Source organism: Muntiacus reevesi, chromosome 2, assembly GCF_963930625.1.
Source record: "Muntiacus reevesi chromosome 2, mMunRee1.1, whole genome shotgun sequence".
Lineage (NCBI taxonomy): Eukaryota > Metazoa > Chordata > Mammalia > Artiodactyla > Cervidae > Muntiacus > Muntiacus reevesi.
This window is the reverse complement of record NC_089250.1, coordinates 30,996,719-31,285,076: the sequence shown is the minus strand read 5'-3', so window position 1 is coordinate 31,285,076 and position 288,358 is coordinate 30,996,719. Positions and strand designations below refer to the sequence as shown.

General features: G+C 39.5%; 1 protein-coding gene, 1 non-coding gene and 1 pseudogene across 2 annotated transcripts; 2 read left to right on the top strand and 1 right to left on the bottom strand.

Moving 5' to 3' along the window:
• The first annotated feature begins 130,311 nt into the window (after nucleotides 1-130,311).
• On the top strand, nucleotides 130,312-273,317 carry ST8SIA6 (ST8 alpha-N-acetyl-neuraminide alpha-2,8-sialyltransferase 6). Its single transcript, XM_065919578.1, has 8 exons — nucleotides 130,312-130,412; nucleotides 130,864-130,962; nucleotides 211,781-211,870; nucleotides 231,313-231,399; nucleotides 259,587-259,731; nucleotides 264,879-264,991; nucleotides 269,195-269,287; nucleotides 270,903-273,317. Exons 1-8 carry the CDS (start codon nucleotides 130,312-130,314, stop codon nucleotides 271,366-271,368), a joined length of 1,194 nt encoding a protein of 397 aa, XP_065775650.1. The 3' UTR covers nucleotides 271,369-273,317.
• On the top strand, nucleotides 204,344-204,415 carry TRNAC-ACA (transfer RNA cysteine (anticodon ACA)). Its single transcript has one exon. It is a non-coding gene; the product is annotated as a tRNA-Cys (tRNA).
• LOC136157812 (craniofacial development protein 2-like) lies at nucleotides 253,020-253,943 on the bottom strand (annotated as a pseudogene).
• Nucleotides 273,318-288,358: the final 15,041 nt, after the last annotated feature.

Sequence of the window (288,358 nt, the reverse complement as noted above, 5' to 3'; positions counted from 1 at the left end):
TTTTCTGGCAGTACTGCAGTCTCGATATGGGGAAATAGTCTTACCACATATTGTGAATCAGAAAAGAGGTTAAACTCAAGATCTGCAAACATTGCAAAGGCAGCAATAACAGCCCTTAACTCTGCCTTTTGAGCAGAAGTTTCTCCTGTTAATATAACCTTATTAATATTTTTAGTAAGAATAGCTGCTTTTCCATTAGATAACCCATCTGTAAATATATTACAAGTTGTTTGCAAAGGTTTATTTTTACAAGGCACAGGAAAGATAACTGGTGCTTGGACATGAATTGTAATATGGGACTGGAAGGCATCTGATGCAATACCTGACCTGAATAGCTGCCTAAAGCTATCTGCCAATCTGTATCGAAGCCTATCAAAGAATCCAATTGCTCTTTTGAATATGGTACAATAATCTCTTGCAGCTCCTCACCAAATAGTTTCTATGCTTCGTTTGCGTCCCTTGACAATCAAACTAGCCACAAGCCCAGGATATGGGGCCACGACCTTTTTAGCAGTTGCAGGCAAATGAATCCACTCTAGGGGTCTGTTTTGCCAAAACACTCCTGTGGGAGCCACCACTGTGGGAAGCAGTATCAACTGCCAACTTTTTGCATAATCTAATCTGAGAAACTGAGACTGTCGCAAAGACTGTTCAACCCGGGCCAAGGCCCCTTTTGCCTCAGGAGTTAGAGCTCTAGGTGAAGAACGATCAGCATCTCCTTGCAATATATTAAACAGAGGCTTTAGTTCTGCAGTAGTTAATCCTAAAAAGGGCCTGATCCAATTAATATCTCCCAATAATTTTTGGAAATCATTTAAAGTATTCAAATGGTCAGTCCTCAGCTGTAAAGGCTGATGAGTGACTGTTTCTGAATTTGAGAGTCTGCCTAAATAGGTTATTGGAAGATTAACTTGAATCTTTTCTGGAGCAATTTTAAGTCCCTCACTCTGTAAGGCTTCCTCTAATTTTTGCAGAGCTTCTTGCAAAATAACTCTATCTGCATATGTCAAAAGTATATCATCCATATAATGTATCAAATAAACTTCAGGATATTGGCTTCTAACAGTTTGAATTGCTTTATCCACAAACTTTTGACAAAGTGTAGGACTATTTTTCGTTTCCTGAGGAAGTACTTTCCATTGATATCTCTGATAGGGCTGTTTAAAATTCGTTGAAGGTAGGCTAAATGCAAACCTCTTCCTGTGCTATATAGTCAGAGGGATGGTGAAGAAACAATCCTGCAAATCTATAACTATCACATTGTACCCTTTTGGGACAGCAACTGGGGAAGGCAGTCCCGGTTGCAGAGCCCCCATATCTTCCATAGTAGCGTTTATTGCTCTAAGGTCCTGCAGCAATCTCCATTTCCCAGATTTTTTTTTTTATAGCAAATATACGGGTATTCCAAGGGCTATTAGAGGGTCCTATATGCCCTGCCTCAAGTTGTTCTTGTATTAAGGCTGTGGCTGCTGACAGTTTTTCTGATGTTAACGGCCATTGTTCAACCCATACTGGGGTTTCTGATTTCCAGGTAATGGGGTCAGTAGTACAAACAATGGCCTCCATTATAAATTTGGATATCCTAGCCCAATTGTTGATTATTAACTTGTAGTTCTACAGGATATAACCTGCCCTGCTAGTTTTTTCCTAACCCTTTCTGAGGATCATATTTTATTTGCAGCATTTGAGCTGATATGTTTTCATCTGGGCTATACAACAAAATTCCCATTTGGGCTAAAATATCTCGTCCCCATAATGTGAGGGGGAGAGAAGATATTACATAAGGCTGGAAGGTGCCCTGCTGACCTTCTTCTTCTTGCCAAGATAATATTTGTGAGCTTTTCACCACCGAGGGTGCTTTCCCTAGACCCACAAGTTCATTAGCCGTGGTTTGTGTGGGCCAAGAATTAGGCCAGTCTTTGCCAGCTATGCAGGAAACGTCTGCTCCAGTGCCCAGCAATCCTACCATGTTTTTACCATTAACCTTTAATGTTTTCATAGGTCTTTTCTGGGTAATTTCTTGTACCCAGATACAAGGTCACTAGAGCCAAATCCTTTGTTTCCCCTATCTGCCTGTGTGGCTGTGGATCCCATAGAACAATAAGGCAAAAGTAATAATTGGGCAATTCTTTGATCTTTATGAATTTGTTGCGTTTTAGTGGGGGGTAAAATCATTACCTGTATTTCTCCAGTATAATCTGAATCTATGACCCCGGGAATAACAGTAAGACCTTGAAGAGAAAGCGAACTCTGTCCCAAAACAATTCCCATGACTCCTTTTGGAAGGGGTCCCTTAACCCCCGTTGGTATTCTAACCACGGGTGAATCAGGAGTTAATATTGTTGCGGTGGTGGAACGGAGGTCCAATCCTGCGCTCCCTGGGGTTGCTCGGCAGAGCTCTGAGATGGAACAAAGGGGATGAAGGGATTGAGAGAAGTTGCCCCTATCATTGTCGGGGCCTGGGGCTGGCCCCGCAAGACGTTTTCCTGGTTCTGAACGGGATTTCCTCGTGAGGGTGCCAAACGGGTTCCATCCTTGTGGAACTTTGATTTACAATCTTTTGCCCAGTGAAATCCCTTTTGACAGCGAGGACAAAGAACCTTTGGGAGAACAGTTTCAGAAGCAGCACCATTGGGTGGTGTCATACCTTCTCCCGCAGATTTTTGAGGACAGTTTCTGCTGAAAGGCCCACTTTTTCCACAGGAAAAGCATACCCCTCCTGTGGGCCTTGTGCCTCCGTTATGAGGTCTCACCATGTTCTGAACAACCTGAGGGAATGCTTGTCCCTTCAAGGCTGCTGCAATAGCTCTCCCCCTGCATCATAGCAGGGCTAACAAGCCCTAATGTAATCAGTGAGAGTTCCAGACTTTCTTATTGGTCTCAATATTGCCTGACATGTAGAATTTGCATTCTCAAAAGCCAGCTGACGAATAAGTATGTCTGCAGCTTTTTGATTAGTAATAACACGCCTGACTGAAAGCAAAAGTCTAGAGACAAAATCTTCATAAGGCTCTTCTGACCTTTGCTTAATGCCTGCCAAGAGAGAGGTGTGATCGGAGCCCTGCGACAGGCCTTTCCAGGCATTAAGAGCGCATCCTGTTGTTTGTTCCAAGGCTAGTTTGTCTAATCTCATTTGATTCTGGGCACTATCATATTCTCCACTGCCAGTTAGCATGTCATGTGTTACTGTTTTAATGCCATGACGTTTGTTAGCTGCGCTTTGTTTTTTTGCCAAGTCTTCATACTCTGTTCTCCAAAGTAAGTATTGACCTCCTGTAAGACAAGCTTTAGCAACCGCAGCCCAGTCATAAGGTGTCATCCATCTGGCAGCAAGAGCATCTAACAGAGTTTGTGTATATGGAGCCTGGGGCCCATACATAGAGCAAGCCTGTTTCAATTCCTTTAGTAACTTCATAGGTAAGGGCTCCCAGACTGGTTCATCATCCTCAAACTCACCAAACACCATTGGAAAGCATGCTGAAATAGTAGGAACCTCATCGGCATCCTTCAACCTCCTGTGAGGGTAAGGTGCTCCATTACCAGCATATGGGGGAGGAGGAGGAGCTGAAGGAGGTCTAGGTGGTCTAGGAGGTCTTGGACCAGATTTAGGAACCTCTAGCTTTAAAGGATTTTTAAGAGTGCGTGGCTTAGGTTGAGGCTTTGCCACAGAAAAAGTACAGTCTCTCTCCTTCTCATAATACCTAGCTGAAGCTTCTTCCAAATCTTCCTCATCTTGAGGGCTCAATTGATCATCATTATCATTCAAGCATGCTGCAGCCACTATCTCCCTAAGTTCTTTGTAACCTTCTTGTTTGGGATCCAAATTCTCTTTTTTAGATGGAACTCTTTCAACCTCTGGGGTAGGGTCAAGTGCATCCCTAACTAAATTCCAGAGAGAAAAAGTCTCAGCTGGAACACCCTCAGGGCCATGATATGAATAATACTGTTTAAGTATTTTTCCCACCTTATGCCAGATGTCCATACTTACGGTGCCCTCTTCAGGAAACCAAGGGCATTGCTCTTGTACAAAAGAAAAGAACGATGATAAAGTAGACTTTGAAACCTTAATTCCTCTCTTTATTAATTAATGCTTAATTATATCAGTAAATAACTGTCTTTCCTTAGATTCTCTGTTACCCATGTTCTGAAATCTCTAATAAAGGTCTCTAATAAATATCTCACTGTTCACCTGTCTCACCCTACCTATCTTATGCAGGGGGGTCTGCAGCACCCTAGGTGAAGTCCTAGCCAAACCGAAAATGCAATATTAAGAGGTTTACCCTTGGGTCCCTGTTCAGGCGCCACCTACCGAGGTCCAGCCCCGACAGGACCAGGAATACCCAAGGGATGAGTGGCATTGGCGAGGAAGCAGACAGACACACACACACACACACACGCAGACGGTTGTGTAGAAGAGGTAGCTTTTTTTTAATTTTTAGGATAGCTCAGTTTTTATAGAATGAATGTTACCTCCCCCTTAAGTCAACACATATTACATCAGATATTGGTTTGTGCTTCCATCAATATTTATTTCCCCATGTTTTTCCCCTAAGCATTCATCTAGAACGTTTCCAATTACAGGGTTTATACTTAAATGTCCCGTACATAGGCTTCTTGCCTCAATGGCCTAACATTCTAACAAAAATAATGTTCCACAAATATTAGGTATAATGTAAACTCTTTGGACAATAAAACAATACATGGGAAGGGTCACAGTAACATGTTTGATATTTCTGAAAATAGTACCATGAGAAAAACCTGATATTTTTCTTTACCTGAAACCACAAAATCTCAATTTACAACGATTAACTATTAAACAGCAAAAACACCTCTAAAGCAGCAAAACACCTCTATTAATAGTAAGATAATGGCAGAAAGCTGGTTAATATAAATCTTCTATTAAAATCCTATATACCCCATTTTCTAATTTTACAAAAATACCCATAATATCCCATGTTGTTTAAAGAAAGGGAAACAATGAACAAATAGCAAGGAAATAGCAATAGTGAAAACCCTTTCAACCAAGGAGCAAGTAAACTAAAGCAGTGTATCTACTTCTAAATATAAATACCTCTACTCTTTTCTATTCTAGAACATTATTATCTTTTAAGCAAGCAGCCAAACTATACCTGTGGCCTTTTCTTTTATGACTCGATGTTTATGGTCGTGTCCTGAGCCAAAGCAATCTTGAGCATTTCCAAAAAGGCTTGGACTTTTCCAGCGAGGCCTTATTACTATATATTATCATTTCAAAAAATTAATAGAAAGCCCAACAACAGTAAGATAGAAGGAAGAAAGGGACATATCGGGCCCCTGGGACAACCTCGAGGGGAAGAGCTGCCTTACACGTTCCTCTCTCGTCCCATGACCTTGTCACGGACTGGGTGCATCCCGGCGGCTCCCAACAGTAATTAAAAAAAAAAAAAAAAAAAGGCCTAGTCTTAAACAATCTAAAATCTACAAGCTCTTAGTAATCATGCTGCTTCACTGAGTTTTGCAAACTAAAAATTTCTGAGGTGTGTGGTTAGGTTAACAAGTGATTTGGGCATCATTCTTCAAAACAGCTCTGATCTGCAGAAGTCACCCAACCAATCATATAACAAATTCATTAAACAACTATATGTTAACACTGTGCTCTGGACATGGAAAGATGGGAGGTTTAACCTACCCTCAAGGGTGTCACAGTCTGTTAAAAAAAAAAAGTCAGCTTGCAACTAAAACTGTGTGTGCTGAGTGCTTTGTGAGGAAGCTATGGCGGAGTGGAGGCAGGCACAGAAGAGAGGCAGCTAACCCAGTTGAGTCTGCAGAGGCAGCCAGGCAGAGGCTGAGTCTTGGAAGCTTATGTAGGTCCCATGGAAGTGGAAGAGATGGGATGGGTCGTGTTGGGTCAAGGCTATTGTAGCCGTGGGTGTACCGTTTTGGAGGAGTTTGGGAAACTCCAAGTAGTTCTTTGTGGCTGGTACACAGGTACCTTTCAAGAAGTGATGAACATGAAGATGAAGGTGTAGGAAGAGCCTAGATTATGAAATAGAAGGAGATATAAAACTAATGTATGATGGTCATTCTGAACAGGGCACATTGTGATAGAAAGGGGACCTGTAGTGACAAGGGGGTGAAGCAATCCATACATGTCATATTATAGTTGATATTTAATTCGGGTGTTGTTTAATAGCACTTTTTCTAGAAAAACTGTCAAGTATTTTATGGTAAGTATAAAAATAACTAATACTGAACCTGAAGATTCTCATACTGAGTGAAGTAAGTCAGACAGAGAAAGACAAATCTTATTTGTGGAATCTAGTAAAAGGCTACAAATGAACTTATCTACAAAACTGAAATAGAGTTACAGATGTAGAAAATAGGCTATGGTTACCAGGGGGTAAAGAGGGGGAGGGATAAATTGGGAGATTGGAATTAACATATACACATTACTATATATATATATATATATATATATATATATATATGTATATAATAGATATATATATATATCTATTCAAGGCCTGGGTCAGGAAGACTCTCTGGAGAAGGGAATGGCAACCCACTCCAATATTCTTGCCTGGAGAATCCCATGAACAGAGAAGCCTGGCGGGCTACAGTCTGTGGGGTCAGCAAAGAGTCAGACATGACTGAGCGACTAACACACACATATGTATATATATTTGTATAACTAATGCACTTTGTTGTATACCTGAAACCAACACAACACTGTAAATCAATTATATCTCAATAAAAATTTTAAAAAGGAATAAATAATACTTTGATCACACATCAGTTTTGATTAAATTAATTGAATTGATAAGTTAAACATAGATGGAAAGTTACACACTTCTGTTTTGTTTGTATCAGGTAAAGATAATGGTGCAATCTGTGATTTTTAAGATTTTGAAAGTATTTTCCTTTTCGCTTTGAAAGTTCCTATTTCTGATTCTGTGCTCCCGTTTCAAGGCACTTAAATAATTTTGTCAGCTCGGTAAGGTCCTACCCACTGTCCTAGGGCAAATAGCCTTGAACTAAAATTGCAGGATTTTTAGAGAAAATTCCTAGGCTTTGGAGTAGTGGAGGCAATCTCTCATGTTTGACTCACTGATTGATAGTTAGTGGCTGCTGGGGTGTTGTGCCAAGGACTCAGAATCATGCCAAGATCAAGAGTGACATCTGCATGGGAGGATATCGCCAGTGCTGGCCTGTGTAAGTGTTATCATCCCTGCTGAGGACAGTACACTCTGTCAACTCAACCTGGTGGCGCCAAGATTGGACCACTCTTTTTAGTCTTCTCTTTCAAAGTCTTTGAACTTTTGAAAGTTTCCAAACCATGCTGACTTTTAAACTCTTTGAATCATAAGAGACCCAGGGATTGAATTTCAACACATGAATGTGTTTCCTGGCCATAAACTTTCAGACATCTTTTTCCTTGCTCTTGACCTTCCTTTGGCTGCTAGACAGATTACCTATGTCTGCCAAACACCCACCTGGTTTAACTGGTTGTGGAGCAGTCAACCAGTGATGCTCCTGCTTCCATACATATCGGGTAGGGCATTTTCAAACACTTATCAATATGATAATTAGACACCAAAAGTATGAGTTTTTGCTTAGGTGAAAACAAAACATCTAAATAAGAAGAAGGGGCATGGCAGAGAAGAAATTGGAAGTTTTCTTTTTTATGGAAATATAACTGACCTATAACATTATATTGGTTTCAGGTGTACAACAATAATCCAACCTAAGTATGTACTGCAAAATGATTGCCATGCTAAGTCGAATTAACATCCTTAGGGAAAGGATTATCCTTATAGAATCAGGGTTATGTGCATCGGAACTACAGAGTTCTGAGTGGAATTTTTGCAGGACAAAGGTCCAGCTTATTTCTTACTAACTACTTGCTAAAGTTAATTAGAAACCTCAAACTAAAAGTCAAGCGGTAGTAGAGGAAAACTAGCTCTTCTAACTAGTATATACAAATGTCTTAGCAACTTACTAGAAAGTCAACAATGGATTGTGAGCAGCTCGCTCCAAACAGTGACTGGGGACCCAGCCTCTTTCTCTCCCATGGCTGTGTCATATTTCACATACGGCGACGGAGAACAGTGAGCCTGTCTCTATCCAGGTAGCCCAGCAGAAAAGACGTACAGAGTCACATGTAGGAAGTTTTATGGGCCAGATGTGGCCGTGGCATTCACAGATGTTCCACTGGCAAAGACTTTTTCATAAAGCCAAAGCAAATACTGATGGATGCTGGTGCCCAGGAGCTAAAGCAAACAGGCTGGTGAAGAACTTCCTTATTTTTCAAAGGAAATAGATATATCACAGATTTGCTTTTTCTATAAGGTGCCCATGGGCTGGTGCCTATTGACAAAAGGGCCTCCGGTTTTATTTTTTAAAAATATTTTTGACGGCACCGCTCGCGCGCAATGGAGCCCAGGACGCCGCGGAGCCCCAACCCCAGGCTGCGTATCTCTTCACTCTGCTGCAGCTGAGCTGCCCCGGAGCCCAGGGGGGTGGGCGGAGCGATCCCGCCCCAGCTCCGCCCCCACCCCACCCACGGCAGCCCCGCCCCTCTCATAACAGCCCCGCCCTCAACGGACGGACCCAGGAGGCCAACCCACCTGTGAAACCAGGTTGGTTCTCTGGCTACGCACCATGTCGGCCTCAGCACCCACAGCCTCTTTTCACGGAATCTCATAGTAACTTGTGGCCTCCTGCAAGGCCACTTATCGTCACAACTTTGGTTGACCTGGATCTGAGAGTCTCCACGGCTTTGGGTTCTGGACGACGCCTGGCTGAGGGGACACAGACAGGAGGTCGTTGTCCTCAGAATACACCGAGGCTTCAGCTTCTGGAAAATTCTGGGTCCCGTCCACGCAGACAAGAACCCAGTTTCTTCAGGACCTGCTGGGGGCGTGACTGCTGGAGTAAATACAGGTGAAGAAAAAGTGGGGAGCAGCTTCCTGTATGTGACTGTCTGCTGGGGAGGGAGGGGTTCATTTTCATGGGAGCCTCCAGAGGAAGGGCTTGGTGTGGAAAAGGGTGGGTTTCAGGTGGTTTTTTGGCTGTGGTGTAGACAGTTCCCAGTGTGTCTCTGTGGTGTTATGATGGGGTCTCTAACCTTGGGGCCACAGATGGGTACTCCTTGTCAGATCGGAGACGGCAATAGCTTAGAAATTAAGGGCCCAATAAAAAAAAATATTAAGGGCACAATAAATATAATGTGCTTGAATCATCCTGAAACTATCCCCACCCTTCCCTGGTCTATGGAAAAATTGTCTTCCTCCAAACCCGTCCCTGGTGTCAAACAGGTTGTGGTCTGCTGGTGTGTGGTATCTAGTTTCCTTGGCATCATTCTTTGGTTGTTTTTTTCAGAACGCAAAACATGTTTTCTGTTTTATTTCAACCTTTCAAATTTCATGCTAATTTCTATCATAGCTGACCATGTTTTGAACCTAAAGAGAAATTTTTCAAAATATCATTCCAACTTTGGTAGGTTGATAGCATATAAAGCCACCACGGTCTCTAATGTTTAAAAAATGTATTGGGTCTTTCATGATAAGGTAAAATAACATTGGATTCTAAATTGATGTTGGAGGTGTTATCCTTTTGAATGCTTCTTAATTTTAAAGACTTTGAATCTGTACCTGATTTTACAGACACTTTCTAAATAATGACTAATTATCTCTTCCTTCCTTGTGCTAAAATGCTTATTTTTGTTTTGCTTTCTTTGCATTAGCTGGGACCTTGAAGTATTACAGTATTACCTTGCCATCATTTTTGAGAAATTTTCTGCAGTATATGACCTTAGCAACTTTGTTATAAATTAACGGACCACATTGTTGTTGTTTTCATTGCTAAATTGTGACCCTGTGGACAGTAGCCCACCAGGCGCCTCGGTCCATGGGATTTTCCAGGCGTGAATAGTGGAGTGATTGCCATTTCCTTCTCCAGGGTATCTTCCTGATTCAGGGATCGAACCTGTGTCTCCTACCTTGGCAGGTGGATTCTTTATCATGGAGCCATCAGGAAAGCCCAACAGACATAGACATGTGGATTTATTTCTGGGCTCTCTGCTCTGTTCCTCTGGTGCCTGTTTTTATGCCAGTTCCACCCTGTTTTGCCTCCGTAGCTTCACAGTGTAGTTTGAAGTCAGGGAGCAAAGTTGGCTCCAGCTGTGTTCTTTCTTAGAATGGCTTTGACTATTTGGGGTCCATTTTGGCAACTGAGAGGACTGTGTGTTCTGTTTTTGTGAAAAATGCCATTTTCATTTTGTTCGAGATTGAATGTATCTAATGCTTTGGCTGGGTGACTTAAGATTTTTATTTTTTTTAATGTGGACCATTTTTAAAGTCGTCTTTGAATTTTTTACAAATTGTTTCTGTTTTTGTTTTTTGACCCTGAGGTACGTGGGATCTTAGCTCCCTGACCAGGGGTTGAATCTGCACCGTCTGCATTGGAATGCGAGTCTTACCCACTGGACCGCCAGGGAAAACCCTAGATGTATTTTTTAACAATATTCTTCCAATTCCTGACCAAAGAATATTTTTTTAGTTCTTTGTTTCTTCTTCAGTTTCTTTAGAAGTGTCTTACAGTTTTCATTGTGCAGGTCTTTCACATCACTGTTTGGACGTATACCTGGGTATTTTGTTCTTTTTGATGCAGTTGTGAGTGGGATTGTTTTCTTAATTTTTCCGATACTTTTGCTTCTTTATTAGTGTTTAAAAAAACTCAGCTGATTTTTGTGTAGTACTTTTATATCATGCAGCTTTACTCAGTTCATGTATTACTTCTTCTACCTTTTGGTGATTCAATGTGAAAAATGTAATTAAAAAATACAGTTGTTTCTGCTGTATTCCAACTCATTCACAACACCCAAGACATCGTGACTACTAATATTAAAAGATGCTGTGGGAACATTATATGTGGATTCCTACAAGAGTCATTACTTTAACCCTTTAGGGTTAACTGAATCTGAATATGGCTTGTCCCCTATCATGAAGTTTGATGTCTTATCTACTTTTCTAGCATGGTATTGACATGTTTGTTTTGAAAAGTTATTTGCTTTCTAGTAACTTCAAACCTACAGACAACTTGTAATAGAAGTACAATGTACTCTTCATCTGTAGGTTCAGATGTCCAGTCATCATTAATTTACCACCTATGCCGGTTTACATGACAACTTCCATTATGCTTTACCCCAAAAAGGACATTCTCCCAGGGAACACCCACATAACCCTCAAATGAGAAATCATTATGGTTCTCACTTTCTAATTTAAAACTCAGGCCCACTTCCATTTTCACCACCTGCTGCAAAGCATGAAAGTGTCTTGCCATTATGATCCAGTTTTCTTTTTCTGAAAATGTTCTTGAGACTTTCCCTCATTTTCACAACCCTGATGGATTTAAAGCACACAGCTGAATATGACCTGGGTGACCTTTTCTGTATAGCTTCTTTCCCTTAGGATCTATCTTGTCCATGTTCATGCATGTTGTAATATGTACCAGTACTTCATTCATGTTTTCTATGGTGATTAAAGCTATCAAATATAACATTTACCATTTAAAGCATCTAAAGTATGTATTTCTATGATAAGAACTGCATTTACATTGTTGCACAAATATCCTCACCATCCATTTCTCATACTTTTTCTTTTTTTCCAAATGAAACTGCATCCATTAAGCACTAAATTTCTTCAACCCTTGTCAACCCCGTTCTGCCTTCTAACTCTGAATTTCACTTCTCTGGATACCTCATAGAAGTGGAATCATAATATTCATCCTTTTGTGACCGGGTTATTTCACTTAGCATAAGAACTCTAAAGTTTATACATGTTGCAGCATGTGTATGATTTTTCCTTAGTTTTTAAGGCAAAATGTGTATATATCACATTTTGTTTATTGTTTCATCTGTCCATGGACACTTTCATGGGTTGCTTCTACCTTTTGGCCAATGTGAATAATGCTGCTCTGAATACAGATGTACAAATATCTGTTTCACTTTCTGCTTTCAAACCTTTTGAAAGTACATGCCCTGAAGTAGAATTGATGGATAATATGTTAATTTATTTTTAAGTTTTTGATGAACCACCATACAGTTTTTCACAGCCACTGTGCTATGTTACTCTATTTCTGTATATGGCAGAATAATAATGGAAGTTTATAGATCTACCCTCTTTTGCTATTCATTCATCTACTGATGGACATTTGAATTGTTTCTACTATTGGGCAAGTGTCAACTAGGCTGCTATGAATATTCATGTACAAGTTTTTGTCTAAGCACTTGTGTAGCAATTATAATGATTTAAAATGAGTATGTCATATTTCATGGAACCAACACTATTTACATAATTTCTCTTTTTTTGGATATTAATTTGATTTGATTCTAAGCTGTTCTCCTCCATGTTCATATATGACTGCAGTGAGTAAATTCTAACAGATAATATTTTCATCTTAAAAATTTTTTTTTTATAATTATGCAGTTGCAGTATTGTATAAATAATTCTGAAGTGAACACATTTCAGTAGAGTTTTTTTCTTCTACTATATTATTTTCTTGGAATAAATATAAATCAGTTACTTTACTGGTTCAATAGTATGAATGCTTTAATAACTCTGGATGCATTTTTTTGGTTGTGTTGCTTTTCAGACATTTATACTAATTTTCTAATATATATTAGTATATATTAATATATATTATATTATATATACTAGCATATTAGTATATATTATTAGATATAATAATTATATATTATATTACAATACATATATACTAGTATATATATCAGAAAATTAGTATATATATAAATGTTATTTATTTATTTTTGGCTGTGCTGGGTCTTTGCTGCTGCACGGGTTCTTCTCTAGTTGCAGTGAGTAGAGGTATACTCTCTAGTTGTGATGTAGGAGCTTCTCACTGTGGTGGCTTCTTAAATTGCAGAGCATGGGCTCTAGGGCACATGTACTTCAGTAGTTGTGGCATGTGGGCTCAGTAGTTGCAGCTCCCAGGCTCTAGAACACAGGCTTAACAGCTGTGGCAAATGAACTTAGTTGCTCCATGGCATGTGGGACCTTCCTGGAAAAGGGATCAAACCAGTGTCTCCTCCATCGGCAGGTGGATTCTTTACCACTGAGCCACCAGGGAAGCCCCTATATTAATTTTCACTGCTATTATCTTTACCTTTGTTTTCCAGCCTCACCAGCATTTGTAAAACATTTTCTGAAACTCATTTAATATGTAGATGTAAATGGTAATTTTAGAGTTGTCTTCTTAATGATTACTGAGCTGAACATATTTTCATTGTTTGCATGTATAGAATGCCTGACGTTTTCTTTACAAATTTGAAAGAGCTGTTGATCTGGTAGAGATATTTGTCTATTGGTTTTGCTGCAATTTCTTTTCCTCTCTCCTGTTTCTTGTGATTGTAGGTTTTCCATACTCCCCTCCACATGGACACAAGTGCTTCTGTGTACACAGGCTGTTTATGCTTCCCATTGAGATGTTTCACTTTAAAATTTGGAACCATAGAAATTCATATATAGTGGAATCTCTTTGAGACTTTGTGTGTGTGTGTGTGTGTGTGTGTGTGTGTGTATTTGGTTTAGTTGCAGCATGCGGGATCTTCATTGTGGTGCCAGCTTCTCTAGCTGTGGTGTGTGAGCTTAGCTGTCCCACAACATGTGGGATCGTAGTTCCCAAATCAGGGATTGAACCCACGTCCCCTGGATTGCAAGGTGGATTCTTAACCACTGGACCACCAGGGAAGTCCTGAGCCTTTGTGTTTTATTCTGTTGATCTGTTTACTTATCTCTGTGTCGATTCTGTACAGTGGGTAGTTGTAAGGGTACAATGTGTGGTGAAAGGAGAAATCAACCACTTAATTTTCTGCATCTAATTTTATTAGGTTGACTTAAGTCTCTCAAATAATGGATGAGTATGTGTTCGTGTCTGTGTGTTGTTATGTCTGTGTCAGAAAGAGGGGGAAGTGAGGAAGGACACAGGAGGTGGTGATAAATTGTTAGATTGGGATAAAACTAGTGAGCTGGTAAATTGTTTGGCATTCATGTAATAATTAGCCTACATTTCTCTATGGACGTCATGGATTCCAAACAGCTTCTGAATTGTCAAACTTGATAGAGCATTAACTTCGTATTTGATTATTAATATCTGATTTAAACAAGACTTCAAAATGAGTCATTCATGACAGTGAACTAAATTCAGGTTCTCATATTTTTCCCTAAAACAAATCAGGCAAACAACCTTAAAAGGTATTAAAATTAAGGACTTGAAAAAATGCTATCAGGAAGGTAGCAGAGTGATGTTTAATAAATTAATTTTGTTTTTCAGAAAGACATGGGATAAATGACTTTTTGAATAAACACTGCAGTAACTGCATGCAGAATTCATATTTTCTTAGGTTGAAAGACAAAAAAAGGATTACTTCAAGTGCAAAGAAATTTATAGTGCAGTTATGAGAATGCATTGAAAAGTAGAATTATAGCAGCCTGGGGCTTATTTAAATTTATAATGAAGGCCGTTCAGAAGGAAAGTACTGAAGACTTAATCTACCCAATGTTGTGATCATTCTTAAGACTTTCCAAATTTCTTGATAATATGAAACTAATTGTAGCAGAATTAGTGAAAGTATATGGAATCTGCACAGAATCCAAAATCTAGGGCAGTCCAAGGGAAAAGTTCTTTTGCATGGTGAATATACAAAGGCATGATATGCACTAACCTTCACCTATTTATTCTAGTCCATGGTCTGGTCATGTCCCTTGCCAAAGCTTTTCTGGGAAGCTGTAAGGAGAAAATGATTTGTTGGCCTAGCTTCTAACTTGACTTCATTTCTCTCTGTGGGGGGATCACTTTACATTTCCTTAATTGCAAGGACAGCTTGTATGGCTGGCAGTTGTTTGAATTGAGAAATGGATTTTAATGAACTATAGTTTCTTTTGCTCAGCTGGAATTGTAGTAGTCATTGACTAAATTAATAGTCATGGTCAAAGCTAAGATGACAGCTGTGTCACAGAAAAGGAAAGGTAAGGGCTTATTTTGAGCTACTATATTAGCATCATGCTCTTAAAATAATGGTTTTTGCAACTTCACACTTTTGAGTTACTTTGTTATTCTTTTCAAAGTACCAAAAGGCTCCTCCAAAGCACTTTGGAAACCTCAGATGTCAGGATAGGGATAGAAACCTGGCTAAAAGTCATTCATTGTTAATCAGATAGTAATTTATATTCATCTTGTGATTTAAAGTACATAATCTTAGATTTTTCTTCATTACAACCAAGCACAATAGATCATTAACGTTATCCGTCTTGAACATCTAAAGGTACAAAGGCAGGTGAATGTTAAGACATATGGACCAAACAGAATAAAAATTGAATTATATTCCCTCACTTTTAATTTGGGCTTCCCAGGTGGCGCTAGTGGTAAAGAGCCTGCCTGACAATGCAGGAGACTTTAGAGATGCAGAGTCAATCCCTGGGTGGGGAAGATCCTCTGGAGGAGGGCACAGCAACTCACTCCAGTATTCTTGCCAGGAGAATCCCCGTGGACAGAGGAGCCTGGTGAATTACAGTCCATGTGCTGTGTTTAGTGTCTCAGTCGTGTCCCACTCTTTGCAACCTCATGGACCCCATGAACTGTAGCCCACCAGGCTCCTCTGTCCATGGGGATTCTCCAGGCAAGAATACTGGAGTGGGTTGCCATGCCCTCTGCCAGGGGATCTTCCCAACCCAGGGATCAAGCCCAGGTCTCTTGCATTGGAGGTGGATTCTTTACGGTCTGAGCCACCAGGGAAGTCCAACAATACTGGAGTGGGTAGCCTATCCCTTATCCAGAGGATTTTCCCCACCCAGGAATTGAACTGGGGTCTCCTGCATTGCAGGCCAATTCTTTACCAGTTGAGCTACAGTTCATAGGGTCACAGAGTCGGACACGACTGAAGCGACTTAGCACAGCTTTTAATTTAACAAGTAGTATAGTTTTACTATTTCTGTGTGCTTCACAAACCCTCCTTCAGGTAATTTGAAAGCACTTTTTATTAGACATTACGCAAATTAAAATTGTTAGTGTTAAGTTTGTTTGTGTTCATTTTTAGTTCATTACTTCCTAGGGAAAGGAACTTGCCCAGTACTTTTCCAGGAAACTGTTAACAATATGTTTTAAATGCATTCCTAATCATTTATCATTTTGATAAATAGCCTTAGATTTAATGTATTATATGATTTAGTCTCTTTAAAAGCCATGTAGTAATTTTGCAGCAGAAAGTGGAAATGTTGTGGCTTAAGTTTAAAAGATACCATCTTTCCAAAACCTTGGATGAAACAAAATGAAAGAAAAATCTAGTGAGAAAAATATTTATGGTGTTCCCTAAGTTCCTTAAGCTACCATCACTTCTTTTCGTTCTCTTTTCTTTTTGTTCCTCTGACTGGATAATTTCCACCAACATACCTTCAAAGTATGGTAACCCTTTCTTCCACTTGATTGAGTCTGCTATTGAACCTCTCTGTTGAATTTTTCAGTTCAATTATTGTGTTCTTCAATGCTGTGGTTTCTGATTGGTACTTTTAAAGTATTTTCGATTTCTTTGTTAAGCTTCTCACTTTGTTCAGGCACTGCTATCCTGACTTCAGTAGTATCTTTATGACTGTTAATATGAATGCTCTGTCAGATAGATCAGTTTCCAGACATTTATTCTTTTGTTTGGAACATATTCTCCTGTTTCTTTATTTTCCTTTTCTCTCTGTGTTGGTTTCTTCACATTAAATAAAACAGTCACCTCTCCAAGTCTTCATAGTCTGGCCTCATGTAGGTGGTGAACTTCTCCAATCAGCCCAGCCTAACCTTCTGATTACATTTCATGCCTTTGTATTTGTCCCAGCTGTTGTTTTTATTTTTAATGACTCCCAGAAGACTAAGGTGTGCCAAGACTCGTCAGTGTCCCAAAGGTGTGAGAGATGCACACATGCCCATTCAGGTTCTTGGAGGACTTTTTTGCTGTTGAAGTTGATTTACAATGTTGTATTAATTTCTACTGTACAGCAAAATGATTCTGTTATATATGTCACATATATATTATTCCTTTAATATATTCTTTTCCATTTTAGTTTATGATAAGATGTTGAATATAGTTCCTTATGATATAGAATAGGACCTTGTTATTTATCCATTTTATATATAAAAGCTTACATCTGCTAACCCCAACCTCCCACTCCATTCCTCACCCTATCCCCTTCCCCTTGGCAACCACAAATTTGTTCTCTATGTCTGTGAGTCTTTTTCCATTTCATACATAAGTTCATTTGTGTCATATTTTAGATTCTACAGATATGTAATATTATATGGTATTTTCTTTCTCTTTCTGACTTCACTCTCTGACTTTCACTATCATACTTCACCTGGTATGATAATCTCTAGTTGCATCCATGTTGCTGCAAATGGCAATATTTCACTCTTTTTATGGCTGAGTAATATTCCACACTATACACGTGTCACATCTTCTTTATCCGTTCATCTATTTATGAACTTTTAGGTTGTTTCCATATCTTGGTTATTATGAATAGTACTGCTTCAACATGCAGGTAACATATTATCTTTTTGAATTATAGTTTTGTCTGGGTGTATGCTCAGGAGTGGGAATGCTGTATCATATGGTAGCTCTACTTTTTAGTTTTTAAAAGAATCTCCATACTGTTCTCCATAGTGGCTATACCAATTTACATTCCCATTAACAGTAGGAGGGTTCCTTTTTCTCCACACCCTCTCCAGCATTTGTTATTTGTAAACATTTTGATGATGGCCATTCTAGCCAGTTTGAAGTGATATCTCATTGTAGCTTTGATTTGCATTTTTCTAGTAATTAGCAATGTTGAGCATCTTTTCATGTGCCTTTTAGTCATCTGTGTCTTTGGAGAGATGTCTATTTAGATCCTCTGTCCATTTTTTGAGGGTTCTTTATTTTTTTGATATTGAACTGTATGAGCTGTTAGTATATTTTGAAGAGTAATCCTTTGTTGGTCACTCATTTACAAATATTTTCTCCCATTCTGTAGGTTATCTTTTTGCTTTATTTATGGTTTTCTTTGCTGTGCAAAAGCTTTCAAGTTTAATTAAGGTCTGTTTGTTTATTTTGGCTTTTATTTCCATCAATGTAGGAGATGGATCAAAAAAAAATTGCTGAGCTTTATGTCAAAGAGTATTCTGCCTATATTTTCCTCTAAGAGTTTTATAGAATATGGTCTTACATTTAGGTCTTTGATCTATTTTGACTTTACTTTTGTTTGTGGTATTAAAGAATGTTCTAACTTCATACTTTCACGTGTAGCTGTCCAGTTTTCCTAGCACCACTTGTTGAAGAGACTGTCTCTTCTTCATTGTAGATTCTCGCCTTCCTTGTAGATTCTTTACCACTGAGCCATCAGGAAAGCCTTATATGCAGAGTACATCCTGCAAAATGCCAGGCTGGATGAATCATAAGCTGGGATCAAGATTACTGGGAGAAATACCAACAGCCTCAGATATGCAGATGATACCACACTAATGGCAGAAAGTGAAGAGGAACTGAAGAACCTTTTGATGAGAGTGAAAGAGGAGAGTGAAAAAGCTGACTTAAAACTCAACATTCAAAAAAAAACTAAGATCATGGCATCCAGTCCCATCACTTCATGGCAAATAGAAGGGGAAAAAGTGTAAGCAACACATTTTATCTTCTTGAGCTCCAAAATCACTGCAGACAGTGACCATAGCCATGAGATTGAAAGACACTTACTCCTTGGAAGGAAAGCCAAGACAAACCTAGCTATGACAAACCTAGTATTAAAAAGCAGAGACATCATTTTGCCAACAGAAGTCTGTCTAGTCAAAGCTATGGTTTTTCCAGTAGTCAGGTAATGAGTTTAGAAGTGTTCTCTCCCCTGAAATTTTTAAAAATAGTTTCAGAAGGATAGGCATTAACTCTTCTCTAAATGATTGGTAGAATTCACCTGTAAAGCCGTCTGGTCCTGGACTTTTGTTAGTTGGGAGTTTTTAAGTGACAGACTCAGTTTCAGTACTTGTAATTGGTCTGTTCATATTTTCTGTTTCCTCCTGGTTCAGTCTTGGGAGATTGTACCTTTCTAAGAATTTCTCATTTCTTCTAGGATGTCCATTTTATTGGCATATATTTGCTTGTAGTAGTCTCTTAGGTAATGTTTCATTATGTGGATGTCCAGTAATCCTCTTAGTTACCTCACTGAAAATTTCACTAACCAATTTCATAAGCCAAAATGAAACTTTCTGATAATTTTATAGGAGTGAGAGTCAAATATACAGAAATGATAATGGAATCAACTATACAGGCTTTGAGGGTAAAAATATGTCCTTAAAATCTCTAGTAACAATTGGGGAATTTAACAAGTCATGCACAATAATTTTACAACAGAGAAGACTCTTGCTTTGCCTTATTAAATATTAGAACCTCAAACTGCATGACTTGCCTGGAGAATCCCATGGACAGAGGAGCCTGGTGAGCTATATAGTTCATAGCTTGCAAAGAGTCTGACACAACTGAAGCAACTTAGCATTGCACGTATGCTGCATGATCACCAGGAGATGCAAATAACTCCCTTTTCAGAGTGAGGATATATTTTGCTATGGAAACCATTTTATCAAAATGCCTCCTAAGAGTATTGAGAAAATACCTTAAATGCCAACAGATTAGGTTTTAAGAAAGGTCCAAAGAGTGAAAAAGTATTAAAAGCAGAATGAAGATCGATTATAGTTATCTTGTCATAGTGAAAGTTACTGAAAGAAATAAGATACTGATTTGATAGTATGTCAATAGCTTTCTGAGGGGTTTCCCTGATGGCTCAGTGGTAAAGAATCCACCTGCAATGCAGGAGGTGCAAGAGACATAGGTTTGATCCCTGGGTTGGGAAGATCCCCTGGCAGAGGAAATGTCAGTCCACTCCAGTATTATTGCCTAGAAAATCCCATGGACAGAGGAGCCTGGTGGGCTACAGTTCATAGGGCTGCAAAGAATTAGACACAACTGAGCATGCATGCAAACAATATTTTTCTGAAAACAGAGTGAAGAATAATGGGCAGATCTAAAAAAGAAAGAGTACAGGTAATCATTTTATTCTTGAGCACTTATTTTTGTGATCCTTTAAATAAAAATTAAAAATTTGAGACAGCATATTCAGAGATGATCACCTGCACAATTAGGGATTATGGCTCCTAGAAAGATTTTCATGTTTAAAAAAGCACAGTAGCAACTACTGACCGCAGGAAAGAAAAAAGTAGCCTTTAGCAGATAGAGCAAGAAGTTCATTCTCAGTTGTTCTGAATTTTGAGAGCAACGACCCATGGGGACTACTTAGAGCTACAAGATGGGGTATTATCTTCAATTTTATGAATAAGAAACACAAAATGAGAACGTTTATTAGAAAAGTCTTTTTTGGGGGGGTTTGTTATAGAAGCAAAGAAAGAAAAACTGCAGTGCAGGATAAAAAGAGCCAAATGTTTTATAGAGAGGAGTTCCACTATGTATTCAGTGTCAAGATTTGTCTTTGACAGTCACATATTAAATAATTTTAGAATGGTAATATTGAACTTCAAAAAGAAAAAAATAAATGGAAAGAAAAATACAAATATGAAAGAAATAATATCCACAGTTAATTTTCCTGGCATTGTTATAATCTTGAATAAGCATGTATACAGTGTATTTGGTTTAGAAAAATTAATAACATACCCACAGTATGGGAAAAGTATTGCAAATCACATATTATAAGGGACTTGTGTTCAGGATATACAAAGAATTCTTAAGACTCAACAATAAAAAGATAAATAACTCAATTAACAAATAAGCAGAAGATTGGAATAGATATTTCCATAAAGAGGATATGCAAATGACTAATGATCACATGAAGAGATATTTCAACATTATGATTGGGGAAATGAAGACCAAAACCACAATGTGATACCAGTTCAAGCCCAGCAGAATCATTATAATTTTAATAACATACAATAAGTGTTAATAAAAACTATCTAGAAATTCAACTCCTAGTATATTGCCAGTGGGGGCATAAAATAGTGCAGCCACTTTGGAAAACAACTTGACAGTTCCTATAAAATGTTAAATATAAAATTGCCATATGACTCAGAAAAACCACTCCTAGGTATATACCCAAAATAAATGAAAACTGTTTCTATGCAAATGTTCATAGCAGTGTTATGCCTAAATAGCAAAGAGTAGAATATCCAAATGTCTGTCAATTGATGAATGGATACATACAATGAGGTGTATCCATACAATGGAGTATTCATGGAACCTAAAAAGAAATGAAATGCTGGTGAATGTTGTAATGTGGTTGAACCTTGAAAGCATTATGCTAAGTAATAGAAACCAGTCACAAAAGACCATATGTTGTATGACTTCATTTAAGTGAAATAGCCAGAGTAGGTAAATTCATGGAGACAGAAGGTAGATTAGTGGTTGCTAGAAGCTGGAGGATTGGGGAATGGGGAGATTGCTGATGGGTATGGAGTTTCTTTTGGGTCTGATGAAAATTTTCTAAAATTAGATAATGTTGATGCTTGCACAACTTTGTGAATATACTAAAAACCATGCATTATCTACTTGAAATGTGAATTTTATGGTACATAAAATATATGTGAAGAAAGCTGTTGTAAAAATTGATAGCAATTAAATTTAGATTATAAACATAGAATTTCTAAAGATATGGTATCGTTAGATTTCTAGATTCATATATCACCTTTACTTTTTCTTTTAATATTATGAATAACTATACTGCCTTTGTCTACTTGACTGTATCATGAGAGTGAATTGAAGTGGTAACTACTCTTCTCTCTGACCAAACTAACCTTGGTTTTGCTTTCATTCATTTATTTAAGTCTCATTTTAGGAAGGAAGGAGTGCTCGCTTTGGCAGCACATATACTAAAATAGGAAGGAAGGAAAGGGAAGGAAAGAGGAAGGAAAATGGGACTTCTGCTTTACTTGTTGAGATAAAAGAAACATATTTCCTGTTTTTCAGTTTTAATTACTATCTTTCTTTGTGTGTTTCAATAAATTGAAAATCTCCACCCCCCCTAGAATGCACCATTAAAGAAAATAATTGGCCATACTAAGTGAATTAAGTGAGAAAGAGAAAGACAAATATCATATGATATCACTTATATGTGAAATCTAAAATTTGACACAAATGAACTTATCTAGGAAACAGAAGCAAGCTCACAGACTGGTGGTTGTCAGTGGGGAGGGCAAGTTGGGGGAAGGATGGATTGGGAGCTTGAGATTCGAAGATGCAAGCTATTATATATAGGATGGATAAACAACAAGGTCCTACTTTATAACATAGGGAACTATATTCAGTATCCTGTGATAAACCATAATGGGAAAGAATTTTTTAAAAAGAATGTGTCAGTATGTATAACTGAGTCACTTTGCTGTACACCAGAAATTAACACAATATTGTAAATCAACTCTACTCCAGTAAAAAAGAATGATAGACTAGTGTTGGAATGGTAGGGGAAGAAAAGCACTTATTATCCTACTATTTTTATGAAACTTTTTCCACAATTGGAAACCCTGATTGTCTACGCCATGTGTACATTTTTAGATGACATATAATTTCAACTGTGCTTCAATTAGCATTATATTAAAAATACTTTTCCTTGTTTTGGCATAAATTTCCTCATCATTGCAATAGACAGAATAATCATCCTCTTTTCTGCTAAGATGTTCACATCCTAGTCCTAGGTCCTGTGAATGTATTGCCTTATGTCAAAAGGGATTTTGCAAATGTGGTTAGGTTAGGTTTCTTGAGATGGGGAAATTTTCTTGGAATATCCTGGATTATCCTGATGAGTCTGATATAATTATGTTAGTCCTTTAAGGGAAACAAGGAGGTAGAAGAATCTGAGATGTGACCGTGGAAGCAGAGGTCAGAGTGAGACAGGGAGCCAAGGACCAAGGAATGTGAGCTGCCTCAAAAGCGCAGAAAAGGCAAGCAAACAGATTCTCTTCTAAAGCCTTCTACCAATCCATTTTGGTATGATCTTCATCACTGAAGTAAATATAACTTGTTTTGAAGCCATTCAGTTTGTGGTAATTTGTCACAGTTGCAATCAAGATCTAACACGATTATCATTTAAAATTGTTGCCTGTTGTTGTCACAGTGGGTCATAGTTTTCCAAATCATTTCCTTGTTTTGAGATAGCAAACATTCTGAAATAGCAGTGGAGTCAATGTAGCCAGATCTGCATGAGGAGGTTTGGTCAGTGATTGCAGCGTGTGACCAACTTCCATGATGTCAGACATTTGATTTGGGTGACCTGATGGTGTTCTCCTCTAGAGGGGCAATAAACATTGAACAGGACTCTAGAGCACTTGGTCTCACGGCCACACGAAAACCCTTCATTCAGTCTCAGGTATCAGTCCTTTATTTTCTTGGACTCCAGAATCACTGTGGATGGTGACTGCAGCCATGAAATTAAAAGATGCTTGCTCCTTGGAAGAAAAGGATGACAAACCAAGAGAGCATATTAAAAAGCAGAGACATTACTTTACAACAAAGATCCTCTAGTCAAAGCTATGGTTTTTCTAGTAGTCATGTGTGGATGTGAGAGTTGGACCATAAAGAAGGCTGAGCACTGAAGAATTGATGCTTTTGAACTGTGGTGTTGGAGAAGTCTTTTGAGAGTCCCTTGGTCTGCAAGGAGATCAAACCAGTCAATCCTAAAGGAAATCAATCCTGAATATTCATTGGAAGAACTGATGCTGAAGTTGGAGCTCCAATACTTTGACCACCTGATGCAAAGAGCCAACTCATTGGAAAAGACCCTGATGCTGGGAAAGATTGAAGGCAGGAGGAGAAGGGGATGACAGAGAATGAAATGGTTGGATGGCATCACTGACTTGGTGGACATGAGTTTGAGCAAACTCCGGAAGAACAGGGAAGCCTGGGGTGCTGCAGTCCATGGAGTCACAAAGAGTCAGACACGGCTGAGTGACTAAGCAATAACAATCAGGGGTCAGGTAATGTGCAGCTGGACAGTTGTAGGCCTTGAGTACAGAACCTATATTTTCTGAACCAAGAGCTGAAGGACAGAGTATTGAAAGCTGGACTTTTAGGAAACTTGGAACCCTTGACTGTTGACCATATGGCTCAGTGAGTGATGGTTTATGGTCCCTTTAGTTGGTGGATAATAGTATAAGCATTGCAGAGGACAGAGCTCTTTCTTTGGTACCTTCTTGACCAATTACCATGAGATAACATCAAACAATTTCTTGCTGAAACAGTGGAGTTGCCATTTTGTCTTTTGAAGTTAGTCTGAATTCCAAAAGATGGAAAGACCACAGTTACAATGGGTGACCATGGAGAGAGACCGAAACAGAAGCAGAAGATGGTGATTCCCAACCTTGGAAAGCATAAAACTTCCCAGAATCCAGCATTTATGGGGAAAAAATTCATGAGGCAAATGTTCCATTAAGTTTCTTAAACCTATAGGCAGATAGGGTAGGTTAGGCTACATGAGCTATAAACTGTGGTGATGGTATACCCTGTCCAATTAAACTGAGTCCATCTGACATATTTGGTGGTCTAGATTATTGGTAATAGGCTGCATGGTGATTAGGGAAAATGACAGTTCGTTCACAAGAATGACTGTAATTAGTATTATTTGCACAAAGAGCCATTTTCAAACACTTGTTTTCTTTTCGTTTTTTGAGTCCTCTGGTATTAGGAATCAGAATCACTATTTTCTCTCTATTCAAGATCCATTTTCCATCCAGGTCATCATATATATTATTCTGCAGGGTAGAATCCAGAGTTCCCTCAACATTTTGCTCTCCATTGTCACTCAAGGTCTGAGATTCCTGACACTTTATTTTTGTGATCCTGTGTTCTGTCCAACACTTCTTCCATCCCCTGCACAGGGAAACTTTATGCTAAGAGGCTTTGATGTGCTTTCTACATGCCCGGGGAAGGAGAGATGTCAAGGGACATCAAGACTAATGGACAAGAGAGGGTCCAGTAAAAATGTTATCTGAAGTTCATGAGCGTGCCAATGGCATGGCAGGGAGAGCAGCCAGCCTCAGAATAGGCAGTAGGAGGATGTGCTGTTTGCAGAGAAGTGGAAAACAAAACTGGCTAAAAGTGGTTTGGCTTTTTATTATCACCATGGAAGAACAATTCTAAACAATGTCATTGGTAAAATATTCCTCTCTCCTAAAGTCTTTTATTGGTCTAAGTTCTAAACAATGGCTGTGGTTTAGTATTGAGTCTTCATGCTATACGTATGCTTTAAATCAGAAAATATTAACTTCTTTCTTTTTAATCTGTATTGGATTCTATATAGAAGTTAATTTGGATAACTCAGTTTTGTAATCACCCCAGGCATACATGGACTCAGCTACACATGTTTGTTTTGGGAGTATGTTTTTCATTCTTCAGAAATTTTGGAGCTCATTTGAGGCACAGTTTGTGTGTCAAAACCTTGTGATATCATATATACTTGTGTTAAAAAAACGGATTAAAATAAAAGATGATAGTAGACTGATTATAAAGACAAAGACAAATTGAATGTTTCACTCTATCATTCTGTGTGGCCGCTTGGGAATTTAATTTTGTTTACGGTTTCTTGACAGTGGACACATTAGAAAGTCGCTAGACTCTATCCCACAGAAACAAATACTTGGATGTATTGCAATATCTGGAACTTATTGTGAAAAACATTTTAATTTCATTTTTATTATTTTAATTTTTCTGACTTTATTGATGTGTAGTTTATGTATATCATTGTATGAATTTAAGGTGTACAATGTGTTGATTTGGTACCCTTACATATGCAAAATGATTGCCACCATAGGGTTAGCTAACATGTCCATCACATCACATAGCTACCATTTATTTTTTGTGGTTGGAAACGTTTAAGATCTACTCTCCTAGCAAGTTTCAAGTATACAGTATTGTATTTTGATTATAATCACCATACTGTACATTAGATCCTCTGAATTTATTATAACTGGAAATTTGTACCCTTTGACTAATATCTCTCTGTAAAAAGTATTTTTAAAGTCTCTGCCAAATTTATCATTGTCTTGATGATTTTCTCTATTTATGTGTCTGTTGCTTTATGTGAAATAAAATTTTTGAAGTTAAAATTAATAAAATGTGCTTTGATCACCTATAAGCATTGATAGGTTGATAAATCTAGCTGTACTATCTACTGCATGAATATGCAAAAGGATTAGTTTTTAAACTGAAGTATAGTTGACATATATAATATTATACAAATTGTGCGTGCTGCATGCTAAGTCGCTTCAGTTGTGTCTGACTCTTTGTGACCGTATGGACAGTAGCCTGCCAGACTCCTCTGTCCATGGGATTCTCCAGGCTAGAATACTGGAGTGGGTTGCCGTGCCCTCTTCCATGGGATCTTCCTGACACCGGGATTGAATCAACATCTCTTATGTCACCTGCATTGGCAGGTGGGTTCTTTACCACTAGCGCCACCTGTGAAGCTTATTATACAAGTTACAAGTGTACAATATAGTGATTCACAATTTTTAAAATTTATACTCCATTTATAGTTATTATTATTAGTTATATTCTCTGTACTGTGCACTATATCCTTATAGCTTTTTTATACATAATCATTCTTACTTCTTAATCCCCTACCCCTATAATGTCCCTCCTCACTTCTCTGTCCTCACTGGTAACCACTAATTTGTCCTCTGTACATGGGAATCTGATTCTTGTTATAGTCACTAGTTTGTTGTGCTTTTTAGATTCCACCTATAAGTCATATCATACAGTATTTGTCTTTCTCTGTCTGACTTAATTAACTTAGCGTAATACCCTCCAATGCCATCCAGTTGCTGCAGTTGGCAACATTTCATTCTTTTGTGACTGAGTAGTATACCATGATATGCATGCACCACTTTTTCTTTATCCATTCTCTTGATGAACGCTTATGTTGCTTCCATATCTTGGCATTTGCAAATAATGCTCCTATAAATATTGTACATGTATCTTTCTGAATTAGTGTTTTTGTTCTTTTGGATATATATCTAAGAGAGAACTTGCTGGGTCATATTGTAGTTCTGGGGCTTCTTCAGTGGCTCAGCAGTAAAGAATTCACCTGCAATGCAGGAGACGAGGGTTCAAGCCCTGGGTTGAGAAGATCCCCTGGAGGAAGGCATGACAACTCACTCCAGTATTCCTGCCTAGAGTATCCCATGGACTGAGGATCCTGGCAGGCTATGATCCACAGGGTCACAAAGAGTAGGACATGACATGTGACTGAGTATGCATGCATGGTAGTTCTGTTTTTAATTTTTTGAGAAACTTCCATATTGTTTTTCATAACTTCTGCACCAATTTACATTCCTACCAACACTGTACATGGGTTACCTTTTGTCCACATCCATGCCAGCATCTGTTATTAGTGTTCTTTTTGATGATAATAATTCTAACAAGTATGAGATGATATCATACAAGTATGATTTGAACTTCCCTAATGATTAGTGATGTTGAGAATCCTTTCATGTGCCTTTTGTACATCTGTATTTCCTCTTTGGGAAAATGTCTATTCAGTTCTTCTGCCTATTTTAAAATTGGGTTTGTTTTTCTGATGTTGAGTTGTAAGAACTGTTTATATATGTTGGATATTAACCGCTTATCAGTCATTGTTCAGTCACTTAGTTGTGTCTGACTCTTTGTGACTCCACGGACTGCTGGACCCCAGGCTTCCCTGTCCTTCACTGTCTCCTGAAATTTGCTCAAACTCTTGTGCATTGAGTCAGTGATGCCATCCAACCATCTCATCCTCTGTCACCCTCTTCTCTTCTCCTTCTGCCCTTAATCTTTCCCAGCATCAGGATCTTTTCCAATGAGTCAGCTCTTTGCATCAGGTGGCCAAGTTATTGGAACTTCAGCTTCAGCATCAGTCTTTCCAATGAATATTCAGTGTTGATTTCCTTTAGGATTGACTGGTTTGATTTCCTTGCAGACCAAGGGACTCTCTAGAGTCTTCTCCAGCACCACAGTTCGAAAACATAAATTCTTTAGTGCTCAGCTTTCTTTATGGTCCAGCTCTCACATTCGTACATGACTACTGGGAAAACCATAGTTTTGACTAGAGGATCTTTGTTGGCAAAGTGGTCTCTGCTTTTTAATACTCTATCTAGGTTTGTCATCCTTTTCTTCCAAGGAGCAAGCGTCTTTTAATTTCATGGCTGCAGTCACCATCCACAGTGATTTTGGAGCCCCCCAAAATAAAGTCTGTCACTGTTTCCATTGTTTCCGCATCTATTTGCTGTGAAGTGGGATGGGACCTGATGCCATGATTTTCGTTTTTAGAATGTGAGTTTTAAACCAGTTTTTTCACTTTCCTCTTTCACCTTCATCAAGTGGCTGTTTAGCTCCTCTTTGCTTTCTGCCATACGAGTGGTGTCATCTGCATATCTGAGGTATATTATTTGTACATATTTTATTCCATTCAGTAGGTTGGCTTTATGTTTTGTCCATAGTTTTCTTTGCTGTGCAAAATCTTTTAAGTTTAATTAGGTCATATTTGTTTTATTTCTGCTTTTATTTCCTTTGCTTTAGGGGACAGATCCAAAAATATTGCTATGATTTATGTTATGAGTTTTATGGTTTCCAGTCTTATATTTAGTTCTTTAATCCATTTTGAGTTTACTTTTGTATATGGTGTTAGAAAACATTCTAAATTCATTCTTTAACATGTCGTGGTCCAGTTTTCCCAGCATTACTTATCGAAGAGGCTATCTTTTTTTCCATTATATATTCTTGCCTACTTTGTCATAGATTAATTGACCATAGGTGCATGGGTTTATTTCTGGGATTTCTATCCTGCTCCATTGATCGATATTTCTGTTTTTGTGTGAGTATTATACTATTTTTATGACTAGCTTTGTAGTATAGTCCAAAGTCAGGGAGCCTGATTCTTCCAGTTGTGTTCTTCTTTCTCAAAATTGTTTTGATCATTTGGGGTATTTTGTGTTTCCATGCAAATTTAAAATTATTTTTTCTAATCCTGTGAAAAATGCCATTGGTATTTTGATAAGGATTGTATTGAATTTTGGAAAGTATGGATACTTTAACAAACTTAATTCTTTTAATCCAAGAGTATGGTATATCTTTCCATTTATTTGTGTTTTCAGTTTCTTTCATCAGTGTCCTATAGTTTTCAGAGTATAGGTCTTTTTCCTCCTTAGGTAAGTTTATTTCCAGTACTTTATTCTTTTTGATGTGATGGTAACTGAGATTCTTTCCTTAATTTATCTTTCATTTTAAGGTATAGAAATGCAACAAATTTTTGTGTATTAATTTTGTATCCTGCAACTTTATAGAATTCATTGATGCACTCTAGTAGTTTTCTGGTGTTGTTTTTAGGATTTTCTATGTCATCTACTAACAGTGACAGCTTTGCTTCTTTTCCCACTTGGATTTCTTTTACTTCTCTGTTTGATGTTGCTAGGACTTTCAATACTATGTTGAATAAGAGTGATGAGAGTAGAGAGTCTTGTCTTGTTCCTGATCTTAGAGGGAAAGCTTTCAGCTTTTCACTGTTGAGTATAATGTTAGCTGTAGGCTTGTCATATATGACCCTTATTTTGTTGAGATGGTTTCTCTCTAGACCCACTTTCTGGAGGGTTTTTATCATAAATGGATATTGAAGTTTGTCAGAAGTTTTTCTGAATCTATTGAGATGATCATATGGTTTTTATTCTTCAGTTTGTTAACATGGTATACCATGCTGGCTAATTTGTGGGTATTGTAAAATCCTTGCATCCCTGGGACAAATCCAGCTTGATCTTGACCATGGTGTATGAGCTTTTTAATGTATTGCTGGATTCAGTTTGCTAAAATTTTGTTGAGGATTTTTGCATCTTATTCATCAGTGATATTGGCCTGTAATTTTCTTTTTTTTAATGGTATCTTATGTCTGGTTTTGGGATCAAAGTGATGCTGGCCTCATAGAGTGAGTTTAGAAGTATTCCTTCCTCTGCAGTTTTTTGGAATAGTTTCAGAAGGATAGGTATTAACTCTTCTCTAAATGTTTGGTAGAAATCATCTGTGAAGTTATGTGGTCCTGGTCTTTTGTTTATTGTGAGTTTTTAAGTCACAGATTCAATTTCAGTACTTGTAATTGGTCTGTTCGTATTTTCTATTTCTTTCTGGTTCAGTCTTGGGAGATTGAACCTTTCTAAGAATTTGTACATTTTTCTATAGATTGTCCATTGTATTGGCATATAGGTGTTCACAGTAGTCTCTTAAAGCCTTTGTATTTCTGTGGTGTCAGTTGTAACTCCATTTTAATTTCTGATTTTATTGATTTGAGGCACTCCCTTTTTTCTCATGCACCAGCAAAGTGATGCTTAAAATTCTAAGCTAGACTTCAACAGTACGTGAATTGTTGAACACAACAGGTGTTCAAACTGGATTTAGAAAAGGCAGAGGAATCAGAGATCAAATTGCCAACATCCGTTGGATCATAGGAAAAGCAAGAGAATGCCAGAAAAATATCTACTTCTGCTTTACTGATTTTGCCAAAGCCTTTGACTGTGTGGATCCCAAAAAACTGTGGAACATTCTGAAAGAGATGGGAATACCAGACCGCCTTATCTGCCTCCTGAGAAACCTGTATGCAGGTCAAGAAGCAGCAGTTAGAACCAGACATAGAACAACAGACTGATTCCAAATGGGAAAAGGAGTACATCAAGGTGTATATTGTCACCCTGCTTGTTTAACTTCTATGCAGAGTACATCATGTGAAATGACAGGCTGGATGAAGCACAAGCTAGAATCAAGATTGCCATGAGAAATACCAATAACCTCAGATATGCAGATGACACCACCCTTATGGCAGAAAGCAAAGAGGAACTAAAGAGCCTCTTGATGAAGGTGAAAGAGGAGAGGAAAAAAGCTGGCTTAATACTCAACATTAAAAAAATGAAGAGCATGGCATCCAAGCCCATCACTTTCTGGCAAACAGATGGGGAAACAATGGAAACAGTGACAGACTTTATTTTGGGGGGCTCCAGAATCACTGTAGGTGGTGACTACAGCCATGAAATTAAAAGATGCTTGCTCCTTGGAAGAAAAGCTGTGATAAACCTAGACAGCATATTAAAAAGCAGAAACATTATTTTGCCGACAAAGGTCCATCTAGTCAAGCTATGATTTTTCCAGTAGTCATGTATGGATGTGAGAGTTGGACCACAAAGAAGGCTGAGTGCAGAAAAATTGATGCTTTTGAACTGTGGTGTTGGAGAAGACTCTTGAGAGTCCCTTGGTCTACAAAGAGATCAAACCAGTAAATCTTAAAGGAAATCAGTCCTGAATATTCATTGGAAAAATTGATGCTGTAGTTGAAGCTCTAATACTTTGGCCACCTGATGCAAAGAACTGACTCATTGGGAAAGACCCTGATGCTGACAAGGATTGAGGGCAGGAGGAGAAGGAGATGACAGAGGATGAAATAGTTGGATGGCATCACCAACTTGATGGACATGAGTTTGAACAAGCTCCAAGAGTTGGTGATCGACAGAGAAGCCTGGCATGCTGCAGTCTATGGGGTCACCAAGAGCTGGACACAACTGAGCTCCTGAACTGATTGTACTATCTCCATTTAAACTGAATCTTCGGTAATAAGCAATGACTGGACTTTGTTATTTATCTAGTTTATTTCTTACTGTAATTAAAGCATTTAGTCCATTTACATTTAACTTCTGATGTAGTTATGTCATCTTCTTACTTGTTTTCTCTTTGTCCCACTTGCTATTTGTTTTTTTCATCTGACTTCTTTTAGATTAGTCAAGTAATTTCTAGCTTTACATTTTAGCTCTTTTATTAGCTTTTGGCTATATTTCTTTGAGTTATTTTAGGAGTTACACAGAGGTTCTAAAATGAAAACTTTGCAATCTACATCCATCTGAAACACCACTTAGTAGACAAGTAAGAAACCTTTGCAAACTGCAATTTATCTTACTCCCCTTCTGACTTTTATGGAATTATTGTCACATACTTGATTTTTGCACATGTTAAAAATTCTATAGTACCTTATAGTTATGACTGCTATAAGGATTTTAAAGAAGAAGTTTTGAAGCATTAAAAATTTTGCATCTCTACTTGCATATTTAGCTTTTCTGACAGTCTTCATTCCTTCTAGGCTTTTATTCAGGATCATTTCACTTCAACCCGAAAGACTTCCATTTGTCTTTATTACAGTGTAGGTAATGAATTCTCTCAGATTTTGCTTGCTTAAAAATTTGCTTATCTTGCCTACAATCTTACAGGACATTTTCACCAAGTATAGCAATCTAAGTTGACAATTTTTTTTTCCCTTTGGCATGTTAAAATGTCATTCCTTTGTCTTCTAGTTTTTATTGTTTTTGAATAGAAGTTTTCTGAAATATAGAGTATTCTTTTTGTCTGGATGTTATTAAGTTTTTCTCTCTAAGTGTAGTTTTCTATTATGATTTTTATCAGTTTGACTATTATATGTGTAGGTGTAATGTTCTTTCTTTTCCCAACAAATTTTGTTTGTGAATTTTCAAGATTCTTGACAATATAGACTGATATCTTCCTTCACTTTTAAAAAACTTTCTGCTATTATCTCTTCACATGTAGTTCTGCCCTATAATTTTCTCTGTTCTCTTTCTGGGACTCAAATTACATATTGTTCCATAATTCTCTGATGATCTGTTCTGTTTTCACTTTTTGTCTCCATTGTGCTTGAGACTGGATAATTTCCATTGACCTATTCAAGAACATTTTTTCTTTCTTTTGCTGTGTCAAGTTTGTTATTAAATCTTTCCAGTGAATTTTTCACTTTACATATTATATTTTTTGGTTATAAAATTTCTATCTGATTCTTTTAAATCTTTTCACCTTATAATGAAAATTTTCCTAAATTCTCAGTCTTTCCCCACCTAGTGTGTACCACTGCTTTAAAGTTCTTTAATATATTTGTAATAGTTCTCTTAAAATCCTTGTCTCTAGTTCTAACATCTGGGTCATCTGGGAGTCTGCTTCTAATGATCATTTTTTTCTGTTGATTTAAAGTCACATTTTCAAGCTTCCCTTTATATGTATAACTTTCAATTGTATATCATTATGTGACAAAAGAGCATTAGAGATTGAAGTATATAATTTTTTTTTTCCAGAAAAGCCTTATCTTTTAGAGCTAGAGGTTGATCTCTTTACTCAACAGTAAATGAACAGGGTCAGACTTGCTTTGTTGCTTGACTTACTTTCAGTTTACTTTTGGTGCCAGTCGTCTTGAGAATGAGATCAAGACTTTAGAATCTAACTTTTAACAGACTGCTCTCTGCCTTCCAGCCCTATTTTCTTTTCCATTTAAAAAAAATTTACTTACTTATTTGATTGTGCTGGGTCTTAGTTATGGCATGTGGAATCTTTAGTTGCAGCATGTGGGATCTAGTTCCCTGACCAGGGATCAAACCTGGGCCCTTTGACATTGGCAGCATGGAGTCTTAGCCACTGAACCACCAGGGAAGTCCCCAGCCCCTTTCATCTTCCCCAAGGTACTGTTTGCTCAGCATTATTGTTGAGGCAAGCAGGGACAGCTAGCTCCATGTCTGGAGATCCTCTAAATTCTGCTCCACCAGACCAGCTGATGTGTGTAATCTTGGTATCACTCACCTTTTGGCTACCCCTGTGTCTCCACCACAAGTCTGATGATAAGTGTTTCTTCTGTTTTTTTTTTTTTTTTTCTTTTTTCATACTATAGTGTTTGCAAGTTTATAAAGTCTGATGTTTGCATTTCATGTTTTGTTCCGATTGAGAACCAGCTTATGTAAGAATACTTGCCTAATGAGGATATTTAGAAAATGCTCACACCACCAAATGTGTTATTGAATGTGTAATTATTTTAACACAGAAACTTACCTGGCTACTTTCTCAATCATAATATATTTAAGTGAAATTAAAGTGATGTCTAAACATTATTTGGGGGGGTGTGTTTATGAGGGTGTTTCTGTATGAGGTTAACTTTTGAGTCATTTGACGCAGTGAAGCATATTGCCTTTACCAATGCAAGTGACCAGTACAAGGGAGCATCAGCCAATCCACTGAGGACTGAACAGAGCACGGGACAGAAGAAGACTGGCATCACCATTCCTCTGCCTGCCTGCTTAAGCTGAGATGTGGATCTTCTTCCCCCTTTGTCTGGGAATTGCATCTTTATTCTTCTGGTTCTCAGGTCTTTGGACTTGGACTGACCTATAGCATCAACTTTCCTATCTCTGTCTTGTAGACAGTTGATTGTGGGACTTGTCAGATTCCATAATTACATGAACAATTGCCTCATTAGCAAATCTATATATGTACTTATCTCTATATCTATCTATCTGTATGTCTGTCACTTATTGAATCTGTTTCTCTGAATAACCCTGGCTAATATTAATACATGGGGTATTCAATTACTGGTAGTGAGAAGTCTTTAGAGTTACTATAGTGGAAATGACAGAGTAAGATGCTTAAAAAGATCAACAGAGAAGCAGTGTTCAATTCAAATGAGAAAGAATAGTCTGGATGTAGCAGCAAGGAGGAAAGAGGACCCTTAGCCCATCTGTACATCTAGTGGATCAGAGCTAGAGGTTGAGTCACAATGGCCACCACTTGAAAAGAGCTGGAAAAGATACAGCATCCTCAGGGAAAGGCAGGTTTGGGCTTCTGAGCAAACGTGGACTGCAGTCAGTTCTTCTGTAACACTTGTTCTGAAATTGAAATTTATTTTAACACAACTGACCTATTAGGGAACAATTTGAGCATAAGGTGAATTTTGCTTGTGCTTAGATGCACTTTCATCTGTGAGCAGCACTAAGTGAGATGCAGAGGAGCTTGTCAGGCTGATTGGAGTGCCTTAGGCAGACATGAAATGCAAATGCACACTCTCCAGCCTCCATCAGTGTCCTCAGTTTCCTGCAAGTGTTAGGAGCCCACATCAGGTGTTACAGAGTCCCTTGGATTTCAGCTGGCTTTTCTCTTGATGCTTTGTGACCACCCACAAGGGGTAAGCCCTCTGACATCCACTTCCATAGTCACCTAGAGGTCTTGCTTGAGATAAAATGCCACATTCATTGTCGCATTTATGTCTTTTTTCACCATTTCACAGGTGTCAAGTTGTGCCACTGCTTTTGATTCTTATGTTTTTCTGATATGTCACTGACAAAGTTCTTAATTGTTCTGCCCCCATACTGTTTTTTTTCCCATAAGCTCTGTGGTTTTTATAAGGTGGTTTTAAATAGCATCGTGATTTTTGTTGCCTTAATGCAGACCTGACTGTGTTTAGAGATAGGCTGTATTGCATGGATTTTGCTGATGAATGGGCCATACACTCCAGAGAGCATCGTGGAAGGGGTTTTAGGAGATAAGAAGGCACAGGAGGAAAGGACAGAGAAGGGATTATGAGAATGCAGGGTATACAGTGTGACCTGGGAACCTGGAGCTGCTTGGGGATTAGACAAGAGACAAAGGGTAAAGTTTGATTAATGAGATCTTGAGGCCAACAGTGACACTAGGCTGGGAGCGTGGAAGCGGGGAATGGAGGAGGGGTCACGGGAGGGGGGCAGGGGTGACGTTCTGGATACCTTGTTCTTTTGCCAAAGGAAGCAAAGAAGTGAGGAGGTGAGGGGATCAGGGCAGGTGGAGTTTCTCTGGACAAAAGGGACTTCCTAAGATAATCAGTATGTGAGTGTGAACAAGTTCAAGATGAAAAAGAGGTGATACTCTTTATTACATCTGTTTGGATAGGAGGAGGAGATTTAAAAGTAGGAAAAGACAAGACCAGGAAAATCAGAGTGAAGTGGAGGAGCTTATTGCCATGCAAGAGGGAGAATGTAAAAAAAGAAGAGGTTGGAGACACACAGAAAGAAAAATGGTTTCACAGCTTTCCCAGTTTTGCCTCAGTTTATTTTCAGTGTTTGAGCAGGAATTGTGATGAGGCCTTGGTATCATTTCTGTTGAAACTGTCAGATACTTTATGAAATGGTTTGAGAAGGGAGGATAACTTTTTGAATAGAAAATATTCTCATTTTATTAAAAAAAATTATATTTATTTTTTCTAAAAATATATATATATATTATATAAAATTACAATTTTATATAATATATATATTTATATTTTTAACTTGCTGAGCCACTTAAGGGATCTCAGTTTCCCAGCCAGGGATTGAACCCGTGTGGCCTTCAGCAGAAACATGGAGCCTTAATCACTGAATAACCAGGGAATTCCCATAAAAAATGAAGATTTTAAATGAAAAGCTCCCTTCCACAAGAAAAGAGAGTGAGGTCCTGAAAGTAAAAGAAGAAGAAGAAGAAAAAAATCTCATTCTCCAGCAAGGAGAGGAACCACCTCTAATATTTTAGCATGTTTTCATTTGAATATTTTCAGTGTTTCATCTGAAACACTGTAATGTGAGTGGACCCCAAACTAAAAGCATATACAATATGCTTTTAGAGCATATTCTGTTGTTGTTTAGTCGTTGAGTTGTTTCCAACTCTTTGGGACCCCACGAACTGTAACCCATCGGGCTCCTCTGTCCATGGTATTTCCCATGCAAGAATACTGAAGTGGGTTGCCATTTCTTTCTCTAGAGGCTCTTCTTGACCCAGGGATTGAACCCAGCCAGGTCTCCTACCTTGGCAGGCTGATTCTTTACCACTGGGAAGCTGGAGTATATTCTAATTATTTTTAAAACCTTGTTTTCTGATTTTAAAAATCTACATCTTAACATGGAAGTTTTGAAGCTAGAGAAGTATGAAAATTGAGTGCTAAGAACTCCATCACTTAGAGTTTAATGTATTATATTTTCTGGAGGGTCATTTTATTTACAGTTTAATTTCACAATGTCATGTGTGTGACATAGTTCTCTTGGGTCAATTTATAGATTCTGCATCCTTATTTTTCAAACTGTGGTCAGGGGGCCACCTGCTTCCAGAGCTCCTGTGAGCTTGTTGAAATGCTGAATCTTGGGCCCTGATTCAGGACCAGTAAGCTGGGATCTCCAGGGAATGGGCTGAGGAGTTGGCATTTTGCAACTTCTTCAGCTGTTTCTTACAGTAAAGTGTGGAAATATGATTTAGGTGGGGGACAACACAAAGGGACACGTAGGTATAAGTATCTAGTTATTAGCCTTTTCTTGTTAAAATTGAACCACTGGAGTTTACTAAGATATGAGGTGCCAAGTATTTGACATATGAAAACTTTATTTCCCCAGGACTCTGAGTACAAATTAAGTCATGTTAAAGATCTTATCTTATGAATTGATGCCCTTACCCCTCTCCAGCGTTTCCAGTCACTTCTGGAAACCTGTGTTGTGTGTCTTCTGTGTCCTGGGCACACTCTGTCAAGGTTGATGCTTTAAGGTACTTCCCTGGTGGTCCAGTGGCTAGGACTCCATGCTCCCAATGCAGGGGGCCTGGGCTCAATCCCTGGGCAGGGAACTAGACCTGCATGCCACAACATTGACTTGGAACAACCTGATAAATAAATTAATTTAAAAATGTTAAAAAGAAAATGTGATGCTTTAGTAGTTCCACTGATATTTCTCTTACTATTTCTCTTTCTTGGCTAGTTTCACTGGTACCTGCATGTTTTGGGATTCTGCAGAGAAACAGAGCAGATAGGATGTGTACACATGTTTATAAAAAGAAATTTGTCATAAGGACTTGCTCACATGATAGGGAAGCTGTCAAGTCTAAAGAACTATACGGTCAGTCAGCAACCTGGATGCCTAAAGAACTGATGGTATGTTTCTAGTCTCAAAACTAGAAACCCAGGAAGTGCTAATGTTCAGTTTGATCCAAAGGCTGAAAAAACCTGATGTCTTTGTTTTAGTAAGGAAGAATTCTCAATCTACCTGCCAACGCAGAAGATGCAAGAGATGTGGTTTTGATCCTCGGGTTGGGACGATCCTCTGGAATAGGAAATGGCACCTGACTCCAGTGTTCTTGCCTGAAAAACTCCATAGCCAGAGGAGCCTGGGAGACTGCAATCCACGGGCCACAAAGAGGTGGACACTACTGAGCGACTGGACACTACTCTCTTCCTTGGGAGAGGGTCATCCTTTTTGTTTTATTCAGACCTTCAGCTGATTGGAGGAGACCCAGCACCCTAAGGAGAACAGTTTGCTTTACTCAGTCCATCAATTTATATGTTCATCTATCAAAAACATCCTCACAGAGATATCCAGAGTGATACTTGACCCAGTATCTGGGTACCATGTGGCCCAGTCAAGATGACACATAATTAACCATCACACTGTACCTTACTTAGTCCGTCCAGATGGTGCATGTGGTAATATATGAATAAATTAAATAATTTTTATATTACTACTTAATTATTAGAGATCACATATTATTATGTGTTTAAATGTGAATTCAAGTATTTTTTTAACCATGCCATGATTCCAAGCAGGGATCAAACTTGAGCTCCCAGCTTTGAAATCATGCAGTCTTAACTACTGAACCATCAGAGAAGTCCTTAAAATGCTTAATCAGGTTTTAAAAAATAAAACACTACATTCTCACAAACTAAGTTTAAGTATAATAATTAAGTCTAATATAAAAGGAGAGGTATTGCAGTTGGGATTATATTCTGGTCCTTAAATGATTTTGCTTTTTTTTTTTTTCCTGACTTTCTAAAATACTTAAAAAAAAGTATTTTTAAAACATAATTTATTTTTATTTTTTAAAAATTAAAAAAATTTTAATACTTTATTTTTTAAAAAATACTTTAAAAGAGTATTTTAAAATTCTTTGCCTATTTTTTATTATTTGTTTGTGTTATTTTATTTATATGAGTTTCTTGAAAATATCATATACATTAATTTTTATTAACAAGTATTTACTGAGATCTTTCCTATGTGTAGGCACTATATGTATTGTAGCTACTCCTGTGAACAGACTTGGAATTGCAGACCACTTGTGAGCTGCATATTAAACAAATCATGACATAAGTAACTTCTAGTAACGCTGTGGTCTGAAAGAAAATTGCAGCATGTGACATATTACCAGGGCCTCTGTTCTGGAATTGACAGTTTTTGAAGTTGTGGAAATTTCCTCAAGCTGAGGCCATAAAAGATGATTTAGAGTTAGTTTCGTGTTGGGTATAAATAAAACTATTTCAGCAGAAGAAACAGAACATGCAAAGCTTCTGAGGGATGAAAGAGCTCAGAGCATCTGGGCTAAAGGAAGTATAAAGAAGCCAAGTACAGGGGTCCATGCAGACTATTCAGGCTTTGTTGAGAGTTTGAGATATTTTCTCTTTCTCTTTTTTAAATTAATTTTTATTAGAGTATAGTTGCTTTACAATATTGTGTTAGTTTCTACTGTACTTCAAAGTGAATCAGTTATATGTATACATATATCCCCTCTGTTTCAGATTTCCTTCCCATTTAGGTCACCACTTAATTATTGAGTAGGGTTCCCCATGCTAAAGAGTAGGTTCTCATTAGTTATCTCTTTTATACATAGGGTATATATGTTAATTCCAATCTCCCACTTCTTCTCACCCTCCCCTTCTGCACTTGGTAACCATAACTTTGGTCTCAGACCTGTGACTTTATTTCTGCTTTGCCAATAAATTCATCTGTACCATTTTCTAGATTCCAAATGTAAGCAAAATTGTATGAGATCTGTTTTTCTTTCTGACTTACTCTACTGTATTACAATCTGTACATTCATCTATGTCTCTGCAATGGCATTATTTCCTTCCTTTTTATGACTGAGTAGTATTCCACTGTATATACGTACCACATCTTTTTTTAATCTGTTCCTCAGTAGATGTACATTCAGGTTGTTTCCATGTTCTGGTTGTTGTAAATGGTGCTGCTTGGGATGTTTTCTTAAAACACATGGGAAACTCTAAAGGGTTTTGGGCAGAGGCCGTGGTTGGATGTGAGTTGAGAGGATCACTCTGGATGTTCCCTGGAGGTTGGAATAGGGAGGGGGGTAGTGGCAATGAGGAGGTGCTTTGGAGGCCATGGAAGAAGGGAAGGGAAGAGAATGGCTGACTCAGGGTTTTGGTGGTGATGGGCAGCAGTAGATACTTTTAAGACATTTTGAAGACACAGAATTGACAGACTTGGATTTGGGTGAGGAAGAGGGAAGAATAAAAAATTATTGCCAATTTTCTAGGATCACTATCAGAGTGGATGGTTTTACCTCTTATTGGGGGAAGGCACCCTAGAGGAATAACCACCTTGAGGGGGAAGATCTTTGAGCTCACTCTGCATTTAGAATGTCAGCAGAATTGCCAAGTATAGTAACATCAAATGGACAGTGGAGTGAGGGGTGCTGTGCTGTTTAGTCACTCAATCGTGTCTAACTCTTTGCAACCCCATGGACTGTAGCCTGCCAGGCTCCTCTGTCCATGGGGATTCTCCAGGCAAGAATACTGGAGTGAGTTGCCATGCCCTCCCTGAGGGAATCTTCCCAACCCAGGGATTGAACCCAGGTCTCCTGTATTGCAGGTGGGATTCTTTAATGGGAGTGAGGGATGAAGTGTGGGCTATTGGTGTATAAATGCTTTGGTTTTGACCTGATCTGGGCAGACAAATTTTCTAGAATGAAAAATACTGCTTGCAGACCTCCACCTACTGCCAGGGTCCAGCTTCGGCAGGATCCAGGGGTACCCTCAGGATGAACGGCGTCAGCGAGAGAAAGAGACAGAGAGAGAGAGAGAGAGAGACCAGATTGGGGGTGTGCAGCAGAGTCTGGCAAATCTTTATTTTTTTACAGTAGCTTTTATATTTTAAGTTAGTACATTTTTTAAGGGGAAGATAGTTTAATATTACATCAGTTTATCCTTCATGAAACCAGGGTGTTTTCCGCATACTTCTTTGTGAGAGTATACATACATTATCTTCTGGCCTTGGGGCCTGTTGACATTTTATGACCTAGGTGAATGCAAAACTGTTTTCTGTAATCTATTCTTTAATGAACTCAAAGGTCAGTCCTTTTGCAGAAGTTATCAGTTAAATTTATCTAAAAGGTTTACAACACAGTGACTCTGCAGCTCCGGTGAGGCAGCCCCTGTTTAGCATTCCTGGTTAAAATTAACAATTCTAAACTCTTATTTTTCTAAATCTTTAACTATAACCACTTTTAGAATAATATTTTTATGTTCTCTAATAGGGCTTCCTCACCTCTTGAAGGGCTCTGTGCCTATTAGGGCCTTTTGTGTGATCAGGTTCTTTATGCTGTTTATGATTAAGATGTTGTGAGCAGTCATGTGCATTAGTACACATTTGCCAAGCAGGCTAGAATGCCAGCAAAGGGGTCTAAATTGAAACACTCCTTTCATCCTGGCTAATCTTATAGGATACCACCGTCTGGGGGGCATATTGATTAAAGTTCTAAGTTGATTCTGTTTGGAGAGAGATCGGGGAAGGCCTTCTACCTGTGTCACAGAAATTAGGGAGTAGTCTAGACAGAGATCATCTTTAAGGTGAGCGCCGGGGCAGCTTTTTGGAATCCCTAAAGTCCTGATCTGCCTTGCTTGTCAGGTCTTCTCCTCATGACCTTGTCATGGGTGGGATCTCGTGTGCTGGCTCCCGGCAACCTACTTTTCTGTGCAATTGAGACTATGATGATTCCAGTCTATGGTCTCCAAATAGATTTTAGAAGAGAGGAACCTATGACACTGGTGCCAAGGGTGCAATAATGGTGAAGAACGACTGAGAGGATTCTGAATTTTCCAGAAGGACACTCAGGCAGAAGGGTAGCAGCTGCTCAGTCTTCTCCATGGAGCAGATCTTCCATTATTGAACCTGAGAAATTAGCCTAAGGCTGAAATAAGAGTCTTTCCTTATTCCATTCAGTAGATCAGGCTCCTTTTGTTTGCAGTTTCATTGGACTTAAGTTGAAATTATCTCCAGTACTAGATTTTTCTGGTGGTATTGGTCTTTATTTTCTTCTGTTGTAGTATGGCATATTTTAAGGGGAGTTTGGAAAGCTAGGTCTGAGATTGCCAGACAGACATAATTTTTAACCAGTAGTCAATTTTCTTATTTTCTTTTTAAAATTTTGATTAAAAATTTTTTTATTAAAGTGTAATTGATTTACAATGTTGTGTTAATTTCTGCTATACAACAAAGTGACTCAGCTATATATATGTATATTCACATACATACACACATATATATACATTTCTTTTTTCATATTTTTTTCCATTATAGTTTATCATAGGGTATTGAATATAGTTCCCTGTGCTATATAGTAAGACCTTGTTGTTTAACTATGCTATTTTCTGATTAAATAAAATAATTTTGTATTTAGTTGATCTGTATAAACATATCACTGCTATCTTGTTTAGGACATATTCTTTTTTTTAATTAAATGAAGGATTCTTTAAATTCTGTAGTGCTCTACAGTTTTCATAAGTTTCACACACACAATTTCATGTAATACCATAATAACTGTTTTCTCCCCCACCCCCATGTTGCCCTTCTCCCACCCCTACTGGTAATCACTAGTTTGTTCTCTAAATCTGTGTCTGCTTCTTTCTTGTTTTATTCACTAGCTGGTTGTACTTTTTTAGATTCCACATATAAGTGAGATCATACAGTATTTATTTTTATCTGATTTATTTTATTTAGCATAATGCCCACCAAGTCCATCCATGTTGGTGCAAATGGCAACATTTTGTTCTTTTTTATGGCCAAGTAGTAGTCATGTGTGTGTGTGTGTTTGTATTGCACATCTTCTTTATCCATTCATTGGTTGATGGACAGTTAGGTTTCTTTTGCACATTGGCAACTGTAAATAATGCCAGTAGAAATACTGGGGTGCATATAATTTTTTCAAATCAGAGCTTATTTTTTTAAATCTAATAAAAAGACATATGAAAATAATAATATATTTTTAAATAATTTCTGCAAAGTTTTAAAGACAGAAAATGAAAGTTAGAGTTAGAACTCAACAACCTCTTTAGTTTTTATTTATTTATTTAATCTTTATTTATTTATTTATGTGGCTGCACTGATCTTAGTTGCAGCATGCAGGATCTAGTTCCTGATCAGGGATGGATCCTAGGCCCGCCTGCACTGGTAGTGCCAGTTGGGGTCTTAATTGCCAGGAAAGTCCTGACTTTGTAGTTTTTAAAGTTTCTGTTTATAATGGATCAATGTTTAGCATGAATGAGATGTTCTGTTTTATCCCATTGAATATTTTAGGATCCAGAATAAAAATAACAGTAATATAATGTACTATTATGTTTTCTTCAAATCAGAGAATTTGGTATTATATTTTAAAAACAGAGGTCTTGGTATTTAGGACAGAGGAGCCTGGCAGGCTATGGTTCATAAGGTCATAAAGAGCTGGACACAACTGAATTGAAGTGACTTAGCACTCAGGCAGCCAGTTAAGACATAAGAACCATTCAAGGAAGATTTTGACGATCAGTCACTGTGCTTTGGGACTTCCTGGTGGCTCACATGGTGAGGAATCTGCCTGCAATATAGGAGCCTCGAGTTTGGTCCCTGGGTCAGGAAGATTGCCTGGAGAAGGGAATGGTTACCCACTCCAATATTCTTGCCTGGAGAATTCCATGGGCTATACAGTCCATGGAGTCACAAAAAGTTGGACACGATTGAGTGACTAACACTTGCAAAATAATTCTGTCCTTACCTAAGGATTTATTATTATTGCTATTATTACTTGGGCTCTTTTTCTTTCCTTCATATCAAGAGTACTGAGTATAGCTTTCAACATAATTTGTAATTAGTGTCTAATTCAGTTGTTTGGGAGATAGCACAGATTCTAGGCACATGGGCTTAGTAGTTGTGGAGCTTGGGCTTAGTTCCCTCCGGGCATGTAGAATCTTCCAGACCAGGGGTCAAAACCATGTCCCCTGCATTGGCAGATTCTTACCACTGGACCACCAAGGAAGTCCTTAAAGAACTTCTGGTCCTAATGGACAGATATGCATGCTTTAACAGAACAGGGTGAACCAACTGATGGAGTGAGCCGGATGTGCGCTAAATGGGGAAGCAGCCAAGTCCTGCATCCTACATGGAAGAGCTGGATTTATCATTTTGGCAGGGCTGGAAGCAGGAAAAGTGGCCAGATGGAAAGGGCTCTTTAAAATCACCTTAGTGACTGGATCAAGTGATTTGCTAACAAAATTCCCAATTTGGTACTAAAAATGAGAATTTTTATGATTGAAAAATTTTATGAGCAAAATTAGAAGCCATTAAAAGCAACATTTAGATCCAAATGACTTCACTTAACGAAGGGCCAGAATGTCTTTGTGGATCACAGTTGCTAATGTGAATTGTACCCAGAGATGAATCTGGAGCCAGAACAGTTGTTGCCTGCATCAAGACAGTACCTCTAAGTGAACCAGCTGCTGTGCTCCAAACCTCCTAGCATTTTCAGCTGTTTTCAAGGGTAGCTGCGAGGAGGGAGAATTCAATCCTGGCAGTGATTCTTTCAGTGGTATTATGGATTCAAGGTAAAAGTGTATGGACAAATAAGCTTGGGAAACATTGAGTAAAACAAAGTTAAGCAAGGTTTTCTACTGCAGAACCTCTCTAAATCTTTTTTATTGAGTTATAATTTACATACCATACAATTTACTTGCTTTACTTATTCAATTCAGTGATATTTGGTGTATTTACAGAGTTGTTTTTAACTGTGTGGCATATAGGATCTTAGTTCCCCAACCAGGGACTGAACCTGCCTCACCTTCAATGGAAGCACAGAGTCTTAACCACTGGACTGCCAGGAAGTCCCTTTCTCTAAGATTTTAATACACTTACATGGATTGTAAACTTTAAGAATATTTCCCAAGTTTATTTGTACACTAAACTCTTTTTCCTAGAGCATCTTCTAAGAGTTGTATTCCATATAAAATGCTTTGGGAAATGTTTTGTTGGACAAATCTTTAACTGGGCTTCCCTGATGGCTCAGATGGTAAAGAAGCCACCTGTAATGTGAGAGACGTGGGTTTGATCCCTGGGTCGGGAAGGTCCCCTGGAGGAGGGCGTGGCAACCCACTCCAGTATTCCTGACTGGAGAATCCCATGGACAGAGAGCCTGGTGGGCTACAGTCCATGGGGTCGCAAAGAGTCAGACACAACTCAGCACCTATAGGCTTTAACTGGGGTGCGTGCACCTCAGTCACTCAATCATATCCTATTTTTTGTGACCCCATGGACTTGGATGTGTCAGAGATTTATTGGGTGTCCCTCCAGGAAAGAATAAAGGGGAAGGGAGGAGAGAAGAGCTTCAGACTGTGATGTGGATCTGATCCCTGGGAAAGGAGAGAAGGAGGGAAGCGAAGGTGGGAGGGAGGAGGATTATGTAGGAAGAGCCTCAGGTTGTAGCACAGTCCTGAGAAAGACTTGACCAGACTAATGAGTCCCATAGCAAAAGCTTCACATTGGAAGAATTCCATCTCAAATGGGTGCCCTCACTATGGGAACCATAAAGGGGGAAGCTTGGACTTGACATAGGTACCATGCCAGGTCCCAAGTGTGGTGGCTAGATGTTCCTCTCACTAGGTTCTCTTGAAGAGGATCTGAGAGGCTCATCTCTGTGGCCACCAGCTAGGTTAACTTCCCCAAAATTAAATATTGGATTACCATTATAATTATCTCAGCCCTAGCACTTATACCTTGACGTTGGACCTTGACCCAGGTCCCCACAGCCCTGTAGAAGAGGCTGACATTTCTTCATAATTGGGAAATCCTTTTGCTATTGAAAGACTCTTATCCCAAATGGTCATTGAGTGGAGGAGCTTTTAGATGATCCCAGAAGATGCAATTCTTTATGAATAGGTTGAGGGAATTCTATCATGGGCTTACATGCAAGTTTGCTTACAATGAAATAACAGTACAATAGATGTGTGGTGTTGCAGGGATAGTAGCACTGTCATAACTCCAGGGTTTATGATTATACACATGATTCCTGTTCTTGGTAAATTCCAGCAGAGAGAGGAGAAAGCAGAATTTCAGTGAGTTTGAATTCAGGCTTATTCCTTTCCTGGCCTTGGACTTGGCTGTTGAAACACGACTGTTGGAAAGTTCAGTGCACTTTCTGAAGCATCATGAATGTATTATCAGAAGTGATGACCTGCACAATAGATATCTCTGTTCTCCTCTGTGGTTGCTTCCAGGAAGAGATGGATTTTGATTCAGCAAAGCAAAATGGAGCATTTGCCTATGACTGTATTCCCAAACCCCCAAAATCGGTTGTGATTATGCCACTGTGATGGTTAATTCTATGTATCAACTTAGATGGGCCATACTACCTAGATATTTGGTCAAACTCCAGTCAGTTTGTTGCTATGAAGGTATTTTTAGCTGTGAGTAATATTTAAATCCATAGACTTCAAGTAAAGTAGAGTGCTCCCCATAATATGGGGGAAAGTGAAAGTTGCTCAGTCATGTCCAACTCTTTGTGACCCCATGGACTATACAGTCCATGGAATTCTCCAGGCCAGACTACTGGAGTGGGTAGCCTTTTCCTTCTCCAGGGTATCTTCCCAACCCAGGGATCAAACCCAGGTCTGTCACATTGCAGGTGGATTCTTTACCAGCTGAACCACAAGGAAAGCCCAAGGATACTGGAGTGGGTGGCCTATCCCTTCTCTAGCAGATTGTCCTGACCCAGGAATCAAACTGGGGTCTCCTGCATTGCAGGTGGATTCTTTACCAACTGAGCTATCAGGGAAGCCCTATAGTAGATGGGTCTCATCTAATCAGTTGAAGGTCTCAAGAGGAAAAGACTAAGATTTCCTGGGAAGGAGGGAATTCCACCTCCAGACTGCCTTTGGACTACAGCTAAAGCATTAGCTTATCCCTGAGTTTTCAGCCTGCAGGTCTACCTATTCTATAGGATTTGAACTGACCAGTACCTACAGTCATGTGAACCAGTCCCTTAAAATAAATCTCTGTCTCCATGTCTCTCTCAAGCCTTCCCCCTCTACACACACACACACACACACACACACACACACACACACACAGTATATTGGTTCTGTTTCTCTGGAGAACCCTGCTCATTACAGCCTCTTAACAGAGAAGAACCATGATACATGGCATCCTAAATGGTGATATATTCAAGTAGTTGGTATTTTACTTTGAAAAGCACTATCTGCCCCTCCCACCCTGGTGTCATTTCTAACAATGAAAAAACCTAAATAATAATAGTAGGAGTGGGAGCAATTGCAGTCAGAGTACCCTCGTGGGGTCCTTACTGGGTGCCTGGCATTGTTCCTGGCACTTCCCATGTATTAACGCTTTGAGTTCACACTTAGCCACCCTGAGAAATGAGCATGGCTCTTCACATTTTACACATGAGAAAACTGAGACACAGAGAGGTTATGCAGCTTGTTCAAGGGCCACAGCTAGGAAGTAGCAGAGCCAGAGTGTCCCCAGGACTCAAGAACCTGTGCTGTTACCCGCTGCAGACTGTTGCCTTTCAGGAGCTGCTGCACATGACATGGATTCCACTACTTTTCAGTGATACCTGTTGGGCAACTGCCAGTCTCCTCCACTCAGTTTGGTCTCTTGGTCCACATCCATCAAGGCCAGGGAGCCCCATACCTACTGGCTTCTCCCCACTTCTCCAGGGGCCCAGGATGAAAGCAGCACCATGTACCTGTCCTATTCAGCTCCTCCTCTACTTGGCCTTCATGGAAAGCTGTGCTTTTGTCATGATGTGATGAAACTGCACTTTTGTCCAAACCCATAGAATGGAAAACACCAACAGTGAAGCCTAATATAAACTATAAACCTTAGGTGATGGTGGTGTGTCAGTGTAGGTCCATTGACTGTAACAAACCTACCACTCTGGTTAGGGTGTTGATGATGCAGAGGGTATTTGATGGGAGGGACAGGGAGTATATAGGAGATCTCTGTGCCTTTTTCTCAATTTTGCTGTGAACCTAAAATTACTCTATAACATCAAGTCTTTAAAAAAAGAAAACGACATATTGAAGTCCTAACCTCAGAATGTGACCTTATTTAGAAATAGACTTATTGCAAATCAGTCAAATTAAGATAAGTTAGGGTAGAATGGGCCCCTAATGCAATAAGACTGGTATCCTTGTAAGAGAGGAGAACACCTGTAAACAGACACATACCCAGAGGGAGGATGGCATGAAGACACACAGAAGTTGGTCATGTGACTGGGAAGGATACACCTACCAGTCAAGTAACACAAGGGACTGCCAGCAAACCCCCGAAGCTGGGAGAGGAAAGGAAAGAGTGTTTCCTACCTAGAGCACTCAGAGAGCACGGCCCTGCCCAGGCCTTGACTTCAGACCTCTAGCCTCCAAACTATGAGATTATAAACTTTTTTTTAAGCCAAGAGAAAAGAAAAGAGAGGGAGAGAGAGAGAGAAAGGACTGCTATCCTTTGATTTCTAAACATTAGGTTCTGAAACTTTCTGGGAGGGCCTCCAAATTTGTTCAGCTTTTCCTGGACCCTCTGAGTGGACCTTAAAGATGGACAATAGGAATTACTTCTTTACGGAATGAATGAGGCCATCTCCCAAGGGATGAGACGCTCAGAGATTGCTTGGATGGGATCCAGGCTCTGAAACGTGAAACAGAAATGTATTTTATTTTGTTTTTTGGTTTGTTCATAAGTACTTTATTTTTTGTCTTTATTTTATATTGAAGTGTTTGGTGTTGTTTAATCACTAAGTTGTGTCTAATTCTTTTGCTACCCCATGGACTGTAGCTCGCCAGACTCCTCTGTCCATGGAATTTCCCAGGCAAGAATACTGTAGTGGGTTGCTGTTTCCTTCTCTAGGGGATCTTCCAGACCCAGGGACTGAGGTTGTGTCTCCTGCATTGGAAGGCAGATTCTTTACTACCGAGCTGCCAGGGAAGCCATATATTGGAGTATAGTTGATTAATAATGTGTTAGTTTCAGGTATACATTGCAGTGACTATTATACTAAGTGAAGTAAGTCATTCAGAGAAAGACAAGTATCATATGATATTGCTCATATGAGGAATCAAAATGTTATGATACAAGTGAATTTATTTACAAACAGAAATAGACTCACAGACTTAGAGAACGAACTTTTGGTTAGCAGGGGAGAAGATAGGGGAAGGGATACAATGAGATCTGGGAATTGACATATACACACTGCTGTTGCTGCTAAGTCGCTTCAGTCATGTCCGGCTCTGTGCAACCCCATAGATGGCAGCCCACCAGGCTCCCCTGTCCCTGGGATTCTCCAGGCAAGAACACTGGAGTGGGTTGCCATTTCCTTCTCCAATGTGTGAAAGTGAAAAGTGAAAGTGAAGTCACTCAGTCATGTCTGATTCTTAGCAACCCCATGGACTGCAGCCTACCAGTCTCCTCCGTCCATGGGATTTTCCAGGAAAGAGTACTGGAGTGGGGTGCCGTTGCCTTCTCACACACTACTATATGTAAACAGATAACCAGCAAGGACCTGTTGTATAGCACAGGGAACTCTGCTCAATATTCTGTAATAACCTAAATGGGAAAAGAACTTGAAAAGGGATACATGAAAAATGCATTTTAATTAGGGATCTGAATCTTCTTAATGCCTATGAACATCTCAGAATGTTTTAAAATGAATTAAATAAAATACATAGGTACAAAAGACACCAATAATATTGTTACCAAACTATTAAACATGGTTGCAAAACTGTTAAAAATAAATTACAATGTAGTAATATAGGTGCTTTGTTATTAACAACATACTGAAATGGGGCAGGACTATGATCCTTGCCCCCCATCATGTCTTCTGCCTGCCTTTTGCCTGTGTAAAACTTTGGTCAAAGAATAAGTTTAATCGGAGATGTGAGAAATGCTGAAATAAAGGGAAACAGTCAAAGGAGACAAAACAATGATGATACTATAATTAAGCACAGTCAAGGACCTTTAGTTCTTTCTCAAGGGCTATAGATAATATTCTAAGCCATATCCTGCGAGCTGTCTTACAGATACTAAAACCCCAGGTGGAAACTTAACTACATGACGACCAGACTGTACCCAGGACTTGAGCTGCCACAGTTCCCAGAATTGACCACAAAGAAATGGGAAGAAGTGCACCCCAGAACTGAAGATTAACTGTGCCCAAAACATTCAAGATGATGCTAGTCAGACCACTGATGACCAACTTGAAGATGACTATTAGAAATGACTATACTGTTTCTGCATGTCAGCTCCCCCCACCCCAACTCTGTCTATAAATACTCTCACCTCTGTTTGTCAGGGGCAGGGAGTCAGCCTTTGGACAGAGGTATACCACCCACCCCCGATCTGAAATAAAGCAAACTTTCCTTTCCACCAACCTGGCCTGTTTACTGGCTTTTGAGTGGTGTTCAGCTGGAACCCCCACAGATACCTTCCAGTAACAATACCTCATGATTTAGCAGTGAGTCTCATAACAAAATTTCAAAGCAGTAACTAGGAATCTTTTGAACTCTCAGATAACTATTGTGATGTGAAAATAGATGATATTGCAACTGATCACAGAGCCCTCAGTATTGCTGAATAGTACTGTTGATTGTTGCCAACATTTATACTTGATGAACATCTTCAATTTCAGTTAGAAGACAGTGAAAATAAAGATGCAGTGTTTTTCCATGCAAGTTTCATGAATGCCATGTTAAGAACCATTGTTTTTTAAAAGTTTCCATATAATTCTAGGTAGAGACCAAAAATTCACTTTTGCCAGTGACTTTATTCTTAGAAGGGCTGATTAGGTCGGCTCTGTCTACTTAGATGGATAGGGACCTGATTGCTGTGCAGAAAGGATCATCCAGTATGTTTTATTGCTTGTCAAAGCCGCTGCTCTAGAATTGGTTATGTACTGGGAAGCAGTGAAGTGGAGAGAGAGGGTAAATCTTACACAGGACTCAGAAAACTTCCTGGAAGCGAGGAGACTTCAGTCTCTTTTGTTCTGATATTTTTTAGATGAATTTTATTGGAGTATAATTGCTTTACAATGTTGTGTTAGTTTCTAAGGTACAGCAAAATGATCAGCCATAGGTATAAATATCAGTTCAGTTCAGTTCAATCACTTCAGTGTCTGACTCTTTGTGACCCCATGAACTGCAGCACACCAGGCCTCCCTGTCCATCACCAACTCCCAGAGTCCACCCAAACCCATGTCTATTGAGTCAGTGATGCCATCCAACCATCTCATCCTCTGTTATCCCCTTCTCCTCCTGCCCTCAATCTTTCCCAGCATCAGGGTCTTTTTATTTAATTTTTTATTAAAAAATTTTTTTTCATTTGTTTTTATTAGTTGGAGGCTAATTACTTTACAATATTGTAGTGGTTTTTGCCATACATTGACATGAGTCAGCCATGGATTTACCTGTGTTCCCCATCCTGATCCCCCCTCCCACCTCCCTCTCCATCCCATCCCTCTGGGTCTTCCCAGTGCATCAAGCCTGAGCACTTGTCTCATGCATCCAACCTGGGCTGGTGATCTGTTTCACCCTTGATAATATACTTGTTTCAATGCTATTCTCTCAGAACATCCCACCCTCGCCTTCTCCCACAGAGTCTAAAGTCTGTTCTGTACATCTGTGTCTCTTTTTCTGTTTTGCATATAGGGTTATCGTTACCATCTTTTTAAATTCCATATATATGCGTTAGTACACTGTATTGGTCTTTATCTTTCTGACTTACTTCACTCTATAATGGGCTCCTGTTTCATCCATCTCATTAGAACTGATTCAAATGAATTCTTTTTAATGGCTGAGTAAAATTCCATGGTGTATATGTACCACAGCTTCCTTATCCATTCGTCTGCTGATGGGCATCTAGGCCGCTTCCATGTCCTGGCTATTATAAACAGTGCTGTGATGAACATTGGGGTGCACGTGTCTCTTTCAGATCTGGTTTCCTCAGTGTGTATGCCCGGAAGTGATATTGCTGGGTCATATGGCAGTTCTATTTCCAGTTTTTTAAGGAATCTCCACACTGTTCTCCATAGTGGCTGTACTAGTTTGCATTCCCACCAACAGTGTAAGAGGGTCCCCTTTTCTCCACACCCTCTCCAGCATTTATTGCTTGTAGACTTTTGGATAGTAGCCATCCTGACTGGCGTGTAATGGTACCTCACTGGTTTTGATTTGCATTTCTCTGATAATGAGTGATGTTGAGCATCTTTTCATGTGTTTGTTAGCCATCTGTATGTCTTCTTTGGAGAAATGTCTGTTTAGTTCTTTGGCCCATTTTTTGATTGGATCATTTATTTTTCTGGAATTGAGCTGCAGAGGAGTTGCTTGTATATTTTTGAGATTAATCCTTTGTCTGTTGCTTCATTCGCTATTATTTTGTCCCATTCTGAAGGCTGTCTTTTCACCTTGCTTATTGACAAACCATTAGCTAGACTCATCAAGAAACAAAGGCAGAAGAATCATCAGGGTCTTTTTAAATGAGTCAACTCTTCTCATCAGGTGGCCAAAGTATTGGAGTTTCAGCTTCAACATCAGTCCTTCCAATGAACACCCAGGACAGATCTCCTTTAGGATGGACTGATTGGATCTTCTTGCTGTCCAAGGGACTCTCAAGAGTCTTCTCCAACACCACAGTCCAAAAGCATCAATTCTTTGGCCCTCAGCTTTCTTTATAGTCCAACTCTCACATCCATACATGACCACTGGAAAAACCATAGCCTTGACTAGACGGACCTTTGTTGACAAAGTAATGTCTCTGCTTTTTAATGTGCTGTCTAGGTTGGTCATAACTTTCCTTCCAAGGAGTAAGCATATTTTAATTTCATGCCTGCAGTCACCATCTGCAGTGATTTTGGAGGCCAGAAAAATAAAGCCTGACACTGTTTCCACTCTTTCCCCGTCTATCTGGTATACATGTATCCCCTCCCTTTTGGACTTCCTTCCCATTCAGTCACCACAGAGGATTAAGTAGAGTTCTCTGTGCCATACAGTAGATTCTCATTAGTTATCTATTTTATCTATAGTCTCAATAGTGTATATGTGTCAGTTCCAATCTCCCAATTCCTCCTGCCCGCATTCTATTCTGATTTTAAGGATGATGTGGTTAAGAGCACAGAATTTGAGCCAGGCTTTTCCTAGTTACTAGTTATGTTACCTTACTTTACTCTGTCTCCATTCTTTGATCAGAAAAATGGGGCAAAAATTAATATTTACTCCATAGCATCTCTGTGAGGATTAAATGAACAAAGTGCTGAGAACAGACCCTAAGTATTATTATTATTGCTTCAGTTATTAAAGGTCAGTATATCATACCCTCTGTGAGATCTGAGGGGGTGCTGACCGATGTCTCCTTTGCTTGCAAGAATACTGAAGATTTACATGATGGAGCTCACAGCAGGGAAAAAGTGCCTGGGCTCGTGGCATAGATTTCCAGTGGTCTCCCTGGGTGGGGTGGGCTGGTTCCAGGGCAACTTTGGGATGAGGCCAGAAATCTCTCTTGTCTCTGCTAGCCTGGTTGGGCATGGGACACAAGACCAAACCCATGAATGCAAACAAAATAACTATGTTTATAAGAACCTCATGGTGAAGTGAGGAAAGGGATCTGTCTTATTTTAAGAAAACTTGTGGATATGGATCACCTATGAAATCATTTAGACAATGACCATGGTATGACCTTCAGAAAACTCTGTCTGCAACAAAAGCAATGATGATGAAACAGGGACGGATCAGATGCATAATTCTCTATCTACCTGTTATTTGAAAGCCAGACTGGCTGTTCTAGAATAGAGAAACTTCCAGAGTTCTTCCACAGTTCCTGGCAAGTGGATATTTGGGCGGTTAATTTGAAAATTACAGAGATATAACCTTATTTTGCCACCTTAAGCTGGCAAGGTAGTCATACTACTAAAAATATTTTTTGATGGATATTATAATTAATTCACATTCTATCTTGGAAGTGGTACGCAAACTGGGAAATAAAGGAGGACTCCAATCTAAGATTTAAAATATAATTAACATTTGTTTTACAAATAATTTTGTATTTGTCATTGCTTTGAAATACTGCAAACCATTTTCTAGTCCTTTGCAGCAGTACCAATAATCCAAAATTAATTCCAGTTCTCCCCTTCAACTTCCAGAAACAGATGCAGAAATTCAAACTATAATAGATGCTTTCCAAAGTGTCAGTGAGTCATATCAGAAGGGCAACAATCAGGAGAGGTAGGCTGAAAAAAATGTGCAGTCACTCATCTGATGGACTGTGGGTCTGATTACATTGAAACTTGTCCTCTAAAGGGCATTCTTGTTTTCAGATTTATTTTAAAGCATATGGGAAAAAACTGTCTTCTTTTGACTAGTCTGTAAATTGCCAGCCTCCTTTATGGAGCTTGTATGACTAAGCTGGTTAGCTGGTGACCAATGACTTCACCTCTGCATTTCGCCCAGCAGGCTGTGTCCTCTTGTTACACCAACACTAAGAGGATGGCAGGGACTTCCCTGTGGTCTGGTGGTTAAGACTTCTTCGCCTTTCAATGTAGGGAGTGCTGGTTCGATCCCTGATTGGGGAGCTAAGATCCCACATGCCTTGATACCAAAAAACCAAAACATAAAGCACGGGCAATGTTGTAAAAAATTCAACAAAGACTTTAAAAAATGGTCCACACATTAAAAAAAAGTTTTATAAAAAAAGGATGGCATCATGTTGTAGGGCACTTCCCAGGTGGCACTATTGGTAAAGAACCCACCTGCCAGTGCAGAAGATGTGAGAGACATGGGTTCGATGCCTGGATCGGGAAGATCCCCTGAAGGAGGGTGGTGGCAAACCATTCCACTATTCCTGCCTGGAAAATCCCATGAATAGAAGAGCTTGGTGGGTTGCAAAGGGGTCCATGGGGTCACAAAGATATGGGATGTGTAGAAGGAAGATACAGGTCTTGTTTACTTTCCACCACTTTGTGGCTATGTGATCTGAGAAAGTTACTTACCCTTACTGGGGAAAAATTGCTTTAGGTACTCAAAGTAGAACTGGATCAGATAATCTTAAGTTTCTTCCAAAAAGGATATTTCTGCACAGCTGTTAAATTTCTGTACCATGTTTCTGGGTATGATTATTGTCTTTTAATTTTTTTTCTGATTTTTCAGTATTATGCAATGAGGGCTAATTAAAACCATTTAAAAAATTTGCACTATGATTATTTTCATTTTCCCAGTTCATGCATTGTCAAAATGTTATCATTAAACATTTAAGAAATTTTGCTGACAGAATTCTCGTCTCTGTTATTTTTAAATTGTAATGGAAGCATGATCTTCATCTTAAATCTTTAGTGGCACTGTCAACCTGGTACTCCTGGATAGAAAAGAAGAAATTGTCTCTAGTGTTGCAGAAAGCCATCAAAATTCTCGTTGGGGTTTACACTGTGAGGATTAACTGTGGGATCCCTCATTCCTTGTTGGTTGTGAGAACATGAGCTGATGTCTTTCTCTTTATTGCCATCTGTGAAATAGAAGTTGCTGTACAGATTAAATAGTGACCACAATACATTGTAGAGAGCATCACTCTGTGAAGAGTAGATGTTTATTAGCATTTTGCAAGTTAACTGTGCTAACAGAAGAAAATTTTGCTCTTCAGTATTTTTTGTTTAAAAGTATTTTTGTCATTTTCCAATTACAGTGTCTGACATTGAATTACCAAGCATAAGCTATTATTTAATATGTAAAAATTTTGAGTTGTCTTAAACTCATATCTCAATATCATGTTTTTGTTTTGTTTTTATATAAATATAAATAATTTTTATTTATCTTTTAAGAGTAGGGCATAAACATTTTCTAAGATCATAGAAAACACTCAATGCACATATCATTCACTGTCATATTCCTTTGGATAGATAGGCCATAATTTAATCACCTCCATTGTTTATTATTCTGTTTCCAAATTGTTACTACTATAAATATTACTTTGATGAATTTTTTTTATTGAGTTATAGTTGACATATAACATTGTATTAATTTCAGGTGTACAATATAATAATTCAAATATTTGTATATACTGTGAGATGATCATCACAGTAGGTCTAGTTAACATCTATCACTGTACATAGTTACAAGATTTTATTTTCTTGTGATAAGAACTTATTATTTTTAGTCAATGTATATTTGTTTTTGGCTGCCCCAGGTCTTCGTTTCTGTGCATGGGCTTTCTCTAGTTGTCTCAAATGGGGGCTACTCTCTATTTGCGTTGCTTGGGCTTCTTATTGAGGTAGCTTCTCTTGTTGTGGAACATGGGCTCAAGGGCGCAGGGGCTTGCAGCTCAAGGGTTCAATAGTTGCAGCTTGCAGACTCTAGGGTGCGGGCTCTCTTGTTGCGGCACACAGGCTTACTTGCTTTGCAGCACATGAAATCTTCCTGGACCAGGGATTGAACCTGTGTTCCCTGCATTGGCTGGTGGATTCCTAACCACTGGACAAGCAGGCAAGTCCATAATGAGAACTTTTAATATCCTCTCTTAGAACATCTCCTGGTAGCTAACACAGTAAAGAGTCTGCCTGTAATGTGTTAGACCTGGGTTCGATCCCTGGGTGGGAAGATCGCTGGAGGAGGAAATGGCAACCTACTCCAGTATTCTTGCCTGGAGAATCCCACAGACAGAGGAGCCTGGCGGGCTACAGTCCATGGGGTCACAAAGAGTTGGACATACCTGAGCGACTTTCACTTTCACTTATCAACATTAAAATATGCAAGACAGCGTTATTAACTATATTCACCATGCTGTACATTACATCCCATGACTTATTTTACAGATGGAGGTTTATTCCTTTTAACTATGAGCTCAGTTTTTTTTGTTGTTGATTTTTTAGACTCTACATATAAGTAGGATTATATGGTATTTGTCTTTTTCTGTCTGAATTATTTCACTTAGCATAATGCCCTCAAGATCCATTCATGCAGTCTACCACATTTTCTTCATCTATTGTTGGACAGCAACCTATAAAATTAGGTTGCTTCCATGTCTTGGCTATTGTAAGTAATACTGCAATAAACATGGGGGCACATATGTCTTTTTGAATTAGTGCTTTCTGTTTTCTTTGGATAAATACCCAGAAGTGGAATTGATGGACCATATAGTAGTTATCTTTTTAATTTTTTGAGGAACCTCCATATTGTTTTCCATAGAGACTGCCCCCAATTTATATTCCCGCTAAGAGTACACAAAATTTTCCTTTTCTTTGCATCATGTCCAACACTTGTTACTTCTTATCTTTTTTTAGAAGTAATAACCATTATAATAGGTGTGAGGTAGTATCTCATTGTGATTTTGATTTATATTTCCCTGGTGATTAGTGATTTGAACATCTTTTCATGTACCTGTTGATCATTTGTATGTCTTCTTTGGGAAAATGTCTGTTCAGATCCTCTCAGTTCACTTCAGTTCAGTCACTCAGTCGTGTCTGACTCTTTGTGACCCCATGAACTGCAGCACGCCAGGCCTCCCTGTCCATCACCAACTCCCAGAGTTTACCCAAATTCATGTCCATTGAATCAGTGATGTCTTCAAACCATCTCATCCTCTGTCGTCCCCTTCTCCTCCTGCCCCCAATCCCTCCTAGCATCAGGGTCTTTTCCAATGAGTCAACTCTTCTCATGAGGTGGCCAAAGTATTGGAGCTTCAGCTTCAACATCAGTCCTTCCAGTGAACACCCAGGACTGATTTCCTTTAGGATGGACTGGTTGGATCTCCTTGCAGTCCAATGGACTTTTAAGAGTCTTCTCCAACACCACAGTTCAAAAGCATCAATTCTTCTGCACTCAGCTTTCTTTATTTTTTTTCCATTTATTTTTATTAGTTGGAGGCTAATTACTTTACAATATTGTAGTTTTTTTTGCCATACATTGACATGAATCAGCCATGGATTTACCTGTGTTCCCCATCCTGATCCCCCCTCCCGCCTCCCTCCCCACCCCATCCCTCTGGGTCTTCCCAGTGCACCAGCCCTGAGCACTTGTCTCATGCATCCAACCTGGGCTGGTGATCTGTTTCACCCTTGATAGTATACTTGTTTCAATGCTGTTCTCTCAGAACATCCCACCCTCGCCTTCTCCCACAGAGTCTAAAGTCTGTTCTGTACATCTGTGTCTCTTTTTCTGTTTTGCATATAGGGTTATCGTTACCATCTTTTTAAATTCCATATATATGCGTTAGTACACTGTATTGGTCTTTATCTTTTTGGCTTACTTCACTGTGTATAATGGGCTCCAGTTTCACCCATCTCATTAGAACTGATTCAAATGAATTCTTTTTAACAGCTGAGTAATATTCCATAGTGTATATGTACCACAGTTTCCTTATCCATTCATCTGCTGGTGGGCATCTAGGCCGCTTCCATGTCCTGGCTATTATAAACAGCTCCACCCGGCTTTCTTTATAGTCCAACTCTCACATCCATACATGACCACTGGAAAAACCGTAGCCTTGACTAGACGGACCTTTGTTGACAAAGTAATGTCTCTGCTTTTTAATATGCTGTCTAGGTTGATCATAACTTTCCTTCCATGAAGTAAACATCTTTTAATTTCATGGCTGCAGTCACCATCTGCAGTGATTTGCTTTTTTGCTGTTAAGTTGTATGAGTTCCTGTATATTGTGAATATTGCCCCTTTATCAGGTATGTGCTTTACAGATATCTTCTCCCATTCAGTAGGTTGCCTTTTCATTTTGTTGATGGTTTCCTTTGCTGTGCACAAGCTGCTTCTTTTGATGTAGTCCCAATTGTTTACTTTTGCCTTGGGTATAAGATTCAAAAAAAGTCATTGCCAAGGTCAATGTCAAGGAGTTTACTATCTATGTTTTTCTCCTAGGAGTTTTATGCTTTCAGGTCTTATGTTCAAATATTTAATTCATTTTGAGTTGATTTCTGTGTATGGTTTAAGATACACATTCGTTCTTTTCATGTGGCTGTCCAGTTTTCCCAACACTGTTTATTGAAGAGACTGTCCTTTCTCCATTTTTATGTTCTTGGCTCTCTTAGAATAAGTTAATTGACTGTATAGGTGTGGCTTTATTTCTTGGCTCTCTATTCTGTACTATTTATCTTTGTGTATTTTTATGCCAATATCATACTATTTTGATTACTATACATTTTGTAATATACTTTGAAATTAGAGAAGGTGATGACTCCAGCTTTGTTCTTTTTTCTCAAGATTGCTTTGGCTATTCAGGGTCTTTTGTGGTTTCACAGAAATTTTAGGATTATTTATTTCTGCAAAAAATGAAATAGGAATTTTGATATGTGTTTATATTTTGATTTCTTAGACTAGGATATTTTTATGAGAACAGCCATACTGTAGAAACAGTAAGAATGAAAAATTAAAGATTAAGAACAAAGTAGTCATTACTGTTTATCTTATTCAATTATAATGCATACTTTAATCACTCCTCTAAAGGGGCATTTCTACCTGATGAATTCACATAGCAGTACACAAAAATAGAAAGAAGACTAAAATTATGAAAACCTTTAAATAAACACTAACCGTATGCTTTTGATAGTTTAGCAGTGGGAATAACTAAAATTAATGAGCAATTTAATAGGCTAATATTTAAGTGTCTATATTTTAATAAATACCAGGTACATAAACAGTTAAATTGATTTATGAAGAAGCTGATCAAGATACAAAAATTAGAAAGCAGAAATGCCAATCTGATTTCTTCCTTCATTTTATTCAATTGCTTAATATTTTACTATAGTTGCTTAATATGCAGTTTTTCTCTTATCACTTTGAAGGTTTCTGCCATGAAAATAATTCATTTGTTTGACATTTTGAAATAGCAGACTTCTCAGTTATTATATTTTATCTCATTACTGAATAAAGTCTATGTCCTTGTGAGATACAATTTTTATTAGTGGTGTCTAGCTGATCACTTGGCTGCCTATAGAAAGTTGTGACATGAAGGAGTCGTGACTTTCTGACTGCCAAGCCTCTGGTATATTTCATTTGTGGAGGAATTCCATTCGATTCTGAGATGAGGTTGCTGCTTGTCTAGCTCCTAACGTGGCAAAGATCACAGGCAGTGAGTTCTTTTTCACAAGGATTGCCTGTGGATTCCACTGTTAACATCAATCAATGTATCTGTTACTTTGCATTTCTCCAGGAAATTAATTTCCTGGAATACATTAGGAAGCATTTTCCACTCCTTTTACCAGCAATCTTGGAAACCTATCTATATATCTATCATCTGTGTATCAACTTGCTTTCTTCCTCCTTTCTTCCTCCCTCCAAGTCTCCCTCCCTTCCTCTCTGCCTCTCTTTCTCTCTTCCTTCCTTTCTTTCATCTGTTTCTCCCATCTATCTATCAATGTGTCTATCATCTATTTATCAACTATCTATCTGTCTATCTGCCTACCTACCTGTCATCTGTCTGTCTATTATCAATAGACGAACATATTCATTCAGCTCTCTCACTGCTGGGCATGCACCTGAGGTGTTTATTCTGCATCACTTCCCAGAGATTCCCAGTCTCCAGCTCCCATAACTAACTTACTAACTTTGGTTGCCTTCATTCTTTATATCAATTTTCTCCCTCACCTGTCTTCATTCTTTATGCCTCCTGACAAACTGCTTTCACTCAAATCCTTGGCTCAGGGTCTTCTGTGGAAATCTAAAGTAAGAGATCCTATAACTGCTTCCTCTTCTTCTTTTTTTTTTTTTTTCAGGTTGGCCTGGGAAACCTTGGAAAGGACTCTTTCTGTTTTGTATCACTTAGACTTCTGGGACTCCACCACGTGGTCCAAGTTTAAAAGTGTCCAGGAAAATCTTTCTGCTTAATCCCAGTTTATCTGCCCTTTGTTCATCCTGTCTGAGCTGGTGTCAGCCTTGTTATTGCTTAGATTGTTACTTTTTATTTTTCTTTCTCCAGAAACCCACTTGCTTACCCAAAAGTTGTTTACCTAGGTAGTTTACTCATCAGTCAAGGCATGTATCTCTTCATTGTCACTGGGGACAGACTCTGTCTTGGTTATCTACTTATTACTCAAAGCTATCTTCAGACAACAACCACTTATAATTTCTCAATGCTGTGGGTGCTCTGAGCTTCATTGGGGTGCTCTTTTGCTCCACTTGGTCTTGGCTGTATTCAACTGGGAGTTCTGCTGGATTTTTTTAATATTCAAGATGGCTTCGTTCATGTCTGTTTCCTCAGCTGAACTGGAAAGCCTGGGCTGACTGGCCTCTCTTTCCCCTTCTGGTGCCCTCATCATGTGATAGTCTACCGCAAGCTTCTTTATATAGTAGCTGGCTTCTAAGAAGGTGAAAGTAGAAGCTACAAGATCTCTTAAAGTCTTGACTCAGAAATCCCAGTGAATATATGTGGATTCTAGAAAAGTGGCATAGGTGGTCTTATTTGCAAAGCAGAAGTAGAGACACAGACATAGAAAACAAATGTATAGATACCAGGAAGAACTGGGAGATTGGGATTAACATATATACACTATTGATACTATGTATAAAATAGATAACTAATGAGAACCTACCATATAGCACAGGGAACTCTACTCAGTGCTCTGTGGTGACCTAAATGGTAAGGGGGTCCAAAAGAGAGGGGATATACGTGTACATATGGCTGATTCACTCTTCTGTACAGTAGAGATTAACATAGCATTGTAAACTATACTCCAGTAAAAGTTAATTTTAAAGAGGAAGTCCCAGTGAAGTCCCATCACTTCCTTTGTTTTCTTCTGGTCAAAGCAAGCCATTAGGCCAGCCCAGATTCAAGGGGGAGGGAAATACAGTCCACCTCTTGATGGAAGAAATGGCATGTACATGCACTGCTGCTGCTGCTAAGTCACATCAGCTGTGTCTGACTCTGTGCGACCCCATAGATGGCAGCCCACCAGGCTCGCCCGTCCCTGGGATTCTCCAGGCAAGAACACTGGAGTGGGTTGCCATTTCCTTCTCCAGTGCATGAAAGTGAAAAGTGAAAGTGAAGCCACTCAGTCGTGTCAGACTCTTAGCAACCCCATGGACTGCAGCCTACCAGGCTCCTCCGTCCATGGGATTTTCCAGGCAAGAGTACTGGAGTGGGTCGCCAGTGCCTTCTCTAATGTACATGCACAGATGGGAGGATTTGTCGGCTGTCATCATAGGAAATGATGTATATGGCACTTCATCACTTTCATGGCAATGCCTTGAAACTGTAGTCAACACTATGTTTCTCTTTTTCTACCAATGGTTCAGCCTTACTTGCCCAGAGATGTTCTCATTTTCATTGGTTCTTCAATCTGCCAGTGTCAATCCTTTCTAAATAATGTGCCTCCCTACACATACTCCACAAGGCACAGTAGAACCACCAGGTACAACCGTGGAGCTCTCTCTCATGAAACACCTTGGTAACATTTGCAGTAGTACCTTCTGTCCTTAACAGTCAAATTAATTATTTGAAAACAAAACCTTGCAAGCATCTCAAGATTACCTTTATCTTCCAAATCTTTCTGAGTACCTGGAAAAACTGGCATGGCTGTTCAAGTCTTCTTCTTGTTATTTTATAGGAGGCACATGTAACAGGAAGTTTGAATTGGCTACTTGAAAATTTAGTCTCCTTTTATTGGAATTTTAATGGATGAGAAATCTAAGAAACTTACAGTTGTGCTTTTCGAACTGCCACTCGAAGCTTGTTGGCCTTGTCCTTGGGGAGCCCTGTCAAGCAATTCTGTCTCATTATCTTCCAAACTTTCTTCCCATGGAAAAGGACCACAGATCGTAACATTTTACACTTCTTCCCCACCTGCACTCCTGAGAGAGTACTTCTTGAATCAAAAACAAGTGTGAGACCAGTCTTTGGGTGAAAGGCATTTCTTTCTCATTTATTATCCTCCTTCTTTTTGTTATTAAAAAATTTTTTTTTGTTCTATTAAAAGATTGCCTTAGAGCCAAGAGAATTTGTGGACAGTGTTTTAGAGATTAATTAAAAAGCCATAGTTTCTATATCTTTAGTATTCAGTGAAATGAAAGTATTTACTGTTTGCCCTTTTCTTAGCAGGGAAATCATTGCTCAGATGACTGAAACCTCTGTCCTTTCACCTCATTTTACAGATATTTTGAAGTGCTCTTTTTGCTCCTCTAAGAAACAGTTCAAGGAGCCAAGGAATTTGCATATTTAATTTGTCATGTTATAACTGTAAAATAGAACTGTCTACAAGACTGAGAAGATATTCACCCTCACATTACTATTTTTTTTTTCTCACATTACTATTAATGCTGGGGCAGATGCTGGGGAAACTCCATATAGGGCAGAATACAGTATTCAGAGGGGATATCAACCAAGTGGCAGGCAAGCTGTTAGTTGGGGGGTGGGGGTTTCTGACAAAAGTGTGTTACAGTGCTCCACAGGCTAGCTAGTTCGGTGAGGAAGAACACTGACACTAGTAATGTTGGAACCCTAGTTGTGAACTCTTAGACTTAGGGAAGTCTGTTAGAGTTTGTAAGACCTCCAGCTACTTCTCAGGGATTTAAGGGGGAGATTGGAATTTCCCAAACAGCTGATTAGCAACAGCAAGGCAGGTTTCTTGTTTTGTCACTAAGTCGTGTCTCTTTTGTGATCCCATGGGCTGTAGCCTGCCAGACTCCTCTGTCCATGGGATTTCCCAGGGAAGAATACTGGAGTGAGATGACATTCCCTTCTCCAGGGCATCTTCCCAATCCAGGGAGCGAACCAGATCCTGTATTGCAGTTGGATTCTTTACTGCGGAGCCACCAGGGAAGCCTAACAAGGCGGGACCTTAGTCCAAAAGCACCTAAGATTATAGGTAAGTTTTCTAACTGAAAAAGAAGGTGAAGACCATTGATCAGACACAGAACATAGACATTAGAATGTTGTCATTGACTGGACTAGCACTCTTCAGATTCCTTCTAAGTAAGATGTCTGCATTGGTCACTTTGCTTCATCCATGGGAAGATAAGACTTCATGGGTTAAAGTTAGGCAAGCCACACCCAGTCATTTTGTACCATCTCTTGCACCAGTTGTGACAAGGTAGATGAGAAATGAGGGTTTGTTTTATTCCAAAGAGATTTTGTGAAGCAAAGAAGCCTTTCTTACTTGTGATCCATATATCCTAGGTGGGGATCTGTCTCCAGAAAAAAAAATTTTTTTCTTAAAATGATTTAGATAAAAAAATTCTTTGGAACATCTTTGACACTATACAATGAGATGTAGTAAATGACAGTAATGGGGAGAGGATGACAGTGTCACAGCTGGATTGTGGAGAAGGATTGAGGGTATAAAAGAAGAAATGAAAAAGGAAAAAAAAAACCCTTACTTCAGAGCTGCCGTGAAGGTTGGGACAGATGTGGACCACTGCCTTATTCATAGCCCATATTTGCTAGCTAGTGTCTGTTGTTTCCCAAATTAACTAATTTTTTTAAAGTTTATTTATTGGTTCATTTATTTATTTAATTGAAGCATAGTTTATATAATTGAAGTATAGTTGATGGCAAACCACTTCAATATTCTTGCCTTGAACATGAACAGTATTAAAAGGCAAAAAGATATCACACCAGAAGATGAGCCCCACAGGTCAGTAGGTGTCCAATATGCTACTTGGAAGAGAGAAGAAATAGCTCCAAAAAGAATGAAGAGGCTGAGCCAAAGCGGAAATGATGCCCAGTTGTGGATGTGTCTGGTGATGAAAATAAAGTCTGATGCTATAAAGAACAGTACTGCATAGGAACCTGGAATGTTAGGTCCATGAATCAAGGTAAATTGGACATGGTCAAACAGGAGATGGCAAGAGTGAACATCGACGTTTCAGGAACCAGTGAACTAAAATGGACCGGAGTGGGCAAATTTAATTCAGGTGACCATTATATCTACTACTGTGGGCAAGAATCCCCTAGAAGAATTGGAGTAGCCATCATAGTCAACAAAAGAGTCTGAAATGCAGTACTTGGGTGCAATCTCAAAAACGACAGAGTGATATTGGTTCCTTTCCAAGGCAAACCATTCAACATCACAGTAATCCAAGTATGCCCCAACCACTAATCCTGATTAAGCTGAAGTTGAACAGTTCTATGAAGGCCTACAATACCTTCTAGAACTAACATCAAAAAAATATGTTCTTTTCATCATAAGGGATTGTAATTTGAAAGTAGGAAGTCAAGAGATACCTGGAGTAACAGGCAAGTTTGGCCTTGGAGTACAAAATGAAGCAGGGCAAAGGCTAACAGAACATGCAGACCAAGAGAACACACAGGTTGTAGCAGACACCCTCTTCCAACAACTGAAGAGATGACTCTATACATGGACATCACCAGATGGTCAATACAGAAATCAGATTGATTAAATTCTTTGCAGCCAAAGATGGAGAAGCTCTATACAGTCAGCAAAAACAAGACTGGGAGCTGACTGTAGCTCAGATCATGAGCCCCTTATTGTAAAATTCATACTAAGTTGAAGAAAGTAAGGAAAACCACTAGGCCATTCAGGTATGACCTAAATCAAATCCCTATGATTATAAAGTGGAAGTGACAAGTAGATTCAAGGGATTAGATCTGATAGAATGCCTGAAGAACTATGGATGGAGGTTCATAATATTGTACAAGAGGTGGTGACCAAAGCCATCCCCATGAAAAAGAAACACAAAATGATAAAATGTTTCTCTGAGGAGGCCTTGCAAATAGCTGAGAGAAGAAGAGAAGTGAAAGGCAAAGGAGAAAGGGAAAGATATATCTAACTGAATGTAGAGTTCCAAAGAATAGCAAGGAGAGATATGAAAGCTTTCCTCAGTGATCAATGCAAAGAAATAGAAGCAGTAGAATGGGAAAGACTAGAGATCGCTTCAAGAAAATTAGAGATACCAGGGGAACATTTCATCCAAAGATGGGCACAATAAAGGACAGAAACAGCAAGGATTTAACAGAAGCAGAAGATATTAAGAAGAGGTGGCAAGAATACACAGAAAAACTGTACAAAAACAAGTCTTAATGACCTAGATAACCACAAGGGTGTGTTCACTCACCTTGAGGCACACATCCTGGAGTATGAAGTCAAGTGGGCCTTAGAATCATTACTATGAACAAAGCTAGTGGAGGTGGTGTAATTCCAGCTGAGCTATTTCAAATTCTCAAAGATGATGCTGTGAATGTGCTGCACTCAATATGCTAGCAAATTTGGGAAACTCATCTATGGCCACAGGGCTGGAAAAGATCAGTTTTCATTCCAATCCATAAGAAGGGCAGAGCCAAAGAATGTTCAACTACTGTACAATTGCACTTATTTCACATGCTAGCAAGGTAATGCTCAAAATCCTTCAAGCTATGCTTCAGCAATATGTGAACCAAGAACTTCCAGATATACAAGCTGGATTTAGAAAAGGCAGAGGGACCAGAGATCAAATTGCCAGCATCTACTGGATCATGGAAAAAGGAAAGGAATTTTGAAAAATATCTACTTCTATTTCATTGACTATGCTAAAGCCTTTGACTGTGTGGATCACAACAAACTGTGGAAAATTCTTAAGGAATGGGACTACCAGACCACCTTACCTGCCTCCTGAGAAACCTGTATGCAGGTCAAGAAGCAACAGTTAGAACCAGACATGAAACAATGGCTGCTGCTGCTACTAAGTTGCTTCAGTCGTGTCCGACTCTGTGCGACCCCATAGCTGGCAGCCCACCAGGCTACCCCGTCTCTGTGGTTCTCCAGGCGAGAATACTGGAGTGGGTTGCCATTTCCTTCTCCAGTGCATGAAAGTGAAAAGTGAAAGTGAAGTTGCTCAGTCGTGTCCGACTTTTCGTGACCCCATGGACTGCAGCCTACCAGGCTCCTCTGTCCACGGGATTTTCCCGGCAAGAGTACTGGAGTGGGGTGCCATTGCCTTCTCCCTGGAACAATGGACTGGTTCCAAATTGAGAAAAAAGTTAAGTCAAAGCTGTATATTGTCACCCTACTTATGTAACTTCTATGCAGAGTGCATAATGCAAAATGCCAGACTGGATGAAGCTCAAGCTGGAATCAAGATCGCCAGGAGAAATATCAATAACCTCAGATATGCAGATGACACCACCATTATGGCAGAAAACTAAGAGAGCCTTTTGATGAAGGTAAAAGAGGAGAGTGAAAAAGCTGGCTTAAAACTCAACATTCTGGCATCTGGTCTTATCATGTTATGGCAAATAGACGGCGAAAAACGGAAACAGTGAGAGACTTTATTTTTGGGGGCTCCCAAATCACTCCAGATGATGACTGCCGTCACGAAATTAAAAGATGCTTGCTCCCTGGAAGAAAAGCTATGACAAAGCTAGACAACATACAAAGATCTGCATAGTTAGAGCTATGATTTTTCCAATAGTCATGTAACAGATGTGAGAGTTGGACTATCAAAAAGGCTGAGTGCCAAAGACCTGATGCTTTTGAACTGTTGTACTGGAGAAGACTCTTGAGGAGTCCCTTGGACAGCAAGGAGATCAAACCAGCCAATCCTAAAGGAAATCAACCCTGAATATTCATTGGAAGGACTGTTGCTGAAGCTGAAGCTCTGATACTTTGGCCACCTGATGCAAAGAGCCAATTCATTGGAAAAGACCCTGATGCTGGGAATGATGGAGGGCAGAGGAGAAGAGGGTGGCATAGCATCTGATGGTTGGATGGCATCATCGACTCAATTGACATGAGTTTGAGCAAGTTCCGGGATGCTGAAGGACAGGGAAGCCTGGCGTGCTACAGTCCATGGGGTCGCAAAGAATCGGAGACAACTTAGTGACTGAACAGCAACAGCAATAATTGATTTTCTATGTTGTGTTAGTTACTATTGTACAGCAAAATGACTCAGTTATACACATATATATATCCTTTTTAAAAATATTCTTTTCCATTATGGTTCATTATAAGATACTGGATATAGTTCTCTATGCTCTTCAGTAGACCTTGTTATCCATTCTGTGTGTAACAGCTTACATCTGGTAACGCCAACCTCTCATTCCACTCCTCCCTCTTCGCCCTCCCCCTTGGAAATCACCTGTCTGTTCTTTATGTCTGTGAGCCTGTTTTTGTTTCATAGATAGGTTCACTTGTGTCATATTTTAGATTCTATATGTAAGTGATAATCATATGATACCAAATCAACTATTATTCACCGAATGCAAGTACTTAATAGTTCTGTTTACCTTAGACTTAGAGGAGAAGACAAGAATTAAATGAATTGTACAATCTGGCTGTTGTTGTTGTTTTTTTTTTTTTTGCCAAGATAAATTTTAGAATTTGATGGATTGCTAAGGGAAGAATTGTTTCGTTTAATAGCATTTAAAAAACTCCTCTCAGGTCAGGAAAATGAGATTGTGATTTCTCTGCAACTTCATCTTTTCTGTCCACAAGTCTGTAATCACTTCAAGTCAATGAGTGTATATTGGGCATCTCTCATATCCTGAATATTTTGAGCAAAGCCAAATGCATTAAAGAGTTAGCCCTTGTTAAGTCCCATCCACTGAGGGTTTATTTTGCTAAACACCAAGCTCATCGCTTTATATACAAGTCTCATTTAATCCTCATAATAATCCTTTGAGGTATTGCTGTGCAACAAATAATCCCCAAACTTGGCAGCTTGAGACGACAATTTTATTGTGCTGACAGATTCTGGGTCAACAATTTAGACAGAGCACAGAGGAGATGGCTAAGATTTATGAAGTCTTAGCAGTGAGAGCATGAAATCTAGGACTGGAATCATCTAGAAATGTCCTTACTCACATATCTGGAAGCTGATGCTAGCTGTCAGCTGGGGCTGTTGACTGGGACACCTACACTTGGCTTTGGCATGAATAGCCTCCAATGGCATTCATCATTATTTGAAATGCATTCTATTGATTACCATTGAATTTCAGGTCTCTGTATTCACAGGGAGGGTATATAGACTGTGCTTCTGAACTGGAGGGTTGTCAAAGAATTTTTGGACATTTTTAATAACTTTAATGAGTATTATCATCTTATTTTACAAATGAAATTAAGTCGCTGGACCCAAATTCAGTTGACTCCAAAGGCAAACCTTTTGATTATTAAGGTAGATTGCTTCTGTGTATTCTACAATGTAAACATTAATCACAGAAGGGAGATAATTTGGGGCTAAAAGATACAGTTCTGGAGCCGAACTTGAGAAGGAGTGATGAAACAAGAATTTTCTATGTTAATAAAAGATAAGAAAATCAAGGATTTTTGTTGTTATAAAAATAAAACACTCATAATATTAATCACTAACAATTTGACTTTTTCCATATTAATCTAGGCTGGGAACCATGTTAGAAAAAAAGGGCAACAAGAATTATTTTTTGTGTGGTTTGGAATGAGGGGAGGAGGAAAGGCTTGAAGGTGGGGAGGGAAGGGAAGGGCTTGTCCAGAAATGCATTGTACAGATTCACATGGGTGCAGGGTACTTTGGAGACAGGCTGGGAGATAAGCCTGGACAGATAAGATAGTGGTATGTTGTGAAGGACTTTGAAAGCCATGCTTAGGAATTTGAGCTTTAATCAGTGAGTAGTACTTCTAAGGTATTGGAACAGGAAAGTAGTATGATGTGATCTGTGTTTTGGAGAGATAATTTCAAAAATATTTTAGATGGGGACTTCCCTGGTGGTAGTGGTTAAGAATCTGCCTTGCAATGCAGGGGACCGGGATTTGACTCCTGATTGGAGAACTGAGATCCCACATGCCTTAAGGCAACTAAACACTGCAACGAAAGACTCCACCTGCCACAATGAAGACCCACTACAGCCAAATAAATAACTATTTAAAAAAGGTAGCTGGATTATATTGTGGTGAGATTGGAGGCAAATAGCTGGAGAATAATTATTAGGCATGATGCTATTGTATTTAGATATATTTTTCTGAAGAAACATTATTCTTTTGTCCTAATTATCCCCTCCTTAAAAAAAAAGACTAACACTCTAAACTGCATTCAATAACTGAATTTATTTATAAGCTTATATCCTTATTTATTCTATGAAAATTATGGTATGGTTTACAGGCAATATAGAATGTGAGAGTAATTTTTAAAAAAGATCAAAGTCAGAGAAAATACAGGTACCTTAGTCAGATAAGAGACTGGAGAATGTTTTGGAGCAATGTAAGACATCCGACCTGTGACTTCCCTGGAGGTCCAGTGATTAAGGCTCCATGCTTAAAAATATATATATTAAAACAAAACAAAACAAAAATCTTCTACATTAGGGATTAGCAAGCTTTTTATGTAAGAGGCCAGATGGTAAATATTTTACAAGTTGTGGACCATATGATTTCTGCCATAACTAGTCAACCCTGTAATTATAACACAAAAACAACTATAAATAATATGTAAACAAATTGACTATGCCAAAGCCTTTGACTATGTGGATCACAACAAACTGTGGAAAATTCTTAAAGAGATGGGAATACCAGACTACCTTACCTGCCTCCTGAGAAATCTGTATGCAAGTCAAGAAGCAACTGTTAGAACTAGACATGGAACAACAGACTGGTTCCAAATTGGGAAAGGAGTATGTCAAGGCTGTATATTGTCACCCTGATTATTTAAATTATATGCAGAGTATATCATGCGAAATGCCAGGCTGGATGAAGCACAAGATGGAGTCAAGATTGCCAGGAGAAATATCAATAGCTTCAGATACACAGATGGACACCACCCTTATGGCAGAAAGTGAAGGAGAACTAAAAGGCCTATTGATGAAAGTGAAAGAGGAGAATGAAAAAGTTGACTTAAAACTCACCATTCAGAAAACTAAGATCATGGCTTCTGAGCCCATCACTTCCTGGCAAATAGATGGAGAAATAGTGGAAACAGTGAGAGACTTTATTTTTGGGGACTCCAAGATCACTGCAGATGGTGACTGCAACCTTGAAATTAAAAGACACTTGCTCCTTGAAAGAAAAGCTATGACCAACCTAGACAGCATGTTAAAAAGCAGAGACATTACTATGCCAACAAAGGTCCATCTAGTCAAAGCTATGGTTTTTCCAGTAGTCATGTATGGATGTGAGAGTTGGACTACAAAGAAGCTGAGCGCCGAAGAATTGATGCTTTGGGACTGTGGTGTTGGAGAAGACTCCTGAGAGTCCCTTGGACTGCAGGGAGAACCAACCAGTCAATCCTAAAGGAAATCAGTCCTGAATATTCATTAGAAGGACTGATGCTGAAGCTGAAACTCCAATACTTTGGCCACCAGATGAGAAGAAATGACTCATTGGAAAAGACCCTGATGCTGGGAAAGACTGAAGGCAGGAGGAGAAGGGGACAACAGAGGATGACATGGTTGAATGGCATCACCAACTTGATGGATGTGAGTTTGAGCCAGCTCTGGGGGTTGGTAATGGACAGGGAAGCCTGGCGTGCTGCAGTCCATGGGGTCACAAAGAGTCAGACTGAGTCATGACTGAGCGACTGAACTGAACTGAAACAAATGTTCCAATAGAATCTTGTTTTTAAAGTGGCTAGGTGCTTCCACTGCAGGCAGTGCAGTTTTAAAAAAAAGACATTAAACTCTGAGTTGGCTACATTTAACTACCAAGTGGGTTCTGAGCATCCACAAAGCCAGGACAAAAAGGAAAACACAAAGTACTACAAAACATATCAGCCATGAGATATGATCCAGGTCACCCATGTCAATTCCTAGGGAGAAACAGAGCAACTGGTAGTGATGTGACTTTGAAAGCAGTTATCACATAGAAGTTGAAGGAAATTCATCACTTGATTCTCATTTTAGTAACAGAAGGAAGACAATTGTGTAGATTTCAATGAGAAACTCTCCACTGAAGATAGCAGAAACAGCACCATAATTGAAGCAGCATAAGGACAATGCAGCAAATGAAGTCCAAAGTCAAGGATTGGACAAAGAATGAACTGTCAGTCCTGGCTGGTCCTTCTCAGAGTCCAGTGAAAGGTTGGGAGAGACAGGAGAGTCTCATTGTCATTCCGCACAGAAAGCCCTTCTACAAACTGGTGAACCATCTGTTTTAAAACATTTTAGTAGGTATTTCATGTGAGTTTGTCACTCTTTAGTTCTGCAGCATATTTAATTTGTAATGTAAGAAATTAGAGGACGTTGATCTATTAATTGACTTGTAGCATTGAATCCTATTAATGATGGCATCCTAGCTGCAGATTTGACTTTATAGTAGAAATCATTTCAAGGTCCATGAAAAGAGGCAGCGTTTTTGTTTTTTTTTTTACAAAATCAAGTGTGTTTCTATGCCTGTTCTGTGAGTCTTTGCCAGTGGGATGGCTTTCATTAGCATTCATGCCTTCTTGCTTTTGTCTTTACTTTTTTCAAAAAAATCTTATTTTTGAAATATAGTTTTTTAAGGCAAATGACCAGGGCTAATTTTCAGGGAAACATGCTTAAAGCAAGACCTTTGACGGCCCTGAACTGAGTGGTAATGATTATGCAGCAGGCAGAACTTTGAGTCTCTTGATAGACAGATTTCTTTCATCAAAAAAACAGCCAATATCATCAGTATCCAACCCAAACTTCATCCATTTTTTCCATTTGTAGCAAGAACAATTTGATGCCTAAATTTCTGGCTTGTATTAAAAGCTTATTAATCTGAGATCCATAAACTGAAGACTACTCAGTTCAGTTCAGCCGCTCAGTCGTGTCCTACTCTTTCTGACCCATGAATCACAGCACCCCAGACCTCCCTGTCCATCACCAACTCCCGGAGTCTACTCAAACTCATGTCCATCGAGTCGGTGATGCCATCCAGCCATCTCATCCTCTGTTGTCCCCTTCTGCTCCGGTCCCCAATCTCTCTCAGCATCAGGGTCTTTTCTAATGAGTCAACTCTTCACATGAGGTGGAGTTTCAACTTTAGCATCAGTCCTTCCAATGAACACCCAAGACTGATCTCCTTTAGGATGGACTGGTTGGATCTCCTTGCAGCCCAAGGGACTCTCAAGAGTCTTCTCCAACACCACAGTTCATAAGCATCAGTTTTTTGGTGCTCAGCTTTCTTCACAGTCCAACTCTCACATCCATACATGACCACTGGAAAAACCGTAGCCTTGACTAGACGGACCTTTGTTGGCAAAGTAATGTCTCTGCTTTTTAATATGTTATCTAGGTTGGTCATAACTTTCCTTCCAAGGAGTAAGAGTCTTTTGATTTCATGACTGCAATCACCATCTGGAGTGATTTTGGAGCCCCCCCAAAATAAAGTCAGCCACTGTTTCCACTGTTTTCCCATCTATTTGCCATGAAGTGATGGGACCAGATGCTATGATCTTAGTTTTCTGAATGTTGAGCTTTAAGCCAACTTTTTTACTCTCCTCTTTCACTTTCATCAAGAGGTTTTTAGTTCCTCTTCACTTTCTACCATAAGGGTGGTGTCATCTGCTTATCTGAGATTATTGATATTTCTCCCAGCAGTCTTGATTCCAGCTTGTGCTTCCTCCAGCCCAGTGTTTCTCATGATATACTCTGCATGTAAGTTAAATAAACAGGGTGACAACACCTGAGTTACTCCTTTTCCTATTTGGAATCAGTCTGTTGTTTCATGTCCAGTTCTAACTGTTGCTTCCTGACCTGCATACAGGTTTCTCAAGAGGCAGGTCAGGTGGTCTGGTATTTCCATCTCTTTCAGAATTTTCCACAGTTTATTGTGATCCACACAGTCAAAGGCTTTGGCATAGTCAATAAAGCAGAAATAGATGTTTTTCTGGAACTCTCTTGCTTTTTCTATGATCCAGCAGATGTTGGCAATTTGATCTCTGGTTCCTCCACCTTTTCTAAAACTAGCTTGAACATCTGGAAGTTTATGGTTCACGTATTGCTGAAGCCTGGCTTGGAGAATTTTGAGCATTACTTTACTAGGATGTGAGATGAATGCAATTGTGCAGTAGTTTGAGCATTCTTTGGGTTTGCCTTTCTTTGGGATTGGAATGAAAACTGACCTTTTCCAGTCCTGTGGCTACTGCTGAGTTTTCCAAATTTGCTGGCATATTGAGTGCAGCACTTTCACAGCGTCATCTTTCAGCATTTGAAATAGCTCAACTGGAATTCCATCACCTCCACTAGCTTTGTTTAGTGATAATTTCTAAGGCCCACTTGACTTCACATTCCAGGATGTCTGGCTCTAGGTGAGTGATCACACCATCGTGATTATCTGGTTCATGAAGATCTTTTTTGTACAGTTCTTCTATGTATTCTTGCCACCTCTTCCTAATATCCTCTGCTTCTCTTAGGTTAATAACATTTCTGTCCTTTATCAAACCCATCTTGCTTGAAATGTTCTCTTGGTATCTCTAATTTTCTTGAAGAGATCTCTAGTCTTTACCATTCTGTTGTTTTCCTCTATTTCTTTGCAATGATTGCTGAGGAAGGCTTTCTTATCTCTCCTTGCTATTGTCTGGAACTCTGCATTCAAATGGGAATATCTTTCCTTTTCTCCTTTGCTTTTTGCTCTCTTCTTTTCACAGCTATTTGTAAGGCCTCCTCAGATAACCATTTTGCCTTTGTGCATTTCTTTTCCATGGGGATGGTCTTGATCCTTGTCTCCTGTACAATGTCATGAACCTCCATCCATAGTTCATCAGGCTCTCTGTCTATCAGATCTAGTCCCTTTAATCTATTTCTTACTTCCACTGTATAGTCATAAGGGATTTGATTTAGATCATACCTGAATGGTCTAGTGGTTTTCCCCATTTTCTTCAATTTCAGTCTGAATTTGGCAATAAGGAGTGATGATCTGAGTCACAGTCAGCTCCCGATCTTGTTTTTGCTGACTGTATAGAGCTTCTTCTTCTTTGGCTGCAAAGAATATAATCAATCTGATTTAGGTGTTGACCATCTGGTGATGTCCATGTGTAGAGTCTTCTCTTGTGTTGTTGGAAGAGGTCCACTGACAGAATGTGGTCCACTGGAGAAGGGAATGGCAAACCACTTCAGTATTCTTGCCTTGACAACCCCATGAACAGTATGAAAAGGCAAAATGGTAGGACAGTGAAAGATGAACTCCCCAGGTCGGTAGGTGTCCAATATGCCACTGGATATCAGTGGAGAAATAACTCCAGAAAAAATTAAGGGATGGAGCCAAAGCAAAAACAATACCCAGTTGTGGATGTGTCTGGTGATAGAAGCAAGGTCCGATGCTGTAAAGAGCAGTACTGCATAGGAACCTGGAATGTTAGGTCCATGAATCAAGGCAAATTGGAAGTGGTCAAACAGGAGATGGCAAGAGTGAATGTCGATATTTTAGGAATCAGCAAACTAAGATGGACTGGAATGGGTGAATTTAACTCAGATGACCATTATATCTACTATTGTGGGCAAGAGTTCCTTAAGAAGAAATGGAGTAGCCATCATGGTCAACAAAAGAGTCCGAAATGCAGTACTTGGATGCAATCTCAAAAATGACAGAATGATCTCTGTTCATTTCCAAGGCAAACCATTCAATATCATGGTAATCCAAGCCTATACCCCAACCAGTAATGCTGAAGAAGCTGAAGTTGATCAGTTCTATGAAGACCTACAAGACCTTTTAGAACTAACACCCAAAAAAGATGTCCTTTTCACTATATGGGACTGGAATGCAAAAGTAGGAAGTCAAGAAACACCTGGAGTAACAGGCAAATTTGGCCTTGGAGCACAGAATGAAGCAGGGCAAAGGCTAATAGAGTTTTGCTAAGAGAATGCACTAGTCATAGCAAACACCCTCTTCCAACAACACAAGAGAAGACTCTACACATGAAGCCTACTACATCATTGTTAGTATCGTTTTCTTCCCAAAGACTTCAAAGGAATGCTTCCGCCTTACCCCCTGTCATTTTTCTGGTAGATAAAGAACTTCAGTTTTAAGGTAGGAGACTTCATTTCTAACTGTACATTTCCTGGATTCCTGTCTGCTATGTGCAGGAAGTCACAGACAATAAAGCTGAGATAACAAAGGCCTAGTTCAGGAAATGGATAGTCTAGGTAAGGGTGTGACAAGGACACAAACAGCCAGAATTCAGGGGCGGTACAGATGACAATGATGATGGATTATGGAGAAGTGGGGGTTGTTGCTTGCATTCTAGACAAGATCCTATCTGATTGGGAGTGGGGAGAATCATGAAAAGCTCTTTTTTTGTTTAATGTTTGCTTATTTATTTACATGCAGGATCTTCATTGTGTCAAATGGGATTTTTCACTGTTGTGCATGGGCTCTAGTTGTGGCTCAAGGGCTCAGTAGTTGAGGCATGTGGGCTTAGTTGCTCTGTAGCATATGGGATCTTAGTTCCCTGCCCAAGGATTGAACCTGTCTCCCCTGCACTGGAAGGAGAATTCTTAACCACTGGACCATCAGGATGTCTCAGGAAAAGCTGTTTAAAGGTGGTGAGAAGTTGGTATCTAGAAACAGGGTGACAACTTGAGGAAATTTAACTTATCACACTCAACATACTCAAAGTGGATATCTAATATTTGGAAAACGTCTTTAGCTCTACTACAGATTTAACACCCAAATTTTAGGTGAATAGCAGAAGAAATATTTCCTTGATAGAGTTATGCAAGCCAGGAAACAGAGTGTCCCTTTAGGTTGCTCTCCGGAAGAGAAAGTCTCATTCCTCTTCTAAGATCAACTTGTAACTGTGCCTGGAGGAGAGTTGGGTTGGAGTCATTGTATCTGCACCTCCAACTGTCCATTCATGAAAGGCACTGCCCTTAAGTCATCTGGAAATAGTAGGTCAGTGTTAAAGTGTTTAAAAGTAAGGAATATTGTTGCAAATGTGTTCCTCGGTGTCCATCTTCCTCCTCCCTCCTCTCTTCCCAATATACAGTTGTGGTAGCTTTCAGGGGTTTCTCTTTCTTTAAAAAAAATTAATTTATTTTAATTGGAGGCTAATTACTTTACAATATTGTAGTGGTTTTTGTCATACATTGACATGAATCAGCCATGGGTGTACATGTGTTCCCCATCCCGAACCCCCCTCCCACCACCCTCCCCCTCCCATCCCTTAGGGTCATTCCAGTGCACCAGCCCTGAGCACCCTGTCTCATGCATTGAACCTGGACTGGCAATCTATGTCACATATAGTAATATACATGTTTCAATGCTATTCTCTCAATTCATCCCACCTTTGCCTTCTCCCACAGAGTCCAAAAGTCTGTTATTTACATCTGTGTCTCTTTTGCTGTCTTGCATATAAGGTCATTGTTACCATCTTTCTAAATTCCATATATATATAAAAACACTGGAATTTCTAAATTCCAGTGTTAATACATTGACTGACTTATTTACTTCAGTCTGTAAGTCAGAAAGAAAAACACCAATACAATGTATTAACACTGGAATTTAGAAATTTGAATCAGTTCTAATGAGGTGGATGGCTCTGGTTTCATCCACCTCATTAGAACTGATTCAAATGCATTCTTCTTAATAGCGGAGTAATATTCCATTGTGTATATGTACCACAACTTTCTTATCCATTTGTCTGCTGATCAGCATCTAGGTTGCTTCCATGTCCTGGCTATTGTAAACAGTGCTGCGAAGAACACTGGGGTACACGTGTCTCTTTCAGTTCTGGTTTCCTCAATGTGTATGCCCAGCAGTGGGATTGCTGGGTTGTATGGCAGTTCTATTTCCAGTTTTTTAAGGAATCTCCACACTGTTCTCCATAGTGGCTGTACTAGTTTGCATTCCCACCAACAGTGTAAGATGGTTCCCTTTTCTCCACACCCTCTCCAGCATTTATTGTTTGTAGACTTTTTGATAGCAGCCATTCTGACCGGTGTGAGATAATTTGCAATTCAAGTAATGACCATGCTAGGAATGACCCCACTTCAACTGAATTTTCAAGGGAAGATGAACTCACAGTCCAAGGCAGTGTGACCTTTTGTTTCAAATATGTCATCCAATTAAGGCCATACCTAATGGAAGCTTTACTGATTTCTTGAGAAATAGCTTGTAAAGAAAGCTTTAGCTCATAGATCCAAAGTAATGGAAGGATGACAAAGAAGAGAGTATGGTGCATATAAAAATGATTTAAAACCCTGGCTGGTCTTCATTTTAATAAATCATTGGCTGACAGGACGTTCATAACCTTAACAATCCAAAAAGAAGGCTTAGCATGAGAGGAATAGCTTCTGTACAAGATCGATCTGTTGGAATAATAGGAAAAACCCAAAGGAAAACCTGAAATATTAAACTGTAAGATAAACAGATCTGGAACAAGTCCCCAGTTTGTATTAAGATTCCTTATTTGTTTGAAGAGAAGCTGAAATGATCAGATGAGGATCATGTGATGGGAAAAGGAAGGTTGAGCAGGGAGCCAAGAGACTGTTTTCTTCCATTCATTTCTTTTGCCACTCTTTGAATTTAAGTTTTTTCATTTGTAAAACAAATCATTTACTGCCATAAATCTCACAAATCTCTCCTAGGGCTTTTGTTGAAATAAAATCAGATAAAAGATGCAGGAACTTCTTGGAGAAGGGCAAAGAATAAGCCAGTAATAATCATTACCATTTATATACAAAATGCTTCACATATACCAGACACAGTCTTTCAGTGTATTATCTTAGCCCCAGAATAATCTTGAAGCAGGTGTATAAATATATATACATCACTATTCTATCAATTAGGACACTAAGGGTAAGAAATGCTAAGAATTTGCATATAATCATGGCAGTAAATGATAAAGTCATGGTTCTCCAATTCCATTGCTAACCAATTATATAAGAATTTAGAACTGGTAGGATCTAATGGGCTACTTTGTTCAATTCTACTATTTACAAAGTGCACCTGTTTTCTTACCTTTCTCTTTCATTCCAAATCGTGTGTCTCCATTTCATACCAGCTCCTTTCCTCAGCACCACTGAACTTTATCTTGGTCTAAACACTCCCCCACTGATAATTCTTACAACTCAGATAGTTCTTAAACATCTTTCCAGTCTCAATTCAAACACACCACCATAAGGACATGATACTGTACTTACCTCTGTATTCCTAGCATTAGCACAAAGCTGGTCATTTACTAGGTATGTAAATATACCATTCAATATTTATATTCAGTGAAAGACTGGATGAAGGAAACAGACGCAGAATAATAAATTGTTCAGGTCAGTGCCGTGTGACACAGCAGACATCCAGACATCCAGACATCCGAATCTACTGTTCTTCCTACTTTCCCACTGGGTAAGTTTATTTCCTGTCCAAAATAATGGATTTTGAAGCTGAATACTTTAATCATAATCCATTAATTAAAACCTCAGTGATTCCCTAAATTAGTCATGCACTATAAAAATAGAATGATATATTATTTTGGTTAAGAAAAAAAATCAGCTGATAGGAATGTGGAAAAAGCTAAAACAAGATTTGGGACCAATTAATGACATGAGAATGAGAAGCTAGAAGCAATATGCAGACATTAGAGAGAAGGCTCAAGACTACTTTATATTAATTTTTGCAGCATATGGAATACTTTGTGTCAACCCAGTTTGAAGAATGTAAAATTCTTCCTCCTACTTAACTAGGCAATGTTCACTTTCAGCTTCTTTCTGACAGGGTGCAGCACTGTTAAAATAAACCGAAAGGTGGAAAAATGCAAGAATGAAAATTAATATATGGAGAGAGTTTTTAAAAACTGTATTTAGGTGAGCTTGTAGTACAGAGGCAGAATAAACATTTTAAGCAAGATAAGATATTTCTGTCCATTAAGAAATGGGATAATTTTAAAAAGCGATGTCACCATGCCATAGCACTGATGACATGATGGACTTCCCTGGTGGCTCAGTGGTAAAGAACCCGCCTGCCAGTGCAGGAGACGCAGGTTTGATCCCTGGTTGGGAAGTTACCCTGGAGATGGAAATGGCAATCCAGTCTAGTGTTCTTGCCTGGGAAATCCCATGGACAGAGGAGCCTGGTGGGCTACAGTCCATGGGGTCACAAGAGGGTTGGCCATGACTTAGCGACTAAACAATAACAAAAACAATTATCCACATCAGTGGGACAGTCCATTTTCTTTTTTGTCTCTTTAGTATGAAGCAATCACTATGCCACCTAGTGTTTATTAAAATCATTGACAAGTGATATATACCAGTATCAAAAGAAATGTGTCACATTTACTGTAAGATTCATTTTTGCAACTTAGAGTCCATTTTTAAGTGGTTTGGTAAACTGGAAGTTTAATCTAACTTGTTCACTGTAGAAGGATTGGTTCAGATAAAGTTGGAATGAAAAAATTGACCATGTGTGTTCTTAAAATTTTTCATGATGGAAGATTTCAAACACATAAAAGCTATAGAGAATTATACAGGAAACCACAAGTTTCATTTGCTTGCGGTTTGAACAATTTGAACTCAGTTTGAACAGTTATCAACTCAAAGCGAGCCATTGCCTGTTTACACTGTCCTCCTTCTGTAGATTATTTTGAGGCAAGTTCATTAAAAAAAATTTATTGGGTGTAGCTGATTTACAATGTTGTGTTAGTTTCAGAGGCACAGCAAAGTGATTCGATTATACATATATTAATTCTTTTTCAGATTCTTTTCCTATATAGGTTATTACAAAATATTGAGTAGAGTTCCCTGTGCTATACAGCAGGTCCTTGTTGGTTATCTCGTATATAGTAGTGTGAGTGTTAATCCCAAACTCCTCACTTATCCCTCCTCTCCATGTTTCCCCTTCGGTAACCATAAGTTTGTTTTTAAAATTTGTGTATCTTTCTGTTTTTTAAATAAGTTCATTTAATATAATTTTTAAATTAAATTCCATGTATGGGAGATATCATATATTTGTCTTTCTCCATCTGACTTACTTAGTATGATAATCTCTGAGTCCATCCATGTTGCTGCAAATGGCATTATTTCATTCTTTTTTATGACCATTGTGTATATGTACCACATCTTCTTTATTCATTCCTATGATGATTGACATTTAGGTTGCTTCAATGTTTTGGCTTTTGTAAATAGTGGTGCAGTGAACATTGGGGGTGCATGTATCTTTTTGAATTATGGTTTTGTTTGTTTTTATTTTTAGTGTTTTAAGGAACCCCCATGTTTTCCATAGTAGTCATACCAACTCACATTCCCACCATCAGTGTAGGAGGGTTTCTTTTTCTTCACACTCTCTCTAACATTTATTGTTCATAGGCTTCTGACCAGTTTGAGGTAATACCAAACAACCCAATCAAAAAATGGACAGAAGATCTAAATAGAGATTTCCCCAAAGAAGACATACAGATGGCCAAAAAACACATGAAAATATCCTCAGTGTCACTAGTTATCAGAGAAATGCAAATCACAACTAAAAAGAGTTAGTTCATTTTTTACTGAAGCAAATCTTATGATATTCTTGATATTCTTTGATCAAAAAATATGTTAATATGCATCCCTGAAGCATAAGGGGCCTTTTAAAATACAACCAGAACATCATTACTGAGCCTAAAATTATTAACAATAATTTTTTCATAGTATCAACTATTCACTGAGTGTTCAGATTTGTCTGAGTCATAATTTTTGTACAATGGGTTTGTATGAATTAAGAGCCAAATAAGGTCCATATATTGCAACTTATTGATATATTTTTAAAGTTTTTTTTAAACCCGGAGGTTCTTCTTCTCTTTTAAATTTTTCATTATAATTGATTTCTTAAGGAAACTAGGGTACTTATCTGCTAAACTTCACGTATTTTGAAAATTTCTAATTGCATCCCAGTAGTATACGGTTTCATGTCTTTCTTTTTCTTTTTCCTGTTAACTGGTTATTGAGATTTAGAGATTTGATCATTCAGGTTTAAAGTTTTGATGGTAATAGTTCTTAAGTGACTTTGTGTGCTTCCATCAGAAGGCAGCTTGTCTGGTTGGTTTTCTATGATATCAATAATCATTTCTTAGATCAATGATCATTGCCTAGATCTAGATTCATTATCTCATTAAAGTTTACAAATATGGTGATATTCTATCACTGTCTCATTTCTTATCTAAAATATTGTCAAATTTCCCCTCTTCAGTGATTGTCCTGAGGTGTGCATAGGCAAGATAACTACTTGACTTCATAATTTAACCTCATCAGTTTTCAAAATGACTAATTGATTCTTTCCAAATGTGACTGTCTTCCAAATATAACCAGTGAGATTTTTTTTTGTTTCATTACTAACTAATGAATTTAAACATATTTGATGTCTTTCAATTCATTGGAGTCAGCTCTTCTTTCACGTTCAAATTGTTCCATTGTTGGTCAGTTAAAGACTCTTCAACTCGTTTGACTTGATGTTTTAGGCTCATTTTTGCATTACAAGGTATTTTAGGCTCATCTTGTACCGTTCTTGCCCGAGACCTGGAATCAGCCATTTACCCAAGAAACCCTGATCTCTTTTAGTACAAAATAGTGTTTATAGGCTATAAGCTGAACTCTAGGAATGCTCTTTGCTAACATATTGTTATTAAACCCTTTTAATGGATAGAACTATGACATATATATGCATATGTATATGTTTTAAAATTATGTTGATAGTACACGTTAGTGCATTTTCATTCAAAAATTTAGATTATAGAGTTTTAACTTGATTCCTTGATTTTATCTTTTTTCCTCAGGCTGAAAATCTTAACAGTGTTCATAGAATTACTTATTAGATTTCTCCAATAGAATACATGATAGCTACAGAATATCAGCACCAGTATTATTACTAAAAATAATTTAAAATTTATTTTGCTTGTTTATAGGGTATATACCACAAGAGATATATCACCAGATTACCATAGTTTAAAGTCACTTGAAATACTTCTTTCTATGCTTTTACCGTCAACTGGATGAATAGGTAGGTCTCATTTTATTTTGCTTTGATTTACAGGGATTGCTTTTTAAAGAAAGTTTGAATTACATGTATTAAGTAAAGTTGTGTTTTATCATGTAACAGTTATAATCTACACTTCCTTATGCTGTCATTCAGTGTTAGTTTTACATATAATCATATATTCAATTCTCACAGTCAATAATTATGCCAATTCTTTGGATATTTGGTCATATGAGTCATTTTCTAATGTATCGTTTAAGAAGGGCACATGAGCACCACACTCCTGAGTGCTTGCATGTTCATAATAGTTTGTATATGACTTTAAACTTGAATGTTTTACTGAATATAAAATCCTTGGTCACCCTTTCATAGCTTTTGTAACATAAATGTTACTCTATTGTCCTGTGGCATAAAATGTTGTTATTGAGAAGTCTAATGTCACTTTATTTTCTTTCACTAATGAGGGCTTGGTCATTTACTTTGATGTTCAAAGGTCTTTTTTTCCTTTTAAGTTTGATAGATTTACTAAATTATGTCTTGTTTTGGCCACTGTGGATTGATTTTCCAGGGTCTTCATATGCCCTTTAAATATACAGGTTCAGATCTTTACATCAGGAGCATTTTCCAGAATAAGCTATTGCTTTCTCCCCAGTCCTTTTATCTTTTTCTTTATTTCATTTCTATTTTTTAATTTTCTTCCTGTTCTTTCTTATGATATTATTTGTCCTTGTGTTCTTCTTACTTTTGTTCATTTCTGAAATTTTATTTTTTTACTCCTAATCCTTAACCTCTCTCAGACCACTTTCCAAACTTTTCTTTTGTCCAATCATGTTATTTTCTAATCCTGATTTATGGCATTCTTACATAGCTTCTATAATTATCTCAAATTATCTTAGCTCATTTGGAAGTATTAGGTTAAGGTATTATTTTATGGTCATGTCTTTATGATATGATTTCATTGTCTATAGCAGGGATACCTAATCTCCAAGATCTAGTGCCTGATGATCTGAGGTGGATCTCAGAAATAAAGTCCACAGTAAATGTAATGTGCTTGAATCATCACCAAACCATTGCCCCCCACTGTCTGTGGAAAAACTGTCTTCCATGAAATGGGTCCCTGGTGCCAAAAAGGTTGAGGACTGCTGGTATAGGAATAGTTCTCTGTCCATTGTTAACTTTCTTCTTAAAACAATATTGTATGGATTCAACCACAGTCACTGCTGAGGTCATGGTGTTTTGTGGTCTTCCAGGGGAGGATGTCTGGAATATCTTTCCTAGATTGAACGCTCTCTGTCTCCATTTTCCCTTGCTGTTATGGCAAGTACAGCTCTTTCTGAGGTACGATGTCTCCACCCCAACCACCCGCACCCTCTCTACCTTAGTCTGGCTCTTCTTTTCCTTTTGCCTTTGGTGTCGCTGATGTGTTCTGTTTCCGTGCAATGCCCAGCAGTTTCTCTTCTATCTGGGGGTTTATCCTGTAGTCTCTGCTTTATGAAAGTTATGTGGAGTATTTTAGTGCAGAATTATCCATACTCATCATATATTCATTGTGAATGTTAGCTTTTAGAATTACAAAGATTTCATCATCTTTTACTTTTACTTTTTCTAGACTTTCTTGTTCATAGTAGCTTTATTATTTTTAAATTAATTTCTATTGGAGAATATAGTTACTTTACAATGCTGTTAGTTTCTGCTGTACATCAAAGAGAATCACCTTTATGTGTACATATATCCCCTCTGTTTTGGATTTCTTTTCTTTATCTTTTTAAATGCATTGTGATCTGAGCTATCTGAGAGTTGGCAGGGCGTCTGGAGCCTGCAAAGCCTCTTCCTAGTTTTGGCGGCTCTTGTCCGATGGACCTGCAGAGCTTTCCATGCTAAGAGGAGACTCTTCCTTCAGCGAAGAGGAGACTCTTCCTTTTGGGAGTGAGTACCCAATGGTGATCCAGTTTCTGAGATGTTGATTGGAGACCCCTTGTGTTTCTTCTTCTTACTGTAGTTGTCATTACATGTCTTGTTGCTGCTAGTGTCCTGGCCACTCCTGCCTGTGGTTGTAGATATTGTCTGTAAGGTTTTTTGTCGTTGTTATTGCTGACTCAATTGTTGTATTTTTGTTCGGGGTGATCTGGGGAAATGGAGAAACTGTGATTGCCACCACCGCTAGCCTTCTGTCTCTGGGTGATGTGGGAGCAGATGTGCTGCTGTGGGTATTTTAAAACAGGAAAACTGAGATGAGATTTTACTTGTTTTTCTTTGTAACAGCTTTGTTCCTTCCCAACCACCCCCCCCCCCCCCAACCATATAAGATAATAGACACTATCCTGTTTGAAAATACAATGAAAATCATTGAATGGGATTTGGAAAATATCAAGGATCTCAGGAGAAAATGCTGTTTTGTCTATGTTTGTCATATTATGGAATAAATCATTCCAGTCCCCTCCAAAATACAGAGAATTATGACCTTTTTTTCCTAAGATAAGCCTCTCAGAAATTCATACTGAATGTATGAATAATATGCCAAGAAACACAAACTGGAGGAATTAAAAGAAAATGAACTTCCACATTTTTAAAATCTGCCTTTTGTTACTCTGTTGCTGTGTAGTGTGGGACTTGCCAAAAATCTTATATCATTTATTTTTATTCAAAGTGATTGATAACAACTAATTTCTTTTGATAGTATAACAATCAATTTATGTAATTGCTTTCTTTTTTATTGAATTTTTTTTTTATTGAACTTTTTTGTCTAAAGAAGATCTGATTCATTTCAGAGAATAAATAAGTACAATATGCAACATACAGAATCACGTCAACCCAAATCTCTGTTGTGTATACAGCTAGTGCCAAAGTCTCTTTGACTTGTCAAAGCTTCCATAATTTCTAAACCAGGAAGACTCCTTCAGGTGTTTTTTGTTTTTTTTTTTTCAATTAAAATTCTATTTTCACTAAAATACATGGTCAAATGGTTCCCCCAACATGCACTGCTTAGCCTGCACTCTTTCCTAAAAAGAAAAAAAAAAAAAAACCTGCTGATTTCTTTTCACATATCAATCATATATGTATTTATTTATTTGGTTTCACAAGTCTTGGCTGTGGCATGCGAGATCTAGTTCCTTGACCACAGTTTGAACCTGGGCCCCCTGCATTAGGAGCGTAGATTCTTACCCACTAGACCACCAGGGAAGTTCTTCATTCTTATATTTATTAATGGCTTAATCCTTGGAAGGCAGTATACCAGATACATTTCAGCTATTTTTATTCATTTCCTGTGGTCACAACTATGCGATATAAGTATTACCATCTCTATTTTATAGATGAGACACTTGAGATTCAAAGACTTGTGGTATTTTGTTTAAGAACTAATAATTAATAAGTTGGTGAAAAAAATTGAATTCCATTCTAACTTCCAAATCTGGCCACTTGACATTGGACTGAGTTGCCTCATTTAATAGTCTTTCTTTCTTTTTTTTTTAATTTAGTCTTTCTTTACTTTCTTCCCCTCTCACTTCCTCCTCTCCTCTCTTTCTCTCCCTCCCTCCCACCCACCCTCCCTCCGTGTCTCCCTTCCTCTCTCCCATCTTCCCTTTTTTCCTTCCTCCCACAAACATTTATTCTAAGTCTGGCACTGTTTTAGGTGATGGAAAGACAGTGAGAAATACACCATTTCTGCCCTCAGGAATCTTGCATTTGAGGTTGGATTGCCTCTAGAGACAAACAAATAAAAAAATTTGTGTATGTATGTGTGTTCACTATATCAGATGATGATCAGTACTAACTCCCCATGACTCCCCTCCCCACCATCAAAAAAGACAGAAGGATATGAGACTAGAGAGTACTTTGCAGTAGAAGGCTGCTACTTTGAGTAAAGTATGCCTAAGTCAATGAAGCATAAGACTCATACATTTGTTGGGGTGGTCAAAAAACTCATTTGGGTTTTTCAAAAGCAATTTAAAATTCTTTCCACAAGTTTCTCTTCCAGATGAATCTTTACAAAAGTGAAAAATAATTTGTCATTTACACAGTTCTTTTCTCTGTAAGTTCTAAGTGCTTGTAATTAACACATAGCTATAATATATTATCTTCTGTTCAATGCTCCCTAAACATTGCCTTGGCAACCTGTTGATAAGACAAAATTGAATAATTACCACAGTTAGGGGCAACAGCATCTCAACAGAGTTTTTACCAGATCTCAAGGGAGAAAGGCAAGTCAGACTTATTAAGAGTTTGCAGCTTGGTTTAAGGTGGGGGCTTGATGAAGACTGTGACATAACAGTTTGGTTTGGTGGAAGTAGCAAAGCAAGAAATTTGAGGCAAGGAATTTAAAGAGTCTCAGGGAAGCATAAGCAAATGGTGATGTTTCATAGGGAAGCCTTGCTGGGTCTTTCCAGAGTTTCCTGTAATGATCAATCAAGTCATATGCAGGCAAGAGTGTCCTGGAATAGTAAAATTATGCTAATACAGTTATGAAGATCAGTGGGTGAAAGAAAGTGAAAGTGAAGTTGCTCAGTCATGTCCGACTCTTTGCGGCCCCACGGGCTGTAGTCTACTAGGCTCCTCTGACCATGGGATTTTCCAGGCAAGAGAACTGGAATGGATTGCCATTTCCTTCTCCAAGGGATCTTCCCAACCCAGGGGTCAAACCTGGGTCTCCTGCACTGCAGACAGATGCTTTCCCGTCTGAGCCACCAGGGAGGACAGCAGATCAGTGGGGAGTGAGGTCAGATTAATGCAGATCCTCTGATTGTATACGTTACATACCTAAAATCCGGGTTCAAAATCTTTGTGATTCTCACACATCGTAATATGGATACCTTTTTTAATTTTTGAGAAGATGGATTTGAAAATTATATGAAATGTCCTGATTAGAAATGATGATCTGTTTCATAGAGAACAGACTTATGGACATGGGGAGAGGGGAGGAGAGGGTGAGATGTATGGAGAGAGTAACATGGAAACTTATGTTACCATGTGTAAAATGGACAGACAGTGGGAATTTGCTGTATGTCTCAGGGAACCTAAACAGGGGCTCTGTACTAACCTAGAGGGGTGGGATGGGGAGGGAGGTGGGAGGGAGGTTCAAGAGGGAGGGGACATATGTATAGATACGGCTGATTCATGTTGATGTTTGACAGAAAACAATAAAATTCTGTAAGGCAATTATCTTTCAATTAAAAATTAATGAATTAAAAAAAAAAGAAATGACAGTCTGTTTCAAATTTGTTTCCTCTATATTCTGTTTTGAAATTTCAGTGGCATTTAAATAATATTTATTTATTTATTTGGCTGCAGTGGGTCTTAGCTGTGGCATTCAGGATCTTTAGTCTTTGTGGTGGCATGTGAACTCCTTCAGTTCTGACCTGTGGGATCTAGTTCCTTGACCAGGGATCAAACCCAGGCCCCCTGCATTGGAAGCCTGGAGTCTTAGCCTCTAGAACATCAAGTCCCTTCAGCAGTGTTTTGGCATCGATTCTTTTCCTCATCTGGCCCCACTGTCTGAACTAGGACATGAAATTTTGTTTCTGACCCATCTTAAATCTGTACACATAGATTACATGAAACTATATTGTTCAACTTGCCAACATTGGCTCTGGTTCATGCAAGGGAGATTCTAGGCCAAACTGTATTTTTCTTCGCAACATTGTCATTTGGTTCTTCATCCCCAGGTCTTTGCTTCTCATCACCCCTTTTTAAGTGTACCCCCAATTTTACACACTGCTTCCTACAGATGTGGTCCCTTTATGGCATCAGGGGTGGTTAGAATGGGGGTGAGGAGGAAGAATGGAAAAGAATTGGTTGGCAAGTACCCCGAAATATTTTTAAGATGCTTTGGCCAATTTGGAGAAGTGGGTCATAATTCATGTGTCACAGACTGGCTCATTCATCCTCTTTGATGCATTTCAGCTACAGCAAAGTTGTCATGACAAGGAAGTTATAAATCTTTCTACATGTTAGCATTCACATTTAATTAATACTAATGGGCAAAGCTGTCTTTAGGGGCTGATGATATGATAAGGAATGAAGTCTGAGAAGCAGATAATAAAGGTAGGGTGTGAAAGTATTGTTTCAGAATCAATCCAGGTTTACTGCCAACAGTATTACCCTGTGTTCATACTGTCCAGATTTTGCTCTCTTTGACTGAGTTCTGTTCATCATCAGAACAAGTCCAAGTAAGGCCTGATGAGCTGAGGTGACTCTCTAGTGAATTTTAAAATGTTGATCTACTCTAGGTCACATCTTTCCCCAGAAACAGTCTTACTTATGATTTGAGTAACCTGAAGCTACCTGTAGGGTATGAATAGACTGTTCCAGCCAGGTCCCATTTGTTTAACTTATCTTCCTTTCCAGGATCTACTTAGAGTTTCTTCCCTTCCTTCTAGGTCTAAGGTCTAGACCTTACTCAGGTCTCCTACATTGCAGGCAGGTTCTTTGCCAGCTGAGCCACAAGCAAAGCTGTTAATATGCTACTGTCTCCCTAAATTACTGTGCTCATTTCACATGCTAGTAAGATTATGCTCAAAATCCTTCAAACTATGCTTCAGCAGTACATGAACTGAGAATTTCTAGATGTACAAGCTGTGTTTCAAAGAGTTAGAGGGACCAGAGATCAAATTGCCAGCATTCATTGGATCATGGAGAAAGCAAGGGAGTTCCAGAAAAGCATCTAACTCTGCTTCATTGACTATGCTAAAACTTTTGACTGTGTAGATCACAACATACTGTGGAAAATTCTTAAAGAGATGGGAATACCAGACCACCCTACCTGTCTCCTGAGAAAACTGTATATGGGTCAAAAGTAACAGAACCAGACATGGAACAACGAACTGGTTCAAAATTGGGAAAAGAGTATAACAACGTTGTATATTGTCACCCTGCTTATTTAACTTCGATGCAGAGTACACCATGTGAAATCCTAGGCTGGATGAATAAAAAACTGGAATCAAGATTTCAGGGAGAAATATCAACAAGCTCAGATATGCAGATGATACCACGATAATGGCAGAAAGTGAAGAGGAACTAAAAAGCCTCTTGATGAAAGTGAAAGAGGAGAGTGAAAACTGATTTGAAATTCAACATGAAAAAAACTAAGATCATGGCATCTGGTTCCATCACTTCATGGCAAATAGAAGGGGAAAAAGTGAAAACAGTGACAGATTTTATTTTCTTGGGCTCCAAAATCACTGCAGACTATGACTGCAGTCTTGAAATTAAAAGACGCTTGTTCCTTGGAAGAAAAGGTATGACAAACCTAGACGGCATATTAAAAAGCAGAGCCATTACTTTGCCAATAAAGGTCCGTATAGTCAAAGCTATGGTTTTTCCAGTAGTCATGTACAGATGTGAGAGTTGGATCATAAAGAAGGCTGAGAGCCAAAGAATTGTTGCTTTCCAATTTGGTGCAGCAGAAGGCTCTTAAGAATCCCTTGGACTGCAAGGAGATCAAACCAGTCAATCCTAAAGGAAATAAGTCCTGAATATTCATTGGAAGGACTGTTGCTGAATCTGAAGCTCCAATACTTTGGCCACCTGGTGTGAAATGCTGACCGATTGGACAAGACCTGATGCTGGAAGAGATTAAAGGAAAAAGGAGAAAGGGGCAGCAGAGGATGAGATGGTTAGATAGTATCACCAACTCAATGGACTTGAATTCGAGCTGTGGGAGATAGTGGAGCACAGAGAAGCCTGGCATACTACAGTCCATGGGGTTGTGAAGAGTTGGAGACAACAACTAAACTACACCAACAATCTCTGTAAGACCATTAAAAAATTCTGGTATCTGATTTTGGCTTCCCGTTAAGATGGTGAGCTAGGATGTCCTGCTAGCTTTCTCTCTCCAAATCAACTACAGGGAAACTAGAAGTGAGAAGAAAGCATGGATTTGAGAACTAACAATAATAGCATGAACTTTCTGCTAAGAGTGAACGGTGTGGAGACTGCTATGTGTGGATGGGGTCAAGGTGGAGGGTAGATTGTAGGTACCAGGGTTAGTTTGAGGAGGACACTTCAGGAGCAGTAAGAGTACAGACTAGAGAAGAGCTTTTATGTTTTATTCTTGCTTCTTCCTTATGTGGCTTTGAGTCAATAGTTGATGGATCCTTCACCACAGAAATCAACTATTAGCACCCTGGTCTCTGGTGCCAGGGCATTTGGAGTAATGTGAGGGCAGAGTGAACTGCTTACAGAAGTGAGGAACTTATCAAAATAGACAAGGAGTGCCAGACACAATGTGGCACTGTCTTCGCTTCTGTGCTTCTGAACCCCCATGGCTAGTAGATTACAACTGATGGGGGTGAATTGCTAACAATGCCTATTTTTTTGACAAAAACTTTATTTAATAGTTACATAGAAAATAATAACTGTTATGTGTTGCTCAAACATGAACCCTATTGTACACAAGATTACCTAAAAGAAATAGAAGTCTTAACAAAGGTAATCTAAAGATCATACAATTTCCAAAATGTTTTTAGCAATAACTACCGATCCTGTAAAAGCTTGAAGCAAAATCTCATTGTTAAAATATCAGATGTTAATTGGAGTTTTCATTTTACTTGCTATTGTTGTCATCATTTTAATTTAATGAAGGTATTCTAGCAAGGCTAAACTGAGTAATGTTATACTATATTGAAATTTATCAGTTGGGGAAAATTAGAGGTTTTTTTCCCCTAATTTCTAAAAAAAAAAAAAAGCCTATTTTTTTTTTTTTTTACAATGCCTACTTTTAAAAGGTGTTTAAAGATGAATCCCTGACCAACTCAGGTGCCTCATTAAGTGCCAAGTATGATATATCATAAAAAACAAATGAAACAAACAAACAAACAAAACCCTCACACCTAGATGCTAGAGTAAACTTTAAGAACACCAAAGACAAAGTGAATAACAGTTTCTAGAGATAAACAGAAGATTTCCTGCAAGGAATCAACAAGCAAATACTGAAATAGTAGTCCCAGATACAAGAAAACAATGGCTTAATATTTAAAAATATTGGAGAGAAATGAACTTTGAGCCAAGAAGTTTATATTTAATTATATTGACATTTAAACATGAGGGTATAAATAAAACATTAAGTGCTTCTTTCAAGGATATTGTTTGGCACAGCAGTTCAGGACTAATAGGGCAATTTCATGCTTCCTGGGGGCCCAGGCTCCTTCTATCATATTGGTGGGACACCCATCTAGGGTTCTGGTCTCAACTGTGTGATCCACAATGACTACTCCAGACTTCTCCATTATGGCCATATTTCAGCCATCAAAAATGAGATAGAGAAAGCTGTGCCACTTCCTTTTTTAAAAAGTTACAACTTGGACTTCCTTGTTGGTCCAGTGGTTAAGAATATGCCTGCTGATGCAGGGGACACAGGTTTGATCCGTGGTCTAGGAAGATTCCACATGCAGCAGGGCAACCAAGCCCATGCTCCACAACCACTGAACCCTCGGGCTCTTGAGCCTGTGCCTCACAAGCAAAGAAGCCACTGCAATGAGAAGCCTGCACACCACAACCAGAGAAGGCACACACAACTAGAGGAAGCAATGAAGACAGCGCGACCGGAAGGAAAAAAGTTACAACTAAAAGATAAACACGTCACTTCCACTCATATTCCACTGACTAGAACTTAGTCACAAAGTCATGTCTAGTTGCCAGGGAGGCTGAGGAAGGCAGTCTTAATTCTGACTGTATGTGAGTCCAGCCAAAAAATTCAGAGGTTCAGCAATAAAATAGAAAAGGGGGAAAATGGAGAATTTTTTTAACCACCATTATATATCCCCAACCAATAATATTCTCTTTAAGGTAGGGAAAAGATAGGAATGTTGACTAGTACCACTACTGCTTAACACAATTCTAGTGAATGCTATAAAGAAAGAAAAAGAAATGCTTAAGAAAGAGATGAAACTTTCATTATTATAGATGATATAATCTACCTAAGGAAAAAACAACAGAATCAATCTATAAGCTACTAGAACAATTAAGGGATTTTTAGGATTGTTGTTGGATATGTCAGTTTACAAAAATTGATTTTTAAATGCTTGTATTAATTGTCTAGAAAAATATCATAAAATAAGATGTGATTCTTAATTCCAATAAAGTTTAAAGATATTTAGGTTTTAATAAAGAATGTGTGAGTGTGTTCAGTCTCTTCAGTCATGCCTGTTTCTTTGCAGTCCTATAGATTGTAGCCCAACAGGTTCCTCTGTCCAGGGGATTCTCCAGGCAAGAATACTGGAGTGAGTTGCCATGCCCTTCTCCAGGGGATCTTCCCAACCCAGGGATTAAACTCGTGTCCCCTGTTTCTCCTGCATTGCCGTGGATTCTTTACCACTGAGCCCCCTGGGGAATCCCTAGTAAAGAATATATAAAACTTTTCTTGAGAAAAAGTTTAAACTGAATAAAAGACAAAGAAATACATCCAAATAAACAATCCAGTGTCTCTGGGTAGAGGGGGGGATATTAATATTGTAAAGGTGTCCTCCCAAATTAATTCTATAGTTCTCAAATTTATATATTCAAGGAATCTCAATCAAGGTTCTTGGTTGAACTAATTATAAAGTTTATGTGAAAGATTAAAGATCTATGAATGGCTTAATCTGTCTTTAGAAAAGACGATTTAGGAACACTTTTTGTATGACCAGATATTGACATATCGTGAAGCCACAGTAATTTTTTAAAATTCAAAATTTTTAAAGGTTATAAAAGCAAGCAAATAGATTATTGGAGTAGAATAGATAATTCAGTGTCTTAATATATGATAAAGGTTCTAAAAATAAGTGAAAGACTGCATCTTAGATGATAGTGGGAAAGCAGACTCTCCATATAAAGAAAAATGAAAATAATACCTATCTAACACCACATGCAATGGTGGACTCTAGATGAATTAAAGACCTCAATGTGAAAAATATGCATTAAAATGTAATAGAAGATGATGTAGGAGAATATCTTCTTTTTTAGAAAAGTTTATTTTATTGAATAAAAGCTGGACAGGAGGGTATCTGCCTTTAGCTCCTTTTCCTGACTTAAAAAAAAGCGAAACTTTATTATTATTTTTTTCATTTATTTTTATTAGTTGGAGGCTAATTACTTTACAGTGTTGTAGTGGTTTTTGCCATACATTGACATGAATCAGCCATGAATTTACATGTGTTCCCCATCCCAATCCCCCTCCCGCCTCCCTCCCCATCCTATCCCTCTGGGTCTTCCCAGGGCACCAGCCCTGAGCACTTGTCTCATGCATCCAACCTGGGCTGGTGATCTGTTTCACACTTGATAATATACATGTTTCGATGTTGTTCTCTCGAAACATCCCACCCTCGCCTTCTCCCACAGAGTCCCAAAGTCTATTCTGTACATCTGTGTCTCTTTTTCTGTTTTCCACATAGGGCTATCATTACCATCTTTTTAAATTCCATATATATGCATTAGTATACTGTATTGGTCTTTATCTTTCCGGCTTACTTCACTCTGTATAATGGGCTCCAGTTTCATCCATCTTATTAGAACTGATTCAAATGAATTCTTTTTAATGGCTGAGTAATATTCCATTGTGTATATGTACCATAGCTTCCTTATGCTTTTTTCTTCTGATGGGCATCTAGGTTGCTTCCATTTTCTGGCAGTTATAAACAGTGCTGTGATGAACATTGGGGTGCACGTGTCTCTTTCAGATCTGGTTTCCTCGGTGTGTATGCCCAGAAGTGGGATTGCTGGGTCATATGGCAGTTCTATTTCCAGTTTTTTAAGGAGTCTCCACACTGTTCTCCATAGTTGCTGTACTAGTTTGCATTCCCAGCAACAGTGTAAGAGGGTTCCCTTTTCTCCACACCCTCTCCAGCATTTATTGCTTGTCGACTTTTGGATAGCAGCCATCCTGACTGGCGTGTAATGGTACCTCATTGTGGTTTTGATTTGCATTTCTCTGATAATGAGTGATGTGGGAAGGAAATAGTGACACAAGTCCAAGAAACCCAGAGAGTCCCAAACAGGATAAACCCAAGGTGAAACACCCCAACACACATATTAGTCAAATTAACAAAGATCAAACACAAAGAACAAATATTAAAAGCAGCAAGGGAGAAACAACAAATAGCACACAAGGGTATTCCCTTAAGGATAACAGCTGATCTTTCAATAGAAACTCTTCAGGCCAGAAGGGAATGGCAGGACATACTTAAAGTAATGAACGAGAATAACCTACAACCCAGATTACTGTACCCAGCAAGGATCTCATTCAGATATGAAGGAGAATTCAAAAGCTTCACAGACAAGCATAAGTTGAGAGAATTCAGCACCACCAAACCAACTCTTCAACAAATGCTAAAGGATCTTCTCTTTAGCAACACAGAAAGGGTGTATGAACATGAACCCAAAACAACAAAGCAAGTGGCAACGGGACCATTCTTATCAATAATTACCTTAAATGTAAATGGGCTGAATGCCCGAACCAAAAGACAAAGACTGGCTGAATGGATACAAAAGCAAGACCCCTATATATGCTGTCTACAAGAGACCCACCTCAAAACAAGGGACACATACAGACTGAAAGTGAAGGACTGGAAAAAAAATATTTCACGCCAACGGAGACCAGAAGAAAGCAGGAGTCACAATACTCATATCAGATAAAATAGACTTTAAAATAAAGGCTGTGAAAAGAGACAAAGAAGGACACTACATAATGATCAAAGGATCAATCCAAGAAGAAGATGTAACAGTTATATATGCACCCAACATAGGAGCACCACAGTATATAAGGCAAATGTTAAAAAAAACCAAAACTTTATTTTGTATAGTATTCAGTACAGTCTGTTAACAATGTTGTGATAGCTTTAGGAGAACAGCAAGGGACTCAGCCATACTTACACATGTATCTATTCTCCCCATTGTATAGTTGTTACAATGTTGTGTTAATTTCTGCTGTATAGCAAAGTGATTAAATTTGACTCATTGGAAAAGACCCTGATACTGGTAAAGACTGAAGGCAGGAGGAGAAGGGGATGAAAGAGAATGAGATGGTTGGATGGCATCACAGACTTGATGAGTTTGAGCAAGCCCTGGGAGTTGGTGAGGGACAGAGAAGCCTGGCGTGCTGCAGTCCATGGGGTTGCAAAGAGTCAGACACAACTGAGTGACTGAACTGAACTGATACATTCTTTATTATATTCTTTTCCATTATGGTTTATCCCAGGATATTGAATATAGTTCCCTGTCCTACATTGTAGGACCTTGTTGTTTACTTATTCTATATAGTCTGTATCCTACTAACCCCAACTTCCCAGTCCATCCCTATCCTACCGTACCCTCCTCCCCATTAGCAACCGCAAGTCTCTTCTCTATGTCTGTGAGTCTGTTTCTGTTTCATAGACAGGTTCACTTGTGCCATATTTTAGATTCCACATGTAAATGACATCATAGGGTATTTGTCTTTCTCTTTCTGACTAACTTCGCTTAGTATGGTAATCTCTAGGTTTATCTATATTCCTGTAAATGGCATTATTTCATTCATTTTTATGAGTAGTAGTCCAGTGTATATATGTACCATGTCTTCTTTATCCATTCATCTGCCAGTGTATGTTTGCATTGTTTCCATGTGTTAGCTACTGTGAATAGTGCTGCTATGAACATAGGGGTGCACATCTCTTTTTGAATTATAGTTTGGTCCAGATATATGCCCAAGAGTAGGATTGCTGGTCATATGGTATTTCTATTTTTAGTTTTTTAAGGAACCTCCATACTGCTCCCTGGGCTTCCTAGGTGGCACTAGTGGTAAAGAACCCACCTGCCAATGCAGAAGACATAAGAGACATGGGTTTGATTTCTGGGTCGGGAAGATTCCCTGGAGGAGGACTTGGCAGCCCATTCCAGTATTTTTGCCTGGAGAATCCCATGGACAGAAGAGCCTGTTGGGCTACCGTCCCTAGGGTCACAGAGAGTCCAACATGACTGAAGCAACTTAACACAGCACATACTGATCTCCACAGTGACTGCACCAACCTCCGTTCCCACCAAGAATGTAAGAGAGTTTCCTGTAGGAGAATATCTTCTTACAATGGGAATCAAAAGAACTTCTTACACCTTCACAAATAAATAGGATTTCCATTCAATGAAAGATGCTGTAGACACAGTTACAAGTGACAGATATGGAGAAATCATGTAACAGTGCCTAAGGATGAAAACCTAGACTATGTAAGGAGCCGGAAAGGAAAGTGGAAAGTGAAGTCATTCATGCCCGACTCTGCGACCCTATGAACTGTAGCCACCTAGGCTTCTGCATTCATGGGATTTTCCAGGCAAAAGTACTGGCGTGAGTTGCCATTTCCTTCTTCAGGGGATCTTCCTGATCCAGGGATTGAACTTGGGTCTCCTGCATTGCAGGCAGACTCTTTACCATCTGAGCCACCAGGGAATCAAGGAACTGGGGATGTCTGTAAATGAATCGTACTAGGAAATCCTAGTACGGAATCCCATCATGAAATGTGAGTCAAGAATATGAATTCAGTTGGGCTACCCTGGTGACTCAGTGGTGAAGAATCCACCTGCCAGTGCAGGAGACACGGGTTCAGTTCTTCATCTAGAAAGATCCCACATGCTTCAGAGCAGCTAAGTCCATGCACCACAACCATTGACCCTGTGCTCTAGAGCCCAGGAGCTTCCACTACTGAGCCCAAGTGCCCTAGAGCCTGTGCTCTGCAACAAGGGAAGCCACTGCCATGAGAAGGCTTCGTACCACTACTAAAGCATCGCCCATGCTCACTGCAACTGGAGAAAGCCCTTGCACCAATGAAGACCTAGCACAGCCAAAAATAAAAAATAAAATAATTATGAACCCTCGGTTTACCAAAGGGAATGCCCCAAACTTAGGAAACACAGTAGAGTTACCCAAATGCTTTATTCATCATAAATGCAAATTAACATTGCAATGAAATATCCCTTTACACACATTAGCTTGGTAGAATGACAGGGAAGTGGAGTTATAAGCACCCTCATGCATGCTGATAGGAATACAGATTGGTGTAAATATTCTGGAGAGTATTTAGGCAGAAAATGATCAAATAAAATATACATATATCCTAAAATCCAGGAATTCTCTTCTTTGGCATTTCTCAAAGGAATTCACCCACAGGCCCACAATAGAACACGTACATAATTGTTCATCATAGCACTATTTATGGGGGTTGGAGAAAATCTGGGTGTCTGTTACTGAGGTAGAGCATAGATATAATGTTTTCTATGGAATGTTACATGGAATACAGGGCAACAGCCAGGGGCAATGCACTGAACATACAGCAACGTGGATGTCTTTTAACATGGATAACATGGTGCTGAGCAACTAAAGTAAGAAAGAATGGTATCTGTAGCCTAGTGCCATTTATGTAAGCCTATAAGAAATGCATGGAACACCAAAATGCCATTTTATAAAAATAATCATAGACAAGAGACTATTCATCAAAGATACTAGAAACACTTCCAGGGAAGGATATTGGAGGGATGAGACTGGGAATGATAATCAAAGGAAATCAATAGATGAAGGCTGCACAGAGTCTTCCTTTTGCTTAATTCATGAAAATATTAGGATGGGTTGGCCCCTCAAGGGTCCCTGCCCTGAAGGAGCAGGGCACAGAATATTTCTGCTAGACTGGGTGGGTGGTGACATAGGTACAAGAGTGAAGGGACCACCTGAAGAGGAACCTGCTCCTGATAAGAATATCAAAGGCAGAGAACTGGATGCCAAGGAAAGTACTGTCCATCTTCCTAGTTTTGCCTACCTTTCCATAAGGAAAATGTATAATCTTTGGATTGAAAATAATCCAAGGCCAAGTACCATACCACATAGGGGCATTTTTCTTTTAGTAAAAGTGAAGATCCACCATCTGAGAAAATGAAGCCTAAAGTAGGGTATACGGTGGGGATGCTCAGCCTTATTTCATGGGGGAGTTTCTGACTCCACTCTTAATTGGCTGCAACTGGGCTAATTTCCTCAGGTGTAATTTGTCTCCACCAGAGGCTTTAAAACCTCACAGTGTATCAAATACAGCAGAAAAAAGTGAAGTGGAAGGGGAAAAGTCATCAAATTTTAAAATCATCTGTGATGGTACCATGTACCATCATGGTAATACTGACATAATGCTTTCCCTTCTTCAGATTCCTCAGAAATGCTTTGGGATTATACTTCAAAAATATTTTAAATCTTTTATTTTAAAAATCTCCCTAAACCCTAAGATGTTATGCTTTTTAGAAAGCTCTAATTTATTTCTTCCTAAAGCTATGTTTTTTTTTCTGGTTTTGTTATTGAAAAATACTGCAAATTCTAAGTCGCAAACAAATGGGATAAAATAAAACGATAAAAAAACTTGGAGTATGGCTGCAATAGAGGATAAATTTAATCAAAATGATTCTTTACTATATATAGTTCTATACTATACACACACACACACTCTATATATCTATCCTACATATAGATCAGTTGGTCATTTGTGTCTAACTCTTTGTGACCCCATGGAGCCTGCCAGGCTCCTCTGTCCATGGGATTCGCTAGGCAAAAATACTAGAGTGGGTTGCCATTTCCTCCTCCAGGGGATCTTCCTGATCCAGGGATCGAAATTGCATCTCCTGCATCTCCTGCATTGCAGGTGAATTCTTTACTGCTGAGCCACCAGGGAAGCCTATAGATTCTATGAGATACATCTTATATAGAGATTTAAAAATACTAAAATCTGTATTATTCCATTTACTATGAATAAAGATAGGATGACCTGTCAGCAAACACTGCAGGATTTCACTCCAGTGGGGGCCTTTGAGTCAACAACTTCTATACTGAAATGGACATAAGAGGGGCAATGGGAGGGGCTAGAGAGTGAGACTTCCATGGTTGTGGAATTTTGGTTTTATAAGATGCAAAGCTCTAGGGATGGTGGTGATGGCTCCATGAGAAGGTGGATGTATCCGATACCTCAGAAACGTGCACTTAAAAAAGTGATGATTGTAAAGGGTATGTGACTTTTGTTTTATTTCACTTAAATTCTTAAAATAAAAAACAGAAAAAAGAAATAAAAGGGGAGATAACCAATGGGATTCCAGAAAGAGGCATTTTTTCCTGCTTATTAATAGAAAAGGAAAACACCTATCAAATTTAGGGGTTAGTTAAGGAGCAGTGGAGCTATTCCATGCCCACAAAAGTTCCTTGAGGATCAGAATCCAGGGGAAAGGACCAAGGACTGAACATTAGGGGGAAAATGCCTGGCTTTTGCAATGGTTTTCAACCTTTCTCCCATCCCCAAAGCCTGAGACACAGAACACAATAATGTCACTTAGTAGAGCTTTTCATTGATTGTCATGAGACTCACGCTGGGTTTAGGATAGGTAGCAAAACCAGGCCCATTGCTAAGGCCACACTTGGATGTTGATAATGAAACCTTCTTATTTCTCATAAGAATCATTCCTTGTCTGCCTCCTTCCACTCAGTCCCAAGGTGTGGCTGAGCGTGAATTCAATGGTGCATCCATTTCTTCCAGCAGTGGCTCTTCATCAACAAGCTTCTATTTAATACTTTCTGGCTTTCCTGTTACTGAAGGAACACTGCTAGTATCCGTGCCACCACTTCTAAAATAGATCTTGTCTTGTTTCCCAATAAAAATGACTGTTTCATTTAGCTTGCCAATGACCTCTGAAGAAAATGTTTTGCTCTGTGTGTTTGCCACTCTAGTGAATTCCACAGATCTGCCATTTCATATTCAAGACGTCACTGGTTTTTTTTTTTTTTAAAGCTCAAGTAGAATGAAATTTATGTATACTTGGAGGACATCATAATAATGCTTATTTTGCAGATAAACTCATAAGCTATGTTTTATATATATCCTCTCATGTCATTCACTGTGCAAACATTTGCTGTCACCTACTTAGGTCTCAGTGTGGTTCTCAGTACCAGGGCAGCAGTTGAACAAGGCAGGTAACGCTCCTGCCTTCAGGGAGCTTGGTCTTCCAACCAGAAAAACTATAAGTTTTACATATTTTCTTAAATGAAAAGCACTATTAAAAAGGAAATAAGAAATATTGGAAAATTAAAAATTTTTTAAGATTTTTTTTTTAAATGTTTACCATCTTTTAAAGTCTTTTATTGAATTTGTTTCAAATTGCTTCTGTTTTGTGTTTTGGTTTTCTGACCGTGAGGCATGTGATATCTTCACTCCCTGACCAGAGATTGAACCCAAACCCCTGCAGAGGAAGGTGAAGTCTTAACTACTGGACCTCCAGGGAAGTCCCTGAATTTCTTAAATATCTAAAGACATAAAAATCAGTGAAATGTGGTTAATTGGTCATTCCTAGAAAAAGAAAAAAACTGTGTAATAATTCTTTTTACTATTGTGTTTGGTTCAAATTGCCTAGTGAAGATCCAGGTTCCATCCCTGGGTTGGGCAGATCCCCTGGAAAAGAGAATGGCAACCCACTCCAGTATTCTTACCAGGACAATCCCATGTACAGAGGAGCCTGGCAGGCTACAGTCCATGGAGTTGCAAAGAGTTGGACACGACTGAGCGACTAACACTTCAGTTCAAATTAATTCATGGTAGTCCAATATCTGAATTGAAACACTATACATTCTGAAAGTGTGCTTTATTAAAAATTAGCTGATCTGGGAATTCCCTGGCAGTCCAGTGGTTAGGACTAGGCACTTTCACTGCTCAGGTCCAGGTTCAATCCTTGGTTGGGGAACTGAGATCCTGTAAGCCACAGGATTAAAAAAAGTTAAAAAAATAGCTGATGAGAAAATGGCATGAGGAATTTTCTTTCCCTCAAGTGTGTGTTGTATAGTCTTGTTTCACAGCAGAGAAATCTTTCCTACCTGTGTTTGATGATATTCATCTGTTCAACTCTGCTTAAACTTGATAACTATCTATAAAGAAGTGTGTTTTTAAAATGGCAACTCGTCCTTAATCTGTAATTTTAGATTTTGCAATATCTTATATTAAACTTTCTCTAGCCACCCTTGCTTTTAATTAAATATCTAAACATCTTTTTGGAGACACTGAGCTGTTTCTGTATCTTTAGCCCTGTATCACTGACAAATTCTTATAAATTAGACCTACTTAAAAAAAGAGCTCAGAGTAAAAACCTTTTAATTTTTAAGGTATTTTCACTGGAAACATAAGTCCCAGTTATAGCCCTAATGTTTTTCAATGTATTTAACCTATTTTCTGAAACAGACTTAAAATAATTAGGGCAAAATCAGTCCTTCTAAGGCAGAATGTAATCAGTAACTGCAGCAACATGCAGCTGATTTCAGTAAGAAGCATGGAAAAATATCTGCTTCCAACTCTGTGGCACACAGGGTAATATTTGATGGACACCCACAGAGGCAGTAGAGATTCCTTGGTCCACAGCTGCTAATAACTTGCTTTGGGACTAGGGAAAAATCATTTCACTTTCCACTGGCTGGGCTTTCACAGCTGGAAGAGGAAGGATAATTAGGCTGTTATTTGGATAAAGCAGAAAAGAAAATTCTGGCTCTGCTGGCCTGACTCCAATAATCCAAATACAAAGCATGGTATTGGCTCCAATGATCTGAATAGCTCCTTCAAACTTTTATTTTATGTGCAGGTTGGAACTTTAACTGTGCAGACAAAAGGTCAAAGAAAACTGTTAGAGAAACAAATAAAAGTGCCTGTGGAAGAAGAACAGTGAGGTTAATTGACTGAGAGGGTCAGTGTTCGTTAGTAACACAAGCTTCTCAGAGAAACCACAAAAGGAAGACCAAGTTGTTTCAACTCCATAATTTTAGTTATAATATACATTTGGTTAAATTTATATTTTAATTACACATTCATAAATGTCACTGAAAAGTCTTAATTGAGATAGTGAAGTGATAAAATCACTTATAAAATGTTAATGATGTGGAACATGTAAGGTCCCTGATCAAAATAAATGGAATATAAGGATATCCTGGGACTTCCTTGGTGGTCCAGTGGTTATGAATCTGCCTTTCAATGTTGGGGATTTAGGTTCAATCCCTGCTTATATCACAACCAGAGAGTCCACCTGCCTTGAGGGAAGATCCCTCCAGCATGATGCAATGAATATCCTGCATGCCACAACTAAGATTCAATACAGCCAAATAAATAAATAAAATATTAAAGAAAAAATACAGATTACTTCTCTAACCTAGATAATCAACCCATCAGCATCAGGTGTCTTTGAATATAAGTGGTAAATGGGACTCATTCAAATATGCAAATATCATTAAGGAACATTTTCCAAGGTAAAATTAACTAAGGTGGGTAAATGTATGGTTATCTTGTAATTTCAAAGTGAAATTACCACCTCTTGGAGGAGGTCGCCATTAGCCCCAGCATAGAGCTGCCGAGCAAAGGACCCACAAACTGCAGAACTATTATACCAAAGAAATTCTCACACTGTTAAGAAAGTTCTAGGACCCACAACAGATTTCCCAACCTGGGAATCTGGTAAAGGGACTGAGAACCCCCAGGGAATTTGACTTTGGAGGCCAGTGGGATTTGATTAGGAACCTCCACAGGACTGAGGTAATAGACTCTTAGAGGGCACAAACAAAACATTGTGAGGACCAGGAGCCAGGAGAGAGGCACAGTGTCCCCACAAGAGACTGAACCAGGCTTGCCTGTGAGTGTCCAGGAGTCTCTGGCTGAGGTGTAGGTGACAGTTTTGGCCTCAGGCCAAACAGAAGGGAACTCAACCCCACCCATCAACAGAAAATTGGATTAAAGATTTACTGAGCATAGCCCTGCCCATCAGAACAAGACCCAGTTTCCCCCTCAGTCAGTCTCTCCCATGAGGAAGCTTCCATAAACCTCTTATCCTTATCCATCAGAGGACAGACAAAATGAAAGCCACAATCACAGAAAACTAACCAAACTGATCACATGAACCACAATCTTGTCTAACTCAATGAAACTATGAGCCATGCCATGTACGGCCACCCAAGACAGATGAGTTATGGTGGAGAGTTCTGACAAAACATGGCCCACTGGAGAAGGGAATGGCAAACCACTACAGTATTCTTGCCTTGACAACCCCATGACCAGTGTGAAAAGGCAAAAAGATAAGACACTGAAAGATGAACTCCCCAGGTTGGTAGGTGCCCAATATGCTATTGGAGAAGAGTGGAGAAATAACTCCAGAAAAAATGAAGAGATGGAGCCAAAGTGAAAACAACACCCAGTTGTGGATGTGACTGGTGATGGAAGTAAAGTCCAATGTTGTAAAGAGCAATATTGCATAGGAACCTGGAATGTTAGGTTCATTAATCAAGGTAAATTGGAAGTGGTCAAACAGGAAATGGCAAGAGTAAACATCAATATTTTAGGAATCAGTGAACTAAAATGGACTGGAGTGGGCAAATTTAATTCAGATGACACTTATAGCTACTACTGAGGGCAAGAATCACTTAGAAGAAATGGAGCAGCCCTTATAGTCAACAGAGAGTCTGAAATGCAGTACTTGGGTGCAATCTCAAAAATGACATAATGATCTCTGTTCTTTTCCAAGGAAAAACCATTCAGTATCACAATAATCCAAGTCTATGCCCCAACCACTAATGCCAAAGGAGCATTAAATGGTTCTATGAAGAGCTATAAGACCTTCTAGAACTAACATCAAAAATAAAAAAAATTTTAAAAAAAGATGTCCTTTTCATCATAGGGGACTGGAATGGAAAAGTAGGAAGCCAAGAGATACCTGGAGCAACAGGCAAGTTTGGCCTTGGAGTACAACATAAAGCACGGCAAAGGCTAACAGAATTTTGCTAAGAGAACGCACGGGTCAAACACCCTTTTCCAACAACACAACAGACAACTCTGTACATAGACAGTGCCAGATGGTCAATACTGATTCAGATGGCATATATTCTTTGCAGAAGATGGAGAAGTTCTTTACAGTCAGCAAAAACAAGACCGGGAGCTGACTGTGGCTCAGATCATAAACTCCTTATTGCCAAATTCAGATTTAAACTGAAGAAAGTAGGGAAAACCACTAGACCATTCAGGTGTGACCTAAATCAAATCCCTTAGGATTATACAGTGGAAGTGACAAATAGATTCAAAGGGTTAGATCTGATAGACAGAGTGCCTGAAGAACTATGGATAGAGATTTGTAACAAGATACAGGAGGCAGTGATCAAGACCATCCCCAAGAAAAAGAAATGCAAAAAGGCAAAACGGTTGTCTGAGGAGGCCTTACAAATAGCTATGAAAAAAAGAGAGAAGCAAAAGACAAAGGAGGAAAGGAAAGATATACCCATTTGAATGCAGAGTTCCAAAGAATACCAAGGAGAGAAAAGAAAGCCTTCCTCAGTGATCAATGCAAAGAAATAGAGGAAAACCATAGAAGGGGAAAGACTAGAGATCTCTTCAAAAAAATTGGAGATACCAAGGGATACCCATCCCTTTGGATGGATACCCATCCAAGGATGGGTACAATAAAGGACAGAAATGATATGGACCTAACAGAAGCAGAAAATGTCAAGAAAAGGTGGTAAGAATACACAGAAGAACTATACAAAGAAGATCTTAATGACCCAGATAACCACAATGGTGTGATCGATCACCTAGAGCCATACATCCTGAAGTCCAAAGTCAGGTGGGCCTTAGGAAACATTACTACGAACAAAGCTAGGGGAGGTGATAGAATTCCAGCTGAGTCATTTCAAGTTCTAAAAGATGATGCTGTGAAAGTGCTGCACTCAATATGCCAGCAAATTTGGAAAACTCAGCAGTGGCCACAGGACTGGCAATGTTCAGTTTTCATTCCAATCCCAAAGAAAGGCAATCCCAAACAATGCTCAAACTACTGCACAATTGCATGCATCTCACATGCTAGCAAAGTATTACTCAAAATTCTCTAAGCAAGGCTTCAAGAGTATGTGAACTGAGAATTGCCATATAGTCAAGCTGGATTTAGAAAAGGCAGAGGAACCAGACATCAATTTGCCAACATCTTTTGGATCATAGGAAAAACAAGAGAATTCCAGAAAAAGATCTATTTCTGCTTTATTGACTATGCCAAAGCCTTTGACTGTGTGGATCACAACAAACTGTGGAAAATTCTTCAAGAGAGGAATACCAGACCACCTACCTTACCTTCCTCCTGAGAAATCTGTATTCAGGTCAAGAAGCAGCAGTTAGAACTGGACATGGAATAACAGACTGATTCAAAATTGGGAAAGGAGTATGTCAAGGCTGTATTTGTCACCCTGTTTATTTAGCTTATATGCAGAGTACATCATGGGAAATGCCAGGCTGGATGAAGCACAAGCTGGAATCAACATTGCCGGGAGAAATGTCAATAACCTCAGAAATGAAGATGATACCACCCTTACGGCAGAAAGTGAAAAGGAACTAAAGAACCTCTTGATGAAAGTGAAAGAGGAGAGTGAAAAAGCTGGCTTAAAACTCAACATTCAAAAAAGTAAGATCATGGCATCGGGTCCGATCACTTCATGGCAAATAGATGGGGAAACAATGGAAACAGTGACAGACTTTATTTTCTTGGGCTCCAAAATCACTGTACATAGTCATTGCAGTCATGAATTTAAAAGATGCTTGCTCCTTGGAAGAAAAGCTATGACCAACCTAGACAGCATAATAAAAAGTAGAGACATGCCTTTGCTGACAAAAATCCATCTAGTCAAAGCTATGGTTTTTCCAGTACTCATGTATGGATGTAAGAGTTGGACTATAAAGAAAACTGAGAGCCAAAGAGTTGATGCTTTTGAACTGTGGTGTTGGACAAGACTCTTGAGAGTCCCTTGGACTTGCAAAGAGATCCAGCCAGTCTATCCTACAGGAAATCAACCCTGAATATTGATTGGAAGCACTGATGCTGAAACTGAAGCGCCAGTAATTTGGCCACCTGTTGCAAAGAATTGACTCACATTGGAAAAGACCCTGATGCTGGTAAAGATTGAAGGCAGGAGGGAAGGGGACAACAGAGTATGAGATGGTTGGATGGTATCACTGACTTGATGTACATGAGTTTTAGCAAGCTCCAGGAGTTGGTGATGGACAGGGAACCCTGACGTGCTGCAGTCCATGGTTTTGCAAGGAATCAGACACAAGTGAGCACCTAAACTGAACTAAACTGATCCTTTATATGCAGAATCTAGAAAGAAATGATACAAAAGAACAGTGCAGCAGTTCATATGTTTGACCTGGAGTCTTGCTAAGTCATTCTGTGAATGTAAGAGTATAAGAAAATAATCTCTTATAGGATGATGACTTAGAGATGAAATAATAAGCTTGGGTCTCCTTACCAATACTACTTCTACTGAAGGATTGCTATTTCCATATCCATGGAAAATGGTTCAGGAAATACAGTGACTGAAAAAGTAGTCTGTAATGAAACATTTCATCAAAGATTTTCTTTGCTATGAGGTTGGTTTTGACGTAGAAACTCCAGTGCTCTTTCTGTTACTAGATCACAAGATCGAAAATCCTTCCAAGTGGTAATTTTTCATCCTCTAGAGTAGAGTACAGAGGAATAAATGTTTAATTTCTGCACTATTGTCTAATCATACTAGTGCTATTTGCTAATCCCTAAATGACTACCATTGATTTCCCATAGAGACATCCAATTTTTCATATATAGCTTTTGGATCAATTAGGTCTCCTGTATGAGTGTTGGCTTTTACTAGGTTGTGCTTTTCTGGGACCTCAGGATTGCTTTTCAAAACATTGCTAGTGATCCAAAAAACCTATTTTACCTGCAGAAAGAAATGGTGAAATGTACTGGATTTTGAATAATTTATAGTATCTTTTTAGAAAAAAGTAAATATTTTATATATTTTATGGTAAATAAAACATGTGTTTAGAAGAACAACATAAATACTTGATGGGTTCCTGGGTCTCTTACTTTGGAAAACCTTTGCACAGGATGAGTTATATATTTATATCCACAATAGTTCATGTGTTTGTTTCTAATGAATTTCTAACCCCGAACAGTTTGTAAGTCATAGTGGCTTCTGTATTTTACTAGTTACTCTAGGTGAATAGATTTTTCTTTTCAAGGAGCTTTGCTTTCCAGGCCATGTTAGTTTTTTCTTTCCTCTTCTGGTATTGGAGAAATGAGCAGGCAGACATTTGATGTGGAGATTGAGTCAGTGAAAGGGCTTGTGGGGGTAAAGCATGGAGAATGGTGGGCTGGTATAAAGCAGGTGATAGTTAATGAGTTAGAGAAGCTGTCACAAGAGCAGTTTCCTAATATGTAAAAATGAGAGCTACTCTCTAAAGTACTACCAGTTGTTTCTATGACTTCCTGTGTGGTCCAGTGGTTAAGACTCTGCCTTCCAATGCAGGGAGCACAGGTTTGATCTCTGGTCAGGAAACTAAGATCCCACATGCCATGTGGCATGGGCAAAAGATTAAAAAAAATTGATTCTAACTTTTAGAATCATTAGCTCAGATTGGACTATCTTCACCTAGTCAATCATATTTAGAAATGGAAATGGTCCAGGTCTCTTGTTCACTGTTTAATATTCATTTTGTATTTATCAAAAGTTAAATTGTTCTAGATCAAGGTATAAACCTAAGCATTTTCATACTTGACAACTTTTCTTTTTGAAAAAAATTTTTTATTGGATTCGAGTTGATTTGCAATCTTGTGTTGCTTTCCCCTGTCCAGCAAAGTGAATCAGTTATACATATGCATATATTCACTCTTTTAAATTCTTTTTGCTGTAGCCCTTTACAGAGTATTAGTAGAGTTCCCTGTGCTGTACAGTAGGTTCTTATTAGTTATCTGTTTTATATATAGTGGTGTGTTCTGTCAGTCCCAATCTCCCAGCTTATCCCCTTCCATAACTTTTCTTAAAAATGATTTAATAGTCCAGCAGCCTCAACTCAATAGGGTCAAGTTTTCTTACTCCCATTTACTACAGTTTACTCACACACACACACACACACTCACACTCATACTGAAACAGACATGCGGGCTCTCATACATAGACCAGAAAGATTTATACTAGCCAGCCTCTAGCTTCCATACAAAAGCTATGCTGCAGATGGGTGATTTTTGTCTACTTGCAAAGGGGAAGGGGATAGTGTTCACTAGAAATCTATCATATGATGGGTTTTCTTTGCAACAACTTTGTGAGATAGATATTTTATGCAATTAATTAATTAACAAGAATAGTTATAACAAAATCTTAAAAAGCATATTCTATTTACCAAAAAAGACAAAGAATACATGGTGGAAAATAACTCCCACTCCACTCCATTTTGTCTCCCAGAGATAAGCACTGTTTCCACCTCATACAGATATAGTGATACTGATTTTGCTAAAAAAGACAGATGGGGCTACTATTCACATAGTTCTGCACCTTGCTTTGAGCATTTAATCTTGAGAATGATATTTTATCCTTATGTTATAACTGAGGATATTGGAGCTGCGAGATGGCAGGTCAACTGACTTAGCAGTTGCAGAATGGACAATTCCAAGTCTGTCTGATTTTCATCTCAGGTACATTTTACTTCTTACTGCCACTTAAAGCACTGGAGAGATTTTTCACCCATGAAAGGTGGTGACTGCACCAAGCCTAGGTAGGTCTACAATGTACCTGAAGTCAGTCTTCACTCCCTGCATGAATCCTCCTCCCCCTCTTAGGATCTTCTCTAGGCTTCAGCTTCCAGTGGCTTCCTGTGACTCACCATTCCCTGCTTCAGCTGTGTTCCCGAGAACACTCTACCCTTACTGTTTTCTCCAGAAAAGTTTGATGTCCTGCCCCCTCCAACTCTCTCTCTCTTTTGTGCTCCTCACTCATAATTAGAAATTCTTTTTCTAACTGCAGTCCTTGAACAACATGGTGTGTGTGGGAGAGGGGGGCAGGGGGGGTAATTAGTAGAACCTTGGCACAGTCAAAAATCTGCACCCAGCTTAAAGTCACACCACTGTGTCTGAGCTTCCTCTGTATCCAATGGTCTACATCCACAAATTCAGTCAGCCTCAGATGATTTAGCATTTACTATTGAAAACAATCCACAGATTAGTGAACCCATGAATGTTCAAACTACCACACAATTGCACTCATCTCACACGTTAGCAAAGTAATGCTCAAAATTCTCCAAACTAGGCTTCAGCAGTATGTGAACTGAGAACTTCCAGATATTCAAGCTGGATTTAGGAAAGGCAGAGGAACCAGAGACCAAATTGCAAACAACCACTGGATCATATAAATAGCAAGAGAATTCCAGAAAAACATCTACTTCTGCTTTATTGACTATGCCAAAACCTTTGACTGTGTGGATCACAACAAACTGTGGAACATTCTTCAAGAGATGGGACTATCAGACCACCTTACCTGCCTCCTGAGAAATTGGTATGCAGGTCAAGAAGCAACAATCAGAACTGGACATGGAGCAACGGACTGATTTCAAATTGGGAAAGGAGTGCTTCAGGGCTGTATATTGTCACCTTGCTTATTTAACTTATATGCAGAGTACATCATACTAAATGCTGGACTATGTGAAGCACAATCTAGAATCAGGGTTTTAGGGAGAAATATCAATAACCTCAGATATGCAGATGACACCACCGTTATGGCAGAAAGTGAAGAAAAACTAAAGAGCCTCTTGATGAAAGTGAAAGAGGAGAGTGAAAAGCTGGCTTGAAACTCAACATTCAGAAAACTAAGATCATGGCATCCAGTCCCATCACTTCATAGCAAATAGAAGGGGAAACGATGGAAACAGTGACAGACTTTATTTTTGGGGGGCTCCAAAATCACTGCAGATAGTGACTACAGCCATGAATTTAAAAGACACTTGCTTCTTGGAAGAAAAGCTATGATGAACCTAGACAGCATAATAAAAAGTAGAGACATTCCTTTGCCGACAGAGGTCCACTTAGTCAAAGCTATGGTTTTTCCAGTAGTCATGTATGGATGTGAGAGTTGGACTGTAAAGAAAACTGAGAGCCGAAGAGTTGATGGTTTTGAGCTGTGGTGTTGGAGAAGACTCTTGAGAGTCACTTGGACTGCAAGTACGTCAAACCATTCAGTCCTACAGGAAATCAACCTTGAATATTCATTGGAAGCACTGATGCTGAAGTTGACACTCCAATAATTTGGCCACTTGATGCGATGAGCTGACTCATTAGAAAAGACCCTGATGCTGGGAAAAAGTTAATCAGGAGGAGAAGGGGATGACAGAAGATGAGATGGTTGGATGACATCACCAACTTGATGGACATGAGTTTGAGAAATCTATGGGAGTTGGTGATGGACAGGGAAGCCTGTCATGCTGCAGTCCATGGGGTCGCAAAAAAAGAGTCAGACATGACTGAGTGACTGAACTGAACTGAACTGAAGTTCAAATGCATGTTGTTCAAGGTATACTACAAAATAGCTAGATATTGGGCAGTGTGTCTGGGGAAAGTACACCACCAGGGGGCCAAAGGAGGACCAAGACCCTGCCCCACCCCCACACCCCCACCTCCAAAGCCACATAGGTGTGTGTGTTCGATCATCAGAGCATCTTATCTGTCTTATGAGAAAGGTGAGCTTATGGCTTAACCTGGGTCCCGCCCTAGGATTTTTCCAACTGCAGCTAATGTCAAAAGGGTTCCTTCATGAGCTGTAAAAATGCAGACAAGAAACCGCCTCTGCGTTCCCTGCTAGTTCAGCCGAGTCCTCTGGCAATAAAAGAGTAGGAAGTTTGTATGCAAATAGGGAGGATTTTAGGCATAGACAATAAAGCATGTCCAGAAACAAGAGAACACGCTGTGTTAGCCCAACAGCAGGAGGCTAAGTGTGACTGGAGTATACGATGGTAAGAGGAAGCTGGTTTGTTGAGTGAGCTGGATCCCAAAGCAGTGAGGGTGGTTGTTTACGGGAGGCCACCGGAAGTGGGAGGAAGGCTTGTAGGAGCTGGAGGGGGCAGGCATTTCATGATGTGCCAGGCAGTGCTCTGGGTTGCCAGAATGAGTAGTTGACAGGGCATGGGTGGAACTGAGTGAAAGGATTTTTATCAGCTAGTTCTGAAAGTATCAGGACTAGAGAACAGAATTTGGAAACTGGATGTGAACCAAGGGAGACCAGGCAAATGAGACAGTCTGCCATGGTTTTGCCATCAACACTGCTCTCCACAGGTGCCACTGCCACCATGCTGAGTAATTTCCCAAGCTTCTGGGCAGCTTGCTATGACTTTTTCAATATTCAGACTCTTGGAGGTGAGTGTGTGATGGACCAACCCTGGATCACAGGCCCATAAAAGGGTCCTGTGATAATCTAGTTAGGGAGAGGTGGTGGTGACAGGCTCACAGAAGTGGCAGGTGATAGGCTAAATGGAGAAGGAAGAGTGGATTCAAGAGATGTACATACAGTATAATTGAAATGGTCTACTGATCAGGGAAATGTAAGGTGGAGGTGTGGAAGAGAAACATGAAGAATACACTTAAATTCTGGCTTGGGCGACTTGCTGACTGATGATCCCCTCTACGTAGAGAACCTCAGAGGAGGAATAGAGTCTATGTTAGCTTCAATTACCATACTTTCAGATGAAGAAAGTCAAAGTGGTTAAATATTCTGCTGAGAATCATGCCCAGTGAGTGGCAGAACCGGGATACATATCAGATTGGTTTGAATAAAAGCTTCATGCTCCTATTTACAATAGCCAGCACATGAAAGCAACCTAAATATTCAATGATGGACGAATGGTTAATGAAGATGTGGTTCATATACACAATGGAATGTTCCTCAGCCATAAAAAAGAAGGAAATAATGCCATTTGCAGCAACATGGATGGACCTAGAGATTGTCATACTGAGTCAAGTAAGTCAGACAAAGACAAATATGATAGTGCTTATATGTATAATCTTTTAAAAAGGATACAGACAAACTTATCTACAAAACAGAACTAGTGTTATGGATGTAGAAAATAAACTTATGGTTACCTGGGTTGAGGGGGGGAGGGATAAATTGGGAGATTTAGATGGACATATAGATACCACTGTGTATAAATTAAATAACTAAATAGGACCTAGTGTATAGCACAGGGAATTCTACTCATTACTCTGTAATGACCTATATGGGAAAAGAATCTAAAAAAGAGTAGATATATGTATAACTGATTCTGTACTTCCCTGGTAGCTCAGACGGTAAGGCGTCTGCTTATAATGCAGGAGACCCCGGTTCAATCCCTGGGTCGGGAAGATCCTCTGGAGAAGGAAATGGCAACCCACTGCAGTACTCTTGCCTGGAAAATCCCATGGTCAGAGGAGTGTGGTAGGCTACAGTTCAGTTCAGTTAAGTCGCTTAGTCGTGTATGACTCTTTGCGACCCCATGAACCACAACACACCAGGCCTCCCTGTCCATCACAACTCCCGGAGTTTACCCAAACTCATATCCATAGAGTTGGTGATGCCATCCAACCATCTCATCCTCTGTTGTCCCCTTTTCCTCCTGCCCCCAATCCCTCCCAGCATCAGGGTCTTTTCCAATGAGTCAGCTCTTCACATCAGGTAGCCAAAGTACTGGAGTTTCAGCTTCAACAACAGTCCTTCCAATGAACACCCAGGACTGATTTCCTTTAGGATGGACTAGTTGGATCTCCTGTAGTCCAAGGGACTCTCAAGAATCTTCTCCAACACCACAATTCAAAAGCATCAATTCTTCTGCGCTCAGCCTTCCTTATAGTCCAACTCTCACATCCATACATGACCACTGGAAAAACCATAGCCTTGACTAGACGGACTTTTGTTGGCAAAGTAATGTCTCTGCCTTTTAATATGCTGTCTAAGTTGGTCATAACTTTCCTTCCAAGGAGTAAGTGTCTTTTAATTTCATGGCTGCAATCACCATCTGCAGTGATTTTGGAGCCCCCCCCAAAATAAAGTCTGTCACTGTTTCCATTGTTTCCCCATCTATTTGCCATGAAGTGATGGGACTGGATGCCATGATCTTAGTTTTCTGAATGTTGAGCTTTAAGCCAACTTTTTCACTCTCCTCTTTCACTTTCATCAAAAGGCTGTTTGGTTTTTCTTCACTTTCTGCCATAATGGTGGTGTCATCTGCGTATCTGAGGTTATTGATATTTTTCCTGGAAATCTTGATTCCACCTTGTGCTTCATCCAGCCTGGCATTTCCCATGATGTACTCTTCATAAAGTTAAATAAACAGGGTGACAAAATACAGCCTTGACGTACTCCTTTCCCAATTTGGCGTACTACTTTTCCCAGTCTGTTGTTCCATGTCCCTTGGACTGCAAGGAGATCCAACCAGTTCATCGTAAAGGAGATCAGTCCTGGGTGTTCATTGGAAGGACTGATGCTGAAGCTGAAACTCCAGTACTTTGGCCACCTCATGTGAAGAGTTGACTCATTGAAAAGACCCTGATGCTGGGAGGGATTGAGGGCAGGAGGAGAAGGGGACGACAGAGGATGAGATGGCTGGATGGCATTACTGACTCGATGGACATGAGTTTGAGTAAACTCTGGGAGTTGGTGATGGACAGGGAGGCCTGGCTTGCTGTGATTCATGGGGTTGCAAAGAGGCGGACATGACTGAGTGACTGAACTGAACTGAACTGTTCCATGTCCGATTCTAACTATTGTTTCTTGTCCTACATACAGATTTCTCAGGAGGCAGGTAAGGTGGTCTGATATTCCCATCTCTTGAAGAATTTTCCACAGTTTGTTGTGATCTACACAGTCAAATCTACACAAAGAATTGATGCTTTTGAACTGTGGTGTTGGAGAAGACTCTTGAGAGTCCCTTGGACTTCAAGGAGAGCCAACCAGTCCATCCTAAAGGAGATTAGTCCTGGGTGTTCACTGGAAGGACTGATGTTGAAACTGAAGCTTCAATACTTTGGCCACCTGATGTGAAGAGCTGACTCATTTGAAAAGACCCTGATGCTGGGAAAGATTGAGGGCAGGAGGAGAAGGGGACGACAGAGGATGAAATGGTTAGATGGCATCACCGACTCAATGGACATGGGTTTGGGTGCACTCCGGGAGTTGGTGATAGACAGGGAGGCCTGGCTTGCTGTGGTTCATGGGGTCGCAAAGAGTCAGACACGACTGAGCGACTGAACTGAAACGAACTGACATAATGTATATAATGGTGAGCAATGCTGTGGAAAACATAAAGCAAACAAAGGAGATAAAAATGTTGGTCAACTGGAATACAGGGTTAGTGCTTATTTTATTAAGGTAAAATTGGTCAGGTCAAAGGAAGAGGGAGTCTGTCATGGGCATATTGGGAGCAAGAGCTTTTCTGGTGGAGGGAACAGCATTTCTGGTGCAAAGGCGCTGCAGCTAAGCTGTTTCATCTCACACTTCACAAAAGCATCGTGAGTACAGACAGTTCTAGACTTATAACGGTTTGTTTAAGGTTTTTGACTTTACAATGGTACAAAACCTTTGAATTCTGTATTTTTATTGTTTTTCCTGGGCTAAGCACACATGGTAGATATTCTCTTGTGATGCTGGGCAGTGCTTCTTGTCAGCCATGCGATCACAACAGTAAACAGCTGATACACTGAGAACTACTCTGGACTCAGACAACCATTTTGTTTTTCACTTTCATATTCAATCAGTTACATGAGATATTCTGTACTTTATTGTAAAATGGGCTTTGAGCTAGATCATGTTGCCCACCTGCAGGCTAATCCAAGTGTTCTGAACATGGGCAAATTAGGTGAGGCTAAGCTATGGTGTTTGATAAGTTAGGGATATCAGGTTTTTCTATTTATATTTTGGCTGCACCATGAAGCATGTGGGATCTTAGTTCTCTGACCATGGATGGAACCTGTTTCCCTTGCAGTGAAAGGATGGAGTCTTAAGCATTGGACCACCAAGGAATTCCCTATCAGATGCAGTTTTGACTTAAGATGTTTTCAGTTTACAATGGGTTTATCCTGGATGTAACTGTAGTGTAAGAGGAGGAAACCCTACATTCCCTTCATCACAGTGCAGGATAAGAATGCTAGAAATGAGGCAGGAAAGAAATTAGTTGAAATTCATGCCTGATTCATACCTAAATATTTAGAAAACATTTCTAAATATTTTCCCTCAATTTTGAATTATAAGACCATGTTCTAGAGACATGTCTGAGAGAAAGATGCCTTTAAAAATTCTAATTTGCCTGTGAAAACAAAAGTTGAATCACTTGTGCCAGTACAGCCAGAAATTTTCTACTAAGTCTAAAATCTACCTGAATATAGGTGGGGATCAAATTGATCATATAAATGAGTAGTGAGGAATAACATTCTAGTTAATTGTTACTGACTATAAAATCAGACTTACTTTACAAATTTCTCTTCTCTAGTTTTAGAGATAGCTACAAAATCAATCTTAATTTTGAGTGTTAAATATCAAAATAGAACAATTGATAATTTGCACTAGATACAAATTTTTAAATTATGGATGAAAGTGTTGAGTATTTTTATATGACTCCATTTGGGTTCAAAGTTTTTGTTTTTAATATTTATTTATTTGGTTGTTTCGGGTCTTAGTTGCAGCATGTGGGATCTTCATTGTATCCTTCAGGATCTTTCTTTGAGGTGCACAGAATCTTTAGTTGTGGTGCGCAGGCTTCAGTAGTTAAGGCATATGGGATCTTAGTTCCCAGGCCAAGGATCAAATCCATATCCCATGCATTGCAAGGGAGATTCTTAACTGGACCACCAGGCAAGTCCCAGTTTCAAAGTTTTTAACTTTTATTTTTTTTTAGCATGTTGAATAGTCAAGTGGGATGTCAAGAACCTCTGCAGGATGACAGATGCATTTTACTCAACAAATATTTATTGAGACCTTGCCTCATTCCTGATTAGCAAAAACTGTTTTTATTAAGCAATTAATGAGGGATGAGTTTGCCTTTTGATTCAAGATTTTTTTTCCTATTTTTTTCTTAAAAGCTGTTGTCAAATCCTGTTTTACTGAGGATTTTTTTTAAATCTTGGAACTACTGCTAAATTTTATTAAATGCCTCATTTTCCTTGGCTAAGATGATTGTGGCTTTCCTGCAGCGATTACATAATATTATAAATAAAATTATATTTTTCTCTTGGTGAACCATCTTTCCATCATGAGAATAAATGCTAGTAGTTCTTTAAAAAAAAAACCCTTCATGTATATATTTATTTTTAAGAGACTTTAAAAAAAGCTTTTAGGGACTTCCCTGGTGGTCCAGTGGTTAAGACTTTGCCTTCCAATGCAGGGAGTGCAGGTTCCATCCATGGTTGGGGAACTAAGATCCTACATGCAACATTGGGGCGGGAGTGGGTAGGGAAGGCTTTTTTAGGTTGAGAGCAAAATTAAGAGGAAGGTATGGAAATTTCCCATATACCCCCCTCCGCCTCCCTATTGTTAAATCCTCCCCCAGGATGGTACATTAGTTACAACTGATGAACCTACACTGACACTGAAACCACTCACAGTCCATAGTTCACATCAGGGTTCACACTTGGTGTTGTACAATCTATGCATTTGGACAAATGTATAACGACACATATCTATCATTATAGTATCACACAGAGTATTTTCACTGCCCTAAAAATTCTCTGTGCTCTGCCTGCTCATCCCTCCCTCCTCACTAACTCCTGGCAACCAGTGATCTTTTTAATGTCTTTATAGTTTTGCCTTTTCCAGAATGTCACAGTCTTGGAATCATACAGTGCTAACAGTTCTTTTAATGTAGTTCTTCAGATTTATGGTATGTTGCCTTGTTCATTCATTTTAATTGCTGAATGAGTAAATGACAAAATATTTATCATTCTCCTCCTGAAGGGTAATTAGGCAGTTTCTCCATTCTTACTTGGTAGAAAATTCTAGGTTGGATATAATTTTGCCTCAGGATTTTAAAGCTGTTGGTCTGGTGCCTTCTGGCTTCAATGTCAGCTGTTGAAAATGTAATAAATACTTACATAGTGTTTATGAGGTGCCTGGCGTTGTCCCTACCTCTTGATATAACATAGTTCATTTAATATTTATAAAAGCATTCTACTTTGTTCTAATTATAGTAGATACTATTAGTTTTAGCCCCATTTTAAATATGGGGAAATTGAGGTACAACCGATCAAGTATCAGGGCTTCCCTGGTGGTCCAGTGGTTAGGACTTTGCCTTCCATTGCAGACAGTGCAGGTTCAGTCCCTGGTCGGGAAGCTAAGATCCCACATGCCTCACGGCTGAAAAACTAAGACATAAAACAGAAGCAATATTCTAACAAATTCAATAAAGACTCTAAGTATCTTGCTCCAAATCCTATAGCAGATGAACAGAAAGACCCTTGACAGATGGGCACACAAGCTGATGGATAAATACCTCCCCTGCCTGGCCTTCAGATGAACTATTCTCAGGTGTACCTCAGATGGTTTCTGAGGGGATGCCTGCCAGGATTAAGCTCCCCAGATTCCCATAGAATGGCCCGACCAAATCATGATTTCTCTTTCCACATCCCTTTGTCCTGCTTCTGGGGTCACTTCTTAAATAAACTTTGTACTTGGGAGCCTTTGAGTGAGGCTTTCCTTGGGGGTGGGCGAGGTGGTAGGCAGGTCAAGAGGTGGTGTCAGAAGTGCCCCAAGAAAGTGTGATCCCCTTAAGAGTCAGACAGTAGCAAGGACACATTGCTGGTGGTAGGTGGAGTGGAGAGCACCCTTGACATCACAGTTACCCAGACTCTCACTGTTTGGAGCAAAGTGCATTGAAAATGAAGCTTTCGTTTAAGAGATGGATAAAGCCTTTGTATAGTATGTGGCAATGGTAATGACATGGGTCAGATTACCTGGTTTGGCTTAATGCTTTAGGAGCTAATTATCAACTCGGTGCAGACTGTGAAAACTAGAAGACCGCCATGGCAGGATTTAAAGAAGATGTCATGACGTTGGCTGCCAAACATTTTGGCCCATGATTGAATTGTAACATGAGCTACAAAGAGGATTGATGTATATAGCCTTGACAGGCTTCCTGTGCAGATACCACAATCACGATAGGAAAGGAGTAGGATGTTGAGATCTGTCATGGGACATTTGGATGATATCCTGAGAATCTCTTTTTAAATTATGAATTGTTTTATTCTTTTATATTCATTTTTATTAGGCTGCGTCAGGTCTTAGTTGTGGCACACGGAATCTTCATTGTGTCAATGTTGGGATCATTCCTTATGGTGCTCAGTTCAGTTCAGTTGCTCAATTGTGTCTGACTCTTTGTGACCCCATGAACCGCAACATGCCAGGCCTTCCTGTCCATCACCAACTCCCAGAGTTTACCCAAACTCATGTCCATTGAGTCGGTGATGCCATCCAACCATCTCATCCTCTCTCATCCACTTCTCCTCCTGCCCTCAATCTTTCCCAGCATCAGGGTCTTTTCCAATGAGTCAACTCTTCCCATCAGGTGGCCAAAGTATTGAAGCTTCAGTTTCAACATCAGTCCTTCCAATGAACACCCAGGACTGATCTCCTTTAGGATGGACTCGTTGGATCTCCTTGCAGTCCAAGGGACTCTCAAGAGTCTTCTCCAACACCACAGTTCAAAAGCATCAATTCTTCTGCGCTCAGCTTTCTTTATAGTCCAACTCTCACATCCCATACATGACTACTGGAAACACCATAGCCTTGACTAGATGGACCTTTGTTGGCAAAGTAATGTCTCTGCTTATTAATATGCTATCTAGATTGGTCATAGCTTTTCTTCCAAGGAGTAAGTGTCTTTTAATTTCATGGCTGCAGTCACCATCTGCAGTGATTTTGGGAGCCCCCCAAAATAAAGTCAGCCACTGTTTCCACTGTTTACCCATCTATTTACCATGAAGTGATGGGTCCTGATTGCATGATCTTAGCTTTCTGAATATTGAGCTTTGAGCAAACTTTTTATTTTCCTCTTTCACTTTCAAGAGGCTCTTTAGTTCTTCTTCACTTTCTGCCATAAGAGTGGTATCATCTGCATATCTGAGGTTATTGGTATTTCTCCCGGCAATCTTGATTCCAGCTTGTGCTTACTCCAGGCCGGCATTTCTCATGATGTATTCTGCATATAAGTTAAATAAGCAGGGTGACAACATACAGCCTTGATATACTCCTTTCCTGATTTGGAACCAGTCTATTGTTCCATGTCCAGTTCTAAGTGTTGCTTCATGACCTGCATATAGATTTCTCAAGAGGCAGGTCAGGTGGTCTGGTATTCCCATCTCTTTCAGAATTTTCCACAGTTCTTTGTGATCCACACAGTCAAAGGTTTTGGCATAGTAAATAAAGCAGAAATAGATGTTTTTCTGGAACTCTCTTGCTTTTTTGATGATCCAGTGGATGTTACAGGTCACAGCATGGCTTAAGCAAGAAAATACAGGCAGTACTTTATATATCAAACAAATTGCAATAACTACTGGCAGAAGCCAAGGGAGCACATTTGGGAGTGGATCTTGAACATGCTATAGCAGACAGGGAAGAATATACAATTGAAGAGGGGGGAATTTATTCATAAAGGAGCACTCTCCTGTAATGTGAAATCCAATGGTGTCTGGGTATCATGGCAGGGCATTTGTCACTCATTCTGTGCCACCTGAAAATGCATGGTGCAACAGGTGGACAGTTCACTCGGGGGTCTGCACCTGTGGATTCATGTATTGAAAACTGATCTGTATAAGGGACTTGAACATCTGCAGATTTTGGTAGCTGTGGAGGTCCTGGAAACAATATCCCTTGGGTACTGAGGGACTACTGTACTGAGACATTCTATGAGGCTCATTGGAAAATCCTTGGCATGATGATACCTACATCCATGGGATCCCCCATCAGCGATGTATTTTTACACTGGCTTTCTCGCCTCTGCCTTACTTTCCCCAGTTTCTCACTCCTGATTCCAGGGATTTAGTATTAAACAAACTAGCTGCACAGAAGCTCCTGCCCCAGCTTTACTTTTGGAAATTGAGGAGAAGGATCTGGGCTGAGATAAAGTATTATTTGGAGACTAGGTTCCTTTGATTGATCCACCAATTTTCACCATATCGGGGTATATTTCATATTCTTTTCATCTACCCTGCTTTGTTTTTCCCAGCATCTTCTTGTTGTTCAGTCATTAGGTCATATCTGACTCTTTGTGACCCCATGGACTGTAGCACACCAGGCTTCCCTGTCCTTCACTATCTCCTGCAGTTTGCTCAAACTCATGTCCATTGAGTCAGTGATGCCATCCAACATCTCATCCTCTGCTGCCCCCTTCTCTTTTTGCCTTCAGTCTTTCCCAGCATCAGGGTCTTTCTCAGTGAGTCAGCTTTTCTCATCAGGTGGCCAAATATTGGAGCTTTAGTTTCAGTATCAGTCTTTCCAACATCCTAACTTGGATGCTAAACTCATTGGTTTTTCATTTTTTACTTTTGAATGTGTACATTTAAGGCTGTACATTTCCCTGCTTTCACTACAGCCCAGAGTGACCCCATGGACTGTAGTCCACCAAACTGTTTTTTTCATGGGATTCTCCAGGCAGGAATACTGCACTGAGTTGCCATCCCTTCTCCAGGGGATCTTCCTGACCCAGGAATCTAACCCAGGTCTCCTGCATTGCAGGTGGATTCTTTACTGTCTGAGCCACCAAGGAAGCCTCCATATTGAAGAACAGACAATTAACTATGTTGTGATAGTTTCAGGTGGACATCAAAGGGACTTGGTCATACATATACATGTGTCCATTCTCCCCCAAATTCCCTTCCCATCCAGGCTGCCAAATAATATTGAGTAAAGTTTCCTGTGCTATACAGTAGGACCTTGTTGGTCATCCACTTTAAATATAGCAGTATGTACATGTTGATCCCAAACTCCCTGACTCTACCTTCCCCCCATCCTTTTCCCCAACAACCATAAGTTTGTTCTCTAAGTCTGTGAGTTTTTTTCTGTTTTGTAAATAAGTTTATTTGAATCACTTCTTTTTAGATTCCACATATAAGGGATATCATTCCATATTTCTCCATCTCTCTCTGACTTACTTCATTCAGTATGACAGTCTCTAGGTTCATCCACATTGCTGCAAATGGCATTATTTCATTCTTTTTAAAGGCTGAGTAATATTCCATTGTATATATGTACCACATCTTCTTTATCCACTTCTTTTTTGATGGATTTTTAGGTTGCTTCTGTGTCTTGGCTACTGTAAACAGTACTACATCCCACAATTTGGTGTGTTGGCTTTTTACTGATTTTGTCTAAATATTTTGAAATTTTAAGATGATTCTTTGACCTATGTATTATTAATATTTGCAAGTGTGTTTAAATGTAGGGGCAGTTTTATAGTCTTTCTGTTATTGGTTTCTGATTTTCCTGGTTTGCAATCAGAGAATAAGATCTGTGTAATATCCATTCTGTAGAGTCTGTCAGAACTTGCATTATGGAGTAGAACATGGCCAGTTTTTAGAGGTAGTCTGAGTTGGCTTGAGAAGAATGTGTTGTTTTTTTTTCTGAATTGTGTTTTCAATCCATTTTTTCCCCTCATTTTTTGTCTCCCTGAGAGAAAGATGTGTTGACTGTATCAAATTTGTATAGTTTGAGGTTATGTTGCTGTTTAGATTCAGGATTTTTATCTGTACCTAGAGAGTTATTATTCTATTTACAATAGCCTACCTTTTATTCTGAAATGATTTTATTTCTAAAAATACTTCCTACCTTCGTGTCTGTTTTGTCTGATATTTTTAATTTTTCTTTTGGTTAGTATTTCCTTTGCACATAATTTTACATACTGTTACTTTCATCTTTTCTGTGTCATTTTATTTTTACCTAATCTGTGAATTTCTGTTTTTTATCTTTAGTTTACATATATCTAATTTAAAGACTGATATGTTTGCATTTATACCATCTTCTTTTGTGCTTCATTTTTTACTTTTACTTACTTTCCCCCACATTCTTTTCCTGTCTTCTGTTGAGTGGGTTGATTTTTCTCTATTTTCTTTTCTCCTCCACTGGTTTAAGAGTGTTTTTACTTTATAATGGATTTTTTTCAGCTTTATTGAGGTATAATTGACAATGTTGTGATACATTTAAAGTGTACAATGTGATGATTTTTAATATATTTTGCACTGTGAAAGAATCCCCACAATTGAATTAATTAACACACCCATCACCTCATGTATGACACTGGATGTCTTAACATTTAAACAGTGCAGGGACTTCCTTAGAAGTCCAGTGTAAGACTCTACCCTCCAATGCAGGGGGCTTGGGTTCCATTCCTGGTCTGGGAACTAAGATCCCACATACTGCATGGTGCTTCCAAAAATATGACATAACATTGTTGTTCAGTTAGTCACCTGTGTCCAACTTTGCAACCCCATGGACTGCTTCACGCCAGCGTTCCCTATCCTTCACTATCTCCCAGAGCTTGCTCAAACTCATGTCCTTTTTCACCTTCATCAAGAGGCTCTATAGTTCCTCTTTGCTTCTGTGGTAAGGGTGATGTCATCTGCACATCTGAGGTTACTGATATTTCTCCCTGAAATCTTGATTCCAGCTTGTGCTTCATCCAGTCTGGCATTTTGCATGATGTACTCTGCATATAAGTTAAATAAGCATGGTGACAATATATAGCCTTGAGGTACTCCTTTCCCAGTTCTGAACCAGTCTGTTGTTCCATATACGGTTCTAACTGCTGCTTCTTGACCTGCATGTAGGTTTCTCAGGAGGTAGATAAGTGAAGTGAAGTGAACTCACTCAGTTGTGTCTGACTCTTTGCGAGTCGTGGACCTACCAGGCTCCTCCGTCTATGGGATTCTCCAGACGAGAATACTGGAGTGGGTTGCCATTTCCTTTGGTCCGGTATTCCCACATCTTTAAGAATTTTCCACAGTTTGTTGTGATCCACACAATCAAAGGCTTTGGTGTAGTCAATGAAGCAGAAGTAGATGTTTATCTGGAATTCTCTTGCTTTTCCTGTGATTCAGTGGATGCTGGCAATTTGATCTCTGGTTCTGCTGCCTTTTCCAAATCCAACTTGAACATCTGAAAGTTCTTGGTTCACAAACTATTGGAGCCTAGCTTGGAAGATTTTGAGCATTGCTTGCTAGCATGTGAAATGAGTACAATTGTGCAGTAGTTTGAACATTCTTTGGCATTGCCTTTCTTTGGGATTGGAATGAAAATTGAACTTTTCCAGTCCTATGGCAACTGTTGAGTTTTCCAAATTTGCTGGCATATTGAGTGCAGCAGCACTTTAACAGCATCATTTTTTAGGGTTTGAAATAGCTCAGCTGGAATTCCAAAACCTCCACTAGCTTTGTTCGTAGTGATGCTTCCTAAGGCCCACTTGACTTCACACTCCAGGATGTCTGGCTCTAGGTGAGTGATCACACCATCATGGTTATCTGAGTCATTAAAATCTTCTTTTTATAGTTCTTCTGTGTATTCGTGCCACCTCTTCTTAATATCTTCTGCTTCTGTTAGGTCCTTGCCATTTCTGTTCTTTATTGTACCCATCTTTGGATGCAACGTTCCCTTGGTATCTCTAATTTTCTTGAGGAGATCTCTGGTCTTTCCCATTCTATTGTTTTCCTTCATTTTATTTTATTTTTTCATTGTTCACTTAGTAAGGATTTCTTATCTTTCCTTGCTATTCTCTGGAACTCTGCATCCAAATGGGTATAGCTTTCCTTTCCTCTTTTGCCTTTTGCTTCTCTTATTTTCACAGCTATTTGTAAAACCTCTGAAACAACTGTTTTGCCTCTTTTCATTTCTTTTTCTTGGGGATGTTTTTGATCACTGCCTCCTGTACAGTGTCACGAACCTCCATCCATAGTTCTTCAGGTTCTCTGTATATCAGATCTAATCCCTTGAATCTATTTGTCACTTCTACTTTTTTTTTTGTTTGTTTTTTTTTTGTCACTTCTACTTTAAAATCATAGGGATTTTGATTTAGGTCAGAACTGAATGGCTTAGTGTTTTTCTCTATTTTCTTCAATTCAAGTCTGAATTTTGCAATAAGAAGCTCATGATCTGAGCTATAGTCAGCTCCAGGTCTTGTTTTTGCTGACTGTATAGAGCTGCTCCATTTTTGCCTGCAAAGAATATAATCCATCTGATTTCAGTATTGACCATCTAGTGATGTCCATGTGTAGAGTCATCTCTTGTGTTGTTGGAACATAACATAAAATAAAATAAATAGTGCATATTTGACTTAACAACATATAAAAGTAATTACCATTTCTACTGATCTTCCAAATAAGACAAGGAGTTAGCATGCTTTAACTCTTATAGCTCCTGTTTTTTTCTTGTTATCAATGTCTGTTACTTTGGTTCAGTCTTGTTTTGTTTTGCCCCTTTCTGTTGTATTTTCTACAATTGTCATCAGCTTAATCTCTGTGACACTAATTCAGATTTTTGCACCTAAATTCTCTTCCCCGTCTTCCAAGGGTATTTCTAAGTTCTGCAATGGTTTTTTGCTTTTGTTTTCTTACTGTCATCAGCTTGCTTTCCCTCCTAATCCCTTGCTATCTTGTCTTTCAATTCTTAATTCTTTTTTGGGTTCTGCTTTCATGGTGCTTACATTATATTTCATTTTTCTGGGGAGTACAAAGTGATCCTTGCTTAAATACTCTGCTGTTTTCTATAGCAAGTCTTTCCAACATGTATTCTTCATTTGCTTTTCTATTGGTTACATTGCTTTTCATTCATCTTATATTTTGCAGAACTTTTGCATGATTTTTTCTGCTTACTCATCTTTGAAATAAATTATGCCTGTTTCTTTCTGCTACTTGCCAGGAACATCGTGAAAATCTTCGGTAGTTCTTCCTTTTTATTTGCCTAGTTGTCAAAATTTAGTTTTTTGTTAAAGGCTTGCTATGGGATATTTTTGTTTCATTATTTATCTGCTTGTAGTTTAGGTTTTATGGAATGTAGAGGTAGAGAAGAGAAACTGAGGAGAGAAATATGACTGGTTTAGCACATATAATATTCACCCTCCAATTCTGTTCAAATTACTGGAGTTCTACCCAGCTTTACAAACGCTGAAACTAGGCAGGATAATGTGTTTCAAGAACCATTTATCTATTGAATAGATATTCTTTTTTCTTTAGTAAAGTGATTTTAATCATTAGCTAGAAAATTCTTTTGCATCATCTCTTTAAGATTAGCTCTACCTAGGGACTTCCTCAGAGAAGGCAATGGCACCCCACTGCAGTACTCTTGCCTGGAAAATCCCATGGATGGAGGAACCTGGTAGGCTGCCGTCCATGGGGTCGCTAAGAGTCGGACATGACTGAGCGACTTCACTTTCACTTTTCACTTTCATGCATTGGAGAAGAAATGGCAACCCACTCCAGTGTTCTTGCCTGGAGAATCCCAGGGACGGGGGAGCCTGGTGGGCTGCCGTCTATGGGGTCACACAGAGTTGGACACGACTGAAGTGACTTAGCAGCAGCAGCAGCAGCAGGGACTTCCTGGTGGTCCAGTGGTTAAGATTTCACCTTCCAGTGCAGGGAGTGTGGGTTTCATCCCTGGTTAAGGAGCTAAGATACCACTTGCCTCATGGCCAAAAAGCCATAAACATAAAACAGAAGCAATATTGCAACAAATTCAATAAAGACTTAAAAAAAAAAGATTATCACTGACTCTAGGTCATCATTCCTAGATGTAATGACTAGAAAGCTGTATTCAATGAAAGCAGAAATACTGGTCACCATCTCTCTTTTAACTCAGTAGCCCTGGTCATACCCACTATTGGCTACTCATTTTTGTTGGGTCCTACTCCCAGACTTTCTTCGTCCAAATTGAGTAGTAGCAGAACCTTCAAAAACTTCTCCATTTCTCTTCCACAAATCTAAGTCGTAAATAGAGGAGTTGAGTCTTGAACTTAGTATTTTTGTCCAATTAGTTCATCTTTAGCAGTCATTCTTAGAGGCTCATGGAATGGGATTGTGGCCATTTTATATTTTCAGGATAAATGCAGAGTTTCATCTCTCTGTTTTTGGTCCTTTATGACCTTTTACTGGAGAAGGGAATGGCAATTCACTTCAGTATTCTTGCTGGAGAATTCCACGGACAGAGGAGCCTGGCCAGCTATAGTCCATGGGGTCGCAAAGAGTTGGACGCAACTGAGTGACTAACATGCAGATGCACATATGACCTTTTAAGTGGATTTCAGGGAAACAATTTTTAGAAGTTTAGTTTTTTTTATATTAAGTTCTACTTTTTACTGTGAATAATAACTTTTCAGGGGGTAGTTTTAGTTGTACTACAAATTGCTTTTCATATATATATATATATAAACCTAAATGGCATTTGTATATCATCCTAAGTATTCTTATCTTTAAAGTTTATTGCTTTGATATTTAAAATATTCAATTAGTAATAGGAAAAATCTTCAATAAAATATATTTGAAAATATAGCTCCCTCCACAAAGTTGTTGACTTCTTAAAGTTATTTCTACTTTTATTTATATCCTCTGATTTGTTGAAAATATATAACCTTGCTATCCTTATGAATTCCCTCCCCCAAGGAGTAGTTTAATATTTATGAATGTGCCATTGTCCTGCAGTCCTCACAAATCTCTAAAATTACTAAAACCAATCAAGCAGCCTGAAGACATCAGAAACCATCTTTTCTAGTCAGGGAGATAAAAATGTCACCCAAATGAAGGAAAAATTCTTTGCCACATCAATTTTCTGTTTCTCAAGGCACTCTTTCCTTCCCCTCTATTGAAAGTTTCCACTTGTGTATTCCAGTAAATGTAATAGACACTTGATAGTTGGGATTTTTCATGAATCCTCAAATACATGCAGAGGGAAATACTTAAAACTCTACACCCCAAAATGAGAAACACCAACTTCCAAAAAGATTTTCAATGACTTGGACATTTTTTATAAATCAAAACTCCCCCATCATTTTTATAAGTTATTTGATGAACTTAAAGGCACTTGTAATGATGAATAAAAAAATAACAAAGGCAAAATGGGAGGCAGATGCTGAGTAAACTGGGAGAGGAAGATAGGTTCATGCATCAGCCTGGGCTTCTGCAAATCACCTTGAGTTTCTAAGGGTTTGGATCTTTGAGGCTGCTGGTCAAACCTGCGACTGTTGTCACCAAATGTACATTCTCCCAGTATTGGTTCTATGACTGATAATATTTAAGGAATCATGTTTTTGTCAGGTTCTTTGATCTCTCAAGGATAAGCAAGATAATTCAGATTTTACCAACCAAAATCTTCAATTACAAACCTGGTGGTAAAGATCCCTACTGTCAATTTTAACACTTGGTTCAGAATTCCCATTGCAAATTTACACTTGGTTTTCCAATTAAAATGGGCTTTTGTGAGTCCCCTGCTGATAGCCATTGGCTTGATAAAAAGTAACTTTATTTGCAGCAAGCCTGTTTAGGGAGCCCAGTGCAAGGCTGACTCTTCTGCTGTTGCCTTGAGCCCAGCTGTGCTGAAATATTAAACTTTAGTAAATTAGGTGAAATTGCAGCTTCCTGGCTGATACAATAATGCCCTTTACTTTTTTCTGGAAACCATCGTCAGTGTGAGCTGTCTGCACAATTCTGCTCTAAAACAAAGAAAATTCAGACTATCTTCCAAATCCAGACAACTTTTCCATTTTCAACTTAATTGTGCCCTACTGTACTTATCTAATAATGCATGAATTTTCAAACACATAGAATTGGATTATTATTCTAGCACTATCCGAAGATAGCATTATTTTATCGTATCATCCTCAGATAAGCAGCTAGATCCCTGAAGATCCCTAAGATGTCAGTCTTAAATCAAAGTAGCAACTTTTTCTTTATTGATCAGTACATATTTTAACAGCAATAGGGGTCTATGGAAGGAAATCCTGCTTCTATTAATAGTCACATTCATCTTCAGATTTTTTTCTTTTTCTCCTTAAGAAAAACATGAAAAAAGCATGAGGTGTTTTATATGTTGACCAAACATTTATTGATCAACTATTATGTGCAAAGTTCTGGTGTGTTTTCACCCAAGGATTTTTAATTGGAGTAAATGCAGAATTAGTAGAGAGGAAGTAGGCAGCCTTGCATTTCTCTTCTTGATATATGTTGAGATTTCTCCTGTGATGAAATCACTGGCGGCAGCTTTATTGAGCTGTCTGGGCTACTGGCTTCTTAGAGGCTCTCACATTGGTTTTTCAGGTTAAGACCTTATGCCTCTAGGAGAGTCCAGTTGAAATATATTTTTGTTTTTTGGGAAAGTTAATGCACTAAAACCTCTGAAAGCACCTTTATCAAGGTCTTCACAGGATGGTAGAGACCAAGAGTTGCTTTTGGGAAAAATCTCAATATATATAGAAGCAGACTGAATAGTAGAGAATAGTCCATTAAGCCCCTGTATAACCACTATGGGAGTTATGGTTTATAAGATGTTCCTAGAGTTCAGAGTCAGGGCGGCCTGGACAGGAGGGGAGTTTGGAGAACTGGATACATGTATATGTATGGCTGTCCACCTGAAATTATCACAACATTGTTAATTGGCTATACTCCAATACAAAATAAAAAGTTGAAAAAAGAGAGACAGTTTGGCATCAGGAGCAAAACCTAGGGAGGTTGCAAAGTACGGCTTGGGGGCACGTGCAGACAGGATAGTTTAGGGCCTAAAGAGTAATTAATGGTCTGCCCTTAATAAATAACTGAGAAACCATCCTATCTCACATTGTCAGGAGATCATCCTCTAGTACACGATATACTAACTGATCAATAACATGCTAACCATGTCCAGCCCAATCTTAATCAGAGCGGGAATCTGCCAACTTTTTCTGAAAAAGGCCAGGTAGTCAATAGTTTAGGCTCTGTGGGCTGTGTGATCTCTGGGACCACGACTCAGTTCTGCCTTTGAAGCGCAAAAGCTCCATGCAGTCACACACAGATAATATAGAGGAATGAGCAGAAAGGTGTTCCAATGAAACTATTCACAAAAACGGGCCGGGGAAGAATTCGGCCTGCAGTAGGTAGTTTGCCCGATCCCTAAAGATTGGCTGGTCCCTGGAAATCCATTCGCCGTGCATCTGAATCTGCCTTCAAACACTCGGAGGCTCCTCTCAAGTGCCCAGCAGCCTCTCCGCGTGGGACGATCCCGCAGAGCGACTGCACTGTTTGCAAAGTTTTTGAAGTGGGTCCTTTCCTGTCTCCTCTTCTGCCTCTCGGAACCGCAACCCTCCTCCGCAGGGGCGCAGAGCCAGGTGTGGTCAGCCCGGGTGGGCTGCGTGGGCTTCGGGGAAGAGCGCACGACCGCTCGGGGGCAGGTGAGGGCGCACAAAAGTTGGAGCCCAATCAGCGAGGCGTCCAGCTCCTGAGCCCCAACCTTCAGGTGACCCCGCGCGGCGGCTGCAGAAGCAGCGGCGGCGGCGGCGGCGACCAGCGCCCGCAGCAGCTCGGAGCGCCTTCGGGAGAGGAGGAGGCGAGCCGGGCGCCACTTCACCGCCAGCCGAGCGCCGGGCGACGACAGTGATCCGGGCTGGGCGGGAGCCGGGGGCGGGCCGGGACGTGGCTGCCACCTCCGCCCGCAGACGCCGGGCGGGCCCGGCGCTTGGCGCCTGAGAGTGCGGGCCCGCGGCGCGCGCCCCCGCCGCCCCTCCGCGCCGCCCTGAACGCTGGAGGTGTGCGTGGCTGCGGCCGCGGCGGCAGCGGCGGGTACCGCGAGTCGGGGCCGCCCGGGCTGTGCTTCGCCGGGGCAGCAGCGGCGGTGGCGCCGACCGCGCCGGTGGTTCAGGATGCGGCCGGGGGGCGCACTGTTCGCCCTACTCACCAGCCTGCTGCTGCTGCTGCTGCTTCGCCTGCTCTGGTGCTGGACCGACGCGCCCGCCCGTTCCAGGTAACCCACTCGTCCGCCGCGCTCGGGCCGCCCCGCGGGCCGCGCACCGGGGGACTCTAGCCGCTCCTCTCGGGCGCGCAGACTTTGGCCGGCTGCGAGGACTAGTCGACGGGCAGCGGCGGCTTGCGGGTGGGGTGGGACGGGGGAGTCCGGGAGGCAGCGCAGGATGAGTGGGAGGTGTCGCAGGGGCGACCCTAGCACCGACTGGACACAGACTAGGGCGGAGGGGAACCGGCCAGGGTGGCGAGGGAGCTGCGGGGCCGGACCTGCCGTCGGGTCACCCGAGCTCTCACTTCTTTTCCTTCCCGCCCTGAGCTGCTTCAAACTCCGGGGTTGGGAAGCTGCGGGTGAGCCAGGGCGCGCTAGGATGCCCTGGCCGCCCGACTGCAAGCGCGATGCCGAGCCCGGCAGCCAACTGCTCCTCAACTTAGTTTTCTTCACGGTTGTGCAGGTTCTTGGTGGAAGAAAGCAGGGAGGCCACCCACAGCAGCCCCGCTGCTCCGAGGACGCTCCGGAGCTCGGCGACCCTACCCCCGCGCACGGCGAACAGGTACCAGCGGCTCGGGGATGGGGTGCGGCTGCACCCGCAGAACTCGCTTGGGAGTTGTCTGCTTGGGACGACACGATTGTGTGGATTTGTGTGTGTGTGTGTGTGAGAGAGAAAGGATGCGTGTGCATACACGCGCGTGTAACTATCACACTCGCTCAACCTCCCCTGTAAAGCCTGTCTCTCCATGTGGATGTTCTTCGAACCAAGGGAGATATGAAAACAGCTGCACTTTAAAAAATGGGTGCCGAGTTCCCCTCGCGATAATGGTGTGTCGAAAACCCGGAGAAGCAGCTCAGCCTGTCTTTTGAGGGATTTGGTTGGTTTGCTTTCTCTCTTCCTGCTTTCAAGTGCACCGGCGTGAGATTCACGTTTGGGAACATAGAATTCTGTGCTCAGTGTTGGGAATGTTTTTGTCCTTAGTAAATGGAGACTTTTTTTTGTTTGTTTGTTTTTTTACCCCTTTTCACTCTTAGAATTATATATCCAGGTGCAATGGTTATTTGAATTTTATCGTGGGTTTTTTTTTTTTTTTTTGCCTATTATAAAAGTAATCCATTCTTAGTGCAGATAGATGATATAAGAAGTGTATTTAAAAATATTCACTCAGAATTCCACCATCCAGAGATCACATTAAGGTTTTGGTCTATATTCTTCCAGTAGTTTTTCTCATGTACACACATTTTTGAAATATACTTAAGATTGTATATTGTATTTTGTTCTGCCTTTTTTCCCTAAAAAATAATACATATACATATAAATATACATATGCATGTCATTTATTTTTTGCAAAGCCCTGCTTTTAATTGTTGCATAATTAATCATATGAATGTGCCATAATCTGTTTTTTAATAATTTAGATTGGTTCCTGTTTTGTTGGCTATTAATAATTCTATGAAGTACATCCCTGTATGTAAATCTATATATTCATTTTCAGTTCTTCAGGATGGACTGATACAAGTTGAATGATTGGGTCAAAGAGTATGTGCATTTTAGGTTCTAAATATTAATACGTTTGGCCAGTTGCTTCCTGGATAAGTTGAATCACTTTACATTTTCACCAGCAGACTATCTTGCTTTGAGCCTCAGCCTTGCTAGTATTTTGGGGGCAATTTTGTATACTGTCTCTTTTCCTCTGTGTATCTCTTGTGAATGCCTTTTCCTCTATGTATGTTTTTGGTATATCCTTGTCTCCCAGACCATCTTAATCTTCTGATTAGGTGACTTAAGGTTTCCATGTGGGCTTTGCAGGCAGCGCTAGTGGTAAAGAACCCGCCTGCCAATGAGACATAAAAGCTGCAGGTTTGGTCCCTGGGTTGGGAAGGTCTCCTGGAGGTGGGCATGGCAACCCACTCCAGTATTCTTGCCAGGAGAATCCCATGGATGGAGGAACCAGGTGGGCTACAGTCCATAGGGTTGCAAAACGTTGGATATGACCAAAGTGACTTAGCACAGACACAAGCACTTGCGAGGTTCCCCTGTAGTTCTGCATGACCATCAGAAGGCTCTGGGGGAGTCAGGAAGAAATCTTTGAATTGCAGAACAACACTGCTTCCTGCAGTCCTCCTATTGTAATTTCACAGCGTAGCAGAGGCACTAAAAAATCCTGGAGTAACAAAGCTTTAAAGAAAAATATTAGCCTTTAGTTTTATTTGTTGAAGGGTTGCATATTATAGGTAGCAGTTTTCCAGTGAATTGGGGAACATTTTCCGAGTCCTGTTAGAGTTACACATTCTGGCATTGTCCCTTGAGATAAGTTAGAAAAAATGTACTAATTAAATCATCTGGTCATAGACCTTTTTTGAGGTAATTCTTTGATGAATTTTTCAGCTTCTGTTGAAGTACTTCCTTTCTGCCTGGCATACTTCTTGAGCTACTATAGGTAATTCATATTTTTTTCAGAATGTGGTCCAGTCTATTAAAATTTTAAAATTGGTGCCATTCTGTTGTATTTTTAAAAACCTGTCTTTTGATCTGTTTTATATCGTCTTTATCACTTATGATTCATTATTTATGTGGCAGGGATACAAATTTTAATCCATACTACTTGGTTATGTAGAGATATTGTAATTTCTTAATTTTTTTCAGTAGCTGATCATATCTTCTTCCATGAACCCCAACAGTAGGTAATACATATAAGTAATAATATAATAATACTAAAAGCAATCAAGATAGCCAGCACTTATTGAACCCTTATTATAGACACTGATATAAGTATCACTTGGCCAAGAAATTTGTTTGGGTTGGAAAACATAAACAAACTTTTTGGCCAATCCAGTACTTTATATTTATTAGCTCATTTAATCTTTAAAAAAATGCTGAGAAAAACCCTTATGACCCCCATTTTATAGATGAATGTCAACTTAAAAACATGCACAACGTGAGAGTTGCAACTTAAGTTTTATTTGGGGCAATATGAGGACTGCAGCCCAAGAGACAGCACCTCAGATTGCTCTGAGAAACTGCTTCAAAGACATGGGGGGCCGGGGAGGACAGTATATATGTGATTTTGGTAAAGGGGGAGTACATGCAATCAAGCACGTTTATTTTTTAGAAAGTTTCCGCTGGTTCCATGAAGCTTCTGCTAGTCATGAGAAACAGTCGTCACCATGAAGGATTAGTGTTTTTCTAGATATGAAAAGTTATAAGAATTGGGGTCATAAAATCAACTCTTGAGAATACCTGTTTGAAGACCTGTCCTGCCAGTTTCCTGGAAGCACAGAGTGCCTCATTTCTGCTCTCCACCCTGAACTCCTTCAGGATGTGTTGGAGGTCACCAGCTCTAGCAGCACATGATTTAATCCTTGTAGAGGTGGATGGCAAGCTCCCATGGCAAGTGCCAATTCATGGTCGACATGAGGAAACTGAGGTGCAGGGAGGCAGAATAAACGGCCCAAAGTCAGAGTTGGCAAACTGGACCCAGGAGTCATATCCAGGCCATGCGGACCCAGACCCCCACGCTTAATCACCCTGCTGTGTAGTCTTTCATAGGTGCTGGGCAAGACAGTGTGTGTGTGTGTGTGTGTGTGTGTGTGTGTGTGTGTCCAGGTTAAAGCTTAGTCACGTGTGCCAACTTAAGCAACTCTTTCTGGTATGATTATTCTCTCTGGGAGCAAACTCAGATTATTTTCATTAACCTTTCTTCTCCTTTCAAATTGTTTATTTAATTATTTTCTTTATTTGACTACACTGGCTCTGATTGCAGCACGTGGGATCTTTAGTTGCAGCATGTGGAATCTAGTTCTGTGACTAGGGATGAAATCCGGGCATGTTGTATTGGAAGCTGGAATCTTAGCTATTGGACCACTAGTGAAGTCCCTTCACCATCTCTTGTTACTTTAAGATGATACCCCGATCTAAGGGGGAGAGGGCTTCCCTGATAGCTTAGTTGGTAAAAAATCTGCCTGTAATGCAGGAGACCCTGGTTCAATTCCTGGGTCAGGAAGATCCTCTGAAAAAGGGATAGGCTGCCCCCTCCAGTGTTCTTGGGCTTCTCTGGTGGCTCAGCTGATAAAGAATCCACCTGCAATATGGGAGACCTGGGTTCGATCCCTGGGTTGGGAAGATCCCCTGGAGAAGGGAAAGGCTACCCACTCCAGTGTTCTGGCCTGGAGAATTCCATGGACTGTATAGTGCATGGGGTCGCCAAGAGCCGGACACAACTTAGCAACTAGCCACCACCGCCTAAACATATAAAGATCAGAGTTGGCTCAGAAAAAACTGAGTATCAGAATCTACCTCTTCTTGCCCCACAAAGTGGGTGTGACCCTACTTTAATTTCAGGATGGAAGAGTGCCAAAGAAGTGATCTATTCCAGAGTCCTAATTAGGGGAGGAGACAAAGCTCTATCTATCCTTGTTACTCTCCCCTTTCTCTCTCCAAGCCAAGGCTCTGTTTTTCCTTTCTTTCTCCTTTTTCCATCTTTGCTGTAGGCTGGAAAGTGCTGTCTTCCCCTGCATTGTATTGTCTTTCTCTTTTCCTGACGCGTACCTCCGGGTCTGTCTCAAACCTGAGCTCAAGGGTGAATTGTGGGGACTGGAAGTTAAAAAAAAAATTGGGAAAGTTCCAGGAGCTGAGTCTTCCAGGTAAGGTGGTTAATGTAAAAAGACATAATGAGAGGAATATAGGAAATCTTTTCTTGGGACTATAGCAAATCCTATTTTGTGCAAAGCTGAATATTACCTTATTCTTTCTCTTTGTATCCTTTCAGGAAAAAGTCTATATCTCTTTGTAGTCTCCCAAAGAATGTTTTAAAATAGCTAAAGAAAAGTCATGTCAAAGTCAGAAAGACAAAGGAGAAAAATATACTAATAATTTTCAAAATATGACCCTATCACAATGGATTCTTTCTCTTTTGAATAAACTTTGTCAGCATGTGTCAGTGGTTTGTTTATTTTTTTAGACGACCAGCTCTTGGATTTATTTCTCAATTCTGATCTATTTCCATGTTCTGTTTCCTTTGTGGAGTTTTGTTTTCTTTGTGTTCTTTTTGTCTTTTAAAATAAAATTCCTTTTTTTCCCAATTTACTATTTTGAAATGAATGCTTCATTTATGGATCTTTCCTTTTCTCTTTGTAACAAATATATTTGCTACTATGAATTTTCCTTTGAATGCAGCTTTGCATCTATTCTTTAAGTTTGGATACTTACTGTTTAGTTTTTTAAAACTATATTTTAAGTTGTTCCTAGTTATATTAGAACATTTAAATTTTACCTCCATAGTTATTTAGGAGAGTATTCTTCCCCATCCCCTCACCCTGCCTCACCACCCAGAGGAACAATTTTAACTTCCTTCAAGAACTTTTCCTTTGCATTCACAGTTTCGCTGTTTGGTGCAAAAAACCTGTTAGCCTGTCTTTTGGGAGAGTACTTTTACATTTCCAAGTGATTGGAATTTTTTTCTTATATATTAATTTAATATGTGTTCTTAAATAATATTGGTTTCATTTTTGATTATGAAAGAGGCCAAATAAAACCATGCCATAATGTTATAACTGAGCTCCCAAATATTCAATCATTAGAAATGAGAGATTGGATTATTGTGACATTGATGACATGGCTAGAACAAGTGTATATCTGTCTGGCTTGAAATTCCAGGGTTCCTTCATGGGAGCTCTCTAGGTTTCTACTCCCTGTGACTCTTTCTCCCTGCAGTAGAACTTGACTTGTCCCTGTTTGAGAACTGGGATTCAGTAAAGGACAGACATCAAAAGTCAGTCGTGTTATATCCCAATTCTTATTATTGTAGGAGCATTACTGCAGAGATTTTATAGTATGGTTTTAGATATGTACACCAGAAAGGAAAACTGCTTATCATTTCAGTGTGATAAAGATGCTGCTGCTGCTGCTAAGTCACATCAGTCATGTCCGACTCTGTGCGACCCCATAGACGGCAGCCCACCATGTTCCCCCGTCCCTGGGATTCTCCAGGCAAGAACACTGGAGTAGGTTGCCACTGCCTTCTCCAAAGCATGAAAGTGAAAAGTGAAGGGGAAGTTGCTCAGTCATGTCTGACTCCTAGCGACCCCATGGACTGCAACCCACCAGGCTCCTCCATCCATGGGATTTTCCAGGCAAGAGTACTGGAGCGGGGTGCCATTGCCTTCTCCAGATAAAGATGCTAGGTTCATATTTTCAATAACTTTGTATACACATAACTAGTAGTTTTGCTGTGCATATTTTGGTATGGGTTAGTAACTTTTTAAACAACATCTGAACTTTTCTTCATGTCATTAGTATTCTTTGGCAATGTAATTTTTAGAGCATGGTGTTTGAACATATGCATGTATTGTAATTTATTTTTCTTCCCTTTTGTATATTTCAGTTGTTTATTATTTTTGATTTTGACCTGTATTTTAATATGAAATTAGAGTACACATCAGTTTATAGCCTCTAAACTTATAGCCTTACATGCTATCTTGATTATTCAGATGAATTCCTAAAAGTGAAGAGACTTGACCAAAGAATATGAAAATGTTAAAGTGTTGCTATGATTTGTCCAATAACAATAGTTGTTCCAGTTTATTCTCATGTAAGCAGTATATGAGAGTGAACATTGTCTCAAATTCTTGCCAGTTCTGTGTATTAGCATTTCTTTTCGTTTTTTCTAATTTCATACTCAAGAGATAGTATTTCACTGATGTCTTAATATATACTTATTTGTTTACCATTGTGTTTAATTTTTAAGGTGCTTGTTGACCATTTACTTCCTCTTATTTTTTATTATTAATTTTTTAATTGAAGTATAATTGAGTTACAGTGTTGTGCCAATCTCTGCAGTATAGCAGTGACTCAGTTTTACACATATATACTTCCTTTTTAAAATATTCTTTTCCATTATGTTTTATCCCAGAAAACTGGATGTAGTTTCCTGTGCTCTACAGTAGGAACTTGTTGTTTATCCATTCTAAATGTAGTAGTTTGCGTTACCAACCCCAAATTCCCAGTCCATCCTTCTTCCTCCTCCCCTCCCACTTGACAACCACAAGTTTGATCTCTATGTCTGTGAGTCTTTTCTGTTTATAGATAGATTCATTTGTGCCATGTTTTAGATTTCACATGTAAGTGTTGTGATATGGTATTGGTGTTTCTCTTTCTGACTTACTTCACTTAGTATGATAATGTATAGTTGTATCCATGTTGCTGCAAATGACATTATTTTGTTCTTTTTTATGGCTAAGTAGTATTCCATTATATATATGTACCACATCTTTGTTATCCATTTATGTGTTAATAAAAAATTAGGTTGTCTCCATGTTTTGGCTTACATAAGGATGCATGTATGTTTTTAATTTAAAGTTTTGTCTGGGTATATGCCCAGGAGTGGAATTGCTGGATCATGCGGTAACTCTGTTTTTAGTTTTCTGAAGAAAGTTCATAGTGGCTGCACCAACTTACATTCCCACCAACAGTGTAGGAAAGTTCTCTTTTCTCCATAACCTCTCTATCTTCCCTTTTTAAATTGGCTTTTTATATCCTTGCCTATTTTACTGTCAAGATAGATATTATCAAGTTACTTGTTGATTTACAAGAGGTTTATAAATGCCAAATGTATCAAACTTGTATATATCATGCATTTAAATTGACTTTATTTCCTTAACATTTAATTATGTCTGTGACTATTTAATCTGAAGAAGTTTTCAACCTTTGTGTATTCACATCACTTATGTCTACTTTTTATTGTGAATTTTGCTTTTGAATTGATAAATTTATTGATAATTTATTGATATGTTTAGTTACCCTAAGATAAGTGGACATCTCTCATTTAAAAATATTTAAATCTTTCCTCCTTCTAGAACCTTTTTTTTTTTTTTAAGATCTTTTTCTTTTGTTGTGGACCATTTTTAAAGTCTTTATTGAATTTATTACTGATTGCTTCTGTTTTATTTATTTTTTTATTTTTTTGACTATGAGGCATGTGAGATCTTAGCTACCTGACCAGGAATTGATCCCGCACCTTCTTGCATTGGAAGGTGAAGTCTTAACCTCTGGACCGCCAGGGAAATCCCTAGAACTTCTTTTAGCATGTGGTAAAAGGGGTGGGCTTTTTATTGAGTTACTATTATTCTATTATATACTTTCTCCTTTGAAAATTACTGTTTTTTAAAATTTGAATTAAGTGACTGCTTGACTGCTTACAAATCTAAAAATTCTGTTTAGATTCTTTTTTCAGTGTTTGACATTTGTCACTGTAAATGAGTCCCTAATCATTTGATTAGTTATTTGTTTCCATTCCTTTCTTGCCCAGTTTACATGTCTTTTTTTCTTCTAATGTTTTTAGCTTTGGAATGTGGATAATAGTGTTTCTGAAATTTCAGATATATAGGAATATACCTCTTATTTTTCATCCATGAGTACTGAATTATTGCATCACAACTCCACTTTTTAAAAATTTTCGTCTTAAAACTTTTGTAAGACGTTCTTCTATTTTCTGGCTGTTAGGGCTCTGAGAGAGAAAGCAAGGTAATCTTTCTTTTATTTCTTCAAAACTAACCTGTTTTATTATATGTTTTACTGGATCCTGACAGGATTTTTTCTTAAACTGAAAAAATTTAAAAATTCACAGTACTATGCCTCCGTAGTGATCTCTTTTGATTAATTATGTCTGTAAGTATTTTTAATTCACTGGCCAGGTTATTTTTAAATTAAAAAATTTGTATCATATCTTTGACTATTTGATGTGTTCTGCATATTCTGCTTGGACTTTCCAGGTGTTGCTAGTGGTAAAGAACCTGCCTGCCAATGCAGGAGACACAAGAGACGTGGGTTCATTCCCTGGGTCAGGAATATCCCATGGAGAAGAAAATGGTAACCTGCTCCAGTATTCTTGCCTGGAAAATTCCATGGGTGGTGGAGCATGGTGGACTGCAGTCCATGGGGCCACAAAGAGTCGGACATGACTGAGCAACAGCAACAACAAACGTATTCTGCTTGTATTTTGTGAGGAGAGTCTTTACTTTCTGTCTTCCATCACCATACCTCTTACCCACAACCCCTGTTCCACGTAAACAACTTCTCTTTCTGAATTTGCTTTTCTCTTTGTCCTTTCCCTCTGCTCTCTGGGATGGCTTCTCAAATTTGTCCTCTACATTCCTTAATTATTTTTCTCTTTGTGTCAGTTCTGTCTTGCTCTTTCTAAAACAGTGTATCTGTTACATTTTTAGTCTTAGTTTTTTTTACCTTCTTTAAGCCTGCTCCTTATTACTTCAGTTTATATTTTAGAAAGCATCTAAGTCACCTTTTAAATCCCACCTTCCATTTCTTCAGTTTTTTTCTTGTAATTTATGGAGAATGTGGAGCAAATACTTTCTAAAGGTTTCTTGTGTTTATTATAGTGAATGTTTTTCCAAAGTATGATTTTTCTCTCCATCTTAAGAGTAATGTTCTTTTGCGACCCCCAAATTAGAGAATCTTTTAGTATGGTTTATAACTTGGGAGGCTTTTTACATGTTAATTTATTTATTGCATGCTAAGTAGAACTGATGAGTTCGGTATTATTCTAATTCCTATTTTTCTTTTGTTTTTTACTGAACTGTGGTTGATTTATAATACTGTGTTAATTTCAGGTATATTGCAAAATGATTCAAAATCTTCAGGTTGTTTTCTAAGTTGTTACAAGATATTGAGTATAGTGTACCATGTTATACAGTAAATCTTTGTTGTTTATCTATTTTATATAAAGGATGTATATCACTTAATGCTATAGTCCTAGTTTATCCCTCCTGGGGAGCTTGATTTTAATTTCTGTATCTCCAAATGAGGAGGCCTTTCTCTGGCCTTGTGCTCAGCAGAAAGGATTCCTTAGAACTCCTAGTGGGTCCTACCAATGGCTGAAAGATCCTCCTTAGAGCATCCACTAGACAAGAGGCTGAGCCATTTAGCCCTTAAACAAATGTCTGATTAAAAAAAAAAACAAAAACAAAACTTGAATTGAAAAACAAATCTGGCAAAATACAGGTAACATAAATTTTACTAATTTGGTTTTTAAAATCCTGGACCTTAAAGCTGTCTCTTGCTCCCCTGTCTTGACCTCAAAACACTGTCAGAAAATGTGTGATCTTAATCAACCTGGACTTGTGTGGTGTGTGGAATGGTGTGTGATGTGTGACATAGGTCCCTTGAAATCCAGAGAAGGCCAAGCTCCTAGGAGTCTCCTCATATCTGAACCCCACTTCACACCCCAGGGTATGTCAGATGTCTGATTCGTTTTCTATCCCCTTCCGTTCCTTCAGTGCTGCTTTATAATATGATGTGATAGGATATGATACAATATGGTATAGAAAGGATATGATATAGTAATGATAAGGTATAGTATGGTATGGTATGATATGGTATAGAGTGATATGATAAGTATGATACGTTATGATATAGTAAAGATATGATGTATATGTGTGTGCTCAGTCCCTCCGTTCTGTCTGACTCTTTGCAACCCTTTGGACTATAGCCTTCCAGGCTCCTCTGTCCACAGGATTTCACAGGCAAGAATACTGGAGTGGGTTGCCAATTCTTCCAACAGGGGATCTCGACCCAGAGATTGAACCACGTCTCCTAAGGCTCTTGCATTGGCAGGCAAGTTCTTTACCACTGAGCTACCTGGGAAGCCCAGTAATGATACAATATGTTATGGTAAAGATAAGGTATAGCATGATATGGTATGGTATGGAATGGGATGATATAGATATTATATGATGGCGGTATAATCTCAAGAGACTGTAGAAAGACAATAGTGCATTAGCATTGGTACACCAGTACCCAGACCAGGTTCTGCTGCCTCAGGAAGCAGCCTCAAGTGGCTGCTCCTTCCTGTGTGGGAGCAGCCACCTGATTTTCTGGTTGGGGCAGATTCTCCATGCCATAGGTAAATAAAGAGAGATAGTGGGAGGAAGATCAAAGCCACTTTTAAATTTTTTTCCCTGGACCTGCTCTATCTCAGTTCAGTTCAGTCGCTCAGTCGTGTCCGACTCTTTGCGACCCCATGAACTGCAGCACGCCAGGCCTCCCTGTCCATCACCAGCTCCCGGAGTTTACTCAAACTCATGCCCATCGAGTCGGTGATGCCATCCAGCCATCTCATCCTCTGTCATCCCCTTCTCTTCCTGCCCCCAATCCCTCCCAGCATCAGGGTCTTTTCCAATGAGTCAACTCTTCGCATGAGGTGGCCAAAGTACTGGAGTTTCAGCTTCAGCATCAGTCCTTCCAGTGAACACCCAGGACTGATCTCCTTTAGGATGGACTGGTTGGATCTCCTTGTAGTCTAAGGGACTCTCAAGAGTCTTCTCCAACACCACAGTTCAAAAGCATCAATTTTTCGGTGCTCAGCGCTCTGTTTCAGGGGTGAAGATTTACATCAGCTGCTGGTAATTTCTCCACATGATGCCATATTGCTAATAACATTTCCTCCCCAAACCTGATACATTTCTGAAGCAACATTTTGTTGCCATCAAAATGTGTGATTGTTATTGTGTGTAGACTTGTGTACTTCCATGAGAATGTAAATAGTCTGGAAGAGGGAGAGTTGGGTACTGTTTACTCTGTACTGTCTTACACAGAAAGTTGTAATAATGTTTTATTGGACATTTTTCTGTTGTCTGTGTTCACACTGGGATCATAACTGTGAGCTTTGGAAAACTCAAGGTGAGTGTGAATTAGAGCTTTAGCTAAACATGACTGTTTTAGCTAAACATGACTCTGGAACAGCTGATTTTTACTCTCCTACCCCTTTTCTCTGTACCCCACTCTCCAAGTAGATGAAGGCTATTAAATTTTACTTTCAAAAATAATAGAATTCACTTTGGTTTCTTTCCTTTTATAAGTAGTGATACTCTGTGTCCTGATTTTGAAAATTCAGTAATTTTTTCTATTTTTTATTGGAGTATAATTGCTTTACAATGTTGTGTTGGTTTTTGCTGTTTAACAATGTAGATCAGCTATATGTATGTATATATATGTACATACCCTTCCTCTTCAACCTCCCTCCCCCTCCTCTAGGTCATCACAGAGCCCTGAGCTAAGCTCCCTATGCTATATGGCAGGTTCACGCTAGCTATCTATTTTACTCATGGGTTTCCCTGGGGGCTCAGTTGGTAAAGAATCTGCCTGCAAAGCAGGAGACCTGGGTTCAGTCCCTGGATTGGGAAGATCCCCTGGAGAAGGAAAAAGCAATCCACTCCAGTATTCTTTCCTGGGAAATCCCATGGATAGCAGAGCCTGGCAGGCTACAATCCATGGGGTCACAAAGAGTTGGACCCGACTGAGCGACTAAACCAGCACAGCATATATATGTCAGTGTCATTCTCTCAGTTTGTCTCATCCTCACAGTATGTTTTAAAGTTGCCTTGAGTCTCGTTGCTGGATTCATTTGAAATGAGGCTTTAAATCTTGCATTTTGCCTCTTTCCCTACTTCCCGATCCTATGTGCTAATTGCAGCTCTTCTTTTAAAAGTATACAGTGGGTTCTCCTCCATCTCTGCACTTCTGGTGTTTCCTGTTTGAACATGGATTTATGGTGCTTCCCAGATTGACATTTTTTCAGTCCCTTCATTCTCTGGTGCCTCTGTCACATTTTGGCCTCTCTTGTCTGGTGTAAGCTGCAGGGCACAGTTGTCCAGGGGAGGTGACCCAGGGCTTCAGAACGTGGGCTATAGATCCTGCCAGGCTTCTGTGGACACATCAACATGTGGACAGCAAAGCCAGGATGAGCCTGTAAGACGTGAAGGAATGTTCTGCTCTTTCCTTTGCTTTGTAGAGTATGTGGACAGGGGATCCAGAGTTCAGGAGGAAATGGTGTCTGATTGGCCCAACTCTCACTTTGGAGGTGGCTGGAGGTGGAATTTAATTTTCCGCTTCCTATCACTCCACTGCCTCCTCGACAGGGCCTCTCTTCACACAGAGCCAGGGTATTTCTTTTTATGACATCAGAAGCAACATTAGACACTTGGCAGACAATATTGTTGGCACCCGTGTGTCAAAGTAGATGCTTGCATTGCAACGTAAATCAAGGTTGCCTTAATGCTGTCTGGCCTTGTATATTAATTCACTGTGCTCTTATTAGACATTTTCCTTGACAGAAAAAAAGCCTCAATGTCTGAGGAAGGAATAAAGATTTTTTTTCCAAGGGTTATAGAGAAGCACAAACATTTTGAAAGATTAGTTGCTAACAGAGGAAATATTGAGAGGTGAGACTGGGACACAGCAGAAGGGATATGAAGAGAAGAAAAGGAAATAAAAATAAATCCTCATCTGCCAGTAGAAGCTTTTCTTTTTAGAGCCACTAGCCGAAGTTGCTCTGTGGTTTCAGGGTGCAAAGGTTCTGAACCTCTCATTTGGGGACTGAAAAAGAGGCTCTTAAAAGAGCAATTGATGCTTTGAGTAAACTTAAAGGAACTGTTTTTGTGTCCTGATGTCTTATTTCATGGCTTCTTTTGCTATTCAGAAGGTGATTATGACTTTAGTATATTTATCTGTACTCACTTCGGAGGTTAGCTTATCCAGGGCGGTTAAATCTATCTTGTCTATATGTTCAGATTTAAAAACCTTTCTTTTATTTCACAAAGTACTAAGACTACATGCTGTAAATAATCAGTAAGTAACTTCTTGGGAACAATCATATCCACAGGCATAATTATTTCTAAAGATAATTTTATGGGGGCATAACCTGTGCTTTTGAAATTATTGAAAAATATTTTTCATTGTCTGGTTAGTTATTGTTGCTAGTTATAAAAGCACTAGAATTCTCTAACATATAATTTTTAAAATGCAGTATTCCAAAAAACTGAAGTTGTAGGTTGTAAAGACCATTAATTTTGAAAATGATTCAAATCTCTCACTGGTTCTGGAATCTTAGTTGGATGCAAGTGGGATGCTGTCTGGAGGATATAGTCAACATTCCATATATTCTTTTTGAGATTATACCTCATTATTTCTTTACTCTATGGGATATAATATAATGTGTCAATCAAAAACTTTGTATCTATTAATGTCATATGTATGTGTGTGTATGTGTGTGTGTGTATATATATATATTTATATGTGTGTATATATATATATGGGCTTCCCTGGTGACTCAGAAAGTAAAGAATGTGCGTGCAATGTGGGAGATCTGGATCGATCCCTGGGTTGGAAAAATTCCCTGGAGGAGGACATGGCAACCCAATCCAGTATTCTTTCTTGCCTGGAGAATTCCATGCACAGAGGAGCCTGGTGGGCTACAGTCCATGGGGTCACAAAGAGTCAGACACAGCTGAGCTGCTATGCATATATATAATTTCTTTTCTTTTCTTTTTTTTTTTGACTGTACCATGTGGCATGAGGGATCTTAGTTACCTGATCAGGGATCGAACCCATGACCCCTGGAAGTCATTGGAAGTTCAGAGTCTTAACCACTGGACTACCAGGGAAGTACCTATAGTATTTATTTTATAACATATTTGCTTCTTTGCTATTTCAGAAGGACACCTATATTTGACATGTTTATATTTGTGAATGTAGCTTTGCTGTTTGTACATGAAGTTTGTGGGCAAATTTTTGTGGTTTTGATTTGGGGATTTATCCAACACTCCTTGTTTATTTTGTAGATACCAAAGTACTCATGTCTTCCTTGCCTGGGGAATATTATTCAGCAATGTCTGTGCCTTGTCTGATTCTGTCACCGAAGTTATCTGGAACCCCAGTGTGTTAGGATTTGAGTCCTTTTGCCTTGCATCAATAGTAGTACTAGGTTTTTGAAGGTACACTTTCCCATGTTGCATTGCAAGAGAGACACATAGGGAGTTTCCCATGGTAAAACAGTAATGATAACAAAACCTAATTTGTAGTTGTGTGCTTGTATGTGAGTATATCAAATAAAATCTTGTAATTGGAGGACGATGGATTAAAACTGGAAGGTTGAAAACTCGTATCTGTAATCATTTCTTAAAGGGAGAACATACATTAAGAAATAATTTGAATAAGTAGATAGGAAGTCTTATGATATTTGTACTTAGGAGAATCTTTTCTAATAAAGAATTTAGAGATTAGTGATCATTTATTTCTGCAGTTCATCACAGAACCCCTGCTTCTATAGGTCCTTTTGAGAACTCTTTTCACAGAGCATTGGCAACTTCTTATAGAAATTTAACTTTAGATAAATAATGATTTTGAAAGGGTATGGTCAAAGCAAAGATTTAATGTTACTCATATTTATGGTGGGCTTCTGCTGGAAGATCCTTTTAATCAAGATGCATATTCTAAGCTAGGAGGTCTCCACATAAAAATTGATTATATATTGTACCAACTACTCATGTATATAAACTGTAGGCTGGTTTCTTAGTAAAAGCTCTAACAATCCGAAAATATCTAAATTTTACAAAATTTTGAACAGTATAGGATTTTCTTTATTTTCCTCAAAAGTGAGAATAAGACATGTATCATATTTAAAAGATTGTTTTATATCATCTTCACTATAAAACCAGTAAAAATCAGTGCAGGGGTGGTGCTTGGGGATAGTTTCAAATGTGAGACTGTTAGATAAGTGTTTATATAAATGTAGTTTACAGCTCTATAAATTTTACTCAGTGTACCAAATTCCTTAAAATGGAACTTATTTAAATTAATTAACAAGTTTAGAGGCATGACTTCTAGATGGCAGAGTGAAGGTAGTCACTACATGCCATTGGATTTCTATATGCAAAAAAATGAGTTTAGACTGTTATTCACAGTGCAGTGTACACACAAAATTAACTCAACATGGATTATAGATGTAAGTGTTAAAACTATAAGGTTTCCAGAAGAAAACAGAAAATTTTGTGGCCTTGGATCAGATAGAATTCTCAGATACAACACCAGAAGTGCAATCAATAGAGGAAAAGTTGGATAAATTATATTCTATCTAAATTAAAAGCTTTTGTGCTTCCACTGCTAAGAATATGAAAAAGATAAGCCACAGATTGGGAGTTCATTTCAGTCCAGTCACTCAGTTGTGTCCGACACTTTGTGACCCCATGAACTGCAGCACGCCAGGCCTACCTGTCCATCACCAACTCCTGAAGTCCACCCCAACCCATGTCCATTGAGTTGGTGATACCATTCAACCATTTCATCCTCTGTTATCCCTTTCTCCTCCTGCCCTTAATCTTTCCCAGCATCAGGGTCTTTTCAAATGAGTCAACTCTTCGCATCAGGTGGCCAAAGTATTGGAGTTTCAGCTTCAACATCAATCCTTCCAATGAACACCCAGGACTGAGCTCCTTTAGGATGAACTGGTTGGATCTCCTTGCAGGCCAAGGGACTCTCAAGAGTCTTCTCCAGCACCACAGTTCAAAAGCATCAATTCTTCTGCACTCGGCTTTCTTTATAGTCCAACTCTCACATCCATATATGACCACTGGAAAAACCATAGCCTTGACTAGATGGACCTTTGTTGGCAAAGTAATGTCTCTGGTTTTTAATATGCTGTCTAGGTTGGTCATAACTTTCCTTCCAAGGAGTAAGCATCTTTTAATTTCATGGCTGCAATCACTATCTGCAGTGATTTTGGAGCCCAGAAAAATAAACTCAGGCGTTGTTTCCACTATTTCCCCATCTATTTGTCATGAGGTGATGGGACCGGATGCCATGATCTTAGTTTTCTGAATGTTGAGTTTGGGAGTAAATATTTATAAATCGTGTACCCAATAAGAGATCTGTATGCAAAATATTTCAAGAACTTTTGGGACTTCCCTGGTGGTCTAGTGGTTAAAAATTCACCTTGCAATGCTGGGGACAAGGGTTCAATCCCTGGTTGGGGAACTGAGATCCTACATGCCTTGGGGCAACTAAGAGCGTGTGCCACAACTGCTGCGCCCTTGCACTCTGGAACCCTTGCTACAACTAGGTAGTCCATGCATTTCTACAAAAGATCCTGCATGCTGCAACCAAGACCCAACACAGCCAAATAAATAAATAAATTTTTTAGAATCAATAAATTTATCTTCTTACGAGAAGACAATTTAAAAATGGGCAGAAGATTTGAATAGACATTTCACCAAAGAAGATATACTGATGATATAAATGGCCAATAAAGCGTATGAAAAAAATGTTTAACTTCATTAGTCATTAGGGAAAATCAGATCACAACGTCAATGAGATCAACACTTCATACCTTTTGTGATGGTTCATCTAGTAATTCCACCATGAGGCAGGGCAGCTCCCTCCTGCAGTTTATGACAGTTATCCTTGGTGTGATCCAAGAAAGGTTTATTACACAAACGGATGTCTTGAGGTTGGGGAAGGGGAGAATGGCTCTCCAGGAAAAGTTTAGGAACAGAGAGAGAGAAAAAGTGAACAGTGAGTACATAGGAGTTTTATAAGCTCCTTATGAGCCCACGGATAACCCTAAAACCTTGAGGCAATTTACATTTGAGGGATTATTACAAGAGTGACTAAAAATCAGTACCTTTTGGCTCCAGGAATTGTAACTTTTTTTTTCTTATTATTATGAAAGCCATGAGCTTTGCCATCCTGAGTCCTGTTCAAATTGCCATAGTCAAAGTAATGCCATTTGCAACAATATGGATGGACCTAGAGGTTGTCATACTGAGTGAAGTAAGTTAGACACAGAAAGACAGTCATCATGCGGTATAACGTATATGTGAAATCTGCAAAAGAAAAGAGGGCACAAATAAACCTAGTTACAGAGCAGAAGTAGAGTCACAGGTATAGAGGAAAACTTATGGTTATCTGGGGATAAAGAGAGAGGGATAATTGAGAAGTTGAGACTGACATATACACCCTGCTGTATATAAAACAGGTAACCACTGCAGAGCGCAGGGAGCTCCACTCAGTCCTCTGTAGTGACCTGTGTGGGAAAAGACTAAAAAAGTGAGTGCATACATGTGTGTGTATAACTGATTCACTTGGCTGTCCACCTGAAACTAACCCAACATTATAAACCAACTCCAATAAATTAAAAAAAAAATAGCTGACGTCCTACTGAAGAATATTGGTGCTGGGAGCTAATTTAAGATCTTCCTTTCCTCCTGGAAAGATGCACACAATTGTAAAAACATTGAGTCTGTGTTTTATAATTGAAGACGCCTGAATGTGTGCCTGTTATACCAAAGATTGTGATGAGACCTGCAAAAAGGCAGAAGGACATCTGTTTCATACAAAAAGAAACCTTTAGATAGCTAGCCTTTACAATGGTCATAATGGGGCAGGGGAGGACAGTAGGCTTTAGCGGACAGCTTTCTTAAGATATAGAGAACAGCCTGTTTTGAGAGGAAGGCCCTCATTTTCAGTAGGTCCCTTTGTTTCATCTGCCTTCATCTGGGCTCCAGCTTTGAGAAGGGATTGCAGATGGGGAGTTGTCACCAAGTGGGAAAGGGAATTTTCTTTGGGTTTAATAGATCTGCAGGTCAGTTCAGTTCAGTTCAGTTCAGTCCTTACTCGTGTCTGACTCTTTGCGACCCCGTGAACCACAGCACGCCAGGCTTCCCTGTCCATCACCAACTCCCGGAGTTTACCCAAACTCATGTCCATTGAGTCAGTGATGCCATCCAGTCATCTCATCCTTTGTCATCCCCTTCTCCTCCTGCCCTCAATCTTTCCCAGCATCAGGGTCTTTTCAAATGAGTCAGCTCTTTGCATCAGGTGGCCAAAGTATTGGAGTTTCAGCTTCAACATCAATCCTTCCAGTGAACACCCAGGACTGATTTCCTTTAGGATGGACTGATTGGATCTCCTTGCAGTCCAAGGGACTCTCAAGAGTCTTCTCCAACACCACAGTTCAAAAGCATCAATTCTTCTGTGCTCAGTCTTCTTTATGATCCAACTCTCACATCCACACATGACCACTGGAAAAACCATGGCCTTAACTAGATAGACCTTTGTTGGCAAAGTAATGTCTCTGGTTTTTAATATGCTGTCTAGGTTGGTCATAACTTTCCTTCCAAGGAGTAGGCGTCTTTTAATTTCATGGCTGCAATCACATCTGCACTGATTTTGGAGCCCAAAAAAATAAAGTCAGCCACTATTTCCCCATCTATTTGCCATGAAGTGATGGGACCGGATGCCATGATCTTAGCTTTCTGAATGTTGAGCTTTAAGCCAACTTTTTCACTCTCCTCTTTCACTTTCATCAAGATGCTCTTTAGTTCTTCTTAACTTTCTGTCATAAGGGTGGTGTCATCTGCATATCTGAGGTTATTGATATTTCCCCTGGCAATCTTGATTCCAGATTGTGCTTCTTCCAGCCCAGCGTTTCTCATGATATACTCTGCATATAAGTTAAATAAGCAAGATGACAATGTACAGCCTTGACGTACTCCTTTTCCTATTTGGAACCAGTCTGTTGTTCCATGTCCAGTTCTAACTTTTGCTTCCTGACCTGCATATAGGTTTGTCAAGAGGCAGGTCAGGTGGTCTGGTATTCCCATCTCTTTCAGAATTTTGGTTGAGTAGTGCTCCCTTTTTTGGACAGAATGAGGAGAGGAGGGACCCTAGTTATATTCTGGTAGGATGTCTTAAGACCTAAAAGTCAAGAGTTCAGGGTAACTATAGCAGAAGGCCAAAGAAAGATTTATTTGGGAGACCACTATCCATTTTGTAATATCATGAGGGTGCCTTTGGTAAGTTATGATGTCACTCTATTAGAATTCTTTATTAGGACTGCTGCCAGTGAACAACAGGAAGAATGAAATTCCCAGTGATGCCTGTTTTAAGACTCATGTCTACACCGGTAGAGTAGTGTGTACCCCAATCATAGTGGACAATATTTATGTATCCGAAGGGGATGAACAGAGTTTTACTGAGACCTACAACAGTGGTTTACCCATTATTCAATATCAATAGATACCCATTATCAATAGATAGACCCAACCCATTATCAATAGATAGACCCATTTGAATGCAGAGTTCCAAACAGTAGCAGGGAGAGATAAGAAAATCTTCCTCAGTTATCAGTGCAAAGAAAGAGAGAAAAACAATAGAATGGGAAAGACTAGAGATCTCTTCAAGAAAATTAGAGATACCAAGGGAACATTTCATGCAAGATGGGCTCAATAAAGGGCAGAAAAGGTATGGACCTAACAGAAGCAGAAGATATTAAGAGGTGGCAAGAATACACAGAAGAACTGTACAAAAAAGATCTTCACAACCCATATAATCACGATGGTGTGATCACTCACCTAGAGCCAGACATCCTGGAATGTGAAGTCAAGTGGGCCTTAGAAAGCATCACTATGAACAAAGCTAGTGGAGGTGATGGAATTCCAGTTGAGCTATTTCAAATCCTAAAAGATGATGCTGTGAAAGTGCTGCACTCAATATGCCAGCAAATTTGGAAAACTCAGCAGTGGCCACAGGACTGGAAAAGGTCAGTTTTCATTCCAATCTCGAAGAAAGGCAATGCCAAAGAATGCTCAAACTACTGCACAATTGCACTCATCTCACATGCTAGTAAAGTAATGCTCAAAATTCTCCAAGCCAGGCTTCAGGAATATGTGAACCATGAACTTCCAGATGTTCAAGCTGATTTTAGAAAAGGTGGAGGAACCAGAGATCAAATTGCCAACATCTGCTGGGTCATCAAAAAAGCAAGAGAGTTCCAGAAAACATCTATTTCTGCTTTATTGACTATGCCAAAGCCTTTGACTGTGTGGATCACAATAAAGTGTGGAAAATTCTGAAGGATATGGGAATACCAGACCACCTGACCTGCCTCTTGAGAAATCTGTGTGCAGTTCAGGAAGCAAGAATTAGAACTGGACATGGAACAACAGACTGATTCCAAATAGGAAAAGGAGTACGTCAAGGCTGTATCTTGTCACCCTGCTTATTTAACTTATATGCAGAGTATATCATGAGAAACGCTGGACTGGAGTAAGCACAATCTGGAATCAAGATTGCCAGGAGAAATATGAATAACCTCAGATATGCAGATGACACCACCCTTATGGCAGAAAGCAAAGAAGAACTAAAGAGCATCTTGATGAAAGTGAAAGAGGAGATTGAGAAAGTTTGCTTAAAGCTCAGTATTCAGAAAGCTAAGATCATGGCATCTGGCCCCATCATTTCATGGCAAATAGATGGAGAAACAGTGGAAACAGCAGCTGACTTTATTTTTTGGGTTCCAAAATCACTGTAGATGGTGACTGCAGCCATGAAATTAAAAGACACTTGCTCCTTGGAAGAAAAGCTATGATCAACCTCGACAGCATATTAAAAAGCAGAGACATTACTTTGCCAACAAAGGTCCATCTAGTCAAGGCTATGGTTTTTCCAGTGGTCATGTATGGATGTGAGAGTTGGATCATAAAGAAGCCTGAGCGCAAAAGAATTGATGCTTTTGAACTGTGGTGTTGGAGAAGACTCGAGAATCCCTTGGACTGCAAGGAGATCCAACGAGTCCATCCTAAAGGAGATCAGTCCTGGGTGTTCATTGGAAGGACTGATGTTGAAGCTGAAACTCCAATACTTTGGCCACCTGATGCAGAGAGCTGCCTCACTGGAAAAGACCCTGATGCTGGGAAAGATTGAGGGCAGGAGGAGAATGGGATGACAAAGGATGAGATGTTTGGATGGCATCACTGACTCAATGGACATGAGTTTGGGTAAACTCCGGGAGTTGGTGATGGACAGGGAAGCCTGGCGTGCTGCGGTCCATGGGGTCACAAGGAGTCAGACACAACTGAGCAACTGAACCAAATTGAACTGACAGTAGTGATGTCAGCAGTAGAATAGCGGTAAGGGTAAGCCAGAGTAGGCCCACATAAGTTTTCATCATTGTACAGCCATAGTGATCTGTGCCTGCAGATTGGGGCAACAGCTCAGTACAATCAGTTTGCTAATTAGTAAAGGGGCATTTACTCCTTGGTGTAATCTCCATTGGCCATGGTGCCAGGATATAAGAGGCACAGAAATCACATTGGGAGGCTAGGGTTTTGGTTACAGCCAGTGGCATTTGGTTACCAGGGTGCCTGGCCCCATGTTTAAGAGTTTAAGAACCAGAATGACCAGGCCTGTAGACCAAACAGCTATCGATGCTGTATGAGTTAATAAATGTGAGCAAATGGGTTAGCTATGGCATTAAAGTGAGCCTCATCAATGGGACCTTTAGAGTGAGATGTGTCATGGGAGACTAATTATAAAATGTGAGGTCTGAGCAAGAATATATTCCCAATATTGATGATCCCATAGGTCACAATCCTGATTATGAATCCATTTTGTACCTATTGATTAGAGCAAACAGTCACCCATTAACTGCCACTAAGGAGTCTGTAAAAAATATGGATGGTGAACATACATTTGTTGAGGATTTCCTGTGCCCATGTGACTGGACCCTTGTGGTCCATCCTTTATTTATCGTATCTTGGCAATGGGATGGAAAGAAGCACCTCTCCGGTGGGTTCCATCAAATGGGATGGTGGTGCCATTGTCCATGAAATAAACAGATTCCCTTTCTCCTGGACTCAAGGGGCCTTGTAAATGGCCTACATGGCCAGGTGAAGGGCCATCTTTCTCAGACAAGAGCATTCTACAAAACATGAGAATTAGTATGTAAGGTTTCCACAGTAAAGAAATCACCAGATGCCACTGGTGACATTGTTAGAGGGGTAACATTTGGAGTAGTCTCCAGGGCCTACCTGGGATGTTGTTGGGGTGACCTCCATTCAGATTGAGCTGATTTTCTTGTGATTGCCTAAATAGATCTTAATGAAATGTATAGATGGGATATGTGTTGCTTCTAGAAGCCGAATAGGTGAGTAGATTTGGGGCTTGTTTGAGAGGTTGGGTATTAGGGTTATTGAAGTTGGTTTGGAGCAGCCTTCTGGGGACCAAATGATGCCCCCATATTAAACTGAAGTGATGGATGGAGTCTTGAATCTTTCAGGGTGTGGTTAGTCAGAATCTTAACTGTGGTTAGTCAGAATCTGAACCACTCACATAAATACAATGGAATACTACTCAGTTATTAGAAAAGAATGAAATAATGTCACTTGCAGCAACATGGATGCAAGTAGAGATTATCATACTAAGTGAAGTAAGTCAGACAAAGAATATTATATCACTCATATGTGAGATCCAAAATACGGCACAAAGAAACCCATCTATGAAACAAAAAGAGACTCATAGACTTAGAGAGCAGACTTATGATTGCCAAGGGGTGGGAGGAGGGAAAGGGATGAACTGGGAGTTTGGTGTTGATAGATACAAACTATTACATTTAGGATGGATAAACAACAAGGTCCTACTGTATAGCATAGGGTACTATATTCAGTATCCTGTTATAAACTGTAATGGAAAAGACTATGTAAAAAAGGAATGTATTTTTTTAAAAAAGAATCTGGACCACGGTGTGAATGTCTTGTTCAAAAGCTTCATGAATTTTTGGCCTTGGTAGAATATTGTCAGTCTTAAGATGGTGGCTGGTGTTTGAGAACAGAGCAAACCCATAAAGGTCCTGTCTGTGTACATGGTGGGGATATTGATGTAGCCCACAGGTAATTTAGTGTAGCCCACAGGTAATCTCATAGATTGATGAAAATTGTGGCTATGAAGCTGGAGAAGTGGGGATAGAATATAATATATTAGCAAGATCAGTAACTCCAGGGATCTGCCTCATGGAATGTATTCTCCCCCAACCCCGTCTGCCAATGATATTTATAAGCTTTCTTATCTTAAGGAGTCTTACTCTTAATTGTCAGGATTTGAGTTTTTACCCTTGGGCTTCTCTTTAGTGGTGGAATTAATTTGTGAATTTTCCTTTTTAGGGTTTAATAAGGCTGTGACATGTTGAAATGCTCAGGCATTAAGGAGGATTCATAGTCTCTGTCGATGACCTTTAAGAGTGCATTAGGTTTTTGGCTTTTGTGTTTTCAAATCTTTAGGAGGTGGGAAGATAAAGCCGTTTAACATTTGAGTTTTAGCTCCTGGGTGCCAAGGGTGAGCCCCCCTGTGCCCCTGAAGATTGGAATCTTTATGGCAAAACCAAGGGCAGGAACAGCTACAGATGTGCTTGGTGCTCTAAGTGTTCTAATTAACCATTTTTCTAATTCATCGTTTCCCCTGGGGCGATGAACCTCACCACCCAGTGATAGCTCTGCTTCCCAGCTCACCTGGGGACCCCCCCACTGGCTCACTGGGGCTGCAGTGATGGTGGAGTCAGAGTCATCACAATTGTGCTGGAGACGACAGACACAGGCTGGAAGTTCGACTTGAGGGCTGCTGGTGAGGAGCCTGGTGGGCTACAGTCCATAGGGTCACAGAGAGTTAGATATGACTAACAAAGACTTAGCATGCATGGCACCAGACCAGTCATCAGTGGAAATCCAAGTGCTATGACTTTGCCAAAGAGCTTGATACTTCCTTAGAAAGTTAAACATAAACTTGTCATAAAACCCAGAAAGTCAACTCCTAGTTATATACTCAAGATCAGCAAAAACATATGTCCATACAAGTGACTTGGGTGTGGATATTTGTGGCAATGTTTTCCATAGCCAAACAATGGAAATAATCCACATGTCCAGCAACTGTGAAAAGATAAAGCATGGTGTATCTGTACAGGAAATATCATTTAGCAATAAAAGGGAATGAAAGTCATGCTAAGTGGAAGAAGCCAGACACAAAATATCATATGAGACAGAGACACAGGCAGATTAGTGACTGTCTGGGGTAGGAAGTGGGGTAGAAATTAGGTACAAGGGAGTAATGGGATCATTTTAAAACTGGATTGTGGTGATGGTTGTGTAAATCTTTAAAGGTACTAAATATCATTAAATTGTGCTCTTAAGCTTTTTGTGTTCAGCAGTACATGTTTTCATCCATGGTATTTTGCTCCGTGTGTAAGCTTTAATATAGTGTATGTACTTACCTGGGTGGAAGGTGGCACATATAAATAATGCTGTTTTGTGAAGACCACCAAATTTGCAAAGTCTTTTTAGGTCATTTACATAGTTACCCATAACACTTAGAAATAGACAGATATTCAAAGTTCTCCCTTAGTGGTGAGGGAGTGGGAGGTACAAACTCTTGTGTATAACATAGGCTACAAGGATGTATTATACAACACAGGGAATAAAGTCAGTATTTTGTAATAACTGTAAATGTAGTTTAGCCTTTAAAATGGTATAAAAAGTAAAATAAAATTTAAACATTCAAAAAATAAACTGAAAGCAAAAACCAAAAAAGCCCCATAAAGTTCCCCATTAGCATTCCGATTTCCTAAATTTTCCCTCCTTCCCCCGTTTTCTAAATAGTTTGAGTCAGGTTTGAAATGCCGTTTGCTTATTTTTTTAGATTTTTTTTTTTTTGATGTGGACCATTTTTAAAGTCATTATTAGCTTTGTTATAATATTGTTTGTTTTATGTTTTGTTATTTTTGACCATGAGGCATGTGGGCTCTTAGCTTCCCAGCCATGGATGGAACCCTAACCCCCTGCATTGAAAGGTGAAGTCCTAACTGCTGAACTGCCAGGGAAGTCCCTAAAATGCTATTTATCTAAGACAGAGAATAATCACCTGGATGTGAATGATCACCTGTGATGCATGGGATGTTATATTAAGCTCCACAAAATCAAGTAGGATTTTTATTTATTAATATTATAGAACAGCAATTATTGGACTGCTCCCAGGTACTGGGCTTCGCAGCTTTATCTGTGTGACCCATTGAATTCCCACAAGGATGCTCTTCTGTAGGACTATCACTCTTCCCCTGGTACAGAAGGAGACGCTGAGATCATTAGTCACTTGTCCCAGGCCACATAGCCAAGAGGGGCAGCTGACGAACTTCGGAGGCTGTGCTCTAGTTGGAGAAACAGGGTCAGGTCACACTGTGTCCCGTGTTGAATGTAAGGTGATCTTTCCAGACATTTGGGGGACCATGGGAGGAAGCAGCAGGGAATGGTCATGAATGACTGAGACCCGTGGGATTGGAGGGCCTTGGTGACATGTAGGGATGAGAGCCTAGGAGGCTGGGGACCAGTCCCGAGGGGATCATTGAATCCCACCAGACCACAAAGGAAGAGTAATGAACAAGGATGCAGAACGGACCATGCGCCTGGCTTCATCAGCTAGCCAGGGGCCCATGTCCCTGTGCTCCAGGATGATAATCCAGGGCCCCCAGTCTGGAAAAGAACCCCACCCCCGGGCTTCCTCAGCACAGAGTCCTCACCATCTCTTTGGATGGGAGATTAGAGGTGCCCCAGTCTGTGTGGGTGAGCATAGAGTCTGTGCTGACCCTGGGGGCTGAGGCTGTCTGCTGGTGGCCACCTCCAGAAAGTAGCCTTCTCAGCTTACAAGGAAAACCACAAACCAGGCCTGAGAAAGTGTGCTGAGAGCCCACGACATTCTTCACCCAAGTTGGAACTAACCAAGGCAGACAGCTTGGTTCTCCTGAGTTTTATTTAATGTGTATGTGTGTGTGCGTGCGCGTGCAGTCATAGGCACAGATTCTTCTTTTATTCCTACCTGGCAGGTCCTGTTGGTGAGATTGCCCTGTACATTGAGGAAGAGCCAAGGAACGCACACGCCCACCACCCTCATCACAAATTTCATTAAGAGCAAGTCTCCTAAGGATGAATTTATATCCAAACAATTCTCTCTCCTGACTCAGTCACAACAAGGGGTGTTTCTTTTGTTTTGAAAATATTCCTCCCAGCAGTACTGCTTCTGGCACCCAGTCAAAGGTCCTTAATGGCTTCCTTCATCCATCCAGGGGATATTCACACTGCAGGAAACCTCTACTCTTATCGCAGAGGCGAATGGATATGCAGGTGGTGTCTAATTTGATTTGGGTGAAAACAGCCTTCTTTCTTTAGGGAGCAGTTGCTAAGTTCAGCTCAGCGTTTGTGGCAAAGCACATCAATCCTCTGATTCTAGACATTTCCCAAGGCTCCACGTCTGGTCATTCAGGGGTCCTGGATCTGTGACAGTCCTGAACCAGCATCAGTCACTGCTCTCAAACCAATTCAGAGGGAGCGGCAGGCACCCGTGATGCCCATCCTTTCTAAGTGCTGTCATGAAAACATGTCCAGGGCAGCCCAGGGGCAGCTGGACAGGTGAGGGTGCCAGCATTGAATCTTGAAACCTAAATAGATATTCTGCCAGCAAGCAAAAAGGGAAAACATTCATGATATGTGGGGAAGCTCGGGAATATACAAATAAGATGTCTTTGTGAAGCTGAAACTCTTTCAAGGAGGCTGAACCCTGGGGTGTGAGTGGAGGAGTGATAGGCAGATGCTGGGAAAAAGAGGGGTGCTCCTAGCCGAGTAATTCGGGGATTATCTCACAAATCAGGGGAGCCCACCAAAGGGTTTTTAGGAGGGGTGATGTAATTTGCAGAGCAGACTCTGGGGCTGATGTCAGGCAGCATTGAGGCTCAGCCAGGTTGACCACACTAGTTATTCAGCTAGTGGGCGTGAAGCTGAATCTGGCCTCTGTACACTGGTATACTGAATTAAACCTTGGAGTTTGGGGTGAAGTAGAAAAGAATAGCTTTATTGTTTTGTCAAGCAAAGAGGGCCATAGCAGGCTGATGCCCTCAAAACTGTGTGTCCCAACTTGGAGCAGGTAGTGAGAAGTTTTAGAGTAATGGTTCAAAGAGGGTATGATCAGCTTATGGCCATTCTTCCAAGTGGTTGGTGGTGAAGTAAGTGGGAGTCTGCGTTATCAACCTTCTGGTTCCAAGCAATCTGCTGTCCGTGTGCTTGTGGGCAACATACCTTCTTTAACTGTTAACTTCTCCCACATGGTGGGGGTTTCAGTATCTGCAAAACAGCTCAAAGATACTGTTATGTGTATCTCTTGAGGGTGAACCAGGACCCTGCCCCGAGGCTGCGCTATTGTTTCTTTTCTTTTTTTTTTTTTTTAATTTTATTTTATTAGTTGGAGGCCAATTACTTCACAACATTTCAGTGGGTTTTGTCATACATTGACACGAATCAGCCATAGAGTTACGTATTCCCCATCCCAATCCCCCCTCCCACCTCCCTCTCCACCCGACTCCCCTGGGTCCTCCCAGTGCACCAGGCCCGAGCACTCGTCTCATGCATCCCACCTGGGCTAGTGATCTGATTCACCATAGATAATATACATGCTGTTCTTTTGAAACATCCCACCCTCGCCCTCTCCCACAGAGTCCAAAAGTCTGTTCTTGATTGCTCCTCCTTTGTCTCTGCTTCCTCTCCCTTCCCTAATTAGCAGCTATTTATTTGAACCTGCTCCTTGGAACTCAGGGAAGGTCATGGAGGCTGAACGAAGCCTATTTACTGTAATCAAGAAATGGGGACACAGAAAAGGCTTTCTTGCCAAGGAGCCCCACAGGGTTCTGCTCGTTACCAGAACAGCAGCGCCAGTTCCCTACCCCATCCCTTAGTCTCCCAGGAATACCAGAGGGGGCTGCTTTGTTGAGCAGATGCCTGCACTTTGGGGACCTTGGCTGGCACCAGGGGTCCAGCATCTCTCTGGTTGGGGTCTATTAGGAACATCTCCTCCTGTGCACAGGATGGATTGAAAGAGGGAAGGAACTGAGAAACCAGGCAGGAGGCTGTTCAGGGTCCGACCTTCACATGGACTTACACACAGACCTACACTCCCATCCCATTAGCTTAAGGAGAACCGTGAGGGATTTGGATCCTCTAGTCTTGGCAATTGAATAGAATTGGGGGGTGGTGGTGAAAGAAAACTGCACAAGGTCACAGGTATGTGTGGTACGTGCCTCTCAAGGTAGTGGGAGAGTTAAATGAGATAACATGATACACTCACATAATGCATTTATTCTACCACATTTTATCAGAGCCCAACAGAGAGGAATTAATCAATGAATCTCAGTTTGTATCACAGTAGAATCTCTAGAGCCAATTCTTCCTCATCATGTCTGTCTGTGGTGTTCCAGATTATTAATGTCATGTGCACTAATAAGAATTGAATTTTATATTATAATTTAGAAACACCTAACTCCTGTGTGTAATAAACTATATGGTTGAGAGCTTCTGTGCCTTATTTTTATTGTTTTCTAAGTATGTGTTAAATAGTTAGAAAACCAAGGGGTACTATTAAATAATATTTTCTAGGAAAAGTATATATGTGGTTTAGACTAGTGTTAATAGTGCCTGGCACCTATCAAAGTGCTATTTATGCAAGTGTCATATGTCAACACTAAAAGACATAATGAAAATTAGCAGTTCTCTGCCCGTTTTCCCCACCACCCCTGCAGCACTAACTTCTAGCTCCAACAGCTATTTGTCTTATATTTACCTGCGTATTTCTGCATAATATGCTCTGACATTTGCTTCTTGATTTTAAAATTTAATTAATTTATGAAGTTTATTTAATTTCACTTCATAATTGAATTTTTAATTTTTTGACGTCAATTTATGGCAGAAATAGATTTAGTCCTCTTATTCTCCATCCGCCTTACCAAAAGATAGACAGATGGACAGACACACCTCTTCACACCTCATTCCCCTAACTTCCCTAGTAGAGCTGAATCAGTTTTTAAGTTAACTCTATACTCAGTTTACCTTATCATGAGTTTGTAAATATAAAGCTGAGCTGTATACTGGACTATGACTACATTTCCTTTTTGTTCTCCTTGTGTATGTTTTAATATTTATTTTTTAAGAGCAATTTTAGATTCACGCAAAATTGAGAAGGTAGAGAGATTTTCCATATACTCCTTACCTACCCTGTCCCCTCCAACACACACACACAGACACACACACACACACACAGACACACACAGACACACACATACACACACACATACAGCACACGTGGGCACACAAAGCCTCCCTCATTGTCAATGTTCCCCACCAGATTGTACATTTGTTACAATCAATGAACCTACATTGACACATAGTTACTCTAAGTTCATAGTTTACATTAAGGTTCATGCTTGATGTTGTACATTCTGTGGGTCTGGGCAAATGTATAATGACGTGTATCCATCATTATAGTATCTTACAGAGTATTTTCACTGCCCTAAAAATCCTCTGTGTTCTGCTTGTTCATTCCTCCCTCCCTCCCCCCAATCCCTGGCAACCACTGATCTTTTTACTATCTCATTAGTTTTGCCTTTTCCAGAATGTCATATATTTGGAATCATACAGCATGGAGCCTTTTCACATTGGCTTCTTTCACTTAGCAATGTATGTTTAAAATTCCTCTGTGTCTTTTCATGACTTGATAGCACATTTCTTTTTAGCACTGAATAATATTCCACTGTTGAATGTACCACAGTTTATTAATTCATTCACCTACTGAAAGAGATCTTTGTTGCTTCCAAGTTTTAGCAGTTGTGGAAAAAACCATTTTGAATATCCATATGTCTTTGTGTGGTCATCTTGTTTTTTCTTTTTCTGCTTAATTTTTGTTTGCTTAGTTTTGTGAATAACTTTCATAAATTTTACTCCATAGTCTCCAAAGGAGCTATAAAGTCTTACTCAATATACTCAGTATAGTCCAACAATCAGATAATCTATCACATTAATTTCTTTTTCTAGAAAATAACCCTCTTGGAACTGCCTACTGTCCTGATCCAATCAGAACTCATTCCTCTCAGCCTGCTGCCTTGTTGACATATTAGAATTTCATTTCAGGGTCATCTGTGAATTCTTCTAATTTCTCTCTTAAACTGGGGTCCCTATTTCCTGAACCTCAGTTTTCTTTTAAAGATACACCCTCATTTTGGTAGACACATCCTACAATAGCTTTCCTAGAAAGGGTTCATGAAAGATAAACTCTTTGAGGCTTCACAGGTCTGAAAATACTTTGATTCTACCTTCCTAGTACATCATATGAAATGCTGGACTGGATGAAGCACAAGCTGGAATTAAGATTTCAGGGAGAAATATCAATAACCTCAGATACACAGATGACACCACCCTTATGGCAGAAAGTGAAGAGGAACTGAAGAGCCTCTTGATGAAAGTGAAAGAGGAGAGTGAAAAAGCTGGTTCGTTTTTTGAACTCAGTATTCAAAAAACAAAGATCATGGCATCCGGTCCTGTCACTTCATGACAAATAGATGGGGAAACAATGGAAACAGTGACAGACTTTATTTACTTGGGCTCCAAAATCACTGCAGATGGTGACTGCAGCCATGAAACTAATAGACACTTGCCCCTCGGAAGAAAAGCTATGGCAAACCTAGACAGCATATTAAAAAGCAGAGGCATTACTTTGCCAACAAAGGTCCATCTAATCAAAGCTATGGTTTTTCCAGTAGTCATGTATGGATGGGAGAGCTGGACCATAAAGAAGGCTAAGCACTGAAGAATTGATGCTTTTGAACTGTGGTGTTGGAGAAGACTCTTGAGAGTCCCTTAGACTGCAAGGAGATCAAGCCAGCCAATCCTAAAGGAAATGAGCCCTGAATATTCATTGGAAGGACTGAGGCTGAAGCTGAAACTCCAATACTTTGGCCACCTGATGTGAAGAACTGAGTCCTTAGAAAATACCCTGATGCTGGGAAAAATTTAAGGCAGGAGGAGAAGGGGACGGAGGATGAGATGGGTTGGATGGCATCCCTGACTCGATGGACATGAGTTTGATCAAGTTACAGGAGTTGGTGATGGACAGGGAAGCCTGGCATGCTGCAGTCTGTTGTGTTGCAAAGAATCGGACATGACTGAGCAACTAAACAGAACCAAACCTAAGACTAGGCTCTTAGGTGACATGGTAAAGAATCTGCTTGCCAGTGCAGGAGATGTCGGAGGCATGGGTTCGATCCCTGGGTCGGGAAGATCTCCTGGAGGAGGAAATGGCGACCCACTCCAGTGTTCTTGCCTGGAAAACTCCATGGACAGAGGAGTCTGACGGGCTACAGTCCCTGGAGTCACAAAAGAGTTGGACATGACTGAGCACACAACCTAGGACTAGCATTCTAGAATGGAAACCTCTATTACTCAGACTCTCAAAGGCATTGCTCAGTTGTCTTCTAGCTTCCAGTGTTGTCATTGGAAAATCTGGTGTCATTTTGATGTCTGATTCATACATTTATTTATGCCTTCATTTATTTTTTTCCACTCAACAAGTATCTCTGGGACAATTTCTTCACCTTCTATGTGTCAGCCTCTCTTCTAGGTTATGGCCAACCAGAACAAAGCAGATGAAAGTTTCTGACTTTATTTCAGAGCTTACATTCTGATCTTTTCTTTTTTTCTCTCTGTCTCCTGAGGATACTCCAGTCCTTCCCTGGGGGTTGTAAGCTTAACTGTCATTCTGAGAGTCCAATAGAAGGAGGGTTTAGGGGTCTCCTGTTTGGTATATATATGTGGTGTGTCATGCTAACTTGCTTCAGTTGTGTCCAACTCTTTGTGACCCTATGGACTGTAGCCCACCTGGCTCCTCTGTCCATGGGATTCTCCAGGCAAGAATACTGGAGTGGTTTGCTATGCCCTCCTCCAGCGGATCTTCTGACCCAGGGATCAAACCTGCATCTCTGTGTCTCCTGCACTGGGAGGTGGGGTCTTTACCACTAGTGCCATCTGGGAAGCCCAATATTTACATGGACCCTCACTTAGTCACCCCTGTTCCCACTGTAGTACCTGACCACACTCTCCTGTGTCCTGACGTCTTCATGTTTCTCTGGTTTTGCTTCTCCAGAGAATATCGATTGTGTATCCTGCTGGTGTGCAAAAGGGCTGGCTAGAGAGGAGCTCGGGGTCCCTCCTGTGTTTACTGACCCTCCAATCTACAGTGCTCCTTTCTGTTTCTGGGGTTCCTCATGCTTATAATTCCCGTACCTCTCTGAGGTTCTGTGGTTCAAACCCGCGTGTTGCTTATTGGTATTCCCCTCTGCAGGCATATAGGTTGGAGTTTTCTTTGCTTCATGAAGTCACTTATGTTTCACCTGTCAACTTTTAATCTTCCAAAAAACTGTTTAAATCTCTCATTTTCTTTTCTTCTTAATCTCTTTAATGACTTTATATCTTTATTTCTTTTCAAAAAATTTACTGGGAATTTAGAAGGAAGCAGAGATAAATACATGCATTTATTCCACTATGTTTAATCAGAAATTGTACCATATCTTTCCAAAATTTTAAATGAAATGAATATGTAATTTTTATGTTAATGTATGTATACTGTTTTAATTTCAGAGTGGATTGTTGGTCCATTTCAAGTTTTTAAAAAGTGTAGTGTTTCACACATTAAATAGCAAAATTACCTGGTGTGTATATAGTTGAAATCATCTCAAAATAGTAGTCCTCATTGCATTATTATGGCTTTCCTGATGGGGCTAAGGTAAGGTATGTACTTGGAACTTAAGGCTTACTTTACCCACTCTGAAGAGACTGTCCAAAGTACAGAGAAATAGTTTTGTGTTAGAATTTATACTCAAGGTTGATCTCTTTTCTTTCATTAGAGCTATGTTTTTATATTAATTTTAAAATAGTTGTTATATACTAATTTAACATCTAAGAGTAATATGACTTTTCCACTCTGTTGGTTGGCATTCAATATTAGTCTCTATTGTTGTCAAAGAAAATGTCAAAAGTAGTACTAACTGCTCCAGTCAAAATTGTCTTCTTGTTTTACATGTCATGTCAAAGAAAGGATGGTGCCCACATGGGAAAAATAGGGCCTTCATAATTAAAAATAAAACCAAACATAGAAACAGAGCAAACCATTCTCTTGTCCTGGGATTTCCTCCCTGTGACATCAGTTAGGAGTTGCCCTGGCATCTGAGTAGGGAGAAGCATCCTTCAAAGTGCTGGAGAATCTTTAGTTAGTTAGTTCAGTCGCTCAGATGTGTCTGACTCTTTGCAACCCCATGGACTGCAGCAAGCCAGGCTTCCCTGTCCATCACCAACTCCCCAAGTCACTCACACTCATGTCTGTCACATCGGTGATGCCATCCAACCATCTCATCCTCTGTCGTCTCCTTCTCTTCCCACCTTCAATCTTTCCCAGTGTCAGGGTAATTTCTAAAGAATCGGTTCTTCACGTCACGTGGCCAAAGTATTGGAGCTTCAGCATCAGTCCTTCCAATGAATCAGTCCTTCCAATGAATATTCAGGGCTCATTTCGTTTAGGATTGACTGGCTTGATCTCATTGCAGTCCAAGGGACTCTCTAGAGTCTTCTCCAACACCACAGTTCAAAAGCATCAATTCTTCGGCACTCAGCTTTCTTTATAGTCCATCTCTCACATCCACACATGACTGCTAGAAAAACCATAGCTTTGACTAGATGGACCTTTGTTGGCAAAGTAATGCTTCTGCTTTTTAATATGCTGTCTAGGTTGTTCATAGCTTTTCTTCCAAGGAGCAAGTGTCTTTTAATTTCATGGCTGCAGTCACCATCTGCAGTGATTTTGGAGCCCAAGTAAATAAAGTCTGTCACTGTTGCCATTGTTTCCCTATCTATTTGCCATGAAGTGATGGAACTGGATGCTATGATCTTAGTTTTCTGAATGTTGAGTTTTAAGACAACTTTTTCACTCTCCTCTTTCACTTTCATCAAGAGGCTCTTTAGTTCTTCTTTGCTTTCTGGTGTCATCTGCGTATCTGAGGTTATTGATATTTCTCCTGGCAATCTTGATTCCAGCTTGGGCTTCATCCAGCCTGGCATTTTGCAGGATGTACTCTGCATATAAGTTAAATAAGCAGAATCTTGGGGAATCTTGGAGAATCTTGGGGAAGCTAATTAAGCATACAGATCCCTGGGCCTGTGCCAGAGGCTGGACTTGGTGCAGTCATCTGCAAGCAGCAAGTATGCTGGATAATTCTGATCAGGTTAATGACCCTTTGAGAATCCCAACTCTGTAGGATCCATGAGGCCTGAGACAGCATGGCTTAAATCATCTTTTTATTTAGTCTTTAGCTTTTCATGTGCCCAAATTTGTTCAACTAAGAGTTTGGGCATCTTAGAGCTATATGACCCACTTGAGCAAAACAGTTTCTTTAGCTGGCATGTTTTCCTCTTCAGTATGCTATTGTAAACCTCTTTAAAGCAATTTTAAACTTGTATCTTTTAAAAAAATTTGTGTCTTTGGTGATTATAAATATATTATACATTCATTATGAAAAGCTTAGAAAATAGCAAAAATTGTAAAAAAGAAGATATCTTCGAGAATGACAACTATATCACCATTGAAAGTTACTTAACAACTTTTATCGTATGGGTGTGTTTTCTTCCAAGGAAAAAATAGCCATTTTGTATCTTTCTTTTTTTAATTTAGTGTTACTAGGAGCCTAAAAATTCTTTATAAACAGATATTTTACTTGACTGTTCTTCCCTCGTCTGAGACTGCCATAGTTTAATCATTCTCTTCAATTTCTACTTTTACTGTCATCCATTTCTGTAACACTTACTGACATTGATGTGCTATATATCTGATGACTGACTGTTGCACCCTGAGGCATGTCAGCTCACAGAGGACAGGATTCGAGGTTTAACTTCGACCCCGCCGCCCCTGTACTCGGTGCCCAGAGCAGCATCTGGGACACGGTAGACAGATTCCGTACGTGTTTGTTGGATGAATGAGCAGTGGGATGGACATATTTGGGCCCATACTTTTTTTGCTTTACAGATTCTTTTCTCTAGAGTTATTAACAGTTTTAAAACTTCGATACCTATTGATATTTTATCAGGTCTGGAAGGAATGAGTAAGTTGCCTCAAGAGCCTCAATTCTAACTCTGTAGGACCACACGGACTGTAGCCCACCAGGCTCCTCTGTCCATGGGATTCTCCAGGCAAAAATACTGGAGTGGGTTGCCATATCCTACTCCATTGATCTTCTTGATCCAGGGACCAAACCTGCATCTCTTTTGTCTCCTGCATTGGCAGGCGGGTTCTTTACCACTAGAGCCACTAAATGTGCCAACTTAGACTCCTACTCCTATGGGAATTCTCATTTCATCAGACCTTCCTTACCCTAAGTATTATTATGTTTTTATTTTTGTTAGTTTGATGGGTGAAAATGGTATCTGTTTAATTTCAATTTCTTTCATTATTGATAGTTGAATATTAAACTATTAATATATCTTAAAAGTTCAAGGTAACAAACAATTTGATGATGCTTTATGTTAGCTTTTTTTTTGGTTATTGGTGTTCAATAATTATTAAAGCAAGTTTTTCTCTGTATGTCTGTATGTTTAACAAGATGATGTGGAAATGTGGAATTGCTGCACTATAGGGAAAAGGTAGATGTTATTATTATTTTTCCAAATGTAGAATGTTCATTAATTTCTTTTCATTAAAAAAATTTTATTAAAGTATAGTTGATATATAGTGTAAGTTACAAGTGTACAATTCACAGTTTTTAAAAGTTGTACTCCATTTATAGTTACTATAAAGTGTTTGCTGTCCTCCCCGTCTTATGCAGTGTATCCTTGTTGCTTATTTTATACACAGTACTTTGTACCTCTTATTTCCCTACCTCTGTGTTGCCCCCTCCCTTCCCTCTCCCCACTGGTAACCTCTAGTTTGTTCTCTTTACTTGTGCTTCTGCTTCCCTTTTTTGTACTCACTAGTTGGTTGTATTTTTCAGATTCTGCATGATCATACAGTGTTTGTCTTTCTCTGTCTGACAGTTTCACATAGCATAATGCCCTCCAAGTCCATCTATGTTGCTCCAGATGGCAAAATTTCATTAGTTTCTTGAGTCATATGAAGAAGCCAGAAAAGTTGGGATGTGACCTGTCCATGGTCTCAGATATCTGTTTTTTTGGACCAGTAAGCTGGCTGTAAATATGATACCCATGTGGTGTCCATTCTTTAACCAGCTGAAAAGTACAACTCCATCATTGCTTATGAGCTCATACTGTGAAATTGTATTTCTTGGCTCTATTTTTTCCTGCTAGCATGTTTTTAGCATATTGGTCATAAAGAAACAATAGTAATAAGCCAGAACTACATAAAGGCCCATGTCCATCCACCTGTCTGGGTGGTTGTAATGGTCTCTTTGTCACCCAGTGTGTATCTAGAACAGAGTCTCAAAACAATGAGCTGCGAGGGGTCTTTTTCTCTATAAACCCCACTTGGCTACTCTCTTCTAGTAACTCCTCATCTCGCTCAGAACAAGAGCCAAAGTCCTCCCAATGGTCTGAGTCATCATAAAATCCTAGCCCCACTGCCTCCCTTACTGCATCCCTTTCAGTTCTCCTGTGGGTTCACTGGTCCAGTCACACGGAACACCCAGCTGTTTCTAGAGCACACACTCTGTTGCCTTCTCCCAGACTGTATCCTCCGGCTGGACCACTGCTTCCTGACCCTCACCCCCAAAGATCCACTCCTCCTGTTCCTTCCCCTCATTGAGACCTTCTTCCAGGTTAGAAGCTCACTGAGACAGCCCCATCCAGCCTGTCGGCTATGCAGCCCCCCACTTCCTGACCCGCTCCTGTTATTCTTTCCCATTTGGGTTGGTCTCTGTGTAACTTTTTACCCAATGGCCTGAGATAAATTTTATTTCAGGTTTTGTCTATCTTCTGTCACTCAGAATTCAGCTCCCTGTGGGCAGGACTGTGTGCCTCTTTCCTTAGCTGGGCCTGGAATAATTCCTGGTAGAAATTGAATCAACATTCGCTGCGTTCATTCCTGTTTTACATGAAGAACACGAGGCCCATGGAAATGACTTTGCCACCATCACATAGGGAGCAGGTGTAAGACTGGAGATCTGAGCTGGAACTCCTGTCTCCAGGGATGTATTTAAGACAGAAAGGAGTACATCACTGGCTTTCTGAATTACTCCTTTTTTTTAAAGTTAAAAATGTGTTTTACTTAGTTTTCATTGGCATATAATTGCTTTGCAATGTTATGATAGCTTCTGCTGTCCAACATAATGAATCGGTTATATGTATATATATATTCCCTCCCGCGTGCACCTCCCTCCCCGCTCCCCATCCCACCCCTCTAGGCCATCACAGAGTGCTGAGCTGAGCTCCCCATGCTACACCACAGGCTGCCTCTAGCTGTCCATTTTACTTGTTGTTTAGTCGCTAAGTTGTGTCTGACTGTTTTGTGACCCCATGGACTTCAGGCTCCTCTGTCCATGGGATTTTCCAGGCAGGAATATTGGAGTGGGTTACCATTTCCTTCTCCAGGGGATCTTCCTGATCAGGGCTCGAACCTGCATCTTCTACATTAGCAGGCAAGTTCCCTACTGCCAGGCTATCGTTTTCCTTTGTTTTTATGGTGGGCTCTGTTGTTCTAGTTTTTCCTTGCTTCATTGTAGCCTGGGTTGCCTCTCCTTGTCAAAAGTCCAAACAAATCTCAATTATAAACCCCTTCTCCACCTTTAAGCTGTGGTTATTTACTAAGATGACTGCTCTCAAAGCAGTGTATCACTATTCTGATCACACCTTGAAGGAATGTGCTTCAAATACCTTCACAGCAGCACTGGGAAGAAATCCCTTTTATGGAAAAGTTATGAATGTGCTTTTAAATAGATGCCCTGACTTTCTTTTCTTTACCCTCCATCTCAAGATGAAATCTACCTGACCTTCAGAACAAGGAGCACAAAGAGTTCCCCTCATTTACGTGTCCTTTGGTGAAAGTCACATGTCTTCACTGGGATGCACTCAAGAAGCCACTTGGCCTGTGATGCCAGGACCCTCAGGTGGCCTCAGAGGAAGGTGATAGGGTGAGGGGTTCAGGTGGCACCATGGGTTCCCCACTCTGTTTCAGTCAGAGATGTGGCTCTTTCACCAGTTCGATGTATTAAGCATTTGTATTCAATTTTATTAGTGAAACAAAGAGGGGATTTCATAACAAAGCAGTTTGAGAACCAAGTGGTTAGCTATTTCACAGCTGGGGCCCAGAGAGTCTCCATACACACAGGCTTCTTCAGCTCCCAGTCCAGGCTTTTCTTCACCAGCTCCTGGTTTTATGGCCTGCAGCAGTTTTAAAACTGTGAACCACATGCATAATTATCACCTGACACGAATATGCATTTCTAAACAAGTCAGTTGTCCATGTTTGTCCTGGGGCTTTCTCTCAACATTCACCCCCCTCAGCACAACGCCAGGCTGCTTCCTCGTTGTCAGGGACGGCGCCTGCTCCACATCGACCACTGTTAGACGTTCATTTCCCTCCCCTCCAACCCCCTCCTTCAGGTATTTCATATTAGTGGGGAAGGACATAAGCCCACATTTGTAGAGTGGCCCATGCAGCTGTACACGCTAAGTCCCCTATGTACGAATGAGTTCCGTACTGAGAGCATGTTCGTAAGTCCAATTTGTTCTTTAGTCTGACAAAGTTAGCCTCAGTACCCCACTAACACAATTGGCTATCTAGTACTGTATTGTAATAGATTTATAAAACTTTTCATACAAACAATACATAAAAAACGAACGCAAAAAATAAAGAAAACATTTTCAATCTTATAGTACAGTACCTTGAAAAGTACAGTAGTACAGTATAACAGCTGGTGTAAGTGGCTGGCATGAAGTGAACAGACAAGTAGAGTTATCCACTGGTGAAGGGAGAGGAAGTCAGAGATGGTAGAGCTGAAGGATTGTCAGTAAAAGGAGATGGAGGGCAAGCTGCAATTTCACTCATAACCGACATTGATGGAACACATGTTCGCATCTTTAAAAGTTGACACCTTGAAATCTCACATGTCGGGGATTTACTGTACTTGCTCACCCAGGCAAGTTTCTGGGTCCTTCTGTGGTTTTTCACCCAGAAGTCAAGAGTATCCAGAACCCGCCCAATCGGACTCCATGGTTGTCTGATAAGAAGGCTTCTCCTAGAAGCTATGGGCGCACTAGAGGCTGCAGGGTAGCCAAGTGCACTTTCATTGCACACCTGGAGCCACCCAGTGGTGCTTCATGAGAGAGTGGCTACAGGTCGAGGTCTCTCCAGCCTCAAGGACCCCACAGAATAATGAGCTCCAACCAAGTGCCATCCTTGGATGCTTCCAGGGGTAACTTGTCTAGAACTGTCTTAGCAATGAATAATGCATAGCAACAGGGGTTGGTTTATGCTCCTCCCTTAGCAAGAGATCCTGGGGGAGCATTCCACACTGTCGTCACAGCTCGCCAAGGTGAAAGAGTCCCAGGTTCTTTCATCCCTCCTTTCTACCATCCTCAGCATGAGGTTCTCATCCTCATGTCTGCAAGTCACGGCTATCCCTGGATGGTCTTTACTGCAGTTGTGACGAAGAGAGAAGGGGTGAAGGAAAAGAAACCTTTGCTTTCCTAACAAGGCTGTGTCTTTATACTTGGAAACTCCTTGTCTGTAATTGTCACATACTCAGCCTGGCTGCAAGTAAGTCTAGAAAGAGAAACATTCTGACTTTCCTACCTGAATACTTTTTTTTTTCATGTCTAACTAAGGCATGTCCAACTCTCTGTGACCCCGTGGACTGCAGCACACTAGGCTTCCCTGTCCACCATCTCCTGGAGCTTGCTCAAGCTCATGTCCATCGAGTCGGTGATTCCACCCAACCATCTCATCCTCTGTTGTCCACTTCTCCTGCCTTCAGTCTTTCCCAGCATCAGGGTCTTTTCCAATGAGTTGGCTCTTTGCATCAAGTGGCCAAAGTATTGGAGCTTCAGCTTCAGCATCAGTCCTTCCGGTGAATATTCAGGATTGATTTTCTTTAGGATAGACTGGTTTGATCTTCTTGCAGTCCCAGGGACTCTCAAGAGCCTTCTCCAACACCACAGTTCTTTCAAGGAGCAAGCGTCTTTTAATTTCATGACTGCAGTCACCATCTGCAGTGATTTTGGAGCCCCCAAAAGTAAAGTCTTTCACTGTTGCCATTGTTTCCCCATCTATTTGCTATGAAGTGATGGGACCAGATGCCATGATCTTTGTTTTTTGAATATTGAGTTTTAAGCCAGCTTTTTCACTCTCTCCTTTCATGTTTATCAAAAGGCTCTTTAGTTCCTCTTCTCTTTCTGCCGTAAGGGTGGTGTCATCTGCATATCTGAGGTTATTGATATTTCTCCTGGCAATCTTGATTCCACCTTATGCTTAATCCAGCCCAGCATTTTGCATGATGTATTCTACATAGAAGTCAAATAAACAGGGTGACAATATGCAGCCTTGTCATACTCCTTTCCCAATTTGGAACCAATCCATTGTTCCACAACTGATTATAACTATTGCTTCTTGACTTGCATACAGGTTTCTTAGGAGGCAGGTAAGGTGGTCTGTTATTCCCACCTCTTCAAGAATTTTCCACAGTTTGTTATCATCCAGTCAAAGAGTTTGGAGTAATCAATGAAGCAGAAGTAGGTATTTTTCTGGAATTCTCTTGCTTTTTCTATGATCCAACGGATGTTGGTAGTTTGATCTCTGGTTCTTCTGGCTTTTCTAAATCCAGCTTGAAAATCTGGAAATTCTCAGTTCATGTACTTTTGAAGCCTAGCTTGGAGAATTTTGAGTATTACTCTGCTAGCATGTGAAATGAGTGCAATTGTGTGGTAGTTTGAACATTCTTTGGCGTTGTTCTTTGGGATTGGAATGAAAAGTGTCCTTTTCGAGTCCTGTGGCCACTTCTGAGTTTTCCAAATTTGCTGGCATATTGAATGCAGCACTTTAACAGCATTATCTTTTAGGATTTGAAATAGCTCAGCTGGAATTCCTAAATACTAGAGGAAGCAAAGTAAGGACTTTGTGAATGGCCTGGGGGCTGTCAGTCCCCTCCTTGCCACAAGGGCACCTCTTGGTTGTATGGAGCAAGTATTTTGTGTAACCCTATTTATACAAAGTGGGCTTCCCAAGTGGCACAGTGGTTCAGAACCTGCCTGCCAATGCAGGAGACACAAGAGATGCAGGTTGGATCCCTGGGTTGGAAAAACCCCCTGGAGAAGGAAATAGCTTCCCACACCAGTATTCCTGCCTAAAAAATTCCATGGACAGGGGAGCCTGGCCTGCTATAGTCAGCGAGGTCGCAAAGAGTCAGACATGACTGAGCACATTTAATACAGTTATCTATACAAAGAGTCTGGATACTTGGAAGAAGAGGGGACTATAGATACTTTGCTATAGAACAAAGGACAAGATGTTAAATGAAGCCTCAATAAGATGTGAGGTTCAGATAAAAGTGGAACAGGTACAGAGGAGAATGTGGAGGTGTGGGTAGTGGAATTAGTGGTGGTGGTATAACTAAAGGGAAAAATTGGCTGAATAAACATGTGAAGGAACATAAATTGCAGTGGCAGATATCCTCCAAAATATGTACTATGGATGCCCAGGGATATATCTGCAAATACGAGCGAGAAGTCAGCAGTAGCACACCTCTGGGCTTACGGTTGGAGATGCTGGTGAAACAACTACTCTCCCCACAGGATACCAGGTGATGGAGATGGCAGTGCAGCAGGTGACAGAAGCCACGAAGCCTATTTTTGCTCAGCTTCAGTGTACTTCCAAGTTATCACAGACTGAGTTCTGCCCCTGCAGCTCTCTAAGCCAAGATGATCAGCACCCTAGCCAACAAACACTTACCCATTCCTGCCTTACCTGCTTTTTTGGGTGGCCCGTTACTTTTTTCTTTGGATGGTTTTTGTGTTTGACTGTCATGATGCCAACATAGTGACTGTCCTCCTGCGTCTCTCATTCAGTGTTTCCTTCACAACACCTTCTCAAGCCTTTGGACGCCTTCAAGCTCTGCTCTCTGTGCCTCACTCCTGCTCTTCCTTCTGCTCCCTTATCTGCCTGGCTGATTTCTCAGCTTTTCCTGGGAGGTCCAGCTCAGCTATCCCTTCCCTTGGGTAGCCCTTCTGATTGCATGTCCTCCCTCCATGTTGCTTTGGCATAGCTCATGATCACAGGAGACAGTTGGCTCTCTCTGTCCATCTGCTGGGTAGATTAAGAGCTGTGTGAAAGCAGGGGCTGCCCGTTGTGTTTGTACCTTGAGCATTTACTTAGTGTCATGACAGTAAATGTTTGTGGAATGAATGATGAGAGTGTTAGGGTCTGTAAACCTAGCAGAAACAGTCCTCAGGACACCCAATGAGGGAGACAGGGTTTGGCGGGGGAGAGTCCGGAGTGATGGCAGGTCACACTCAGATACAAGGAGACACACCTAGCTACACACTGTTAGATATACTTATAGGCATTGTTACCTTTAGGACTCCCCAGTGGCTTAGCAATAAAGAACCTGCCTGCAGTGCAGGAGACGAAGGAGAGGATCCCCTGGAGGAGGGCATGGCGATCTACTCTGGTATTCTTGCCTGGAGAATCCCATGGACAGAGGAGCCTGGCAGGCTACAGTGCATAGGATTGCAAAGAATAGGACTCAACTGAAGCCACTGAGCTTATGAAATGCATAAACCTATGAAATGCATGTTAGAGCATTTGTGTTATATTATTTAAAGAAATGGATATTGATTCACTCAGCTAGTAAGTGAAGGAAAGCTTGTAGGGAGAATACCAAAAGTTAATAGAGCTTAAGATGAAGTCACAACAATGCTATGGAACATTTTGATGATAAACAGAATGATCTTGCTTCTTTTCTTTGTATGTGGAGAAGGGCACAGTGAAAAGCTATCCCACTGATTCCATTCCTCATTGGGTCTGCCTTTTGTTTAGACTGACCTCCTAGACGGTGTCTGGCTTTGCCTCCATGGGGGCAGGCAGCAAGAAGATAAACCCTCAATTTAGAGGCAAGATTATGAAATAGATCATTCAGAACCTTCTTCCTCACCACAAGCGCCCTGTGCACCGTGGGCCATCCACCACCTCTAGGTGTTACTGTTTCCCACTGATTTTTCAGGGTCTACGCTGAAACACCTCACCTAATCCTGAATTCTCACTGCTTTACCTTGTATTTTGTGCCCCATGTTCCCCACCATCCAATTTCTTCCTCCATATCATGGCTCTGTGTTGAGCCATCCATCATATGGTAAGCAGACTCGTGTTAATTTCCATCGAGCTGTCCCTGCAGGATTCTAACTCTGTGTTGGGGTACTTGCCAACTATAAAACAGTCATCAAGTCTCTTCAAGACCCACAGCCTCACTGGGAAGGAAAGAATCCGAAATTGTAGAATTTCAAATGAGTTGGCTGGATCTTTTTGGATGTACAGGCGCTTGCAGGAGTCTCTTAAACCTATCAGACTCTGTATTCTGAATACATTCTTGAAGAAGGCACATTGCCTTTCCCACGACAAGCACTTAGTAAACATTTGAAAAATGAAAATTATCGGTATGATGAGACTGGCCCTCATGATCAATGATGTTAGAAACTAGAGCTTCTGATGTCAAATTCTTTGGGGGGCTGGATTCTGAGTTTCAGTAGAGATTTGGAGGGAAGGAAAGACTTCCTTCTCACACCTCCTGGATATCTTTGTGATGGGCTTTCACCTGACAGTGGAGTTTCAGGGTTTTCTTCTTTCTTTCCCAAACAGTAATTGATCTGAGGATAGCTTCTTTTTAAAAATTTTATTGAAGTACAATTGATTTACAAAACTGTTAATTTGTGCTGTACTGCAATGGCTCAATTATGCATATATAAAATCTTATTCTTTTTCACTGTGGTCTTATCACGAGATGTTAAATACACTTCCCTGTGCTACACAGTAGGATCTTACTATTTATCCATTCTATATGTAAATAGTTTGCATCTGCTAATCCCAGACTCCCAGTCCATCCCTCCCCAAGTCTATTCTCTGTGTCTGTGAATATGTTTCTGTTTCATAGATTGATTCATTTGTGTCATATTTTAGATTTCACATTTGAGTGCTATCATGTGGTATTTGTCTTTCTCTCTTTTAGTGATAACCTCTAGTTGCATCCGTGTTGCTGCAGATAGCAGTATTTCATTCTTCTTATGGCCGAGTGGTATTCCACTGTGTATTTGTGCCACACCTTCCTTATCCACTCACCTGCCTATGGACATTTAGGGTGCTTCCATGTCTTGATTTTTCTAAATAGTGCTGCGATGGACATAGTAGTGCGTGTATCTTTTTGAATTATAGTTTTGTCTGGGTATATGCCAAGGAGTGGGATTGCTGGTCATATGGCAACTCTATTTTTAGTTTTTTGAGGAACCTCCATACCGTTTTCCATAGTGGGTGCACCGGTTTACGTGATTTGGGAATAGCTTCTTGAGCACTTGAATTCAGAGGTAAAAAGATGAAACACTAATCAAGATTGTCCTCTTTTGTGAGCAAGTGGGTTTCGATGAGACCAAGACACTAGATGACATCCTTATGTGCCTTTCCTGAACTGTCTCCTTGACCTTGAACAATATAAAGGAAATCTCATCACCTCCTATGATAACAATGCAGCTAGGACAAAGCTGCTGATTTTTTCCTATTATTTAACGTTATGCTTTGGTGGTGCACACCAATTTTGAAGAGATCCACTCTGACACTGGGCTTCCTAGGCGGCACTAGTGGTAAAAAATCCGCCTACCAATGCAGGAGACAGATTCCTGGCTCGGGAAGATCCCCTGGAGGAGGAAATGGTAACCCACTCCAGGATTCTTGTCTGGATAATCCTATGGACAGAGGAGCCTGGCAACCTACAGTCTATGGGGTCGCAAATAGTCAGACATGACTAAGACGACTTTGTACACATGCATGCATGCTCTGACACTGTTTTGATTGTGTCACATCCTTAATACTCACCACAGGTCTCCATAGCTCCACACTTGAAAACCTTTGGTGACAGACCCTTGGTGTAGAGCCCAGTGTGGGGAAGCCTGAATAGAACTTTATCTGTACTAAAAGATGGAGTCTTTGTGTTCGAATTTGTAAATTTTGTGGGAAAACTCAGGAACTAACAAGATTTTGACATAATGGACCATCTTGCCTTCTTGCTGGAGCCCATATCCCCTCAGGCCTTACAGCTCTATTGCCTGAAGGCTGCCTTCCACCAGCAGGCCTCTGTCCCTCTGCCTGGGGGGTTGTCTATGGCTGGCTGCTCTGCTTTGCCTATTTATAACATGCATGAAGTCTGGGAGAGTGAATGCCCTTGGGGCAGCTCTCAACTGATGACTGACAAGAGTTGTCTTGAAAAAAACCACTTCTTATACCACATGGGGCGAGTATCTCTGAGGCTGACTCTACACTGGCTCCTAGAACTCGCCAAGGGTTTTTCCTCCTGTTAGCCAGTAGCACAGTAGTAACTTGCTTGATAATGTACATTTTATTAGGTGCATTTCCTTCCATCTCGGTTTTAATTTTCTGCTATTCATTTGATTGGTGAGAGAGGGATTCCTGCCCTAGGTTTATGGAGATGACCAGACACCCATACCGGGTAGATGAGATCACCGGATAAATTAGTCACCTGTACTCCCAGCTGGGGGAGGACACTGCATGCCACACAGAGCCGCACAGAGGTTGCCTTTTGGAACATTGTGGCCAAGCAGGGGCTGTGGGAGGCAGGTTCTATAGTATCTAGGGAGTCGGGTACCTGCTGGCTCTTGTGGGAGGATGTGATTTGTTTGAATAATTCGGTGGGTTAGCAGTAACTGAAGCCCACTGATAAGGGATAAATGGGAACTGCATCTGATCCTGTGATGAGGAGAGCTCTTGGTTAAGGGACCTTACCTGTGGGCACAGAGTTAGGAGAAGAACCTGTAGTCAGGCTATTCAAGGCCCCTGGTTTTCCCCACATGTCAAGGCACATGTAGCACTGTACACGTAACACTGGGCTCAGTTTGGGCTCAAATACACTGCAGTATCTCACTCCCTTCCCATCTTCCCTGGGATCTTCTGCCCAACACACATTCAAATGTAAGCATTTGAATCTTTCTCTCAGGTTTGGCTCCAGGGAGACCTTGAGCTAAGACAACCATGTAGACATCAAGCGTGTCCTGCTATCGGAGGTTTAAATACTGACCAGTAATTTTCATAATTTCTACAAGTCATTTTGTTTTAGAAAACATTCCTAGGTTATTGCCCCAGTTTTGAGTCTCAAAGAACTGGTGGCAAATAAGCTAGTTCTTTAGATCACCTGATGTTTATGGTAACACTGGGGTTGTTGCAGTTCTTTCTTTCTAAAAGAAAAAGAAAAAATCAGTTTGATAGATGCATGCTACAGGTAAAAAAGGAAGATATTGAAATAATTATGAATTAATGGAATCAGAGTTACTCTTAATGCTAGACTTGTTGAAATGTTTGTATAATGAAAATCCACTTTCTTTTTTTAACTGAAGTATAGTTAATTTATAATGTTGTGTTACTTATTAATATACAGCAAAGTGGCTCAGTTATAATTATAAATGTGTATATACATTACTTCTCCTATTCTTTTCCATTATGGTTTCTCATAGGCTATTGAATATAGTTCCCTGTGCTATACAGTAGGACTTTGTTGTTTATCCATTTTATATATAATAGTTTACATCTGCTAATCCCAAACTCCCAATCCTTCCCTTCCCCACCCCCTTCTATCTTGGCAACTTCCAGTCTATTCTCTGTGTCCCTGATTCTGTTTCTATCTTATAGATAGGTTCATTGTGTCTTAGTTTAGATTCCACATATTAAATAAGTGATGTCATATGGTATTTGTCTTTCTGAGTTCCTTCACATAGTATGATCATTCCCCCCCCCCCTTTTTTTTTCTGTAATTGATAATAAGGGCAAAAATCTTGACACACATATTTCAGGGGTACAGGCAAGGCTGAAATAGAATGTCTGTTACAATGACAATCAGGAAAAAACAGAACTTGGAAATAATGCTATGAAGGTTGTTAAGGGTGAGATATCAGCATAAAATGTGAGGTGGAGGTGATGGAGGGACTGTTGCTTTAATGCAAGGAGTCTGAAGGTAAGAAAATGACCATTGTTGGACCAAAGAATCCAATGAAAATTTCTTATATCTCTATTCTTTATTGTGGATAATTTTTTAAAAACTGACACATAATAGGTGCTAAGTTAATATCTATGATTTCAGTATTACTCAACTATAAAGGCCTAATTGTAATAGAATGTAGGTGGCATCACTGAGGATAATTTCAGACAGACTGAAGACTCCCCTTATGATTATTGCTTATGCATCTTAGGACCCATTGTGGGTGCCTGAATGCCCTTAAATGAGTGGTCTGTTTTTGGTGTGCAAAGGGGTGGGGGAAATGAACCTCATTCCTGTTAACACATCATCTTGTTCTCAGGATGCTGTCTGCTATTGTATCCTCATCACAGTGGTAGCAGGGGAGACAGTAAGAGCGTGCAGAGAACAAAGCAAGCAACCACTGAAAAGAGACAAGAAAATAAATGTTGAGAAGATGATTCCATCATTTAAAAAATATCTTCGGTGAGATACAAACTACCAGTTATCAAATAAATAAATTACAAAGTTGTATAGCACAGAGAATATAGTTAATATTTTTTTAGATTTAATTGATTTATTTTTGGCTGTGCTTGTTCTTTGTTGCTGCACGGGGTTTTCTCTGGTTGCCTCGAGTGGGGGCTACTCTCTAGTCTCCGTGCTCGGGCTTCTTGTTGTGGTGGCTTCCCTTGTTGGGAAGCATGGGCTCTAGAGCACCAGATCAATAGTTGTGGCTTAGTTGCTCTGTGGCATGTGGGGTCTTCCTGGACCAGGGATCGAACCTGTGTCTCCTGCATTGACAGGTGGGTTCTTTACCACTGAGCCACTAGAGAAGTCCCAGTGTTTTATTTAAACGGTGAGCATGTTGTCGCAGAAGTAGACATATAGTGAGCACGGTGAGCAGAAGTAGAAATACAGTGTTGTACAAGTCAAACATATAATGTTATGAGCCAGTTACCTCAATCATAAAAGAGGAAATTAAGGTAGAATGAAGTCAGATGGGTTGATCCTAAACTAATAAGACCCTTGTGAGAGGAGGGATTAGGACGCAGATATGTGGATGCACAGAGAAGAGACATGTGAAGACAGAGAAGATGGCCATCTACAAGCCAAGCCTCAGAATGAAACTAGCACCAAGATGTTCTCATCTTGGTCTTGGACTTCTAGCCTCCAGAACTGTGAAGAAATAATTTACGTTGTTTAAGCTCCCCCAAAGTTTTATTTACAGTATAGTCTAATAGATGTGCATTATCATTGTCTGAAAAAGCCATAGGTACCTCCCCTGGTGGTCCAGTGGTTAAGACTCTCTACTTCCACTGCAGGTGGCACAGGTTTGATCCCTAGTCAAGGAGCTAAGATCCTGCATGCTGCATGGCACAGCCAAAAAAAAAAAAAAGTATGTGCCTTAATTTAAAAATACTTTATTACTTAAAAATAAAATGTACTTTTGGGACTTCTCTGGTGGCACAGTGGATAGGACACTGCCTGCCAGTGCAGAGGACATGGGTTTGATTCCCGATCCAGGAAGATCCCACATGCCACAGAGCAACTAAGCTTGTGTGCCACAATTACTGAGCCTGAGCTGTAGAGCCTGTAAGCCACAACTACTGAAGCCCATGTGCCACAGCTACTGAAACCCACGTCTAGAGCCCTTACCCCATAACAAGAGAAGCCACTGCAATGAGAAGCCCGTACATCGCAACAAAGATTCAGCACAGCCAAATGAATAAATAACCTCCTCTTAAAAAAAACAACAAAAACATTACGTTTGGAGCACTGGTACTGTATCACACACCCCACTAGGTGTGCAGGGAACCAAACAGTCATGGGGTCTCTGGCCTCATGGAGCTGAAAGTCTGCTTTGGGAGGGAAACATTAATCCCAGAACCCCAGCAATATTACCTTACATGAAGGAAAAGAAAACAGGGAGCTATGAAAACTTAACAAGGGGACCCACTCTGGAGGATTCCACAAGGTTTCCCTGGGGAGATGATTAGAATTTGGAAAACAGAAGGAGAAATAAATTTCACAAGCTTCCACTTAGCTGTTTTATGTGGTTGGACTCTGTGTAATGGCTGCTGCTTCCGGTGTGATTTCAATATATCTAATTACCTGCTAATCTGCATGCATAATACATCAGACACTTATTTTTTGTTACCATACACTCCTTGAGTGTCTTGTTGGCTCTGATGCTGCCAAATGAGTGGCAGCAATATTCTATTAACAATTGCTCCCCTGCACATTTATTTTCTGTTGTGTTGAAAGAAATTTTCATCACTTTCCATTTGGCTCTATTCAACGTGAAATTACAATTGTCCATCATCCTGTCTGGTCTATATTAAACTATTTCTATATTTTCTTTTATTCCCTTCTCTGTCTCTTAGCATACTTAATCTTTTTCCATATTTGTTTATTTCAGGGGTGGGAGGACTTTTTAGCCACATTTAGTGAGTTTAAGCGGTATTGAATCCCCAAAGCCTAGGCATTTCTGATCATTTTTAAGTCCCCTTGACTGTAAAGACATAGATACAGCAGGGCCATTAAAGTAGTAGAAGATAAATTGTTGTCCCTGAGAGTCAGTAAAATAGTTTTTTTACAGTCCATTTCACTAAGTGTTTAGAATGTGTATTACCTGATTAATCAATGTGTCGCAACCTGTAATGATGTCAATGTATTTTCTCTGTTCAGCCCAGGGATGGCGGGCAGGGAGGAGCTGGATTATTTAAGGCTCTCTTTGCCATGGAGGGGTATGTTATCCTCTGTTAATGATGAGAGTAGCTGTTGGCTACCCTTTGGTAAAGAGATGATCGGTATTGTGGGAAGACAGAAGGCGATGTATACATTTTGTCTTTGTGATTCATGGTAATCACCTCTGACTGGCTAGATTCTGTCCCATAAAACAAGTCTTAATTACTACTTGTGGGAAGTTGCTTTAGGGAAAATAACCCAGCACATACATATAGTATTTTGGAGATTAAAAACGACATTTCCTAAAAGGTGATCCTTTCAAAAATAAGTTTTCTGCCAAAATTTTTCAATTTATTTAAAACATCAAGTCTTCCCTCTTGTAGCATGGTTTGAGGCTGTTTCTGTTGCCTTAAAGACTGTTGTTCTCTTGGTTAATATCATTCTTAGATATTCCTCCTTTCTGTAAATAGAGTCAAGATTGAAATTATTGATAAGCATGAAATTATAAGTTCTGTAATATTAAAATAATAAAATCTCTAGTATTCTGAAAAGGAATGTATAAAGCAAACATTTTCAGAGTCTTTATATTTCTCTACTTGTTTCCTTTATACTTTAGGGGCTGGATACCATGCAAAGTGTCCCCAGAAGGAAATAAAATTCAATTTAAAGTTTGTTCTAACTTTGTACACATTCTTTAAATTCTTGGATCTTGCTTATTCAGGTTTAGTTAATTGGGGAGTTTATATACATGATTTTTTTTGCATACCAATTAGAAGCACAGATGAATTAAACTACATGCTATATAATTTCCTATTAGGGGCCATTGGACGTTAGGTTCCCTGGAAATAGACTCTGGGATGGAGCTTTGTGTATGGGAAGTGTATTAGGATGTGCTCCCAGGAACAATGCCAGTGAGCGGGTGAAGCATGAGGGATTAACAGAGTTAGAATTCATCCTTTAATGCTCCTGCAGTGAAGGTCTTGGTCTCATGGAGCTGGGAAGCTGCAGTGTTTCCTCTAAGTTGGGCCGAATTAAGATCAAGGGTCAGGCACTGGTCTGGCATTGGATGTAGCCACCCTCCAGGGCCTGTGACCTTGGAGGTGGCAGGGCCTCCATTCCAGGATGGTTTCTGAGGAAAGACCCATATGGGCATAAGCAGAGTCCCAGCCACTGGAGGGATGCAAGTCCCAGTTCTGAAGGAAGGATGTGGACACCACAGCATCCTCTAGATGTGTGAAAACTGATTTCACAGCTCTTGAATATTTAAGCATTTAAATTGACTCCAAGGAATGTTCATCAATATCAGTTCCTGGGGTGACCTTCAACAGAAGGTTTTGGGGGATGGTCACAAGTGATTCCAGTACTCACATGACTTCATCCAAGTCTTCACAGACTACCTCTTTTCCAAAGCATTTCAGAGTCCTCAGTCTTTGAGATAATAATTCTTAAAGAATTATCTAGCTTTTCTTTAAAGATTTTTTTTGATGTAGACTATTTTTAAAGTCTTTACTGAATTTGTTACAGTATTCCTTCCATTTTATGTTTTGAGTTTTTTGGCCACAAGGCATATGAGATCTTCACTCCCTGAACTAGGGATCAAACCCACGCCCCTTGCTTTAGAAGGCGAAGTCTCAACCACTGGACCACAAGGGAAGTCCCAAGAATTATCTATCTCATAGTTATCATTTTATAACCTCATTCTTATCTGTGTGAAAAATGTAGGTGTTTGTTTAAGACTTCCCAGGTGGAAAAACTTTTTTAAAATAAAATGCTGATGATATAGATGCAAATAAGAAAAATTGAGAAGCATCTTATAAAGTAGTATGACTGCTGATCTCAGGTTCAGAAAAGGTGCATGGAAAATTAAATTAAAAGTAAAGTAAGAGTGTGCAAAAGAGTGGCCTGGGGTGTAAGAAGGTTGAGAAAAGGCCAAAACAAAATGAACTTCTGATATTTTTAAGTAGGAAACAAGAAACGTATATACTTGTTGCTTTGGAGTAGTTTGGATGTTATTCCTTGAAGTTGGGGAAATCAGAACTCCTCTGTTCCTATTTTATTTCCAACTTCTCTTTCGAGAACAGTAGTCTCTAAAAAAGAAACATCTGGCACAGTAAAGAGACCTGAAACCCAAGACAGGTGAAGAGTAAGTCCGAGATCACCTTGTCACTTCAAGTAAGTTCTGTTGTCCAGATGGAGACAGATTGTCTGCCAGGAGCTAAGTGTTCCTTACCCAAGGAATTGGTTACCCACTGCTGGTCATCTTCAAGGTCTCTAAGAGAAGAGGTGCTAGAAAACTAAAAATGGACCAAAGGTTATCTGGATATTTGGAGGAAGGATAAAGATCTATTTTGGAAACTATAAATTGGTGAAATTGACTTACATTGCACAGAGCAATTAGAAGGGAAATGGTAGGGAATTTCCTGAAAGTCCAGTGGTTAGGACTTGCACTCTCAATCTCTAGAGGGTTGAGGAACTCCGTGTGTGCTCAGTCATGTGTCTGACTCTTTATGAACCCATGTCGTGTAGCCCACCAGACTCCTCTGTCTGTGGAATTTTTCAGGCAAGAATACAGGAGTGGGTTGCCATTTCCTCCTTGAAGGGGTCTTTCTGACCCAGGAATCAAACCCATGTCTCTTGTGTCTCCTGCATTAGTAGGTGGATTTTTTTTTTACCACTGAGCCTTCTGGGAAAGCCCTGGGGAACTAAGTGCCCACAAACCATGCAGTGCACCAAGAAAAAAGAGGTGGAGGGAATGATAACAGAAGCCCACATTTTTTTTTTTTTACCAGAAGCAAGAGGTCCTTTCTTGTTTTGGAGGAAAGCAGTTATGTAGGCATATGGAACCCCAGATCCTATAGGCAGAAGTCCTGGTTCTGAATCATCACTTTGTCACTATTAACTGAATGACTGTGGTTATGTCACAGAATCTCTCAGAACTTCAGTTTCTTCATGTGTATGTAACTTTTGGAGTCACAGGCTCACAGAGGTTGACCTTAGCCTGGCCTTAAAGGTTGCAGAACTCAACATGCAATAAATAAATAAAAATTATATTCTTATTTTTGTTTCGCTTAGAATACATAAAAGGGATCCAGTTCAGAACCCTCAGCCATGCCTTTATTTTCCATGTATTCTGCTCAGTTTTTTCTCTCCTACCCACTCTAGAGATTCAGACTTGACAAGTGCTGAGAGAGTTCTGTCACACTTAGACCACATGAGACTCCCCCCAACCACCCCCCGCCTTGCTCCCTCTCCCCATCTACTCGCTCAGACCTCTATTCTTTATTATTTCTGGCTGACAACTGGTTTCTCCAAGTCTTTCCCTTGCAAAGCCTTTCAGATCTATCTTCCTCTATTAATTCTCTGTCAGCTCTCTGACTCTGATGTACAAAGAGCCGAGGACCTGTCTGACTGAGATGCCCTCCTTAGGAGATAGATGGGGAGGGGACAATGGAAGGTTGGAGAAGGCCACTATGGGCTTCTTTTGGCAGCCTGGTGGAGGGAGAGAGTCAGTGATGAATTTCATTTTTTCCAGTGAGTTTTTATTATATGCCAGGCAAGTGCTTCATGCTGGAGATACAGTAGGGAGGTGACAGACCACAGTTCTGCCCTCTTGGACAGATATGTAGTGATAAATAGTTTGCAAAACCAGAAAATCAATGCTAGAAATGAGAGTAAGAAAAGTCACTCTGAGGGGATGACATTTGAGTTAAGACCTGAAGGACAAGAAGTAATGTTCCAGGCAGAGGGGGACAGTGAGTAACCAGATCCTGAGCTTGATGTGTTCAAGAAGCAGAAAGGATGGAGTGTGGGGTTGGGGGGAAGAGGTTTATGAGAGAGATCTGGGAAGTCAGATAACATTGTAGGACTCCAACTTCAACGACAGTTTTGAGTTTTATTCTAATAATAAGTGAAATCACTGAAGGGTTTTGAACAAGGGAACAACAAAATATGATTTACGTCTTTGAACAGTTCCCCTGGCAGCTGCATGGGGTGGATGGCAGTGGGGGTAAGGATGGAGCCGAAGGACCATTAAGGAAGCCCTGGCTCCAGTCCAGACAAGAGAAGGTGTGCTTGGAACCTGATTGATAGGAGTCAAGATAAAGAGACGTCAATGGATTTGAGGCAGAGCTGCCAAAAGGCTGGATGCCGGAGATAGGCACAGGGGAGAATTCAAGGATGATCCATCTGGGGCTTGAACAGTTCACTGCCATCCACCGAGATGGAGAAGCCTGGAGAAGAGAAAAAGGAATCAGAGGTTATGTTTTGGATATGCCACATTTGATAAGACTTAGACGTTCAGAAGGAACTGTCAGCTAGGCATTTAGAGTGTATAAATGAATCTGGAGCTCAAGGGAAAAGTCAGAGTTGCACATATAAATTTGGGTGTCATCACCAGAGAGACAGGACACAAAACCAAGAAACAGGATGAGCTGACTTATCATTGGAAATAACTGGAGAAGAGAATATGAATTTTCAGGAGCAAGTTCTAGGGCATATCCATATTTGGAGGTTTGAAAGAGGAGTAGAAGCAAGCAGAAGGAAACCAGGAGTTTGTGATGTCATGAATTCGATAAGAGGAGAGTTTTCAGGGCAGAGAGTGGTCAATTGGGTCAGATGTTGCTGAAACATTGAGTAAGATAAGGAGAGAGACATATCCATTGAATTTGGGGCATGGAAGATGTTTGAAAGCTTGAGGCAAACAGTTTCAGCCAGATTTGAGTGACCTGATGAGGGAGTAAATTGATGAGGAAGAGGAGGCAGCGATTTTAGATAATTCTTTTGAGAGTTGTTGTTTTAACGGGAAATAGAAAAACAAGTTATGGGATAGAGAAGGATTGTGGAGTCAAGGGAGGAGAATGTGTGAATTCTTGGAAGAATGATCCAGAGGAGACTCTGATTATACAAAAGAAAGAGATGAGTGGGTCAGTGATTTTCATAAGAAAATGGTAAGGGCTAGGGACCCAGAGTGGGTTGCGGGCTACTGGCTTTTGATGGGACCAGGGACTTTGTTTCTGTTATGGCTCACAGTAAGATGAAGAAGATGGGCAGCATTAAGGACTGATCTGTGTCTTCACCAAAATGCATGTGCTGAAGCCCTAACCTCCCAATTTGACTTTGTTTATAGACATGGTCGGACCTTCCTGGTAGCTCAGTGGTAAAGAATCCGACGCATTGATTCCTGGGTCAGGAAGATCCCTTAGAGAAGGAAATAGCAGCCCTCTCCAGTATTCTTGTCTGGGAAATCCCATGGACAGTGGAGCCTGGTGCGCTACAGTCCATGGGGTTGCAGAAGAGCTGGACACAACTTAGCAATTAAACAGCAACAGCAACAGCAAGAGACAGGGTCTCTAGGTGGATGATGAAGGTTAAATGAGGTCTTAAGTGTGGGACCCTCATCCAATAGGAATGATGCCCTTATAAATAGAGGCAGAGGCAGCAAAGAGCTTTCTCTGAACATGTGCACACAGGCAAAAGGCCACGTGAGGACACAGTGAGAAAGTGACCATCTACAAGCCAGGAAGAGGGGTCTTACCAGAACCCAATCCCAGTGGACCTTTGATTTTGACTTTGAGCCTCCAGGACTGTAAGAAAACAAATGTCTACTGCTGAAGCCACCCAGCCTGTGGTCTTGTGCTGTGGGCAGCCCGTGCAGACGAATGGAAGCCCAGAAGTGAAAGGTTTGAGACAAAGTAAAGGATGTGCGAAGGTGTGGCCTTCTGCGCACTTCTGTCTTCCTAATATAGCCATGAGATGGGAGTTTAAACCTAGGGAGTGTGGGAAGTTGAGACAGGGAGAAGAAATGAAGTAATGATTTTGAGAGAGGAGAGCAAAATTTATTAGGGAAACAGAGTAGGGTTGTCGGGTATCGTTAAATGTTCATTTGAGGTTTGTAGAGCTGCATTTATTTTATTTACATTTTATATTTTTTATTGGAATGAAATTCACATGCCATAAAATAATCACTTAAACCCACTTAAAAATGTGCAGTTGAGGGCCTTTTGTGCATGGATGCTCAGTCATTAGGTCGTGTCTGACTCTGCGACCACATGGACTATAGCCTGCCAGGCTCTTCCAAGGGAAGTCCAAAGGATTTCCCAGGCAAGAATACTGGAGGGGATTTCCTTCCATTTCCTTCTCCAGGTCATCTTCCTGACCCAGGGATCAAACCCACGTCTCCTGTGTCTCCTTCATTGAAGGCAGATTCTTTACTGTGAGCCATTGGTATATTCAAAATGTTGTGCAACCAACAGTACTGTATAATTTTAAACATTTTCATTGTCTCAATAGAAAAATCTGTAGCCATTAATGAGTCACTGCTTATTGACCAACTGTTCCTCCAGTCCTTGCCAACAACTGATTTGCATTTTGGTTCAATGTATTAAGGTCTTAAAGAGTTGGACAGGACTGAGTGACTTTACTTTCGCTTTTCATTAGATTACTCATTCTGGAGATTCCACATCATTGAAATCATACACCATGTAGCCTTTTGTGTCTGTTTTGTCTTTTTAAATTTAGCATAATGTTTTCTTTATTTTTAAAAAATTTTCATTTTATATTGGAGTATAGTCAATTAACAATGTGTTAGTTTCAGGTGTATCCATATACAGTTATATACATAACTATTCTTTTTAAAATTCTTTGTTCTATTTCCCCTGGAGGAGGAAATGGCAACCCACTCCAGTATTCATGCCTGGAAAATCCCATGGACAGAGAAGGCTGGTGCAGGTTACAGTCCGTGGGTTGCAAAGGACACGACTGAGCAACTTCACTTCACTTCACTTATCCCATTTAGGTTATTACAGAGTATTGAGGAGAGTTTAAAGTGAAATCATTTCAGCAGAGTTTTGTGATTTTTCTCCAGCAATATTTGGCTGGTTCGGGGTTAGCTCAGATAGCAGGGCATTGGGCCCATCCAGGACTCCAGATTTTCCATGCAAGGGAGACGGAGAGAGGCAAGAGAATTAATAGTGTGTTTGAGAGTGTAAGTTGGGAAAGAAGAGAAATAAAGATAGAAGGTGTGTGTTGGAAGGAGATCTCCATGAGAAGGAAGGATTTTTGCAGAGAATACTAGAGTAAGGGAGCTGGGCAAATAGAATGTATGAAATTAACAGCAATAAATTATATTTATTATGTGAAACTGATGATAAAAATCCTTCACAGCATTGTTTGAAGGATAAAATGCAAATACTTGGTAAACTATAAAGTAACTTTTCAGCCTGATAAAGTAATATAATAGATAATATCTTGATTTCTTTAAGGCATTCCACTATAGCTGTCACTCATAAGCTGGATTGATGAATGACTAATTACATTGTTACAGAGACAGTTTTGATTTTGCTTGGTTTTAGCTCTGGGCCAAATCCCTTGGCAAAGTAATTACTACTTCCATCTCAGTGAACCCTTAAGTAAGAAGTTTCAGCTGGGACACCGGATAATAAGTAAGGCTTTTGGTGTTTTCCAGAAGTCAAAAATGACTAGATGAAAAAGATGTCAAAGAACCATTTTAATTCCTGAAATTTTAATTTCAGGAATCTTGGGCATAAAGTTGCAGCAACTCTGAATAAATATATGTAGACAGTACTTTTTATATTTAGAATTGCTCAGGCAGAATGAGAATGTGATAAGACTTGTAAATTCCAAATTACATTCAATTGTATGTAATAAAGAGATTTAGGAAGTTGAGAAAATATGTATTATTGCTGGGGAAGAAACAGAAGAGTTGAGAAAAACTGATAATAAGTGGTTGAATTAGATGGACGCATTCATTGCCTAAGGAAAAACCCACAGCTATAAGAAGAATAATCATCCTGAATATTATATTTCTTGAATTAACAAATGCATTCAAGTTTTGATAGAATTGAAAAAAGGAAGTTAGATAACCAACTGCTAGCCTGTGTTCGCATTTATTTCAGCCTTTCCTTGACTATTCTATAGGCAGACCTCGTTTATTGCACTTCACATATATTGCATTTATTACAAATTGAATGTGGCAGCCTTGCATTGAGTAAATCTGTTGGCACCATTTTTCCAATAACATTTGCTCACTTCATGTCTTAATGTCTCTGTGTCTTATTTTGGTAATTCTCATAATATATCAAACTTTCTTCACTCTTACTATATCTGTTATGGGCATGTATGATCAGTGATCTTTGATATTGCCACTGTGATTCACTGAAGGCTCAGGTGATGGTTAGCATTTTTTTCCAAGAAAGTATTTTTAAATTAAGGTAGATATATATTTTAGACATAATGCTATCACACACTTAATAGACTACAGTATAGTATCAACATAACTTTTATATGTTGGGATGCCAGAAAATTTGTGTGATAGCTTTATTGTGATATTCTTTAATTGGTGGTCTAAAATCAAACCCACAATATCTCCAGGTGTGCCTGTATTCATACGCATTTAACTCCTCTAAAATTCTTATGCATAAAGTTCCCAGAAGGTCTGTATATCAGGAAAATGCAGTTCAGACCAAAGGAAGACAATTGAAAACAACTTTTTTTGGTCATTTTTCTAAAATTAAAAAAAATTTGTTTTTTTGGCTACACCACGCAGCATGAAGTGGCTGAAATAGCTCAGTTGGGAGAGCGGTAGAGTGGTCCCTGGTTCGATCCTGGGTTTTGGCAGTTCAGTTTTGGGGCTTCCATTATGGCTCAGCTGGTAAAGAATCTGCCTGCAATGCAAGAGACCTGGGTTCGATCCCTGGGTTGGGAAGATCCACTGGAGAAGGGAAAGGCTACCCGCTCCAGTATTCTGGCCTGGAGAATTCTATGGACTATACAGTCCATGGGATCACAAAGAGTTGGACACAGCTGAGCAACTTTCACTTTCATGCAGCATGTAGAATCTTAGTTCCCCCACCAGAGATGGAACCTGTGCCCCTTGCATTGGAAACGCAGAGTCTCAAACACTGGCCCACCAGGAAAGTTCAATGCAGTTGTTTTGACATTGTAGTGGTTAGATTCCTTAGGCTGAAATTAAGAAGTCACAGCAAATTGGTCTTCCCTCAGAGTCATCTCTGGGCATGGCTTTCTTAGGTCACACCTTAGTCCTCCTTCGCCTGAGACTTGACATTTAAGCAGAATTGGGCTCACAGAATGTAGCTTGAGGAGCCCATTTCTTTCTTTCTCTTTTTTCATTTATTTTTATTAGTTGGAGGCTAATTACTTTACAGTGTTGTAGTGGTTTTTGCCATACATTGACATGAATCAGCCATGGATTTACATGTGTTCCCCATCCCAATCCCCCCTCCCACCTCCCTCCCCATTCCATCCCTCTGGGTCTTCCCAGTGCACTAGCCCTGAGTACTTGTCTCATGTATCCAACCTGGGCTGGTGATCTGTTTCACACTTGATAATATACTTCTTTCAATGCTATTCTCTCAGGTCATCCCACCCTTGCCTTCTCCCACAGAGTCCCAAAGTCTGTTCTATACATCTGTGTCTCTTTTTTTGTCTTGCATATAGGGTTATCATTACCATCTTTTTAAATTCCATATATATGTGTTAGTATTCTGTATTGGTCTTTATCTTTCTGGCTTACTTCACTCTGTATAATGGGCTCCAGTTTCATCCATCTCATTAGAACTGATTCACATGGATTCTTTTTAATGAGTGAGTAATATTTCATGGTGTATATGTACCACAGCTTCCTTATCCATTCGTCTACTGATGGGCATCTAGGTTGCTTCCGTGTCCTGGCTATTATAAACAGTGCTGTGATGAACAATGGGGTGCATGTGTCTCTTTCAGAGATCTGGTTTCCTTGTTGTGTATGCCCAGGAGTGGTATTGCTGGGTCATATGGCAGTTCTATTTCCAGTTTTTTAAGGAATCTTCACACTGTTCTCCATAGTGGCTCTACTAGTTTGCATTCCCACCAACAGTGTAAGAGGGTTCCCTTGTCTCCACACCCTCGCCAGCATTTATTGCTTGTAGACTTTAGGATAGCAGCCATCCTGACTGGCATCTAATGGTACCTCATTGTGGTTTTGATTTGCATTTCTCTGATAATGAGTGATGTTGAGCATCTTTTCATGTGTTTGTTAGCCATCTGTATGTCCTCTTTGGAGAAATGTCTGTTTAGTTCTTTGGCCCATCTTTTGATTGGGTCATTTATTTTTCTGGAATTGAGCTTCAGGAGTTGCTTGTATAGTTTTGAGATTAATCCTTTGTTGCTTCATTTGCTATTATTTTCTCCCATTCCGAGGGCTGTCTTTTCACCTTGCTTATAGTTTCCTTTGTTGTGCAAAAGCTTTTAAATTTAATTAGGTCCCATTTGTTTATTTTTGCTTTTATTTCCAATATTCTGGGAGGTAGGTCACAGAGGATCTTGCTGTGATTTATGTTGGAGAGTGTTTTGCCTATGTTCTCCTCTAGGAATTTTATAGTTTCTGGCCTTATATTTAGATCTTTAAACCATTTTGAGTTTATTTTTGTGTATGGTGTTAGAAAGTGTTCTAGTTTCATTCTTTTACAAGTGGTTGACCAGTTTTCCCAGCACCACTTGTTAAAGAGATTGTCTTTTTTCCATTGTGTATTCTTGCCTCCTTTGTCAAAGATAAGGTGTCCATAGGTACATGGATTTATCTTTGGGCTTTCTATTTTGTTCCATTAATCTATATTTCTGTCTTTGTGCCAGTACCATACTGTCTTGATGACTGTGGCTTTGTAATAGAGCTTGAAGTCAGGCAGGTTGATTCCTCCAGTTCCATTCTTCTTTCTCAAGATTGCTTTGGCTAGTCGAGGTTTTTTGTATTTCCATACAAATTGTGAAATTATTTGTTCTAGTTCTGTGAAGAATACCGTTGGTAGCTAGACAGGGATTGCATTGAATCTATAGATCGCTTTGGGTAGTATGCTCATTTTCATAATATTGATTCTTCCAGTTCATGAACACAGCATATTTCTCCATCTGTTTGTGTCCTCTTTGATTTCTTTCATCAGTGTTTTATAGTTTTCTATATATAGGTCTTTTATCCCTTGCATTCCTATACACTAACAATAAGAAAAGAGAAAGAGAAATTAAGGAAACAATACTGTTCACCATTGCAACAAAAAGAATAAAATACTTAGGAGTATATCTACCTAAAGAGGAGCCCATTTCTCTCCAAAACCTGAGGCCTGATTTAGGGTCCCCGTCCCTACTTAAGTGCTTCTGCTTGTTACTCATCCGTCTGAGTCCTCGTTTTGAGTGCCTGGGGCTGGGTCAGTCCATAAGGTGGGGATGAGGCTCTCAGTGGCCAGAGATGGGGGCTGGCAGAGGGCAAGTGTTGTCTGGAGTAATAGAAGCCAAATGTTGGTGACATGGTGGTCACCATGATTTTGAACCATGGTGTTCATGGTGATTTTGAACCATGGTCAAGATGAAAGCCAGGAAAGGCAAATCTATCCAGTGGCATTTGGGCAGGAAGTTGAGAATTGAGTAGCTGTAAGCATCCACTGCTGTGTAAGAGGGGCCAGGTCACCTCCAGAGGCTCAAGGATTCAGTTCTCTGACTAGACCAGAAGGGGTCTTGAGTGTGAGGACAGAAAAACTTTCCATAAAATTTTCTTAATTGGGCTTCCCAGGTAGTGCTAGTAGTAAAGAACCCACCTTCTAATGCAGGATATGTAAAAGACACACATTCAATCCTTGGGTCGGGAAGATCCCACCATGCTTTTGTCCATAGGGTCACAAAGAGTCTGACGTGACTTAGCATGCACTCACAGTTGATTTACAATGTTGTGTTAATTTCTGCTGTACAACAAAGTGATTTAGTTAAATACATATATCCATTTTTTTTCATTTTTTTTCCTTTATGGTTTATCATAGGATATTGAATATGATACCCTGTAGACCTTGTTGTTTTTCCATTCTATATATACAGGCTTATATCTGCTAATTCCAACCTCTTACTTCATTCCTCTCCCATTAAAAGCATTTTAAAAAAATCCAAGAGTGTTCATTGTGAAGTATGATCCATCAAAAACTCATTAGAACCTATCGGCATGTGTGATCCTACTCACAAACTCTATAGTTTTACAAATGAATAGGAAATGGTACAAAGAATCAGCCAAAGAAGGAGTATCCCCTGGGGGAAGGTACTGTAAGGAGGAACCTGAAATGTTGCAGGAAAGAGGTCCTGTCCCAAATGGAGACAGAGCACATGAGCCCTGCCAAAATGCATAACCAGACTCAGTAGCTTTGACTGAATGAGTCAGATTATTCTAAATTTCCAGTGAAATAACAGCATGATATTTTATCAGCTGGGAAACTGTGAATATTCAGATATGAGATTAATATACTTTAATGTAATCAAATAGTTCAATTTTGTTGAGTAGGTTTATTGCTCCTGAGTTTTGTGAAATGAGACTTGATTGACTGCGCTGCTCAGAACCCAGCACCTCATTCGAGTAATTGTATTTCCTCTTTTCAAGAATTATTATGTTGTGCTGTTTCCTTGTTGAATTTCATCTGTAATTGTATTGCTCTATTTTGAGATGGATGGGTCTCCTAGGACACTCTCGTAACCTTTCCTAATTATGGTTTACCTGAGCACAGTAAATTTGGTTAGCCAATTCTCTTATACTTTCATTCATTATTAATAAGAGCATTTGGACATCGTTTTAAATGCAGTAAAATCTCAATTAAGTAGAATGAAGAGAGATTGTGTTCTTCTGGTTAATTAAATCTTATAATTAGCTGGGGTTTAATCAGAAGATCCTTTTGGTTCTAATGCTTCTTGTTGACTTTTTCCCCTAGAATTTTATTTTACTTTTCAGTCTGATAGCTCTGAAATCTCTTTTTTCCCTGGATAAGTTATAATCCTGAAGTATCTCAAGTTCATTGATCATTTATTTATTAATCTATTTGCTCAAATTCATTAGAGGGTCACTAGTAGATGAGGAAGACACAATCGTGTTGGAGACAGACATATAAATGTGTCGTAGAGAATCAGGGGACAATTCTGGAAGTTGTTTTTAGATCACATTCTAGTTTATAGTCTTTTTTTTTTAATGAAAACAAGGGGAGATTTATTGAAGATCAAATAAAAAGTGTAAATAGTGAGTTATACAGCACATGAAGTAAAGATTCCAACATTCTTTTTTTGCTTATGTTTGCTTTAAATAGCATTTGAGATTAAACGTCAAATAGATTTCAACACAGTAACCCTTGTAAGACTTGATTTTCTATATTTGAAGAGTCAAACTGTTAATCTGTTCACCCAGAACTTCACTTCTCAACAAGATGTTTGTCCTCATTGCACATTTCATGTCTGTTTACGTCAAATTCTAACCAGAAAAATGGACACATTTATTTTTTACATTTTTTAAATTAAGTTTTACTGGAGTATAGTTGTTATGCAATGTTGTATTAGTTTCTGCAGTAGAGCAAAGTGAATCAGCTATATGTGTACATATCTCCAGTCTTTAGATTTCTTTCCCATTTAGGTCACCACTGAGCATTGAGTAGAGTCCTCTGTGCTACATAGTAGGTTTTCATTAGTGATCTATTTTATACTTAGTAGTGTATATATGTATACACTATGTATAATCCCAATCTCCCAATTCATCCCACCCTCCCTTGGTTTCCATATGTTTGTTCTATACATCTGTGTGTCTCTTTCTGCTTTGCAAGTAAGTTCATCTGTATAATTTTTCTAGATTCCACATGTAAGCACGATTATATAATATTTGTTTTTCTCTTTCTGACTTACTTCACTGTGTATGACAGTCTCTAGATCTTTCCATATCTCTGCAAATGGTACAGTTTCATTCTTTTTATGGCTGAGTAGTATTCCACTGTATATATGTACCATATCTTCTTTATCCATTCCTCTGTCAATGGACATTTAGGTTGCTTCAAAGTCTTGGGTATTGTAGAAGTGCTGCAATGAACTTGGGGGTGCATGCGTTATTTTGAATTTTCTCTGAGTATATGCCCAGGTTTGGACCTGTTGGATCATATGGTAGTTCTATTTTTAGTTTATTGAGAAACCTCTGTACTGTTATCCATAGTGGCTGTACCAATTTCCCTCCCTCCCACAGTGTAGGAGTGTTCCCTTAATTTATAGTTTCTTCATCGTTGCTTTACACAATATGGGTCATATAAAAGAATCTTTATTGACAGCAAGATTCTTGTGAGGTTTCTGTTGACTGAATGAAGTAGTCCTCTCTGTGCATTTCAGAATTTCGAAAATCATCATTATTCTGTGGTAGGGCCTTCAGCCTTATTTCACATTTACAAAATTGTCACAGTGAGATAAGACATTCCACTTGCTATTTTTATTTTATTATGACATGTATTCTTATCATTTTATTTCATATTTCAGGTGCCCCAAAATGTTTGGACATGATTTCTGAAAGATTTTTGCATTGATTTTCATTTTGATGACACTAACCTGAATTCTACAAGTAAACCCAAACAGCCTTTATAAGATCTATCAGTTTTCAATAGATCAGTAAATTAGGATTTTTCTCTCTGTTCAGATGTGTTTAGTGACTAGTCTTTCGAGTATTTATGTTTAGATAGCATATAATTCCCTGGAGCCTTCACACTAATTGGGAAGCTTCTCCATATTGGCACCCAGTCTCGCCATCACTTTTCATTGATTCAAATTTTGCTTGCTTTGCTGGTCAGAAACCATTGTACCACTTTATTAAACTTTGTTCATTTTGTTATTTTAAAGAAGATTCCATTACATTATCTACATGAGGTCACAGTTTTTTAACTTAATGTTACCAAACCAAACTTGGGTCTGCTCACCTGCCATGCAGCAAAACCCATCTACTGACACTAGATCATCCTGAAGAAACGTACAGCGTTTATTCCAGGGCCAAGTAAGGAATAAGGGCAGCTAATGGTCAAAAGACCCAAACTCTGATGGCTTTCAGGGAAGGGTTTTTACAAGGCAATATTTGGGGGGTGGGCTGCAGGATGCATGACTCTGATTGGTTGATGGTGAAGTAACAGGTGATGTTTCTGGAATCTTAGTCATCAACTTTCTGGCTCTAGCCAGTCTGGAGTCTACATGCTTGTGTCAGCATGTAGTCAGCATCCTCCACCTGGGTTGGGGAGGGGTTTTGTTTCCTGAAGAACCACATAAAGTTGTGTCAGACTGTTATGCATATGCTTTTAGGAGGAATCAGGACTCTGCTTTATCAGTGAACTCGTGTCATGACTTTTCTTGTTAAACTGTTTGTCCTTTGTCTCTATTTTCCTTCACTTCCCTAATTAGTAACTGCTTTAGCCTGATCTTTGGAACTCAGGAAGGCTTAGGAGACAAAAGCCTTTTTCTACAAACCGGAAATGGGGAGGTGGGGCAAGGAAGGGCTTTTGTACACAGAAGGGCTCCACAGAGTCCTGCTTGGTTTCACTAATGCTTTCCTGAAAATGAGCATGAAATATGAATATCTAAACATGAACTATAGACTTAAAGGTTATAAGATTTTCACTCTTTGATGACTAAACTTATTTCATAATGGTGATTATGTTTCTAATATTTAAGGATTTTTAAATTCTCAAGTGCTATCCACTACTATACAGACAGTACCAGAGACTCAATATGAAATGTGAATGAGTTATTTTCTCAAAAAAGGTCTTATCTCAAAACTCACTTTTCCAACTTTTTTTTGAAGAGATACTTAGTTGACAGAGCAGAAGATTTAAGAGATAGGGGTTCAATCCCTGGGTTGGGAAGATACCCTGGAGTAGGAAATGGCAACACACTCCAGGATTCTTGCCCAGAGAATCACATGGACAGAGGAGCCTGATGGGCTACAGTCCATAGGTCACAAAGAATCAGACACAACTGAAGTTATTTAGTCTAGCTTTAGTTGACAGAGAAATATTTTGGGACAGAGAATTTCTTGATTGGGGGTGCATAGCGGATATGGACATTTAAACATGGATTTTGACAAACATTTTAGAGACATTTCCAACACATGTCTGTTGGCCTTTTTTGTTTTTGTTTTGTTTTGTTTTTTTGGCCTTTTTTTAAGAAGAGAGTGCATCCTTCAAACATCATCCAATTTTCTTGAATAATGCCCATTGGAGGGCTGTGTTTGCTGGGCTGTTTAAGCCTGAGTACAGGTGTTAGGGATTTTTGGAGGCCACCTGTGTGCTGTCTAGGAGCTCCCAGGAGGATGCACCCTGGGTCTGTCTCAGGATTGTTAAATGTTCTCAATATCATACATCTCCTTTTACACGTATTTCCTTGGTCAAGCTCTTCAGATGAAAAAGGAAAAGGAAAAATAAATCTCTTATTTAGAGACACGGTAACCTAGTCATTTTACTCTTGTAGTTTTTCCAGTTGTTTAATTGTTTTTCCATTTGTGCTTCTGGCCATAAGTCAGGCCCAACATTTCTTTCTTTTTAAAAATATTTATTTATTATTTTTAAAATTTTGGCTGCACTGGATCTTTGTTGCTGTGCATAGGCTTTCTCTAGTTGCAGAGAATGGGGGCTTCTCTTATTGCAATGTACGAGCACTAGAGCGCAGCTTCAGTAATTATGGTGCACAGGCTTAGTTGCCCCACAGCATGTGGAACCTTTCTGGACCAGGGATCCATGTCCCCTGCATTGATTGGCAAGTGGATTCTTAACCACTGGACCATCAAGGAAGTCCAGGCCCACATTTCTTGTAAGGCTTACTCTAGACTATTATGAAAAAATTATCAGGGCAGATGAACTTGATCCAGGAGGCTTATAAAACTTTATCAAAGTGTGATCCTCAGTCTAGCAAGTTGGCATCACCTGGGAGCTGGTTAGAAATACAGACTATTAGGACTCTTTCCAGAACTGCTGAACCAGATCCTGCATTGTAGTAAATTTCCCTGGTGATTCATGGCCACGTTGCAATTTGAGAAGCTCTACTTCAGGAGGCATTCCTGACCTTGACAGCCACCTAGAGAACTCCTGCCGAGTACTGCCTAAGTGGGTTCTCTGTCCCAGTCACCATACTGAGCATTTTTATACATTGTTATTACAAACTTTGCATCAAATCTATTAAAGAGATAGCATTACCCCCATTTTGCACACAAAGCTGAAAGCACAGAGGGGTCAAATAGTTTCTAAGGAGCTAAGTGTCTAGTGGGTAGCAGAGCAGGCATCTGAACTGTGCTGTTTGCCACCAAAGTTTGTCCTCTTTATCAGGGTAATGTTTATTCAGTTTGCAGGTGCTTCCAGCACACTCATTCAGAGTGTTAAAATAGTAAAATCATGTCTTTCATACAGATATGAAAATGAACACTTTTTAAAGATTTTATTTAATTCATCAGTGAGGAAGCTGGTAATGTGTTACAGCCAGTTCAAAGGAGCAGACACTATTATAGATCAGGAATATGGAGATGAACATGCCAAGGGAGGCAAAACACATTTTCCCACTGTAGGGGAGTTTTATCTCTCCACTGGATGGAACTCATTTACATGCCCATAGACAAGAATTGTTTTATGTTGCTAGTTCTTAACTTCAATACATAGAAGTGCAAAATAACTCTATTAAAGAAAAAATTATTCATGACCCTTGTTAAGATGATAAGGCAAACTTTTTTCAGTACTACTGCAATGGGTGTAGGGACTCCTGCAATGGAGATTTACCATAGAGGAGAGAGACTGGACTGAACTCTGAATCCAACAAGGAAGTATGGGGATTTATAGCCTAGGAGGAGGTGGAGGTCAGAGGAGGAAGCATCAAGGGTAAGGGATGATTCTTGCCAAACCAGCCTGATAGGAATCTTGCTGGAGGCAGTCCATGGTGATTGAACTGGGAAATGGTGGAGGATGAGAAATTTGATCAGATATCAAGGGTAATCACACATGGAGAATGGGGCAATTCTAGATAAGCTGAATCAGCAGCGTTCTTATTAAAATTGATCTCTTAAGGACATGCCCGTGAATTGTCCTAGTTGAAAAAGGGGAACTTGACTAGAGTTTGGTCAAGGAGAGGCTATTTTTCAGTTCCTATAGATTCAGAATTCAGTAATCTGAAGTGGCAGGTGCTGTAGACCAGAAGTCCTCAACTTTTTTGGCACCAGGGATGGATTTCATGGAATACAGTTTTTCCATTGACTGAGGGTGGGGAGGGGATGGTCTTGGGATGATTCAATTGCGTTACATTTATTGTGCATTTTATTTCTATTATTATATCAGCTCCAACTCAGATCATGAGGCATTAGATCCCAAAGATTGGGGACTCCTGCTGTAGGCAATGAACAGCTCGCCACTGAAAAATGAATTTTTCACTATAAGGGGAGGTAGAATAGAATAGTAGCTACAAACACAGACATGCACTGTGTGGGTTCAAAACTCTACTCCAATTCTAACTAATAGAGTAACTTTATGTAGTATGTTCTTTGATCTTCCAATGTCTTATTTCTCTTATGTATAAAATAGCACAGTCCCTACCATGGATATTCATTGTGAGCAGTATGTGACACATGTTAACATGTAGTTTACAACAATACAAAGCACCTCATGACTGTCCAGTGGATGTTGCTGTCATTACCTTCATGCTTCACCAGAAAAGCAGATCTGAATTTTTACATCAAGGAATAATGTGGATATTAGTATCAAAAATATACTGAGTTTTTAACTTCTTTACATTTGCTGAGATCAAGCAAATTGTTGTTGTTCAGTTGGTAAGTCGTGGCCTACTCTTTGTGATCCCATGGACTGCAGCATGTGAGGCTTCCCTCTCCATCACTATCTCCCAGAGTTTGCTCAACTCATGTCCTTTGAGTCCGTGATGCCATCCAACCATCTCATCCTCTGTCACCCACTTCTCCTCCTGCCCTCAATCTTTCCCAGCATCAGGGTCTTTTCCAGTGAGTCAGCTCTTTGCATCAGGTGACCAAAATGTTGCAGCTTCAGCTTCAGCATCAGTCCTTTCAATGAATATTCAGGGTTGATTCCCTTTAGGATTGACTGGTTTGATCCTGCAGTCCACAAGACTCTTAAGAGTCTTCTCCAGCACTACAGTTCAAAAGCATCAATTTTTCAGCAGTTAGTCTTCTTTATGGTCCAACTTTCATATCCATACACAACTACAGGAAAAACCATAGCTTTGTGTATATGGACCTTTGCTTTTTAAATACACTGTCTAGGTTTGTTACAGCTTTTCTTACAAGGAGCAAACGTCTTTTAATTTCATGACTGCAGTCACTGTCTGCCATGATTTTGTTCCATATCTGGTTCTAAGTTGCTGGGGTCCAGCCTCAGCAGGATCCAGGGCGTACCCTCAGGATGAACCGTGTTGGTGAGAGAAGACACGTGAGACCAGCCTTGATAGGGCCAAGTCTGCAAGGGAGAGAGAGAGAAAGAGAGAAAGAGAAGGAGAGAGAATGACCAGATGAGGGGTGCAGCAGAGTCTGGCAAATCTTTATTTTTTACCGTCGCTTTTATATTCTAAGTTAGTACATTTTTTAAGAGGAAGATAGTTTAATATTACATCAGCTTATCCTTCATGAAACCAGGGTGTTTTCTGCATACTTCTTTGTGAGAGTCATGTACATTATCTTCTGGCCTTTGGGCCTATTGACATTTTATGACCTAGGTGGATGCAAAGCTGTTTTCCTGTAATCTATTCTTTAATGAACACAAAGGTCAGTCCTTTTGCAGAAGTTATCAGTTAAAATTTATCTAAAAGGTTTACAACACAATGACTCTGCAGCTCCGGTGAGGCAGCCCCTATTTAGCATTCCTGGTTAAAATGAACTATTCTGAACTCTTATTTTTCTAAATCTTTAACTATAACCACTTTTAGAATAATATTTTTGTGTTCTCTAATAGGGCTTCCTCACCCCCGAAGGGCTCTGTTCCTACTAGGACTCTTTGTGTGATCAGGTTCTTTATACTGTTTATGATTAAGGTGTTGTGAGCAGTCATGTGCATTAGTACGCATTTGCCAAGCAGGCTAGAATGCCAGCAAAGGGGTCTAAATTGAAACACTCCTTTCATCCTGGATAATCTTATAGGATACCGCTGTCCGGCGGACATATTAATTAAAGTTCTAAGTTGATTCTGTTTGGAGAGAGATCGGGGAAGGCCTTCTACCCGTGTCACAGAAATTAGGGAGTAGTCTAATATAGCAAGCATCAGAAAGACAGAGATCATCTTTAAGGTGAGCGCTGGGGCAGCTTTTCGAAATCCCTGAAGTCCTGATCTGCCTTGCTTGTCAGGTCTTCTCCTCATGACCTTGTCATGGGTGGGATTTCCTGTGCTGGCTCCCGGCACTAAGTGTTGCTTCTTGACCCGCATACAGGCTCCTCAGAATGCAGGTAAGGTGGTCTGATATTCCCATCTCTTTAAGAATTTTCCACAGTTCGTTGTGATCCATACAGTTAAAGGCTTTAGCATAGTCAGTGAAGCAAAAGTAGACGTCTTTGTGGAATTCCCTTGCTTTTTCTATGACCCACTGGATGTTGGCAGTTTTATCTCTGATTCCTGTGCCTTTTTGAAATCCAACTTGTACACCTGGAAGTTCTCAGTTCACATACTGTTGAAGCCTAGCTTAAAGGATTTTGATCATTACCCTGCTATCATGAAATGAGCACAGTTGTACAGTCATTTGAACATTCTTTGGCATTGCCCTTTTTTGGGATTGAAATGCAAATTGAACTTTTCCAGTCCTGTGGCCACTTCTGAGTTTTCCATATTTGCTGGCATATTGAAAGAAGTTATCCACAGATCAGAGATATACATCGGTCTAGAAGATAAAATTTCATATCAGTTATTATCATTAGAGATAAAACAAGTAACAACCATACAATATTTTCAAAGAAAGGGAATTAGTGTTAATAAAAAAATCCAGTCTTTAATAACAAACAACATAGGACAAGACATTAAAATGCCTTTCATTAAAAATAAAATGCTCAGTTTGTCCAAGGTTTTCAAATCCAAAGCGGATTAAAGAGAGGTCAGAATAATTTTGGTTAGATCAAGGAAGAAAATTTTGTTGGAGGTGGGTTTTGGAAGACTTAGAAGAAGCACTTCCCTGAGAGCCTTTCCACCCTGACTCTGCATTCTTGAGTTGATTTCAAGCCCCCAAGGATCTCACAGTTAGGGACCAGGGAAAGGAGACATGTAATGATCCAGTGGTAGTCACTTGTTTTCTTCCATTTATTCCCAATCTACTCCTATTTTTTTTCACCTCTACTTTGACCCTCTTCTTACTCATCTAAATTTGAAATTTTAATCAGTCTCCATTTCAGATTCGTCCTCTTGGTTACTCTCACTTCAATCTGCATAGGTAAGGCAGTGCTCCCTGTGTGTCTTGGAGGACTTAACACCTAAACTGGGTCAACCTGTTCCCCTCAGGCAAGCTGTGGCGTGAGTAGGGGGAGAGTGCAGTTCAGAAGGAGTGAAAGTCTTTTAGGTTCATTACTCTCAATCCTTCCTTTAATGTTATAGTGGTGGGCAGTGGTGCTGTTAGTGGTTTATGGGACATTGTGTGGCTCAGTGAATATGCTGGTGTTGTTCACATCACACATCTCTTGAGTTATCTGATGCTAATCCTCCTGGAAACAATTTTACAACTGTTAAGATGCAGTTAATTCAGAGCAACACAAGACAATTCTTATCTATAAATACGCAAATTGTGTCCAATCTGGTAGAGGTCCAACGGACTTCCCTCTGTTTGCACATTCATTTCAATATTCCTGATCTGTAAGTCTGTCTGTGGCTTCTCCTTTGAACCTGTTCCTTCATGAGAAATAAAATAACATCTGTAGTGTGTATTCATTATATATAGAGAGATTTATGATTGTCCATCTCTGAAAACTATCTTTCAACAATGGTGGAGGGCCAGACTACGTTAGAGTAACAGATTTAGTAACAGAGCTAATTAATAAATCTTTATCAAAGGTTACAAAAAACAGGTAAAAATTATGGTGAAAAACCAAGTTAGCAGAGATTATTTGCAGAAATTTCTGCAAATGAAGGTGGCTGCACTGTTCCTGTGTAAGGAAATAGTCATTGTTTTAAGCAATTCTTATATTTTGAATTAAATGACATCCATCAAAATACAGATTCAAGGTTTCTTGAAACTAACATGATGGTGGAAAATAGCCAGCATCCATTCTGCAGACCCAGCATGGTAAGCATGTGCTTGCCTGTCTGTCTTCCTCACCAAACTCTTTGCTCCAGAGAAGCAGGCAGATGGTCTTGTCCACTGTCCTTTCTCCTGTAGCCACTGTTCCCTGTGGCAGAGACACCTGGTGAGTGACTGAACAGAGGCTAGCCAGGTTCTGCCGCTATGTCTATAGGCACCAAAACTTGATTTTTTCAGTTTTTGGGTTTGATTGTTATTTCAAAGACAGACTTGTGTTCACCAAACTTGTAAGAGGGTGATTTATAAAGCAGAATATTAATTTGTCAATTAAAGAGAGTAATCAAACTCTCCCATTAGACTGGAATGTTTGCCTTTGTCCCTCAGGGGAATTACGTGGCGGGGGTGCACATGATAATTAGGTGTTTGCTTGATGAACTTGAAGTGAGCGCAGTTGGCCACTGTCCCCTCTGTCCTAGAGCTGGCAGGCCAGCTGTCACACCGGTCTACAGAGGGATGTCAGCTGGTGGTCAGGATGCACTTATGGCTCATCAGCTCCTCTTCGTAGGAACAGGGAGGGAGCATGCAAGATCTGTAGATAGGAGAATTCCTGTGCTTTGGGCTTTCCAGTTTTAAGGCTGTATTTTTAATCTGTTAAGATATTCTTTCTTCAGAGAGACTAAAATTGATTTGGTTTTAACCTTTTCATAGATTCACAATCAGTTTAGCCCCATTTCTGGGCACTGTAAATAGAATTCGGATTCTTTTTTTTTCCTTTTTAATATTTATTTATTTGGTTGTGCCAGGTCTTAGTTTGAGCATGAGGGATCTTTTAGTTTCAGCTTGCGCACTCTTGAGTTGGGTCATGTGGGATCTAGTTCCTTGAAAAGGAATCAAACCAGGTCCCCCCTGCATTGGGAGTGCAGAGTCTTAACCACGGACCACCAGGGAAGTCCCCAGAATTTGAAGGTCTTGAAACTCATTAGTGACATAAAGAAATCATTCTTTGGGTTGTTTCATTTGTCCAGGGGACTGATTGCATATTGCATGAATTAAAAGTCATTAGCTCTGTGTTTTACAGGTCCTTGTGGATACCCACTAAATAATGGTGACATTACTTTATAGGGATTGAATCACTTGTTCAGTTAAGAGATAGTCTTTGCCTTATCAGAGCCTTAATTTTTATTAGTTTGCAGGAGCCATTGTAGTCTCTAAGCTTCTTGCTGCTTTTTTGTGAAATCTTGCCAGTTGGTTTTCAAGTCTGACTCATGAAGATAGAATTTGTAAAAAGCAGATCAGTCACATCGATAACAATGATAGCAGAAATGCTTATTTTTGTGTATCTCTCCTTCAATCTTATTAAAGATTTTTTTTTTCTCCATGACATACTGAAATGATGAAAATGTGCCTGAAGGCTAGGTTGCCAGTACCAAACAAATAAATACTCTAATTAAATAATAAAAGCAGTCAGAATCCATAATATAAGACTTGCAAGGAATGGAGAAAGAGAAATTTGTACCAGTTAATGCTAGCAGCTCTTCCCTGGTGGCTCAGATGGTAAAGCGTCTGCCTACAATGCAGGAGACCTAGGTTCGATCCCTGGGTTGGGAAGTTCTCCTGGAAAAGGAAATGGCAACCCACTCTAGTACCCTTGCCTGGAAAATGCTATGGACAGAGGAGACTGGTAGGCTACCGTCCATGGGGTCACAAAGAGTCAGGCACGACTGAGTGACTTTACTTTCACTTTCAATGCTTAGCAAGCTGCCGGGAAGAGATGAGACTGGAATCACAGTCAAGGACCAAGTCCTAGATGGCTCTGTGCTTCCAGCTACGGGGCATGTCCAGAGGCTGATGGGTCCCTGGCAGCGGTTTGGGCAGGGAAGTGACATGTTCAGATGTGAGTGTGCGACCTCCCACTTTGGGGGCCATGAGGACAGAGCAGAAGGGAAAGAGGTTGATTGAGATATTTGGAGAAAACAGGCAGGCTGAGAAGACAGGTGATCTGGAGAGAGCCCTGGGGGTTCTGTAACTAGGTGCCAACTAGTTGTATTAAAATAACAAGCAGTAAAGGAAGAGCCATGGGAGACACCCAACGCCTATGGGCTGATCCGAGGAAGAGCCTGCCAGAGAATCCTGATCGGCAGTCAGAGGGGAAGGACAAGCAGAGAGGACTGTGATGGGAACCAGGTGCCCAGTGAGTGGCCAGCCATTCAGATGCTACTGGGAAGTCAAGTAAGAGACCTCCGATTTCCCCGGGATTTGGTGATGCTTTCCAAGAATGGTTGAATGGATTTGTAGGAAAATCAGAGAAACAATTGGTGGGTTGAAATCTGAAAGAGCAGCAAGGTGGAGGAGAAGAGCTGTTTTGTTTTTGACTTTGAGAAGGGAGAGAATTGAACCTGGGGAGGAGGCGACAGTAGAAGGGAAAGGGCAAAGGTTCAGAAAAGAAGAAAATGAAGGGAGGAGCTTGGATCATTGAGGAGACTAGGAGGGATGGAATAGCAGGCAGATTCTGCTTTTGTAAGAGGAGAGATACTTCTTCCTCTGAGATGGAAAGTAATGGCTTATAGCTAACCATCGAGTCTTAACCAGGCAGCATCTTTTTTCCTGAAATAGAAAACATGATATAGAAGTTAGGAGAGCACAGAGTAGTGAAGTTAGCACAATAGTGAATGTGTAGATTAGCCATCTAGGGAAATGGAAGAGGAAGGGAGGTGGCCCCTCAGAATAAAATTGTCAAGGAACCAAAGGCCTAGCGTATTGGGCACCGTAGATTTATCAGGGCACCAGCCCACCTACCCATGTGATTTTGTTCCAGCAGTCTTAGCCGGGCAGGTATAGGAATGCATTAGGCCAGAGGCTCCTTTGCTGCATTGTGGCATATTTGCAAGGTGGATGCCACAGAATGTTGAAGGGGCAGGAACTTGGTCATGCTGGCTTGTTGCCAGGTGCTACTCATGCTACAGATGAGCAGATAGCAATCTTGTTTAGTGATGTGCAGGCAGAAATTGTGGTCTTATAGTGGAGCATTTGATGAGGCTTTGGCAGGGCAGCTAGAGCCATCTCAGCCCATCTCAGCCCATCTCAGCCCTCTAGTGTTGAAGTGAGACTTCAACACTCACTTGGTTCATCAGGTGTTCTAGCAGATCTCCAGGAGGATGGCCACTGTCCCTCCATGACTTGTCCTGGGAGGTGCTCTCCACTGTATCTGGCAGATTGTATAAGGCTAACTCTTTTCTCTTTTGTAGAGAACTGATATGGGGAGAGGGGTAGGAGAAGGGGGAATGGGATGAGTTGGGAGATAGGGATTGATGTCTGTGCACTGCCATATGAAAATAGATAGTGGGAAGCTGCTGCAATAGCACGGGGAGCTCAGCTATGTGCTCTGTGATGGCCTAGGTCTATGGTGGTGTGGGGTGAGAGAGAGGTGCAAGAGGGAGGGGACGTATGTGTCCATATAGCTGATACACAGTTATATATACTAACAAAACATTGTAAAGCAACTATATGCCGATAAAAAATAGAATAACACATAATAAAAAAGAAGTTCTTAAAAGGAGCTTTCACCAGCAAGTTGAAATTAAAAAAAAAAAAATGCTATCAGAGTTGGCAGAGACAAAATTCTTGTTTTGAACGCATGAGAGTCTGTGGAGGTTTTGGCTTTTACAGTTTATGTGGTGGCCTTGCTGGCCTGTGTGCTTTTCTTTCCTAGACACAACTGCTCAGACCATCATCTTTTTTTTTTTTTTTATTAGTTGGAGGCTAATTACTTCACAACATTTCAGTGGGTTCAGACCATCATCTTGAGTTAGTTTGGGGTCAGGGTCTCTTTCTGGTCACATCCCAGACTTCTACCTAACTGTGAGCTCTTCTGGCAGCAGCCTCTGATGTGCTTTCTCTGTTGCTTTCTCTATCATTTCAAGTTCTCCCTGACATTCAGTCCTTTTGGATGGGTCATTCCAACCTGATGCCCAGTCATCCTTCCTCAGGTTACAAATCAGCTCACACGTGTCTTGGAGCCATTTCATCTTGTGCCACATTGCTTGTGATCCCCCAATCTTTAATTTCTGCTTTTATCTCGATGAATTTCTCTCTGTCCCCTTTGCCTTGTCTGAGAGATGTCCCCAGATCAGAAGTTAAGGAGGATTTTTCCTAATAACCTCATTTGGGTGGGTGCCAACTTCTCAAATAGGATCTGTCCATGGGTCATGACCTTGCTCAACTCAGACTGGAAAGGTTTCTTCTCTTCCTCTCTCAAGAGCAAGTAAGTCCCTCACAGTTCTTCTCATGGGCTCAGATCCAAGGAACACATGGTGGTAGTTTAGTCACTAAGTTGTGTCCGACTCTTTGCAACCCCAAGGACTATAGCCAGCCAGGCACCTCTGCCCATGGGATTCTCCAAGCAAGAATACTGGTGTGGGTTGCCATTTTCTTCTCCAGGCTGTCTTTCTGACCCAGGGATTGAACCCAGGTCTCCTACATTACAGGCAGTCTCTTTACTGACTGAGCCACACCAGGGAACCTTGAACATCTAATTCTCACTTATTCCCACAACAGAGGACTGATGGTCTAGCCCTCACTCTGGAAGGCCTATTGCCTTACACTTCCCTATGGATCCTGGCATCTCCTATGGAGTCAGGTCTTCAAGCATCTTAAAATGTGGTGGTTATATTTCTGTCACTTTGAATAACAATCATTGTTGAAAACAGCATGAGCTAGGAGTCTTGACTAAGAATCATTGAAAGGGGTTATATTGATCAGATGCCTAAAGTAGACAAACGTTTGAAATTTAAGGGTTCTGCAGATCAGCATTTTTAACACGTTCCTAGGAAGGTTTTAATGACATTATATGAAAAGGAAGAAAAGTAGGGATGAAAGGAAGAAAAACTAGGAATTCAAAGGAAGAAAACTTTGAATGAAAAGGGGGCAGGACAGAAAGAGAGTGCAGAGAACTCAAGGGGCTTCCTTTCTGTTCCTTTGGCTGTGAAGTGACTTCTGTGGGTAGGAGAGGTTGCCAGCACCTATAGCAACAACAGTTTGAGGAAACAACACAGCAAGTCATTTAGGAGAACAGGAATGCAGTATTTATTTAGTAACTTTCATATGCACACCCCATGTAATCCCTTGCCTTCATCTGCCTGAATGGACTGGACAGCTTATAAATACCAGAAATTTATTTTTCATGCTTCTAGAGGCTGGAAGTCCAAAATCATAGCACCTGCAGGTCTGGTGTCTAGAGAGCCCACTTCCTTATAGACAGCCGTCCTCTCACTGTCACCTCACAAGGCAGAAGGGGACTGGGAAGCCCTCTTGGGCCAATTTTATCAGGGCACTAATCCCATTCATGAGGACCCCCATGACCTCATGACCTCCCAAAGCCCCACCTCCTAATGTCATCACCTTGGGGGCTGGTATTTCAACCTATGAATTTTGAGGGAGACACAAACATTCAATCTGTAGCATCCCTATAAACTACTGAGTAAAGATTTGAACAAGGAAACTCTTGGATTTCAAAGGCCAAGGTCAGAGAGTGGAACCCAGATTCAAGGCTGGCCCTGCTGGCTGACACCTAAGGTCCCCTTTTCCCCTCTAACTTTACTCTTGCATCTCCGCTTCAACCCAGATACCTTCATTTGCTTTCCGTGTGCCTTCTGTGATTTCAGTTGGGCAAAGCTGTTTGGACTTTATATTAGCAAAGATACTCACTGATTTAAGAGAAGTTCTATGAAAGACTCAACCGTAATGATGCCTGCTTCTCTGTTTCATGATTCAGTCTTGCAAAGCCATTGTTATTCAAAGCACTGCTGGCTCAGTAATTCACTTCATTAACGGTGCTGCCTGAATAAAATACACAGCAAGTTAGAAATAAACAATTCTTTGGAAAGTATGATAATACATTCAGAAAGTGCAGAAGGTGAGGCATGTAGACAGAAAGAGGAAGGAAGTGGGAAGAAAACCTTATCAAGGTAAAGAGGAGTTTTGTGAGCCCATAAGATACTTGTACACTGTCTTTTTAGACAAAATTTCTGGAAGATTAATTATGACTCTCTCTTGTTTATATCTTTACCTTGATACCGCCTGCTCCCTCACCTCCCACATCCAATTTATTATGAAGTCCTGTCAGTTTTATGTCCAGAATAGATCTCAAACCTGTCAGCTTCTCTTTCCGCCCATGGATGGTGGCTGTGGGCTTCTGGTCCACTCCTGCACCCTGATGATCTCTTCTTCCAGGCTTGGAGGATGGTTGCCCTTTTCTGAAAACTGCTGTGAAATCAGGTCAGGCAGACGGCTAGTTCTGGCCAGGCTGAAGCATTCAGATACAGAGTAAGACCTTCCAGCACTTTCTCCTTCTGCCACAGCAGTTACGGAGGCAGGTTGTTGAAAGAGCCCTGAGAGTGGAGTATGTGGTATTTCTAGATCACATGGAGCACGGCTGCCCTAGAAAGTCACCTAGTGTCTAGCGGCCATTTCATGAGCAAGAGACGTCAGCAAGAGAAAAACAAATGTCATGTATTAACGCATATATATGGAATCTAGAAGAATAGTACTGATGATCCGATTTGCAGGGCAGGAATAGAGATGCAGACAAAGAGAATGGACTTGTGTACATAGCAGCAGAAGGAGAGGGTGGGACAAACAGAGAGTAGCATTAACATATATACACTATCATGTGTAAAACAGATAGCTAGTGGGAAGCTGCTGTGTAGCACAAGGAGCTCAGCTTGGTGCTCTGTGATGACCTAGAGGGGTGGGGTGGGGCCTGTGGGAGGCTCGAGAGGGAGGGGATGTATGTGTACATATAGCTGATTCACGTGTTGTATAGCAGAAACTAACACATCGTAAAGCAATTATCCCCATTAAAAAAAAATACCCGGTAAAGGTTACATAAATACTGGTATGTGCAAACAAAACAAACAAAAGAAAGAAACAGAGTTTTGTGATGGAAAGCACCTGCCAGTGGGCAACCTCAGTCTGGAATGTTCCCCAGCAAAGTAGCACCCTTGGATTACCCTGGGGATCTCCACCCAAATGACACCTTCTCAGAGGCCCCCACGCGATGCAGGCAGCTCTGGTTACACTTCTCCATCGCATCCACTGCTGTTTTCAGGGTCCTGTCCACAGACTAGAATTTTCTATTTGTTCGTGTGGTTTTGTTTGGTACACGTTGTTCTCCTTAACCAGACGGGAAACTCCACTAGGGAAAGGGCCTGTGTTCTGTGTTTTCCAGCTCCATATCCTAAGCCTCCTGTGGCTGGTTCCTAACTCATATTAGATTCTCAGCAAATATCTTCAGGATGATTACATAGATGCATTAACAAGAAATTGGAGTTGTGTGCATATTTTTGACACATAGGGAGAGTGATGGTTGATATTTTTTGAGCTCCTACTCTGGTAGGTATGGTATAAAGTGCTTTTCTTTCCTTTTTTAAAAAAATTATTTATTTATTTGGCTTCACTGTGTCTTATTAATAGGGCTTTTCCGGTGGCTCAGATGGTAAAGAATTTGCTGCAGTACAGAAAACCCACGTTCGATCCCTGGATTTGAGGATCCCCTGGAGAAGGGAATGGCAACCCACTCCAGTATTCTTGCCTGGAGAATCGCATGGACAGAGGAGCCTGGTGGGCTACAGTCCATGCAGTCTCGAAGAATGAGACATGACTGAACATCTTATTAAGAGTTGAGATATATGGGATCAGTTCCCTGACCAGGAATGGAACCCAGCCCTGCTGCATTGGAAGCCTGGAGTTGCCGGAGTCTGCCGGCAAACGAACTGGTCGTGGACGCAATCGCCGAAATACCTAAGAAAATAAAGACTAGGAAAGATGGGGTTGAGGGGGACGGAGTCAGCTCTCGACTGAAACTGACAACCGACAACTTTATTGAGGGGTAACATACATATATATGCTAACAGGATTCACTAAATTTAGATCAAGGACATGTATACGTGCAGAATCGCAGGCATTAGTCTTCGCTCAGGAATTTTATCTTAACTCTTTAAGACTAGCAGAGCAAGGGACTGGCGTCTTAGTATGATTACAATCAGTTAAAGATTACCTAAGATTACCTAGACATAAACCATAAACAGGAGCCTGACAGTCTCGTCAGGAAAATGGGTAAAAGGTCACTATAGCAATTTCCTTGAGGGAGGTAAGAAAGGCCAACCTGCACTTTAATAAATCAGGGGTGGCGGGACAGAGAGGGACCTCTTGATCTCTCTCAGGGCCAAGAAGGAGCCTGAGCAGTCAGGCCGGCTCCCCGCATGGAGTCTTAGCCACTGAACCACCAGCGAAGCCCCCCCAGTTGCTTTTCATTGTTTCCTCTACCGTGTATATATCATGACAATAACACTGTAAGTTAGGTACTAGAGATGCAGAAACTGAGGCCTGAGTCGGCTAACTAGTAGCACACATGTGTCTGCAGGGCTTATTAGGCAGCCCGACTCCATAACCTGTTTCCTTAACTTGCTTTTTTGATTTGGTTTGTTTCCAGCTCCAGTTTTTCGAAGCTCATACAACAACAACAGGCCCTTATATCACAGCTACTGTAATAATTAAAGGCCAGGTTTATCTTGCCTTCTTTTGAGAGAGAATTATCGATCTTCTGTGTCTGCATGCTTCCTACCAGAGACAACCATCTTTTTAAAAATAGTGTCTGTTTACACTCACAATGATTAAAACTATTCAATAACTTGTTCAGTTATATACTAACCTCAAAATATGAAAACTTGAAAATATAGTCTTCCGAGGAGAGTTCCTTTCTATTTTACTTTATCATATCAGTTATTAAAAAATTTAGACCCGTCGTCAGAGGTGAAAATATCAATTTCCTTTTCCATGGAGAAATTCAATAATGGGATAAAAAATTAGACTTCATTTGGGTACACTGTATCAATAAATCTGATTTTTGTTAACTATATCTCATAAATTCTGCTTTTAAATCAATCTGTTTTTTTTTTAATCTCTTTCATGAAACAGCACATATCTGAATGAGAAGTCCCTCCAACTGGTGGAGCGGTGCCAAAATCTGCAAGCGGGCTTGGAGACTTTATCTAACAGAAAAGGAAAGTAAGTTCTACTCTTCACATTTAATTTGATTTTAAAATAAGTGTTTTGTGTCAAAAATGTTTCACAGCATCTTTAAAAAAAAATAGCCTCTTGAAAATTTTTTACTTAATTCATTTTTGACTGTGCTGGGTCTTCGTTGCTGCAAGGGCTTTTCTCTAGTTGTGGTATTCGGGCTTCTCATTGAGGTGGCTTCCCTGGTTGTGGAGCACAGGCTTTAGGGCATGTGGGCTTCAGTATTGTGGTTCCCAGGCTCTAGAGCACAGGTTCAGTAGTTGTGGCGTACGGGCTTAGTTGCTCCATGGCATGTGGGATCTTCCTGGATCAGGGATCAAGCCCATGTCTCATGCATTGGTTGGGAGGTTCTTAACCACTGAGCCACCAGGGAAGGCCCAGGCTCTTCATAGTCCCCTGATATTATGCTTGAATTTTTCTGCATCCAGCCCAGGCCTTTGGGAAAAGTGCCTTCTTTAAGTTTTTCTTATATGACTCAGTTTGAGCTGGCCACTGTTTTTGCCAGGACCCTTGCTTATGATAGATTGGTCAGAAAGACGGGTTTGATAAAGGACAGAAATGGTATGGACCTAATAGAAGCAGAAGATATTAAGAACAGGTGGCAAGAATACACAGAAGAACTGTACAAAGAAGATCTTCATGACCCAGATAATCATGATGGTGTGATCACTCACCTAGAGGCAGACATCCTGAAATGTGAAGTCAAGTGGGCCTTAGAAAGCATCACTATGAACAAAGCTAGTGGAAGTGATGAAATTCCAGTTGAGCTATTTCAAATGCTGAAAGATGATGCTGTGAAAGTGCTGCACTCAATATGCCAGCAAACTTGGAAAACTCAGAAGTGGCCCAGGACTGGAAAAGGTCAATTTTCATTCCAATCCCAAAGAAACGCAGTCCCAAAGAATGCTCAAACTACCGCACGATTGCACTCATCTCACACGCTAGTAAAGTAATGCTCAAAATTCTCCAAGCCAGGCTTCAGCAATACATGAACCTTGAACTTTCAGATGTTCAAGCTGGTTTTAGAAAAGGCAGAGGAACCAGAGATCAAATTGCCAACATCTGCTGGGTCATCAAAAAAGCAAGAGAGTTCCAGAAAAACATCTATTTTTGCTTTATTGACTATGGCAAAGCCTTTGACTGTGTGGATCACAATAAAGTGTGGAAAATTCCGAAAGAGATGGGAATACCAGACCAACTGACCCACCTCTTGAGAAACCTATATGCAGGTCAGGAAGCAAGAGTTAGAACTGGACATGGACCAACAGACTGGTTCCGAAGAGGAAAAGGAGTACGTCATGGCTGTATATTGGTCACCCTGCTTATTTAACTTGTATGCAGAGTACATCATGAGAAATGCTGGGCTGGAAGAAGCACAGGCTGAAATCAAGATTGCCGGGAGAAATATCAATAACCTCAGATATGCAGATGACACCACCTTATGGCAGAAAGTGAAGAGGAACTAAAAAGCCTTTTGATGAAAGTGATAGAGGAGAGTGAAAAAGTTGGCTTAAAGCTCAATATTCAGAAAATGAAGATCATGGCATTTGGTCCCATCACTTCATGGGAAATAGATGGGGAAACAGTGGAAACAGTGTCAGACTTTATTTTGGGGGGCTCCAAAATCACTGCAGATGGTGACTGCAGCCATGAAATTAAAAGATGCTTACTCCTTGGAAGGAAAGTTATGACCAACCTAGATAGCATATTAAAAAGCAGAGACATTACTTTGCCAACAAAGGTCCATTTAGTCAAGGCTATGGTTTTTCCAGTGGTCACATATGGATGTGAGAGTTGGACTGTGAAGAAAGCTGAGCGCCGAAAAATTGATGCTTTTGAACAGTGGTGTTGGAGAAGACTCTTGAGAGTCCCTTGGACTGCAAGGAGATCCAACCAGTCTATCCTAAAGGAGCTCAGTCCTGGGTGTTCATTGGAAGGACTGATGCTGAAGCTGAAACTCCAATACTTTGGCCACCTCATGCGAATAGTTGACTCATTGGAAAAGACCCTGATGCTGGGAGGGATTGGGGGCAGGAGGAGAAGGGGACGACAGAGGATGAGATGGCTGGATGGCATCGCCGACTCGGTGGACTTGAGTTTGAGTAAACTCCAGGAGTTGGTGATGGACAGGGAGGCCTGGCGTGCTGCGATTCATGGGGTCGCAAAGAGTCGGACATGACTTAGGGACTGAACTGAATTGAACTGAATACTTGTGAATGCTTCTTTTCTTAATTTTTTAATACTTATCTTTATTCATTTATTTATTTATTTGGCTATGGTGGGTGTTGTTTGTGGCATATGGGATCTAGTTCCCTGACCAGAAATCAAACCCAGGTGCACCCTGCATTTGGAAGTGAGGCTTCCCTGCTAGCCACTGGACCAGCAAGGAAGTCCCATGCAAATGCCTTTTTTCTTGCACAATAAGTACAATGAATTTTGAGGTGGATGTAAAGTAGCTCATGCATTGTAGATGGTGCTGCACATCTGTTTTGATCATGTTGGAGCCATTGTTTTCCTTGTCTGTTGGGCTCTTCCTCAAACTTTTCTTGAGGGACTCAAATTCCAAGCCTCTTACAGCACCCTCCATGCATCATATCTGTGGTGCCATACCTTATGAATAGTAGAACTTGGAAAAATTGGTCCTTACTCCCCCATTCCCTGTGACAAACTGTATGTATTTCTTGCTTGATGTGGGAATCAGTGTGTAAAAGTTACAATGGACTGTCTCCAACTCTCTCTCTGATGAGCTATTCAATATTTTTGTTCCCCAAAGTGACAAAAGTGCTCAATGTAACGATGATCCATTGCTGTACTTTGCAGCAAAGTCCTTGCATCAACATGGTAGAGTGTTCTTTAATCATGGAAGGTGATTTGTTTTCAACGCAGAGAATTAAAAAAAAAATTTTTTTTGCCACACCCCAGAGCATATGACACTTTAGTTCCCTGACCAGGGCTGGAACCCATGCTTCCTGCATTAGAAGGCGGAGTGTTAACCACTGGACCACCAGGGAAGACCCCACTGCAAAGAATTTTACAACTCTTTTATGGGCATCAGCAAATATGGTTAATTGCAGTATGCTGATGAGATTGCCTGAGCATAGTTTGCTGTCTCACTTTTTTCCTATTGTTTTGGATTTGACGTTAAGACTTTTTCTCAGTTGTTGTTTAGGGGGATACCTTTCCATGATCTGCACAATTTTCAGCCAGCTCATATAATTAGCCTGCACTAGTATTCTGTTTGGTAAAAGTCTAGAGAAAGTAGGCATGAACTGCCCATTGTTATGAAAGTGTTATTTTGCTCATAGGAGACTAATTTGTTCAATAGTATTGTCTATTGTCAGGAATTGTACATTCTGCGACCAGTGCTGATACAGAGGTACAGGGGACAATTGGGAACGCTATTCAGTGTGTGGTAATAAAAAGCAATTATGTTTTCTTAGAAATAATGATTTAGCTCTGTTTTTGTCATGGTCTGTTAAAGACTTAGAATTTCCTCTTTCTTCAGCCAATTTTCCCCTTTCAGATGCTAAAATAGAATTTAGGAAGATGGTGTTAGAGTGGGAGGGAGCAGTGTTCTTTCTCCCACTGATCTTGACTACTTTTTTAAAAATTAATTAATTAATTTTAATTGGAGGATAATTACTTTACAATATTGTGATGGTTTTTGCCATACATCAACATGAATCGGTTGACTACATTTTTGAGTGAAAGAAAGCTAATGGTTGGCATCGGGATTCTTTCTTTTCTGTGCAAGGCTATGAGCTCCAGGATTGTGAGTCTGTGGTTCTATCTGTGGTGCCTATCACAGGACTCAGCACATAGTAGTTACTCAGCAGATGTTTGTGGAATTAAACTAATAAATGAATAAATATACTTCTTAGGTCTTCAAAGGATTTTTCTTCACCATCTCTAACTCTGTCCATAAACTTCAATTCCTGTTTGAAAACTAAATTTTTAACTCCTCTGGCTCTTTCTCTTTGAATCTGAAGTTTTCTGTTTTTTCCTGCCTTGTCCTTTCTCCTTGAATGTTTCTCTCAGTTTCTCCATCTCAATCCTTTTTACCAGGTGTCTCCCCGATAAAATATTATATCATACTAAAATGCTGCCTAGCCATCTTATCACTGCTAGCTTGCATTTTTCAGTATGGCAGAGATTATTTGTGATCTTTTCTGCTTACTTTTAAAAAAATTATAATTGTGTGAATATTTAAGTTGCCTATCTTAGTCCACATCGTTTCAGACCAACGAGCTGATTTTTTAAGAGCAAAGACTTCAGAGGAGCTGACCCAGGAAATGATCTCATTCCTCCCCCTCTTGGGTTTTGCTGCCTCTGTCACTGTACTGTTTTCTTCCTGTGTTCCTCTTCCATTTTCCCAGATGATCATGGAACCCAAGAAAGGTTACATCTATATTTGTTCAGTTTCTCCCATCTGGTCAGGATAGATTAACTGCTCTAACAGAATCTCCCCAAACAGAGTATCATATCACAATCTTGTGTTCTCTTTCATACAATGTTCAGTATAGACCTTCCTTCTTGATTAAGCAATTCTTCTCTGACTACTGACTCAGGGATTCTGAATCCTTCCATCCTATGATGCAGACATCTTCAACAGGTGATCTGAGGGTTGCTGCAGAAGGAGAGGGTGCTATGGAGAAGGTACACACAGCTTGGAGGGGACATGCATAACTTCCCATCATATCTCACTGGCAGGAACCAGTCCACCTAGGTGTTTGGGGTCATGTGATTGGGATTGGCCAATAGAATGTGAGTGCAGTTGTCTCATGATGGGCATGAGGGTTGTAGTGGCCAGCTTGGGTGCCGCATACAGTAACAGCTACGTGATTTGGAAAGGGAGCTCCCATCAGTGACATCAACCAGGTACTTCTTTTTTTTTTTTTTTTTTCAACCAGGTACTTCTGCACGATATGCATTAAATATTAAATAGCTCAGCTGTTCTTATTATTGTATTGACAATAGGTCCCTCAGGTCTTCCTTAAAGATGAAAGGAAACATTTTGCTTAAACAATATCTTATATCTTCTGAACGTTTGAATAGTTTAAGTAGTGCTCCTGGTGAAAGGAGAGATTTAGTGATCTTCTTACAGAATGTAAGCCACTGCCCTACATCTTCCTGTGGAGTCATGAGGGCATGAAAAAGCCTCTTGCCTTCAAATAGCTTTTCTTGGTAAAATTCAAATTCTCAGAATTAAGGTTGGAACAAAGGCTTGCATCAGCTAGTTGTGGCTTGAACCATACACTGCTAGGTGAGTGTGTATGTCTGATGAGCTGTTTCATGCTGTACTATTTGAAATTGCCAAGAACAGTAGAATTTTCTGAAAGGATCATCTTAATGGGGCATCATAAAGATGTTTGTTCGAAGGCTCTGTTTGCAAGGTGAAAGGCAAAGTGAATTGAAGATTGGCCCTAAGTGTTCTTCCTGTTTATTATCTTGGGGAGCACAGCATGACCTGAATTGCAGCTTGAAAAGAAGTATAAATTATGGTAGATCAGGCTTCAAAAAACCTGACTCTGAACATATCACTTGTCAGCCTGCTAACAATGCAAGTATTGCTAAGTTTTAAGTTGTCTGCCAGGAAAAATGGTGTGTGGTCATAGACAAGATTTTCTTGGTGTAGAGTGATATATGGCTTGTCCACTCAGCTTTAAATCTATGATGCTTTCATTGCCTCTTCAAAAGATATCCACATTTTTGTGTCTTTTTACCTCTGACCCTTTAATTTGCCTTTTCTGGTCAGCTTTTAAGGGCTCAAAAATCTATCCCTCCTTCCTTTCATTGTCAGAAAGGAGACATTAACACAAAACAGTCATTCATGCCAACATGGTGTGTTCTTAATATCATGGGCATACCTGTTGGTAACCAAAGCAGTGGCTCTGTTTGCTGATATAAAATTTTAAGTTGGGCGAGTAAACTGATAACAAGGCTGTAGTAGAAGTCTCTGAAAACTTCTTTTTTGTGTGTGCAAAATCTGTCAAGGTGGTTTAGCCATCATTCTGTACCTCAAAGAGAACATAAGAAATAAGCAATTACACAATTTAAGAACTTGAGGGAATGAGTAGTCTCTTAAATTCTTTTGATCCATATACCTTTTTATATATAACTTTTCTTTTTCTAAGCAATCTAATTCCCTCAGTTTAAAGATAAAAATAGGATTATGACTTTTTTCAGAGTCAGGCAATCAGTTAATGGGAAGGAGGAAAATAAAATATTTTGTGTGTGGTTGTTGATGCTGCAAATTAACCAGCATAATTCTAATCTGAATTCTGTAGTTAATACTTGGCAGGAGTTGCTTAGTATCATTTGTTACCTTGCTGATGATTAGAATAGTGTATTAAGTGTTTGTCAGTGGAAATAAAACTGAATTTTCCCTCAGAGAAAAATTGAAACACTGACTTCTGCATTATACTACAATCTTGATTATGTATTCACATCAGAAGGATTCCTAGTACTTGCTCAAATAGCAAGTCATTTGAAGGAAACCTTTAATAGGAAGACAGTGACAATAAAAATAATCACACTTATTTAAGGTCATTAAGAAATAATTGGAGTGAGATGGAGAAAGAAAGTGAATCTATTGCATTTGTTCACCATTTTCAAATATAACAAGTATTGTTAAAGGTATTGTTTATCTACTATTCCTGGTAGCCAAACTTCCAAGATGGTGCCCAATAGTCCTTCTTTCCTGGTGTTTACATGTTTTCCTCCTGCCTCCCTAAAGGGGACTGCCCTGTGTAACCAATACAGTATCACAGGAATAACCAGGTGTGATTTCAAGGTCAGGTCATAGAGTGTTTAATAATTCTGCCTTACCTTCTCTTAGGTTGCTTGCTCTGGGGGAAGCCAGCTACCATGTCATAGGGACATTGAGAGGTCCACATACCTGAGGTCTTCCGCTAACAACCAGGACCGCTTTGTCAGCCATGTCAGTGAGCCTCCCTGGAAGTAGATACTTCAACCTCAAGCTAAATCTTGGCTTTACAATCTAATGAGCTACTGGCCCAGAATTATCCAACTAAGCTACTCATGAATTCCTGACCTATACAAACTAGGCAGTAATAGTTTATTGTTGTAAAACTAAGCCACTAAATTTTGGAGTAATTTATAATATAACCATGGATAACTAACTGGCTACTCAATTCATAATCCTTTATGCTATTATATTTTTATCATAGTGACAATTTTTATAATGACATTTGTGTGTGGTTGTTGATGTTGGAAAATAACCAGCTTAATTCTAAGTGGAATCCCTTGGTTAATACTTGGCAAGAATTGCTTAGTATCATCTGTTACCATACTGAAGGTTGGAATAGTGTATTATTTTAAGTGTTTGTCAGTGGAAATAGGGGCTTTCCCCATGGCTTAGCTGGTAAGAACCCAAGTGGCTTTGCAGGAGATGCAAGGGACAGGTTTGATCCCAGGGTTGGGAAGGTCCCCTGGAGTAGGAAATAGCAACCCACTCAGTATTCTTGCCTGGAAAATTCCATGGACAGAGGTGCCTGGCAGACTATAGTCCATCGGATCACAAAGAGTCAGACCCAACTGAGCTACTGAACACGTGTGCCGTGGAAACAAATCTGAATTTTCAGTAGTGGTAATAACAGCTATTTTTGTGGACCTACTGTATGCAAGGAAATGTAAGTATATCTATAGTCTTTGCAGTATTTCTTCAGAGTAAGTTTCGTTATTCTAATTCCACAAGTGTAAGTGATGAACTCAGAGGGTTTTAAAAGGGCTTGCAGAGCATGAGATGGTTAGAAGTGGCAGATCCAGGGCTTGGATAAAATTCTGACTATTCTGTTCTCGCTACTATATAGCTCCATTCTTAATGAAAACAGAATTACAAATCACAAATACAGGAAGAGAAAGGCATTTGACTTTATAGTGCAAGGCTACTTAAAAGCAATCTTTATCCAAAATACTAAGTGTGTACTTTGCTCACATTTTGTTACTTATTCTACTTAAGCATCTGTAATGTAAATACATGCAGGTAAGCTTTATCTTGCACAATTACCCTAACTGTAACTTGGGGATCAGTGTGACTTCTCTTGGTAAGGTCATGGCAGATGGCTAGTTATTGTCATATTTCAAAACTAATGTCTGAAACATTTGGGTGTTTTATGTTCTAATTATATATTAAATCTCAATTTCAGAAACACACAGCAGCTTCTCTGTGCCCAGCACTACAACAGGCACAGAGACAATTGTTCTCAACCTGGAGGTGTGTATCAGACTCCCTGGGAGGTTTTCCAAAGTATGCATGGTTGCGAACAGTTTAACTCTTGCCTAAGGGACACAGTGATAAAGAAATTATTTCTACTCTTTAGCAGCTCTCAGTACATTAAGAAAGTCAAGGACTTCCCTGGTGGTCCAGTGGTTAAGACACTATGCTTCCATTGTAGGGGGAACAGATTCAATCCCTGGTCAGGGAACTAAGATCCCACATGATACTCTGTGTGACAAAAAAAAAAAAAAAATAGAAAACAAGAAACAAAAAAACAAAACAAAAAAAGAAAGTCATATATTTACAGTACTTTGTTTTCTCCTTCTCATTCTCTGTAGATTCCATGTCATTTCCCCTCACTTTTGACCCTGGAGTGTCCCAGAACTCAGTCTTCCAGCCTCATTTATCTTCCTTCTCAAACCTGTAGGACTCCATATAATCTCATGGATTTTAACTGCCATCTACCTACTGATGACTCCCGAATTTATATGTGGACCTCTTTCCAGATTCATATTACCTCTGCCCAGTCAACACTTCCCTGCGATACTCATAAGGAATCTCAAGCCTTATACATCTCACAGGATCTCCTGGATTGTTCCCTGAATTTTATACTTCAGCACTGTTTTCCATTCAGTTAATGGCAAGTCTGTTCTTCCAGTGCTCAGACCTAAATGCTTAGGGTTATTTTTGACTCCTTTATTTTTATCTAAATCTATGATTAAATCTTACTGGCCACCTTGAAGTCATACCCAGAAGTGGATAATTTCTTACTCACTTTATCACTTCCACCCTGGTTCAAGCCATCTTTATTTTACTATTGGCAAACATCTCTAATTCTTCTAGCTTTTATTCCTGCTCTCTTGGAGAATATTCTCAATGAAGTAGACAGTTGGAACCTTTTTAAATGTAAGTTAGATCAGGTCACTTTTCTGTTCTAATGTCTTCCCATTTCACTCAAAAGACAAAATTCTTACAGCAGCCTGCAGAGTCCTGGCAGCACTTCTCAAATACACATGTAATATATTTGCCAATAAAAAGCACAAAGAGGGTGGTAGAAGGAAAGTTGTATCAGGCTAAGGAAATGACTACAAATGGTAAAGTAACAAATATAGTAATATATAGTTGGTTTATAACATTGATAATGTAATATTGTATAACAGAAATTCAACACGAAGAAAAAGGAAAGAGAACTATGTGAGTATTATTTCTATATATCAATACAGTTAAACCTAGTACAAATTGAAAGCTGATTCTGATAAGATATATATGGTAAACCCTAGAGCAACTGGAGAAGGCAATGGCAGCCCACTCCAGTGCTCTTGCCTGGGAGATCCCATGGATGGAGGAGTCTGGTGGGTTACAGTTCATGGGGTCTCGAAGAGTTGGACATAACTGAATGACTTCACTTTCACTTTTCACTTTCACGCACTGGAGAAAGAAATGGCAACCCACTTCAGTACTCTTGCGTGGGAGACCCATGGACGGAGGAGTCTGGTGGGCTACAATTCATGGGGTCTCGAAGAGTTGGACACGACTGAGCGACTTCACTTTCACTTTTCACTTTCATGCACTGGAGAAAGAAATGACAACCCACTCCAGTATTCTTGCCTGGAGAATCCCAGGGACAGGAGCCTGGTGGGCTGCTGTCTATGGGGTCGTACAGAGTCAGACATGACTGACATGACTTGGCAGAGCAACTACTGAAAATATAGTTTAAATTATTAAAGATGTCATGCCGATGAATGGCAATGTATGTCATGCCACCACCACAATATTGTAAAGTAATTAGCCTCCAATTAAAACAAATAAATTAAATTTAAAAAAAATTGGCAGAGGTAAATCTTACTGTATTGGTAGTAACATTAAATATGACTGGATTAAATCATGTAATCAAAAGGCAGAGATTGCCAGACTGGATTAAAAAGCATGATCAAATTGTATGCTACCTATAGAAGACACATTTTGGATTCAAATATCCAAATAGATTGAAAGTAAAAGGACAGAGAAATATATCATGTGCAAACAGTAACTGCAAGAAAGCTGGGACGAGTCTTCCCTGGAGGTCCAGTAGTTGACCTTGCCTTCCCATGCAGGGGTAGAGGTTCATCCCCTTGTTGAGGCGCTAAGATCCCACATGGTTCAGTGCCAAAAAATCAAAACATAGAACAAAAGCAATGTTGAAATAAATTCAATAAAGACTTTAAAAGTGGTTCACATAAAAAAATATAAAAAAAATAAAACTGGAGTGGATATATTGATATTAGAAAAATAAACCTTTAAAACAAAAGGTGTTAGTAGAAATAAAGCTGATTTTATCATCATAAAAGGGTCAATCCAAGAGAAAGTTATAATAATTATAAACACATGTGCATTTAATAATAGAGCACCAAAGTACACAAAGCAAAAACTGACAAATAAAGGAAGAAATAAAAACAATAATTGGAGACTTAAATAATCTGTTTCAGTAGTGGATACAATACCAATCAGAAGGTCAATAAGAAAACAGTAGAACTGCATAACAGTATAAACCAGCCAGACTTAACAGACATCTATAGAGTATAGTACCCACAAACAGAATAGACATTCTTTTCAAATGTGCACAAAATCATATGCTAGATTATAGAACAAACCTCCATAAATTTAAAGAATAAAAATAATACAATGACCACATTTTAATGAAATTTTAAATAAATATTTTGGGGAAAAATTTGAGAAACTCACAAATATATAGAAATTAAACAGCATATTCCTAACTGTGCAGTGGGTCCAAGAAGCAATAGAAAGGGAAATTGAAAATAATTAGAGATGAATGAAAATAAATACACAGTATGTCAAAATTTATGGGATGCAGTAGGTAATAGCTGAAGCATATAAGACTTCTTTCTGAGGTGACAAAAATGTTCCAGAATTGACTGTAGTGATGGTTGCACATATCTGTGAATATTCTAAAACCCACTGGCTTCTATACTTTAAATAGGTGAATTGTATGGTATGTGAATTATTCTTCAATGAAGTTTTTAAAAACCTTAACGTATCTACAAATCATTTGAGGATTTTACTTTAATAGAGTCTGATTCCGTAAGTCTGAGACAGGGCGTGAGATTCTGCATTTCTGATATTCTTCCTATTTGATGCCAGTAGTGCTAGTCTGAGGTCCACGCTTTGAATAGCAAATCCTCTACCATCAGATTTCCTGTGACCTTCCACCTTCATGAGTGGATTCCTGAGTGACTCGTTTGTGATTTCCAGCAAATCTAACCATCTTGCTGTTTCTTGAACATACCCTGCCTGCTTCTACCTCTGACTTTTGCATTTGTCCTTCCCTTTGTGTAGAATGTTCTTCCCATTCCTATACCCTATATGTGCATTGTTTACTTAATCCTCTTCTCCAAATCTCTGCCCAACTCCTATCTCCCAGGGAGGTCTTCCCTGACCACCCCACTTATATTGCAGTCCTATTTCACATACTTTCCCTCTTTTTCTGCTTTATCTTTCCTCACAGTACTAAGTACATGAGATACTTCAACATGCTATTAATTTATGTATTACTTGATATATAGTTTGGTAGGGCTGCCGTAACAAATTACCATGAACTAGATGGCTTAAGGGCTTTCCCTTAAGCTGGCACTAGTGGTAAAGAACTTGCCTGCCAGTGCAGAAGACGTAAGAGACATGGGTTTGATCCCTGGGTAAGAAAGATCCCCTGGAGGAGACCCTCTCCAGTATTTTTGCCTGGAGAACCCCATGGACAGAGGAGCCTGGCAGGCTACGGGTCCATAGGGTCACAGAGATTTGGTCATGACTGAAGCAACTTAGCATGTATGCATGCAGATGGCTTAAAGAGCTTCCCTGGTGGTTCAGTGGTAAAGAACTTGCCGGTGCAGGAGATGCAGGTTTGATCCCCGGGTCAGGAAGATCCCCTGGAAAGGGAAATGGCAACCTACTCCAATATTCTTGCCTGGGAAATCCCATGGACAGAGGAGCCTGGTGAGCTACAGTCCATCGGGTCACAAAGAGTTGGACATGACTTAGTGACTAAGCAAAAACAGCAAGATGGCTTAAACAACAGAAATTTATTTTCTCATAGTTCTAGAGCTTTGAAGTCCAAGATTGCAGTGTCGGCAGGTTTGGTTTCTCTGAAGTCTCTCTCCTTGCCTTCTTGCTATATGTATGAAGCATAGATATATGGGCTTTTCTCTTTGTTTGGTCTTTTCTATGTGTGTGCCACCATCCTGGTATCTCTCTGTATCTACAAATTTCATTTCCTTATAAGAACATAAGTAGATTGGACTAGGGCCACCCTAAGGGCTTCATTTCAATTTAGGGCTTCCCTGATGGCTCAGATGGTAAAGATTCTGCCTGCAAAGAGCCAGACATGACTGAGTGGGACCCAGGGTTCTGGCTCTCAGGAGCCCCAGGGATCCTTAGTGGTCTCAGGAGACCAGGGGATCACTAATGATCTCATTTCAACTTAACCCCCTATTTAAAGGCCATATCTCCAAATACAGTCATGTTCAGAGGTCCTGGGGGTTAGAGTTTCAACATATGAATTTGGGGAAATACAAGTCAGCTCATACATTAGATTTATTGTCCACAATCCCCTATTGCAATATAAATTTCATGAGAACATGGATTTTTTTTTTATTCATTTTGTTCACTATTTTAATTATCAGTATCTAGAACAATACCTTACACATAAGAGATACTCAGTAAGTATTTATTGAGTAAATACACGAAGACAAAAGTTAAGTGCTGTGGAGATATTCAGAGGATTTAGGGTGGCAGAAAGGACACAGGAGGAAGAGATAACTTGGCTTATATGAGTCATAAGAATTTTAAAGGAAAAAGGTTATTAGCCACTCCGGTATGGTTTAAAGATCTTACCAGGTACACTATCCATGCCAGCCCATTCACTCTTTTAGCTCACTCTAACTATATGCTCCTTTTCAAGAGATGGAGAAACACTAAATTAATTGATTCTTTCTGATTCCTTGTGATATATAGGATCCTAGTTCTAAATGTTGATAGTATAATATTATGAAATTATGATTTTCAGACTCTGAGTATCCTCTTATATGTCTGAAAATTTCTTTCTGTGAACTTGCAAGGGGGGGATCATCTTTTTTTCTTCTTCAGAAATCATATAGCAATAGTGCTGTGAGAGGAAATTTGGAAACGTTAAATAGCCGCTTCATTATTCATTCTTTCTGTCCTGATGATGTATTTGCATGTTGCAGATGTTTGTGAAGAAGATCCTTACAATTATATATTTTTGACAGTGAGGTACTGCTTGACTTTGGCTTTATAATCAAATCAGTCCAATGAAGTAAACTGTTGCATGCGTGCATGTGTGCGTACGTACGTGCTTAGTGACTCAGTCATGTCCGACTCTTTGTGACCCCATGAGCTGTGGAATTTTCCAGGCAAGAATACTGGAGTGGGTTGCCAGTTCCTGCTCCAGGGGATCTTCCAGATCAAGGGGTCAAAGCCATGTCTCCTGTGTCTCCTGTATTGGCAGGCATATTCTTTACCACTGCACTATCTAAGAAGCCCAAATTGTTACCACCAAATAATTCTGATAAATATCACCATGAATAGCTTTCCGTTTATGCTATAAATTTCTCTTAACCTTCCAAGTCTACTTTCTGTTTTTTTCATTCTTGCTCTGTGCTTCAGAAGGCTGACTTCCTTGTGGTATCTTAGTTGGATTCTCATAATTTTTAGCTTCTGATTAGGGCCACTTTCTAGAAGTCATTGGTAGGAGAGTGAAAAACGAGGAGAGATAAAGTCAGGGGCACTTATTTCCCAGGATTCCTTTCTATGGCCCTAGTTTAGGTTTTACTTCATTCTTTGCTGAAGGCCATCTCTCCTGTCCTGTGGCCTCTTCTATACCTATAGTTATAGCTCTTTTGGGGTGTTGTGTGAACTTAGGGCGGTCACAGCTTTCCTCCTCTATCTCTCTTGTCACTTAAGTATGCTTCATCAATCCATGTAGCCTTTTCTCTACCATGTCCCCTGCCCTTGTAAATAGGCACCCCTTTCCCTCTTGGTTGACTAAAGTTAGTCACTGTTTGCAGTATTTCCTAACATGTATCTTAAACTTGTAATTGCTATCAAAATCCCAAAAGTTAATGGTTCAGGACAGAGAAAGTATTCTTTAAAATAAGTTTCTGACTTTTCAACTGTGGCAATTTGGAGGTTTCACTGACGCTGTGAAGACCTTCAGCATCTTTAAGAATTCATTCCTAAAATTGGTTTTTGAAAATTTAACTTGTGTGAAAGACACTAAACAGTATGCAGAGAATAAAGGTTTGAGATCTCGTTCTCCTATGCCAGTGATAATAACCACAGCATTATAATTAAAAGTTGCCATCTTGCTGAGTTAAAAATGGTGCAAATTGAATTCTCCCACCTTCAGTGAATGAACTCTTGGTAGGTCTGTACTGTGCATAGCTCGCTTCAGTCTGCCTTGCTACATGCTTCTCTTTTTTAGCTGTCACACATTCATCAGCCATTCCTTAAAAAGTATTTCCCAGTGGAAATGATTGACTATGTTGACTGAAAATCTTACACCACCATATTGACTTGCAGAATTTATTTTTATGTAGGCCTGAGCTCTTCAGGGGTTTTGTAGAAACTAACTACAAAAAATGTTTGATCTACATAGAATACCATGTAGAAGCCTATTGACTTAATATTATTGGAGTGTCTTCATCCATTTCAACAGACAGAAAAATTGACTTTCACCATGAAGAGATATTATTGAAAACTACATTCGTATCTCAGCTGCTTAAGTAGGATTAATAGACGAATATCCTAAGATAAGGTCTGGGCACCTAGTAAGTATCCAATAAATATTTAATGGTTAAGTTAACTATCCACTGTTATTGTTCACTTGCCCAGTCATGTCCAACTCTTTGTGACCTCATGGACTGCAGCATGCCAAGCCTCCCTGTCCCTCAACATCTCCTGAAGTTTGCCCAAGTTCATGTCCATTGCATCGGTGATCCCATTCAGCCATCTCATCCTCTGACACCCTTTTCTCCTTCTGCCCATAATCTTTCCTAGTATCAGGGACTTTTCCAATGAGTCAGCTGTTCGAATCAGATGACCAAAATACTAATTAACTAACCAAAATATAATTAACCATAAATCATAACTTTTGAAAAGCTCTATTTATATCTTTTAAAAAAAAATATTTATTGTATTTATCTGGCTGTGCTGTCTTGATTGTGGCACTCAGAATCTTTGATCTTCATTGCAGCAGTGTTGCAGCACCCCATGGACTGTTGCCCTCCAGGCTCCTCTATCCATGGAGTTTTCCAGGCAAGAATACTGGAGTGGGTTGCTATTCCCTTCTCCAGGACGTCTTCCTGACCCAGAGATCAAACCACATCTCCTGTGTTCCAGGTGGATTCTTTACCACTGAGCCACTGGGGAAGCCCATACCCCATTTATAGTTAGTATAAAACAGTGGCTTTTCTCCCTATGCTGTACAATAGATCCTTATAGCTTATTTATTTTATACACAGTCGTTTGTACCTCTTAATTCCCTATTCTTGTCTTGTCCTTCCCTACTGGTAACCACTAGTTTGTTCTCTGTATCTGTGAATCTGTTTCTTTTTCATTATATTCACTAGTTGTTGTTTTTTTTTTTTTCTTTCAGATTCTACCTGTAAGTGATATCATACAGTATTTGTCTTAGAAAATATTTAAAAATTTAATATTACATTTATTTAGTATCATTGTGTATGTTATTTATAATCTACATCTCATTTTGAGTGTTATTAATAATGACTTAAATAGACGTTATTTATTCTTTTGAAAATAACTTGCTGCATTATTTAGTATGATTTATTGTATGTCTTGGTACCAGAAAATACTTCTGATGGGATTAATTTTCAGTTTCATTATGAAAATAGATGAGATGCAGCATGATATATTGGAAAGAGAGCCAGACTCTGAATCAAAAGATGTGACTTTAATTCTTAGCTCATCTGCTTATAATACAACATTGAATAAGCTGTTCATCTCAGAACTTTTAGTTTTGTCGTCCTTAATGGGGGTGACATCATAGGTAGCTGCCTCTCACAGTTGTGGGGTAAAGACTGTACCTTGCAACTGAAAACCAATTATAAATGTAAATTTGCAGAAAGTGTAATTTAGAGCTCAACAGGAAAGATTTTTTTTTTTAAGATTTATTTATTTAATTTTTTGACTGTATTGCATCTTTGTTTCTGCATGCAGACTTTCTCTATTTGCAGTGAGCAGGGGCTACTCTTTGTTGCATTTCTTCGGCTTCTCATTACAAAAACCTCTACTGTTGCGGAGAGCAGGACTCTAGACTCTAGGGCGTGCAGGCTTCAATAGCTGCAGCTCTCAGCTCTCAGTGGGTGAGCACAGACTCAAGCGTTGCAGTGCGAGAGCTCAGTAGTTGCTGTTGCTGGGCTCTGGAGTGCTGGCTCAGGAGTTGTAGTGCACGGCTTAATTGCTCTGATCATGTGGGGTCTTCCTGGACCGGGGGTCAGACCAGTGTCCCTGCACTGTACGGTGGATCCCTAACCACACGGGACTACCAGGGAAGCCCAGCAGGAAACTAGTACAGAGCCACATCTACTTCACAGATTAGCCCAGACTTGGGACACTCATGTGCTCTTTCCTTCCCTAGCCATGCTCCCTGCTTGTGAATCATGATAGTACTGTGGTGACATTAATTTTCCAAAAAAGCTGATTGGTGATTTATTTTTTTAGTAAAAAAAGGCAAGTACGTAGGGGGAAAACTCCCTTCAGCTCCCTTCAGTTTCTTATCTCTGGTCTTCCCCTTTATAATATCAGAGGATAATGCTTCCTTTCTAGACTGGACATAAAAAGAGATTCTTTGAACATAGCAACCCCAGGTAGCCCGAGTGTTGTCTTCTGGTTGTAAAATGGTCAGGAGTATTTCTCCTTTAATAGAAGATAGGTCTGCTGTAATGTATTCAACTTGGTTTTAAATATTAGGGACTATAGAGACTTCCTTAGTGGTTCAGTGGTTAAGACCTCACCTTCCAGTGCAGGGGCTGTCAGTTTGATCTCTGGTCGGGGAGCTAAGAGTCCACATGCCTCTGGGCCAAAAACAAAAACAAAAACAAAAACATAAAATAGAAGAATATTGTAACAAATTCAGTAAAGATTTTTTAAATGATCCACATAAAAAAAAAATCTTAAAAATACAAAATAAAAAAGAGAAACAGAAGAAAAAAAGAAGACAAAACAAAAGAAAGAAAAACTCTTAAAAATAAATAAATATCAAGGACTTTCAAGTCAAAAGCCCTTCTAGGCAGCTAACTTACTAGTAAAATTAGATACGTTACAATTAACATCTTTCAATATCAAGTTAAGTTGGAGCCAACTCCAATTTATTCGAGGATATATCTCATGAAAACAAAACATTTTAAAGGCTATGTATTTTACAGTACACCTTTATTCTGATTGGAAATGAATGAGAATTTTAGTGTTCTAGACTAAGCTTAGATATGAAATTGCCCTGCCCTGGTAGCTCCGTGTCTGCCTGCAGTGCAGGAGATTTGGGTTCGATCCCTGGGTTGGGAAGATTCCCTGGAGAAGGGAATGGCAACCCACTCCAGTATTCTTGCCTGGGAAATCCGATGGACAGAGGAGCCTGGAGGGCTATAGCCCATGGGGTTACAAGAGTTGGATGTGACTTAGCAACTAAACAACAATAAGTGTAGATAACTGTCACCATGTGGAGGCAGGCAACTCCTCATTCCAGCAGGGATGCACCACATCTAGACAAAGCTATGAGGCTAAAGTATAGGTTTCTCAAGTTCCTTGGTGACAAGTCTTGGGGCCCAGGGGGGTAAGAGAAAATGAAGCCTGCATGCAAGTAAAACTTTTTTTTAAGAGATGGTTTAAAAAATGTGGAGTATTTTAAAAGCGTTTATTGAATTTGGTACACTATTGCTGCTGTTTTGTATTGTGGTTTTTTTGACTGCAAGGTATATGGGATCTTAGCTCCCTGACCAGGAATTGAACTTGCCTTCCCTGCTTTGGAAGGCGAGATCTTAACTACTGAACCACTGAGGGAGTCCCTAAAACTATTTTTAATCTCTTCTACAGTAGCTCTTTGCTTTGCTTTTCCTTTAGTATTTAGCAAAGTCTTTCATGATTTTCAACTTTTCTTCAGTGGGAATCAAGAGAAAATATCTTTGATTAATCTTGGTGACAACATGGTCAAGAAGATACCCTAAAGGCAGGTAAATTTCAAGGGCAAAGGAGTTGCTTTGTTGACTATCTTCCCAACCTCTAATAAATACGCCTTTTAGAGGTAAAGTTTGGAGGGAATGCATTGTACTGTGTAGTGGTGGGGAAGATATTTTCCTGACAAGATTATTTACTGCCTTCCCCACCCACTCACTAACATCTATTCTATCTCTTTATTGCAAAACCTTGATCATAGCTGGCAACTAATGAGTATGATATTAATTGAAAGGAAATTTTAGGGTTTTTTTTTTTTTTTCACTCAAAAGGATATATGCATTTTAACTGATAACCCTTAAGGACTAGAGGCTATTTTATGATTAAAGAAGTTATTAATTAATGATGAAATTTCAGATGGAGGGAGGTCTACCAGGGACTGGTAACTGGCCATACTTCACACAACTATGCCTGTAGATTTTTTATGCCCAATATACATCTCTTTTAACCTGTCCTAATCTGTTTTTTAAATGTTCTGTTCAAAATCAAAGGTTAAGGTGATTATTTTGGGGAAATGTTTTCCATATATCCCAAGGGAAATCTATCAACTTAGAGTCTGAAAAAGATGATATACTTTATATTTATGGTAAATGTCTATGAAAATATATGTATTTGTTAATGAAAAGCTAAGGTGAAATAACCATAAGATACGTGTGTGAATTGATGTGCTATCATGGTTGGCTTGTAATACTAAACTTGACTTATGATGCATGCAAATTACATATTCCTTGATCAACAATAATTATTTGTGAATTGCATGCTCCTAGATGTCTTGACATGAGTATGAGGTTTCCTTGTTTCTATATCACCTTATTTAAGAAAAGATTTAGAGGGCTAGAATGAGTAGATTATAAATGTCTTTCAATGACTTATATATTCATTTATCAGTAAGTGAAATCTTTATTTTCTAATTTCATTGACATTTGACTTTTAGGTATTCAGAGGATGACTATCTTCAGATTATCACAAATATCCAGAGCTGTCCATGGAAACGACAAGTAGAAGAATATGAGAATTTTAGGTAAAAAGTTTTTCCATAAATAATATGAATTTAAAAATGTTTTGTACATTTTCTCTGTAGAGAGAATAAGTTATGTGTTGGGGTTTTTCGTTACTTGTTTTTTAATTTTATTTTTGGCTGTTTTGAGTCTTCACTGCTATGCATAGACTTTCTCTACAGTGAGCGGGAGCTACTCTCTAGTTGTGGTGCTTGGGCCTCTGATTGCAGTGGCTTCTCTTTTTGTGGAACATGGGCTCAGCAGCTGTGATTCCCAGGCTCTAGAGCACAGGCTTAGTAGTTGTGGTGCACAGGCTTATTTGCGCTGCAGCTTGTGGGATCTTCCTGCACCAGGGGTTGAACCTGTGTCCCCTACTTCGGCAGGTGGATTTCTAACAACTGAACCACCAGGAAAGTCCCATAAAAAGAAAAGTAGAGGAAGCCAACTGACAATCAGGAACATTTCCTTCTAAGAGTCTTTTATGAGACACAAGGCCCTCCAACTCCATCTTATACATAGAAATTTGTATTTGTAATTATGTTGCTGATGTGATTACAAAAATCTCAAGCTCAAAGAGAAAGTTTTTGCTGTACTTTTTATTATTTTAGAAGATTTTGCTGCTTCTTTGTACTGTTTATATTTGACATTTATTTATTTATCTTGTATGGAATTTTGGAAAACAGAGATAAAAATCATCTATGGTCCCATCACTGTAGAACAAAAGCCATGTTCCTTTCAGCATATTCCTTTCCAGTTTTTCTCATTAGTTTTTTAATCTCAGCAGCATTCAGAAATATGAGATGCTCCAGGTAATAACCAGGGAAGTACTGTCAGCCTGACAGGACCAGGTTATCAGTGGATGATTACAGAGCTGTCTGTACTGGCATCACTTGGAGCCTACCCAGACAGAATAAATTATATCAAAACAATATCCTGTGGTGGGGGTTGCCTGAGTACTTCTCTGGCACCCCTTCCTCCTCTGAAAGCTGCTCATAGAGTAAAGCCAAGCCAGACATTGGTGTGTCTGCCTGGGCTACATCACTCTGCTTTTCTTTGCTTCGCAACAGCACAGGTTTTGTCTTGTGCCAAGTTAAGACAATTCAGAAATATGTTCTTATCTTTACTAGTTCCTGTTTTATTGGGTTGGCCAAAAAGTTCATTTGGGTTTTCCTGTGACATCTTATGGAAAAACCAGAACACACTTTTTTTTTGCCAGCCCAATACTGTAAGTATCAAACTCTTAATAAAGAGACTTGGTTTCCTCCTGAGACTCTCTAAAACGTTTGTGCTGTTCACGTCTCTTTGGGGTGGTGAGGCTGCTCTCCTGCTTATAGGGTCCTTCAGTCAGTATATACTGGAGTCATTAGATCAGCTACCTTTGATTCTGGTGCTAATTGAAGCTGTCTTGTGGGCAACTCCCATTGGGTGAATGAGAAACTTCTTGATTGACTCAAAGCCAAAAAGGGACATCTTTCTTTCACTGAGTAGACACAGAGTTGTCATAACTTCCTGGAGGATTCCATTGTCTTTCTTAACTAGCATTTCAGAGTATAGGATTCCTGTTTAACTATTTAATCTCCAGGACATTTGATGCTACATTGTCCACTGTAGACAGAAAGTGTCCCCTCAAAAGTCAAATTGAAAACCAAATGTCCAGTGAGATGGTAAAGCCTTTGGGAGGTAGGAGGTGATTGGGTTATGAGGGAGCCCCCATAAATAGGCTTAATGACCTTATAAAAGAGTCCATGAACTGCTGTTGAGCCCCTTGCATCATGTGCGGACACAGCAAGAAGACGGCTGCCTAAGAACCCTGAAGTGGATTCTCACCAGACTGAATTGGCCAACACCGTGATTTTGGACTCCCAACCTCCAGAGCTGTGAGAATAAATTGCTGTTGTTTATAAGCTACCTGGTCTATAGAATTCTGTTATAGCAACTTAAATGAACTTGGACAGAGTCCTACTGAAGACTAGATTTGAAAGATTTTTGTGGCAGGAAGATCAGATAGAAACTGCACAGGCAATTGTAACCTGGTTGATCAGGGTCAGTGAGTAGCGGAAGAGTCTGGTTTTGAGAGACATTTCTACAAGTGCAGAGTAGGCAAAAAAAGAGAGAAAGAGAGAGAGAAAGATTGAACTATTGAGGATCAATCCCAGATAATTAACTGGAAGTACTAGATGAGTTGTGACATTGACAGTTAATATAAAGGTAAAGGAACTTCTACTTCTGGCTGTAAAGTTGATTTAGACCAAATCTCCTGAGAATAATACGAGCAAAACAAAGAATACTAAACACCCCATTGAGGCAATGGAGAACTCCCAAGGCAGGGGAATTTCCAGGGCAAAGATCCAGAAGCAGAGAGAAGCTGAAGGAGAAGAGACCTGCCTTTGAAGCTACTTTTCCTCACAAGGAACTTGCTGGTTGCAAAAGCAAAAGCATGGGGGAGAGGCAGAAACATTGAGCAGTGCTTCCAGCAAACCCTAGAGAAGACCAGTTTTCTTCACAACTGAAGCTCGGTTGAAGTCATTTCCATCCTCACTTGGACTTAGATCTGCGATTAGCCTAGATGGCTGATAAAAACAAAATAATCCTGGGGCATTATTTAATCCAGTGGTCTTCAACCTTTTCAGCACCAGGAAATGATTTTTGTAGAAGACAATTTTCCACAGACTAGGATGGGGGGCTGGTTTCAGGATGATTCAAGTGCATTACATTTATTGTGCACTTTATTTCTATTATTATTAAACTGTAATATATAATGAAATAATTATACAATTGTCACTTACCACTCCCTCATCAGTGAGGTATTTATGTGAGTCTGCAAGCAATTGATGTATTATGTTCTGTGTGCAAACGTCTCTGCTAATGATAATCTGCATTTGCAGCTGCTCCCCGGCACTAGCATCACTGAGTCAGCTCCACCTCAGATCACCAGGCATTAGATTCTCATATGGAGCGGACAACCTAGATCTCTCCCATGGGCAGTTCTTAGTAGGGTTTATCCTCCTAAGAGAATCTAATGCCACTGCTGATCTGACATGAGGCAGAGGTCAGGCAGTGATGTGAGGGGTGGGGAGCAGTTGTAAATACAGATGAGGCTTCGTTCGCTCACCCACTGTTCACCTCCTCCTGTGTGGCCCAGTTCCTAACAGGCCATAGACCAGTCCTGGGGACTCCTGATTTAATTCATTGAGGGCCTCAACAAAAAGATTGAGGAAGGATCAGTGTGCTCTCTCTCAAGGAGAAGACTCATCTTCTCCTTCACCATTAGCCTTGAGACTCCTACTGGGACATACACCATTGGCTGTCTTGGTTCATAGGCTTTGGGTATGGACTGGAACTACACCGCTGGTTTCCTGAACCTCCAGCTTGCAGACAGCCTATTATTGTGGGACTTCTCAATCTCCATAATCATGCAAGCCAATCCCTCATAATAAATGTTCTTTCTACATACCCACAGAAGAAAAATAATCCACTCTGGAAGAAGATAACCTCATTTTGAGCCTTGAATGATCCCTGCAAATTGTTACTCACAATGTCTAGCTCAATTAAAAAGAGATTTCTTGGGACTGCCTATTGGTGCAGTGGTTAAGACTCTGCATTTCTACTTCAGGGGGCATAGGTTTGATCCCTGGCCAGAGAACTAAGACCCCGAATGCCTCATGGTGCAGCTCAAAAAAAAAAAAACTTTCTTTTAATTTAAAAAAGAGAAATCTGTTTAAAGATTTTCCCTTCTTTTCTGTGTGTATGTGTGTGTGTGCGTGTGTGAACACACTAAAAATCAAGAATCTCTTTGAATCCAAAGCCGTATTAAAGAAACTGGTACAAATGATGATGGATAAATACTATATAGCTGGATGGTATGCAGATAGACTAGCCATTTTCCCCTTATAACTGTCTCAATATAAAAAGTGCATCCATCACCATGATGGTTACCCAGTGGTCTATATATTGTTCAGGGCCAATTTAAGTAAACATCTGGGACTATAGTACTAACTGTTTGTTGTCACTCAAGAGAACAGTCATGGTGACATTTATTTATTTATTTGAATATTTATTATATCAAAATGTTCTTTTTATGGGCATATTTGTAAACTAAATTACATAAACCCTCAACAGAAATCTGTGCCATTAAATTATAATAAACCATTCACTTTCCTCAATTTTTACTACTATAGCTTGCCAAGTCTGGAGAGTTTCTGGCTTATTTATAAAGCTGGTATTATAGAAATGTCCCCTATTATTATAGTTGTCAAGTGGCTAAATACTTTTCTATTTTATTTATTTATCGCAATTTATACCAAATTGAAGAAAAGTGAAAGGTGGTAATACTCTTTTAGCAGAAATGACAAAAGTTACACTAAACTGTGAAAAATATGAGCAAGTGAATATATTCTAAATCCAGCTGTAGCCTGATTGTTGAAACTCCCAACAGTTGACACCTAGGAGCTATTGAAGATTATGGGACTTCTGTGGTCACAGGATCTCAAAATCAGAGAGCTTTTTAAAGTGTTTCTAAAATGAATGTGCTACTTGCTAGCAGAGGGCATGCATTTTATTTATCAATAAATATTTGTTTTGGGTTTACTATGTCAAAAAACAGGCTTAAGCCTGATACAGTGTCAGCCACAAAGTAGAACCTTAATAAATATGTATTTAATAATGGATGCGTGAAAACAAGATATAAGGTTTTCTTACTGACTTCAAGGAAATTGTAAACTGTTTGGAGAGATAAGAAATAAAAGTGAATGTGTGTGCTCAGGTGCTCAGCCATGTCTGACTCTTTTTGACCCCATGGGCTCCTCTGTCCATGGGATTTCCCAAGCAAGAATACTGGGGTAGATTGCTGTTTCCTACTATAGGGCATCCTCCTGATCTAGGGATTGAACCTGAGTCTCCTGCACTGCAGGTGGATTCTTTACCAGCGTACCATCTGAGAAGCCCCAGACTGTTTATGATTTGATGTATAGCTAGTGCTAGTGTTAGTCATTCAGCCGTATCTGACTCTTTGTGACCCCATGGACTGTAGTCCATCAGGTTTCTCTGTCTATGGGATTTTCCAGGCAGGAATTCTGGAGTGGGTAGGTATTCCCTTCTTCAGGGGTTCTTCCCAACCCAAGAATAGAACGTGGGTGTCTTTCATTGCAGGCAGATTCTTTGCCATCTGAGGTACATGGGAAGCCTGAGTGATGTATACAGATACTACAGTAGTGAAGGGAAAAAATACTCAAGAAAAAAGAAAATCTCAGCCCTCTTTTATTTCTTCCTTGGCATATAATTTCATTTGCAAATAACTGTACAAAATTAAGAATGTCAAGGTCTTCCCTGGTGGCTCAGATGGTAAAGAATGTTCCTGCAATGCTGGATACCTAGGTTCGATCCCTGGGTTGGAAAGATCCCCTGGAGAAGGAAATGGCAACCCATTCCAGTATTCTTCCCTCAAGAATCCCATGGACAGAAGAGTCTGGCGGGCTATAGTCCTTGGGCTCACAAAGAGTCAGACATGACTGAGTGATTAACACTTCACTTTCAAGAATGTCAAGCTGTCTGCCTTCTGCTTTTAAAATCATTTATTAATTTTCATATTACAATTATTTCCCCCAAGCATAAGTTGGTACATGTATGATTTGCATAAAATCTAACCTGGATTTCAGTTTAAGAAATTATAGATGGTTTCCAATTTACAATGGTTCAACATAACAATTTTTTGATTTTATGATGGTGCACATTCAATATGCATCCATTAAAGACAACTTCACATTTTGAATTTTGGCCTTTTCCATGGTGTCTGAGGACAGAGGGAACAAAACCTTCCCACTGCACTGAGAAGTTATCTTGAGCTTGAAGATTGAGGCAGGTAGCTCTGTATAATCAGTGGATCCATTTATTATGTGGTAACTTACTTACAGAGTGGAATCAGGTGGATGGTGACCCAGAGCTGTACTTCACATCCCCAGGGGGCCATTGTAACAACTGTATAGTTAACTTAGGGTATGGGGGAATGTGCTTGCAGGCAGTGAGTGCATTCCTAAGTCAAGATTTATGATGGAGAGCTGGTCTCATGCTGCTGCTAAGTTGCTTCAGTCGTGTCCGACTTTGTGCGACCCCATAGACGGCAGCCCACCAGGCTCCCCTGTCCCTGGGATTCTCCAGGCAAGAACACTGGAGTGGGTTGCCATTTCCTTTTCCAATACGTGAAAGTGAAGTCACTCAGTCGTGTCCAACTCTTAGCGACCCCATGGAGTCCAGTCTACCAGGCTCCTCCATTCATGGGATTTTCCAGGCAAGAGTACTGGGAGTCAGGAATATATCAGCAAAGGTCTTTATCAAGAGACCTTTATCAGATTTGATCGCTGGGTCTGAAGATCACTCAGAGTAGGAAATTGCAATCTATTCTAGTATTCTTCCCTGGTACCTCAGCTGGTAAATAATCTGCCTGCAATGCAGGAGATCCGAGTTCAATTCCTGGATCAGGAAGATCTGCTGGAGACCCTAGGGATAGGCTGCCCACTCCAGCATTCTTGGGCTTGCCTGGTGGCTCAGCTGGTGAAGAATCCGCCTGTAATGTGGGAGACCTGGGTTCGATCCCTGGGTTGGAATATCCCTTGGAGAAGGGAACAGCTACCCACTCCAGTATTCTGGCCTGGAGAATTCCATGGACTGTATAGTCCGTGGGATTACAAAGAGTCGGACATGATTGAGTGACTTTAACTTTCACTAGTATTCTTGCCTGGAAAATTCCATGGATGGAGGAACCCGGCAGGCAACAATCCATGAGGTTGCACAGGGTTGGACATGACTGAGTGACTAACTTTCACTAGTATGCTTACCTGGAAAATTCCATGGACAGAGAAACCTGGCAGGCAACAATCCATGAGGCCACAAAGGGTTGGGCATGACTGAGCGACTGACCACAGCATCCCTTTAATGATTAACTTATAGAAAAAAGCAATAGAATACAAATATTAAAGTGAAAGAAACAGATCCAATATGGAGTCAGATGTGTTCCTCCCTGTGATAGTAACATTGAAGTACTTAAACATGTTTTGAAATACTCCCTACTCCTTGTTCTCTACTTCCTCTACTTCACCCCTGAAAACTATTTTGTGAAGCTCTAGGAAGCAGGTTTTATGCTAGCAGAAGATTTTTGAGCTTCAATAATCAGTCTTAGATTTCCTAGGTAACTTGCATGATAATTACTACATTAGCTTTCAGGAATCGTTTTTTAACTTAAAAGAACTGTGTTCATTTGTGTAATCAATTACAAAAAGCTCACAGTGACACAAGCAACAGTGCTTAATTTTCATTTTACTTTTGCTTTTCCCTCCCAGAAATCATCATATGCTTATTTTGGTTTTGGTTTCTTTTGGATCCTCTAACACCATTTAATTTCTTTAGACATCGCTGTTTCATAGACATGAGCTTGAATCCAGAAAATGACTGAATATTATCAATGACGTATTTACTGAAAACTTAGTGGCAGAAAATGGTGCTATTAGAAAAATGCATGTGTTTAAGATTCATGCAAATGAGATGCCTTTCAAATTACTTGTAAAACAGGTATTTTGTGCTTGATTACTTTGTTATAGATAACTATTACATGGTAGCAATTTTATTAAATTATCCCCTCAGGTTTGGTTAGATTAAAATTTTGTGAAAATAACTTTGTCTTTCTCTGTTTTGACTATATAAGAAAAGATTTCATTGCTCTCTCAGATTCTTTGATATCTCTAAAATAACAGCTAGGGTGTTGCTTTCGTTTTTATTTGGACTCCATTGAAAAAGTACAGTGTTAAACCAAAGAAATGTATAGACTACATGTCACATATGCTAATTTTTTTGTATTTTTGACTGCACTGTGTGGGTTGTGGGATCTTAGTTCCCCAACCAGGAATTAGCCCAGGCCAATGGCAGTGAAAGTGCTGAGTCCCAGCCACTAGACCATTGGGGAATCCCTTCATATATGTTAGTGTTTTTACTACATGATGCTTACGTATTTGAAAAGGTGCCATTTCATGATTTATCTCTGTGAAAGGGCATAAATACTGCAAATAAAGAGACGGATAAGTTAATATTTTTCAAATCATAAAACTGAGCAACCAAACTTACTCAAATCAACAAAGTTTTCAACTATCTTCTGAAATATGACTCCAAAACCAATAATTGTGGTTTGATTTTGGTTAGTATTTGGTGGATTTATGCTTTTTTTTTCTCCCAGTTAACAGTTAACATTATTATGTCCCAGGCATTTTGTTTTGTAGCACTGATATCTTAGAGAGAAGCAAAAGTCATCTCTATCAGAGACTTCTTTTGATTATACAAAACCATGTTCACTTTTTCTGAACCTCTGTTCTCTTCCTCCTCATAACCTTTAAATACTTGCTGCTTATGATTCATACAGGGTGACTCTGATGATGGCTCAGAGCAATACATATTTTTAAAAAATTTAAGATGTTTGCACTTTATGATAGATGTTTTGGGTCAGTTGTCAGATTGAAAAAGCTTCTTTCCCTCATTTCCTCTGCCTTGAGACCATTTTTCAGTGTTAATATCCTGTCATATCATTTTCTATTTGTCATGCCATGCAGTCTGCCTGTGCATTTAGGGAAGTAACAAAACCACACCATGTCATTACACCTGCCGTATTTAATAATAGAAACTGGCTCTTGCACATTTAGGGACCAATTCCTCCCAGTCTTCAGAATATAGACTTTGCCTTAGAAATGCATCAAACCACGTGGGATTCATTCATCTTCTAGATTTTATTTCAAAAATGTATTTCCCAAGTTGTACTTGGTATTGACCATATTGCTTTTTGCTCCTAGATTAGAGAACAATATGGTCAATACCATATTGCATAAAGCAATATGGTCAATACTGTTGGGTGAATGTGTAATTTCCTCGGTTCTGTCTCGTCACAACAAAAATTTGAAGCAATGGATGGACCAGTGTTACAACCCCATGCAGTTCCCTTGGATGGACCAGTGTGACAGTTCCATGTTACATCTCAGTTTTATTTAGAAAGCAAAGACAAGACATATTCGAGGGCAGGCCAACCCATGCGAAGACATGAAGAGAAGAGAAGCACCTGGCCCAATTTTGGCTCTTTTTATGTGTTTTTTTCTCCTCACCTGAGCATGCCCTATGTAAACTGGGCTAGCTAGGAGTGCTGTTTGTTTTACCTGAGGTTCTCACTCTGTTCTCCAGCCTTCCTTTGTTCCGTTTGTAGGCTTTTCCCTTCTTTGTCTTTTAGCCACCACCATTTCCTTTTCCTATTCTGACTACCTAACAATACCAAGTACAACTTGGGAAATACATTTTTGAAATAAAATCTAGAAGATGGATGGATCCCATGTGATTTGATGCATTTCTATGGCAAAGTCTATATTCTGAAGATTCTGCTCCTTGGAACATTGCTTCATTGGTACATTACATTGTGTGACTGCTCTGGGTCTTAGTTGCAGCATGTGGGGTCTTTTTGCTGCAGTGAGTGAGCTTCTGTCTCGTTGAGGTGTGCAGACCTAGTTGCCCTGTGGCATGTGGGATTTTAGTTCCTTGTCCAGGGATTGAACCTGTGTCCCCCACATTGGAATGCATATTCTTAGCTACAGACCACCAGAGAAGTCTCCATTACATTGTTTAAACACTGATGCAATGTGTCTGTATATATGTAGATCTTTCTCCAGTGTTTCAGCATTATCTCCGTCACTTCTGAGTTAACATTTCAATGGAGTTCCTGTCCTGTGCTTTGACAGTCAGTCTTTCACATTTTATTTACCCTGGTTTTCTTATATTCTACTCAAATAGATGATCTGGTCTTTCATAAAAGTCAAAATATCAGTGTACACATACAAGGGAAAAAGTCATATGAGATGCAGGCAAAATTTGGTCTTTATTCATTCTCTTCCTCAGCCTGAACCTTTGTCATTCCCATTGTGAACAGAGAAAAACATAACCTCTTAGGTTTTCCTCTGGCTGCAAGTTATGAAGCAGAACTTTGAGTGGGTTGAGGTAAAGCGAAAATTGTGAAGTATGTAAAACTTTCATTTATTGTATATTTCAAATATGTATATTTCAAAATGTATTTAACATCTAAGTCTGGGGCAGGTGCCTGGACTTCTCTCCACCCCTCTTTTGGATCTTCTGTAAATTATCCCAGTTCCTTCCTCATTTCTCATTTGCTTCTGTACCATGGGATGTCAAGTTTCTATGTTTCCAAATGTTTTCTCCCACATTCTTCCTCAAAACTCCACTTTTTCTGTGCTAGATCATCCCTGCTAGGGGATGTACTAATTCATGTTATGATGTGAATGGTGAATGGGGTGGCTTTTCTGAACACCATACCTCTCATTCTATATCTAACTGGATTCATTAAGGAGAGTCACCAATATCTCATTTACTAATTCTAAATGTCTAGGCCATTGCACCTTCCTGTCAGAGAGAGCCAGAAATTTGAAGGTAAAACTGTGTGATTAGTATCAAGAATTAACCTGAGTCAGAGATGGCCATCAAATTTCCCATCCTAACTTTCAGTGTGATCCCTACCTGACAATCCCACAGACTAACATCAGATCCCCGCTGGTTGCTGGAATTTCTCTCCGTATTCTGGGAGACTAGTTCAAGCTCACAGGTGGTTCTGTCTTAATTTAGAAAGAGGCATATCGCTAAAAAGAGATAGTGTTGATTTGAAGCCATTAATTCTTCTGATCTCTTGGACTAACATGAAATGTTTTCATGCCTTTTGAAGCTATGCAAATCACTGGAATTCTTAGATCATTGTATTCTTAATACCAGTCTATTTTTTAAGTGTGAAACATGCATTCATTATGAGCCAGTTGGTTCTAAAATCATGGTATTTTGACATCCTATCTTTGTTTTAAAACTTGATTTAATTTATTTGTTTGACTTCGTTGTGTCTCAGTTGTAGCACATGGAATCTTTGTTGCATAATGTGGGATCTTTCGTTGAGACACATGGGTTCAGTTGCCCCACAGCGTGTGGGATCCTAGTTCCCTGACCAGGCGTCCAACTTGCTTCCCCTGCTTTGCAAGGCAGATTCTTAACCACTGGACCACCAGGGAAATCTATGACATGGCATCTTGATTTGAAGGGTTTTCTTTAAATAGTTTTATTTATTTATTTTGGCTATGCTGAGTCTTAATTGCTGTGTGTGAGCTTTCTTTAGCTGCAGCAAGTGAGGGCTGCTCTCTAGTGTCAGTGCATAGGCTTCTCGTTGCAGTGGCTTCTCTGGTTGTGGAGCACAGGCTCTCTACGGCGCTCGGGCTTCAGGGAATTCGCTAGCTCTCCTGTGGATCATTGCAATGACCTTTACTCTGGTCATCATTCACCAAACTGGTACTCTTCTCATCCATCCTCTGTACAATGCCTGGATGGCTTTTTAAAAATTTTTATTGGTGTGTAGTAGATTTACAATGTTGTGTTAGTTTCAGGTGTACAACAAGGTGATTCAATTATACATGTACATATATTCATTCTTTTTCAGATTCTTTACCTATGTAAGTTATCACAGATTATTGAGTAGAGTTTCCTGTGCTAGAACTCCGTATTAGTTATCTATTTTGTAGGTAGTAGTGTATGTATGTTAATCCCAGACTCCTAATTTATCCCTCTGCCCCCTACATTTCCCCTTTGGTAACCATAGGTTTGTTTCAAAATCTGTGAGTCTGTTTCTATTTCATAAATAAGTTCATTTGTATCATTTTTAAAAATTAGATTCCACATATAAGTGATATTATATGATATTTGTCTTTGTCTAACTTGATTTCACTTAGTATGGCAATTTCTAGGTCCATCCATGTTGCTGCAAATGATACTATTTCATTGTTTTTTTTATGGCCAAGTAATATTCCATTGTATATAGGTATGGAAATTGGGAGATGATCTGTGGTCACAATTCACTTCTACCACCTCTATCCCTGCCCCAACCTGTTTGGAATCCATTGAGATTTTTTTTTAAACATTCAAAGCTGAGACTAAATTCAACCTTAAGGCCCTATGTTGCCTGGCTACTACCTACGTCTTTGGCCTCACCTCACTCCACGCTCCTCTTGACTCCTTTTGCTTCATTGTGTTGGTTTTCAGCTTCATCAAATGTCCGATTCCCACGACAGCCACAGCCCCAAAAGCTCTGTCCCTTCGGCCACCCCCCGCCTCTGTTCACGTGCACGAATCTTTCAGATCCCAAATCCATCATCTCTGCCCAGGGAGGCCTGCTCCATACCCTCGCATGAAGACATTGCTGCTGTCCTGTGACACGATTCTCCTTCAGAACGTGATTACAAGTATGGATTTCCATTTTGTGTGTGAAAATGTTTTCAGAGGGACAGTAGTCTTGAATTAGGATCTTATTTCCCTGTCCAGGGATTGAACCTAGCTGCCAGTCTACCAGGGGCTAGAGACTAAAAGCAAAGCTCCCTGATTTTTACCCCATTTGAAAGCAAAAATGCTTCATGGAGGCAAAAATGCTTCATGGAGGCAAAAACTGCAAAACAGTGTATTATTAGAGACACAGCACAACACATGGGAGAGCACACAGAGAAACAAGTTTATTTATGTATGTCAGAAGCAGGGCAGAAATACGTACCTGGAGAGGAGTGCAGAAGTCCTGAATGAGGAGCACAGAAGCTAGATAGAAATACACACCCAGAGAGAAAGGGTATGGCCATCCCCCTTAATGAGGAGGAGCACGTAAAGAGGTAATTTATCCTTCTGGGTCTTTGTTTCAGTTCAGTTCAGTTCAGTCGCTCAGTCATGTCCGACTCTTTGCAACCCCATGAATCACAGCACACCAGGCCTCCCTGTCCATCACCAACTCCCGGAGTTTACTCAAACTCATGCCCATCGAGTCAGTGATGCCATCCAGCCATCTCATCCTCTGTCGTCCCCTTCTCCTCCTGCCCCCAATCCCTCCCAGCATCTGGGTCTTTCCCAATGAGTCAACTCTTCACATGAAGTGGCCAAAGTACTGGAGTTTCAGCTTCAGCATCAGTCCTTCCAATGAACACCCAGGACTGATCTCCTTTAGGATGGACTGTTTGGATCTCCTTGCAGTCCAAGGGACTCTCAAGAATCTTTTCCAACACCAGGTCTTTGTTTGCATTTGGCCAATTATGTTTTTTTCTTCTGAACTGTTCTCTTTGGACCCTCCCCAACATGCATGTGCCTCTTTTTGCTAATATGGATCCCACTAGTTTTATTATTATCATTCATGTAACATCATTTTCCTAGCTTGCAATTAATATTTTATTGAAAATAATTTATACCCTTGATATCTGTAATAAATACAGCAAGCTATGAGTAGCAGCAAAGCTGTTTCAGGTCCAGTCCTCTGCCTGGACAGATGTGTAAGCATTTGGAAGTCCCACTTTTGCTTCTGTGATGCATTTTCTTGGGATTATACCATCCATTTGATAAGAACAAGCACTTTCTATTCTGAGTGTTCTACTAGAACTTTCTTTGATCTTTCATGTTGGGAAATGGATTATAGGGCGGAAAATACTAGGCTTCAAGTTTCTAGGTTGGAATCTTCCTCTGCATTAATTACAGTAGAAAAGGACTTATCTTTATAGGAACCATCTCTGGCATGTCCCTCCTTTTCAAGAAGACTGGTCAAATCATGTTTGTGACACACTCAGAGGTTCAACAAGGAATGACTGAGTTGCCTAAAATTAACCAGCCTGTGGAGGCAGAGCACAGAGTTCTGCATTCCATTCTTTACCCAAATTATTTACAACTCCCCCACCCCACCTGCCCGTGGGGATGAAATAAAGGGCTGGCAAGTTCAGGGTAGGATGGATAATTCTTATCCCTTGAGAAAAGCCTGAGGGCAGATAAAAAGTCAGAGTGTGGAGATAACCAGAGGCCAAAATGCAGTACTTGGGTGAAATCTCAAAAAAACAGAATGATCTGTGTTTGTTTCCAAGGCAACCCACTCACTATCACAGTAATCCAAGTCTATGCCCCAACCAGTAATGCTAAAGAAGCTGAAGTTGAACGGTTCTATGAAGACCTACAAGACCGTCTAGAAATAACACCCAGAAAAGATGTCCTTTTCATCATAGGGGACTGGAATGCAAAAGGAGGAAGTCAAGAGATACCTGGAGTAACAGGAAAATTGGCCTTGGAGTATTGAATGAAGCAGGGCAAAGGCTAACAGAGTTTTGCCAAGAGAAAGCACTGGTCATAGCAAACACCCTCTTCCAACAACACAAGAGACAGCTCTACATGTGGACATCACCAGCTGGTCAATATTGAAATCAGATTGATTATATTCTTTGCAGCCAAAGATGGAGAAGCTGTATACAGTCAGAAAAACAAGACTTGGAGCAGACTGTGGCTCAGATCAAGAACTCCTTATTGCTAAATTCAGACTTAAATTGAAGAAAGTAGGGAAAACTACTAGACCATCCAGGTATGACCTAAATCAAATCCCTTATGATTATACATTGGAAGTGACTAATAGATTCAAGGGATTCGATCTGATACAGAATGCCTGAAGACCTATGGACAGAGGTTCGTGACACTGTACAGGAGGTAGTGATCAAGACCATCCCCAAGAAAAAGAAATGCAAAAAGGCAAAATGATTATCTGAGGAGGCCTTACAAATAGCTAAGAAAAGAAGAGAAGCTAAAGGCAAAGGAAAAAAGGAAAGATATATCCATCTGAATGCAGAGTTCCAAAGAATAGCAAGGAGAGACAAGAAAGCCTTCCTCAGTGATCGATGCAAAGAAACAGAGGAAAACAATAGAATGGGAAAAACTAGAGATCTCTTCAAGAAAATGAGAGATATCAAGGGAACATTTCATGCAGATGGGCACAATAAAGGGCAGAAATGGTATGGACCTAACAGAAGCAGAAGATATTAAGAAGAGGTGGCAAGAATACACAGAAGAACTATACAGAAAAGATCTTAATGACCCAGATAACCCCAATGGTGTGATCACTCACCTAGAGCCAGATATCTTGAAATGCGAAGTCAAGTGGGCCTTAGGAAGCATCACTATGAACAAAGCTAGTGGAGGTGATGAAATTCCAGTTGAGCTATTTCAGATCCTAAAAGATGGTTCTGTTAAAGTATTGCACTCAATATGCCAGCAAATTTGGAGAACTCAGCAGTGGTCACAGGACTGGAAAAGGTCAGTTTTTATTCCAATCCCGAAGAAAGGCAATGCCAAAGAATATTCAAACGAATGCACAATTGCACTCATCTCACGTGCTAGTAAAGTAATGTTCAAAATTCTCCAAGCAGGGCTTCAATAGTACACGAACTGAGAACTTCCTGATGTTCTAAGCTGGGTTTAGAAAAGGCAGAGAACAAGAGATCAAATTGCCAACATCCGTTGGATCATCGAAGAAGTACGAGAGTACCAGAAAAACACCTAATTCTGCTTTTTTGACTATGCCAAAGCCTTTGACTGTGTGTATCAAAACAAACTGGAAAATTCTGAAAGAGATGGGAATACCAGACCACCTGACCTGCCTCTTGAGAAACCTGTATGCAGGTTAAGAAGCAACAGTTAGAACTGGACATGGAACAACAGACTGGTTCCAAATCAGGAGAGGAGTATGTCAAGGCTGTATATTGTCACCCTGATTATTTAACTTATGTACAGAGTACATCATGCAAAATGCTGGGCTGGATAAAGCACAGGCTGGAATCAAGATTGCCGGGAGAAGTATCAATAACCTCAGATATGCAGATGACACCACCCTTATAGCAGAAAGTGAAGAAGAACTAAAGAGTTTCTTGATGAAAGCAAAAGAGGAGAGTGAAAAAGCTGTCTTAAAACTCAACATTCAGAAAACTAAGATCATGGCATCTGGTCCCGTCACTTCATGGCAAATAGATGGAGTATCAATGGAAACAGTGAGAGACTTTATTTTCTTGGGCTGCAAAATCACTGCAGATAGTGACTGCAGCCATGAAATTAAAAGACGCTTGCTCCTTAGAAGAAAAGCTATGACCAACCTAGATAGCATATTAAAAAGCAGAGACATTACTTTGTGACAAAGGTCTGTCTATTCAAAACTGTGGTTTTTCCAGTAGTCATGTATGGATGTGAGAATGGACTATAAAGAAAGCTGAGCACCAGAGAATTGATGCTGTTGAACTTTGGTGTTGGAGAAGACTCTTAAGAGTCCCTTGGACTGCAAGGAGATCCAACCAATCAATTCTAAAGGAAATCAGTCCGAATATTCATTTAAAGGACTGATGCTGAGACTGAAACTCCAATATTTTGGCCACCTGATGCGAAGAATTGACTCGTTGGAAAAGACCCTGATGCTTGGAATGATTGAAGACAGGAGAAGAAGGGGATGATAGAGGACCAGATGGTTGGATGGCATCACCGACTTGATGGACAAGATTTTAAGCAAGCTCCAGGAGTTGGTGATGAACAGGGAAGCCTGGCATGCTGCAGTCCATGGGGTCACAAAGAATTGAATATGACTGAGTGACTGAACTAAACTGAAAGGCGGGAATACAAGTGCCCAGTTCCCAGAGGCCAGACAGAAACAGAAGCTGAGTCTGGGGCCGAAGCCAAAAAAGCAGATGATGAATTCCTCAGTAAGCTGCTAGGGCTGACCTGGGAGAGTGCCTGAGAGGGCAGCCATAGCAGTGACTGCTGGAAGCATATGCGGCCCATTTGTCTACATGAATCAGGTTCATGAAATGACCATGAGCAGAATTGGCTTCCTACTGTCTCTCCATTTGTGCAGAAGGAGCCTTTTGCCGGACACATGCAATGCTTATCACTGAAGTACACAATTAGGACTTGGTTTGGTAAGTTTAAAGACCATGAAATAATGAGACCTTTCATAAAAGAAAATGGTGTCAGTGCAAATATACAGGGGCCGTTTTCCTGAAGAAATGCTTTACAGAACAGCACCCTGGTGCAATTATACGTCAGATTGATCCAGCCATATAATGATAAAATTCCATCTCCATAGGGTTCAGAGTGTTACTTAAGAATCTTAAATATGTTGTCAGACAGTGTCTGGAAAAGGAAAAAAAATTCTTACTCCTCTTTTCTTCTTCCCTTCCAAAGTATCTAATTAAATAAAAGTAGAAATGAATGGATTTTTCACATTTCCTTCACACATTGAATAATAATGACTCTGACCTGGATTTATTTTTTTGTCTGCAAAGTAAAATATATTCCAAAAATTTAACATTCATCTTTACAGCTGATTCTGTATTTTTAGAACTTGTGTTTCCCACACTTATGTAATTGGCTATTAACTTTAATGGAACAATTTTTAAAAGTCAGGAGTCAGTCCTATGCTGGGGCGTTTGGAGAGATTCAGGAGGTGAGTTTGCCCATCGCTTTGTGCTCATTCAGAACGGTCTCAGGAGCCAGCCAAAAGGTCCAGTCCTTCTCCTGTTTTGAAAGACTTTGCAACCCCACTTTTTTACACTTTTCACTTTTTTCACTTTTTCATCTGACTTCTCATTCCACTCCTGCCGTGTGACCTCATTTCATCTTTATAAAACTTGGGATGAGTGAAAACAATAACAGGTTACCATTTTATGAGGGCTTCCCAGGTAGTGCTAGTGATAAAGAATCCACCTGCCAATGCAGAAGACTTTAGAGACGCAGGTTTGATCCCTGGGTCGGGAAGATCCCCTGGAAGAGGGCATGGCAAACCACTATAGTATTCTTGCCTGGAGAATCCCATGAACAGAGGAGCCTAGTGGGCTACAGTCCATAAGGTCTCAATGAGTCAGATATGACTGAAGTGACTTAGCATGCATGCACACATTATGAAAAAGCAACGCCCCCAACTCTGCTTTGCTTTAAGGGCTCCCTGTGTCGAGGAAGGCACCACCTCCTCCTAGTAACCCTGATCGGAAACCTGTGCCTTACCATGGACATCTTCCCTTCAGTGCCCATTTGCAGTCCATCACCAGACTTTAACAATTTCACCTCCCAACTATATCTCAAAGCCACTTCCTTCTTTCTACTCCCCACCACTGCTTGGATCTGGGTTACCGTGATGGTTAATTTTCTTTGTCTCCTTGCCTAGGCTCTAGTACCCAGTCAGTATTTAATCAAACGTGAATCCAGACATTGCCATGAGGGTGTGCTTTACATCCACCAGAAGTTGACTTGAAGTAAAGAGAATGACCCTTGATAATGTGAGTAGGCCTCCTTCATTCAACTGATTTCCTTAAAAGCAAAAACTGAGGTTTCCCAGAAAATATGTTCTGCTTCAGGATTGCAGCATCAACTACTGCCAGCCTGCCCTGCAGATTTCAGACTTGCCAGCCCCATGACTGCATGGGTCAATTCCCTAAAATAAATTGAGATAGATAGATATCAGTGTTAATTGACTCTTGCTTCTGCTTCTCTGGAGAGCCCTAACTGATAAGAGCTGCTCTAATGATCTCCCCACTGGAGCTAGGGGATGACCCTGGCAGATCTCATTGTGTCCTTGCCATAACTAGACCTTCGATGACTTGTTCTTTCCTGTAGAAAGAAGTGGAATTGTCCCCCTTGTCTTGCTTCTGAGACTTGTCCTGATGCAGTTCTTCAGGGTTCCCTACCACGCACTCTCCCTTCCAGTGCCAGACACTTTCCCCCAGCAATTTGCGTGTTTCCTGTTCTTTCCCCCCAGCTTTCACAGGCCCTGTTTTCTGTGTCTTAGTGTCTTTCTCTGCCGTGCTTGTCTCAATTAGTAAGTCCCCCACATACGAACCTTCAAGTTTTAAACTTTCAGAGATACGAACATGCATTCCCATGTCCAATCAAGTCAGTTAGTTTGTGTGTCCAGCATGCTTTTCATGATGCTGTACTGTAAGATTTAAAATGTTTTTATTTACTTTTTGTGTTTATTTTTTACATATTATTTGTGTGAAAAGTACAAACCTTTGACAGTACAGTACAATACAGCCAATCATGTTAGTTGGGTACCTAGGCTAACTTTGTTGAACTTACAGACAAATTGGACTTAAAAACATGCTCTAAGATTGGAATGATAAATAAGTGCCTTGAATTTGTGCAGGTACTTATGTTTTAAAACTCCTTTTCCTAGAACCCTCATTAGAGTCTTAGGGAACAGATCTCAGAAAAAGGCAGCTCTTTAGTCTCTGATTCACCCTGCCTGCCACACGTCTCATTAGGGAGTCTCAGAGAGTTTAATAAACAGAAGAGAGGCCTGTGAGCCCTGGGCTGGGACACTTAGGTAGTTAGTATTCAGAGTGTCCTATAGTGTCTTGTACACTGTGAGCCTTAAGCCATCATTAACATTTCATGGAAATCTGGGAAGCATCCCATTTAGAACTAGAGAATTTTGACCTGGGACTCAAAATGAACTGGAAAAAAACAAAAAAGCGAAGATGAAAACCAAGGAAACACTCAGCACCTATAGTGGTAAAAGAAAAAGAAATTTCTTCAATTTGAACAAAAATCTCTGCCTCCAAAGTATTTCATTAGACCAACTGTGATGCAACTTGTACACATTCAGATTCCACCTTTATAGGTCAAAGCTAAAAGTATTAGGCCTTGACCAACCTACTTCTTGAGAGTGATAGCTTATGGTTCAGTTCAGTTCAGTTCAGTCATTCAGTCGTATCCGACTCTTTGCGACCCCATAAATCGCAGCACGCCAGGCCTCCCTGTCCATCACCAACTCCTGGAGTTTACTCAAACTCATGTCCATCGAGTCAGTGACACCATCCAGCCATCTCATCCTCTGTTGTCCCCTTCTCCTCCTGCCCCCAATCCCTCCTAGCATCAGGGTCTTTTCCAATGAGTCAACTATTCGGATGAGGTGGCCAAAGTATTGGAGTTTCAGCTTCAGCATAAATCCTTCCAATGAAAACCCAGGACAGATATCCTTTAGGATGAACTGGTTGGATCTCCTTGCAGTCCAAGGGACTCTCAAGAGTCTTCTCCAACACCACAGTTCAAAAGCATCAATTCTTCAGTGCTCAGCTTTCTTCACAGTCCAACTCTCACATCCATACATGACCACTGGAAAAACCATAGACTTGACTAGACGGACCTTTGTTGGCAAAGTAATGTCTCTGCTTTTTAATATTCTGTCTAGGTTTGTCATAACTTTCCTTCCAAGGAGTAAGCATCTTTTAAATTCATGGCTTCAATCACCATCTGCAGTGATTTTGGAGCCCCCCAAAATAAAGTCTGACACTGTTTCCACTATTTCCCCATCTATTTGCCATGAAATGATGGGACCAGATGCCATGATCTTAGTTTTCTGAATGTTGAGCTTTAAGCCAGCTTTTTCACACTCCTCTTTCACTTTCATCAAGAGGCTCTTTAGTTCCTCTTCACTTTCTGCCATAAGGGTGGTGTCATCTGCATATCTGAGGTTATTGATATTTCTCCTGGCAATCTTCATTCCAGCTTGTGCTTCTTCCAGCCTAGAGTTTCTCATGATGTATTCTGCATACAAGTTAAATAAGCAGGGTGACAATATACAGCCCTGATGTCCTCCTTTTCCTATTTGGAATCAGTCTGTTGTTCCACATCCAGTTCTAACTGTTGCTTCCTGACCTGCATATAGGTTTCTCAAGAGGCGGGTCAGGTGGTCTGCTATTCCCATCTCTTTCAGAATTTTCCACAGTTTATTGTGATCCACATAGTCAAAGGCTTTGGCATAGTCAATAAAGCAGAAATAGATGTTTTTCTGGAACTCTCTTGCTTTTTTGATGATCCAGCGGATGTTGGCAATTTGATCTCTGGTTCCTCCACCTTTTCTAAAACCAGCTTGAACACCTGGAAGTTCATGGTTCACATATTGCTGAAGCCTGGCTTGGAGAATTTTGAGCATTACTTTACTAGCGTGTGAGATGAGTGCAATCGTGCAGTAGTTTGAGCATTCTTTGGCATTGCCTTTCTTTGGGATTGGAATGAAAACTGACCTTTTCCAGTCCTGTGGCCACTGCTGAGTTTTCCAAATTCGTTGGCATGTTGAGTGTATCACTTTCACAGCATCATCTTTCAGGATTTGAAATAGCTCAACTGGAATTCCATCACCTCCACTAGCTTTGTTCATAGTGATGCTTTCTAAGACCCACTTGACTTCACATTCCTGGATGCCTGGCTCTAGGTGAGTGATCACACCATCGTGATTATCTGGGTCTTGAAGATGTTTTTTATACAGTTCTTCTGTGTATCCTTGCCACCTCTTCTTAATATCTTCTGCTTCTATTAGGTCCATACCGTTTCTGTCCTTTATCGAACCCGTCTTTGCATGAAATGTTCCCTTGATATCTCTAATTTTCTTGAAGAGATCTCTAGTCTTTCCAATTCTGTTGTTTTCCTCTATTTCTTTGCATTGATCGCTGAGGAAGGCTTTCTTATCTCTCCTTGCTATTGTTTGGAACTCTGCATTCAAATGGGAATATCTTTCCTTTTCTCCTTTGTTTTTCACATCTCTTCTTTTCACAGCTATTTGTAAGGGCTCCTCAGACAGTCATTTTGCTTTTTTGCATTTCTTTTCCGTGGGGATGGTCTTAATATCTGTCTTCTGTACAATGTCACAAACCTCCATCCATAGTTCATCAGGCACTCTGTCTGTCATCAGATCTAGTCCCTTAAATCTATTTCTCACTTCCACTGTATAGTCATAAGGGATTTGATTTAGGTCATACCTGAATGGTCTAGTGGTTTTCCCCAATTTCTTCAATTTACGTCTGAATTTGGCAATAAGGAGTTCATGATCTGAGCCACAGTCAGCTCCCGGTTTTGTTTTTGCTGACTGTATAGAGCTTCTCCATCTTTGGCTGCAAAGAATATAATCAGTCTGATTTAGGTGTTGACCATCTGGTGATGTCCATGTGTAGAGCTGTCTCTTGTGTTGTTGGAAGAGGGTGTTTGCTATGACCAGTGCGTTCTCTTAGCAAAACTCTGTTAGCCTTTGCCCTGCTTCATTCAATACTCCAAGGCCAAATTTGCCTGTTACTCCAGGTGTTTCTTGACTTCCTACTTTTGCATTCCAGTCCCCTATAATGAAAAAGACATCCTTTTTGGGTGTTAATTCTAGACGGTCTTGTAGGTCTTCATAGAAGCGTTCAACTTCAGCTTCTTCAGCATTAGTGGTTGGGGCATAGGCTTGGATTACCATGATATTAAATGATTTGCCTTAGAAACGAACAGAGATTATTCTGTTGTTTTTGAGATTGCATCCAAGTACTGCATTTCGGACTCTCCTGTTGACCATGATGGCTACTCCATTTCTTCTAAGGGATTCCTGCCCACAGTAGTAGATATAATTGTCGTCTGAGTTAAATTCACCCATTCCAGTCCATTTTAGTTCGCTGATTCCTAGAATGTCAAAGTTCACTCTTGCCATCTCCTGTTTGACCACTTCCAATTTGCCTTGATTCATGGACCTAACATTCCAGCTTCCTATGCAATATTGCTCTTTATAGCATCAGACCTTGCTTCTATCACCAGTCACATCCACAACTGGGTTTTGTTTCTGCTTTGGCTCCATCCCTTCATTCTCTCTCGAGTTATTTCTCCACTGATCTCCAGTAGCATGTTGGGCACCTACCGACCTGCGGAGTTCCTCTTTCAGTGTCCTATCGTTTTGCCTTTTCATACTGTTCATGGGGTTCTCAAGGCAAGAATACTGAAGTGGTTTGCCATTCCCTTCTCCAGTGGACCACATCCTGTCAGACCTCTCCACCATGACCCATCCGTCTTGGGTGGCCCCACAAGGCATGGCTTAGTTTCATTTAGTTAAACAAGGCTGTGGTCTCTGAAGAAGAAGATTTAGCTTCGGGACCAGGGACCAGGCTTTATCACTCAAGAGCTTTTGTATAGCAAAGTTTTCTTAAAGTATAAAAAGGGACAGAGAAAGCTTCTGACATAGACATCAGAAGGGAGTCAGAAAGTGCCCCCTTTGCTAGTCTTAGCAATGGAGCTATATATACTTTTCAATTGGTTATTAACAATAAATCAAAAGAATGTCTCAAGGCTATAAAGGTCTTAACAGACACTCCTACAATATACATTTTAAGATAACAGGATTAGAACTAATAATAGAAAGATCTTACCAGACCCAGTCCCATAGTATACATTTTAATGTGACAGGATTAGTCAGAAGGTTCTCAAGAAGGAGAAACATGTCCTCAAGCAGGATCTATTTTTGTTATATAATCATTGGTACAAAGTTTAAGGAAAAGCATATCCTTGAGCAAGATGAGTTGTTTTGTTTTGCAATCATCAGTTCTAGGCTTAAAGAAAAAAAAAAATTGTCCATTTCTCTTCCTTGAGAACTCCAGATCCCAATCTCCTCCTCAAGAGCCCAGGACCCCTTTCTTCTCCTCAGGGACCCTGGACTTCTTATCAACTTGCCTAGGAATTGATTCTCTCAAGAGTGAAGCACTGTGAAAGGAAGTAAGCTGTTTCTAGATTTGGAAATCTGTGCAGTATAGAGGGTCTCCAGTCTTTTCCTGGAGATGGAAGGGAGTAGATTTCTTTTCGGAACTGGATTGTGCAGATAAAGTTGCTGAAAGCATGACAGAGCAGGATTAGATCATCATCAAGCCAGGGTTTCTTTTCCATTAAATTCTGGGACATAGTGTCTGGACCACTTGAAAGCCTTGATCCTGTCCATCAGGGACCATGGGCACCCTCTGTGTAAAACAAGAACCTTGAATGTCTCAGTTATATAGAGGGTTTGAAGCATTCACATGTAAAATTTTTTGCAGCCTTTGAGTTGTGTCTGGACAGGTTGTCAGCGAGGTGCTACCAGCATTATTTTGGGAGCCACTAGGTTGTTTGGTGCCATTCTGGAAAGCATCCTAACGGGAAAAGCTCAAAGTCAAGCATTACCCACCCAATGTACTCTAATGTAAATTGCAGAGAAGTGAATGTCAGAAAATGTAAGTTAACATAAGGTAACAACCTCAGTCCTATCATAGTAAAGTTTCAACTCCTGTTTTCTCATCTGTAAAATAGGAATAATTATATGTTCTACCTTCTTGGTTTTTGTGGGAATCAGATGTCATACTAAATATGCAGTGGCTCTGGAAAGTACAGTGCTTTATAAGGATGGGTTTGTGAATGCCGATCTGGCTGGACACATTTACTATGCATTGGAAATGGTGAGCTTTTTTACTTTGTGTACAGGTTCAAATGCTAATCCATTCCTGAAACACTCTCACAGACACCCCCCAAAATAGTTTTGTCAGTTCTCTGAGCAACTTGGCTCAGTTAAGTTGACCGATGAAATTCACCATCACATCCAGGTAATACCATCACTGTCCTTTGTTTCTTCATGTCTTTTGTTCTTTTTATGCACAAAGGGGGAAATTGCCATGCTCATTATTGTGAGTGCATCTTGTTGACTTTGGAGTCACCAAGGATTAGAATTGACTTTGTTTTTAGTAATGATGGAAAATGGAATAACAGAAATAAAATTTTATTTTGTTTTGTTTGTTCTAAGCATCTCAGCTCTATACTAGGCACTGGCTGTTACAGGGATCTTTACCTTGTGGATGAACAGGGAAATGACAAAGAACATAAATTTATAATTCTGCTGTTGACTATAAAGGCTTAAAGTGTCCCGTTAGTAAGTGACCCAACATAGGCTACAAAAATGACATTTTGGATAATTATTCTGATGTTTTTCCTGGGAAGTTATTATGAGTGTTTAGGTGTTTAACATTGACTTTTTCCCCCTCTTTTTTATTTTTATTTTTTTATTGGAATATAATTGCTTTACAATGTTGTGCTATTGTAGTTTCTGCTGCACAACAAAGTTAACATTGATTTTTGATAGTGATTTCCTTAAAAGTGCAAGAAAGGAATGGCTAAATCGATTCTGGCACATTCAGACAATGGAACATGACTCCAGCAATAAAAAGGGACAAGTTACCAACATACACAGCAGCATACATGAATGGCAGAAACATTTATACCAAGTCAAAGAAGCCTTACACAAAAGTATATATATGTGATATTTTAATTAAGTACAAAAATTTTTATTAGAGTACAGTTGATTTAAAATGTTGTATTAATATAGTTATGCTTATATAAATTCTGGAACTGGCAAAACTAATGTTTGGTAAAAAAGAAAAAGATCATGAACGGGGTTGCCTTTAGGGGAGTTGGGCTGGACGTGGACTTGGAAGAGTTTGAGGAATTGTTTGGTAGAGTTGGTAATATTCTATATCTTGATAGGTGATTGGGTTACAGGGGTTTCTGCACTTCTCAAACTCATTGAATACATTTGGGATTTTATTGTATGTAAATTCTACCCCCAAATACATAATAATGATATACATGCTGAAGTATTTTGGGGTGAAGTCTACTGATACCTTTAATTTACTTTGAATTGTAATAACTGTAACAGCAAAAGTGAATTGATGGGTAAATACACATTAAGGCAAATACAGTAAAAAAAAATTACTTGTGGAGTCTGTCTGGTCATTATTCAAATGCATTAGTCAAATAGTCCAGTTCTTGCAAATTTCCCGTGGATTTGAAAATTTTATAATTGAGAATATAATTTCAAAAAATTTAAAAAAAAATTTTTTTTGGCTTCACTGTATGGCTTGTAGTATCTCAGTTCCCTGACCAAGGATTGAACCCAGGCCACAGCACTGAAGGCACTGAATCCTAACCGGTAGCCCACCAGGGAACTCCCAGAAAAAAACTATTTAAAATCCCACAAAGGGTACTCTGCTTAGTGCTTTTGTGTGTGTGTGATGCAATATTCTTTCAAGCACCAGATATCCTTAGAGAAATTAAATTACTTGTAGACAGTACTTGAGAATCTGTTCCACTGCCTTTCTCAACATGCTTTGTAAGAGATATTTAAAATTATAAACACATAAGGATTTCTGCGTTTTCAGTATGTCACATGAATTGTTATGAAATTAAATTTACAATTAAAAATACTTAATATCATGTTTTTGATGACACATCATTTCATTTTCAATTTTTTCTTTTGTTGTTCTCTGTGATCTCACTTTTAGAAATAGTAGGGTCTGAAATAGAGAGGGATGCTATTTTAATAACATAAGCTAACTTATAAGAACTAACTTGAAAATCTTGATTTTTACAGTTCAAATAATATCATAGCACTGACTTTTCATACCCTGAAAATTATTGGAATCCAAGGTGACTGGAATGTAATTCAAAATGAACAGGACTTCCCTGGTGGTCCAGTGGTTAAGAATTCACTTTGCAATTCAGGGTACACAGTTTCGATCCCATCCCTGGTCAGGAACTAAGATCCCACATGCCACAACTAAAGATACCATGTGCTGCAACTAAGACCTGACACAGCCAAATAAATGAATAAATATTTTTTTAAATGACCATGGTAGACCAGAGTGTTGTATTTTTTCCAAAAGAATCAAGTTCAGTAGGAACATATATAAAAGTATACCGTTCAGGACCAAAAACCAATTTAAACATGTGCAGTGTAGAAGAACCAGTTGGAAATGTAGGGTATCAATACCCACTGAGTATTCACTGTTCCTTGTGCTATGATAGGACCCAACTATAATATATATTTTTAAGTAAACAGAGAAATATGTAAACGTTTAAAGATGAACAAGATGACTTTAGTGAAAAACTGGTCTTATGAAAAAAATCTGAGAGAAGAGGAAATTCTCTAAATGCATCAAGATTGAAAAAGTTCAAGCTTTGCTTGATGGTTACCATTTTCATTTACATGAAGTGTTTTTGTGGAAAGATTCTGTGAGAAACTAACCAGAGAAGTGGATTTAAGAGAAGAGTGTTCAGTTGTGCAAATGACAGAGTCTCTTGACTTCAAATTGTGAAATTACAATCAAGAGATTATATGGAATCTACATCTCTGGAGAATTACACCTGCAAAATGTAAATTCTGAGTGGTTCTAGATTCACTTGCCAGAAGTTGGGGGTAAACTTGGATGGTCCCTGAAAGGACCTTTCTGGGTCTGCATTCTGGCAGTAAGGTGTCACTCCACTGGAATAGTTAACAGACATTGCTTGGCTCTAAATTACACTAAACTTTCCCTAAAGAATGGCAGCTTTAAATTCACCTCACTTAAAAATTCACCCTATTAATGTGCATCAGTGCAGTTATGGTTAGCTGTTCTGTATTGTATACTTGCAATTTGCTAAGAAGGTAAATCTCAAGTATTCTTACCATAAAACAAAAAGAAAGATGACTATGTGGAGTGATGGGATATGTTGATTAGTTTGATTATGGTGATGACTGTACAGTATGTGTGAGTATCAAAACATGAACATAAACAATTTGCATTTGTGAATTGGTTTTTTTTTTTTTTTTTTGGCCATGCTGCATGGCTTGCAGTATCTTAGTTCCCTGACCAAGAGATTGAACCCAGGCCCTCTGCCATAGTGTCCTAACTACTGGACCACCAGGGAATTCCCTGAATTTTTAAATTATACTTCAGTGAAACTTGAAAAAAAATCACTGTTGAATGGTGCTTCTTTTTGTTGAAGTTGTCTTATGAAAAATGATTACATATTGCTTTGGTGATAGTGTGTGATACTGGTCTTAATTTGATTTCTATACTTTTTAATAACATAATTAGAAACTATTCTATCATTGTCTTTTTGTTGTTACAACATTATCATGAGAAAGAAGTCTTTATATTTATTTCCTTATTTATTTATTTTTGGCAGCGCTGGGTCTTTGTTGCTGTGCACGGACTTTCTCTAGTTGAGGCAAGCGGGAGTTACTCTCTAGTTGAGTTGTGCAGACTTCTCATTGTGGTGGTTTCTTTTGTTGCAGAGCATGGGCTCTAGGGCACGTGGGCTCAGTAGTTGTGGCTCCCGGATTCTAGAGCACAGCTCAATAGTTGTGGCACACGGACTTAGTTGTTCCACGGCGTGTGGGATCTTCCTGGAGCAGGGCTTGAGTCCACGTTTAGTGCATCGGCAGGTGGATTCTTAACTACTGGGCCACCAGAGAAGTTCCAAGTCTTTATATGTAAACCATTATATACTCAGTATTTCCTATGGGTGACTCAGTCCCTACCTGAGTGTAAGTACATTAATGTTCTTTGCTATTTTATCCTTACCCCATCCAGGGCCAGTTAGAATGGAATGAGATAAAAATGTCATCCTTGTGAATGAGGTATCTTCTCTCTGAAAGTCGATATGGCAAAATTCTCTTCTGCATTTTCCATCCTCATCTCTATTTTGGATTTCTTAGTCTTAATCCTTGACTCACTTGTCTCATCCTTTGCAGAGCAAAACTCGCTTCCTGTTGTGATGCTGTTCAAAACTTCATTGTTTCTCAAAACAACACTCCCATCGGGACCAACATGACCTATGAGGTGGAAAGTAAAAGCAAAATCCAAATTAGAGAAAACATTTTTGATATGTTGCCAGTGGTGAGTGAAAATTTCTTGTGGTTTCTTTGTGTCACCATTTAAGGTGAACATTGTCTCAGATGAAGATATAAAAATGGAGGAGTTGATTCCGTACAGTGGTCCATTTTCAGCAGGCAGTTTTTAATCCTTGTGGCTCTGCAGGGAATGGTATTTGTATCTTAAATAGTAAACTCTTCTAGCCCTTGAGTCTTCATGATTCATTCTTGTATGAGACGAAGTATTGGGTTTTCTGCATAGTAATTACCAGGACTTGGGGAGATAACCATTTTTTAGCTGATTCTTCCACTTGTCGGTTTTGGTGACTAACTTAGTTTTTTCACAGAGAAATCTTTGGGAAGTAAATACATTAGAATTCCTGGTTAGTAAATATCACTTCCACTAGACAGGGATTTTTTTTTAATTTAAAATTTTAAAATTTAAGATGAATTTAGTTTGTGGGAAGCAATCTGAGAAAGATTTAAAATATACATAATTAAGAAACTCAAATTGACAAAGATGACCATAAAAGCAAATGGTGAAAGTGATATAGTTAGATAAGAAGGAACGACAGATAAGAATGAAAAATATAACAGTGAAATCAATAGTAGAAAAGATAATTTTTATCCTTTTTTTCCTAGTCAGGATTTTTTATCTAATGCGTTCACTGATGTATCCCAAGTTCCTAGAACGCTTCCCAGTGCATAGATGCATTCATTATATTTTCATTTATTAAACTAAGTAATGATACATTGTCATTACAATATAAATCCAAACTTGGGGGAAATTTTTCTCATGAAGAATATCCCACTGCTAATAAACTATACTTTCAGACATATTTTTATGATTTGATGAAAAGCAGTTAGGCCACGTCAGTGGTCAAAATGGGATCACTTTATATATGCAGTTTACCAACTGTAGAATATTCAGTTCTTACAATTAATTCCATTATGTTGGACATTTGACTTCTTTTGATTGTTTTATTGTCACGTAAGTTGTTCCAGTTTTTTCCAAAAATATTACAATTAAAGGGAAGTATAGTTTTCTGGGAATGAACAAAATCAATATAAAATGATAGAGAAAAAATATTGCACATTTTCCAGAAGGGAATGGGGACCAATTCATACAGCATTCTGAAAATCCCCTCATGATTCATTGAAATTACCAATAGCTAAAACGATAGCAACTAAAGATGGCTCAGTGGTCAAGAATCTGCCTACGTTATAGAAGACCCAGGTTTGATCCCTGGGTCAGGAAGATCCCCTGGAGAAAGGAATGGCAAACCACTCCAGTATTCTTGCCTGGAGAATTCCATGGACAGAGGAGCCTGGAGGGCTACAGTCTTTGGGGTCACAAAGAGTCAGACTGAGTGACTGACAGTTTCATTTTCAAAGAATATTTATATCCCTTATCAGAGAAGGCCTTGGGGAGGTCCACAGAGAGCAACTCTTTCACCCATGCCATTTTTTCAAATGTTTTCCTTGCTTTAGGCTGGCCAGAATAGAGGAACAGCAGGTATTTTTTGCTTCTAATTGGCACCTTGAAAAGAATAACTTAACATAAGCTTAATAATTCTGGATGAGATTAACAACAGCATCCATTTTCCAAATTGATGCTGACTTTTTAAAACTGAGGGGAGGAAATTCTGAAGTTAATACAGTAACAACTGCAAGGTGAACTCACTTTTCTGTGTTTCTTCAACATCCTGTCCATGGACATAGCATCCAAAGTTGCTTTCCGCACTCCCACCCTGCTCTCTTCTGCCAGGCACACGGTGAGCAAATCACAGTGTTAGATGCTTTTGATGAAATGTTGTAAAGTCACTTTCTCCAAAAACTCTACCAAGTAACTTGAAAAGAAACAACAAAGTTGGTTTTCTTTTTTGTGTGTGTTTCTCCATTTCATTTTATTTTACTTACTTTTGGTCACACTGCAAAGGCATGCAGGATCTCAGTTCCCTGACCAGGGATCAAACCCATACCCCTCTGCAGTGGAAGTAATCACTGGACCACCAGGGAAGTCCCCAAATTTGGTTGACAATTGGAATGAGCAACAAGCAAACTGTTGAGTTGCCCAAAGTTGCATTTTATTAGGAGGTTTAAGGGACATTGAAATTTTCATTTATTTAATCTCTTACTGAACATGAGATCTCAAAATGTATGGATTTTTTCTACCTAGTTGACCAAGAAACCAGAGAAAAATATTCATTATATTAAGTGCTTAATTGGAGATAGGTTCCTCTCAGTAATCTCTTCTATTGTACCATAAAGAGCCTATTTACATTCCACCTTATCTGTAAAGTTCAGAATTTACTGTGGTATTGTTTAGTAAACACTGTCTGAAAACATCTCCAGGTGTTAGTAGAAGTTCAGTGACTTGCAATAGTCAGAGGTATGTGAGAACCATTCATTAAAGAGCCAGGCATTCTGCTGGGCACCAAAGCCACACAGAGAAATAAGGCACGTCATTTTTTAAAAATGTATTTTAATTAATTGTTTGACCATGCCAAGCAGCGTGTGGCATCTTAGTTCCCCAGCCAGGGACTGAACCCATACCCCCTGCAATGAAAGTGTGGGTTCTTAACCACTGAACCATCAGGGAAGCCCCAAGGCACATGCTTAAGTTAACCCTTACCCCTTGAATGAGAGCATTTGTAAGATGACAGTGGACTATGAAACAGACTGCCTGGGTTTGAATCCCAGCTCTGCTGCTCTCTAGCCATTACTTTTTTTTATCCCCCATTTATTTTTATTAGTTGGAGGCTAATTACTTTACAGTATTGTAGTGGTTTTTGCCATACATTGACATGAATCAGCCATGGATTTACATGTGTTCCCCATCCCGATCCCCCCTCCCTCTTCCCTCCCCATCCCATCCCTCTGGGTCTTCCCAGTGCACCAGCCCTGAGCACCCGTCTCATGCATCCAACCTGGGCTGGTGATCTGTTTCAACCTTGATAGCATGCTTGTTTCAATGCTATTCTCTCAGAACATCCCACCCTCACCTTCTCCCACAGAGTCTAAAAGTCTGTTCTGTACGTCTGTGTCTCTTTTTCTTTTTTGCATATAGGGTTATCGTTACCATCTTTTCTTTTCTGTATCATTCCAATTTTAGTATATGTGCTGCCGAAGCGAGCACTCTAGCCATTACTTAAACTCGTGCCTCCATCTTCTTTGTAAAGTACTCACAAGGCTGTTGTATGAATTCTATGTGTTAAGTTACAACTCAGAAAAGTACTTTTCACATAAGAAGCACAATATGATTTTTCATTTTTAGGGACAATCCAGATGTGCTGAAACATAGTTCTCATCACTTCTTTGGCATCTCCCACTGCAGCATCAGCACAGGGCAGTCAGGTGACTCAGGGTCTGTAGGGCAGCTCAGAAGCACACTGGTCCTGGGGTGTGCTTGTACACCAGACAGGAGGATTCCCTGACAGCAGCAGTGTAAATACCCCCGTTGTGATTATAATTTACCACTGGTTTACAACCAGCTGACAAAATTCCTGAATATTTACCAGTTGGTTCCCATAAGCTGGGACAGCTGGGTTCCAACCTGACACTGGGGGTTATACCCAGGTGGCCACTGGGCCAGCAGTCACTCATTGAGAAGTGATGTTCCTCCGGGCAAGTGCAGTGAAAGATGAGGGGGAATGAAAAGTAATAAACATACTCCCTACCCCTTAAGTACCTACATTCACATTCTAGAGACAAAACAGTTGAATCAGGACCTTGCATTGCAGAAGTCTGTGCTGACATCCTTGCTGCTGATTAAGGTCACAGCATGGTTTCCAGAAAAGTGACCAGCAAAGGCCAACAACACTGTCCAATTGACCAGTTATTTTCAGACTGTGAAGGATTTGGTCGTAGTGAAGGGTCTTTGGGGATTGGCCAGTTGGACCCTTGGAGGAAACAAAAATGGTTCTGGTCTTGGAAATGAATTTGAAATAAATCAGCACAGAGTGACTAGATTTCCTCAAAGTACCGTGGCTGATCATTTATGGAGACAGCAGGTGTAAATTTCCTGTCATCACTGAGCCTGAAGATCTCACTATTTAAGAAGCACAGAGAACTTTTGCTAAATCAACTGTTAAGTTTATGGCCAAGAGTAGAGAATTTAATGCAACTTTATAATTGCTTTATTTTTGGCTGAAAATTTTGGCTGTTTGTCAGAAAGACCCATGTGAAATTTTGTCATCCTCAATTTATTTACTTAGTTATGGGACATAAAATATATTAAAGTACCTTTTAAAAGCAAATGTATTATATTTACTATTTTTACTTTATATTGTATATGATATGATATGTATTCCTCTCAAGAAAAATGAAACTTAGGTTTACAGGATTTCTTTTTTAAAAATTAATTTATTTATTTATTTTTGGCTGTGCTGTGTATCTTCATTGTTTCGCCCTGGCTTTCTCTAGTTACGGCAAGTGGGGACTACGCTCTAGTGATGCACGGGCTTCCCATTGCGGTGGCTTGTCTTGTGCAGCCCAGGCTCCGGGCTCACAGGCTTCAGTAGTTACAGCTCACAGGCCCTAGAGGGCGCAGGCTTCAGTAGTTACAGCTCACAGGCACTAGAGGGCGCAGGCTTCAGTAGTTACAGCTCACAGGCACTAGAGGGCACAGGCTTCAGTAGTTACAGCTCACAGGCCCTAGAGGGCGCAGGCTTCAGTAGTTACAGCTCACAGGCCCTAGAGGGCGCAGGCTTCAGTAGTTACAGCTCACAGGCCCTAGAGGGCGCAGGCTTCAGTAGTTACAGCTCACAGGCCCTAGAGGGCGCAGGCTTCAGTAGTTACAGCTCACAGGCCCTAGAGGGCGCAGGCTTCAGTAGTTACAGCTCACAGGCCCTAGAGGGCGCAGGCTTCAGTAGTTACAGCTCACAGGCCCTAGAGGGCGCAGGCTTCAGTAGTTCTGGTGCACAGGCTTAGTTGCTCCGTGCCTAATGGAATCTTCCCAACAGGGATCGAGGCCGCATTCCCTGACCACCAGGGAACTCCTACAGGATATCTTATGATTAGTCAGAAGTTGATTAACATGCTATGGTATTGCTTCTTGTTCTTTTTCTTTCTTTAGTATATGTAAAACTTCAGCTACTTGAATTAAGCTGATGATGTTTATGGTTCTAAAACTAAAGATATTTATGGCAATTTTTCCCTTTCTCTTGATAGTTTCAGCCTTTTGTGGGATACTCTTTTAATCAATGTGCAGTAGTTGGAAATGGGGGGATTCTGAATCAGTCTCTCTGTGGAGCTGAAATCGATAAATCTGACTTCGTTTTTAGGTAAGTACTGTCAAATTGTCTTTTTTTTAAATCCAAGATCAGTTGAATATTTTAAAGGAATAGTATAAAGATATTCTGTTTAAATTTTGATCTTTGAACTTTGTTGCTTAAGCCTACAATTTATCTGGTGTGTTTTCTGATGTGTTAAATGGATCATGAGTTCCTTTGAATGTTGATACCAGAAAGATAAAATTGTGCTATGCTTACTAAACTTTCCAAAAACCCTGTATGAAATCATGGTGAAAGAGATCTTCACTGAAGGACTTGTCAGAGCCTTCAGTGTATCAAGGATAACTTTTTTCTTAAACAGCATTTCAAGAAAACTTTTGTTTTCAGGTAATACTTGTGAAAATGCTGACTTCGATTTTGTATAGCTGTACAACATCATTGTTTATTTAGGTTTCTGACCTGAAATTTAAGGGGGAAAAATGTGGCTTGTAAAAGTCTGATCTTTTAAAATGTTTATATCTCAGTATAAGCTAGCTTGCCAAAAACAGAAACAAAAGTGGTTTCTATGTGTTTCTGAACTAATAAGAAAAACTAGAGAGCATCTCCACTTTCAGAACATGATGGAAAGATAGATGACTCATCCTTGTGAGGATGGATTTCAATTGAAATGTAGCTTTTCGTAAAGTTGAAATCTGTTTCTTCCTATTTCATGACCACTGATTGCATGCATCAGAGGAAGATCCTTTGATCTTTATTGATTTAATGCTGCCCTTTTTATTAGCACATGAAAAGGAAACACAATTTTGAATCAGGAGCTCCCCCTCATTTTAATATCATTTAGAATTTTATGCTGAAAGTAATGACAGAACAGACCTGGCAGTCCAACAATTATTGTGTTCCTCATGATGAATGTGGAAATGGCAAATACTTGCACGATTTAGCCATTTTGTTAAAGTACTCAGTATGGAAAAGCCAGGGGGAAAATAAATAATTCTTCTCATAGTAGACGTTTTATAGACTGAAAATTCCCAAAACATCTGGGGTGAATATTATGCCTAAATATCCATTTTACTTTATAGCAGGTATAAGAAATACAAGTTTAGGTTTAAAAAAAAAAAGAAATACAAGTTTAGGTTTAACAAGCAGAAAAACAGCAACTCAACAGCTACTTAATTTATAACTCTGAAATAAATGCATATATTCTAGATTCTGCATTTGCTTATGCCAAGTATTTTTCTGAATAGAGAGTTCATTTTGATGTTAACCTTCCAAACAGAAAGGTCAGGTGGGGGCTATACATAGTTGATGTCATTAAAATTTATTTAATGTTTAAGCCTATATTGATTTTGGACATTCATGTTTCATAGTTTATAAAACCATCTGGAAACTGCTTGTGATTATTTTTCATTTCAGAAGTTTGGGAGCTGTCAATTAAAAGTGTAAGGAACAAGAATAGGTGTTGAGTGGCTTCACTGTACTATATATATGCACTACACAATATCCCCCCATGGGTCTCCAGTGATATCATATTCAAAATCATTTTTGAGTCTTCAAAAGGATATGAAGTGGTTATGTTCTAGAAAGTAGATTTGTTACAGGAAGTCCACTAATGAAGTTATTTCTGTGGCTTGTTATCTATGATTAATATTTGTGTTTTCCAAAGTGCCATCTTTGTTTTAGGATGTATCTTTTTTATCAGTGAGGGAAGAACATGTTTCATTTATTCATATATTTCACAGAGGATGAAATAGATTATTTTAACCTCAGGAGCATTGCAGAACACAGTCAAATTTAAACAGCTTTCCTCCGAGATGCTCCCTTTGTATATATAACTTTAAAGAAATGGTCTACTTGAAATTCTGTAAAAGATACTTAGGGAATCGTAACCAACTTTCCCTTTTTTTGTGACAAGAATATGCTTACTCAAAATTGCAATTCTTAATTTGTTTTCCAATTTAAAAACCAATTAGTACTCAAAAGAGGATGAGAACATCAATATGAAAGCATCATTATAAGAACATTAGTGCTTTATTTATTAACAGCTTAATTTGGTGGAAAAACTATCCATATGGGAATCAGGAAATTTTTAATTTTTTATGTACGCTTTGCTTCTGGCACACATTATAACCATGACAATGCCTCAGTTTTTAAAAATTTGTAAATTGACAATGATACCTAACAGAAGCCAAAGATATTAAGAAAAGGTGGCAAGAATACATAGAAGAACTATAATAAAAAGATCTTAATGACCCAAATAACCCCAATGGTGTGACACTCACCTAGAGCCAGATATCCTGGAATCTGAAGTCAAGTGGGCCTTAGGAGACACCACTATGAACAAAGCTAGTGGAGGTGATGGAATCCAGCTGAACTATTTCAGTTCCTAAAAGATGATGCTGTGAAAGTGCAGCCCTCAGTGTGCCAGCAAATTTGGAAAACTCAGCAGTGGCCACAGGACTGGGAAAGGTCAGCTTTCATTCCAATCCCAAAGAAAGGGAATGCCAAAGACACTCATCTCACATGCTAGCAAAGTAATGCTCAAAATTCTTCAAGCATGGCTTCATCAGTACATGAACTGAGAACTTCCAGATGTTCAAGCTGGATTTAGAAAAGGCAGAGGAACCAGAGATCAAATTGCCAACCTCCGTTGGGTTATTGAAAAAGCAAGAGAGTTCCAGAAAAACATCTACTTCTGCTTTATTGACTACGCAAAAGGTTTTAACTGTGTGAATCACAACAAACTGTGAAAAATTCTTAAAGATGTGGGGATACCAGACCACCTTACCTGCCTCCTGAGAAATCTGTATACAGGTCAAGAAGCAACAGTTAGAAACAGACGTGGAACAATAAACTGGTTCCAAATTGGGAAAGGAGTACGTAAAGGCTGTATATTGTCAACCTGTTTATTTAACTTATGTGCAGAGTACGTCATGCACAATGCCAGGCTGGATGAAGCAAAAGCTGGAATCAAGATTGCAGGGAGAAATGTCAATAACTTCAGATATGCAGATGCCACCACTCTTATGGCAGAAAGTGAAGAGGGACTGAGGAGTCTCTTGATGAAAGTGAAAGAGGAGAGTGAAAAAGCTGGCTTAAAACTCAGCATTCAAAAAACTAAGATCATGGCATCCAGTCCCATCATTTTATGGCAAATAGATAGGTATCAATGGAAACAGTGAGAGACTTTATTTTCTTGGGCTCCAAAATCACTGCAGATGGTGACTGCAGCCATGAAATTAAAAGACCCTTGCTCCTTGGAAGAAAAGCTGTGATCAACCTAGACAGCATATTACAAAGCAGAGACATTACTTTGCCAACAAAGGTCCATCTAGTCAAAGTTACAGTTTTTCTAGTAGTCATGTATGGATGTAAGAGCTGGACCATAAAGAAAGCTGAGTGCCGAAGAATTGATGCTTTTGAACTGTGGTGTTGGAGAAGACTTTTGAGAGTCCTTTGGGCCACAAGGAGATCAAACCAGTCATCCTAAAGGAAATCAGTCCTGAGTATTCATTAGAAGGACTGATGCTGAAGCTGAAGCTCCAATACTTTGGCTACCTGATGAGAAGAACTGACTCATTGGAAAAGACTCTGATGCTGGGAAAGATTGAAGGCAGGAGAAGGGGACAACAGAAGATGAGATGGTTGGATGGCATCACCGACTTGATGGACAAGAGTTTGAGCAAGCTTCAGGAGTTGGTGATGCACAGGGAAGCCTGGCATGCTGTGGTCCATGGGATCACACAGTTGGACACAATTGAGTAACTGAACTGAACTGACCACCATGGAAATCCAATTAATAAAAATAATTTTTTAAAAAGGACTGCAAACTCTTCAAATGCTAGGCAAGGTGTAATTGTCACTTCTAGTTCTGTCACTGAAAGCATTTATCAGATTCTTATGTTTTATCCAATATTGAAATGCCAACTAAGAGTTTGTTGCTGTTGTGAAGTCACTAAGTCATGTCTGACTCTTTTGCAACCCCATAGACTATAGCCTGCCAGGGTATAGGATTTTCCAGCAAGAATATTGGAGTGGGTTGCCATTTCCTTTTCCAAGGGGTTTTCCCAACCCAGGGATCAAACCCGTGTCTGAATTCTGTACTTATTAAATATTTTTGATGGAAATCAGATGAATTCCGAGACACTTTACAGCAGTAATTTTCTTCAATAAAATAAGAATGGTCACATGCATATGTGTGGATGTACTTTTTTTTGAAAGTTATATTTTGAGAATATTTTGTCTTCCAAATTTCAGGTGTAATCTCCCCCCAACCACAGGAAATGTTACCAGTGATGTTGGCACTAAAACCAACCTGGTGACACTAAATCCCAGTATTATAAAGCTAAGGTAAGTCCCTCCAAGTTACATAACTGTTTCAAGACCACTTTTTTATTATTTAACCTGTTTTATTATTTAACCTGTCTGAGCCCTAATCTTGCTGCTGAGGCTGACTGGAATGGCTTTGTAAGGAAAATACTTAAGAATATATTAGTAATTTAGGTTGTGGCTCATAAGAAGTATGTCCAGTTGTACTTCTAATGTCATAAGTCAAGGGTTGCTAATCACAACAGAACTTACTTATCTCTTCATGTTTTGCACCAGTACTGAAGTTTATAAAAAATTATTTCCCTTCAGAATTTTAATGTTACTATTTTGTCTTGATAAAACTTTCTTGAAGCTTCAGAGAGTAAGCCTTAGAAGAACCTGACAAAATTGTCAGGGCACTTTGGGCAGTTTATTACTAAAAAATAATTCCCATATTTTGTTTTCCACAATGTCACTACTATGAAATATTGGCTGTTTAATGAAAATCCCATTAAAAGTGAAAGTGTTAGTATCTCAGTTGTGTCCGATTCTTTGCGACCCCGTGGACTGTAGCCTGCCACACTCCTCTGTCCATGGGATTCTCCAGACAAGAATACTGGAGTGGGTAACCATTCTCTTCTTGAGGGGATATTTCTGATCCAGGGGTCAAACCCCAGTCTCCTGCATTGCAGGCAGATTCTTTACTGTCTGAGCCCCCAGGGAAGCCCCAAAATCCCATACTTAGTTTTATTCAGTTGTTTTCATCCAAAGTGATTAATAATTGTTATTAGTAAAATATATCCCTCAAATAGTTCTAGTATGGATTAAGAGAATATAAAATATTGTACCTGTCTCCCCAGAGTTTATTTTCTAAACACATGCACTTAGGTATACCAGTGTATTTACTGAGGCATTATTTAAATTTAACACATATCACGGTCCGTGGAGGAAATTTAAAATGCATATGTGTGTATGCATATAGATATTTTAGGTTTTCTAAAGCAGAGATCCCCAGCCTCTGGGATCTAATGCCTAATGATCTGAGGTGGAACTGATAAAATAATAATAGAAATAAGGTACACAATAAAGATACTGCACTTGAATCATCCCCAAACCACCCCCACCTCACACTTCATAGAAAAATTATCTTCTGTGAAACCAGTCCCTGGTGCCAAAAAGGTTGGGGACTGCTGTTCTAAAGGAAATTGTTATTTTATAATAATATGTATACTTGCATACAGCTCAATGAAATTTTTTAAGTGTACAGATATTTTAAGAATGTGCTATGTTTGAGAAAATGTGTCAGTATGATCCATTTGGAAGGTGTTTCAGCATTAAAAGCAACCTCAGGAAAAAATTTCTGAGTTTGAAGATAAAATAATTTTTAAAAATGTATGTCCAGCAAGGATATTGCTCTGTAAGAAGGTAGAAATGAAAGAATAGATATACCAAGAAAGAAATGGAGACCTATCCCTTGATATTTATTATACAAGATGCTTACTTAACCCTAATTTCTCTGAATCTTCTGTTTGTCTCTTTTATATACAGTGACATAACTGGTTTTGTTTTTTGGTCAGTGGTGAATTCAGCTTCATGTTACCCAAACTGTTCCTTTGATGATTATTGTTGAAATCACAATGTTTTAAAAATTTGGCAGATATGGGAACTTAAAGGAAAAGAAAATATTTCTGAAGGATGTTGCAGCCTATGGAGATGCTTTCGTCCTTCTGCCTGCGTTTTCCTTCAGGGCCAATACTGCGGCCTCTTTTAAGGTGTACTACACACTGAAGGAATCTAAAGCAAGACAAAAGGTTTTATTTTTCCATCCCAAGTACCTGAAAAACCTTGCACTTTTCTGGAGGACTAAAGGTGTGACCGAACATCGCCTGTCCACCGGCTTGATGATCACAAGCGTGGCAGTCGAGCTGTGTGAGAACGTGAAGCTGTATGGATTCTGGCCCTTCTCTAGAACTGGAGAGAACATGCCTGTCAGCCATCACTACTACGACAATGAGTTACCTAAACGTGGTTTCCATGAGATGCCCAAAGAGTATAAACAAATTCTCCAGCTTCACATGAAAGGCATCCTCAAGTTACAGTTTAGCAAATGTGAAACAGCCTGAATGCCTTTAAATGGGCATCATGTTCACATAATGCAGTTGGTGAGCAACAATATTCCCAAACACCAAGAGAGAGGGTTGTAGGGTTTCATAGGAAGAGTCCCAAAATTTGGTTGGCTCCATGCTCCACACTACGTTTGCAACCTTAGGAACTCATTTAATTGTTCTGATCTTCAGTTTCTCTTCCTATAAAATGGGGATCATAAAATCTAACTCATATTAGGAAAATGTGATAATCTATGAAATCTTTTGGCAAGTATTTGGCGTGAGGTAGGGACTCTAAGAATATTTCTTTGTTGATATTTTTAACAACCATTTTCACCCTCACCAGAGATATTAAAAGGTAGGCTGTCTTAAAGACTCTTTTTGGAGAGAATAGCTGAGTTACCAAGTATCACTGCAGTTCTTTTCTGGCAGGAACCTCTATTATCCATAAAATCTTTCCTGCCTTTCTTCCTATCTTAAAAAGTGCATATAAGAAAATTGTTTACCTAAGCAAAAAGCCTTTTGTTATTCAGGAATGACTTCTTATGCTTCTAATTACATTCACTTGTGTCTTGAACTGCACTGATGTAGTGGTTGGATTTAGGCCAATTCTTTTCCTCTTTTACATTTAAAAATCACTCTTTAACATACCTATATTTACTACTTCAAGGGCAGTTACAATTTTTCTTATCTGTTGTGTTGTCTGTAGGGAAAAGCTGCTTCATGCTGACCCTTTCCCAAGCTCTGTGAGGGAGATATAAAAATGACTTAAGGCCTGCAGGAAGGAAGAGTTGTGTGTTTTGTAAACACATTGATGTGCGTTTTGTAAACACGTTGTGCTCAATGTTCACTAAAGCTTTGAGGAGACAGTACTGTGAGGAATGAAACAAGAATGATTCAATAGATTTCAGTGAAATCTATTTCAGAGAAGAGGTGGTTTCTGAATTAAACCTAGTAAAGGAGGAAGGCTTCACCAAATGAAGAAGAATCTAGGTAGAGGAGATTTGATAGGAGAGAAAGCAGTCCCCTTGATTCCGGTTGAACTTATTTGAGGGTAAATCATGGTCTTTGCCCCCCAGACTCCCATGTGATGGTGGGATAGATAGCCCATGGGGGTGGTGGGTTGGACCCACATCTGTGAAATGGGAATATTACCAAGCTGATTGATTTCATAGGAAAGTCGTAAAAACTAAAACCCAGAGAAACTTAATTCTCATCAAGGAAAGGTGTACGTTTACATGAGAACTAAGACTAATCATTCAAACACCAATATGAAATAAACCTTAAGGAGACATTGAATACTAGCATTTTCACTACACTCCCTTATGTTATGATGATACATGTTAATGTATTTTATCCCTACAGCTATTGAATAAGTTATTTGACTTAAATAATTACATGCACACTTTCCTACTCATTTTTGTACCAGTGTGAGAAGAGCAGAAATGAACAGCACGACAAATTCATTATGAATATAATTCTGAATTCTTAACTTAGCCAGATTATTGTTTTATTCAACATTCACTTGTAAGAACACTCTGCCGCCAACTGCTTACTTTGCAAAACTAATCTTTAATTTTTAGTTTGATTGTAGTTGACTTTTGTAATACTTTTCTTAATTCACATTCTCATTTGTTCTTTTATAGCAAATGAAACCCATTACCTCCGTAAATTGGTTTAAAAGTTCATATATAAATATTTTCTAAAAGAACCATGCTTTTAGTTGCATAGAGTCTAATTTGTGTATCTTTTTTGTAGCAATGAATAAATGACTGTTTTCTCCTGCTTCTAATGGGTTTAATTAGTTTTTAAAAATCTGCTAGCAGGATTGGTAGTGTCTCTATCATGTTATTAGCAGTGATTATGAAAAATAGATCAGAACACTCAGTATTTTATAGTTTAGTAAAATGTTTCCCTCAAAATGTTTTCTGCTGGGTAGAAACTTCAACTTTGCTTTTTGATGACACTGAAAATACATGATTGATAAGTAAATATAATAGAATATATTGTAATAAATCATTAAATATATGACATGGAGAATTTGTAAGTTATTTTAATAAAAATCACATATGATTAGGACATTTAGAGCTTAAGTTTTTCCTATTTTAACTTTGGATGTTTTGTCTAGAATATTAAAATAGAATTTCCAGTGTCACTGATAAGAATTTTGGAAATACTCAAAATAGTGTGAAAACAAGGAGCATTGTTCCAAAGATACCCATGATCCAGTAAAATGTCAGTAGAAAAACTTTTAAGTTGTGGAGGATATGGTATATCTTTTGCCATGAACACAACCGAAGTTGGTTTCTTGTTTCACATTTGCATTAACATTTGTGTTGCCAGCCTCAAAACATGTTGGTGTTTTACAGCCATCCTACCTAGATTTACATTAGCCAAAACTGAGGTTTCAAACAACATATATGTTGTTTGTATTGGTTCCTGAGTTGGTCTGAGTTGTTGTGAAATCACAAGAGCTTGTAGTTACCTGCCCTTGTCTGAAACTCTCTTCACGTCTCTAGTGTCCTCAGAGTTGTCCTCAGAAATAAATGGGGTGGGAGGATGGAGTTCACGTGACATTATCAAAATTCATGTTGTGTTATACTTTTGTTGTTATTGTTCAGGCGCTAAGTCGTTTCTGACTATTGTCCTGCATTGGTAGGCAGGTTCTTTACCACTGAGCCACTAGCAAAACCCCTTATTATACTTTAGAAAGCTTAAAAAAATCTGTTTTGGAACAGTAGGATATTACTGGAGCATCACAGTGGAACACATAGAAGATCATCGTCTGCCAGGAAATGTTATCATGTAATCTATCAGCTGTGTGAATTGGAAATCATAAGTAACAATTTTTGTTCTGTAATGGTGAGCTATTACAAGTGTTTCACCAAGATCCAAACTAAAAAAGAAACTCTGAACTCCATTTATAGATTTAGTGATTCACCAAGTCCGACGTGACACTCTCAAGAAATCTCTGGATGTAATGAACACTTGTTAGATGAGTGAGTTTGATCTGCTCTTAAATTTCAGGTACATCCATAGCCATGGAAAACAAAGTCATTACTGGTGCTAGCCATTACCAAACCTTAGTTAGGACTCCAACTCATAATACTGTCTGCTCCCAGTTTCTAAGGGAAATACTGGCTTGGTTGATTTCATTTTCTACTTGTTGTTTAGCATCATGGGGCAATGTAAATGAATAATAAGAACCCAAAATAATTTCTATCAAAATCCAAGGGTAAAGGCAGAAATATTTATTTAAGCACATAAGAATGCTGTATGGTCCCTGGGAAGGATTCCATGAATAACTGCATGGAGTTAAATTTTACACAATGTAATAGTCCTTGAAGTCTCTGCTGTTTTTCCCTACTAACAAAAGGCAAGATAGATCATGACTTTCATGAAAGAAGATTTCCTTCTGCATATAAATTCCAACCCAGTAAATATGTGGGCACTCAGCCAGATAATCAGCCAAGGACATTTTTTTTGAGGACTTACTTATGTATAGAATACTGGAGTAAACCATAAATCAAACCTGTTTGGGGTAAGATTTTTCCTTGCTTACAAAAAAGTTTACCAGTTAAATACTATATTGTGTCAAGGACCTTAAATCATGCCATAAATTTCAGAAAGCTTTGGGAAAATTGAAAAGTTTTGTGTAACAGGTATAAGTAGCTACTACAGAAGGATAATTATAATGCAATGTATAGCATAGTTATGACAGTGAAAACATCACATGCAGCTTGACATGGAGACACATTGTTCTGCTACTAAGCCTTGAAGGAATTGCAGGAATTCACAGTATCTGAAGCACTGGACCTAATTAGACTATTTCTTTCTTTATTCTTGATTTTTAAAAATCCACTTAGAGCCACTGCCTGAGTTCAGGGTTTACTGTCTGCATGTGGCTTCAGAAGTTTGGCTCCAGAGTGAGCCATCACCATTATCCTCCCGAAGATGGATGGCCAGGAATATTTTTCTTGCCCATCTCATCTGGATCATCACTCTTCCAAGAGCATTCTTCTTTTTATATATATAAAAAAGTGAGTGATGTATGATAAATAAACATCACTTTATATAATGGAGAAAAGATCAACTCTTCAGCAGATAGTATTGGTGATATGAAAAAAAGACAAATTTCTATAATACATTGCACTGTAGAAAAAGTTGGACTCTAGGTAGATTAAAGAGGGTTTAAAGGAAAAACTGCAAAGCTAATAGAGCAAAATGTAGGTAAGGGGCTGTTCTCTTTAAACATAACCCCGAAAGAATTTTTAATTAGGTTAAGAAATGATGACTATGGCTATGTTAAAATGAAGAATTTCTAGTCAGTGAACAACACCTTAAACAAAGCTAACAGGCAGTGATGGACCGGCATAGCTTTTAGCAATGTGTAAAATTAATGACATTAATATAGAAACATTCTAGGAACTACAAATCAACAAATAAAAGATGAGAAGCTCAATATAAAAATGAACAAAGAATAAGAATGTGCTCTACAAAGAGAAGAGCTGAGCAGCTAATAAGAATGGAAAGTGATGCTCAAACTTAACTAATATCCGAGAAATAAAAATGAGATCTATTTATTATATTGCTAAGAATTTGTAAGATCGTTAATTCAGCCAGTTTGGAAAGCAGTCTCAAAGTACTGAGGTAGTAAAATTAATTATTTGTCCTATGGCCCAGCAGTTCCACCTTTCACATCTGTGACTCAGAGAACTTCCTTTGTAGGTCCACAAGGAGACAAGTGTTAAGGTATTTATTTCAGGGACTTCCCTGGCGATCCGGTGACTGAGACTCTGCCCTCCCAATGCAGGGGGCCTGGGTTCAATCCCTGGTCAGGGAACTAGGTCCCACGTGCCACAACTATGACCCAGTGCAGCCAAATAAATACTTTAAAAAATAGTATCAGAAACATGAAATATTTTAAAAATATACTTATTTCAATATTGTTTGCAGTAGCAGGAAGTTGGTCTCCCAGGTATCCAACTTCCTAAGGGAGTACATGAGTTAATTTTGATAAATACATAGTATGGAATACAATGCTCTCAATCAGAAGCAACTTACTGATGATGTGTTATAGAACCAGGATAAATCCTTACAATACAGCATAAAGGGGAAAATAAAAGTTATAGGCAATGCCATTAAAATATGCATTAAAACACATACACATGTATATATTACTTATCCACATACATATGTAAGTACATGCATATTCAAAGACATATATTAAATGCAGGAAGAGTGCCTAATTAGGAGGGGGAAATGGGACTGGATTTAGGGATAAAATGGGCAATAAAGGGATAAAATGAATAAAAAATACAAGGAAAGGACCTTGCAGGGACAGCAGCTACCAAGTAGGCCATAAATGAAGAGCCTGATTAACAGCCCACAATCCAAGGCAAAATTAAAGTAATGCAGAATGAGTAACATATTAATTTAAAAAGGGTAAAAGTTCTAAAATAGCATAACGTATTTTCTTTTTTGTTCCAAGAGGGAGAAGACAAGCATCCTGTGGCAGAAAAATAGTAGTGCTAAGGAGGTATGTTTTACAGAAGGGGAAGGTGAAAATGAAGGTTGCTCAGTCCTGTCCGATTTTTTGCGACCCCATGGACTGTAGCCCACCACTAGGCTCCTCTGTCCATGGAATTCTCCACTCAGGAATACTGGAGTGGGTGCCATTTCCTTCTCCAGGGGTTTTTCCCAACCCAGGGTTTGAACCTGGGTCTCCTGCATTGCAGGCACATTCTTTACCATCTGAGCCACCACAGAAGGGGCGACATGGTACAAACGAATAGGAAAAAAAAAAAAATACACACATGGAAGTGAACATTTATATGGTGCCAAGTACTATGCTGCCCAGGTTTGATCCCTGGGTTGGGAAGATGCCCTGGAGAAGGGAATGGCTACCCACACCAGTGTTCTTGCCTGAAGAATTCCATGGACAGTGAGCCTGGTGGGCTACAGCCCGTGGAGTCACACAGAGTCAACTAACAAGTACTGTGCTGGTTACTTATATGTGATATCATGTTTAATAAGACAAGCCTTTAATACCTATGTTCTTATTCTCACATAACATACAAATATAGATGAGACTCAAATAGGTAAGTAGCTTTTGTAAGGTTACATTGTAAGAGTAGGGCTAACATTCAAACTCCATGTTTGACTTTAAAGACATATTTCACCAGGAAGCCATCTTCAAATCAAAATAATATATATATATCTATTATCCCAAAATGTTTTCTTATGCTTCTTTTACTTAGCATAATAATATTAAGATTCACTCATGGTTTTTGTGTGTCAATAGTTTATTCCCCTATTTACTGAATACAAATCTGTTATATGGATGTACAAGAATTTGTTTATCCGTTCACCCATTGATACATGTTTTAGTTGTCTCCAGTTTTTGTCTGTTACAAATACTGCTCTCCTGGACATTCATGCACAAGTCTTTGTTTGGACACATAGTTTTCATTTCTTTGGGGCCAGTATCTAGGGTTGGAACAGCTGAATCTCATAGTCAGTGTATGTCTAATACTTTTTAAAAATACCAAACTGTTCTCCAAAGTTGTAACATTTCATGTTTTTATCAGCAGTCTGTACCAGTTGTGGTTACCTTATATCTTTGATAAAATTGTATATGTTCAGTCTTTTTAAAATTTTAAACATTCTGTTGGGTATTTAATTGTTTCTCCTTATTTTAATTTGAATTTACTTTATGATTATCTTTTCAGGTGTTTATTTGCTTTCTATGTATCTTCTTGGGTCAAGTGATCATTCAAATATTTTGACCATTTTTTGATTGAATTTCTTTATTATGGAGTTCTAAGGAAATTCTTGATACAAAGTTTTTGTCAGATATGTTTTATAACTACTTTCTTTCAGTTTGTGGTTTACCTTTTCATTTTCTTAATAGTGCCTTTTAAATAGCAAAAGTTTATAGTATCACTAAAGTTTAATTTATTGAAAGTTTAATTTTACAGTTTGTGCTTCTTGTTTCAAATTTAAGAGATCTTTGACAAAACCAAGGTCAATTAAATTTTTTTCCTGTTGTCTTCTAGAAGGTTTATACTTTGACTTGTATACAATCTTATGAGTCACTTTGAATTCATTATGTGTGTGTTCATAGTGTGAAGTAAGGGTCAGTGGATTTCAACTATAAAAACTTAATTACCTTAATTTTTATAGTTGCTTAAGGTAATTAATATGAGACCTATTTTTGTTTTTAACATGGGAGTTAAGTGCTGTAGATTTTCCTCCAAAAACTTTAGCTGCTTTCCACAAATTTTGATATGTCATGTTTTGTTCTTCATGGAATTCAGAAATAATTTCTGACTGACTTTTCACTTATTCTTTGTACCAAAGGTTATTTAGAAATATGTTACTCAGTTTCAAATATTTCTGAATTGTTCCAGATACACTGCTGTAGATTACTTTAGATTAATTTCAGTATGGTCAATGAATACACGTTGTAAATCCATTTAAATTTATTATCACTTTTATGGACCAGAAAATGGTCTTTCTTGGTAACTTTTCTCTGTGCACTTGAAAAGAATGTATATTGTGATGTTGCTGGGTAGAGTGTTTTACTAATGTTCAATTATCAATTAGATCAGCTCAGTTGATATTATTGTTTAGATCTTCCATATCTTTCTTTAGTTTCTGTGTGCTAGTTTTGCCAGTTAGTGAGAGAAGAGTGTTAAATCCTTGACTATAACTGTGGACTTAACTATTTCTTCTTGCAGTTTTATCCATTTTTGCTTTGTGTATTTTGTACCTCTATTAATAGGTGCTTAAATGTTTAGGGTTGTTATGTTCTCTTGATAAATAACCTTATTATCATTCTGAAATTATCCTCTTTACCCCAAGTAATATTATATTCTCTGAGATTCATTATGATATTATTATAGCCACTCCAGCTATTTTTAGTTATATAATTAGCATATCTCTTAGCATATCATTTTACCTTTAACTTATTTGTTTCTTTATACTTAAAGTTGTTTTCTTATAGACAGAAAATTTTGGTTCTTATGTTTTTTATCTAAACTGAACATCTGCCTTTCATTCATGTGTCTATATCATTTAGATTTAACCTCACACATTTTACTTCTACATATATTATAAACTGCACTGTGCTATACTGTATTTTTGTTTTGTTAACTGTCAGTTACCTTTAAAAGTTTTTTTAAAGAAAATATTTAGTATTTACCCACATACTTACCATTCTCAATACTCTATATTTTGTGTAAATCTGCATTTTCAATGAATATTATTTCTCTGAAGGATTTCCTTTAATATTTCTTATAGGACTGGACTGCTGGTGATAAATTCCTTCAGTTTTTATACAGTTTTTGAAGACATGTATATTTCCCCATTGTTTAAAATCTTTTTTTTTAAACTGCGTTGACAGTGTATGTTCTTTTAGTATTTTAAAGATAGTACTCCTCTCCCTTGTGACTTGCATTGTTTCCAATGAGCAGTTTGTTGTCATTCTTACCTTTGTTCCCATGTACCTGATGTTTCATTTTTCCATCTGGTTTATTTTAATTTTTTCTTTCTATCACTAGTTTTAAGCAGTTTTATTAATATGTGATTTGGTATAATTTTCTTTTTGTCCTTGAGTTTCTTTGAGTATCTTGCATCTGTGGACTTAACAGCTTTCATGAAATTTGGAAAGTTTGGGCAATTATTCAGTTATTTTCAAATATTTTTTGTCTTACCACTTTATTTTTGGGGAGGAGGGTTTTTCTTTGGATAGTTTTTATTCCATCTTCAAATTCACTACTTTTATTTTACTGTTTCTAATCTGGTATTAATCTTACTTAGTATATTTTTCATTTAAAGCATTGTGGAAGCTTTGTGTCTTTTTATACTTTTCATGTCTATATTTAGTGTGTTTCTGTGTTTATTTCTCTAACTTCTGAAACATGTGGGATATACTTATACCCCTTTCAGTGTCTTTTCCTACTAATTCTATAATCTTTGTAATTCTTGAATCTGTTTCTACTGAGTTGTATTTTCCTGCTTCTTCAAATATCTGGTGATTTTTTTTCTGGTAATTTTTTTATTGAATGCCAGACACTGTACATTTTGTTTTGGTGTGTGTTAAATATTTTGGTATCCTATAAATGTCTTAAGATTTTTTTCTGGGAAGAGATTAAGTTACCTGTAAAGAGTGTGTTTCTTCTAGAGATTTACTTTTAGTCTTCATTAGTTGGAATCATAGCCACACTTATCATCGACTCTACTCAGTGTCTCATGAATTACAAGATTTTCCTTTCTATTTGGTGGGGATGTGAATTATTCCTGGTCTTTTAAGTTTCAGGACTTTTTCCTCCTCTTTTCTGGTGATTCTCTCCCCATATTCAGGTAATTTCCTCCCTTGAATGTGCTTGTCAATCCTCAGCTGTAGACCAGAGAACACTGCAGAGATTTCTTTCTGTGAAGCCTTCTCCACTCTGTATCTACCTTGGCATCCCCAGGCCCTTGAATCTATAACATCTACTCAGAGAATCCACTGGACTCTGCTTGAGTTTTCCCCTCCCTGTGCTGTGGCCTAGAAAGCATTTGGCAATAAGTTAGGGGAATTGTAGGACTTACCTGATTTGCATCCCCCTCTCTCTAGGATCACCATCTGGAGTTGTTTAAGGTCCAGTGTCTGAAAACCATTGTTTCATTCATTTTGTCTATATTTTAGTTGTTTCAGACAGGAAGTTAAATCCAGTACTTGTTACTCTGTCTTATCCAGAAGGAGAAATTCCTGTATGATTTTATTTTTACATATAATTGACCAGGGGATTTTGGCAGAAACTAATGCCTGTGGACAGCAATTTGTTACATATATATATGCATATATATATATATATATATATATAAACAGTCCAGTCAATAACGTTTGGTAACAGAAGACAAATTCATATGTAAATACATACCTGGTCAATAATATGTTTATAGTGTTTGCCTCTGGTCAACAGTGTTTGCCACCTGTCTTTTCTTGGAGTTGCTGGGAATATTTTTGAGGTTTTTCCCTTTACCCATCTGAAATTTGAGCCTGTTTTTTATTTTTTTTTAACTTTTTATTTTGTATTGGGATATAGCCAATTAACAATGTTGTGATAGTGACATCAAAGGGACTCACCCATACACATATATGTATCTATTCTCCCGCAAACCCCACCCCCGCCATCCAGAATGCCACATAACACTGAGCAGAGTTCCCTGTGCTATACAGCAGATCCTTACCGGTTATCCATCTTAAATATAACAGTGTGTACATGTCAATCCCAAACTCCCTAACTATCCTTTCCTTCCCCCCTTCCTTCCCCCCGGCACCTATAAGTTCATTCTCTAAGTCTGTGAGTCTGTTTCTCTTTTGTAAAATAAGTTCCTTTGTATTTTTGGAATCCACATATAAGGGATGTCATATGGTGTTTCTGCTTCTCTGTTTGACTTACTTCACTCAGAATGACAGTCTCTAGATGCATCCATGTTGCTGTAAATGGCGTTATTTCATTCTTTTTGATGAGAGCCTGTTCTTTTAAACCCAAGGTGCTATAATAGACTACCAAGTCAGTGAGATCCCAAGGAACTAATTTTATTATGAGAATATAATTAAAATATTTAATTCAGTGGTTATTACACACTTGGCACCTATATAAGAATTTGGCTTATGTTATCTTATTTAAACCCAAATCTGTGAGGTAGATTATATTATCTCCACTTTATATAGGAGAAAACAGGCTAACAGGGGCTAGGAAATGTGCCCAAAGTTGCATAGTATACAGATGTCAGAGTCAGTTTTCAAGTTTAGGCTGTATAACCTAAGCTTGTATGTTTAATTAATATTTTAATTCTCTCTTTAGTTTATTATGGTTGATGTTGTTTTGTTTGGAAAAATGAAAGTATCTAAAATTTTTAAATTTTAGTATTTTACCTTCAGTCCATTGGGTCTTTCTTAATTGTGTTATTCTTCTTGATAAATTCTAAATTTTTACTTTTCTAAATTATGGAATTATGGCTCAGGCTTACACTGTAAATTTTAACATATTCTACTATATTCATTTTAAAGTTTATTGGGATGTATTCAATATGTTAAATTCCCCTGAGTTCTTTTTGAAATGAGCATTTAATATGATAAATTAATTTCTTTTATCAGCCTGATTCTATTTTATTTGCTTTGAGGTATGTACATGTAACTGTGCAGTGAAATCCAATAGTACCAATGCATTATTATTCTATTCCTGTCTTTTGGGACCTCAAGGAGATTTAGAATTCTTAGCTCAGCTATAAAAATGTGTTCATTAGCGACTAGTATCACCAGTTTTATATGATATGGAAATGCGAGCAGTCAGAAATTAAGGCTGTTAAAGATTTGCCAAAGTTAAGTGTTAGCAAAGTTATCAGCAGGTACTCAGTGTTCCAGGCAAGCAGCACCTCAAGCCTGATATCATTTACTGAAAGCTTGTGTTGCAGCAAACAACTTACATAAAACTTAAGGTGTGTTGAGAATTCTTGCAAGATTGCAATGGAGCTGTCAATCTGATTTTCACAGGTTAGAAAATGACTCAGGAAGATCAGAGGGCTTTCAGCTGTAAATATCAAAAAACCTCACCGAACTGGCTTAAACTCTGTCAAATTCTTGGCCACAGATGTAGAAGTCCAAAGATAGAGCAACTCACTCTCACCAATACTATTCAACATAGTGTTGGAAGTTTTGGCCACAGCAATCAGAGCAGAAAAAGAAGTAAAAGGAATCCAGATAGGAAAAGAAGAAGTGGAACTCTCGCTGTTTGCAGATGACATGATCCTCTACATAGAAAACCCTAAAGATTCTACCAGAAAATTACTAGAGCTAATCAATGAATATAGTAAAGTTGCAGGATATAAAATTAACACACAGAAATCCCTTGCATTCCTATACACTAACAATGAAAAAACAGAAAGAGAAATTAAGGAAACAATACCATTCACCATTGCAACAAAAAGAATAAAATACTTAGGAGTACATCTACCTAAAGAAACAAAAGACCTATACATAGAAAACTATAAAACACTGATGAAAGAAATCAAAGAGGACACAAACAGATGGAGAAACATACCGTGTTCATGGATTGGAAGAATCAATATTGTCAAAATGGCTATTCTACCCAAAGCAATCTATAGATTCAATGCAATCCCTATCAAGCTACCAACGGTATTTTTCACAGAACTAGAACAAATAATTTCACAATTTGTATGGAAATACAAAAAACCTCGAGTAGCCAAAGTAATCTTGAGAAAGAAGAATGGAACTGGAGGAATCAACCTGCCTGACTTCAGACTCTACTACAAAGCCACAGTCATCAAGATAGTGTGGTACTGGCACAAAGACAGAAATATAGACCAATGGAACAGAATAGAAAGCCCAGAGATAAATCCACGAACCTATGGACACCTTATCTTTGACAAAGGAGGCAAGGATATACAATGGAAAAAAGACAACCTCTTTAACAAGTGGTGCTGGGAAAACTGGTCAACCACTTGTAAAAGAATGAAACTAGAATACTTTCTAACACCATACACAAAAATAAACTCAAAATGGATTAAAGATCTAAATGTAAGACCAGAAACTATAAAACTCCTAGAGGAGAACATAGGCAAAACACTCTCCGAGATAAATCACAGCAGGATCCTCTATGACCCACCTCCCAGAATATTGGAAATAAAAGCAAAAATAAACAAATGGGACCTAATGAAACTTAAAAGCTTTTGCACAACAAAGGAAACTATAAGTAAGGTGAAAAGACAGCCCTCAGATTGGGAGAAAATAATAGCAAATGAAGCAACAGACAAAGGATTAATCTCAAAAATATACAAGCAACTCCTGAAGCTCAATTCCAGAAAAATAAATGACCCAATCAAAAGATGGGCCAAAGAACTAAACAGACATTTCTCCAAAGAGGACATACAGATGGCTAACAAACACATGAAAAGATGCTCAACATCACTCATTATCAGAGAAATGCAAATCAAAACTACAGTGAGGTACCATTACACGCCAGTCAGGATGGCTGCTATCCTAAAGTCTACAAGCAATAAATGCTGGAGAAGGTGTGGAGAAAAGGGAACCCTCTTACACTGCTGGTGGGAATGCAAACTAGTACAGCCACTATGGAGAAGAGTGTGGAGATTTCTTAAAAAACTGGAAATAGAACTGCCATATGACCCAGCAATACCACTCTTGGGCATACACACTGAGGAAACCAGATCTGAAAGAGACACGTGCACCCCAATATTCATCGCAGCACTATTTATAATAGCCAGGACATGGAATCAACCTAGATGCCCATCAGCAGACGAATGGATAAGGAAGCTGTGGTACATATACACCATGGAATATTACTCAGCCGTTAAAAAGAATTCATTTGAATCAGTTCTAATGAGATGGATGAAACTGGAGCCCATTATACAGAGTGAAGTAAGCCAGAAAGATAAAGACCATTACAGCATACTAACACATATATATGGGATTTAGAAAAAATGGTAATGATAACCCTATATGCAAAACAGAAAAAGAGACACAGATGTACAGAACAGACTTTTGGACTCTGTGGGAGAAGGCAAGGGTGGGATGTTTCGAGGGAACAGCATGTATGTTATCTATGGTGAAACAGATCACCAGCCCAGGTGGGATGCATGAGACAAGTGCTCGGGCCAGGTGCACTGGGAGGACCCAGGGGAATCGGGTGGGGGGGAGGTGGGAGGGGGGATCGGGATGGGGAATACATGTAACTCCATGACTGATTCATGTCAATGTATGACAAAACCCACTGCAATGTTGCGAAGTAATTAGCCTCCAACTAATAAAAATAATTGAAAAAAAACAAAGATAGAGCAACCTAAGAACTTTGGTTCTGGCTTCATTTCCCTGAGAGAGCTTTAGTCTGGCTCACCTCTGTGTGTTGACTTCATCTTAAGACTGGTTGTTGAACAAAGCAGCACAGCAGGCTGCATTATATGTGCATCTGTACATCTGAACATCCCCAGAGAAGGGAGTCACTTTTTTTATTTTATATTGGCAGATAGCTGATTAGCAATGTTGTGATAGTTTCAGGTGCACTGCAAAGGGACTCAGCCATACGTACACATGTATCCATTCTCCCCCAAAGTCCCCTCCCATCCAGGCTGCTGCATAACATTGAGCAGAGTTCCCTGTGCTATACAGTAGGTCTTTATTGGTTATCCATTTAAAATAAAGCAGTGTATACATGTCAATCCCAAACTCTTTAACTATCCCTTCCTCCAACTTTTCCCTTGGTAACCATAAATTAATCCTCTAAGTCTGTGAGTTTGTTTCTCTTTTGTAAGTATGTTCAATGTTTATCACTTCTTTTTAGATTTCTCATACAAGGGGTGTCATATGATATTTGTCCTTCTCTCTTGAGAATCGCTTCTTGACACTGTCCCAGAAGATAGAGGAAGAGCTTTACCCAAAGCACAAGCAAAACTTTCCTTGTTTCTCATTTGTTCAGATTGGTCACATGTGCATTCCTGAGCCAATCATTGGCAGAGGGAATAAAGGGGATTTGAAGTTAACCTTTTTAAGAAGTCCTATGGTTTTGAAGGGAGACAGGCGGTGTGTCTGAGAAAATTCAGAGTTTTGTTGGGAAGAAGGAAGAAAAGATTTTGGATGGGCATCTAACCATATTTGCTGCAAGCAATCTTCCATCTACTAAGTGACTGAACTAGAGTTTAGGCACAGATAGTTTGACTCCAAATTTCACGTTCTTTCTCTCAAGCTCTGGAGATTTTAGTACACCATCCTGCTGATCAAAGAGGAAAGAGACTTGTGTGACATTTAAATTTTTTTCATATGATCAGTTACTAGAGATTAGATGCTTTCACTTCAGGAGCAAGTCTTACTTGAATGATGCCTTTTCATTTTCCTTTTGAACACAGAGCCCTCTTCTCTGTTAATCAAAATGTAATATGTAGGCTCCTATACTCTTTATTTGTTTTACTTGTAAGACAACGACTTGATTAATTTTCATTCAGTATGTGAAGTGAAATGTTGGCTCATGTGAAGTCTTATAAATAGCTATTAAGACTTTTTACCTTGGAGTAGACTTCTGTGCTTCCTGATTTTGGGGTAATTAGAATGATATTTTAACAACTTTGTCTAAAGAACCCAAACCTGATGGCTCCCTAGAACAATATTTGCCCATTAATTATTTACCCAAGTTGCTCTTCTAAGAATCATGAAATTCCCTATGTATCAGTAGCACCATAGTGATTCTGGTCGTAGAATCTAGTAATAAACATTTCTGAAGAGAAAGCCTTCTTCCATTTGGTATCTAAGGCAATGAACCGAAGCAACGGTTCATTGAACATTTATTATTAATAATAATATGTCCTAGTTTACCCAAGTAGTTCTAGGTTATCCCCCTTTATTCTCAGAGATCTCCAGTTTGAATGGTAACATAGTACCAGGTTTTTGGAAATTAGAATTTCATAAACGGGATTGAGTGGGGCTGTAAGCCATATAACTTAGTGAAAAGTTTAAAGTTCAAGTTTTGAAGACTCAAGAGATGTAATATTTCCACCTCCCTGGAATATTGTTCCAGTGACAAAAAGGATACAAATATTCTGGAACAGATATTATAGGGGCTATGTAGTTTTATGAATATATTTAGTGCCACTTAAATGTACAGTTGAAAATAATAAACTAAACTTTAAGTGGACATTATATCACGCACAACTTAGTATATGTAACAAAAAGTACACATTAAAGATGGACTTGGAGGGGAGAAAAGGAAGGCTCCAGTGATGCTACTGGAACTGGGGCTGCTTGTCATCTGAGATTCAAGAGAGCAGTGCTCCCTGGTCCCATTGGAGGGTAAAGTTCATGAGAACTTCACATGCTAAAAATTCCACAGTTTCAAGATAAATTTTAATGTCTGACAAATTTCCTATCCATTCAGTCTCATTTAATAAGTATCTTTGGACATATGTAGTTTTATAATTAAACAGAGCACTTCAATAATAGTCCACTTTATAATGGTTGTAGTTACAAAAGTTGAATGCCATTGAGCAGTTTCAATTATTTATTAAGGATAGCATCAGCATATTTTATTATCATAGTGGATGTCATTTAGGTGGGCCCTCAGCTAGTTCTAATTGACCAAACCAAAAATTTGTGATCAAGCATGAGCAGTAAATAACTTTTAAGATTTGTGTCATTACTAACTTTTTTTAGTTATTGTTTATTTCATTGAGTTCTCTGAGGATGTTACCAGCATTATTCTCATTTTACAGATGAGAACATTGAGGTTTCCAAACAGCAAGTAACTTGAACTGGATTATACAGCTGATAAGCAAAAGACAAGAGAAATGACTTTTTAAAAACTTTTTCTTTTGAATTATTTCAACTTACAGAAAATGAACAGAAATAGTAATCCTTCATGTGCAATCCAACCATTGATTTAAGGGTAAAGTGAAGATCTCATGATCCATTACTCTAAGGCAGCATGTATTTTCTAAAAACAAAAGCACAAATTAATTAGTAATGAACTTCAGGAAACAAATTTCCTTCTTAACTAATATGTTAGTTTATGAAGAACAAGACTGTTATTTACATACATAATCACTGAATCCGTGTGTGGATCTTGATCCTGAGAATAATGTTTTCTAGTTCTTGCTGTCCTGTGGCATATTTATAGTCAAACAGCAAGTGCTATTGTGACTTGTCAGTAAATGCAGTCTAAAGACCATTCTAATAATAAATAACTATTATTATTAGAATTCACTTTGAGTTGGCTTTTTAACAGCCTATATGGCCTCTGGATGCAAATGAGGATAAGAGATGGTAGTCCACAGGTTTCTTCCTCCACAGTTTTATTCAGTAAAGTTACTGCTGTGAATCCAAGCAGAATCCTTGAATCTTCAAATGCCTCTGACCCCTGTAAGCCTTCAGAAAATGTGAAGGTGGTTCACTTTGTCTCTCTGGCTTTCCAACGGTTATGACAAAGACTGG

Coding starts and splice junctions, on each gene's coding strand:
- ST8SIA6 (XM_065919578.1), top strand. CDS start 130,312: ATGCGGCCGGGGGGCGCACTGTTCGCCCTACTCACCAGCCTGCTGCTG. Junction 130,413..130,863: donor GACGCGCCCGCCCGTTCCAG/GTAACCCACTCG, acceptor ACGGTTGTGCAG/GTTCTTGGTGGAAGAAAGCA. Junction 269,288..270,902: donor CCCAGTATTATAAAGCTAAG/GTAAGTCCCTCC, acceptor AAAATTTGGCAG/ATATGGGAACTTAAAGGAAA.